Source organism: Castor canadensis, chromosome 16 (genome assembly GCF_047511655.1).
Source record: "Castor canadensis chromosome 16, mCasCan1.hap1v2, whole genome shotgun sequence".
Lineage (NCBI taxonomy): Eukaryota > Metazoa > Chordata > Mammalia > Rodentia > Castoridae > Castor > Castor canadensis.
The window spans coordinates 36,299,227-36,587,584 of record NC_133401.1 but is presented as its reverse complement, the minus strand read 5'-3'; positions in this window follow the sequence as shown (position 1 = coordinate 36,587,584).

The window sequence follows — 288,358 nt, the reverse complement described above, 5'->3', positions numbered from 1 at the left end:
GAAAACAGTGTGTTAGGAGCTTCAGCATCTAGCGTGTTGTTTCCCTGTGAGAATTGAGATAGTTTTTGAAAGGAATGTCAACTTCAATTCTCAGTTTTCAAGGTGGAGAAAGGCTCATTTTGTTCCCAATAGGCCTAATCAGCTTCGTTGAGGAAACACGTGTGTATCTGCAAAGAAAACCGTCTGTGTTAGGAGCAGGAGCAACTAGCGCATTGTTTCCCTCTGAGAAAGGAGTTGGTTTTGGGAAGGAATACTTCCTTCCAATCTGCATGTTCAAGGTGAAGAAATGCTCATTTTGTTCCAAAGAGTCCCATCCAGGTAAGTTGAAGGAACACATGTATCTCTCAAAGGAAAACAATCTGTGAAAGGAGCAGGAGCACCTAGTACATTGTTTCCCTGTGTGAACTGACTGGGTTTTTGATAGAAATACTTCCTGAAACCTAGAAGTTTCACGATGGAGATAGGCTCTGTTTGCCCAAAAGAGGCCTATTCAGCTGACTTGAAGGTACACATGCACCTCTTCCAGGAAAACCATCTACTTAAAAGCTACAGCATCTCTCACATTGTTTCCCTGTGCGATCAGAGTCCGTTTTTGAAGGAAAGACTTGCAGCAACTCCGACCATTCAAAGTGGACAAAGGCTCCTTTGCTGCAATTGGGCCTATTCTGCTGAGTTGACAAAACACATGTCACTCTCAAAATTAAACCATCTGTGGCAGAATCAGGACAATCTAGCACCTTATTTACCTATGAGAATTGAGTTAGTTTTTGAAAGGAATAATTTCTGCAAATCAACGTTTTGAAGCTAGGGAAAGGCTAATTTTGATCCAAGTAGGCCTATTTAGCTGAGTTGAAGAAACACTGCTATCTCTCGAAAGAAAAGCATGTGTGTTACAACCGGGAACACCTAGCACATTGTTTCCTGGTGAGAACTGAGTTAGTTCTTCAAAGGAATACTTCCTGAAATCAGAATTTTCAAGTGGAGAAAGGCTCCTTTTGTTCCAAGTAGGCCTGTTCAGCTCTGTTATGAAACACATGTGTCTCCCCAAAAAAAGTAACGGCTGTTTTAGAAGCAGGAGCATCTAGAAGACTGCATCTCTGTGCATATTTACTCAGTTCTTCGAAGGAATCCGTCCTGCAAATCAGAATGTTAAAGGTGGAGAAAAGCTCATTTTGTTCTAAATAGACCTATTCTGTTAAGTTGAAGAAACTCATGTATCTCAGGAAGGAACACCATCTCTGTTTGAAGCAGGATCATCTAGCACATTGTTTCCCTTTGCAATTGGTGTTCGTTTTCTAGAGAAATACTTCCTTCAATTTAGGAGTTTCAAGGTGGAGATAGGCTGTAATGAGTCCAAATACACCTATTGTGCTGAGTTGAAGAAACACATGTATCTCTCCAAAGAAAACAATGTGTTAGAAGCTGTAGCCTCTGGCACATTGTGTCCCTGTAAGAATTTAGTTAGTGTTGGAATGGTGTACGTTGTGCAAATCAACATTTTCCAGGTGTAGAATGGCTCATTTTGTTCCTTAGAGGCCTATTCTGCAAAACAAAAGAGGCTCAGGTATCTCGTGAAGGAAAAGCATGTGTGTGAGAAGCAGGAGAATCCGGCACACTGTTTACCTGTGGGAATTCAGTTTGTTTATTGAAGGAATACTTACTGAAACCAGTGTTTTCAAGGGTGAGAAAGGGTCAATTTGTTCCAAAGAGGCCTATGCAGGTAAGTTGAAGAAACATATGTATCTCTGGAAAGGAAACCACGTATGTTCGAAGCAGGAGCATCCAGTACATGGTTTCACTGTCCTTAATGACCTACGTTTTCAGAGCAATACTTCCTGCAACTTTGGAGTTCCAAGGTGGAGATAGGCACCGTTTGCTCTAAAAAGGCCTATTCAGCTAACGTGAAGAACACATGGACCTCTCCAAAGACAACCATCTATGTTCGAAGCTGCAGCATCTAGTACAGTGTTTCACTGTGAGAAGTGATTTAATTTTGAAAGGAATACTTCCTGCAAATCAAAGCTTTCAAGGTGGAGAAAGGCTGATTTTCTTCCAAATAGGCCTATACATGTAAGCTGAAGAAAGACCTTCATCTCTCGAGAGAGAACAATCTGCGTGAGGTACAGAAGTATGTATGGCATATCTTCCCTGTGAGAGCAGTGGTAGTTTCTGAAAGGAAGATTTCATGCATCTTAGGTGTTTAAGGTGGATTTAGACTCTGTTTGCACCAAATAGGCCTATTCAGCTGATTGGAAGAATCACATGTATATCTCAAAGAGAAACCATCTATGTTGGAAGTCTCAGCATCTATCACATTGTTTCCCTGTGATAATTTAGTTTACTTTTCAAAGGAATAATTCCGGCAAATCATAGTTTTCAACGTGGAGAAAGGCTCAGTTTGTTTCATGTAAGCCTATCCAGCTGAGTTGATGAAACATCTGCATCTCTCAAAAGAAAACCATCTGTGGCAGAATCAAGGGCATCGAGCACATTGTTTACCTATGAGAACTGAGTTAGTTTTTGAAAGGAATACTTGCTGCAAATCATGGTTTTCAAGTTGGAACGAGGCTCATTTTCTTCCAAACAGGCCGATTCAGCTACAGTCAAGAAAGACATGTATGTCTCGAAAGAGCAACATCTACTTAGAAGGTGCAGTATCTAGTATACTGGTCCCTTGTGAGAATTGAGCTCGTTTCTGAAGCGTATAATTCCAGCAACTCACAATGTTCAAGGTGGAGAAAGGCTAAGTTTCTTGCCACTAGACTTACTAAGCTTAGATGAGGAAACACATGTGTCTCTCAAAAGAAAACAGTGTGTGTTAGGAGCTTCAGCATCTAGCGTGTTGTTTCCCTGTGAGAATTGAGATAGTTTTTGTAAGGAATGTCAACTTCAATTCTCAGTTTTCAAGGTGGAGAAAGGCTCATTTTGTTCCCAATAGGCCTATTCAGCTTCGTTGAGGAAACACGTGTGTATCTGCAAAGAAAACCGTCTGTGTTAGGAGCAGGAGCAACTAGCGCATTGTTTCCCTCTGAGAAAGGAGTTGGTTTTGGGAAGGAATACTTCCTTCCAATCTGCATGTTCAAGGTGAAGAAATGCTCATTTTGTTCCAAAGAGTCCCATCCAGGTAAGTTGAAGGAACACATGTATCTCTCAAAGGAAAACAATCTGTGAAAGGAGCAGGAGCACCTAGTACATTGTTTCCCTGTGTGAACTGACTGGGTTTTTGATAGAAATACTTCCTGAAACCTAGAAGTTTCACGATGGAGATAGGCTCTGTTTGCCCAAAAGAGGCCTATTCAGCTGACTTGAAGGTACACATGCACCTCTTCCAGGAAAACCATCTACTTAAAAGCTACAGCATCTCTCACATTGTGTCCCTGTGCGATCAGAGTCCGTTTTTGAAGGAAAGACTTGCAGCAACTCCGACCATTCAAAGTGGACAAAGGCTCCTTTGCTGCAATTGGGCCTATTCTGCTGAGTTGACAAAACACATGTCACTCTCAAAATTAAACCATCTGTGGCAGAATCAGGACAATCTAGCACCTTATTTACCTATGAGAATTGAGTTAGTTTTTGAAAGGAATAATTTCTGCAAATCAACGTTTTGAAGCTAGGGAAAGGCTAATTTTGATCCAAGTAGGCCTATTTAGCTGAGTTGAAGAAACACTGCTATCTCTCGAAAGAAAAGCATGTGTGTTACAACCGGGAACACCTAGCACATTGTTTCCTGGTGAGAACTGAGTTAGTTCTTCAAAGGAATACTTCCTGAAATCAGAATTTTCAAGTGGAGAAAGGCTCCTTTTGTTCCAAGTAGGCCTGTTCAGCTCTGTTATGAAACACATGTATCTCCCCAAAAAAAGTAACGGCTGTTTTAGAAGCAGGAGCATCTAGAAGACTGCATCTCTGTGCATATTTACTCAGTTCTTCGAAGGAATCCGTCCTGCAAATCAGAATGTCAAAGGTGGAGAAAAGCTCATTTTGTTCCAAATAGACCTATTCTGTTAAGTTGAAGAAACTCATGTATCTCTGGAAGGAACACCATCTCTGTTTGAAGCAGGATCATCTAGCACATTGTTTCCCTTTGCAATTGGTGTTCGTTTTCTAGAGAAATACTTCCTTCAATTTAGGAGTTTCAAGGTGGAGATAGGCTGTAATGAGTCCAAATACACCTATTGTGCTGAGTTGAAGAAACACATGTATCTCTCCAAAGAAAACAACGTATGTTAGAAGATGTAGCCTCTGGCACATTGTGTCCCTGTAAGAATTTAGTTAGTGTTGGAATGGTGTACGTTGTGCAAATCAACATTTTCCAGGTGTAGAATGGCTCATTTTGTTCCTTAGAGGCCTATTCTGCAAAACAAAAGAGGCTCAGGTATCTCGTGAAGGAAAAGCATGTGTGTGAGAAGCAGGAGAATCCGGCACACTGTTTACCTGTGAGAATTCAGTTTGTTTATTGAAGGAATACTTACTGAAACCAGTGTTTTCAAGGGTGAGAAAGGGTCAATTTGTTCCAAAGAGGCCTATGCAGGTAAGTTGAAGAAACATATGTATCTCTGGAAAGGAAACCACGTATGTTCGAAGCAGGAGCATCCAGTACATGGTTTCACTGTCCTTAATGACCTACGTTTTCAGAGCAATACTTCCTGCAACTTTGGAGTTCCAAGGTGGAGATAGGCACCGTTTGCTCTAAAAAGGCCTATTCAGCTAACGTGAAGAACACATGGACCTCTCCAAAGACAACCATCTATGTTCGAAGCTGCAGCATCTAGTACAGTGTTTCACTGTGAGAAGTGATTTAATTTTGAAAGGAATACTTCCTGCAAATCAAAGCTTTCAAGGTGGAGAAAGGCTGATTTTCTTCCAAATAGGCCTATACATGTAAGCTGAAGAAAGACCTTCATCTCTCGAGAGAGAACAATCTGCGTGAGGTACAGAAGTATGTATGGCATATCTTCCCTGTGAGAGCAGTGGTAGTTTCTGAAAGGAAGATTTCATGCATCTTAGGTGTTTAAGGTGGATTTAGACTCTGTTTGCACCAAATAGGCCTATTCAGCTGATTGGAAGAATCACATGTATATCTCAAAGAGAAACCATCTATGTTGGAAGTCTCAGCATCTATCACATTGTTTCCCTGTGATAATTTAGTTTACTTTTCAAAGGAATAATTCCGGCAAATCATAGTTTTCAACGTGGAGAAAGGCTCAGTTTGTTTCATGTAAGCCTATCCAGCTGAGTTGATGAAACATCTGCATCTCTCAAAAGAAAACCATCTGTGGCAGAATCAAGGGCATCGAGCACATTGTTTACCTATGAGAACTGAGTTAGTTTTTGAAAGGAATACTTGCTGCAAATCATGGTTTTCAAGTTGGAACGAGGCTCATTTTGTTCCAAACAGGCCGATTAGCTACGGTCAAGAAAGACATGTATGTCTCGAAAGAGCAACATCTACTTAGAAGGTGCAGTATCTAGTATACTGGTCCCTTGTGAGAATTGAGCTCGTTTCTGAAGCGTATAATTCCAGCAACTCACAATGTTCAAGGTGGAGAAAGGCTAAGTTTCTTGCCACTAGACTTACTAAGCTTAGATGAGGAAACACATGTGTCTCTCAAAAGAAAACAGTGTGTGTTAGGAGCTTCAGCATCTAGCGTGTTGTTTCCCTGTGAGAATTGAGATAGTTTTTGAAAGGAATGTCAACTTCAATTCTCAGTTTTCAAGGTGGAGAAAGGCTCATTTTGTTCCCAATAGGCCTATTCAGCTTCGTTGAGGAAACACGTGTGTATCTGCAAAGAAAACCGTCTGTGTTAGGAGCAGGAGCAACTAGCGCATTGTTTCCCTCTGAGAAAGGAGTTGGTTTTGGGAAGGAATACTTCCTTCCAATCTGCATGTTCAAGGTGAAGAAATGCTCATTTTGTTCCAAAGAGTCCCATCCAGGTAAGTTGAAGGAACACATGTATCTCTCAAAGGAAAACAATCTGTGAAAGGAGCAGGAGCACCTAGTACATTGTTTCCCTGTGTGAACTGACTGGGTTTTTGATAGAAATACTTCCTGAAACCTAGAAGTTTCACGATGGAGATAGGCTCTGTTTGCCCAAAAGAGGCCTATTCAGCTGACTTGAAGGTACACATGCACCTCTTCCAGGAAAACCATCTACTTAAAAGCTACAGCATCTCTCACATTGTTTCCCTGTGCGATCAGAGTCCGTTTTTGAAGGAAAGACTTGCAGCAACTCCGACCATTCAAAGTGGACAAAGGCTCCTTTGCTGCAATTGGGCCTATTCTGCTGAGTTGACAAAACACATGTCACTCTCAAAATTAAACCATCTGTGGCAGAATCAGGACAATCTAGCACCTTATTTACCTATGAGAATTGAGTTAGTTTTTGAAAGGAATAATTTCTGCAAATCAACGTTTTGAAGCTAGGGAAAGGCTAATTTTGATCCAAGTAGGCCTATTTAGCTGAGTTGAAGAAACACTGCTATCTCTCGAAAGAAAAGCATGTGTGTTACAACCGGGAACACCTAGCACATTGTTTCCTGGTGAGAACTGAGTTAGTTCTTCAAAGGAATACTTCCTGAAATCAGAATTTTCAAGTGGAGAAAGGCTCCTTTTGTTCCAAGTAGGCCTGTTCAGCTCTGTTATGAAACACATGTATCTCCCCAAAAAAAGTAACGGCTGTTTTAGAAGCAGGAGCATCTAGAAGACTGCATCTCTGTGCATATTTACTCAGTTCTTCGAAGGAATCCGTCCTGCAAATCAGAATGTCAAAGGTGGAGAAAAGCTCATTTTGTTCCAAATAGACCTATTCTGTTAAGTTGAAGAAACTCATGTATCTCTGGAAGGAACACCATCTCTGTTTGAAGCAGGATCATCTAGCACATTGTTTCCCTTTGCAATTGCTGTTCGTTTTCTAGAGAAATACTTCCTTCAATTTAGGAGTTTCAAGGTGGAGATAGGCTGTAATGAGTCCAAATACACCTATTGTGCTGAGTTGAAGAAACACATGTATCTCTCCAAAGAAAACAATGTGTTAGAAGCTGTAGCCTCTGGCACATTGTGTCCCTGTAAGAATTTAGTTAGTGTTGGAATGGTGTACGTTGTGCAAATCAACATTTTCCAGGTGTAGAATGGCTCATTTTGTTCCTTAGAGGCCTATTCTGCAAAACAAAAGAGGCTCAGGTATCTCGTGAAGGAAAAGCATGTGTGTGAGAAGCAGGAGAATCCGGCACACTGTTTACCTGTGAGAATTCAGTTTGTTTATTGAAGGAATACTTACTGAAACCAGTGTTTTCAAGGGTGAGAAAGGGTCAATTTGTTCCAAAGAGGCCTATGCAGGTAAGTTGAAGAAACATATGTATCTCTGGAAAGGAAACCACGTATGTTCGAAGCAGGAGCATCCAGTACATGGTTTCACTGTCCTTAATGACCTACGTTTTCAGAGCAATACTTCCTGCAACTTCGGAGTTCCAAGGTGGAGATAGGCACCGTTTGCTCTAAAAAGGCCTATTCAGCTAACGTGAAGAACACATGGACCTCTCCAAAGACAACCATCTATGTTCGAAGCTGCAGCATCTAGTACAGTGTTTCACTGTGAGAAGTGATTTAATTTTGAAAGGAATACTTCCTGCAAATCAAAGCTTTCAAGGTGGAGAAAGGCTGATTTTCTTCCAAATAGGCCTATACATGTAAGCTGAAGAAAGACCTTCATCTCTCGAGAGAGAACAATCTGCGTGAGGTACAGAAGTATGTATGGCATATCTTCCCTGTGAGAGCAGTGGTAGTTTCTGAAAGGAAGATTTCATGCATCTTAGGTGTTTAAGGTGGATTTAGACTCTGTTTGCACCAAATAGGCCTATTCAGCTGATTGGAAGAATCACATGTATATCTCAAAGAGAAACCATCTATGTTGGAAGTCTCAGCATCTATCACATTGTTTCCCTGTGATAATTTAGTTTACTTTTCAAAGGAATAATTCCGGCAAATCATAGTTTTCAACGTGGAGAAAGGCTCAGTTTGTTTCATGTAAGCCTATCCAGCTGAGTTGATGAAACATCTGCATCTCTCAAAAGAAAACCATCTGTGGCAGAATCAAGGGCATCGAGCACATTGTTTACCTATGAGAACTGAGTTAGTTTTTGAAAGGAATACTTGCTGCAAATCATGGTTTTCAAGTTGGAACGAGGCTCATTTTGTTCCAAACAGGCCGATTCAGCTACGGTCAAGAAAGACATGTATGTCTCGAAAGAGCAACATCTACTTAGAAGGTGCAGTATCTAGTATACTGGTCCCTTGTGAGAATTGAGCTCGTTTCTGAAGCGTATAATTCCAGCACCTCACAATGTTCAAGGTGGAGAAAGGCTAAGTTTCTTGCCACTAGACTTACTAAGCTTAGATGAGGAAACACATGTGTCTCTCAAAAGAAAACAGTGTGTGTTAGGAGCTTCAGCATCTAGCGTGTTGTTTCCCTGTGAGAATTGAGATAGTTTTTGAAAGGAATGTCAACTTCAATTCTCAGTTTTCAAGGTGGAGAAAGGCTCATTTTGTTCCCAATAGGCCTATTCAGCTTCGTTGAGGAAACACGTGTGTATCTGCAAAGAAAACCGTCTGTGTTAGGAGCAGGAGCAACTAGCGCATTGTTTCCCTCTGAGAAAGGAGTTGGTTTTGGGAAGGAATACTTCCTTCCAATCTGCATGTTCAAGGTGAAGAAATGCTCATTTTGTTCCAAAGAGTCCCATCCAGGTAAGTTGAAGGAACACATGTATCTCTCAAAGGAAAACAATCTGTGAAAGGAGCAGGAGCACCTAGTACATTGTTTCCCTGTGTGAACTGACTGGGTTTTTGATAGAAATACTTCCTGAAACCTAGAAGTTTCACGATGGAGATAGGCTCTGTTTGCCCAAAAGAGGCCTATTCAGCTGACTTGAAGGTACACATGCACCTCTTCCAGGAAAACCATCTACTTAAAAGCTACAGCATCTCTCACATTGTTTCCCTGTGCGATCAGAGTCCGTTTTTGAAGGAAAGACTTGCAGCAACTCCGACCATTCAAAGTGGACAAAGGCTCCTTTGCTGCAATTGGGCCTATTCTGCTGAGTTGACAAAACACATGTCACTCTCAAAATTAAACCATCTGTGGCAGAATCAGGACAATCTAGCACCTTATTTACCTATGAGAATTGAGTTAGTTTTTGAAAGGAATAATTTCTGCAAATCAACGTTTTGAAGCTAGGGAAAGGCTAATTTTGATCCAAGTAGGCCTATTTAGCTGAGTTGAAGAAACACTGCTATCTCTCGAAAGAAAAGCATGTGTGTTACAACCGGGAACACCTAGCACATTGTTTCCTGGTGAGAACTGAGTTAGTTCTTCAAAGGAATACTTCCTGAAATCAGAATTTTCAAGTGGAGAAAGGCTCCTTTTGTTCCAAGTAGGCCTGTTCAGCTCTGTTATGAAACACATGTATCTCCCCAAAAAAAGTAACGGCTGTTTTAGAAGCAGGAGCATCTAGAAGACTGCATCTCTGTGCATATTTACTCAGTTCTTCGAAGGAATCCGTCCTGCAAATCAGAATGTCAAAGGTGGAGAAAAGCTCATTTTGTTCCAAATAGACCTATTCTGTTAAGTTGAAGAAACTCATCTATCTCTGGAAGGAACACCATCTCTGTTTGAAGCAGGATCATCTAGCACATTGTTTCCCTTTGCAATTGGTGTTCGTTTTCTAGAGAAATACTTCCTTCAATTTAGGAGTTTCAAGGTGGAGATAGGCTGTAATGAGTCCAAATACACCTATTGTGCTGAGTTGAAGAAACACATGTATCTCTCCAAAGAAAACAATGTGTTAGAAGCTGTAGCCTCTGGCACATTGTGTCCCTGTAAGAATTTAGTTAGTGTTGGAATGGTGTACGTTGTGCAAATCAACATTTTCCAGGTGTAGAATGGCTCATTTTGTTCCTTAGAGGCCTATTCTGCAAAACAAAAGAGGCTCAGGTATCTCGTGAAGGAAAAGCATGTGTGTGAGAAGCAGGAGAATCTGGCACACTGTTTACCTGTGAGAATTCAGTTTGTTTATTGAAGGAATACTTACTGAAACCAGTGTTTTCAAGGGTGAGAAAGGGTCAATTTGTTCCAAAGAGGCCTATGCAGGTAAGTTGAAGAAACATATGTATCTCTGGAAAGGAAACCACGTATGTTCGAAGCAGGAGCATCCAGTACATGGTTTCACTGTCCTTAATGACCTACGTTTTCAGAGCAATACTTCCTGCAACTTTGGAGTTCCAAGGTGGAGATAGGCACCGTTTGCTCTAAAAAGGCCTATTCAGCTAACGTGAAGAACACATGGACCTCTCCAAAGACAACCATCTATGTTCGAAGCTGCAGCATCTAGTACAGTGTTTCACTGAGAGAAGTGATTTAATTTTGAAAGGAATACTTCCTGCAAATCAAAGCTTTCAAGGTGGAGAAAGGCTGATTTTCTTCCAAATAGGCCTATACATGTAAGCTGAAGAAAGACCTTCATCTCTCGAGAGAGAACAATCTGCGTGAGGTACAGAAGTATGTATGGCATATCTTCCCTGTGAGAGCAGTGGTAGTTTCTGAAAGGAAGATTTCATGCATCTTAGGTGTTTAAGGTGGATTTAGACTCTGTTTGCACCAAATAGGCCTATTCAGCTGATTGGAAGAATCACATGTATATCTCAAAGAGAAACCATCTATGTTGGAAGTCTCAGCATCTATCACATTGTTTCCCTGTGATAATTTAGTTTACTTTTCAAAGGAATAATTCCGGCAAATCATAGTTTTCAACGTGGAGAAAGGCTCAGTTTGTTTCATGTAAGCCTATCCAGCTGAGTTGATGAAACATCTGCATCTCTCAAAAGAAAACCATCTGTGGCAGAATCAAGGGCATCGAGCACATTGTTTACCTATGAGAACTGAGTTAGTTTTTGAAAGGAATACTTGCTGCAAATCATGGTTTTCAAGTTGGAACGAGGCTCATTTTGTTCCAAACAGGCCGATTCAGCTACGGTCAAGAAAGACATGTATGTCTCGAAAGAGCAACATCTACTTAGAAGGTGCAGTATCTAGTATACTGGTCCCTTGTGAGAATTGAGCTCGTTTCTGAAGCGTATAATTCCAGCACCTCACAATGTTCAAGGTGGAGAAAGGCTAAGTTTCTTGCCACTAGACTTACTAAGCTTAGATGAGGAAACACATGTGTCTCTCAAAAGAAAACAGTGTGTGTTAGGAGCTTCAGCATCTAGCGTGTTGTTTCCCTGTGAGAATTGAGATAGTTTTTGAAAGGAATGTCAACTTCAATTCTCAGTTTTCAAGGTGGAGAAAGGCTCATTTTGTTCCCAATAGGCCTATTCAGCTTCGTTGAGGAAACACGTGTGTATCTGCAAAGAAAACCGTCTGTGTTAGGAGCAGGAGCAACTAGCACATTGTTTCCCTCTGAGAAAGGAGTTGGTTTTGGGAAGGAATACTTCCTTCCAATCTGCATGTTCAAGGTGAAGAAATGCTCATTTTGTTCCAAAGAGTCCCATCCAGGAAGTTGAAGGAACACATGTATCTCTCAAAGGAAAACAATCTGTGAAAGGAGCAGGAGCAATTAGTACATTGTTTCCCTGTGTGAACTGACTGGGTTTTTGATAGAAATACTTCCTGAAACCTAGAAGTTTCACGATGGAGATAGGCTCTGTTTGCCCAAAAGAGGCCTATTCAGCTGACTTGAAGGTACACATGCACCTCTTCCAGGAAAACCATCTACTTAAAAGCTACAGCATCTCTCACATTGTTTCCCTGTGCGATCAGAGTCCGTTTTTGAAGGAAAGACTTGCAGCAACTCCGACCATTCAAAGTGGACAAAGGCTCCTTTGCTGCAATTGGGCCTATTCTGCTGAGTGGACAAAACACATGTCACTCTCAAAATTAAACCATCTGTGGCAGAATCAGGACAATCTAGCACCTTATTTACCTATGAGAATTGAGTTAGTTTTTGAAAGGAATAATTTCTGCAAATCAACGTTTTGAAGCTAGGGAAAGGCTAATTTTGATCCAAGTAGGCCTATTTAGCTGAGTTGAAGAAACACTGCTATCTCTCGAAAGAAAAGCATGTGTGTTACAACCGGGAACACCTAGCACATTGTTTCCTGGTGAGAACTGAGTTAGTTCTTCAAAGGAATACTTCCTGAAATCAGAATTTTCAAGTGGAGAAAGGCTCCTTTTGTTCCAAGTAGGCCTGTTCAGCTCTGTTATGAAACACATGTATCTCCCCAAAAAAAGTAACGACTGTTTTAGAAGCAGGAGCATCTAGAAGACTGCATCTCTGTGCATATTTACTCAGTTCTTCGAAGGAATCCGTCCTGCAAATCAGAATGTCAAAGGTGGAGAAAAGCTCATTTTGTTCCAAATAGACCTATTCTGTTAAGTTGAAGAAACTCATGTATCTCTGGAAGGAACACCATCTCTGTTTGAAGCAGGATCATCTAGCACATTGTTTCCCTTTGCAATTGGTGTTCGTTTTCTAGAGAAATACTTCCTTCAATTTAGGAGTTTCAAGGTGGAGATAGGCTGTAATGAGTCCAAATACACCTATTGTGCTGAGTTGAAGAAACACATGTATCTCTCCAAAGAAAACAATGTGTTAGAAGCTGTAGCCTCTGGCACATTGTGTCCCTGTAAGAATTTAGTTAGTGTTGGAATGGTGTACGTTGTGCAAATCAACATTTTCCAGGTGTAGAATGGCTCATTTTGTTCCTTAGAGGCCTATTCTGCAAAACAAAAGAGGCTCAGGTATCTCGTGAAGGAAAAGCATGTGTGTGAGAAGCAGGAGAATCCGGCACACTGTTTACCTGTGAGAATTCAGTTTGTTTATTGAAGGAATACTTACTGAAACCAGTGTTTTCAAGGGTGAGAAAGGGTCAATTTGTTCCAAAGAGGCCTATGCAGGTAAGTTGAAGAAACATATGTATCTCTGGAAAGGAAACCACGTATGTTCGAAGCAGGAGCATCCAGTACATGGTTTCACTGTCCTTAATGACCTACGTTTTCAGAGCAATACTTCCTGCAACTTTGGAGTTCCAAGGTGGAGATAGGCACCGTTTGCTCTAAAAAGGCCTATTCAGCTAACGTGAAGAACACATGGACCTCTCCAAAGACAACCATCTATGTTCGAAGCTGCAGCATCTAGTACAGTGTTTCACTGTGAGAAGTGATTTAATTTTGAAAGGAATACTTCCTGCAAATCAAAGCTTTCAAGGTGGAGAAAGGCTGATTTTCTTCCAAATAGGCCTATACATGTAAGCTGAAGAAAGACCTTCATCTCTCGAGAGAGAACAATCTGCGTGAGGTACAGAAGTATGTATGGCATATCTTCCCTGTGAGAGCAGTGGTAGTTTCTGAAAGGAAGATTTCATGCATCTTAGGTGTTTAAGGTGGATTTAGACTCTGTTTGCACCAAATAGGCCTATTCAGCTGATTGGAAGAATCACATGTATATCTCAAAGAGAAACCATCTATGTTGGAAGTCTCAGCATCTATCACATTGTTTCCCTGTGATAATTTAGTTTACTTTTCAAAGGAATAATTCCGGCAAAATATAGTTTTCAACGTGGAGAAAGGCTCAGTTTGTTTCATGTAAGCCTATCCAGCTGAGTTGATGAAACATCTGCATCTCTCAAAAGAAAACCATCTGTGGCAGAATCAAGGGCATCGAGCACATTGTTTACCTATGAGAACTGAGTTAGTTTTTGAAAGGAATACTTGCTGCAAATCATGGTTTTCAAGTTGGAACGAGGCTCATTTTGTTCCAAACAGGCCGATTCAGCTACGGTCAAGAAAGACATGTATGTCTCGAAAGAGCAACATCTACTTAGAAGGTGCAGTATCTAGTATACTGGTCCCTTGTGAGAATTGAGCTCGTTTCTGAAGCGTATAATTCCAGCAACTCACAATGTTCAAGGTGGAGAAAGGCTAAGTTTCTTGCCACTAGACTTACTAAGCTTAGATGAGGAAACACATGTGTCTCTCAAAAGAAAACAGTGTGTGTTAGGAGCTTCAGCATCTAGCGTGTTGTTTCCCTGTGAGAATTGAGATAGTTTTTGAAAGGAATGTCAACTTCAATTCTCAGTTTTCAAGGTGGAGAAAGGCTCATTTTGTTCCCAATAGGCCTATTCAGCTTCGTTGAGGAAACACGTGTGTATATGCAAAGAAAACCGTCTGTGTTAGGAGCAGGAGCAACTAGCGCATTGTTTCCCTCAGAGAAAGGAGTTGGTTTTGGGAAGGAATACTTCCTTCCAATCTGCATGTTCAAGGTGAAGAAATGCTCATTTTGTTCCAAAGAGTCCCATCCAGGTAAGTTGAAGGAACACATGTATCTCTCAAAGGAAAACCATCTGTGAAAGGAGCAGGAGCACCTAGTACATTGTTTCCCTGTGTGAACTGACTGGGTTTTTGATAGAAATACTTCCTGAAACCTAGAAGTTTCACGATGGAGATAGGCTCTGTTTGCCCAAAAGAGGCCTATTCAGCTGACTTGAAGGTACACATGCACCTCTTCCAGGAAAACCATCTACTTAAAAGCTACAGCATCTCTCACATTGTTTCCCTGTGCGATCAGAGTCCGTTTTTGAAGGAAAGACTTGCAGCAACTCCGACCATTCAAAGTGGACAAAGGCTCCTTTGCTGCAATTGGGCCTATTCTGCTGAGTTGACAAAACACATGTCACTCTCAAAATTAAACCATCTGTGGCAGAATCAGGACAATCTAGCACCTTATTTACCTATGAGAATTGAGTTAGTTTTTGAAAGGAATAATTTCTGCAAATCAACGTTTTGAAGCTAGGGAAAGGCTAATTTTGATCCAAGTAGGCCTATTTAGCTGAGTTGAAGAAACACTGCTATCTCTCGAAAGAAAAGCATGTGTGTTACAACCGGGAACACCTAGCACATTGTTTCCTGGTGAGAACTGAGTTAGTTCTTCAAAGGAATACTTCCTGAAATCAGAATTTTCAAGTGGAGAAAGGCTCCTTTTGTTCCAAGTAGGCCTGTTCAGCTCTGTTATGAAACACATGTATCTCCCCAAAAAAAGTAACGGCTGTTTTAGAAGCAGGAGCATCTAGAAGACTGCATCTCTGTGCATATTTACTCAGTTCTTCGAAGGAATCCGTCCTGCAAATCAGAATGTCAAAGGTGGAGAAAAGCTCATTTTGTTCCAAATAGACCTATTCTGTTAAGTTGAAGAAACTCATCTATCTCTGGAAGGAACACCATCTCTGTTTGAAGCAGGATCATCTAGCACATTGTTTCCCTTTGCAATTGGTGTTCGTTTTCTAGAGAAATACTTCCTTCAATTTAGGAGTTTCAAGGTGGAGATAGGCTGTAATGAGTCCAAATACACCTATTGTGCTGAGTTGAAGAAACACATGTATCTCTCCAAAGAAAACAATGTGTTAGAAGCTGTAGCCTCTGGCACATTGTGTCCCTGTAAGAATTTAGTTAGTGTTGGAATGGTGTACGTTGTGCAAATCAACATTTTCCAGGTGTAGAATGGCTCATTTTGTTCCTTAGAGGCCTATTCTGCAAAACAAAAGAGGCTCAGGTATCTCGTGAAGGAAAAGCATGTGTGTGAGAAGCAGGAGAATCCGGCACACTGTTTACCTGTGAGAATTCAGTTTGTTTATTGAAGGAATACTTACTGAAACCAGTGTTTTCAAGGGTGAGAAAGGGTCAATTTGTTCCAAAGAGGCCTATGCAGGTAAGTTGAAGAAACATATGTATCTCTGGAAAGGAAACCACGTATGTTCGAAGCAGGAGCATCCAGTACATGGTTTCACTGTCCTTAATGACCTACGTTTTCAGAGCAATACTTCCTGCAACTTTGGAGTTCCAAGGTGGAGATAGGCACCGTTTGCTCTAAAAAGGCCTATTCAGCTAACGTGAAGAACACATGGACCTCTCCAAAGACAACCATCTATGTTCGAAGCTGCAGCATCTAGTACAGTGTTTCACTGTGAGAAGTGATTTAATTTTGAAAGGAATACTTCCTGCAAATCAAAGCTTTCAAGGTGGAGAAAGGCTGATTTTCTTCCAAATAGGCCTATACATGTAAGCTGAAGAAAGACCTTCATCTCTCGAGAGAGAACAATCTGCGTGAGGTACAGAAGTATGTATGGCATATCTTCCCTGTGAGAGCAGTGGTAGTTTCTGAAAGGAAGATTTCATGCATCTTAGGTGTTTAAGGTGGATTTAGACTCTGTTTGCACCAAATAGGCCTATTCAGCTGATTGGAAGAATCACATGTATATCTCAAAGAGAAACCATCTATGTTGGAAGTCTCAGCATCTATCACATTGTTTCCCTGTGATAATTTAGTTTACTTTTCAAAGGAATAATTCCGGCAAATCATAGTTTTCAACGTGGAGAAAGGCTCAGTTTGTTTCATGTAAGCCTATCCAGCTGAGTTGATGAAACATCTGCATCTCTCAAAAGAAAACCATCTGTGGCAGAATCAAGGGCATCGAGCACATTGTTTACCTATGAGAACTGAGTTAGTTTTTGAAAGGAATACTTGCTGCAAATCATGGTTTTCAAGTTGGAACGAGGCTCATTTTGTTCCAAACAGGCCGATTCAGCTACGGTCAAGAAAGACATGTATGTCTCGAAAGAGCAACATCTACTTAGAAGGTGCAGTATCTAGTATACTGGTCCCTTGTGAGAATTGAGCTCATTTCTGAAGCGTATAATTCCAGCACCTCACAATGTTCAAGGTGGAGAAAGGCTAAGTTTCTTGCCACTAGACTTACTAAGCTTAGATGAGGAAACACATGTGTCTCTCAAAAGAAAACAGTGTGTGTTAGGAGCTTCAGCATCTAGCGTGTTGTTTCCCTGTGAGAATTGAGATAGTTTTTGAAAGGAATGTCAACTTCAATTCTCAGTTTTCAAGGTGGAGAAAGGCTCATTTTGTTCCCAATAGGCCTATTCAGCTTCGTTGAGGAAACACGTGTGTATATGCAAAGAAAACCGTCTGTGTTAGGAGCAGGAGCAACTAGCGCATTGTTTCCCTCTGAGAAAGGAGTTGGTTTTGGGAAGGAATACTTCCTTCCAATCTGCATGTTCAAGGTGAAGAAATGCTCATTTTGTTCCAAAGAGTCCCATCCAGGTAAGTTGAAGGAACACATGTATCTCTCAAAGGAAAACCATCTGTGAAAGGAGCAGGAGCACCTAGTACATTGTTTCCCTGTGTGAACTGACTGGGTTTTTGATAGAAATACTTCCTGAAACCTAGAAGTTTCACGATGGAGATAGGCTCTGTTTGCCCAAAAGAGGCCTATTCAGCTGACTTGAAGGTACACATGCACCTCTTCCAGGAAAACCATCTACTTAAAAGCTACAGCATCTCTCACATTGTTTCCCTGTGCGATCAGAGTCCGTTTTTGAAGGAAAGACTTGCAGCAACTCCGACCATTCAAAGTGGACAAAGGCTCCTTTGCTGCAATTGGGCCTATTCTGCTGAGTGGACAAAACACATGTCACTCTCAAAATTAAACCATCTGTGGCAGAATCAGGACAATCTAGCACCTTATTTACCTATGAGAATTGAGTTAGTTTTTGAAAGGAATAATTTCTGCAAATCAACGTTTTGAAGCTAGGGAAAGGCTAATTTTGATCCAAGTAGGCCTATTTAGCTGAGTTGAAGAAACACTGCTATCTCTCGAAAGAAAAGCATGTGTGTTACAACCGGGAACACCTAGCACATTGTTTCCTGGTGAGAACTGAGTTAGTTCTTCAAAGGAATACTTCCTGAAATCAGAATTTTCAAGTGGAGAAAGGCTCCTTTTGTTCCAAGTAGGCCTGTTCAGCTCTGTTATGAAACACATGTATCTCCCCAAAAAAAGTAACGGCTGTTTTAGAAGCAGGAGCATCTAGAAGACTGCATCTCTGTGCATATTTACTCAGTTCTTCGAAGGAATCCGTCCTGCAAATCAGAATGTCAAAGGTGGAGAAAAGCTCATTTTGTTCCAAATAGACCTATTCTGTTAAGTTGAAGAAACTCATCTATCTCTGGAAGGAACACCATCTCTGTTTGAAGCAGGATCATCTAGCACATTGTTTCCCTTTGCAATTGGTGTTCGTTTTCTAGAGAAATACTTCCTTCAATTTAGGAGTTTCAAGGTGGAGATAGGCTGTAATGAGTCCAAATACACCTATTGTGCTGAGTTGAAGAAACACATGTATCTCTCCAAAGAAAACAATGTGTTAGAAGCTGTAGCCTCTGGCACATTGTGTCCCTGTAAGAATTTAGTTAGTGTTGGAATGGTGTACGTTGTGCAAATCAACATTTTCCAGGTGTAGAATGGCTCATTTTGTTCCTTAGAGGCCTATTCTGCAAAACAAAAGAGGCTCAGGTATCTCGTGAAGGAAAAGCATGTGTGTGAGAAGCAGGAGAATCCGGCACACTGTTTACCTGTGAGAATTCAGTTTGTTTATTGAAGGAATACTTACTGAAACCAGTGTTTTCAAGGGTGAGAAAGGGTCAATTTGTTCCAAAGAGGCCTATGCAGGTAAGTTGAAGAAACATATGTATCTCTGGAAAGGAAACCACGTATGTTCGAAGCAGGAGCATCCAGTACATGGTTTCACTGTCCTTAATGACCTACGTTTTCAGAGCAATACTTCCTGCAACTTTGGAGTTCCAAGGTGGAGATAGGCACCGTTTGCTCTAAAAAGGCCTATTCAGCTAACGTGAAGAACACATGGACCTCTCCAAAGACAACCATCTATGTTCGAAGCTGCAGCATCTAGTACAGTGTTTCACTGTGAGAAGTGATTTAATTTTGAAAGGAATACTTCCTGCAAATCAAAGCTTTCAAGGTGGAGAAAGGCTGATTTTCTTCCAAATAGGCCTATACATGTAAGCTGAAGAAAGACCTTCATCTCTCGAGAGAGAACAATCTGCGTGAGGTACAGAAGTATGTATGGCATATCTTCCCTGTGAGAGCAGTGGTAGTTTCTGAAAGGAAGATTTCATGCATCTTAGGTGTTTAAGGTGGATTTAGACTCTGTTTGCACCAAATAGGCCTATTCAGCTGATTGGAAGAATCACATGTATATCTCAAAGAGAAACCATCTATGTTGGAAGTCTCAGCATCTATCACATTGTTTCCCTGTGATAATTTAGTTTACTTTTCAAAGGAATAATTCCGGCAAATCATAGTTTTCAACGTGGAGAAAGGCTCAGTTTGTTTCATGTAAGCCTATCCAGCTGAGTTGATGAAACATCTGCATCTCTCAAAAGAAAACCATCTGTGGCAGAATCAAGGGCATCGAGCACATTGTTTACCTATGAGAACTGAGTTAGTTTTTGAAAGGAATACTTGCTGCAAATCATGGTTTTCAAGTTGGAACGAGGCTCATTTTGTTCCAAACAGGCCGATTCAGCTACGGTCAAGAAAGACATGTATGTCTCGAAAGAGCAACATCTACTTAGAAGGTGCAGTATCTAGTATACTGGTCCCTTGTGAGAATTGAGCTCATTTCTGAAGCGTATAATTCCAGCACCTCACAATGTTCAAGGTGGAGAAAGGCTAAGTTTCTTGCCACTAGACTTACTAAGCTTAGATGAGGAAACACATGTGTCTCTCAAAAGAAAACAGTGTGTGTTAGGAGCTTCAGCATCTAGCGTGTTGTTTCCCTGTGAGAATTGAGATAGTTTTTGAAAGGAATGTCAACTTCAATTCTCAGTTTTCAAGGTGGAGAAAGGCTCATTTTGTTCCCAATAGGCCTATTCAGCTTCGTTGAGGAAACACGTGTGTATATGCAAAGAAAACCGTCTGTGTTAGGAGCAGGAGCAACTAGCGCATTGTTTCCCTCTGAGAAAGGAGTTGGTTTTGGGAAGGAATACTTCCTTCCAATCTGCATGTTCAAGGTGAAGAAATGCTCATTTTGTTCCAAAGAGTCCCATCCAGGTAAGTTGAAGGAACACATGTATCTCTCAAAGGAAAACCATCTGTGAAAGGAGCAGGAGCACCTAGTACATTGTTTCCCTGTGTGAACTGACTGGGTTTTTGATAGAAATACTTCCTGAAACCTAGAAGTTTCACGATGGAGATAGGCTCTGTTTGCCCAAAAGAGGCCTATTCAGCTGACTTGAAGGTACACATGCACCTCTTCCAGGAAAACCATCTACTTAAAAGCTACAGCATCTCTCACATTGTTTCCCTGTGCGATCAGAGTCCGTTTTTGAAGGAAAGACTTGCAGCAACTCCGACCATTCAAAGTGGACAAAGGCTCCTTTGCTGCAATTGGGCCTATTCTGCTGAGTGGACAAAACACATGTCACTCTCAAAATTAAACCATCTGTGGCAGAATCAGGACAATCTAGCACCTTATTTACCTATGAGAATTGAGTTAGTTTTTGAAAGGAATAATTTCTGCAAATCAACGTTTTGAAGCTAGGGAAAGGCTAATTTTGATCCAAGTAGGCCTATTTAGCTGAGTTGAAGAAACACTGCTATCTCTCGAAAGAAAAGCATGTGTGTTACAACCGGGAACACCTAGCACATTGTTTCCTGGTGAGAACTGAGTTAGTTCTTCAAAGGAATACTTCCTGAAATCAGAATTTTCAAGTGGAGAAAGGCTCCTTTTGTTCCAAGTAGGCCTGTTCAGCTCTGTTATGAAACACATGTATCTCCCCAAAAAAAGTAACGGCTGTTTTAGAAGCAGGAGCATCTAGAAGACTGCATCTCTGTGCATATTTACTCAGTTCTTCGAAGGAATCCGTCCTGCAAATCAGAATGTCAAAGGTGGAGAAAAGCTCATTTTGTTCCAAATAGACCTATTCTGTTAAGTTGAAGAAACTCATCTATCTCTGGAAGGAACACCATCTCTGTTTGAAGCAGGATCATCTAGCACATTGTTTCCCTTTGCAATTGGTGTTCGTTTTCTAGAGAAATACTTCCTTCAATTTAGGAGTTTCAAGGTGGAGATAGGCTGTAATGAGTCCAAATACACCTATTGTGCTGAGTTGAAGAAACACATGTATCTCTCCAAAGAAAACAATGTGTTAGAAGCTGTAGCCTCTGGCACATTGTGTCCCTGTAAGAATTTAGTTAGTGTTGGAATGGTGTACGTTGTGCAAATCAACATTTTCCAGGTGTAGAATGGCTCATTTTGTTCCTTAGAGGCCTATTCTGCAAAACAAAAGAGGCTCAGGTATCTCGTGAAGGAAAAGCATGTGTGTGAGAAGCAGGAGAATCCGGCACACTGTTTACCTGTGAGAATTCAGTTTGTTTATTGAAGGAATACTTACTGAAACCAGTGTTTTCAAGGGTGAGAAAGGGTCAATTTGTTCCAAAGAGGCCTATGCAGGTAAGTTGAAGAAACATATGTATCTCTGGAAAGGAAACCACGTATGTTCGAAGCAGGAGCATCCAGTACATGGTTTCACTGTCCTTAATGACCTACGTTTTCAGAGCAATACTTCCTGCAACTTTGGAGTTCCAAGGTGGAGATAGGCACCGTTTGCTCTAAAAAGGCCTATTCAGCTAACGTGAAGAACACATGGACCTCTCCAAAGACAACCATCTATGTTCGAAGCTGCAGCATCTAGTACAGTGTTTCACTGTGAGAAGTGATTTAATTTTGAAAGGAATACTTCCTGCAAATCAAAGCTTTCAAGGTGGAGAAAGGCTGATTTTCTTCCAAATAGGCCTATACATGTAAGCTGAAGAAAGACCTTCATCTCTCGAGAGAGAACAATCTGCGTGAGGTACAGAAGTATGTATGGCATATCTTCCCTGTGAGAGCAGTGGTAGTTTCTGAAAGGAAGATTTCATGCATCTTAGGTGTTTAAGGTGGATTTAGACTCTGTTTGCACCAAATAGGCCTATTCAGCTGATTGGAAGAATCACATGTATATCTCAAAGAGAAACCATCTATGTTGGAAGTCTCAGCATCTATCACATTGTTTCCCTGTGATAATTTAGTTTACTTTTCAAAGGAATAATTCCGGCAAATCATAGTTTTCAACGTGGAGAAAGGCTCAGTTTGTTTCATGTAAGCCTATCCAGCTGAGTTGATGAAACATCTGCATCTCTCAAAAGAAAACCATCTGTGGCAGAATCAAGGGCATCGAGCACATTGTTTACCTATGAGAACTGAGTTAGTTTTTGAAAGGAATACTTGCTGCAAATCATGGTTTTCAAGTTGGAACGAGGCTCATTTTGTTCCAAACAGGCCGATTCAGCTACGGTCAAGAAAGACATGTATGTCTCGAAAGAGCAACATCTACTTAGAAGGTGCAGTATCTAGTATACTGGTCCCTTGTGAGAATTGAGCTCATTTCTGAAGCGTATAATTCCAGCACCTCACAATGTTCAAGGTGGAGAAAGGCTAAGTTTCTTGCCACTAGACTTACTAAGCTTAGATGAGGAAACACATGTGTCTCTCAAAAGAAAACAGTGTGTGTTAGGAGCTTCAGCATCTAGCGTGTTGTTTCCCTGTGAGAATTGAGATAGTTTTTGAAAGGAATGTCAACTTCAATTCTCAGTTTTCAAGGTGGAGAAAGGCTCATTTTGTTCCCAATAGGCCTATTCAGCTTCGTTGAGGAAACACGTGTGTATATGCAAAGAAAACCGTCTGTGTTAGGAGCAGGAGCAACTAGCGCATTGTTTCCCTCTGAGAAAGGAGTTGGTTTTGGGAAGGAATACTTCCTTCCAATCTGCATGTTCAAGGTGAAGAAATGCTCATTTTGTTCCAAAGAGTCCCATCCAGGTAAGTTGAAGGAACACATGTATCTCTCAAAGGAAAACCATCTGTGAAAGGAGCAGGAGCACCTAGTACATTGTTTCCCTGTGTGAACTGACTGGGTTTTTGATAGAAATACTTCCTGAAACCTAGAAGTTTCACGATGGAGATAGGCTCTGTTTGCCCAAAAGAGGCCTATTCAGCTGACTTGAAGGTACACATGCACCTCTTCCAGGAAAACCATCTACTTAAAAGCTACAGCATCTCTCACATTGTTTCCCTGTGCGATCAGAGTCCGTTTTTGAAGGAAAGACTTGCAGCAACTCCGACCATTCAAAGTGGACAAAGGCTCCTTTGCTGCAATTGGGCCTATTCTGCTGAGTGGACAAAACACATGTCACTCTCAAAATTAAACCATCTGTGGCAGAATCAGGACAATCTAGCACCTTATTTACCTATGAGAATTGAGTTAGTTTTTGAAAGGAATAATTTCTGCAAATCAACGTTTTGAAGCTAGGGAAAGGCTAATTTTGATCCAAGTAGGCCTATTTAGCTGAGTTGAAGAAACACTGCTATCTCTCGAAAGAAAAGCATGTGTGTTACAACCGGGAACACCTAGCACATTGTTTCCTGGTGAGAACTGAGTTAGTTCTTCAAAGGAATACTTCCTGAAATCAGAATTTTCAAGTGGAGAAAGGCTCCTTTTGTTCCAAGTAGGCCTGTTCAGCTCTGTTATGAAACACATGTATCTCCCCAAAAAAAGTAACGGCTGTTTTAGAAGCAGGAGCATCTAGAAGACTGCATCTCTGTGCATATTTACTCAGTTCTTCGAAGGAATCCGTCCTGCAAATCAGAATGTCAAAGGTGGAGAAAAGCTCATTTTGTTCCAAATAGACCTATTCTGTTAAGTTGAAGAAACTCATCTATCTCTGGAAGGAACACCATCTCTGTTTGAAGCAGGATCATCTAGCACATTGTTTCCCTTTGCAATTGGTGTTCGTTTTCTAGAGAAATACTTCCTTCAATTTAGGAGTTTCAAGGTGGAGATAGGCTGTAATGAGTCCAAATACACCTATTGTGCTGAGTTGAAGAAACACATGTATCTCTCCAAAGAAAACAATGTGTTAGAAGCTGTAGCCTCTGGCACATTGTGTCCCTGTAAGAATTTAGTTAGTGTTGGAATGGTGTACGTTGTGCAAATCAACATTTTCCAGGTGTAGAATGGCTCATTTTGTTCCTTAGAGGCCTATTCTGCAAAACAAAAGAGGCTCAGGTATCTCGTGAAGGAAAAGCATGTGTGTGAGAAGCAGGAGAATCCGGCACACTGTTTACCTGTGAGAATTCAGTTTGTTTATTGAAGGAATACTTACTGAAACCAGTGTTTTCAAGGGTGAGAAAGGGTCAATTTGTTCCAAAGAGGCCTATGCAGGTAAGTTGAAGAAACATATGTATCTCTGGAAAGGAAACCACGTATGTTCGAAGCAGGAGCATCCAGTACATGGTTTCACTGTCCTTAATGACCTACGTTTTCAGAGCAATACTTCCTGCAACTTTGGAGTTCCAAGGTGGAGATAGGCACCGTTTGCTCTAAAAAGGCCTATTCAGCTAACGTGAAGAACACATGGACCTCTCCAAAGACAACCATCTATGTTCGAAGCTGCAGCATCTAGTACAGTGTTTCACTGTGAGAAGTGATTTAATTTTGAAAGGAATACTTCCTGCAAATCAAAGCTTTCAAGGTGGAGAAAGGCTGATTTTCTTCCAAATAGGCCTATACATGTAAGCTGAAGAAAGACCTTCATCTCTCGAGAGAGAACAATCTGCGTGAGGTACAGAAGTATGTATGGCATATCTTCCCTGTGAGAGCAGTGGTAGTTTCTGAAAGGAAGATTTCATGCATCTTAGGTGTTTAAGGTGGATTTAGACTCTGTTTGCACCAAATAGGCCTATTCAGCTGATTGGAAGAATCACATGTATATCTCAAAGAGAAACCATCTATGTTGGAAGTCTCAGCATCTATCACATTGTTTCCCTGTGATAATTTAGTTTACTTTTCAAAGGAATAATTCCGGCAAAATATAGTTTTCAACGTGGAGAAAGGCTCAGTTTGTTTCATGTAAGCCTATCCAGCTGAGTTGATGAAACATCTGCATCTCTCAAAAGAAAACCATCTGTGGCAGAATCAAGGGCATCGAGCACATTGTTTACCTATGAGAACTGAGTTAGTTTTTGAAAGGAATACTTGCTGCAAATCATGGTTTTCAAGTTGGAACGAGGCTCATTTTGTTCCAAACAGGCCGATTCAGCTACGGTCAAGAAAGACATGTATGTCTCGAAAGAGCAACATCTACTTAGAAGGTGCAGTATCTAGTATACTGGTCCCTTGTGAGAATTGAGCTCGTTTCTGAAGCGTATAATTCCAGCAACTCACAATGTTCAAGGTGGAGAAAGGCTAAGTTTCTTGCCACTAGACTTACTAAGCTTAGATGAGGAAACACATGTGTCTCTCAAAAGAAAACAGTGTGTGTTAGGAGCTTCAGCATCTAGCGTGTTGTTTCCCTGTGAGAATTGAGATAGTTTTTGAAAGGAATGTCAACTTCAATTCTCAGTTTTCAAGGTGGAGAAAGGCTCATTTTGTTCCCAATAGGCCTATTCAGCTTCGTTGAGGAAACACGTGTGTATATGCAAAGAAAACCGTCTGTGTTAGGAGCAGGAGCAACTAGCGCATTGTTTCCCTCTGAGAAAGGAGTTGGTTTTGGGAAGGAATACTTCCTTCCAATCTGCATGTTCAAGGTGAAGAAATGCTCATTTTGTTCCAAAGAGTCCCATCCAGGTAAGTTGAAGGAACACATGTATCTCTCAAAGGAAAACCATCTGTGAAAGGAGCAGGAGCACCTAGTACATTGTTTCCCTGTGTGAACTGACTGGGTTTTTGATAGAAATACTTCCTGAAACCTAGAAGTTTCACGATGGAGATAGGCTCTGTTTGCCCAAAAGAGGCCTATTCAGCTGACTTGAAGGTACACATGCACCTCTTCCAGGAAAACCATCTACTTAAAAGCTACAGCATCTCTCACATTGTTTCCCTGTGCGATCAGAGTCCGTTTTTGAAGGAAAGACTTGCAGCAACTCCGACCATTCAAAGTGGACAAAGGCTCCTTTGCTGCAATTGGGCCTATTCTGCTGAGTGGACAAAACACATGTCACTCTCAAAATTAAACCATCTGTGGCAGAATCAGGACAATCTAGCACCTTATTTACCTATGAGAATTGAGTTAGTTTTTGAAAGGAATAATTTCTGCAAATCAACGTTTTGAAGCTAGGGAAAGGCTAATTTTGATCCAAGTAGGCCTATTTAGCTGAGTTGAAGAAACACTGCTATCTCTCGAAAGAAAAGCATGTGTGTTACAACCGGGAACACCTAGCACATTGTTTCCTGGTGAGAACTGAGTTAGTTCTTCAAAGGAATACTTCCTGAAATCAGAATTTTCAAGTGGAGAAAGGCTCCTTTTGTTCCAAGTAGGCCTGTTCAGCTCTGTTATGAAACACATGTATCTCCCCAAAAAAAGTAACGGCTGTTTTAGAAGCAGGAGCATCTAGAAGACTGCATCTCTGTGCATATTTACTCAGTTCTTCGAAGGAATCCGTCCTGCAAATCAGAATGTCAAAGGTGGAGAAAAGCTCATTTTGTTCCAAATAGACCTATTCTGTTAAGTTGAAGAAACTCATCTATCTCTGGAAGGAACACCATCTCTGTTTGAAGCAGGATCATCTAGCACATTGTTTCCCTTTGCAATTGGTGTTCGTTTTCTAGAGAAATACTTCCTTCAATTTAGGAGTTTCAAGGTGGAGATAGGCTGTAATGAGTCCAAATACACCTATTGTGCTGAGTTGAAGAAACACATGTATCTCTCCAAAGAAAACAATGTGTTAGAAGCTGTAGCCTCTGGCACATTGTGTCCCTGTAAGAATTTAGTTAGTGTTGGAATGGTGTACGTTGTGCAAATCAACATTTTCCAGGTGTAGAATGGCTCATTTTGTTCCTTAGAGGCCTATTCTGCAAAACAAAAGAGGCTCAGGTATCTCGTGAAGGAAAAGCATGTGTGTGAGAAGCAGGAGAATCCGGCACACTGTTTACCTGTGAGAATTCAGTTTGTTTATTGAAGGAATACTTACTGAAACCAGTGTTTTCAAGGGTGAGAAAGGGTCAATTTGTTCCAAAGAGGCCTATGCAGGTAAGTTGAAGAAACATATGTATCTCTGGAAAGGAAACCACGTATGTTCGAAGCAGGAGCATCCAGTACATGGTTTCACTGTCCTTAATGACCTACGTTTTCAGAGCAATACTTCCTGCAACTTTGGAGTTCCAAGGTGGAGATAGGCACCGTTTGCTCTAAAAAGGCCTATTCAGCTAACGTGAAGAACACATGGACCTCTCCAAAGACAACCATCTATGTTCGAAGCTGCAGCATCTAGTACAGTGTTTCACTGTGAGAAGTGATTTAATTTTGAAAGGAATACTTCCTGCAAATCAAAGCTTTCAAGGTGGAGAAAGGCTGATTTTCTTCCAAATAGGCCTATACATGTAAGCTGAAGAAAGACCTTCATCTCTCGAGAGAGAACAATCTGCGTGAGGTACAGAAGTATGTATGGCATATCTTCCCTGTGAGAGCAGTGGTAGTTTCTGAAAGGAAGATTTCATGCATCTTAGGTGTTTAAGGTGGATTTAGACTCTGTTTGCACCAAATAGGCCTATTCAGCTGATTGGAAGAATCACATGTATATCTCAAAGAGAAACCATCTATGTTGGAAGTCTCAGCATCTATCACATTGTTTCCCTGTGATAATTTAGTTTACTTTTCAAAGGAATAATTCCGGCAAAATATAGTTTTCAACGTGGAGAAAGGCTCAGTTTGTTTCATGTAAGCCTATCCAGCTGAGTTGATGAAACATCTGCATCTCTCAAAAGAAAACCATCTGTGGCAGAATCAAGGGCATCGAGCACATTGTTTACCTATGAGAACTGAGTTAGTTTTTGAAAGGAATACTTGCTGCAAATCATGGTTTTCAAGTTGGAACGAGGCTCATTTTGTTCCAAACAGGCCGATTCAGCTACGGTCAAGAAAGACATGTATGTCTCGAAAGAGCAACATCTACTTAGAAGGTGCAGTATCTAGTATACTGGTCCCTTGTGAGAATTGAGCTCGTTTCTGAAGCGTATAATTCCAGCAACTCACAATGTTCAAGGTGGAGAAAGGCTAAGTTTCTTGCCACTAGACTTACTAAGCTTAGATGAGGAAACACATGTGTCTCTCAAAAGAAAACAGTGTGTGTTAGGAGCTTCAGCATCTAGCGTGTTGTTTCCCTGTGAGAATTGAGATAGTTTTTGAAAGGAATGTCAACTTCAATTCTCAGTTTTCAAGGTGGAGAAAGGCTCATTTTGTTCCCAATAGGCCTATTCAGCTTCGTTGAGGAAACACGTGTGTATATGCAAAGAAAACCGTCTGTGTTAGGAGCAGGAGCAACTAGCGCATTGTTTCCCTCTGAGAAAGGAGTTGGTTTTGGGAAGGAATACTTCCTTCCAATCTGCATGTTCAAGGTGAAGAAATGCTCATTTTGTTCCAAAGAGTCCCATCCAGGTAAGTTGAAGGAACACATGTATCTCTCAAAGGAAAACCATCTGTGAAAGGAGCAGGAGCACCTAGTACATTGTTTCCCTGTGTGAACTGACTGGGTTTTTGATAGAAATACTTCCTGAAACCTAGAAGTTTCACGATGGAGATAGGCTCTGTTTGCCCAAAAGAGGCCTATTCAGCTGACTTGAAGGTACACATGCACCTCTTCCAGGAAAACCATCTACTTAAAAGCTACAGCATCTCTCACATTGTTTCCCTGTGCGATCAGAGTCCGTTTTTGAAGGAAAGACTTGCAGCAACTCCGACCATTCAAAGTGGACAAAGGCTCCTTTGCTGCAATTGGGCCTATTCTGCTGAGTGGACAAAACACATGTCACTCTCAAAATTAAACCATCTGTGGCAGAATCAGGACAATCTAGCACCTTATTTACCTATGAGAATTGAGTTAGTTTTTGAAAGGAATAATTTCTGCAAATCAACGTTTTGAAGCTAGGGAAAGGCTAATTTTGATCCAAGTAGGCCTATTTAGCTGAGTTGAAGAAACACTGCTATCTCTCGAAAGAAAAGCATGTGTGTTACAACCGGGAACACCTAGCACATTGTTTCCTGGTGAGAACTGAGTTAGTTCTTCAAAGGAATACTTCCTGAAATCAGAATTTTCAAGTGGAGAAAGGCTCCTTTTGTTCCAAGTAGGCCTGTTCAGCTCTGTTATGAAACACATGTATCTCCCCAAAAAAAGTAACGGCTGTTTTAGAAGCAGGAGCATCTAGAAGACTGCATCTCTGTGCATATTTACTCAGTTCTTCGAAGGAATCCGTCCTGCAAATCAGAATGTCAAAGGTGGAGAAAAGCTCATTTTGTTCCAAATAGACCTATTCTGTTAAGTTGAAGAAACTCATCTATCTCTGGAAGGAACACCATCTCTGTTTGAAGCAGGATCATCTAGCACATTGTTTCCCTTTGCAATTGGTGTTCGTTTTCTAGAGAAATACTTCCTTCAATTTAGGAGTTTCAAGGTGGAGATAGGCTGTAATGAGTCCAAATACACCTATTGTGCTGAGTTGAAGAAACACATGTATCTCTCCAAAGAAAACAATGTGTTAGAAGCTGTAGCCTCTGGCACATTGTGTCCCTGTAAGAATTTAGTTAGTGTTGGAATGGTGTACGTTGTGCAAATCAACATTTTCCAGGTGTAGAATGGCTCATTTTGTTCCTTAGAGGCCTATTCTGCAAAACAAAAGAGGCTCAGGTATCTCGTGAAGGAAAAGCATGTGTGTGAGAAGCAGGAGAATCCGGCACACTGTTTACCTGTGAGAATTCAGTTTGTTTATTGAAGGAATACTTACTGAAACCAGTGTTTTCAAGGGTGAGAAAGGGTCAATTTGTTCCAAAGAGGCCTATGCAGGTAAGTTGAAGAAACATATGTATCTCTGGAAAGGAAACCACGTATGTTCGAAGCAGGAGCATCCAGTACATGGTTTCACTGTCCTTAATGACCTACGTTTTCAGAGCAATACTTCCTGCAACTTTGGAGTTCCAAGGTGGAGATAGGCACCGTTTGCTCTAAAAAGGCCTATTCAGCTAACGTGAAGAACACATGGACCTCTCCAAAGACAACCATCTATGTTCGAAGCTGCAGCATCTAGTACAGTGTTTCACTGTGAGAAGTGATTTAATTTTGAAAGGAATACTTCCTGCAAATCAAAGCTTTCAAGGTGGAGAAAGGCTGATTTTCTTCCAAATAGGCCTATACATGTAAGCTGAAGAAAGACCTTCATCTCTCGAGAGAGAACAATCTGCGTGAGGTACAGAAGTATGTATGGCATATCTTCCCTGTGAGAGCAGTGGTAGTTTCTGAAAGGAAGATTTCATGCATCTTAGGTGTTTAAGGTGGATTTAGACTCTGTTTGCACCAAATAGGCCTATTCAGCTGATTGGAAGAATCACATGTATATCTCAAAGAGAAACCATCTATGTTGGAAGTCTCAGCATCTATCACATTGTTTCCCTGTGATAATTTAGTTTACTTTTCAAAGGAATAATTCCGGCAAAATATAGTTTTCAACGTGGAGAAAGGCTCAGTTTGTTTCATGTAAGCCTATCCAGCTGAGTTGATGAAACATCTGCATCTCTCAAAAGAAAACCATCTGTGGCAGAATCAAGGGCATCGAGCACATTGTTTACCTATGAGAACTGAGTTAGTTTTTGAAAGGAATACTTGCTGCAAATCATGGTTTTCAAGTTGGAACGAGGCTCATTTTGTTCCAAACAGGCCGATTCAGCTACGGTCAAGAAAGACATGTATGTCTCGAAAGAGCAACATCTACTTAGAAGGTGCAGTATCTAGTATACTGGTCCCTTGTGAGAATTGAGCTCGTTTCTGAAGCGTATAATTCCAGCACCTCACAATGTTCAAGGTGGAGAAAGGCTAAGTTTCTTGCCACTAGACTTACTAAGCTTAGATGAGGAAACACATGTGTCTCTCAAAAGAAAACAGTGTGTGTTAGGAGCTTCAGCATCTAGCGTGTTGTTTCCCTGTGAGAATTGAGATAGTTTTTGAAAGGAATGTCAACTTCAATTCTCAGTTTTCAAGGTGGAGAAAGGCTCATTTTGTTCCCAATAGGCCTATTCAGCTTCGTTGAGGAAACACGTGTGTATCTGCAAAGAAAACCGTCTGTGTTAGGAGCAGGAGCAACTAGCGCATTGTTTCCCTCTGAGAAAGGAGTTGGCTTTGGGAAGGAATACTTCCTTCCAATCTGCATGTTCAAGGTGAAGAAATGCTCATTTTGTTCCAAAGAGTCCCATCCAGGTAAGTTGAAGGAACACATGTATCTCTCAAAGGAAAACAATCTGTGAAAGGAGCAGGAGCACCTAGTACATTGTTTCCCTGTGTGAACTGACTGGGTTTTTGATAGAAATACTTCCTGAAACCTAGAAGTTTCACGATGGAGATAGGCTCTGTTTGCCCAAAAGAGGCCTATTCAGCTGACTTGAAGGTACACATGCACCTCTTCCAGGAAAACCATCTACTTAAAAGCTACAGCATCTCTCACATTGTGTCCCTGTGAGATCAGAGTCCGTTTTTGAAGGAAAGACTTGCAGCAACTCCGACCATTCAAAGTGGACAAAGGCTCCTTTGCTGCAATTGGGCCTATTCTGCTGAGTTGACAAAACACATGTCACTCTCAAAATTAAACCATCTGTGGCAGAATCAGGACAATCTAGCACCTTATTTACCTATGAGAATTGAGTTAGTTTTTGAAAGGAATAATTTCTGCAAATCAACGTTTTGAAGCTAGGGAAAGGCTAATTTTGATCCAAGTAGGCCTATTTAGCTGAGTTGAAGAAACACTGCTATCTCTCGAAAGAAAAGCATGTGTGTTACAACCGGGAACACCTAGCACATTGTTTCCTGGTGAGAACTGAGTTAGTTCTTCAAAGGAATACTTCCTGAAATCAGAATTTTCAAGTGGAGAAAGGCTCCTTTTGTTCCAAGTAGGCCTGTTCAGCTCTGTTATGAAACACATGTATCTCCCCAAAAAAAGTAACGGCTGTTTTAGAAGCAGGAGCATCTAGAAGACTGCATCTCTGTGCATATTTACTCAGTTCTTCGAAGGAATCCGTCCTGCAAATCAGAATGTCAAAGGTGGAGAAAAGCTCATTTTGTTCCAAATAGACCTATTCTGTTAAGTTGAAGAAACTCATGTATCTCTGGAAGGAACACCATCTCTGTTTGAAGCAGGATCATCTAGCACATTGTTTCCCTTTGCAATTGGTGTTCGTTTTCTAGAGAAATACTTCCTTCAATTTAGGAGTTTCAAGGTGGAGATAGGCTGTAATGAGTCCAAATACACCTATTGTGCTGAGTTGAAGAAACACATGTATCTCTCCAAAGAAAACAATGTGTTAGAAGCTGTAGCCTCTGGCACATTGTGTCCCTGTAAGAATTTAGTTAGTGTTGGAATGGTGTACGTTGTGCAAATCAACATTTTCCAGGTGTAGAATGGCTCATTTTGTTCCTTAGAGGCCTATTCTGCAAAACAAAAGAGGCTCAGGTATCTCGTGAAGGAAAAGCATGTGTGTGAGAAGCAGGAGAATCCGGCACACTGTTTACCTGTGAGAATTCAGTTTGTTTATTGAAGGAATACTTACTGAAACCAGTGTTTTCAAGGGTGAGAAAGGGTCAATTTGTTCCAAAGAGGCCTATGCAGGTAAGTTGAAGAAACATATGTATCTCTGGAAAGGAAACCACGTATGTTCGAAGCAGGAGCATCCAGTACATGGTTTCACTGTCCTTAATGACCTACGTTTTCAGAGCAATACTTCCTGCAACTTTGGAGTTCCAAGGTGGAGATAGGCACCGTTTGCTCTAAAAAGGCCTATTCAGCTAACGTGAAGAACACATGGACCTCTCCAAAGACAACCATCTATGTTCGAAGCTGCAGCATCTAGTACAGTGTTTCACTGTGAGAAGTGATTTAATTTTGAAAGGAATACTTCCTGCAAATCAAAGCTTTCAAGGTGGAGAAAGGCTGATTTTCTTCCAAATAGGCCTATACATGTAAGCTGAAGAAAGACCTTCATCTCTCGAGAGAGAACAATCTGCGTGAGGTACAGAAGTATGTATGGCATATCTTCCCTGTGAGAGCAGTGGTAGTTTCTGAAAGGAAGATTTCATGCATCTTAGGTGTTTAAGGTGGATTTAGACTCTGTTTGCACCAAATAGGCCTATTCAGCTGATTGGAAGAATCACATGTATATCTCAAAGAGAAACCATCTATGTTGGAAGTCTCAGCATCTATCACATTGTTTCCCTGTGATAATTTAGTTTACTTTTCAAAGGAATAATTCCGGCAAATCATAGTTTTCAACGTGGAGAAAGGCTCAGTTTGTTTCATGTAAGCCTATCCAGCTGAGTTGATGAAACATCTGCATCTCTCAAAAGAAAACCATCTGTGGCAGAATCAAGGGCATCGAGCACATTGTTTACCTATGAGAACTGAGTTAGTTTTTGAAAGGAATACTTGCTGCAAATCATGGTTTTCAAGTTGGAACGAGGCTCATTTTGTTCCAAACAGGCCGATTCAGCTACGGTCAAGAAAGACATGTATGTCTCGAAAGAGCAACATCTACTTAGAAGGTGCAGTATCTAGTATACTGGTCCCTTGTGAGAATTGAGCTCGTTTCTGAAGCGTATAATTCCAGCACCTCACAATGTTCAAGGTGGAGAAAGGCTAAGTTTCTTGCCACTAGACTTACTAAGCTTAGATGAGGAAACACATGTGTCTCTCAAAAGAAAACAGTGTGTGTTAGGAGCTTCAGCATCTAGCGTGTTGTTTCCCTGTGAGAATTGAGATAGTTTTTGAAAGGAATGTCAACTTCAATTCTCAGTTTTCAAGGTGGAGAAAGGCTCATTTTGTTCCCAATAGGCCTATTCAGCTTCGTTGAGGAAACACGTGTGTATCTGCAAAGAAAACCGTCTGTGTTAGGAGCAGGAGCAACTAGCGCATTGTTTCCCTCTGAGAAAGGAGTTGGCTTTGGGAAGGAATACTTCCTTCCAATCTGCATGTTCAAGGTGAAGAAATGCTCATTTTGTTCCAAAGAGTCCCATCCAGGTAAGTTGAAGGAACACATGTATCTCTCAAAGGAAAACCATCTGTGAAAGGAGCAGGAGCACCTAGTACATTGTTTCCCTGTGTGAACTGACTGGGTTTTTGATAGAAATACTTCCTGAAACCTAGAAGTTTCACGATGGAGATAGGCTCTGTTTGCCCAAAAGAGGCCTATTCAGCTGACTTGAAGGTACACATGCACCTCTTCCAGGAAAACCATCTACTTAAAAGCTACAGCATCTCTCACATTGTGTCCCTGTGAGATCAGAGTCCGTTTTTGAAGGAAAGACTTGCAGCAACTCCGACCATTCAAAGTGGACAAAGGCTCCTTTGCTGCAATTGGGCCTATTCTGCTGAGTTGACAAAACACATGTCACTCTCAAAATTAAACCATCTGTGGCAGAATCAGGACAATCTAGCACCTTATTTACCTATGAGAATTGAGTTAGTTTTTGAAAGGAATAATTTCTGCAAATCAACGTTTTGAAGCTAGGGAAAGGCTAATTTTGATCCAAGTAGGCCTATTTAGCTGAGTTGAAGAAACACTGCTATCTCTCGAAAGAAAAGCATGTGTGTTACAACCGGGAACACCTAGCACATTGTTTCCTGGTGAGAACTGAGTTAGTTCTTCAAAGGAATACTTCCTGAAATCAGAATTTTCAAGTGGAGAAAGGCTCCTTTTGTTCCAAGTAGGCCTGTTCAGCTCTGTTATGAAACACATGTATCTCCCCAAAAAAAGTAACGGCTGTTTTAGAAGCAGGAGCATCTAGAAGACTGCATCTCTGTGCATATTTACTCAGTTCTTCGAAGGAATCCGTCCTGCAAATCAGAATGTCAAAGGTGGAGAAAAGCTCATTTTGTTCCAAATAGACCTATTCTGTTAAGTTGAAGAAACTCATGTATCTCTGGAAGGAACACCATCTCTGTTTGAAGCAGGATCATCTAGCACATTGTTTCCCTTTGCAATTGGTGTTCGTTTTCTAGAGAAATACTTCCTTCAATTTAGGAGTTTCAAGGTGGAGATAGGCTGTAATGAGTCCAAATACACCTATTGTGCTGAGTTGAAGAAACACATGTATCTCTCCAAAGAAAACAATGTGTTAGAAGCTGTAGCCTCTGGCACATTGTGTCCCTGTAAGAATTTAGTTAGTGTTGGAATGGTGTACGTTGTGCAAATCAACATTTTCCAGGTGTAGAATGGCTCATTTTGTTCCTTAGAGGCCTATTCTGCAAAACAAAAGAGGCTCAGGTATCTCGTGAAGGAAAAGCATGTGTGTGAGAAGCAGGAGAATCCGGCACACTGTTTACCTGTGAGAATTCAGTTTGTTTATTGAAGGAATACTTACTGAAACCAGTGTTTTCAAGGGTGAGAAAGGGTCAATTTGTTCCAAAGAGGCCTATGCAGGTAAGTTGAAGAAACATATGTATCTCTGGAAAGGAAACCACGTATGTTCGAAGCAGGAGCATCCAGTACATGGTTTCACTGTCCTTAATGACCTACGTTTTCAGAGCAATACTTCCTGCAACTTTGGAGTTCCAAGGTGGAGATAGGCACCGTTTGCTCTAAAAAGGCCTATTCAGCTAACGTGAAGAACACATGGACCTCTCCAAAGACAACCATCTATGTTCGAAGCTGCAGCATCTAGTACAGTGTTTCACTGTGAGAAGTGATTTAATTTTGAAAGGAATACTTCCTGCAAATCAAAGCTTTCAAGGTGGAGAAAGGCTGATTTTCTTCCAAATAGGCCTATACATGTAAGCTGAAGAAAGACCTTCATCTCTCGAGAGAGAACAATCTGCGTGAGGTACAGAAGTATGTATGGCATATCTTCCCTGTGAGAGCAGTGGTAGTTTCTGAAAGGAAGATTTCATGCATCTTAGGTGTTTAAGGTGGATTTAGACTCTGTTTGCACCAAATAGGCCTATTCAGCTGATTGGAAGAATCACATGTATATCTCAAAGAGAAACCATCTATGTTGGAAGTCTCAGCATCTATCACATTGTTTCCCTGTGATAATTTAGTTTACTTTTCAAAGGAATAATTCCGGCAAATCATAGTTTTCAACGTGGAGAAAGGCTCAGTTTGTTTCATGTAAGCCTATCCAGCTGAGTTGATGAAACATCTGCATCTCTCAAAAGAAAACCATCTGTGGCAGAATCAAGGGCATCGAGCACATTGTTTACCTATGAGAACTGAGTTAGTTTTTGAAAGGAATACTTGCTGCAAATCATGGTTTTCAAGTTGGAACGAGGCTCATTTTGTTCCAAACAGGCCGATTCAGCTACGGTCAAGAAAGACATGTATGTCTCGAAAGAGCAACATCTACTTAGAAGGTGCAGTATCTAGTATACTGGTCCCTTGTGAGAATTGAGCTCGTTTCTGAAGCGTATAATTCCAGCACCTCACAATGTTCAAGGTGGAGAAAGGCTAAGTTTCTTGCCACTAGACTTACTAACCTTAGATGAGGAAACACATGTGTCTCTCAAAAGAAAACAGTGTGTGTTAGGAGCTTCAGCATCTAGCGTGTTGTTTCCCTGTGAGAATTGAGATAGTTTTTGAAAGGAATGTCAACTTCAATTCTCAGTTTTCAAGGTGGAGAAGGGCTCATTTTGTTCCCAATAGGCCTATTCAGCTTCGTTGAGGAAACACGTGTGTATCTGCAAAGAAAACCGTCTGTGTTAGGAGCAGGAGCAACTAGCGCATTGTTTCCCTCTGAGAAAGGAGTTGGTTTTGGGAAGGAATACTTCCTTCCAATCTGCATGTTCAAGGTGAAGAAATGCTCATTTTGTTCCAAAGAGTCCCATCCAGGTAAGTTGAAGGAACACATGTATCTCTCAAAGGAAAACCATCTGTGAAAGGAGCAGGAGCACCTAGTACATTGTTTCCCTGTGTGAACTGACTGGGTTTTTGATAGAAATACTTCCTGAAACCTAGAAGTTTCACGATGGAGATAGGCTCTGTTTGCCCAAAAGAGGCCTATTCAGCTGACTTGAAGGTACACATGCACCTCTTCCAGGAAAACCATCTACTTAAAAGCTACAGCATCTCTCACATTGTTTCCCTGTGCGATCAGAGTCCGTTTTTGAAGGAAAGACTTGCAGCAACTCCGACCATTCAAAGTGGACAAAGGTTCCTTTGTTGCAATTGGGCCTATTCTGCTGAGTTGACAAAACACATGTCACTCTCAAAATTAAACCATCTGTGGCAGAATCAGGACAATCTAGCACCTTATTTACCTATGAGAATTGAGTTAGTTTTTGAAAGGAATAATTTCTGCAAATCAACGTTTTGAAGCTAGGGAAAGGCTAATTTTGATCCAAGTAGGCCTATTTAGCTGAGTTGAAGAAACACTGCTATCTCTCGAAAGAAAAGCATGTGTGTTACAACCGGGAACACCTAGCACATTGTTTCCTGGTGAGAACTGAGTTAGTTCTTCAAAGGAATACTTCCTGAAATCAGAATTTTCAAGTGGAGAAAGGCTCCTTTTGTTCCAAGTAGGCCTGTTCAGCTCTGTTATGAAACACATGTATCTCCCCAAAAAAAGTAACGGCTGTTTTAGAAGCAGGAGCATCTAGAAGACTGCATCTCTGTGCATATTTACTCAGTTCTTCGAAGGAATCCGTCCTGCAAATCAGAATGTTAAAGGTGGAGAAAAGCTCATTTTGTTCCAAATAGACCTATTCTGTTAAGTTGAAGAAACTCATGTATCTCTGCAAGGAACACCATCTCTGTTTGAAGCAGGATGATCTAGCACATTGTTTCCCTATGCAATTGGTGTTCGTTTTCTAGAGAAATACTTCCTTCAATTTAGGAGTTTCAAGGTGGAGATAGGCTGTAATGAGTCCAAATACACCTATTGTGCTGAGTTGAAGAAACACATGTATCTCTCCAAAGAAAACAATGTGTTAGAAGCTGTAGCCTCTGGCACATTGTGTCCCTGTAAGAATTTAGTTAGTGTTGGAATGGTGTACGTTGTGCAAATCAACATTTTCCAGGTGTAGAATGGCTCATTTTGTTCCTTAGAGGCCTATTCTGCAAAACAAAAGAGGCTCAGGTATCTCGTGAAGGAAAAGCATGTGTGTGAGAAGCAGGAGAATCCGGCACACTGTTTACCTGTGAGAATTCAGTTTGTTTATTGAAGGAATACTTACTGAAACCAGTGTTTTCAAGGGTGAGAAAGGGTCAATTTGTTCCAAAGAGGCCTATGCAGGTAAGTTGAAGAAACATATGTATCTCTGGAAAGGAAACCACGTATGTTCGAAGCAGGAGCATCCAGTACATGGTTTCACTGTCCTTAATGACCTACGTTTTCAGAGCAATACTTCCTGCAACTTTGGAGTTCCAAGGTGGAGATAGGCACCGTTTGCTCTAAAAAGGCCTATTCAGCTAACGTGAAGAACACATGGACCTCTCCAAAGACAACCATCTATGTTCGAAGCTGCAGCATCTAGTACAGTGTTTCACTGTGAGAAGTGATTTAATTTTGAAAGGAATACTTCCTGCAAATCAAAGCTTTCAAGGTGGAGAAAGGCTGATTTTCTTCCAAATAGGCCTATACATGTAAGCTGAAGAAAGACCTTCATCTCTCGAGAGAGAACAATCTGCGTGAGGTACAGAAGTATGTATGGCATATCTTCCCTGTGAGAGCAGTGGTAGTTTCTGAAAGGAAGATTTCATGCATCTTAGGTGTTTAAGGTGGATTTAGACTCTGTTTGCACCAAATAGGCCTATTCAGCTGATTGGAAGAATCACATGTATATCTCAAAGAGAAACCATCTATGTTGGAAGTCTCAGCATCTATCACATTGTTTCCCTGTGATAATTTAGTTTACTTTTCAAAGGAATAATTCCGGCAAATCATAGTTTTCAACGTGGAGAAAGGCTCAGTTTGTTTCATGTAGGCCTATCCAGCTGAGTTGATGAAACATCTGCATCTCTCAAAAGAAAACCATCTGTGGCAGAATCAAGGGCATCGAGCACATTGTTTACCTATGAGAACTGAGTTAGTTTTTGAAAGGAATACTTGCTGCAAATCATGGTTTTCAAGTTGGAACGAGGCTCATTTTGTTCCAAACAGGCCGATTCAGCTACGGTCAAGAAAGACATGTATGTCTCGAAAGAGCAACATCTACTTAGAAGGTGCAGTATCTAGTATACTGGTCCCTTGTGAGAATTGAGCTCGTTTCTGAAGCGTATAATTCCAGCACCTCACAATGTTCAAGGTGGAGAAAGGCTAAGTTTCTTGCCACTAGACTTACTAACCTTAGATGAGGAAACACATGTGTCTCTCAAAAGAAAACAGTGTGTGTTAGGAGCTTCAGCATCTAGCGTGTTGTTTCCCTGTGAGAATTGAGATAGTTTTTGAAAGGAATGTCAACTTCAATTCTCAGTTTTCAAGGTGGAGAAAGGCTCATTTTGTTCCCAATAGGCCTATTCAGCTTCGTTGAGGAAACACGTGTGTATCTGCAAAGAAAACCGTCTGTGTTAGGAGCAGGAGCAACTAGCGCATTGTTTCCCTCTGAGAAAGGAGTTGGTTTTGGGAAGGAATACTTCCTTCCAATCTGCATGTTCAAGGTGAAGAAATGCTCATTTTGTTCCAAAGAGTCCCATCCAGGTAAGTTGAAGGAACACATGTATCTCTCAAAGGAAAACCATCTGTGAAAGGAGCAGGAGCACCTAGTACATTGTTTCCCTGTGTGAACTGACTGGGTTTTTGATAGAAATACTTCCTGAAACCTAGAAGTTTCACGATGGAGATAGGCTCTGTTTGCCCAAAAGAGGCCTATTCAGCTGACTTGAAGGTACACATGCACCTCTTCCAGGAAAACCATCTACTTAAAAGCTACAGCATCTCTCACATTGTTTCCCTGTGCGATCAGAGTCCGTTTTTGAAGGAAAGACTTGCAGCAACTCCGACCATTCAAAGTGGACAAAGGCTCCTTTGTTGCAATTGGGCCTATTCTGCTGAGTTGACAAAACACATGTCACTCTCAAAATTAAACCATCTGTGGCAGAATCAGGACAATCTAGCACCTTATTTACCTATGAGAATTGAGTTAGTTTTTGAAAGGAATAATTTCTGCAAATCAACGTTTTGAAGCTAGGGAAAGGCTAATTTTGATCCAAGTAGGCCTATTTAGCTGAGTTGAAGAAACACTGCTATCTCTCGAAAGAAAAGCATGTGTGTTACAACCGGGAACACCTAGCACATTGTTTCCTGGTGAGAACTGAGTTAGTTCTTCAAAGGAATACTTCCTGAAATCAGAATTTTCAAGTGGAGAAAGGCTCCTTTTGTTCCAAGTAGGCCTGTTCAGCTCTGTTATGAAACACATGTATCTCCCCAAAAAAAGTAACGGCTGTTTTAGAAGCAGGAGCATCTAGAAGACTGCATCTCTGTGCATATTTACTCAGTTCTTCGAAGGAATCCGTCCTGCAAATCAGAATGTTAAAGGTGGAGAAAAGCTCATTTTGTTCCAAATAGACCTATTCTGTTAAGTTGAAGAAACTCATGTATCTCTGGAAGGAACACCATCTCTGTTTGAAGCAGGATCATCTAGCACATTGTTTCCCTTTGCAATTGGTGTTCGTTTTCTAGAGAAATACTTCCTTCAATTTAGGAGTTTCAAGGTGGAGATAGGCTGTAATGAGTCCAAATACACCTATTGTGCTGAGTTGAAGAAACACATGTATCTCTCCAAAGAAAACAATGTGTTAGAAGCTGTAGCCTCTGGCACATTGTGTCCCTGTAAGAATTTAGTTAGTGTTGGAATGGTGTACGTTGTGCAAATCAACATTTTCCAGGTGTAGAATGGCTCATTTTGTTCCTTAGAGGCCTATTCTGCAAAACAAAAGAGGCTCAGGTATCTCGTGAAGGAAAAGCATGTGTGTGAGAAGCAGGAGAATCCGGCACACTGTTTACCTGTGAGAATTCAGTTTGTTTATTGAAGGAATACTTACTGAAACCAGTGTTTTCAAGGGTGAGAAAGGGTCAATTTGTTCCAAAGAGGCCTATGCAGGTAAGTTGAAGAAACATATGTATCTCTGGAAAGGAAACCACGTATGTTCGAAGCAGGAGCATCCAGTACATGGTTTCACTGTCCTTAATGACCTACGTTTTCAGAGCAATACTTCCTGCAACTTTGGAGTTCCAAGGTGGAGATAGGCACCGTTTGCTCTAAAAAGGCCTATTCAGCTAACGTGAAGAACACATGGACCTCTCCAAAGACAACCATCTATGTTCGAAGCTGCAGCATCTAGTACAGTGTTTCACTGTGAGAAGTGATTTAATTTTGAAAGGAATACTTCCTGCAAATCAAAGCTTTCAAGGTGGAGAAAGGCTGATTTTCTTCCAAATAGGCCTATACATGTAAGCTGAAGAAAGACCTTCATCTCTCGAGAGAGAACAATCTGCGTGAGGTACAGAAGTATGTATGGCATATCTTCCCTGTGAGAGCAGTGGTAGTTTCTGAAAGGAAGATTTCATGCATCTTAGGTGTTTAAGGTGGATTTAGACTCTGTTTGCACCAAATAGGCCTATTCAGCTGATTGGAAGAATCACATGTATATCTCAAAGAGAAACCATCTATGTTGGAAGTCTCAGCATCTATCACATTGTTTCCCTGTGATAATTTAGTTTACTTTTCAAAGGAATAATTCCGGCAAATCATAGTTTTCAACGTGGAGAAAGGCTCAGTTTGTTTCATGTAGGCCTATCCAGCTGAGTTGATGAAACATCTGCATCTCTCAAAAGAAAACCATCTGTGGCAGAATCAAGGGCATCGAGCACATTGTTTACCTATGAGAACTGAGTTAGTTTTTGAAAGGAATACTTGCTGCAAATCATGGTTTTCAAGTTGGAACGAGGCTCATTTTGTTCCAAACAGGCCGATTCAGCTACGGTCAAGAAAGACATGTATGTCTCGAAAGAGCAACATCTACTTAGAAGGTGCAGTATCTAGTATACTGGTCCCTTGTGAGAATTGAGCTCGTTTCTGAAGCGTATAATTCCAGCACCTCACAATGTTCAAGGTGGAGAAAGGCTAAGTTTCTTGCCACTAGACTTACTAACCTTAGATGAGGAAACACATGTGTCTCTCAAAAGAAAACAGTGTGTGTTAGGAGCTTCAGCATCTAGCGTGTTGTTTCCCTGTGAGAATTGAGATAGTTTTTGAAAGGAATGTCAACTTCAATTCTCAGTTTTCAAGGTGGAGAAAGGCTCATTTTGTTCCCAATAAGCCTATTCAGCTTCGTTGAGGAAACACGTGTGTATCTGCAAAGAAAACCGTCTGTGTTAGGAGCAGGAGCAACTAGCGCATTGTTTCCCTCTGAGAAAGGAGTTGGTTTTGGGAAGGAATACTTCCTTCCAATCTGCATGTTCAAGGTGAAGAAATGCTCATTTTGTTCCAAAGAGTCCCATCCAGGTAAGTTGAAGGAACACATGTATCTCTCAAAGGAAAACCATCTGTGAAAGGAGCAGGAGCACCTAGTACATTGTTTCCCTGTGTGAACTGACTGGGTTTTTGATAGAAATACTTCCTGAAACCTAGAAGTTTCACGATGGAGATAGGCTCTGTTTGCCCAAAAGAGGCCTATTCAGCTGACTTGAAGGTACACATGCACCTCTTCCAGGAAAACCATCTACTTAAAAGCTACAGCATCTCTCACATTGTTTCCCTGTGCGATCAGAGTCCGTTTTTGAAGGAAAGACTTGCAGCAACTCCGACCATTCAAAGTGGACAAAGGCTCCTTTGTTGCAATTGGGCCTATTCTGCTGAGTTGACAAAACACATGTCACTCTCAAAATTAAACCATCTGTGGCAGAATCAGGACAATCTAGCACCTTATTTACCTATGAGAATTGAGTTAGTTTTTGAAAGGAATAATTTCTGCAAATCAACGTTTTGAAGCTAGGGAAAGGCTAATTTTGATCCAAGTAGGCCTATTTAGCTGAGTTGAAGAAACACTGCTATCTCTCGAAAGAAAAGCATGTGTGTTACAACCGGGAACACCTAGCACATTGTTTCCTGGTGAGAACTGAGTTAGTTCTTCAAAGGAATACTTCCTGAAATCAGAATTTTCAAGTGGAGAAAGGCTCCTTTTGTTCCAAGTAGGCCTGTTCAGCTCTGTTATGAAACACATGTATCTCCCCAAAAAAAGTAACGGCTGTTTTAGAAGCAGGAGCATCTAGAAGACTGCATCTCTGTGCATATTTACTCAGTTCTTCGAAGGAATCCGTCCTGCAAATCAGAATGTTAAAGGTGGAGAAAAGCTCATTTTGTTCCAAATAGACCTATTCTGTTAAGTTGAAGAAACTCATGTATCTCTGGAAGGAACACCATCTCTGTTTGAAGCAGGATCATCTAGCACATTGTTTCCCTTTGCAATTGGTGTTCGTTTTCTAGAGAAATACTTCCTTCAATTTAGGAGTTTCAAGGTGGAGATAGGCTGTAATGAGTCCAAATACACCTATTGTGCTGAGTTGAAGAAACACATGTATCTCTCCAAAGAAAACAATGTGTTAGAAGCTGTAGCCTCTGGCACATTGTGTCCCTGTAAGAATTTAGTTAGTGTTGGAATGGTGTACGTTGTGCAAATCAACATTTTCCAGGTGTAGAATGGCTCATTTTGTTCCTTAGAGGCCTATTCTGCAAAACAAAAGAGGCTCAGGTATCTCGTGAAGGAAAAGCATGTGTGTGAGAAGCAGGAGAATCCGGCACACTGTTTACCTGTGAGAATTCAGTTTGTTTATTGAAGGAATACTTACTGAAACCAGTGTTTTCAAGGGTGAGAAAGGGTCAATTTGTTCCAAAGAGGCCTATGCAGGTAAGTTGAAGAAACATATGTATCTCTGGAAAGGAAACCAGGTACGTTCGAAGCAGGAGCATCCAGTACATGGTTTCACTGTCCTTAATGACCTACGTTTTCAGAGCAATACTTCCTGCAACTTTGGAGTTCCAAGGTGGAGATAGGCACCGTTTGCTCTAAAAAGGCCTATTCAGCTAACGTGAAGAACACATGGACCTCTCCAAAGACAACCATCTATGTTCGAAGCTGCAGCATCTAGTACAGTGTTTCACTGTGAGAAGTGATTTAATTTTGAAAGGAATACTTCCTGCAAATCAAAGCTTTCAAGGTGGAGAAAGGCTGATTTTCTTCCAAATAGGCCTATACATGTAAGCTGAAGAAAGACCTTCATCTCTCGAGAGAGAACAATCTGCGTGAGGTACAGAAGTATGTATGGCATATCTTCCCTGTGAGAGCAGTGGTAGTTTCTGAAAGGAAGATTTCATGCATCTTAGGTGTTTAAGGTGGATTTAGACTCTGTTTGCACCAAATAGGCCTATTCAGCTGATTGGAAGAATCACATGTATATCTCAAAGAGAAACCATCTATGTTGGAAGTCTCAGCATCTATCACATTGTTTCCCTGTGATAATTTAGTTTACTTTTCAAAGGAATAATTCCGGCAAATCATAGTTTTCAACGTGGAGAAAGGCTCAGTTTGTTTCATGTAAGCCTATCCAGCTGAGTTGATGAAACATCTGCATCTCTCAAAAGAAAACCATCTGTGGCAGAATCAAGGGCATCGAGCACATTGTTTACCTATGAGAACTGAGTTAGTTTTTGAAAGGAATACTTGCTGCAAATCATGGTTTTCAAGTTGGAACGAGGCTCATTTTGTTCCAAACAGGCCGATTCAGCTACGGTCAAGAAAGACATGTATGTCTCGAAAGAGCAACATCTACTTAGAAGGTGCAGTATCTAGTATACTGGTCCCTTGTGAGAATTGAGCTCGTTTCTGAAGCGTATAATTCCAGCAACTCACAATGTTCAAGGCGGAGAAAGGCTAAGTTTCTTGCCACTAGACTTACTAACCTTAGATGAGGAAACACATGTGTCTCTCAAAAGAAAACAGTGTGTGTTAGGAGCTTCAGCATCTAGCGTGTTGTTTCCCTGTGAGAATTGAGATAGTTTTTGTAAGGAATGTCAACTTCAATTCTCAATTTTCAAGGTGGAGAAAGGCTCATTTTGTTCCCAATAGGCCTATTCAGCTTCGTTGAGGAAACACGTGTGTATCTGCAAAGAAAACCGTCTGTGTTAGGAGCAGGAGCAACTAGCGCATTGTTTCCCTCTGAGAAAGGAGTTGGTTTTGGGAAGGAATACTTCCTTCCAATCTGCATGTTCAAGGTGAAGAAATGCTCATTTTGTTCCAAAGAGTCCCATCCAGGTAAGTTGAAGGAACACATGTATCTCTCAAAGGAAAACAATCTGTGAAAGGAGCAGGAGCACCTAGTACATTGTTTCCCTGTGTGAACTGACTGGGTTTTTGATAGAAATACTTCCTGAAACCTAGAAGTTTCACGATGGAGATAGGCTCTGTTTGCCCAAAAGAGGCCTATTCAGCTGACTTGAAGGTACACATGCACCTCTTCCAGGAAAACCATCTACTTAAAAGCTACAGCATCTCTCACATTGTTTCCCTGTGCGATCAGAGTCCGTTTTTGAAGGAAAGACTTGCAGCAACTCTGACCATTCAAAGTGGACAAAGGCTCCTTTGTTGCAATTGGGCCTATTCTGCTGAGTTGACAAAACACATGTCACTCTCAAAATTAAACCATCTGTGGCAGAATCAGGACAATCTAGCACCTTATTTACCTATGAGAATTGAGTTAGTTTTTGAAAGGAATAATTTCTGCAAATCAACGTTTTGAAGCTAGGGAAAGGCTAATTTTGATCCAAGTAGGCCTATTTAGCTGAGTTGAAGAAACACTGCTATCTCTAGAAAGAAAAGCATGTGTGTTACAACCGGGAACACCTAGCACATTGTTTCCTGGTGAGAACTGAGTTAGTTCTTCAAAGGAATACTTCCTGAAATCAGAATTTTCAAGTGGAGAAAGGCTCCTTTTGTTCCAAGTAGGCCTGTTCAGCTCTGTTATGAAACACATGTATCTCCCCAAAAAAAGTAACGGCTGTTTTAGAAGCAGGAGCATCTAGAAGACTGCATCTCTGTGCATATTTACTCAGTTCTTTGAAGGAATCCGTCCTGCAAATCAGAATGTTAAAGGTGGAGAAAAGCTCATTTTGTTCCAAATAGACCTATTCTGTTAAGTTGAAGAAACTCATGTATCTCTGGAAGGAACACCATCTCTGTTTGAAGCAGGATCATCTAGCACATTGTTTCCCTTTGCAATTGGTGTTCGTTTTCTAGAGAAATACTTCCTTCAATTTAGGAGTTTCAAGGTGGAGATAGGCTGTAATGAGTCCAAATACACCTATTGTGCTGAGTTGAAGAAACACATGTATCTCTCCAAAGAAAACAATGTGTTAGAAGCTGTAGCCTCTGGCACATTGTGTCCCTGTAAGAATTTAGTTAGTGTTGGAATGGTGTACGTTGTGCAAATCAACATTTTCCAGGTATAGAATGGCTCATTTTGTTCCTTAGAGGCCTATTCTGCAAAACAAAAGAGGCTCAGGTATCTCGTGAAGGAAAAGCATGTGTGTGAGAAGCAGGAGAATCCGGCACACTGTTTACCTGTGAGAATTCAGTTTGTTTATTGAAGGAATACTTACTGAAACCAGTGTTTTCAAGGGTGAGAAAGGGTCAATTTGTTCCAAAGAGGCCTATGCAGGTAAGTTGAAGAAACATATGTATCTCTGGAAAGGAAACCAGGTACGTTCGAAGCAGGAGCATCCAGTACATGGTTTCACTGTCCTTAATGACCTACGTTTTCAGAGCAATACTTCCTGCAACTTTGGAGTTCCAAGGTGGAGATAGGCACCGTTTGCTCTAAAAAGGCCTATTCAGCTAACGTGAAGAACACATGGACCTCTCCAAAGACAACCATCTATGTTCGAAGCTGCAGCATCTAGTACAGTGTTTCACTGTGAGAAGTGATTTAATTTTGAAAGGAATACTTCCTGCAAATCAAAGCTTTCAAGGTGGAGAAAGGCTGATTTTCTTCCAAATAGGCCTATACATGTAAGCTGAAGAAAGACCTTCATCTCTCGAGAGAGAACAATCTGCGTGAGGTACAGAAGTATGTATGGCATATCTTCCCTGTGAGAGCAGTGGTAGTTTCTGAAAGGAAGATTTCATGCATCTTAGGTGTTTAAGGTGGATTTAGACTCTGTTTGCACCAAATAGGCCTATTCAGCTGATTGGAAGAATCACATGTATATCTCAAAGAGAAACCATCTATGTTGGAAGTCTCAGCATCTATCACATTGTTTCCCTGTGATAATTTAGTTTACTTTTCAAAGGAATAATTCCGGCAAATCATAGTTTTCAACGTGGAGAAAGGCTCAGTTTGTTTCATGTAAGCCTATCCAGCTGAGTTGATGAAACATCTGCATCTCTCAAAAGAAAACCATCTGTGGCAGAATCAAGGGCATCGAGCACATTGTTTACCTATGAGAACTGAGTTAGTTTTTGAAAGGAATACTTGCTGCAAATCATGGTTTTCAAGTTGGAACGAGGCTCATTTTCTTCCAAACAGGCCGATTCAGCTACGGTCAAGAAAGACATGTATGTCTCGAAAGAGCAACATCTACTTAGAAGGTGCAGTATCTAGTATACTGGTCCCTTGTGAGAATTGAGCTCGTTTCTGAAGCGTATAATTCCAGCAACTCACAATGTTCAAGGTGGAGAAAGGCTAAGTTTCTTGCCACTAGACTTACTAAGCTTAGATGAGGAAACACATGTGTCTCTCAAAAGAAAACAGTGTGTGTTAGGAGCTTCAGCATGTAGCGTGTTGTTTCCCTGTGAGAATTGAGATAGTTTTTGAAAGGAATGTCAACTTCAATTCTCAGTTTTCAAGGTGGAGAAAGGCTCATTTTGTTCCCAATAGGCCTATTCAGCTTCGTTGAGGAAACACGTGTGTATCTGCAAAGAAAACGGTCTGTGTTAGGAGCAGGAGCAACTAGCGCATTGTTTCCCTCTGAGAAAGGAGTTGGTTTTGGGAAGGAATACTTCCTTCCAATCTGCATGTTCAAGGTGAAGAAATGCTCATTTTGTTCCAAAGAGTCCCATCCAGGTAAGTTGAAGGAACACATGTATCTCTCAAAGGAAAACCATCTGTGAAAGGAGCAGGAGCACCTAGTACATTGTTTCCCTGTGTGAACTGACTGGGTTTTTGATAGAAATACTTCCTGAAACCTAGAAGTTTCACGATGGAGATAGGCTCTGTTTGCCTAAAAGAGGCCTATTCAGCTGACTTGAAGGTACACATGCACCTCTTCCAGGAAAACCATCTACTTAAAAGCTACAGCATCTCTCACATTGTTTCCCTGTGCGATCAGAGTCCGTTTTTGAAGGAAAGACTTGCAGCAACTCCGACCATTCAAAGTGGACAAAGGCTCCTTTGTTGCAATTGGGCCTATTCTGCTGAGTTGACAAAACACATGTCACTCTCAAAATTAAACCATCTGTGGCAGAATCAGGACAATCTAGCACCTTATTTACCTATGAGAATTGAGTTAGTTTTTGAAAGGAATAATTTCTGCAAATCAACGTTTTGTAGCTAGGGAAAGGCTAATTTTGATCCAAGTAGGCCTATTTAGCTGAGTTGAAGAAACACTGCTATCTCTAGAAAGAAAAGCATGTGTGTTACAACCGGGAACACCTAGCACATTGTTTCCTGGTGAGAACTGAGTTAGTTCTTCAAAGGAATACTTCCTGAAATCAGAATTTTCAAGTGGAGAAAGGCTCCTTTTGTTCCAAGTAGGCCTGTTCAGCTCTGTTATGAAACACATGTATCTCCCCAAAAAAAGTAACGGCTGTTTTAGAAGCAGGAGCATCTAGAAGACTGCATCTCTGTGCATATTTACTCAGTTCTTCGAAGGAATCCGTCCTGCAAATCAGAATGTTAAAGGTGGAGAAAAGCTCATTTTGTTCCAAATAGACCTATTCTGTTAAGTTGAAGAAACTCATGTATCTCTGGAAGGAACACCATCTCTGTTTGAAGCAGGATCATCTAGCACATTGTTTCCCTTTGCAATTGGTGTTCGTTTTCTAGAGAAATACTTCCTTCAATTTAGGAGTTTCAAGGTGGAGATAGGCTGTAATGAGTCCAAATACACCTATTGTGCTGAGTTGAAGAAACACATGTATCTCTCCAAAGAAAACAATGTGTTAGAAGCTGTAGCCTCTGGCACATTGTGTCCCTGTAAGAATTTAGTTAGTGTTGGAATGGTGTACGTTGTGCAAATCAACATTTTCCAGGTGTAGAATGGCTCATTTTGTTCCTTAGAGGCCTATTATGCAAAACAAAAGAGGCTCAGGTATCTCGTGAAGGAAAAGCATGTGTGTGAGAAGCAGGAGAATCCGGCACACTGTTTACCTGTGAGAATTCAGTTTGTTTATTGAAGGAATACTTACTGAAACCAGTGTTTTCAAGGGTGAGAAAGGGTCAATTTGTTCCAAAGAGGCCTATGCAGGTAAGTTGAAGAAACATATGTATCTCTGGAAAGGAAACCACGTATGTTCGAAGCAGGAGCATCCAGTACATGGTTTCACTGTCCTTAATGACCTACGTTTTCAGAGCAATACTTCCTGCAACTTTGGAGTTCCAAGGTGGAGATAGGCACCGTTTGCTCTAAAAAGGCCTATTCAGCTAACGTGAAGAACACATGGACCTCTCCAAAGACAACCATCTATGTTCGAAGCTGCAGCATCTAGTACAGTGTTTCACTGTGAGAAGTGATTTAATTTTGAAAGGAATACTTCCTGCAAATCAAAGCTTTCAAGGTGGAGAAAGGCTGATTTTCTTCCAAATAGGCCTATACATGTAAGCTGAAGAAAGACCTTCATCTCTCGAGAGAGAACAATCTGCGTGAGGTACAGAAGTATGTATGGCATATCTTCCCTGTGAGAGCAGTGGTAGTTTCTGAAAGGAAGATTTCATGCATCTTAGGTGTTTAAGGTGGATTTAGACTCTGTTTGCACCAAATAGGCCTATTCAGCTGATTGGAAGAATCACATGTATATCTCAAAGAGAAACCATCTATGTTGGAAGTCTCAGCATCTATCACATTGTTTCCCTGTGATAATTTAGTTTACTTTTCAAAGGAATAATTCCGGCAAATCATAGTTTTCAACGTGGAGAAAGGCTCAGTTTGTTTCATGTAAGCCTATCCAGCTGAGTTGATGAAACATCTGCATCTCTCAAAAGAAAACCATCTGTGGCAGAATCAAGGGCATCGAGCACATTGTTTACCTATGAGAACTGAGTTAGTTTTTGAAAGGAATACTTGCTGCAAATCATGGTTTTCAAGTTGGAACGAGGCTCATTTTGTTCCAAACAGGCCGATTCAGCTACGGTCAAGAAAGACATGTATGTCTCGAAAGAGCAACATCTACTTAGAAGGTGCAGTATCTAGTATACTGGTCCCTTGTGAGAATTGAGCTCGTTTCTGAAGCGTATAATTCCAGCAACTCACAATGTTCAAGGTGGAGAAAGGCTAAGTTTCTTGCCACTAGACTAACTAAGCTTCGATGAGGAAACACATGTGTCTCTCAAAAGAAAACAGTGTGTGTTAGGAGCTTCAGCATCTAGCGTGTTGTTTCCCTGTGAGAATTGAGATAGTTTTTGAAAGGAATGTCAACTTCAATTCTCAGTTTTCAAGGTGGAGAAAGGCTCATTTTGTTCCCAATAGGCCTATTCAGCTTCGTTGAGGAAACACGTGTGTATCTGCAAAGAAAACGGTCTGTGTTAGGAGCAGGAGCAACTAGCGCATTGTTTCCCTCTGAGAAAGGAGTTGGTTTTGGGAAGGAATACTTCCTTCCAATCTGCATGTTCAAGGTGAAGAAATGCTCATTTTGTTCCAAAGAGTCCCATCCAGGTAAGTTGAAGGAACACATGTATCTCTCAAAGGAAAACCATCTGTGAAAGGAGCAGGAGCACCTAGTACATTGTTTCCCTGTGTGAACTGACTGGGTTTTTGATAGAAATACTTCCTGAAACCTAGAAGTTTCACGATGGAGATAGGCTCTGTTTGCCCAAAAGAGGCCTATTCAGCTGACTTGAAGGTACACATGCACCTCTTCCAGGAAAACCATCTACTTAAAAGCTACAGCATCTCTCACATTGTTTCCCTGTGCGATCAGAGTCCGTTTTTGAAGGAAAGACTTGCAGCAACTCCGACCATTCAAAGTGGACAAAGGCTCCTTTGTTGCAATTGGGCCTATTCTGCTGAGTTGACAAAACACATGTCACTCTCAAAATTAAACCATCTGTGGCAGAATCAGGACAATCTAGCACCTTATTTACCTATGAGAATTGAGTTAGTTTTTGAAAGGAATAATTTCTGCAAATGAACGTTTTGAAGCTAGGGAAAGGCTAATTTTGATCCAAGTAGGCCTATTTACCTGAGTTGAAGAAACACTGCTATCTCTAGAAAGAAAAGCATGTGTGTTACAACCGGGAACACCTAGCACATTGTTTCCTGGTGAGAACTGAGTTAGTTCTTCAAAGGAATACTTCCTGAAATCAGAATTTTCAAGTGGAGAAAGGCTCCTTTTGTTCCAAGTAGGCCTGTTCAGCTCTGTTATGAAACACATGTATCTCCCCAAAAAAAGTAACGGCTGTTTTAGAAGCAGGAGCATCTAGAAGACTGCATCTCTGTGCATATTTACTCAGTTCTTCGAAGGAATCCGTCCTGCAAATCAGAATGTTAAAGGTGGAGAAAAGCTCATTTTGTTCCAAATAGACCTATTCTGTTAAGTTGAAGAAACTCATGTATCTCTGGAAGGAACACCATCTCTGTTTGAAGCAGGATCATCTAGCACATTGTTTCCCTTTGCAATTGGTGTTCGTTTTCTAGAGAAATACTTCCTTCAATTTAGGAGTTTCAAGGTGGAGATAGGCTGTAATGAGTCCAAATACACCTATTGTGCTGAGTTGAAGAAACACATGTATCTCTCCAAAGAAAACAATGTGTTAGAAGCTGTAGCCTCTGGCACATTGTGTCCCTGTAAGAATTTAGTTAGTGTTGGAATGGTGTACGTTGTGCAAATCAACATTTTCCAGGTGTAGAATGGCTCATTTTGTTCCTTAGAGGCCTATTCTGCAAAACAAAAGAGGCTCAGGTATCTCGTGAAGGAAAAGCATGTGTGTGAGAAGCAGGAGAATCAGGCACACTGTTTACCTGTGAGAATTCAGTTTGTTTATTGAAGGAATACTTACTGAAACCAGTGTTTTCAAGGGTGAGAAAGGGTCAATTTGTTCCAAAGAGGCCTACGCAGGTAAGTTGAAGAAACATATGTATCTCTGGAAAGGAAACCACGTATGTTCGAAGCAGGAGCATCCAGTACATGGTTTCACTGTCCTTAATGACCTACGTTTTCAGAGCAATACTTCCTGCAACTTTGGAGTTCCAAGGTGGAGATAGGCACCGTTTGCTCTAAAAAGGCCTATTCAGCTAACGTGAAGAACACATGGACCTCTCCAAAGACAACCATCTATGTTCGAAGCTGCAGCATCTAGTACAGTGTTTCACTGTGAGAAGTGATTTAATTTTGAAAGGAATACTTCCTGCAAATCAAAGCTTTCAAGGTGGAGAAAGGCTGATTTTCTTCCAAATAGGCCTATACATGTAAGCTGAAGAAAGACCTTCATCTCTCGAGAGAGAACAATCTGCGTGAGGTACAGAAGTATGTATGGCATATCTTCCCTGTGAGAGCAGTGGTAGTTTCTGAAAGGAAGATTTCATGCATCTTAGGTGTTTAAGGTGGATTTAGACTCTGTTTGCACCAAATAGGCCTATTCAGCTGATTGGAAGAATCACATGTATATCTCAAAGAGAAACCATCTATGTTGGAAGTCTCAGCATCTATCACATTGTTTCCCTGTGATAATTTAGTTTGCTTTTCAAAGGAATAATTCCGGCAAATCATAGTTTTCAACGTGGAGAAAGGCTCAGTTTGTTTCATGTAAGCCTATCCAGCTGAGTTGATGAAACATCTGCATCTCTCAAAAGAAAACCATCTGTGGCAGAATCAAGGGCATCGAGCACATTGTTTACCTATGAGAACTGAGTTAGTTTTTGAAAGGAATACTTGCTGCAAATCATGGTTTTCAAGTTGGAACGAGGCTCATTTTGTTCCAGACAGGCCGATTCAGCTACGGTCAAGAAAGACATGTATGTCTCGAAAGAGCAACATCTACTTAGAAGGTGCAGTATCTAGTATACTGGTCCCTTGTGAGAATTGAGCTCGTTTCTGAAGCGTATAATTCCAGCACCTCACAATGTTCAAGGTGGAGAAAGGCTAAGTTTCTTGCCACTAGACTTACTAACCTTAGATGAGGAAACACATGTGTCTCTCAAAAGAAAACAGTGTGTGTTAGGAGCTTCAGCATCTAGCGTGTTGTTTCCCTGTGAGAATTGAGATAGTTTTTGAAAGGAATGTCAACTTCAATTCTCAGTTTTCAAGGTGGAGAAAGGCTCATTTTGTTCCCAATAGGCCTATTCAGCTTCGTTGAGGAAACACGTGTGTATCTGCAAAGAAAACGGTCTGTGTTAGGAGCAGGAGCAACTAGCGCATTGTTTCCCTCTGAGAAAGGAGTTGGTTTTGGGAAGGAATACTTCCTTCCAATCTGCACGTTCAAGGTGAAGAAATGCTCATTTTGTTCCAAAGAGTCCCATCCAGGTAAGTTGAAGGAACACATGTATCTCTCAAAGGAAAACCATCTGTGAAAGGAGCAGGAGCACCTAGTACATTGTTTCCCTGTGTGAACTGACTGGGTTTTTGATAGAAATACTTCCTGAAACCTAGAAGTTTCACGATGGAGATAGGCTCTGTTTGCCCAAAAGAGGCCTATTCAGCTGACTTGAAGGTACACATGCACCTCTTCCAGGAAAACCATCTACTTAAAAGCTACAGCATCTCTCACATTGTTTCCCTGTGCGATCAGAGTCCGTTTTTGAAGGAAAGACTTGCAGCAACTCCGACCATTCAAAGTGGACAAAGGCTCCTTTGTTGCAATTGGGCCTATTCTGCTGAGTTGACAAAACACATGTCACTCTCAAAATTAAACCATCTGTGGCAGAATCAGGACAATCTAGCACCTTATTTACCTATGAGAATTGAGTTAGTTTTTGAAAGGAATAATTTCTGCAAATCAACGTTTTGAAGCTAGGGAAAGGCTAATTTTGATCCAAGTAGGCCTATTTAGCTGAGTTGAAGAAACACTGCTATCTCTCGAAAGAAAAGCATGTGTGTTACAACCGGGAACACCTAGCACATTGTTTCCTGGTGAGAACTGAGTTAGTTCTTCAAAGGAATACTTCCTGAAATCAGAATTTTCAAGTGGAGAAAGGCTCCTTTTGTTCCAAGTAGGCCTGTTCAGCTCTGTTATGAAACACATGTATCTCCCCAAAAAAAGTAACGGCTGTTTTAGAAGCAGGAGCATCTAGAAGACTGCATCTCTGTGCATATTTACTCAGTTCTTCGAAGGAATCCGTCCTGCAAATCAGAATGTTAAAGGTGGAGAAAAGCTCATTTTGTTCCAAATAGACCTATTCTGTTAAGTTGAAGAAACTCATGTATCTCTGGAAGGAACACCATCTCTGTTTGAAGCAGGATCATCTAGCACATTGTTTCCCTTTGCAATTGGTGTTCGTTTTCTAGAGAAATACTTCCTTCAATTTAGGAGTTTCAAGGTGGAGATAGGCTGTAATGAGTCCAAATACACCTATTGTGCTGAGTTGAAGAAACACATGTATCTCTCCAAAGAAAACAATGTGTTAGAAGCTGTAGCCTCTGGCACATTGTGTCCCTGTAAGAATTTAGTTAGTGTTGGAATGGTGTACGTTGTGCAAATCAACATTTTCCAGGTGTAGAATGGCTCATTTTGTTCCTTAGAGGCCTATTCTGCAAAACAAAAGAGGCTCAGGTATCTCGTGAAGGAAAAGCATGTGTGTGAGAAGCAGGAGAATCCGGCACACTGTTTACCTGTGAGAATTCAGTTTGTTTATTGAAGGAATACTTACTGAAACCAGTGTTTTCAAGGGTGAGAAAGGGTCAATTTGTTCCAAAGAGGCCTATGCAGGTAAGTTGAAGAAACATATGTATCTCTGGAAAGGAAACCACGTATGTTCGAAGCAGGAGCATCCAGTACATGGTTTCACTGTCCTTAATGACCTACGTTTTCAGAGCAATACTTCCTGCAACTTTGGAGTTCCAAGGTGGAGATAGGCACCGTTTGCTCTAAAAAGGCCTATTCAGCTAACGTGAAGAACACATGGACCTCTCCAAAGACAACCATCTATGTTCGAAGCTGCAGCATCTAGTACAGTGTTTCACTGTGAGAAGTGATTTAATTTTGAAAGGAATACTTCCTGCAAATCAAAGCTTTCAAGGTGGAGAAAGGCTGATTTTCTTCCAAATAGGCCTATACATGTAAGCTGAAGAAAGACCTTCATCTCTCGAGAGAGAACAATCTGCGTGAGGTACAGAAGTATGTATGGCATATCTTCCCTGTGAGAGCAGTGGTAGTTTCTGAAAGGAAGATTTCATGCATCTTAGGTGTTTAAGGTGGATTTAGACTCTGTTTGCACCAAATAGGCCTATTCAGCTGATTGGAAGAATCACATGTATATCTCAAAGAGAAACCATCTATGTTGGAAGTCTCAGCATCTATCACATTGTTTCCCTGTGATAATTTAGTTTACTTTTCAAAGGAATAATTCCGGCAAATCATAGTTTTCAACGTGGAGAAAGGCTCAGTTTGTTTCATGTAAGCCTATCCAGCTGAGTTGATGAAACATCTGCATCTCTCAAAAGAAAACCATCTGTGGCAGAATCAAGGGCATCGAGCACATTGTTTACCTATGAGAACTGAGTTAGTTTTTGAAAGGAATACTTGCTGCAAATCATGGTTTTCAAGTTGGAACGAGGCTCATTTTGTTCCAAACAGGCCGATTCAGCTACGGTCAAGAAAGACATGTATGTCTCGAAAGAGCAACATCTACTTAGAAGGTGCAGTATCTAGTATACTGGTCCCTTGTGAGAATTGAGCTCGTTTCTGAAGCGTATAATTCCAGCAACTCACAATGTTCAAGGTGGAGAAAGGCTAAGTTTCTTGCCACTAGACTTACTAACCTTAGATGAGGAAACACATGTGTCTCTCAAAAGAAAACAGTGTGTGTTAGGAGCTTCAGCATCTAGCGTGTTGTTTCCCTGTGAGAATTGAGATAGTTTTTGAAAGGAATGTCAACTTCAATTCTCAGTTTTCAAGGTGGAGAAAGGCTCATTTTGTTCCCAATAGGCCTATTCAGCTTCGTTGAGGAAACACGTGTGTATCTGCAAAGAAAACGGTCTGTGTTAGGAGCAGGAGCAACTAGCACATTGTTTCCCTCTGAGAAAGGAGTTGGTTTTGGGAAGGAATACTTCCTTCCAATCTGCACGTTCAAGGTGAAGAAATGCTCATTTTGTTCCAAAGAGTCCCATCCAGGTAAGTTGAAGGAACACATGTATCTCTCAAAGGAAAACCATCTGTGAAAGGAGCAGGAGCACCTAGTACATTGTTTCCCTGTGTGAACTGACTGGGTTTTTGATAGAAATACTTCCTGAAACCTAGAAGTTTCACGATGGAGATAGGCTCTGTTTGCCCAAAAGAGGCCTATTCAGCTGACTTGAAGGTACACATGCACCTCTTCCAGGAAAACCATCTACTTAAAAGCTACAGCATCTCTCACATTGTTTCCCTGTGCGATCAGAGTCCGTTTTTGAAGGAAAGACTTGCAGCAACTCCGACCATTCAAAGTGGACAAAGGCTCCTTTGTTGCAATTGGGCCTATTCTGCTGAGTTGACAAAACACATGTCACTCTCAAAATTAAACCATCTGTGGCAGAATCAGGACAATCTAGCACCTTATTTACCTATGAGAATTGAGTTAGTTTTTGAAAGGAATAATTTCTGCAAATCAACGTTTTGAAGCTAGGGAAAGGCTAATTTTGATCCAAGTAGGCCTATTTAGCTGAGTTGAAGAAACACTGCTATCTCTCGAAAGAAAAGCATGTGTGTTACAACCGGGAACACCTAGCACATTGTTTCCTGGTGAGAACTGAGTTAGTTCTTCAAAGGAATACTTCCTGAAATCAGAATTTTCAAGTGGAGAAAGGCTCCTTTTGTTCCAAGTAGGCCTGTTCAGCTCTGTTATGAAACACATGTATCTCCCCAAAAAAAGTAACGGCTGTTTTAGAAGCAGGAGCATCTAGAAGACTGCATCTCTGTGCATATTTACTCAGTTCTTCGAAGGAATCCGTCCTGCAAATCAGAATGTTAAAGGTGGAGAAAAGCTCATTTTGTTCCAAATAGACCTATTCTGTTAAGTTGAAGAAACTCATGTATCTCTGGAAGGAACACCATCTCTGTTTGAAGCAGGATCATCTAGCACATTGTTTCCCTTTGCAATTGGTGTTCGTTTTCTAGAGAAATACTTCCTTCAATTTAGGAGTTTCAAGGTGGAGATAGGCTGTAATGAGTCCAAATACACCTATTGTGCTGAGTTGAAGAAACACATGTATCTCTCCAAAGAAAACAATGTGTTAGAAGCTGTAGCCTCTGGCACATTGTGTCCCTGTAAGAATTTAGTTAGTGTTGGAATGGTGTACGTTGTGCAAATCAACATTTTCCAGGTGTAGAATGGCTCATTTTGTTCCTTAGAGGCCTATTCTGCAAAACAAAAGAGGCTCAGGTATCTCGTGAAGGAAAAGCATGTGTGTGAGAAGCAGGAGAATCCGGCACACTGTTTACCTGTGAGAATTCAGTTTGTTTATTGAAGGAATACTTACTGAAACCAGTGTTTTCAAGGGTGAGAAAGGGTCAATTTGTTCCAAAGAGGCCTATGCAGGTAAGTTGAAGAAACATATGTATCTCTGGAAAGGAAACCACGTATGTTCGAAGCAGGAGCATCCAGTACATGGTTTCACTGTCCTTAATGACCTACGTTTTCAGAGCAATACTTCCTGCAACTTTGGAGTTCCAAGGTGGAGATAGGCACCGTTTGCTCTAAAAAGGCCTATTCAGCTAACGTGAAGAACACATGGACCTCTCCAAAGACAACCATCTATGTTCGAAGCTGCAGCATCTAGTACAGTGTTTCACTGTGAGAAGTGATTTAATTTTGAAAGGAATACTTCCTGCAAATCAAAGCTTTCAAGGTGGAGAAAGGCTGATTTTCTTCCAAATAGGCCTATACATGTAAGCTGAAGAAAGACCTTCATCTCTCGAGAGAGAACAATCTGCGTGAGGTACAGAAGTATGTATGGCATATCTTCCCTGTGAGAGCAGTGGTAGTTTCTGAAAGGAAGATTTCATGCATCTTAGGTGTTTAAGGTGGATTTAGACTCTGTTTGCACCAAATAGGCCTATTCAGCTGATTGGAAGAATCACATGTATATCTCAAAGAGAAACCATCTATGTTGGAAGTCTCAGCATCTATCACATTGTTTCCCTGTGATAATTTAGTTTACTTTTCAAAGGAATAATTCCGGCAAATCATAGTTTTCAACGTGGAGAAAGGCTCAGTTTGTTTCATGTAAGCCTATCCAGCTGAGTTGATGAAACATCTGCATCTCTCAAAAGAAAACCATCTGTGGCAGAATCAAGGGCATCGAGCACATTGTTTACCTATGAGAACTGAGTTAGTTTTTGAAAGGAATACTTGCTGCAAATCATGGTTTTCAAGTTGGAACGAGGCTCATTTTGTTCCAAACAGGCCGATTCAGCTACGGTCAAGAAAGACATGTATGTCTCGAAAGAGCAACATCTACTTAGAAGGTGCAGTATCTAGTATACTGGTCCCTTGTGAGAATTGAGCTCGTTTCTGAAGCGTATAATTCCAGCAACTCACAATGTTCAAGGTGGAGAAAGGCTAAGTTTCTTGCCACTAGACTTACTAACCTTAGATGAGGAAACACATGTGTCTCTCAAAAGAAAACAGTGTGTGTTAGGAGCTTCAGCATCTAGCGTGTTGTTTCCCTGTGAGAATTGAGATAGTTTTTGAAAGGAATGTCAACTTCAATTCTCAGTTTTCAAGGTGGAGAAAGGCTCATTTTGTTCCCAATAGGCCTATTCAGCTTCGTTGAGGAAACACGTGTGTATCTGCAAAGAAAACGGTCTGTGTTAGGAGCAGGAGCAACTAGCGCATTGTTTCCCTCTGAGAAAGGAGTTGGTTTTGGGAAGGAATACTTCCTTCCAATCTGCATGTTCAAGGTGAAGAAATGCTCATTTTGTTCCAAAGAGTCCCATCCAGGTAAGTTGAAGGAACACATGTATCTCTCAAAGGAAAACAATCTGTGAAAGGAGCAGGAGCACCTAGTACATTGTTTCCCTGTGTGAACTGACTGGGTTTTTGATAGAAATACTTCCTGAAACCTAGAAGTTTCACGATGGAGATAGGCTCTGTTTGCCCAAAAGAGGCCTATTCAGCTGACTTGAAGGTACACATGCACCTCTTCCAGGAAAACCATCTACTTAAAAGCTACAGCATCTCTCACATTGTTTCCCTGTGCGATCAGAGTCCGTTTTTGAAGGAAAGACTTGCAGCAACTCTGACCATTCAAAGTGGACAAAGGCTCCTTTGTTGCAATTGGGCCTATTCTGCTGAGTTGACAAAACACATGTCACTCTCAAAATTAAACCATCTGTGGCAGAATCAGGACAATCTAGCACCTTATTTACCTATGAGAATTGAGTTAGTTTTTGAAAGGAATAATTTCTGCAAATCAACGTTTTGAAGCTAGGGAAAGGCTAATTTTGATCCAAGTAGGCCTATTTAGCTGAGTTGAAGAAACACTGCTATCTCTCGAAAGAAAAGCATGTGTGTTACAACCGGGAACACCTAGCACATTGTTTCCTGGTGAGAACTGAGTTAGTTCTTCAAAGGAATACTTCCTGAAATCAGAATTTTCAAGTGGAGAAAGGCTCCTTTTGTTCCAAGTAGGCCTGTTCAGCTCTGTTATGAAACACATGTATCTCCCCAAAAAAAGTAACGGCTGTTTTAGAAGCAGGAGCATCTAGAAGACTGCATCTCTGTGCATATTTACTCAGTTCTTCGAAGGAATCCGTCCTGCAAATCAGAATGTTAAAGGTGGAGAAAAGCTCATTTTGTTCCAAATAGACCTATTCTGTTAAGTTGAAGAAACTCATGTATCTCTGGAAGGAACACCATCTCTGTTTGAAGCAGGATCATCTAGCACATTGTTTCCCTTTGCAATTGGTGTTCGTTTTCTAGAGAAATACTTCCTTCAATTTAGGAGTTTCAAGGTGGAGATAGGCTGTAATGAGTCCAAATACACCTATTGTGCTGAGTTGAAGAAACACATGTATCTCTCCAAAGAAAACAATGTGTTAGAAGCTGTAGCCTCTGGCACATTGTGTCCCTGTAAGAATTTAGTTAGTGTTGGAATGGTGTACGTTGTGCAAATCAACATTTTCCAGGTGTAGAATGGCTCATTTTGTTCCTTAGAGGCCTATTCTGCAAAACAAAAGAGGCTCAGGTATCTCGTGAAGGAAAAGCATGTGTGTGAGAAGCAGGAGAATCCGGCACACTGTTTACCTGTGAGAATTCAGTTTGTTTATTGAAGGAATACTTAATGAAACCAGTGTTTTCAAGGGTGAGAAAGGGTCAATTTGTTCCAAAGAGGCCTATGCAGGTAAGTTGAAGAAACATATGTATCTCTGGAAAGGAAACCACGTATGTTCGAAGCAGGAGCATCCAGTACATGGTTTCACTGTCCTTAATGACCTACGTTTTCAGAGCAATACTTCCTGCAACTTTGGAGTTCCAAGGTGGAGATAGGCACCGTTTGCTCTAAAAAGGCCTATTCAGCTAACGTGAAGAACACATGGACCTCTCCAAAGACAACCATCTATGTTCGAAGCTGCAGCATCTAGTACAGTGTTTCACTGTGAGAAGTGATTTAATTTTGAAAGGAATACTTCCTGCAAATCAAAGCTTTCAAGGTGGAGAAAGGCTGATTTTCTTCCAAATAGGCCTATACATGTAAGCTGAAGAAAGACCTTCATCTCTCGAGAGAGAACAATCTGCGTGAGGTACAGAAGTATGTATGGCATATCTTCCCTGTGAGAGCAGTGGTAGTTTCTGAAAGGAAGATTTCATGCATCTTAGGTGTTTAAGGTGGATTTAGACTCTGTTTGCACCAAATAGGCCTATTCAGCTGATTGGAAGAATCACATGTATATCTCAAAGAGAAACCATCTATGTTGGAAGTCTCAGCATCTATCACATTGTTTCCCTGTGATAATTTAGTTTACTTTTCAAAGGAATAATTCCGGCAAATCATAGTTTTCAATGTGGAGAAAGGCTCAGTTTGTTTCATGTAAGCCTATCCAGCTGAGTTGATGAAACATCTGCATCTCTCAAAAGAAAACCATCTGTGGCAGAATCAAGGGCATCGAGCACATTGTTTACCTATGAGAACTGAGTTAGTTTTTGAAAGGAATACTTGCTGCAAATCATGGTTTTCAAGTTGGAACGAGGCTCATTTTGTTCCAGACAGGCCGATTCAGCTACGGTCAAGAAAGACATGTATGTCTCGAAAGAGCAACATCTACTTAGAAGGTGCAGTATCTAGTATACTGGTCCCTTGTGAGAATTGAGCTCGTTTCTGAAGCGTATAATTCCAGCAACTCACAATGTTCAAGGTGGAGAAAGGCTAAGTTTCTTGCCACTAGACTTACTAACCTTAGATGAGGAAACACATGTGTCTCTCAAAAGAAAACAGTGTGTGTTAGGAGCTTCAGCATCTAGCGTGTTGTTTCCCTGTGAGAATTGAGATAGTTTTTGAAAGGAATGTCAACTTCAATTCTCAGTTTTCAAGGTGGAGAAAGGCTCATTTTGTTCCCAATAGGCCTATTCAGCTTCGTTGAGGAAACACGTGTGTATCTGCAAAGAAAACGGTCTGTGTTAGGAGCAGGAGCAACTAGCGCATTGTTTCCCTCTGAGAAAGGAGTTGGTTTTGGGAAGGAATACTTCCTTCCAATCTGCATGTTCAAGGTGAAGAAATGCTCATTTTGTTCCAAAGAGTCCCATCCAGGTAAGTTGAAGGAACACATGTATCTCTCAAAGGAAAACAATCTGTGAAAGGAGCAGGAGCACCTAGTACATTGTTTCCCTGTGTGAACTGACTGGGTTTTTGATAGAAATACTTCCTGAAACCTAGAAGTTTCACGATGGAGATAGGCTCTGTTTGCCCAAAAGAGGCCTATTCAGCTGACTTGAAGGTACACATGCACCTCTTCCAGGAAAACCATCTACTTAAAAGCTACAGCATCTCTCACATTGTTTCCCTGTGCGATCAGAGTCCGTTTTTGAAGGAAAGACTTGCAGCAACTCTGACCATTCAAAGTGGACAAAGGCTCCTTTGTTGCAATTGGGCCTATTCTGCTGAGTTGACAAAACACATGTCACTCTCAAAATTAAACCATCTGTGGCAGAATCAGGACAATCTAGCACCTTATTTACCTATGAGAATTGAGTTAGTTTTTGAAAGGAATAATTTCTGCAAATCAACGTTTTGAAGCTAGGGAAAGGCTAATTTTGATCCAAGTAGGCCTATTTAGCTGAGTTGAAGAAACACTGCTATCTCTCGAAAGAAAAGCATGTGTGTTACAACCGGGAACACCTAGCACATTGTTTCCTGGTGAGAACTGAGTTAGTTCTTCAAAGGAATACTTCCTGAAATCAGAATTTTCAAGTGGAGAAAGGCTCCTTTTGTTCCAAGTAGGCCTGTTCAGCTCTGTTATGAAACACATGTATCTCCCCAAAAAAAGTAACGGCTGTTTTAGAAGCAGGAGCATCTAGAAGACTGCATCTCTGTGCATATTTACTCAGTTCTTCGAAGGAATCCGTCCTGCAAATCAGAATGTTAAAGGTGGAGAAAAGCTCATTTTGTTCCAAATAGACCTATTCTGTTAAGTTGAAGAAACTCATGTATCTCTGGAAGGAACACCATCTCTGTTTGAAGCAGGATCATCTAGCACATTGTTTCCCTTTGCAATTGGTGTTCGTTTTCTAGAGAAATACTTCCTTCAATTTAGGAGTTTCAAGGTGGAGATAGGCTGTAATGAGTCCAAATACACCTATTGTGCTGAGTTGAAGAAACACATGTATCTCTCCAAAGAAAACAATGTGTTAGAAGCTGTAGCCTCTGGCACATTGTGTCCCTGTAAGAATTTAGTTAGTGTTGGAATGGTGTACGTTGTGCAAATCAACATTTTCCAGGTGTAGAATGGCTCATTTTGTTCCTTAGAGGCCTATTCTGCAAAACAAAAGAGGCTCAGGTATCTCGTGAAGGAAAAGCATGTGTGTGAGAAGCAGGAGAATCCGGCACACTGTTTACCTGTGAGAATTCAGTTTGTTTATTGAAGGAATACTTAATGAAACCAGTGTTTTCAAGGGTGAGAAAGGGTCAATTTGTTCCAAAGAGGCCTATGCAGGTAAGTTGAAGAAACATATGTATCTCTGGAAAGGAAACCACGTATGTTCGAAGCAGGAGCATCCAGTACATGGTTTCACTGTCCTTAATGACCTACGTTTTCAGAGCAATACTTCCTGCAACTTTGGAGTTCCAAGGTGGAGATAGGCACCGTTTGCTCTAAAAAGGCCTATTCAGCTAACGTGAAGAACACATGGACCTCTCCAAAGACAACCATCTATGTTCGAAGCTGCAGCATCTAGTACAGTGTTTCACTGTGAGAAGTGATTTAATTTTGAAAGGAATACTTCCTGCAAATCAAAGCTTTCAAGGTGGAGAAAGGCTGATTTTCTTCCAAATAGGCCTATACATGTAAGCTGAAGAAAGACCTTCATCTCTCGAGAGAGAACAATCTGCGTGAGGTACAGAAGTATGTATGGCATATCTTCCCTGTGAGAGCAGTGGTAGTTTCTGAAAGGAAGATTTCATGCATCTTAGGTGTTTAAGGTGGATTTAGACTCTGTTTGCACCAAATAGGCCTATTCAGCTGATTGGAAGAATCACATGTATATCTCAAAGAGAAACCATCTATGTTGGAAGTCTCAGCATCTATCACATTGTTTCCCTGTGATAATTTAGTTTACTTTTCAAAGGAATAATTCCGGCAAATCATAGTTTTCAACGTGGAGAAAGGCTCAGTTTGTTTCATGTAAGCCTATCCAGCTGAGTTGATGAAACATCTGCATCTCTCAAAAGAAAACCATCTGTGGCAGAATCAAGGGCATCGAGCACATTGTTTACCTATGAGAACTGAGTTAGTTTTTGAAAGGAATACTTGCTGCAAATCATGGTTTTCAAGTTGGAACGAGGCTCATTTTGTTCCAGACAGGCCGATTCAGCTACGGTCAAGAAAGACATGTATGTCTCGAAAGAGCAACATCTACTTAGAAGGTGCAGTATCTAGTATACTGGTCCCTTGTGAGAATTGAGCTCGTTTCTGAAGCGTATAATTCCAGCAACTCACAATGTTCAAGGTGGAGAAAGGCTAAGTTTCTTGCCACTAGACTTACTAAGCTTAGATGAGGAAACACATGTGTCTCTCAAAAGAAAACAGTGTGTTAGGAGCTTCAGCATCTAGCGTGTTGTTTCCCTGTGAGAATTGAGATAGTTTTTGAAAGGAATGTCAACTTCAATTCTCAGTTTTCAAGGTGGAGAAAGGCTCATTTTGTTCCCAATAGGCCTATTCAGCTTTGTTGAGGAAACACGTGTGTATCTGCAAAGAAAACCGTCTGTGTTAGGAGCAGGAGCAACTAGCGCATTGTTTCCCTCTGAGAAAGGAGTTGGTTTTGGGAAGGAATACTTCCTTCCAATCTGCATGTTCAAGGTGAAGAAATGCTCATTTTGTTCCAAAGAGTCCCATCCAGGTAAGTTGAAGGAACACATGTATCTCTCAAAGGAAAACAATCTGTGAAAGGAGCAGGAGCACCTAGTACATTGTTTCCCTGTGTGAACTGACTGGGTTTTTGATAGAAATACTTCCTGAAACCTAGAAGTTTCACGATGGAGATAGGCTCTGTTTGCCCAAAAGAGGCCTATTCAGCTGACTTGAAGGTACACATGCACCTCTTCCAGGAAAACCATCTACTTAAAAGCTACAGCATCTCTCACATTGTTTCCCTGTGCGATCAGAGTCCGTTTTTGAGGGAAAGACTTGCAGCAACTCCGACCATTCAAAGTGGACAAAGGCTCCTTTGTTGCAATTGGGCCTATTCTGCTGAGTTGACAAAACACATGTCACTCTCAAAATTAAACCATCTGTGGCAGAATCAGGACAATCTAGCACCTTATTTACCTATGAGAATTGAGTTAGTTTTTGAAAGGAATAATTTCTGCAAACCAACGTTTTGAAGCTAGGGAAAGGCTAATTTTGATCCAAGTAGGCCTATTTAGCTGAGTTGAAGAAACACTGCTATCTCTCGAAAGAAAAGCATGTGTGTTACAACCGGGAACACCTAGCACATTGTTTCCTGGTGAGAACTGAGTTAGTTCTTCAAAGGAATACTTCCTGAAATCAGAATTTTCAAGTGGAGAAAGGCTCCTTTTGTTCCAAGTAGGCCTGTTCAGCTCTGTTATGAAACACATGTATCTCCCCAAAAAAAGTAACGGCTGTTTTAGAAGCAGGAGCATCTAGAAGACTGCATCTCTGTGCATATTTACTCAGTTCTTCGAAGGAATCCGTCCTGCAAATCAGAATGTTAAAGGTGGAGAAAAGCTCATTTTGTTCCAAATAGACCTATTCTGTTAAGTTGAAGAAACTCATGTATCTCTGGAAGGAACACCATCTCTGTTTGAAGCAGGATCATCTAGCACATTGTTTCCCTTTGCAATTGGTGTTCGTTTTCTAGAGAAATACTTCCTTCAATTTAGGAGTTTCAAGGTGGAGATAGGCTGTAATGAGTCCAAATACACCTATTGTGCTGAGTTGAAGAAACACATGTATCTCTCCAAAGAAAACAATGTGTTAGAAGCTGTAGCCTCTGGCACATTGTGTCCCTGTAAGAATTTAGTTAGTGTTGGAATGGTGTACGTTGTGCAAATCAACATTTTCCAGGTGTAGAATGGCTCATTTTGTTCCTTAGAGGCCTATTCTGCAAAACAAAAGAGGCTCAGGTATCTCGTGAAGGAAAAGCATGTGTGTGAGAAGCAGGAGAATCAGGCACACCGTTTACCTGTGAGAATTCAGTTTGTTTATTGAAGGAATACTTACTGAAACCAGTGTTTTCAAGGGTGAGAAAGGGTCAATTTGTTCCAAAGAGGCCTATGCAGGTAAGTTGAAGAAACATATGTATCTCTGGAAAGGAAACCACGTATGTTCGAAGCAGGAGCATCCAGTACATGGTTTCACTGTCCTTAATGACCTATGTTTTCAGAGCAATACTTCCTGCAACTTTGGAGTTCCAAGGTGGAGATAGGCACCGTTTGCTCTAAAAAGGCCTATTCAGCTAACGTGAAGAACACATGGACCTCTCCAAAGACAACCATCTATGTTCGAAGCTGCAGCATCTAGTACAGTGTTTCACTGTGAGAAGTGATTTAATTTTGAAAGGAATACTTCCTGCAAATCAAAGCTTTCAAGGTGGAGAAAGGCTGATTTTCTTCCAAATAGGCCTATACATGTAAGCTGAAGAAAGACCTTCATCTCTCGAGAGAGAACAATCTGCGTGAGGTACAGAAGTATGTATGGCATATCTTCCCTGTGAGAGCAGTGGTAGTTTCTGAAAGGAAGATTTCATGCATCTTAGGTGTTTAAGGTGGATTTAGACTCTGTTTGCACCAAATAGGCCTATTCAGCTGATTGGAAGAATCACATGTATATCTCAAAGAGAAACCATCTATGTTGGAAGTCTCAGCATCTATCACATTGTTTCCCTGTGATAATTTAGTTTACTTTTCAAAGGAATAATTCCGGCAAATCATAGTTTTCAACGTGGAGAAAGGCTCAGTTTGTTTCATGTAAGCCTATCCAGCTGAGTTGATGAAACATCTGCATCTCTCAAAAGAAAACCATCTGTGGCAGAATCAAGGGCATCGAGCACATTGTTTACCTATGAGAACTGAGTTAGTTTTTGAAAGGAATACTTGCTGCAAATCATGGTTTTCAAGTTGGAACGAGGCTCATTTTGTTCCAGACAGGCCGATTCAGCTACGGTCAAGAAAGACATGTATGTCTCGAAAGAGCAACATCTACTTAGAAGGTGCAGTATCTAGTATACTGGTCCCTTGTGAGAATTGAGCTCGTTTCTGAAGCGTATAATTCCAGCAACTCACAATGTTCAAGGTGGAGAAAGGCTAAGTTTCTTGCCACTAGACTTACTAAGCTTAGATGAGGAAACACATGTGTCTCTCAAAAGAAAACAGTGTGTTAGGAGCTTCAGCATCTAGCGTGTTGTTTCCCTGTGAGAATTGAGATAGTTTTTGAAAGGAATGTCAACTTCAATTCTCAGTTTTCAAGGTGGAGAAAGGCTCATTTTGTTCCCAATAGGCCTATTCAGCTTTGTTGAGGAAACACGTGTGTATCTGCAAAGAAAACCGTCTGTGTTAGGAGCAGGAGCAACTAGCGCATTGTTTCCCTCTGAGAAAGGAGTTGGTTTTGGGAAGGAATACTTCCTTCCAATCTGCATGTTCAAGGTGAAGAAATGCTCATTTTGTTCCAAAGAGTCCCATCCAGGTAAGTTGAAGGAACACATGTATCTCTCAAAGGAAAACAATCTGTGAAAGGAGCAGGAGCACCTAGTACATTGTTTCCCTGTGTGAACTGACTGGGTTTTTGATAGAAATACTTCCTGAAACCTAGAAGTTTCACGATGGAGATAGGCTCTGTTTGCCCAAAAGAGGCCTATTCAGCTGACTTGAAGGTACACATGCACCTCTTCCAGGAAAACCATGTACTTAAAAGCTACAGCATCTCTCACATTGTTTCCCTGTGCGATCAGAGTCCGTTTTTGAGGGAAAGACTTGCAGCAACTCCGACCATTCAAAGTGGACAAAGGCTCCTTTGTTGCAATTGGGCCTATTCTGCTGAGTTGACAAAACACATGTCACTCTCAAAATTAAACCATCTGTGGCAGAATCAGGACAATCTAGCACCTTATTTACCTATGAGAATTGAGTTAGTTTTTGAAAGGAATAATTTCTGCAAACCAACGTTTTGAAGCTAGGGAAAGGCTAATTTTGATCCAAGTAGGCCTATTTAGCTGAGTTGAAGAAACACTGCTATCTCTCGAAAGAAAAGCATGTGTGTTACAACCGGGAACACCTAGCACATTGTTTCCTGGTGAGAACTGAGTTAGTTCTTCAAAGGAATACTTCCTGAAATCAGAATTTTCAAGTGGAGAAAGGCTCCTTTTGTTCCAAGTAGGCCTGTTCAGCTCTGTTATGAAACACATGTATCTCCCCAAAAAAAGTAACGGCTGTTTTAGAAGCAGGAGCATCTAGAAGACTGCATCTCTGTGCATATTTACTCAGTTCTTCGAAGGAATCCGTCCTGCAAATCAGAATGTTAAAGGTGGAGAAAAGCTCATTTTGTTCCAAATAGACCTATTCTGTTAAGTTGAAGAAACTCATGTATCTCTGGAAGGAACACCATCTCTGTTTGAAGCAGGATCATCTAGCACATTGTTTCCCTTTGCAATTGGTGTTCGTTTTCTAGAGAAATACTTCCTTCAATTTAGGAGTTTCAAGGTGGAGATAGGCTGTAATGAGTCCAAATACACCTATTGTGCTGAGTTGAAGAAACACATGTATCTCTCCAAAGAAAACAATGTGTTAGAAGCTGTAGCCTCTGGCACATTGTGTCCCTGTAAGAATTTAGTTAGTGTTGGAATGGTGTACGTTGTGCAAATCAACATTTTCCAGGTGTAGAATGGCTCATTTTGTTCCTTAGAGGCCTATTCTGCAAAACAAAAGAGGCTCAGGTATCTCGTGAAGGAAAAGCATGTGTGTGAGAAGCAGGAGAATCCGGCACACTGTTTACCTGTGAGAATTCAGTTTGTTTATTGAAGGAATACTTACTGAAACCAGTGTTTTCAAGGGTGAGAAAGGGTCAATTTGTTCCAAAGAGGCCTATGCAGGTAAGTTGAAGAAACATATGTATCTCTGGAAAGGAAACCACGTATGTTCGAAGCAGGAGCATCCAGTACATGGTTTCACTGTCCTTAATGACCTACGTTTTCAGAGCAATACTTCCTGCAACTTTGGAGTTCCAAGGTGGAGATAGGCACCGTTTGCTCTAAAAAGGCCTATTCAGCTAACGTGAAGAACACATGGACCTCTCCAAAGACAACCATCTATGTTCGAAGCTGCAGCATCTAGTACAGTGTTTCACTGTGAGAAGTGATTTAATTTTGAAAGGAATACTTCCTGCAAATCAAAGCTTTCAAGGTGGAGAAAGGCTGATTTTCTTCCAAATAGGCCTATACATGTAAGCTGAAGAAAGACCTTCATCTCTCGAGAGAGAACAATCTGCGTGAGGTACAGAAGTATGTATGGCATATCTTCCCTGTGAGAGCAGTGGTAGTTTCTGAAAGGAAGATTTCATGCATCTTAGGTGTTTAAGGTGGATTTAGACTCTGTTTGCACCAAATAGGCCTATTCAGCTGATTGGAAGAATCACATGTATATCTCAAAGAGAAACCATCTATGTTGGAAGTCTCAGCATCTATCACATTGTTTCCCTGTGATAATTTAGTTTACTTTTCAAAGGAATAATTCCGGCAAATCATAGTTTTCAACGTGGAGAAAGGCTCAGTTTGTTTCATGTAAGCCTATCCAGCTGAGTTGATGAAACATCTGCATCTCTCAAAAGAAAACCATCTGTGGCAGAATCAAGGGCATCGAGCACATTGTTTACCTATGAGAACTGAGTTAGTTTTTGAAAGGAATACTTGCTGCAAATCATGGTTTTCAAGTTGGAACGAAGCTCATTTTGTTCCAGACAGGCCGATTCAGCTACGGTCAAGAAAGACATGTATGTCTCGAAAGAGCAACATCTACTTAGAAGGTGCAGTATCTAGTATACTGGTCCCTTGTGAGAATTGAGCTCGTTTCTGAAGCGTATAATTCCAGCAACTCACAATGTTCAAGGTGGAGAAAGGCTAAGTTTCTTGCCACTAGACTTACTAAGCTTAGATGAGGAAACACATGTGTCTCTCAAAAGAAAACAGTGTGTTAGGAGCTTCAGCATCTAGCGTGTTGTTTCCCTGTGAGAATTGAGATAGTTTTTGAAAGGAATGTCAACTTCAATTCTCAGTTTTCAAGGTGGAGAAAGGCTCATTTTGTTCCCAATAGGCCTATTCAGCTTTGTTGAGGAAACACGTGTGTATCTGCAAAGAAAACCGTCTGTGTTAGGAGCAGGAGCAACTAGCGCATTGTTTCCCTCTGAGAAAGGAGTTGGTTTTGGGAAGGAATACTTCCTTCCAATCTGCATGTTCAAGGTGAAGAAATGCTCATTTTGTTCCAAAGAGTCCCATCCAGGTAAGTTGAAGGAACACATGTATCTCTCAAAGGAAAACAATCTGTGAAAGGAGCAGGAGCACCTAGTACATTGTTTCCCTGTGTGAACTGACTGGGTTTTTGATAGAAATACTTCCTGAAACCTAGAAGTTTCACGATGGAGATAGGCTCTGTTTGCCCAAAAGAGGCCTATTCAGCTGACTTGAAGGTACACATGCACCTCTTCCAGGAAAACCATGTACTTAAAAGCTACAGCATCTCTCACATTGTTTCCCTGTGCGATCAGAGTCCGTTTTTGAGGGAAAGACTTGCAGCAACTCCGACCATTCAAAGTGGACAAAGGCTCCTTTGTTGCAATTGGGCCTATTCTGCTGAGTTGACAAAACACATGTCACTCTCAAAATTAAACCATCTGTGGCAGAATCAGGACAATCTAGCACCTTATTTACCTATGAGAATTGAGTTAGTTTTTGAAAGGAATAATTTCTGCAAACCAACGTTTTGAAGCTAGGGAAAGGCTAATTTTGATCCAAGTAGGCCTATTTAGCTGAGTTGAAGAAACACTGCTATCTCTCGAAAGAAAAGCATGTGTGTTACAACCGGGAACACCTAGCACATTGTTTCCTGGTGAGAACTGAGTTAGTTCTTCAAAGGAATACTTCCTGAAATCAGAATTTTCAAGTGGAGAAAGGCTCCTTTTGTTCCAAGTAGGCCTGTTCAGCTCTGTTATGAAACACATGTATCTCCCCAAAAAAAGTAACGGCTGTTTTAGAAGCAGGAGCATCTAGAAGACTGCATCTCTGTGCATATTTACTCAGTTCTTCGAAGGAATCCGTCCTGCAAATCAGAATGTTAAAGGTGGAGAAAAGCTCATTTTGTTCCAAATAGACCTATTCTGTTAAGTTGAAGAAACTCATGTATCTCTGGAAGGAACACCATCTCTGTTTGAAGCAGGATCATCTAGCACATTGTTTCCCTTTGCAATTGGTGTTCGTTTTCTAGAGAAATACTTCCTTCAATTTAGGAGTTTCAAGGTGGAGATAGGCTGTAATGAGTCCAAATACACCTATTGTGCTGAGTTGAAGAAACACATGTATCTCTCCAAAGAAAACAATGTGTTAGAAGCTGTAGCCTCTGGCACATTGTGTCCCTGTAAGAATTTAGTTAGTGTTGGAATGGTGTACGTTGTGCAAATCAACATTTTCCAGGTGTAGAATGGCTCATTTTGTTCCTTAGAGGCCTATTCTGCAAAACAAAAGAGGCTCAGGTATCTCGTGAAGGAAAAGCATGTGTGTGAGAAGCAGGAGAATCCGGCACACTGTTTACCTGTGAGAATTCAGTTTGTTTATTGAAGGAATACTTACTGAAACCAGTGTTTTCAAGGGTGAGAAAGGGTCAATTTGTTCCAAAGAGGCCTATGCAGGTAAGTTGAAGAAACATATGTATCTCTGGAAAGGAAACCACGTATGTTCGAAGCAGGAGCATCCAGTACATGGTTTCACTGTCCTTAATGACCTACGTTTTCAGAGCAATACTTCCTGCAACTTTGGAGTTCCAAGGTGGAGATAGGCACCGTTTGCTCTAAAAAGGCCTATTCAGCTAACGTGAAGAACACATGGACCTCTCCAAAGACAACCATCTATGTTCGAAGCTGCAGCATCTAGTACAGTGTTTCACTGTGAGAAGTGATTTAATTTTGAAAGGAATACTTCCTGCAAATCAAAGCTTTCAAGGTGGAGAAAGGCTGATTTTCTTCCAAATAGGCCTATACATGTAAGCTGAAGAAAGACCTTCATCTCTCGAGAGAGAACAATCTGCGTGAGGTACAGAAGTATGTATGGCATATCTTCCCTGTGAGAGCAGTGGTAGTTTCTGAAAGGAAGATTTCATGCATCTTAGGTGTTTAAGGTGGATTTAGACTCTGTTTGCACCAAATAGGCCTATTCAGCTGATTGGAAGAATCACATGTATATCTCAAAGAGAAACCATCTATGTTGGAAGTCTCAGCATCTATCACATTGTTTCCCTGTGATAATTTAGTTTACTTTTCAAAGGAATAATTCCGGCAAATCATAGTTTTCAACGTGGAGAAAGGCTCAGTTTGTTTCATGTAAGCCTATCCAGCTGAGTTGATGAAACATCTGCATCTCTCAAAAGAAAACCATCTGTGGCAGAATCAAGGGCATCGAGCACATTGTTTACCTATGAGAACTGAGTTAGTTTTTGAAAGGAATACTTGCTGCAAATCATGGTTTTCAAGTTGGAACGAGGCTCATTTTGTTCCAAACAGGCCGATTCAGCTACGGTCAAGAAAGACATGTATGTCTCGAAAGAGCAACATCTACTTAGAAGGTGCAGTATCTAGTATACTGGTCCCTTGTGAGAATTGAGCTCGTTTCTGAAGCGTATAATTCCAGCACCTCACAATGTTCAAGGTGGAGAAAGGCTAAGTTTCTTGCCACTAGACTTACTAACCTTAGATGAGGAAACACATGTGTCTCTCAAAAGAAAACAGTGTGTGTTAGGAGCTTCAGTATCTAGCGTGTTGTTTCCCTGTGAGAATTGAGATAGTTTTTGAAAGGAATGTCAACTTCAATTCTCAGTTTTCAAGGTGGAGAAAGGCTCATTTTGTTCCCAATAGGCCTATTCAGCTTCGTTGAGGAAACACGTGTGTATCTGCAAAGAAAACCGTCTGTGTTAGGAGCAGGAGCAACTAGCGCATTGTTTCCCTCTGAGAAAGGAGTTGGTTTTGGGAAGGAATACTTCCTTCCAATCTGCATGTTCAAGGTGAAGAAATGCTCATTTTGTTCCAAAGAGTCCCATCCAGGTAAGTTGAAGGAACACATGTATCTCTCAAAGGAAAACAATCTGTGAAAGGAGCAGGAGCACCTAGTACATTGTTTCCCTGTGTGAACTGACTGCGTTTTTGATAGAAATACTTCCTGAAACCTAGAAGTTTCACGATGGAGATAGGCTCTGTTTGCCCAAAAGAGGCCTATTCAGCTGACTTGAAGGTACACATGCACCTCTTCCAGGAAAACCATCTACTTAAAAGCTACAGCATCTCTCACATTGTTTCCCTGTGCGATCAGAGTCCGTTTTTGAAGGAAAGACTTGCAGCAACTCCGACCATTCAAAGTGGACAAAGGCTCCTTTGTTGCAATTGGGCCTATTCTGCTGAGTAGACAAAACACATGTCACTCTCAAAATTAAACCATCTGTGGCAGAATCAGGACAATCTAGCACCTTATTTACCTATGAGAATTGAGTTAGTTTTTGAAAGGAATAATTTCTGCAAATCAACGTTTTGAAGCTAGGGAAAGGCTAATTTTGATCCAAGTAGGCCTATTTAGCTGAGTTGAAGAAACACTGCTATCTCTCGAAAGAAAAGCATGTGTGTTACAACCGGGAACACCTAGCACATTGTTTCCTGGTGAGAACTGAGTTAGTTCTTCAAAGGAATACTTCCTGAAATCAGAATTTTCAAGTGGAGAAAGGCTCCTTTTGTTCCAAGTAGGCCTGTTCAGCTCTGTTATGAAACACATGTATCTCCCCAAAAAAAGTAACGGCTGTTTTAGAAGCAGGAGCATCTAGAAGACTGCATCTCTGTGCATATTTACTCAGTTCTTCGAAGGAATCCGTCCTGCAAATCAGAATGTTAAAGGTGGAGAAAAGCTCATTTTGTTCCAAATAGACCTATTCTGTTAAGTTGAAGAAACTCATGTATCTCTGGAAGGAACACCATCTCTGTTTGAAGCAGGATCATCTAGCACATTGTTTCCCTTTGCAATTGGTGTTCGTTTTCTAGAGAAATACTTCCTTCAATTTAGGAGTTTCAAGGTGGAGATAGGCTGTAATGAGTCCAAATACACCTATTGTGCTGAGTTGAAGAAACACATGTATCTCTCCAAAGAAAACAATGTGTTAGAAGCTGTAGCCTCTGGCACATTGTGTCCCTGTAAGAATTTAGTTAGTGTTGGAATGGTGTACGTTGTGCAAATCAACATTTTCCAGGTGTAGAATGGCTCATTTTGTTCCTTAGAGGCCTATTCTGCAAAACAAAAGAGGCTCAGGTATCTCGTGAAGGAAAAGCATGTGTGTGAGAAGCAGGAGAATCCGGCACACTGTTTACCTGTGAGAATTCAGTTTGTTTATTGAAGGAATACTTACTGAAACCAGTGTTTTCAAGGGTGAGAAAGGGTCAATTTGTTCCAAAGAGGCCTATGCAGGTAAGTTGAAGAAACATATGTATCTCTGGAAAGGAAACCACGTATGTTTGAAGCAGGAGCATCCAGTACATGGTTTCACTGTCCTTAATGACCTACGTTTTCAGAGCAATACTTCCTGCAACTTTGGAGTTCCAAGGTGGAGATAGGCACCGTTTGCTCTAAAAAGGCCTATTCAGCTAACGTGAAGAACACATGGACCTCTCCAAAGACAACCATCTATGTTCGAAGCTGCAGCATCTAGTACAGTGTTTCACTGTGAGAAGTGATTTAATTTTGAAAGGAATACTTCCTGCAAATCAAAGCTTTCAAGGTGGAGAAAGGCTGATTTTCTTCCAAATAGGCCTATACATGTAAGCTGAAGAAAGACCTTCATCTCTCGAGAGAGAACAATCTGCGTGAGGTACAGAAGTATGTATGGCATATCTTCCCCGTGAGAGCAGTGGTAGTTTCTGAAAGGAAGATTTCAAGCATCTTAGGTGTTTAAGGTGGATTTAGACTCTGTTTGCACCAAATAGGCCTATTCAGCTGATTGGAAGAATCACATGTATATCTCAAAGAGAAACCATCTATGTTGGAAGTCTCAGCATCTAATACATTGTTTCCCTGTGATAATTTAGTTTACTTTTCAAAGGAATAATTCCGGCAAATCATAGTTTTCAACGTGGAGAAAGGCTCAGTTTGTTTCATGTAAGCCTATCCAGCTGAGTTGATGAAACATCTACATCTCTCAAAAGAAAACCATCTGTGGCAGAATCAAGGGCATCGAGCACATTGTTTACCTATGAGAACTGAGTTAGTTTTTGAAAGGAATACTTGCTGCAAATCATGGTTTTCAAGTTGGAACGAGGCTCATTTTGTTCCAAACAGGCCGATTCAGCTACGGTCAAGAAAGACATGTATGTCTCGAAAGAGCAACATCTACTTAGAAAGTGCAGTATCTAGTATACTGGTCCCTTGTGAGAATTGAGCTCGTTTCTGAAGCGTATAATTCCAGCAACTCACAATGTTCAAGGTGGAGAAAGGCTAAGTTTCTTGCCACTAGACTTACTAAGCTTAGATGAGGAAACACATGTGTCTCTCAAAAGAAAACAGTGTGTTAGGAGCTTCAGCATCTAGCGTGTTGTTTCCCTGTGAGAATTGAGATAGTTTTTGAAAGGAATGTCAACTTCAATTCTCAGTTTTCAAGGTGGAGAAAGGCTCATTTTGTTCCCAATAGGCCTATTCAGCTTCGTTGAGGAAACACGTGTGTATCTGCAAAGAAAACCGTCTGTGTTAGGAGCAGGAGCAACTAGCGCATTGTTTCCTTCTGAGAAAGGAGTTGGTTTTGGGAAGGAATACTTCCTTCCAATCTGCATGTTCAAGGTGAAGAAATGCTCATTTTGTTCCAAAGAGTCCCATCCAGGTAAGTTGAAGGAACACATGTATCTCTCAAAGGAAAACAATCTGTGAAAGGAGCAGGAGCACCTAGTACATTGTTTCCCTGTGTGAACTGACTGCGTTTTTGATAGAAATACTTCCTGAAACCTAGAAGTTTCACGATGGAGATAGGCTCTGTTTGCCCAAAAGAGGCCTATTCAGCTGACTTGAAGGTACACATGCACCTCTTCCAGGAAAACCATCTACTTAAAAGCTACAGCATCTCTCACATTGTTTCCCTGTGCGATCAGAGTCCGTTTTTGAAGGAAAGACTTGCAGCAACTCCGACCATTCAAAGTGGACAAAGGCTCCTTTGTTGCAATTGGGCCTATTCTGCTGAGTTGACAAAACACATGTCACTCTCAAAATTAAACCATCTGTGGCAGAATCAGGACAATCTAGCACCTTATTTACCTATGAGAATTGAGTTAGTTTTTGAAAGGAATAATTTCTGCAAATCAACGTTTTGAAGCTAGGGAAAGGCTAATTTTGATCCAAGTAGGCCTATTTAGCTGAGTTGAAGAAACACTGCTATCTCTCGAAAGAAAAGCATGTGTGTTACAACCGGGAACACCTAGCACATTGTTTCCTGGTGAGAACTGAGTTAGTTCTTCAAAGGAATACTTCCTGAAATCAGAATTTTCAAGTGGAGAAAGGCTCCTTTTGTTCCAAGTAGGCCTGTTCAGCTCTGTTATGAAACACATGTATCTCCCCAAAAAAAGTAACGGCTGTTTTAGAAGCAGGAGCATCTAGAAGACTGCATCTCTGTGCATATTTACTCAGTTCTTCGAAGGAATCCGTCCTGCAAATCAGAATGTTAAAGGTGGAGAAAAGCTCATTTTGTTCCAAATAGACCTATTCTGTTAAGTTGAAGAAACTCATGTATCTCTGGAAGGAACACCATCTCTGTTTGAAGCAGGATCATCTAGCACATTGTTTCCCTTTGCAATTGGTGTTTGTTTTCTAGAGAAATACTTCCTTCAATTTAGGAGTTTCAAGGTGGAGATAGGCTGTAATGAGTCCAAATACACCTATTGTGCTGAGTTGAAGAAACACATGTATCTCTCCAAAGAAAACAATGTGTTAGAAGCTGTAGCCTCTGGCACATTGTGTCCCTGTAAGAATTTAGTTAGTGTTGGAATGGTGTACGTTGTGCAAATCAACATTTTCCAGGTGTAGAATGGCTCATTTTGTTCCTTAGAGGCCTATTCTGCAAAACAAAAGAGGCTCAGGTATCTCGTGAAGGAAAAGCATGTGTGTGAGAAGCAGGAGAATCCGGCACACTGTTTACCTGTGAGAATTCAGTTTGTTTATTGAAGGAATACTTACTGAAACCAGTGTTTTCAAGGGTGAGAAAGGGTCAATTTGTTCCAAAGAGGCCTATGCAGGTAAGTTGAAGAAACATATGTATCTCTGGAAAGGAAACCACGTATGTTCGAAGCAGGAGCATCCAGTACATGGTTTCACTGTCCTTAATGACCTACGTTTTCAGAGCAATACTTCCTGCAACTTTGGAGTTCCAAGGTGGAGATAGGCACCGTTTGCTCTAAAAAGGCCTATTCAGCTAACGTGAAGAACACATGGACCTCTCCAAAGACAACCATCTATGTTCGAAGCTGCAGCATCTAGTACAGTGTTTCACTGTGAGAAGTGATTTAATTTTGAAAGGAATACTTCCTGCAAATCAAAGCTTTCAAGGTGGAGAAAGGCTGATTTTCTTCCAAATAGGCCTATACATGTAAGCTGAAGAAAGACCTTCATCTCTCGAGAGAGAACAATCTGCGTGAGGTACAGAAGTATGTATGGCATATCTTCCCCGTGAGAGCAGTGGTAGTTTCTGAAAGGAAGATTTCAAGCATCTTAGGTGTTTAAGGTGGATTTAGACTCTGTTTGCACCAAATAGGCCTATTCAGCTGATTGGAAGAATCACATGTATATCTCAAAGAGAAACCATCTATGTTGGAAGTCTCAGCATCTAATACATTGTTTCCCTGTGATAATTTAGTTTACTTTTCAAAGGAATAATTCCGGCAAATCATAGTTTTCAAGGTGGAGAAAGGCTCAGTTTGTTTCATGTAACCCTATCCAGCTGAGTTGATGAAACATCTACATCTCTCAAAAGAAAACCATCTGTGGCAGAATCAAGGGCATCGAGCACATTGTTTACCTATGAGAACTGAGTTAGTTTTTGAAAGGAATACTTGCTGCAAATCATGGTTTTCAAGTTGGAACGAGGCTCATTTTGTTCCAAACAGGCCGATTCAGCTACGGTCAAGAAAGACATGTATGTCTCGAAAGAGCAACATCTACTTAGAAGGTGCAGTATCTAGTATACTGGTCCCTTGTGAGAATTGAGCTCGTTTCTGAAGCGTATAATTCCAGCAACTCACAATGTTCAAGGTGGAGAAAGGCTAAGTTTCTTGCCACTAGACTTACTAAGCTTAGATGAGGAAACACATGTGTCTCTCAAAAGAAAACAGTGTGTTAGGAGCTTCAGCATCTAGCGTGTTGTTTCCCTGTGAGAATTGAGATAGTTTTTGAAAGGAATGTCAACTTCAATTCTCAGTTTTCAAGGTGGAGAAAGGCTCATTTTGTTCCCAATAGGCCTATTCAGCTTCGTTGAGGAAACACGTGTGTATCTGCAAAGAAAACCGTCTGTGTTAGGAGCAGGAGCAACTAGCGCATTGTTTCCTTCTGAGAAAGGAGTTGGTTTTGGGAAGGAATACTTCCTTCCAATCTGCATGTTCAAGGTGAAGAAATGCTCATTTTGTTCCAAAGAGTCCCATCCAGGTAAGTTGAAGGAACACATGTATCTCTCAAAGGAAAACAATCTGTGAAAGGAGCAGGAGCACCTAGTACATTGTTTCCCTGTGTGAACTGACTGCGTTTTTGATAGAAATACTTCCTGAAACCTAGAAGTTTCACGATGGAGATAGGCTCTGTTTGCCCAAAAGAGGCCTATTCAGCTGACTTGAAGGTACACATGCACCTCTTCCAGGAAAACCATCTACTTAAAAGCTACAGCATCTCTCACATTGTTTCCCTGTGCGATCAGAGTCCGTTTTTGAAGGAAAGACTTGCAGCAACTCCGACCATTCAAAGTGGACAAAGGCTCCTTTGTTGCAATTGGGCCTATTCTGCTGAGTTGACAAAACACATGTCACTCTCAAAATTAAACCATCTGTGGCAGAATCAGGACAATCTAGCACCTTATTTACCTATGAGAATTGAGTTAGTTTTTGAAAGGAATAATTTCTGCAAATCAACGTTTTGAAGCTAGGGAAAGGCTAATTTTGATCCAAGTAGGCCTATTTAGCTGAGTTGAAGAAACACTGCTATCTCTCGAAAGAAAAGCATGTGTGTTACAACCGGGAACACCTAGCACATTGTTTCCTGGTGAGAACTGAGTTAGTTCTTCAAAGGAATACTTCCTGAAATCAGAATTTTCAAGTGGAGAAAGGCTCCTTTTGTTCCAAGTAGGCCTGTTCAGCTCTGTTATGAAACACATGTATCTCCCCAAAAAAAGTAACGGCTGTTTTAGAAGCAGGAGCATCTAGAAGACTGCATCTCTGTGCATATTTACTCAGTTCTTCGAAGGAATCCGTCCTGCAAACCAGAATGTTAAAGGTGGAGAAAAGCTCATTTTGTTCCAAATAGACCTATTCTGTTAAGTTGAAGAAACTCATGTATCTCTGGAAGGAACACCATCTCTGTTTGAAGCAGGATCATCTAGCACATTGTTTCCCTTTGCAATTGGTGTTTGTTTTCTAGAGAAATACTTCCTTCAATTTAGGAGTTTCAAGGTGGAGATAGGCTGTAATGAGTCCAAATACACCTATTGTGCTGAGTTGAAGAAACACATGTATCTCTCCAAAGAAAACAATGTGTTAGAAGCTGTAGCCTCTGGCACATTGTGTCCCTGTAAGAATTTAGTTAGTGTTGGAATGGTGTACGTTGTGCAAATCAACATTTTCCAGGTGTAGAATGGCTCATTTTGTTCCTTAGAGGCCTATTCTGCAAAACAAAAGAGGCTCAGGTATCTCGTGAAGGAAAAGCATGTGTGTGAGAAGCAGGAGAATCCGGCACACTGTTTACCTGTGAGAATTCAGTTTGTTTATTGAAGGAATACTTACTGAAACCAGTGTTTTCAAGGGTGAGAAAGGGTCAATTTGTTCCAAAGAGGCCTATGCAGGTAAGTTGAAGAAACATATGTATCTCTGGAAAGGAAACCACGTATGTTCGAAGCAGGAGCATCCAGTACATGGTTTCACTGTCCTTAATGACCTACGTTTTCAGAGCAATACTTCCTGCAACTTTGGAGTTCCAAGGTGGAGATAGGCACCGTTTGCTCTAAAAAGGCCTATTCAGCTAACGTGAAGAACACATGGACCTCTCCAAAGACAACCATCTATGTTCGAAGCTGCAGCATCTAGTACAGTGTTTCACTGTGAGAAGTGATTTAATTTTGAAAGGAATACTTCCTGCAAATCAAAGCTTTCAAGGTGGAGAAAGGCTGATTTTCTTCCAAATAGGCCTATACATGTAAGCTGAAGAAAGACCTTCATCTCTCGAGAGAGAACAATCTGCGTGAGGTACAGAAGTATGTATGGCATATCTTCCCCGTGAGAGCAGTGGTAGTTTCTGAAAGGAAGATTTCAAGCATCTTAGGTGTTTAAGGTGGATTTAGACTCTGTTTGCACCAAATAGGCCTATTCAGCTGATTGGAAGAATCACATGTATATCTCAAAGAGAAACCATCTATGTTGGAAGTCTCAGCATCTAATACATTGTTTCCCTGTGATAATTTAGTTTACTTTTCAAAGGAATAATTCCGGCAAATCATAGTTTTCAACGTGGAGAAAGGCTCAGTTTGTTTCATGTAAGCCTATCCAGCTGAGTTGATGAAACATCTACATCTCTCAAAAGAAAACCATCTGTGGCAGAATCAAGGGCATCGAGCACATTGTTTACCTATGAGAACTGAGTTAGTTTTTGAAAGGAATACTTGCTGCAAATCATGGTTTTCAAGTTGGAACGAGGCTCATTTTGTTCCAAACAGGCCGATTCAGCTACGGTCAAGAAAGACATGTATGTCTCGAAAGAGCAACATCTACTTAGAAGGTGCAGTATCTAGTATACTGGTCCCTTGTGAGAATTGAGCTCGTTTCTGAAGCGTATAATTCCAGCAACTCACAATGTTCAAGGTGGAGAAAGGCTAAGTTTCTTGCCACTAGACTTACTAAGCTTAGATGAGGAAACACATGTGTCTCTCAAAAGAAAACAGTGTGTTAGGAGCTTCAGCATCTAGCGTGTTGTTTCCCTGTGAGAATTGAGATAGTTTTTGAAAGGAATGTCAACTTCAATTCTCAGTTTTCAAGGTGGAGAAAGGCTCATTTTGTTCCCAATAGGCCTATTCAGCTTCGTTGAGGAAACACGTGTGTATCTGCAAAGAAAACCGTCTGTGTTAGGAGCAGGAGCAACTAGCGCATTGTTTCCTTCTGAGAAAGGAGTTGGTTTTGGGAAGGAATACTTCCTTCCAATCTGCATGTTCAAGGTGAAGAAATGCTCATTTTGTTCCAAAGAGTCCCATCCAGGTAAGTTGAAGGAACACATGTATCTCTCAAAGGAAAACAATCTGTGAAAGGAGCAGGAGCACCTAGTACATTGTTTCCCTGTGTGAACTGACTGCGTTTTTGATAGAAATACTTCCTGAAACCTAGAAGTTTCACGATGGAGATAGGCTCTGTTTGCCCAAAAGAGGCCTATTCAGCTGACTTGAAGGTACACATGCACCTCTTCCAGGAAAACCATCTACTTAAAAGCTACAGCATCTCTCACATTGTTTCCCTGTGCGATCAGAGTCCGTTTTTGAAGGAAAGACTTGCAGCAACTCCGACCATTCAAAGTGGACAAAGGCTCCTTTGTTGCAATTGGGCCTATTCTGCTGAGTTGACAAAACACATGTCACTCTCAAAATTAAACCATCTGTGGCAGAATCAGGACAATCTAGCACCTTATTTACCTATGAGAATTGAGTTAGTTTTTGAAAGGAATAATTTCTGCAAATCAACGTTTTGAAGCTAGGGAAAGGCTAATTTTGATCCAAGTAGGCCTATTTAGCTGAGTTGAAGAAACACTGCTATCTCTCGAAAGAAAAGCATGTGTGTTACAACCGGGAACACCTAGCACATTGTTTCCTGGTGAGAACTGAGTTAGTTCTTCAAAGGAATACTTCCTGAAATCAGAATTTTCAAGTGGAGAAAGGCTCCTTCTGTTCCAAGTAGGCCTGTTCAGCTCTGTTATGAAACACATGTATCTCCCCAAAAAAAGTAACGGCTGTTTTAGAAGCAGGAGCATCTAGAAGACTGCATCTCTGTGCATATTTACTCAGTTCTTCGAAGGAATCCGTCCTGCAAATCAGAATGTTAAAGGTGGAGAAAAGCTCATTTTGTTCCAAATAGACCTATTCTGTTAAGTTGAAGAAACTCATGTATCTCTGGAAGGAACACCATCTCTGTTTGAAGCAGGATCATCTAGCACATTGTTTCCCTTTGCAATTGGTGTTTGTTTTCTAGAGAAATACTTCCTTCAATTTAGGAGTTTCAAGGTGGAGATAGGCTGTAATGAGTCCAAATACACCTATTGTGCTGAGTTGAAGAAACACATGTATCTCTCCAAAGAAAACAATGTGTTAGAAGCTGTAGCCTCTGGCACATTGTGTCCCTGTAAGAATTTAGTTAGTGTTGGAATGGTGTACGTTGTGCAAATCAACATTTTCCAGGTGTAGAATGGCTCATTTTGTTCCTTAGAGGCCTATTCTGCAAAACAAAAGAGGCTCAGGTATCTCGTGAAGGAAAAGCATGTGTGTGAGAAGCAGGAGAATCCGGCACACTGTTTACCTGTGAGAATTCAGTTTGTTTATTGAAGGAATACTTACTGAAACCAGTGTTTTCAAGGGTGAGAAAGGGTCAATTTGTTCCAAAGAGGCCTATGCAGGTAAGTTGAAGAAACATATGTATCTCTGGAAAGGAAACCACGTATGTTCGAAGCAGGAGCATCCAGTACATGGTTTCACTGTCCTTAATGACCTACGTTTTCAGAGCAATACTTCCTGCAACTTTGGAGTTCCAAGGTGGAGATAGGCACCGTTTGCTCTAAAAAGGCCTATTCAGCTAACGTGAAGAACACATGGACCTCTCCAAAGACAACCATCTATGTTCGAAGCTGCAGCATCTAGTACAGTGTTTCACTGTGAGAAGTGATTTAATTTTGAAAGGAATACTTCCTGCAAATCAAAGCTTTCAAGGTGGAGAAAGGCTGATTTTCTTCCAAATAGGCCTATACATGTAAGCTGAAGAAAGACCTTCATCTCTCGAGAGAGAACAATCTGCGTGAGGTACAGAAGTATGTATGGCATATCTTCCCTGTGAGAACAGTGGTAGTTTCTGAAAGGAAGATTTCATGCATCTTAGGTGTTTAAGGTGGATTTAGACTCTGTTTGCACCAAATAGGCCTATTCAGCTGATTGGAAGAATCACATGTATATCTCAAAGAGAAACCATCTATGTTGGAAGTCTCAGCATCTATCACATTGTTTCCCTGTGATAATTTAGTTTACTTTTCAAAGGAATAATTCCGGCAAATCATAGTTTTCAACGTGGAGAAAGGCTCAGTTTGTTTCATGTAAGCCTATCCAGCTGAGTTGATGAAACATCTGCATCTCTCAAAAGAAAACCATCTGTGGCAGAATCAAGGGCATCGAGCACATTGTTTACCTATGAGAACTGAGTTAGTTTTTGAAAGGAATACTTGCTGCAAATCATGGTTTTGAAGTTGGAACGAGGCTCATTTTGTTCCAAACAGGCCGATTCAGCTACGGTCAAGAAAGACATGTATGTCTCGAAAGAGCAACATCTACTTGGAGGTGCAGTATCTAGTATACTGGTCCCTTGTGAGAATTGAGCTCGTTTCTGAAGCGTATAATTCCAGCAACTCACAATGTTCAAGGTGGAGAAAGGCTAAGTTTCTTGCCACTAGACTTACTAACCTTAGATGAGGAAACACATGTGTCTCTCAAAAGAAAACAGTGTGTGTTAGGAGCTTCAGCATCTAGCGTGTTGTTTCCCTGTGAGAATTGAGATAGTTTTTGAAAGGAATGTGAACTTCAATTCTCAGTTTTCAAGGTGGAGAAAGGCTCATTTTGTTCCCAATAGGCCTATTCAGCTTCGTTGAGGAAACACGTGTGTATCTGCAAAGAAAACCGTCTGTGTTAGGAGCAGGAGCAACTAGCGCATTGTTTCCCTCTGAGAAAGGAGTTGGTTTTGGGAAGGAATACTTCCTTCCAATCTGCATGTTCAAGGTGAAGAAATGTTCATTTTGTTCCAAAGAGTCCCATCCAGGTAAGTTGAAGGAACACATGTATCTCTCAAAGGAAAACAATCTGTGAAAGGAGCAGGAGCACCTAGTACATTGTTTCCCTGTGTGAACTGACTGGGTTTTTGATAGAAATACTTCCTGAAACCTAGAAGTTTCACGATGGAGATAGGCTCTGTTTGCCCAAAAGAGGCCTATTCAGCTGACTTGAAGGTACACATGCACCTCTTCCAGGAAAACCATCTACTTAAAAGCTACAGCATCTCTCACATTGTTTCCCTGTGCGATCAGAGTCCGTTTTTGAAGGAAAGACTTGCAGCAACTCCGACCATTCAAAGTGGACAAAGGCTCCTTTGTTGCAATTGGGCCTATTCTGCTGAGTTGACAAAACACATGTCACTCTCAAAATTAAACCATCTGTGGCAGAATCAGGACAATCTAGCACCTTATTTACCTATGAGAATTGAGTTAGTTTTTGAAAGGAATAATTTCTGCAAATCAACGTTTTGAAGCTAGGGAAAGGCTAATTTTGATCCAAGTAGGCCTATTTAGCTGAGTTGAAGAAACACTGCTATCTCTCGAAAGAAAAGCATGTGTGTTACAACCGGGAACACCTAGCACATTGTTTCCTGGTGAGAACTGAGTTAGTTCTTCAAAGGAATACTTCCTGAAATCAGAATTTTCAAGTGGAGAAAGGCTCCTTTTGTTCCAAGTAGGCCTGTTCAGCTCTGTTATGAAACACATGTATCTCCCCAAAAAAAGTAACGGCTGTTTTAGAAGCAGGAGCATCTAGAAGACTGCATCTCTGTGCATATTTACTCAGTTCTTCGAAGGAATCCGTCCTGCAAATCAGAATGTTAAAGGTGGAGAAAAGCTCATTTTGTTCCAAATAGACCTATTCTGTTAAGTTGAAGAAACTCATGTATCTCTGGAAGGAACACCATCTCTGTTTGAAGCAGGATCATCTAGCACATTGTTTCCCTTTGCAATTGGTGTTCGTTTTCTAGAGAAATACTTCCTTCAATTTAGGAGTTTCAAGGTGGAGATAGGCTGTAATGAGTCCAAATACAACTATTGTGCTGAGTTGAAGAAACACATGTATCTCTCCAAAGAAAACAATGTGTTAGAAGCTGTAGCCTCTGGCACATTGTGTCCCTGTAAGAATTTAGTTAGTGTTGGAATGGTGTACGTTGTGCAAATCAACATTTTCCAGGTGTAGAATGGCTCATTTTGTTCCTTAGAGGCCTATTCTGCAAAACAAAAGAGGCTCAGGTATCTCGTGAAGGAAAAGCATGTGTGTGAGAAGCAGGAGAATCCGGCACACTGTTTACCTGTGAGAATTCAGTTTGTTTATTGAAGGAATACTTACTGAAACCAGTGTTTTCAAGGGTGAGAAAGGGTCAATTTGTTCCAAAGAGGCCTATGCAGGTAAGTTGAAGAAACATATGTATCTCTGGAAAGGAAACCACGTATGTTCGAAGCAGGAGCATCCAGGACATGGTTTCACTGTCCTTAATGACCTACGTTTTCAGAGCAATACTTCCTGCAACTTTGGAGTTCCAAGGTGGAGATAGGCACCGTTTGCTCTAAAAAGGCCTATTCAGCTAACGTGAAGAACACATGGACCTCTCCAAAGACAACCATCTATGTTCGAAGCTGCAGCATCTAGTACAGTGTTTCACTGTGAGAAGTGATTTAATTTTGAAAGGAATACTTCCTGCAAATCAAAGCTTTCAAGGTGGAGAAAGGCTGATTTTCTTCCAAATAGGCCTATACATGTAAGCTGAAGAAAGACCTTCATCTCTCTCGAGAGAACAATCTGCGTGAGGTACAGAAGTATGTATGGCATATCTTCCCCGTGAGAGCAGTGGTAGTTTCTGAAAGGAAGATTTCAAGCATCTTAGGTGTTTAAGGTGGATTTAGACTCTGTTTGCACCAAATAGGCCTATTCAGCTGATTGGAAGAATCACATGTATATCTCAAAGAGAAACCATCTATGTTGGAAGTCTCAGCATCTAATACATTGTTTCCCTGTGATAATTTAGTTTACTTTTCAAAGGAATAATTCCGGCAAATCATAGTTTTCAAGGTGGAGAAAGGCTCAGTTTGTTTCATGTAACCCTATCCAGCTGAGTTGATGAAACATCTACATCTCTCAAAAGAAAACCATCTGTGGCAGAATCAAGGGCATCGAGCACATTGTTTACCTATGAGAACTGAGTTAGTTTTTGAAAGGAATACTTGCTGCAAATCATGGTTTTCAAGTTGGAACGAGGCTCATTTTGTTCCAAACAGGCCGATTCAGCTAAGGTCAAGAAAGACATGTATGTCTCGAAAGAGCAACATCTACTTAGAAGGTGCAGTATCTAGTATACTGGACCCTTGTGAGAATTGAGCTCCTTTCTGAAGCGTATAATTCCAGCAACTCACAATGTTCAAGGTGGAGAAAGGCTAAGTTTCTTGCCACTAGACTTACTAAGCTTAGATGAGGAAACACATGTGTCTCTCAAAAGAAAACAGTGTGTTAGGAGCTTCAGCATCTAGCGTGTTGTTTCCCTGTGAGAATTGAGATAGTTTTTGAAAGGAATGTCAACTTCAATTCTCAGTTTTCAAGGTGGAGAAAGGCTCATTTTGTTCCCAATAGGCCTATTCAGCTTCGTTGAGGAAACACGTGTGTATCTGCAAAGAAAACCGTCTGTGTTAGGAGCAGGAGCAACTAGCGCATTGTTTCCCTCTGAGAAAGGAGTTGGTTTTGGGAAGGAATACTTCCTTCCAATCTGCATGTTCAAGGTGAAGAAATGCTCATTTTGTTCCAAAGAGTCCCATCCAGGTAAGTTGAAGGAACACATGTATCTCTCAAAGGAAAACAATCTGTGAAAGGAGCAGGAGCACCTAGTACATTGTTTCCCTGTGTGAACTGACTGGGTTTTTGATAGAAATACTTCCTGAAACCTAGCAGTTTCACGATGGAGATAGGCTCTGATTGCCCAAAAGAGGCCTATTCAGCTGACTTGAAGGTACACATGCACCTCTTCCAGGAAAACCATCTACTTAAAAGCTACAGCATCTCTCACATTGTTTCCCTGTGCGATCAGAGTCCGTTTTTGAAGGAAAGACTTGCAGCAACTCCGACCATTCAAAGTGGACAAAGGCTCCTTTGTTGCAATTGGGCCTATTCTGCTGAGTTGACAAAACACATGTCACTCTCAAAATTAAACCATCTGTGGCAGAATCAGGACAATCTAGCACCTTATTTACCTATGAGAATTGAATTAGTTTTTGAAAGGAATAATTTCTGCAAATCAACGTTTTGAAGCTAGGGAAAGGCTAATTTTGATCCAAGTAGGCCTATTTAGCTGAGTTGAAGAAACACTGCTATCTCTAGAAAGAAAAGCATGTGTGTTACAACCGGGAACACCTAGCACATTGTTTCCTGGTGAGAACTGAGTTAGTTCTTCAAAGGAATACTTCCTGAAATCAGAATTTTCAAGTGGAGAAAGGCTCCTTTTGTTCCAAGTAGGCCTGTTCAGCTCTGTTATGAAACACATGTATCTCCCCAAAAAAAGTAACGGCTGTTTTAGAAGCAGGAGCATCTAGAAGACTGCATCTCTGTGCATATTTACTCAGTTCTTCGAAGGAATCCGTCCTGCAAATCAGAATGTTAAAGGTGGAGAAAAGCTCATTTTGTTCCAAATAGACCTATTCTGTTAAGTTGAAGAAACTCATGTATCTCTGGAAGGAACACCATCTCTGTTTGAAGCAGGATCATCTAGCACATTGTTTCCCTTTGCAATTGGTGTTCGTTTTCTAGAGAAATACTTCCTTCAATTTAGGAGTTTCAAGGTGGAGATAGGCTGTAATGAGTCCAAATACAACTATTGGGCTGAGTTGAAGAAACAAATGTATCTCTCCAAAGAAAACAATGTATGTTAGAAGCTGTAGCCTCTGGCACATTGTGTCCCTGTAAGAATTTAGTTAGTGTTGGAATGGTGTACGTTGTGCAAATCAACATTTTCCAGGTGTAGAATGGCTCATTTTTTTAATTAGAGGCCTATTCTGCAAAAGAAAAGAGGCTCGGGTACCTCGTGAAGGAAAAGCATGTGTGTGAGAAGCAGGAGAATCCGGCACACTGTTTACCTGTGAGAATTCAGTTTGTTTATTGAAGGAATACTTACTGCAATCCAGTGTTTTCAAGGGTGAGAAAGGGTCAATTTGTTCCAAAGAGGCCTATGCAGGTAAGTTGAAGAAACATATGTATGTCTGGAAAGGAAACCACGTATGTTCGAAGCAGGAGCATCCAGTACATGGTTTCACTGTCCTTAATGACCTACGTTTTCAGAGCAATACTTCCTGCAACTTTGGAGTTCCAAGGTGGAGATAGTCACCGTTTGCTCTAAAAAGGCCTATTCAGCTGACGTGAAGAACACATGGACCTCTCCAAAGACAGCCATCTATGTTCGAAGCTGCAGCATCTAGTACAGTGTTTTACTGTGAGAAGTGATTTAATTTTGAAAGGAGTACTTCCTGCAAATCAAAGCTTTCAAGTTGGAGAAGGGCTGATTTTCCTCCAAATAGGCCTATACATGTAAGCTGAAGAAACACCTTTATCTCTCGAGAGAGAACAATCTGTGTGAGGTACAGAAGTATGTATGGCATATCTTCCCTGTGAGAACAGTGGTAGTTTCTGAAAGGAAGATTTCATGCATTTTAGGTGTTTAAGATGGATTTAGACTCTGTTTGCACCAAATAGGCCTATTCAGCTGATTGGAAGAATCACATGTATATCTCAAAGAGAAACCATCTATGTTGGAAGTCTCAGCATCTATCACATTGTTTCCCTGTGATAATTTAGTTTACTTTTCAAAGGAATAATTCCGGCAAATCATAGTTTTCAACGTGGAGAAAGGCTCAGTTTGTTTCATGTAAGCCTATCCAGCTGAGTTGATGAAACATCTGCATCTCTCAAAAGAAAACCATCTGTGGCAGAATCAAGGGCATCGAGCACATTGTTTACCTATGAGAACTGAGTTAGTTTTTGAAAGGAATACTTGCTGCAAATCATAGTTTTCAAGTTGGAATGAGGCTCATTTTGTTCCAAACAGGCCGATTCAGCTACGGTCAAGAAAGACATGTATGTCTCGAAAGAGCAACATCTACTTAGAAGGTGCAGTATCTAGTATACTGGTCCCTTGTGAGAACTGAGCTCGTTTCTGAAGCGTATAATTCCAGCAACTCACGATGTTCAAGGTGGAGAAAGGCTAACTTTCTTGCAACTAGACTTACTAAGCTTAGATGAGGAAACACATGTGTCTCTCAAAAGAAAACCCTGTGTGTTAGGAGCTTCAGCATCTAGCGTGCTGTTTCCCTGTGAGAATTGAGATATTTTTGAAAGGAATGTCTCCTTCAATTCTCAGTTTTCAAGGTGGAGAAAGGCTCATTTTGTTCCCAATAGGCCTATTCAGCTTCGTTGAGGAAACACGTGTGTATCTGCCAAGAAAACCGTCTGTGTTAGGAGCAGGAGCAACTAGCACATTGTTTCCCTCTGAGAAAGGAGTTGGTTTTGGGAAGGAATACTTCCTTCCAATCTGAATGTTCAAGGTGAAGAAATGCTCATTTTGTTCCAAAGAGTCCCATTCAGGTAAGTTGAAGAAACACATGTATCTCTCGAAGGAAAACCATCTGTGAAAGAAGCAGGAGCACCTAGCACATTGTTTCCCTGTGCGAACTGACTGGATTTTTGATAGAAATACTTCCTGAAACCTAGCAGTTTCACGATGGAGATAGGCTCTGTTTGCCCAAAAGAGGCCTATTCAGCTGACTTGAAGGTACACATGCACCTCTTCCAGGAAAACCATCTACTTAAAAGCTACAGCATCTCTCACATTGTTTCCCTGTGAGATCAGAGTCCGTTTTTGAAGGAAAGACTTGCAGCAACTCAGAATATTCAAAGTGGACAAAGGCTCCTTTGTTGCAATTGGGCCTATTCTGCTGAGTTGACAAAACACATGTCACTCTCAAAATTGAACCATATGTGGCAGAATCAGGACAATCTAGTACCTTATTTACCTATGAGAATTGAGTTAGTTTTTGAAAGGAATAATTTCTGCAAATCAACGTTTTGAAGCTAGGGAAAGGCTAATTTTGATCCAAGTAGGCTTATTTAGCTGAGTTGAAGAAACACTGCTATCTCTCCAAAGAAAAGCATGTGTGTTACAACCGGGAACACCTAGCACATTGTTTCCTGGTGAGAATTGAGTTCGTTTTTCAAAGGAATACTTCCTGAAATCAGAATTTTCAAGTGGAGAAAGGCTCCTTTTGTTCCAAATAGGCCTCTTCAGCTTTGTTATGAAACACATGTATCTCCCCCAAAAAAGTAACAGCTGTTTTAGAAGCAGGAGCATCTAGAAGACTGCATCTCTGTGCATATTTTCTCAGTTCTTCGAAGGAATCCGTCCTGCAAATCAGAATGTTAAAGGTGGAGAAAAGCTCATTTTGTTCCAAATAGACCTATTCTGCTAAGTTGAAGAAACTCATGTATCTCTGGAAGGAACACCATCTCTGTTTGAAGCAGGATCATCGAGCAGATTGTTTCCCTTTGCAAATGGTGTTCGTTTTCTAGAGAAATACTTCCTTCCATTTAGGAGTTTCAAGGTCTAGACAGGCTGTAATGAGTCCAAATACACCTATTGTGCTGAGTTGAAGAAACACATGTATCTCTCCAAAGAAAACAATGTATGTTAGAAGCTGTAGCCTCTGGCACATTGTGTCCCTGTAAGAATTTAGTTAGTGTTGGAATGGTGTACGTTGTGCAAATCAACATTTTCCAGGTGTAGAATGGCTCATTTTGTTCCTTAGAGGCCTATTCTGCAAAAGAAAAGAGGCTCGGGTACCTCGTGAAGGAAAAGCATGTGTGTGAGAAGCAGGAGAATCCGGCACACTGTTTACCTGTGAGAATTCAGTTTGTTTATTGAAGGAATACTTACTGCAAACCAGTGTTTTCAAGGATGAGAAAGGGTCAATTTGTTCCAAAGAGGCCTATGCAGGTAAGTTGAAGAAACATATGTATGTCTGCAAAGGAAACCACGTATGTTCGAAGCAGGAGCATCCAGTACATGGTTTCACTGTCCTTAATGACCTACGTTTTCAGAGCAATACTTCCTGCAACTTTGGAGTTCCAAGGTGGAGATAGTCACCGTTTGCTCTAAAAAGGCCTATTCAGCTAACGTGAAGAACACATGGACCTCTCCAAAGACAGCCATCTATGTTCGAAGCTGCAGCATCTAGTACAGTGTTTTACTGTGAGAAGTGATTTAATTTTGAAAGGAATACTTCCTGCAAATCAAAGCTTTCAAGGTGGAGAAGGGCTGATTTTCCTCCAAATAGGCCTATACATGTAAGCTGAAGAAACACCTTTATCTCTCGAGAGAGAACAATCTGTGTGAGGTACAGAAGTATGTATGGCATATCTTCCCTGTGAGAACAGTGGTAGTTTCTGAAAGGAAGATTTCATGCATCTTAGGTGTTTAAGGTGGATTTAGACTCTGTTTGCACCAAATAGGCCTATTCAGCTGATTGGAAGAATCACATGTATATCTCAAAGAGAAACCATCTATGTTGGAAGTCTCAGCATCTATCACATTGTTTCCCTGTGATAATTTAGTTTACTTTTCAAAGGAATAATTCTGGCAAATCATAGTTTTCAACGTGGAGAAAGGCTCAGTTTGTTTCATGTAAGCCTATCCAGCTGAGTTGATGAAACATCTGCATCTCTCAAAAGAAAACCATCTGTGGCAGAATCAAGGGCATCGAGCACATTGTTTACCTATGAGAACTGAGTTAGTTTTTGAAAGGAATACTTGCTGCAAATCATGGTTTTCAAGTTGGAATGAGGCTCATTTTGTTCCAAACAGGCCGATTCAGCTACGGTCAAGAAAGACATGTATGTCTCGAAAGAGCAACATCTACTTAGAAGGTGCAGTATCTAGTATACTGGTCCCTTGTGAGAACTGAGCTCATTTCTGAAGCGTATAATTCCAGCAACTCACGATGTTCAAGGTGGAGAAAGGCTAACTTTCTTGCAACTAGACTTACTAAGCTTAGATGAGGAAACACATGTGTCTCTCAAAAGAAAACCGTGTGTGTTAGGAGCTTCAGCATCTAGCGTGTTGTTTCCCTGTGAGAATTGAGATATTTTTGAAAGGAATGTCTCCTTCAATTCTCAGTTTTCAAGGTGGAGAAAGGCTCATTTTGTTCCCAATAGGCCTATTCAGCTTCGTTGAGGAAACACGTGTGTATCTGCCAAGAAAACCGTCTGTGTTAGGAGCAGGAGCAACTAGCACATTGTTTCCCTCTGAGAAAGGAGTTGGTTTTGGGAAGGAATACTTCCTTCCAATCTGAATGTTCAAGGTGAAGAAATGCTCATTTTGTTCCAAAGAGTCCCATTCAGGTAAGTTGAAGAAACACATGTATCTCTCGAAGGAAAACCATCTGTGAAAGAAGCAGGAGCACCTAGCACATTGTTTCCCTGTGCGAACTGACTGGATTTTTGATAGAAATACTTCCTGAAACCTGGAAGTTTCACGATGGAGATAGGCTCTGTTTGCCCAAAAGAGGCCTATTCAGCTGACTTGAAGGTACACATGCACCTCTTCCAGGAAAACCATCTACTTAAAAGCTACAGCATCTCTCACATTGTTTCCCTGTGCGATCAGAGTCCGTTTTTGAAGGAAAGACTTGCAGCAACTCCGACCATTCAAAGTGGACAAAGGCTCCTTTGTTGCAATTGGGCCTATTCTGCTGAGTTGACAAAACACATGTCACTCTCAAAATTAAACCATCTGTGGCAGAATCAGGACAATCTAGCACCTTATTTACCTATGAGAATTGAGTTAGTTTTTGAAAGGAATAATTTCTGCAAATGAACGTTTTGAAGCTAGGGAAAGGCTAATTTTGATCCAAGTAGGCCTATTTAGCTGAGTTGAAGGAACACTGCTATCTCTCGAAAGAAAAGCATGTGTGTTACAACCGGGAACACCTAGCACATTGTTTCCTGGTGAGAACTGAGTTAGTTCTTCAAAGGAATACTTCCTGAAATCAGAATTTTCAAGTGGAGAAAGGCTCCTTTTGTTCCAAGTAGGCCTGTTCAGCTCTGTTATGAAACACATGTATCTGCCCAAAAAAAGTAACGGCTGTTTTAGAAGCAGGAGCATCTAGAAGACTGCATCTCTGTGCATATTTACTCAGTTCTTCGAAGGAATCCGTCCTGCAAATCAGAATGTTAAAGGTGGAGAAAAGCTCATTTTGTTCCAAATAGACCTATTCTGTTAAGTTGAAGAAACTCATGTATCTCTGGAAGGAACACCATCTCTGTTTGAAGCAGGATCATCTAGCACATTGTTTCCCTTTGCAATTGGTGTTCGTTTTCTAGAGAAATACTTCCTTCAATTTAGGAGTTTCAAGGTGGAGATAGGCTGTAATGAGTCCAAATACACCTATTGTGCTGAGTTGAAGAAACACATGTATCTCTCCAAAGAAAACAATGTGTTAGAAGCTGTAGCCTCTGGCACATTGTGTCCCTGTAAGTATTTAGTTAGTGTTGGAATGGTGTACGTTGTGCAAATCAACATTTTCCCGGTGTAGAATGGGTCATTTTTTTCCTTAGAGGCCTATTCTGCAAAACAAAAGAGGCTCAGGTATCTCGTGAAGGAAAAGCATGTGTGTGAGAAGCAGGAGAATCCGGCACACTGTTTACCTGTGAGAATTCAGTTTGTTTATTGAAGGAATACTTACTGAAACCAGTGTTTTCAAGGGTGAGAAAGGGTCAATTTGTTCCAAAGAGGCCTATGCAGGTAAGTTGAAGAAACATATGTATCTCTGGAAAGGAAACCACGTATGTTCGAAGCAGGAGCATCCAGTACATGGTTTCACTGTCCTTAATGACCTACGTTTTCAGAGCAATACTTCCTGCAACTTTGGAGTTCCAAGGTGGAGATAGGCACAGTTTGCTCTACAAAGGCCTATTCAGCTAACGTGAAGAACACATGGACCTCTCCAAAGACAACCATCTATGTTCGAAGCTGCAGCATCTAGTACAGTGTTTCACTGTGAGAAGTGATTTAATTTTGAAAGGAATACTTCCTGCAAATCAAAGCTTTCAAGATGGAGAAAGGCTGATTTTCTTCCAAATAGGCCTATACATGTAAGCTGAAGAAAGACCTTCATCTCTCGAGAGAGAACAATCTGCGTGAGGTAGAGAAGTATGTATGGCATATCTTCCCTGTGAGAACAGTGGTAGTTTCTGAAAGGAAGATTTCATGCATCTTAGGTGTTTAAGGTGGATTTAGACTCTGTTCGCACCAAATAGGCCTATTCAGCTGATTGGAAGAATCACATGTATATCTCAAAGAGAAACCATCTATGTTGGAAGTCTCAGCATCTATCACATTGTTTCCCTGTGATAATTTAGTTTACTTTTCAAAGGAATAATTCCGGCAAATCATAGTTTTCAACGTGGAGAAAGGCTCAGTTTGTTTCATGTAAGCCTATCCAGCTGAGTTGATGAAACATCTGCATCTCTCAAAAGAAAACCATCTGTGGCAGAATCAAGGGCATCGAGCACATTGTTTACCTATGAGAACTGAGTTAGTTTGTGAAAGGAATACTTGCGGCAAATCATGGTTTTCAAGTTGGAACGAGGCTCATTTTGTTCCAAACAGGCCGATTCAGCTACGGTCAAGAAAGACATGTATGTCTCGAAAGAGCAACATCTACTTAGAAGGTGCAGTATCTAGTATACTGGTCCCTTGTGAGAATTGAGCTCGTTTCTGAAGCGTATAATTCCAGCAACTCACAATGTTCAAGGTGGAGAAAGGCTAAGTTTCTTGCCACTAGACTTACTAAGCTTAGATGAGGAAACACATGTGTCTCTCAAAAGAAAACCGTGTGTGTTAGGAGCTTCAGCATCTAGCGTGTTGTTTCCCTGTGAGAATTGAGATAGTTTTTGAAAGGAATGTCAACTTCAATTCTCAGTTTTCAAGGTGGAGAAAGGCTCATTTTGTTCCCAATAGGCCTATTCAGCTTCGTTGAGGAAACACGTGTTTATCTGCAAAGAAAACCGTCTGTGTTAGGAGCAGGAGCAACTAGCACATTGTTTCCCTCTGAGAAAGGAGTTGGTTTTGGGAAGGAATACTTCCTTCCAATCTGCATGTTCAAGGTGAAGAAATGCTCATTTTGTTCCAAAGAGTCCCATCCAGGTAAGTTGAAGGAACACATGTATCTCTCAAAGGAAAACAATCTGTGAAAGGAGCAGGAGCACCTAGTACATTCTTTCCCTGTGTGAACTGACTGGGTTTTTGATAGAAATACTTCCTGAAACCTGGAAGTTTCACGATGGAGATAGGCTCTGTTTGCCCAAAAGAGGCCTATTCAGCTGACTTGAAGGTACACATGCACCTCTTCCAGGAAAACCATCTACTTAAAAGCTACAGCATCTCTCACATTGTTTCCCTGTGCGATCAGAGTCCGTTTTTGAAGGAAAGACTTGCAGCAACTCCGACCATTCAAAGTGGACAAAGGCTCCTTTGTTGCAATTGGGCCTATTCTGCTGAGTTGACAAAACACATGTCACTCTCAAAATTAAACCATCTGTGGCAGAATCAGGACAATCTAGCACCTTATTTACCTATGAGAATTGAGTTAGTTTTTGAAAGGAATAATTTCTGCAAATGAACGTTTTGAAGCTAGGGAAAGGCTAATTTTGATCCAAGTAGGCCTATTTACCTGAGTTGAAGGAACACTGCTATCTCTCGAAAGAAAAGCATGTGTGTTACAACCGGGAACACCTAGCACATTGTTTCCTGGTGAGAACTGAGTTAGTTCTTCAAAGGAATACTTCCTGAAATCAGAATTTTCAAGTGGAGAAAGGCTCCTTTTGTTCCAAGTAGGCCTGTTCAGCTCTGTTATGAAACACATGTATCTGCCCAAAAAAAGTAACGGCTGTTTTAGAAGCAGGAGCATCTAGAAGACTGCATCTCTGTGCATATTTACTCAGTTCTTCGAAGGAATCCGTCCTGCAAATCAGAATGTCAAAGGTGGAGAAAAGCTCATTTTGTTCCAAATAGACCTATTCTGTTAAGTTGAAGAAACTCATGTATCTCTGGAAGGAACACCATCTCTGTTTGAAGCAGGATCATCTAGCACATTGTTTCCCTTTGCAATTGGTGTTCGTTTTCTAGAGAAATACTTCCTTCAATTTAGGAGTTTCAAGGTGGAGATAGGCTGTAATGAGTCCAAATACACCTATTGTGCTGAGTTGAAGAAACACATGTACCTCTCCAAAGAAAACAATGTGTTAGAAGCTGTAGCCTCTGGCACATTGTGTCCCTGTAAGAATTTAGTTAGTGTTGGAATGGTGTACGTTGTGCAAATCAACATTTTCCCGGTGTAGAATGGGTCATTTTTTTCCTTAGAGGCCTATTCTGCAAAACAAAAGAGGCTCAGGTATCTCGTGAAGGAAAAGCATGTGTGTGAGAAGCAGGAGAATCCGGCACACTGTTTACCTGTGAGAATTCAGTTTGTTTATTGAAGGAATACTTACTGAAACCAGTGTTTTCAAGGGTGAGAAAGGGTCAATTTGTTCCAAAGAGGCCTATGCAGGTAAGTTGAAGAAACATATGTATCTCTGGAAAGGAAACCACGTATGTTCGAAGCAGGAGCATCCAGTACATGGTTTCACTGTCCTTAATGACCTACGTTTTCAGAGCAATACTTCCTGCAACTTTGGAGTTCCAAGGTGGAGATAGGCACTGTTTGCTCTAAAAAGGCCTATTCAGCTAACGTGAAGAACACATGGACCTCTCCAAAGACAACCATCTATGTTCGAAGCTGCAGCATCTAGTACAGTGTTTCACTGTGAGAAGTGATTTAATTTTGAAAGGAATACTTCCTGCAAATCAAAACTTTCAAGGTGGAGAAAGGCTGATTTTCTTCCAAATAGGCCTATACATGTAAGCTGAAGAAAGACCTTCATCTCTCGAGAGAGAACAATCTGCGTGAGGTAGAGAAGTATGTATGGCATATCTTCCCTGTGAGAACAGTGGTAGTTTCTGAAATTAAGATTTCATGCATCTTAGGTGTTTAAGGTGGATTTAGACTCTGTTCGCACCAAATAGGCCTATTCAGCTGATTGGAAGAATCACATGTATATCTCAAAGAGAAACCATCTATGTTGGAAGTCTCAGCATCTATCACATTGTTTCCCTGTGATAATTTAGTTTACTTTTCAAAGGAATAATTCCGGCAAATCATAGTTTTCAACGTGGAGAAAGGCTCAGTTTGTTTCATGTAAGCCTATCCAGCTGAGTTGATGAAACATCTGCATCTCTCAAAAGAAAACCATCTGTGGCAGAATCAAGGGCATCGAGCACATTGTTTACCTATGAGAACTGAGTTAGTTTGTGAAAGGAATACTTGCTGCAAATCATGGTTTTCAAGTTGGAACGAGGCTCATTTTGTTCCAAACAGGCCGATTCAGCTACGGTCAAGAAAGACATGTATGTCTCGAAAGAGCAACATCTACTTAGAAGGTGCAGTATCTAGTATACTGGTCCCTTGTGAGAATTGAGCTCGTTTCTGAAGCGTATAATTCCAGCAACTCACAATGTTCAAGGTGGAGAAAGGCTAAGTTTCTTGCCACTAGACTTACTAAGCTTAGATGAGGAAACACATGTGTCTCTCAAAAGAAAACCGTGTGTGTTAGGAGCTTCAGCATCTAGCGTGTTGTTTCCCTGTGAGAATTGAGATAGTTTTTGAAAGGAATGTCAACTTCAATTCTCAGTTTTCAAGGTGGAGAAAGGCTCATTTTGTTCCCAATAGGCCTATTCAGCTTCGTTGAGGAAACACGTGTGTATCTGCAAAGAAAACCGTCTGTGTTAGGAGCAGGAGCAACTAGCACATTGTTTCCCTCTGAGAAAGGAGTTGGTTTTGGGAAGGAATACTTCCTTCCAATCTGCATGTTCAAGGTGAAGAAATGCTCATTTTGTTCCAAAGAGTCCCATCCAGGTAAGTTGAAGGAACACATGTATCTCTCAAAGGAAAACAATCTGTGAAAGGAGCAGGAGCACCTAGTACATTGTTTCCCTGTGTGAACTGACTGGGTTTTTGATAGAAATACTTCCTGAAACCTGGAAGTTTCACGATGGAGATAGGCTCTGTTTGCCCAAAAGAGGCCTATTCAGCTGACTTGAAGGTACACATGCACCTCTTCCAGGAAAACCATCTACTTAAAAGCTACAGCATCTCTCACATTGTTTCCCTGTGCGATCAGAGTCCGTTTTTGAAGGAAAGACTTGCAGCAACTCCGACCATTCAAAGAGGACAAAGGCTCCTTTGTTGCAATTGGGCCTATTCTGCTGAGTTGACAAAACACATGTCACTCTCAAAATTAAACCATCTGTGGCAGAATCAGGACAATCTAGCACCTTATTTACCTATGAGAATTGAGTTAGTTTTTGAAAGGAATAATTTCTGCAAATGAACGTTTTGAAGCTAGGGAAAGGCTAATTTTGATCCAAATAGGCCTATTTAGCTGAGTTGAAGGAACACTGCTATCTCTCGAAAGAAAAGCATGTGTGTTAAAACCGGGAACACCTAGCACATTGTTTCCTGGTGAGAACTGAGTTAGTTCTTCAAAGGAATACTTCCTGAAATCAGAATTTTCAAGTGGAGAAAGGCTCCTCTTGTTCCAAGTAGGCCTGTTCAGCTCTGTTATGAAACACATGTATCTGCCCAAAAAAAGTAACGGCTGTTTTAGAAGCAGGAGCATCTAGAAGACTGCATCTCTGTGCATATTTACTCAGTTCTTCGAAGGAATCCGTCCTGCAAATCAGAATGTTAAAGGTGGAGAAAAGCTCATTTTGTTCCAAATAGACCTATTCTGTTAAGTTGAAGAAACTCATGTATCTCTGGAAGGAACACCATCTCTGTTTGAAGCAGGATCATCTAGCACATTGTTTCCCTTTGCAATTGGTGTTCGTTTTCTAGAGAAATACTTCCTTCAATTTAGGAGTTTCAAGGTGGAGATAGGCTGTAATGAGTCCAAATACACCTATTGGGCTGAGTTGAAGAAACACATGTATCTCTCCAAAGAAAACAATGTATGTTAGAAGCTGTAGCCTCTGGCACATTGTGTCCCTGTAAGAATTTAGTTAGTGTTGGAATGGTGTACGTTGTGCAAATCAACATTTTCCAGGTGTAGAATGGCTCATTTTGTTAATTAGAGGCCTATTCTGCAAAAGAAAAGAGGCTCGGGTACCTCGTGAAGGAAAAGCATGTGTGTGAGAAGCAGGAGAATCCGGCACACTGTTTACCTGTGAGAATTCAGTTTGTTTATTGAAGGAATACTTACTGCAATCCAGTGTTTTCAAGGGTGAGAAAGGGTCAATTTGTTCCAAAGAGGCCTATGCAGGTAAGTTGAAGAAACATATGTATGTCTGCAAAGGAAACCACGTATGTTCGAAGCAGGAGCATCCAGTACATGGTTTCACTGTCCTTAATGACCTACGTTTTCAGAGCAATACTTCCTGCAACTTTGGAGTTCCAAGGTGGAGATAGTCACCGTTTGCTCTAAAAAGGCCTATTCAGCTGACGTGAAGAACACATGGACCTCTCCAAAGACAGCCATCTATGTTCGAAGCTGCAGCATCTAGTACAGTGTTTTACTGTGAGAAGTGATTTAATTTTGAAAGGAATACTTCCTGCAAATCAAAGCTTTCAAGTTGGAGAAGGGCTGATTTTCCTCCAAATAGGCCTATACATGTAAGCTGAAGAAACACCTTTATCTCTCGAGAGAGAACAATCTGTGTGAGGTACAGAAGTATATATGGCATATCTTCCCTGTGAGAACAGTGGTAGTTTCTGAAAGGAAGATTTCATGCATTTTAGGTGTTTAAGATGGATTTAGACTCTGTTTGCACCAAATAGGCCTATTCAGCTGATTGGAAGAATCACATGTATATCTCAAAGAGAAACCATCTATGTTGGAAGTCTCAGCATCTATCACATTGTTTCCCTGTGATAATTTAGTTTACTTTTCAAAGGAATAATTCCGGCAAATCATAGTTTTCAACGTGGAGAAAGGCTCAGTTTGTTTCATGTAAGCCTATCCAGCTGAGTTGATGAAACATCTGCATCTCTCAAAAGAAAACCATCTGTGGCAGAATCAAGGGCATCGAGCACATTGTTTACCTATGAGAACTGAGTTAGTTTTTGAAAGGAATACTTGCTGCAAATCATGGTTTTCAAGTTGGAATGAGGCTCATTTTGTTCCAAACAGGCCGATTCAGCTACAGTCAAGAAAGACATGTATGTCTCGAAAGAGCAACATCTACTTAGAAGGTGCAGTATCTAGTATACTGGTCCCTTGTGAGAACTGAGCTCGTTTCTGAAGCGTATAATTCCAGCAACTCACGATGTTCAAGGTGGAGAAAGGCTAACTTTCTTGCAACTAGACTTACTAAGCTTAGATGAGGAAACACATGTGTCTCTCAAAAGAAAACCCTGTGTGTTAGGAGCTTCAGCATCTAGCGTGCTGTTTCCCTGTGAAAATTGAGATATTTTTGAAAGGAATGTCTCCTTCAATTCTCAGTTTTCAAGGTGGAGAAAGGCTCATTTTGTTCCCAATAGGCCTATTCAGCTTCGTTGAGGAAACACGTGTGTATCTGCCAAGAAAACCGTCTGTGTTAGGAGCAGGAGCAACTAGCACATTGTTTCCCTCTGAGAAAGGAGTTGGTTTTGGGAAGGAATACTTCCTTCCAATCTGAATGTTCAAGGTGAAGAAATGCTCATTTTGTTCCAAAGAGTCCCATTCAGGTAAGTTGAAGAAACACATGTATCTCTCGAAGGAAAACCATCTGTGAAAGAAGCAGGAGCACCTAGCACATTGTTTCCCTGTGCGAACTGACTGGATTTTTGATAGAAATACTTCCTGAAACCTAGCAGTTTCACGATGGAGATAGGCTCTGTTTGCCCAAAAGAGGCCTATTCAGCTGACTTGAAGGTACACATGCACCTCTTCCAGGAAAACCATCTACTTAAAAGCTACAGCATCTCTCACATTGTTTCCCTGTGAGATCAGAGTCCGTTTTTGAAGGAAAGACTTGCAGCAACTCAGAATATTCAAAGTGGACAAAGGCTCCTTTGTTGCAATTGGGCCTATTCTGCTGAGTTGACAAAACACATGTCACTCTCAAAATTGAACCATATGTGGCAGAATCAGGACAATCTAGTACCTTATTTACCTATGAGAATTGAGTTAGTTTTTGAAAGGAATAATTTCTGCAAATCAACGTTTTGAAGCTAGGGAAAGGCTAATTTTGATCCAAGTAGGCTTATTTAGCTGAGTTGAAGAAACACTGCTATCTCTCCAAAGAAAAGCATGTGTGTTACAACCGGGAACACCTAGCACATTGTTTCCTGGTGAGAATTGAGTTCGTTTTTCAAAGGAATACTTCCTGAAATCAGAATTTTCAAGTGGAGAAAGGCTCCTTTTGTTCCAAATAGGCCTCTTCAGCTTTGTTATGAAACACATGTATCTCCCCCAAAAAAGTAACAGCTGTTTTAGAAGCAGGAGCATCTAGAAGACTGCATCTCTGTGCATATTTTCTCAGTTCTTCGAAGGAATCCGTCCTGCAAATCAGAATGTTAAAGGTGGAGAAAAGCTCATTTTGTTCCAAATAGACCTATTCTGCTAAGTTGAAGAAACTCATGTATCTCTGGAAGGAACACCATCTCTGTTTGAAGCAGGATCATCGAGCAGATTGTTTCCCTTTGCAAATGGTGTTCGTTTTCTAGAGAAATACTTCCTTCCATTTAGGAGTTTCAAGGTCTAGACAAGGCTGTAATGAGTCCAAATACACCTATTGTGCTGAGTTGAAGAAACACATGTATCTCTCCAAAGAAAACAATGTATGTTAGAAGCTGTAGCCTCTGGCACATTGTGTCCCTGTAAGAATTTAGTTAGTGTTGGAATGGTGTACGTTGTGCAAATCAACATTTTCCAGGTGTAGAATGGCTCATTTTGTTCCTTAGAGGCCTATTCTGCAAAAGAAAAGAGGCTCGGGTATCTCGTGAAGGAAAAGCATGTGTGTGAGAAGCAGGAGAATCCGGCACACTGTTTACCTGTGAGAATTCAGTTTGTTTATTGAAGGAATACTTACTGCAAACCAGTGTTTTCAAGGATGAGAAAGGGTCAATTTGTTCCAAAGAGGCCTATGCAGGTAAGTTGAAGAAACATATGTATGTCTGCAAAGGAAACCACGTATGTTCGAAGCAGGAGCATCCAGTACATGGTTTCACTGTCCTTAATGACCTACGTTTTCAGAGCAATACTTCCTGCAACTTTGGAGTTCCAAGGTGGAGATAGTCACCGTTTGCTCTAAAAAGGCCTATTCAGCTAACGTGAAGAACACATGGACCTCTCCAAAGACAGCCATCTATGTTCGAAGCTGCAGCATCTAGCACAGTGTTTTACTGTGAGAAGTGATTTAATTTTGAAAGGAATACTTCCTGCAAATCAAAGCTTTCAAGGTGGAGAAGGGCTGATTTTCCTCCAAATAGGCCTATACATGTAAGCTGAAGAAACACCTTTATCTCTCGAGAGAGAACAATCTGTGTGAGGTACAGAAGTATGTATGGCATATCTTCCCTGTGAGAACAGTGGTAGTTTCTGAAAGGAAGATTTCATGCATCTTAGGTGTTTAAGGTGGATTTAGACTCTGTTTGCACCAAATAGGCCTATTCAGCTGATTGGAAGAATCACATGTATATCTCAAAGAGAAACCATCTATGTTGGAAGTCTCAGCATCTATCACATTGTTTCCCTGTGATAATTTAGTTTACTTTTCAAAGGAATAATTCTGGCAAATCATAGTTTTCAACGTGGAGAAAGGCTCAGTTTGTTTCATGTAAGCCTATCCAGCTGAGTTGATGAAACATCTGCATCTCTCAAAAGAAAACCATCTGTGGCAGAATCAAGGGCATCGAGCACATTGTTTACCTATGAGAACTGAGTTAGTTTTTGAAAGGAATACTTGCTGCAAATCATGGTTTTCAAGTTGGAATGAGGCTCATTTTGTTCCAAACAGGCCGATTCAGCTACGGTCAAGAAAGACATGTATGTCTCGAAAGAGCAACATCTACTTAGAAGGTGCAGTATCTAGTATACTGGTCCCTTGTGAGAACTGAGCTCATTTCTGAAGCGTATAATTCCAGCAACTCACGATGTTCAAGGTGGAGAAAGGCTAACTTTCTTGCAACTAGACTTACTAAGCTTAGATGAGGAAACACATGTGTCTCTCAAAAGAAAACCGTGTGTGTTAGGAGCTTCAGCATCTAGCGTGTTGTTTCCCTGTGAGAATTGAGATATTTTTGAAAGGAATGTCTCCTTCAATTCTCAGTTTTCAAGGTGGAGAAAGGCTCATTTTGTTCCCAATAGGCCTATTCAGCTTCGTTGAGGAAACACGTGTGTATCTGCCAAGAAAACCGTCTGTGTTAGGAGCAGGAGCAACTAGCACATTGTTTCCCTCTGAGAAAGGAGTTGGTTTTGGGAAGGAATACTTCCTTCCAATCTGAATGTTCAAGGTGAAGAAATGCTCATTTTGTTCCAAAGAGTCCCATTCAGGTAAGTTGAAGAAACACATGTATCTCTCGAAGGAAAACCATCTGTGAAAGAAGCAGGAGCACCTAGCACATTGTTTCCCTGTGCGAACTGACTGGATTTTTGATAGAAATACTTCCTGAAACCTGGAAGTTTCACGATGGAGATAGGCTCTGTTTGCCCAAAAGAGGCCTATTCAGCTGACTTGAAGGTACACATGCACCTCTTCCAGGAAAACCATCTACTTAAAAGCTACAGCATCTCTCACATTGTTTCCCTGTGCGATCAGAGTCCGTTTTTGAAGGAAAGACTTGCAGCAACTCCGACCATTCAAAGTGGACAAAGGCTCCTTTGTTGCAATTGGGCCTATTCTGCTGAGTTGACAAAACACATGTCACTCTCAAAATTAAACCATCTGTGGCAGAATCAGGACAATCTAGCACCTTATTTACCTATGAGAATTGAGTTAGTTTTTGAAAGGAATAATTTCTGCAAATGAACGTTTTGAAGCTAGGGAAAGGCTAATTTTGATCCAAGTAGGCCTATTTAGCTGAGTTGAAGGAACACTGCTATCTCTCGAAAGAAAAGCATGTGTGTTACAACCGGGAACACCTAGCACATTGTTTCCTGGTGAGAACTGAGTTAGTTCTTCAAAGGAATACTTCCTGAAATCAGAATTTTCAAGTGGAGAAAGGCTCCTTTTGTTCCAAGTAGGCCTGTTCAGCTCTGTTATGAAACACATGTATCTGCCCAAAAAAAGTAACGGCTGTTTTAGAAGCAGGAGCATCTAGAAGACTGCATCTCTGTGCATATTTACTCAGTTCTTCGAAGGAATCCGTCCTGCAAATCAGAATGTTAAAGGTGGAGAAAAGCTCATTTTGTTCCAAATAGACCTATTCTGTTAAGTTGAAGAAACTCATGTATCTCTGGAAGGAACACCATCTCTGTTTGAAGCAGGATCATCTAGCACATTGTTTCCCTTTGCAATTGGTGTTCGTTTTCTAGAGAAATACTTCCTTCAATTTAGGAGTTTCAAGTTGGAGATAGGCTGTAATGAGTCCAAATACACCTATTGTGCTGAGTTGAAGAAACACATGTATCTCTCCAAAGAAAACAATGTGTTAGAAGCTGTAGCCTCTGGCACATTGTGTCCCTGTAAGTATTTAGTTAGTGTTGGAATGGTGTACGTTGTGCAAATCAACATTTTCCCGGTGTAGAATGGCTCATTTTTTTCCTTAGAGGCCTATTCTGCAAAACAAAAGAGGCTCAGGTATCTCGTGAAGGAAAAGCATGTGTGTGAGAAGCAGGAGAATCCGGCACACTGTTTACCTGTGAGAATTCACTTTGTTTATTGAAGGAATACTTACTGAAACCAGTGTTTTCAAGGGTGAGAAAGGGTCAATTTGTTCCAAAGAGGCCTATGCAGGTAAGTTGAAGAAACATATGTATCTCTGGAAAGGAAACCACGTATGTTCGAAGCAGGAGCATCCAGTACATGGTTTCACTGTCCTTAATGACCTACGTTTTCAGAGCAATACTTCCTGCAACTTTGGAGTTCCAAGGTGGAGATAGGCACTGTTTGCTCTACAAAGGCCTATTCAGCTAACGTGAAGAACACATGGACCTCTCCAAAGACAACCATCTATGTTCGAAGCTGCAGCATCTAGTACAGTGTTTCACTGTGAGAAGTGATTTAATTTTGAAAGGAATACTTCCTGCAAATCAAAGCTTTCAAGATGGAGAAAGGCTGATTTTCTTCCAAATAGGCCTATACATGTAAGCTGAAGAAAGACCTTCATCTCTCGAGAGAGAACAATCTGCGTGAGGTAGAGAAGTATGTATGGCATATCTTCCCTGTGAGAACAGTGGTAGTTTCTGAAAGGAAGATTTCATGCATCTTAGGTGTTTAAGGTGGATTTAGACTCTGTTCGCACCAAATAGGCCTATTCAGCTGATTGGAAGAATCACATGTATATCTCAAAGAGAAACCATCTATGTTGGAAGTCTCAGCATCTATCACATTGTTTCCCTGTGATAATTTAGTTTACTTTTCAAAGGAATAATTCCGGCAAATCATAGTTTTCAACGTGGAGAAAGGCTCAGTTTGTTTCATGTAAGCCTATCCAGCTGAGTTGATGAAACATCTGCATCTCTCAAAAGAAAACCATCTGTGGCAGAATCAAGGGCATCGAGCACATTGTTTACCTATGAGAACTGAGTTAGTTTGTGAAAGGAATACTTGCTGCAAATCATGGTTTTCAAGTTGGAACGAGGCTCATTTTGTTCCAAACAGGCCGATTCAGCTACGGTCAAGAAAGACATGTATGTCTCGAAAGAGCAACATCTACTTAGAAGGTGCAGTATCTAGTATACTGGTCCCTTGTGAGAATTGAGCTCGTTTCTGAAGCGTATAATTCCAGCAACTCACAATGTTCAAGGTGGAGAAAGGCTAAGTTTCTTGCCACTAGACTTACTAAGCTTAGATGAGGAAACACATGTGTCTCTCAAAAGAAAACCGTGTGTGTTAGGAGCTTCAGCATCTAGCGTGTTGTTTCCCTGTGAGAATTGAGATATTTTTGAAAGGAATGTCTCCTTCAATTCTCAGTTTTCAAGGTGGAGAAAGGCTCATTTTGTTCCCAATAGGCCTATTCAGCTTCGTTGAGGAAACACGTGTTTATCTGCAAAGAAAACCGTCTGTGTTAGGAGCAGGAGCAACTAGCACATTGTTTCCCTCTGAGAAAGGAGTTGGTTTTGGGAAGGAATACTTCCTTCCAATCTGCATGTTCAAGGTGAAGAAATGCTCATTTTGTTCCAAAGAGTCCCATCCAGGTAAGTTGAAGGAACACATGTATCTCTCAAAGGAAAACAATCTGTGAAAGGAGCAGGAGCACCTAGTACATTCTTTCCCTGTGTGAACTGACTGGGTTTTTGATAGAAATACTTCCTGAAACCTGGAAGTTTCACGATGGAGATAGGCTCTGTTTGCCCAAAAGAGGCCTATTCAGCTGACTTGAAGGTACACATGCACCTCTTCCAGGAAAACCATCTACTTAAAAGCTACAGCATCTCTCACATTGTTTCCCTGTGTGATCAGAGTCCGTTTTTGAAGGAAAGACTTGCAGCAACTCCGACCATTCAAAGTGGACAAAGGCTCCTTTGTTGCAATTGGGCCTATTCTGCTGAGTTGACAAAACACATGTCACTCTCAAAATTAAACCATCTGTGGCAGAATCAGGACAATCTAGCACCTTATTTACCTATGAGAATTGAGTTAGTTTTTGAAAGGAATAATTTCTGCAAATGAACGTTTTGAAGCTAGGGAAAGGCTAATTTTGATCCAAGTAGGCCTATTTAGCTGAGTTGAAGGAACACTGCTATCTCTCGAAAGAAAAGCATGTGTGTTACAACCGGGAACACCTAGCACATTGTTTCCTGGTGAGAACTGAGTTAGTTCTTCAAAGGAATACTTCCTGAAATCAGAATTTTCAAGTGGAGAAAGGCTCCTTTTGTTCCAAGTAGGCCTGTTCAGCTCTGTTATGAAACACATGTATCTGCCCAAAAAAAGTAACGGCTGTTTTAGAAGCAGGAGCATCTAGAAGACTGCATCTCTGTGCATATTTACTCAGTTCTTCGAAGGAATCCGTCCTGCAAATCAGAATGTTAAAGGTGGAGAAAAGCTCATTTTGTTCCAAATAGACCTATTCTGTTAAGTTGAAGAAACTCATGTATCTCTGGAAGGAACACCATCTCTGTTTGAAGCAGGATCATCTAGCACATTGTTTCCCTTTGCAATTGGTGTTCGTTTTCTAGAGAAATACTTCCTTCAATTTAGGAGTTTCAAGGTGGAGATAGGCTGTAATGAGTCCAAATACACCTATTGTGCTGAGTTGAAGAAACACATGTACCTCTCCAAAGAAAACAATGTGTTAGAAGCTGTAGCCTCTGGCACATTGTGTCCCTGTAAGAATTTAGTTAGTGTTGGAATGGTGTACGTTGTGCAAATCAACATTTTCCCGGTGTAGAATGGCTCATTTTTTTCCTTAGAGGCCTATTCTGCAAAACAAAAGAGGCTCAGGTATCTCGTGAAGGAAAAGCATGTGTGTGAGAAGCAGGAGAATCCGGCACACTGTTTACCTGTGAGAATTCAGTTTGTTTATTGAAGGAATACTTACTGAAACCAGTGTTTTCAAGGGTGAGAAAGGGTCAATTTGTTCCAAAGAGGCCTATGCAGGTAAGTTGAAGAAACATATGTATCTCTGGAAAGGAAACCACGTATGTTCGAAGCAGGAGCATCCAGTACATGGTTTCACTGTCCTTAATGACCTACGTTTTCAGAGCAATACTTCCTGCAACTTTGGAGTTCCAAGGTGGAGATAGGCACTGTTTGCTCTAAAAAGGCCTATTCAGCTAACGTGAAGAACACATGGACCTCTCCAAAGACAACCATCTATGTTCGAAGCTGCAGCATCTAGTACAGTGTTTCACTGTGAGAAGTGATTTAATTTTGAAAGGAATACTTCCTGCAAATCAAAACTTTCAAGGTGGAGAAAGGCTGATTTTCTTCCAAATAGGCCTATACATGTAAGCTGAAGAAAGACCTTCATCTCTCGAGAGAGAACAATCTGCGTGAGGTAGAGAAGTATGTATGGCATATCTTCCCTGTGAGAACAGTGGTAGTTTCTGAAATTAAGATTTCATGCATCTTAGGTGTTTAAGGTGGATTTAGACTCTGTTCGCACCAAATAGGCCTATTCAGCTGATTGGAAGAATCACATGTATATCTCAAAGAGAAACCATCTATGTTGGAAGTCTCAGCATCTATCACATTGTTTCCCTGTGATAATTTAGTTTACTTTTCAAAGGAATAATTCCGGCAAATCATAGTTTTCAACGTGGAGAAAGGCTCAGTTTGTTTCATGTAAGCCTATCCAGCTGAGTTGATGAAACATCTGCATCTCTCAAAAGAAAACCATCTGTGGCAGAATCAAGGGCATCGAGCACATTGTTTACCTATGAGAACTGAGTTAGTTTGTGAAAGGAATACTTGCTGCAAATCATGGTTTTCAAGTTGGAACGAGGCTCATTTTGTTCCAAACAGGCCGATTCAGCTACGGTCAAGAAAGACATGTATGTCTCGAAAGAGCAACATCTACTTAGAAGGTGCAGTATCTAGTATACTGGTCCCTTGTGAGAATTGAGCTCGTTTCTGAAGCGTATAATTCCAGCAACTCACAATGTTCAAGGTGGAGAAAGGCTAAGTTTCTTGCCACTAGACTTACTAAGCTTAGATGAGGAAACACATGTGTCTCTCAAAAGAAAACCGTGTGTGTTAGGAGCTTCAGCATCTAGCGTGTTGTTTCCCTGTGAGAATTGAGATAGTTTTTGAAAGGAATGTCAACTTCAATTCTCAGTTTTCAAGGTGGAGAAAGGCTCATTTTGTTCCCAATAGGCCTATTCAGCTTCGTTGAGGAAACACGTGTGTATCTGCAAAGAAAACCGTCTGTGTTAGGAGCAGGAGCAACTAGCACATTGTTTCCCTCTGAGAAAGGAGTTGGTTTTGGGAAGGAATACTTCCTTCCAATCTGCATGTTCAAGGTGAAGAAATGCTCATTTTGTTCCAAAGAGTCCCATCCAGGTAAGTTGAAGGAACACATGTATCTCTCAAAGGAAAACAATCTGTGAAAGGAGCAGGAGCACCTAGTACATTCTTTCCCTGTGTGAACTGACTGGGTTTTTGATAGAAATACTTCCTGAAACCTGGAAGTTTCACGATGGAGATAGGCTCTGTTTGCCCAAAAGAGGCCTATTCAGCTGACTTGAAGGTACACATGCACCTCTTCCAGGAAAACCATCTACTTAAAAGCTACAGCATCTCTCACATTGTTTCCCTGTGCGATCAGAGTCCGTTTTTGAAGGAAAGACTTGCAGCAACTCCGACCATTCAAAGAGGACAAAGGCTCCTTTGTTGCAATTGGGCCTATTCTGCTGAGTTGACAAAACACATGTCACTCTCAAAATTAAACCATCTGTGGCAGAATCAGGACAATCTAGCACCTTATTTACCTATGAGAATTGAGTTAGTTTTTGAAAGGAATAATTTCTGCAAATGAACGTTTTGAAGCTAGGGAAAGGCTAATTTTGATCTAAATAGGCCTATTTAGCTGAGTTGAAGGAACACTGCTATCTCTCGTAAGAAAAGCATGTGTGTTAAAACCGTTAACACCTAGCACATTGTTTCCTGGTGAGAACTGAGTTAGTTCTTCAAAGGAATACTTCCTGAAATCAGAATTTTCAAGTGGAGAAAGGCTCCTCTTGTTCCAAGTAGGCCTGTTCAGCTCTGTTATGAAACACATGTATCTGCCCAAAAAAAGTAACGGCTGTTTTAGAAGCAGGAGCATCTAGAAGACTGCATCTCTGTGCATATTTACTCAGTTCTTCGAAGGAATCCGTCCTGCAAATCAGAATGTTAAAGGTGGAGAAAAGCTCATTTTGTTCCAAATAGACCTATTCTGTTAAGTTGAAGAAACTCATGTATCTCTGGAAGGAACACCATCTCTGTTTGAAGCAGGATCATCTAGCACATTGTTTCCCTTTGCAATTGGTGTTCGTTTTCTAGAGAAATACTTCCTTCAATTTAGGAGTTTCAAGGTGGAGATAGGCTGTAATGAGTCCAAATACACCTATTGTGCTGAGTTGAAGAAACACATGTACCTCTCCAAAGAAAACAATGTGTTAGAAGCTGTAGCCTCTGGCACATTGTGTCCCTGTAAGAATTTAGTTAGTGTTGGAATGGTGTACGTTGTGCAAATCAACATTTTCCCGGTGTAGAATGGCTCATTTTTTTCCTTAGAGGCCTATTCTGCAAAACAAAAGAGGCTCAGGTATCTCGTGAAGGAAAAGCATGTGTGTGAGAAGCAGGAGAATCCGGCACACTGTTTACCTGTGAGAATTCAGTTTGTTTATTGAAGGAATACTTACTGAAACCAGTGTTTTCAAGGGTGAGAAAGGGTCAATTTGTTCCAAAGAGGCCTATGCAGGTAAGTTGAAGAAACATATGTATCTCTGGAAAGGAAACCACGTATGTTCGAAGCAGGAGCATCCAGTACATGGTTTCACTGTCCTTAATGACCTACGTTTTCAGAGCAATACTTCCTGCAACTTTGGAGTTCCAAGGTGGAGATAGGCACTGTTTGCTCTAAAAAGGCCTATTCAGCTAACGTGAAGAACACATGGACCTCTCCAAAGACAACCATCTATGTTCGAAGCTGCAGCATCTAGTACAGTGTTTCACTGTGAGAAGTGATTTAATTTTGAAAGGAATACTTCCTGCAAATCAAAACTTTCAAGGTGGAGAAAGGCTGATTTTCTTCCAAATAGGCCTATACATGTAAGCTGAAGAAAGACCTTCATCTCTCGAGAGAGAACAATCTGCGTGAGGTAGAGAAGTATGTATGGCATATCTTCCCTGTGAGAACAGTGGTAGTTTCTGAAATTAAGATTTCATGCATCTTAGGTGTTTAAGGTGGATTTAGACTCTGTTCGCACCAAATAGGCCTATTCAGCTGATTGGAAGAATCACATGTATATCTCAAAGAGAAACCATCTATGTTGGAAGTCTCAGCATCTATCACATTGTTTCCCTGTGATAATTTAGTTTACTTTTCAAAGGAATAATTCCGGCAAATCATAGTTTTCAACGTGGAGAAAGGCTCAGTTTGTTTCATGTAAGCCTATCCAGCTGAGTTGATGAAACATCTGCATCTCTCAAAAGAAAACCATCTGTGGCAGAATCAAGGGCATCGAGCACATTGTTTACCTATGAGAACTGAGTTAGTTTGTGAAAGGAATACTTGCTGCAAATCATGGTTTTCAAGTTGGAACGAGGCTCATTTTGTTTCAAACAGGCCGATTCAGCTACGGTCAAGAAAGACATGTATGTCTCGAAAGAGCAACATCTACTTAGAAGGTGCAGTATCTAGTATACTGGTCCCTTGTGAGAATTGAGCTCGTTTCTGAAGCGTATAATTCCAGCAACTCACAATGTTCAAGGTGGAGAAAGGCTAAGTTTCTTGCCACTAGACTTACTAAGCTTAGATGAGGAAACACATGTGTCTCTCAAAAGAAAACCGTGTGTGTTAGGAGCTTCAGCATCTAGCGTGTTGTTTCCCTGTGAGAATTGAGATAGTTTTTGAAAGGAATGTCAACTTCAATTCTCAGTTTTCAAGGTGGAGAAAGGCTCATTTTGTTCCCAATAGGCCTATTCAGCTTCGTTGAGGAAACACGTGTGTATCTGCAAAGAAAACCGTCTGTGTTAGGAGCAGGAGCAACTAGCACATTGTTTCCCTCTGAGAAAGGAGTTGGTTTTGGGAAGGAATACTTCCTTCCAATCTGCATGTTCAAGGTGAAGAAATGCTCATTTTGTTCCAAAGAGTCCCATCCAGGTAAGTTGAAGGAACACATGTATCTCTCAAAGGAAAACAATCTGTGAAAGGAGCAGGAGCACCTAGTACATTGTTTCCCTGTGTGAACTGACTGGGTTTTTGATAGAAATACTTCCTGAAACCTGGAAGTTTCACGATGGAGATAGGCTCTGTTTGCCCAAAAGAGGCCTATTCAGCTGACTTGAAGGTACACATGCACCTCTTCCAGGAAAACCATCTACTTAAAAGCTACAGCATCTCTCACATTGTTTCCCTGTGCGATCAGAGTCCGTTTTTGAAGGAAAGACTTGCAGCAACTCCGACCATTCAAAGAGGACAAAGGCTCCTTTGTTGCAATTGGGCCTATTCTGCTGAGTTGACAAAACACATGTCACTCTCAAAATTAAACCATCTGTGGCAGAATCAGGACAATCTAGCACCTTATTTACCTATGAGAATTGAGTTAGTTTTTGAAAGGAATAATTTCTGCAAATGAACGTTTTGAAGCTAGGGAAAGGCTAATTTTGATCCAAGTAGGCCTATTTAGCTGAGTTGAAGGAACACTGCTATCTCTCGAAAGAAAAGCATGTGTGTTACAACCGGGAACACCTAGCACATTCTTTCCTGGTGAGAACTGAGTTAGTTCTTCAAAGGAATACTTCCTGAAATCAGAATTTTCAAGTGGAGAAAGGCTCCTCTTGTTCCAAGTAGGCCTGTTCAGCTCTGTTATGAAACACATGTATCTGCCCAAAAAAAGTAACGGCTGTTTTAGAAGCAGGAGCATCTAGAAGACTGCATCTCTGTGCATATTTACTCAGTTCTTCGAAGGAATCCGTCCTGCAAATCAGAATGTTAAAGGTGGAGAAAAGCTCATTTTGTTCCAAATAGACCTATTCTGTTAAGTTGAAGAAACTCATGTATCTCTGGAAGGAACACCATCTCTGTTTGAAGCAGGATCATCTAGCACATTGTTTCCCTTTGCAATTGGTGTTCGTTTTCTAGAGAAATACTTCCTTCAATTTAGGAGTTTCAAGGTGGAGATAGGCTGTAATGAGTCCAAATACACCTATTGTGCTGAGTTGAAGAAACACATGTATCTCTCCAAAGAAAACAATGTGTTAGAAGCTGTAGCCTCTGGCACATTGTGTCCCTGTAAGAATTTAGTTAGTGTTGGAATGGTGTACGTTGTGCAAATCAACATTTTCCCGGTGTAGAATGGCTCATTTTTTTCCTTAGAGGCCTATTCTGCAAAACAAAAGAGGCTCAGGTATCTCGTGAAGGAAAAGCATGTGTGTGAGAAGCAGGAGAATCCGGCACACTGTTTACCTGTGAGAATTCAGTTTGTTTATTGAAGGAATACTTACTGAAACCAGTGTTTTCAAGGGTGAGAAAGGGTCAATTTGTTCCAAAGAGGCCTATGCAGGTAAGTTGAAGAAACATATGTATCTCTGGAAAGGAAACCACGTATGTTCGAAGCAGGAGCATCCAGTACATGGTTTCACTGTCCTTAATGACCTACGTTTTCAGAGCAATACTTCCTGCAACTTTGGAGTTCCAAGGTGGAGATAGGCACTGTTTGCTCTAAAAAGGCCTATTCAGCTAACGTGAAGAACACATGGACCTCTCCAAAGACAACCATCTATGTTCGAAGCTGCAGCATCTAGTACAGTGTTTCACTGTGAGAAGTGATTTAATTTTGAAAGGAATACTTCCTGCAAATCAAAACTTTCAAGGTGGAGAAAGGCTGATTTTCTTCCAAATAGGCCTATACATGTAAGCTGAAGAAAGACCTTCATCTCTCGAGAGAGAACAATCTGCGTGAGGTAGAGAAGTATGTATGGCATATCTTCCCTGTGAGAACAGTGGTAGTTTCTGAAATTAAGATTTCATGCATCTTAGGTGTTTAAGGTGGATTTAGACTCTGTTCGCACCAAATAGGCCTATTCAGCTGATTGGAAGAATCACATGTATATCTCAAAGAGAAACCATCTATGTTGGAAGTCTCAGCATCTATCACATTGTTTCCCTGTGATAATTTAGTTTACTTTTCAAAGGAATAATTCCGGCAAATCATAGTTTTCAACGTGGAGAAAGGCTCAGTTTGTTTCATGTAAGCCTATCCAGCTGAGTTGATGAAACATCTGCATCTCTCAAAAGAAAACCATCTGTGGCAGAATCAAGGGCATCGAGCACATTGTTTACCTATGAGAACTGAGTTAGTTTGTGAAAGGAATACTTGCTGCAAATCATGGTTTTCAAGTTGGAACGAGGCTCATTTTGTTCCAAACAGGCCGATTCAGCTACGGTCAAAAAAGACATGTATGTCTCGAAAGAGCAACATCTACTTAGAAGGTGCAGTATCTAGTATACTGCTCCCTTGTGAGAATTGAGCTCGTTTCTGAAGCGTATAATTCCAGCAACTCACAATGTTCAAGGTGGAGAAAGGCTAAGTTTCTTGCCACTAGACTTACTAAGCTTAGATGAGGAAACACATGTGTCTCTCAAAAGAAAACCGTGTGTGTTAGGAGCTTCAGCATCTAGCGTGTTGTTTCCCTGTGAGAATTGAGATAGTTTTTGAAAGGAATGTCAACTTCAATTCTCAGTTTTCAAGGTGGAGAAAGGCTCATTTTGTTCCCAATAGGCCTATTCAGCTTCGTTGAGGAAACACGTGTGTATCTGCAAAGAAAACCGTCTGTGTTAGGAGCAGGAGCAACTAGCACATTGTTTCCCTCTGAGAAAGGAGTTGGTTTTGGGAAGGAATACTTCCTTCCAATCTGCATGTTCAAGGTGAAGAAATGCTCATTTTGTTCCAAAGAGTCCCATCCAGGTAAGTTGAAGGAACACATGTATCTCTCAAAGGAAAACAATCTGTGAAAGGAGCAGGAGCACCTAGTACATTGTTTCCCTGTGTGAACTGACTGGGTTTTTGATAGAAATACTTCCTGAAACCTGGAAGTTTCACGATGGAGATAGGCTCTGTTTGCCCAAAAGAGGCCTATTCAGCTGACTTGAAGGTACACATGCACCTCTTCCAGGAAAACCATCTACTTAAAAGCTACAGCATCTCTCACATTGTTTCCCTGTGCGATCAGAGTCCGTTTTTGAAGGAAAGACTTGCAGCAACTCCGACCATTCAAAGAGGACAAAGGCTCCTTTGTTGCAATTGGGCCTATTCTGCTGAGTTGACAAAACACATGTCACTCTCAAAATTAAACCATCTGTGGCAGAATCAGGACAATCTAGCACCTTATTTACCTATGAGAATTGAGTTAGTTTTTGAAAGGAATAATTTCTGCAAATCAACGTTTTGAAGCTAGGGAAAGGCTAATTTTGATCCAAGTAGGCCTATTTAGCTGAGTTGAAGGAACACTGCTATCTCTCGAAAGAAAAGCATGTGTGTTACAACCGGGAACACCTAGCACATTCTTTCCTGGTGAGAACTGAGTTAGTTCTTCAAAGGAATACTTCCTGAAATCAGAATTTTCAAGTGGAGAAAGGCTCCTCTTGTTCCAAGTAGGCCTGTTCAGCTCTGTTATGAAACACATGTATCTGCCCAAAAAAAGTAATGGCTGTTTTAGAAGCAGGAGCATCTAGAAGACTGCATCTCTGTGCATATTTACTCAGTTCTTCGAAGGAATCCGTCCTGCAAATCAGAATGTTAAAGGTGGAGAAAAGCTCATTTTGTTCCAAATAGACCTATTCTGTTAAGTTGAAGAAACTCATGTATCTCTGGAAGGAACACCATCTCTGTTTGAAGCAGGATCATCTAGCACATTGTTTCCCTTTGCAATTGGTGTTCGTTTTCTAGAGAAATACTTCCTTCAATTTAGGAGTTTCAAGGTAGAGATAGGCTGTAATGAGTCCAAATACACCTATTGTGCTGAGTTGAAGAAACACATGTATCTCTCCAAAGAAAACAATGTGTTAGAACCTGTAGCCTCTGGCACATTGTGTCCCTGTAAGAATTTAGTTAGTGTTGGAATGGTGTACGTTGTGCAAATCAACATTTTCCAGGTGTAGAATGGCTCATTTTGTTCCTTAGAGGCCAATTCTGCAAAACAAAAGAGGCTCAGGTATCTCGTGAAGGAAAAGCATGTGTGTGAGAAGCAGGAGAATCCGGCACACTGTTTACCTGTGAGAATTCAGTTTGTTTATTGAAGGAATACTTACTGAAACCAGTGTTTTCAAGGGTGAGAAAGGGTCAATTTGTTCCAAAGAGGCCTATGCAGGTAAGTTGAAGAAACATATGTATCTCTGGAAAGGAAACCACGTATGTTCGAAGCAGGAGCATCCAGTACATGGTTTCACTGTCCTTAATGACCTACGTTTTCAGAGCAATACTTCCTGCAACTTTGGAGTTCCAAGCTGGAGATAGGCACCGTTTGCTCTAAAAGGGCCTATTCAGCTAACGTGAAGAACACATGGACCTCTCCAAAGACAACCATCTATGTTCGAAGCTGCAGCATCTAGTACAGTGTTTCACTGTGAGAAGTGATTTAATTTTGAAAGGAATACTTCCTGCAAATCAAAGCTTTCAAGGTGGAGAAAGGCTGATTTTCTTCCAAATAGGCCTATACATGTAAGCTGAAGAAAGACCTTCATCTCTCGAGAGAGAACAATCTGCGTGAGGTACAGAAGTATGTATGGCATATCTTCCCTGTGAGAACAGTGGTAGTTTCTGAAAGGAAGATTTCATGCATCTTAGGTGTTTAAGGTGGATTTAGACTCTGTTTGCACCAAATAGGCCTATTCAGCTGATTGGAAGAATCACATGTATATCTCAAAGAGAAACCATCTATGTTGGAAGTCTCAGCATCTATCACAGTGTTTCCCTGTGATAATTTAGTTTACTTTTCAAAGGAATAATTCCGGCAAATCATAGTTTTCAACGTGGAGAAAGGCTCAGTTTGTTTCATGTAAGCCTATCCAGCTGAGTTGATGAAACATCTGCATCTCTCAAAAGAAAACCATCTGTGGCAGAATCAAGGGCATCGAGCACATTGTTTACCTATGAGAACTGAGTTAGTTTGTGAAAGGAATACTTGCTGCAAATCATGGTTTTCAAGTTGGAACGAGGCTCATTTTGTTCCAAACAGGCCGATTCAGCTACGGTCAAGAAAGACATGTATGTCTCGAAAGAGCAACATCTACTTAGAAGGTGCAGTATCTAGTATACTGGTCCCTTGTGAGAATTGAGCTCGTTTCTGAAGCGTATAATTCCAGCAACTCACAATGTTCAAGGTGGAGAAAGGCTAAGTTTCTTGCCACTAGACTTACTAAGCTTAGATGAGGAAACACATGTGTCTCTCAAAAGAAAACCGTGTGTGTTAGGAGCTTCAGCATCTAGCGTGTTGTTTCCCTGTGAGAATTGAGATAGTTTTTGAAAGGAATGTCAACTTCAATTCTCAGTTTTCAAGGTGGAGAAAGGCTCATTTTGTTCCCAATAGGCCTATTCAGCTTCGTTGAGGAAACACGTGTGTATCTGCAAAGAAAACCGTCTGTGTTAGGAGCAGGAGCAACTAGCACATTGTTTCCCTCTGAGAAAGGAGTTGGTTTTGGGAAGGAATACTTCCTTCCAATCTGCATGTTCAAGGTGAAGAAATGCTCATTTTGTTCCAAAGAGTCCCATCCAGGTAAGTTGAAGGAACACATGTATCTCTCAAAGGAAAACAATCTGTGAAAGGAGCAGGAGCACCTAGTACATTGTTTCCCTGCGTGAACTGACTGGGTTTTTGACAGAAATACTTCCTGAAACCTAGAAGTGTCACGATGGAGATAGGCTCTGTTTGCCCAAAAGAGGCCTATTCAGCTGACTTGAAGGTACACATGCACCTCTTCCAGGAAAACCATCTACTTAAAAGCTACAGCATCTCTCACATTGTTTCCCTGTGTGATCAGAGTCCGTTTTTGAAGGAAAGACTTGCAGCAACACCGACCATTCAAAGTGGACAAAGGCTCCTTTGTTGCAATTGGGCCTATTCTGCTGAGTTGACAAAACACATGTCACTCTCAAAATTAAACCATCTGTGGCAGAATCAGGACAATCTAGCACCTTATTTACCTATGAGAATTGAGTTAGTTTTTGAAAGGAATAATTTCTGCAAATCAACGTTTTGAAGCTAGGGAAAGGCTAATTTTGATCCAAGTAGGCCTATTTAGCTGAGTTGAAGAAACACTGCTATCTCTCGAAAGAAAAGCATGTGTGTTACAACCGGGAACACCTAGCACATTGTTTCCTGGTGAGAACTGAGTTAGTTCTTCAAAGGAATACTTCCTGAAATCAGAATTTTCAAGTGGAGAAAGGCTACTTTTGTTCCAAGTAGGCCTGTTCAGCTCTGTTATGAAACACATGTATCTCCCCAAAAAAAGTAACGGCTGTTTTAGAAGCAGGAGCATCTAGAAGACTGCATCTCTGTGCATATTTACTCAGTTCTTCGAAGGAATCCGTCCTGCAAATCAGAATGTTAAAGGTGGAGAAAAGCTCATTTTGTTCCAAATAGACCTATTCTGTTAAGTTGAAAAAACTCATGTATCTCTGGAAGGAACACCATCTCTGTTTGAAGCAGGATCATCTAGCACATTGTTTCCCTTTGCAATTGGTGTTTGTTTTCTAGAGAAATACTTCCTTCAGTTTAGGAGTTTCAAGGTGGAGATAGGCTGTAATGAGTCCAAATACACCTATTGTGCTGAGTTGAAGAAACACATGTATCTCTCCAAAGAAAACAATGTGTTAGAAGCTGTAGCCTCTGGCACATTGTGTCCCTGTAAGAATTTAGTTAGTGTTGGAATGGTGTACGTTGTGCAAATCAACATTTTCCAGGTGTAGAATGGCTCATTTTGTTCATTAGAGGCCTATTCTGCAAAACAAAAGAGGCTCAGGTATCTCATGAAGGAAAAGCATGTGTGTGAGAAGCAGGAGAATCCCGCACACTGTTTAGCTGTGAGAATTCAGTTTGTTTATTGAAGGAATACTTACTGAAACCAGTGTTTTCAAGGGTGAGAAAGGGTCAATTTGTTCCAAAGAGGCCTAAGCAGGTAAGTTGAAGAAACATATGTATCTCTGGAAAGTAAACCACGTATGTTCGAAGCAGGAGCATCCAGTACATGGTTTCACTGTCCTTAATGACCTACGTTTTCAGAGCAATACTTCCTGCAACTTTGGAGTTCCAAGGTGGAGATAGGCACCGTTTGCTCTAAAAGGGCCTATTCAGCTAACGTGAAGAACACATGGACCTCTCCAAAGACAACCATCTATGTTCGAAGCTGCAGCATCTAGTACAGTGTTTCACTGTGAGAAGTGATTTAATTTTGAAAGGAATACTTCCTGCAAATCAAAGCTTTCAAGGTGGAGAAGGGCTGATTTTCTTCCAAATAGGCCTATACATGTGAGCTGAAGAAAGACCTTCATCTCTCGAGAGAGAACAATCTGCGTGAGGTACAGAAGTATGTATGGCATATCTTCCCTGTGAGAACAGTGGTAGTTTCTGAAAGGAAGATTTCATGCATCTTAGGTGTTCAAGGTGGATTTAGACTCTGTTCGCACCAAATAGGCCTATTCAGCTGATTGGAAGAATCACATGTATATCTCAAAGAGAAACCATCTATGTTGGAAGTCTCAGCATCTATCACATTGTTTCCCTGTGATAATTTAGTTTACTTTTCAAAGGAATAATTCCGGCAAATCATAGTTTTCAACGTGGAGAAAGGCTCAGTTTGTTTCATGTAAGCCTATCCAGCTGAGTTGATGAAACATCTGCATCTCTCAAAAGAAAACCATCTGTGGCAGAATCAAGGGCATCGAGCACATTGTTTACCTATGAGAACTGAGTTAGTTTTTGAAAGGAATACTTGCTGCAAATCATGGTTTTCAAGTTGGAACGAGGCTCATTTTGTTCCAAACAGGCCGATTCAGCTACGGTCAAGAAAGACATGTATGTCTCGAAAGAGCAACATCTACTTAGAAGGTGCAGTATCTAGTATACTGGTCCCTTGTGAGAATTGAGCTCGTTTCTGAAGCGTATAATTCCAGCAACTCACAATGTTCAAGGTGGAGAAAGGCTAAGTTTCTTGCCACTAGACTTACTAAGCTTCGATGAGGAAACACATGTGTCTCTCAAAAGAAAACAGTGTGTGTTAGGAGCTTCAGCATCTAGCGTGTTGTTTCCCTGTGAGAATTGAGATAGTTTTTGAAAGGAATGTCAACTTCAATTCTCAGTTTTCAAGGTGGAGAAAGGCTCATTTTGTTCCCAATAGGCCTATTCAGCTTCGTTGAGGAAACACGTGTGTATCTGCAAAGAAAACCGTCTGTGTTAGGAGCAGGAGCAACTAGCACATTGTTTCCCTCTGAGAAAGGAGTTGGTTTTGGGAAGGAATACTTCCTTCCAATCTGCATGTTCAAGGTGAAGAAATGCTCATTTTGTTCCAAAGAGTCCCATCCAGGTAAGTTGAAGGAACACATGTATCTCTCAAAGGAAAACAATCTGTGAAAGGAGCAGGAGCACCTAGTACATTGTTTCCCTGCGTGAACTGACTGGGTTTTTGACAGAAATACTTCCTGAAACCTAGAAGTGTCACGATGGAGATAGGCTCTGTTTGCCCAAAAGAGGCCTATTCAGCTGACTTGAAGGTACACATGCACCTCTTCCAGGAAAACCATCTACTTAAAAGCTACAGCATCTCTCACATTGTTTCCCTGTGTGATCAGAGTCCGTTTTTGAAGGAAAGACTTGCAGCAACACCGACCATTCAAAGTGGACAAAGGCTCCTTTGTTGCAATTGGGCCTATTCTGCTGAGTTGACAAAACACATGTCACTCTCAAAATTAAACCATCTGTGGCAGAATCAGGACAATCTAGCACCTTATTTACCTATGAGAATTGAGTTAGTTTTTGAAAGGAATAATTTCTGCAAATCAACGTTTTGAAGCTAGGGAAAGGCTAATTTTGATCCAAGTAGGCCTATTTAGCTGAGTTGAAGAAACACTGCTATCTCTCGAAAGAAAAGCATGTGTGTTACAACCGTTAACACCTAGCACATTGTTTCCTGGTGAGAACTGAGTTAGTTCTTCAAAGGAATACTTCCTGAAATCAGAATTTTCAAGTGGAGAAAGGCTCCTTTTGTTCCAAGTAGGCCTGTTCAGCTCTGTTATGAAACACATGTATCTCCCGAAAAAAAGTAACGGCTGTTTTAGAAGCAGGAGAATCTAGAAGACTGCATCTCTGTGCATATTTACTCAGTTCTTCGAAGGAATCCGTCCTGCAAATCAGAATGTTAAAGGTGGAGAAAAGCTCATTTTGTTCCAAATAGACCTATTCTGTTAAGTTGAAGAAACTCATGTATCTCTGGAAGGAACACCATCTCTGTTTGAAGCAGGATCATCTAGCACATTGTTTCCCTTTGCAATTGGTTTTCGTTTTCTAGAGAAATAAATCCTTCAATTTAGGAGTTTCAAGGTGGAGATAGGCTGTAATGAGTCCAAATACACCTATTGTGCTGAGTTGAAGAAACACATGTATCTCTCCAAAGAAAACAATGTGTTAGAAGCTGTAGCCTCTGGCACATTGTGTCCCTGTAAGAATTTAGTTAGTGTTGGAATGGTGTACGTTGTGCAAATCAACATTTTCCCGGTGTAGAATGGCTCATTTTGTTCCTTAGAGGCCTATTCTGCAAAACAAAAGAGGCTCAGGTATCTCGTGAAGGAAAAGCATGTGTGTGAGAAGCAGGAGAATCCGGCACACTGTTTACCTGTGAGAATTCAGTTTGTTTATTGAAGGAATACTTACTGAAACCAGTGTTTTCAAGGGTGAGAAAGGGTCAATTTGTTCCAAAGAGGCCTATGCAGGTAAGTTGAAGAAACATATGTATCTCTGGAAAGGAAACCACGTATGTTCGAAGCAGGAGCATCCAGTACATGGTTTCACTGTCCTTAATGACCTACGTTTTCAGAGCAATACTTCCTGCAACTTTGGAGTTCCAAGGTGGAGATAGGCACCGTTTGCTCTAAAAAGGCCTATTCAGCTAACGTGAAGAACACATGGACCTCTCCAAAGACAACCATCTATGTTCGAAGCTGCAGCATCTAGTACAGTGTTTCACTGTGAGAAGTGATTTAATTTTGAAAGGAATACTTCCTCCAAATCAAAGCTTTCAAGGGGGAGAAAGGCTGATTTTCTTCCAAATAGGCCTATACATGTAAGCTGAAGAAAGACCTTCATCTCTCGAGAGAGAACAATCTGCGTGAGGTACAGAAGTATGTATGGCATATCTTCCCTGTGAGAACAGTGGTAGTTTCTGAAAGGAAGATTTCATGCATCTTAGGTGTTTAAGGTGGATTTAGACTCTGTTTGCACCAAATAGGCCTATTCAGCTGATTGGAAGAATCACATGTATATCTCAAAGAGAAACCATCTATGTTGGAAGTCTCAGCATCTATCACATTGTTTCCCTGTGATAATTTAGTTTACTTTTCAAAGGAATAATTCCGGCAAATCATAGTTTTCTACGTGGAGAAAGGCTCAGTTTGTTTCATGTAAGCCTATCCAGCTGAGTTGATGAAACATCTGCATCTCTCAAAAGAAAACCATCTGTGGCAGAATCAAGGGTATCGAGCACATTGTTTACCTATGAGAACTGAGTTAGTTTTTGAAAGGAATACTTGCTGCAAATCATGGTTTTCAAGTTGGAACGAGGCTCATTTTGTTCCAAACAGGCCGATTCAGCTACGGTCAAGAAAGACATGTATGTCTCGAAAGAGCAACATCTACTTAGAAGGTGCAGTATCTAGTATACTGGTCCCTTGTGAGAATTGAGCTCGTTTCTGAAGCGTATAATTCCAGCAACTCACAATGTTCAAGGTGGAGAAAGGCTAAGTTTCTTGCCACTAGACTAACTAAGCTTCGATGAGGAAACACATGTGTCTCTCAAAAGAAAACAGTGTGTGTTAGGAGCTTCAGCATCTAGCGTGTTGTTTCCCTGTGAGAATTGAGATAGTTTTTGAAAGGAATGTCAACTTCAATTCTCAGTTTTCAAGGTGGAGAAAGGCTCATTTTGTTCCCAATAGGCCTATTCAGCTTCGTTGAGGAAACACGTGTGTATCTGCAAAGAAAACCGTCTGTGTTAGGAGCAGGAGCAACTAGCACATTGTTTCCCTCTGAGAAAGGAGTTGGTTTTGGGAAGGAATACTTCCTTCCAATCTGCATGTTCAAGGTGAAGAAATGCTCATTTTGTTCCAAAGAGTCCCATCCAGGTAAGTTGAAGGAACACATGTATCTCTCAAAGGAAAACAATCTGTGAAAGGAGCAGGAGCACCTAGTACATTGTTTCCCTGTGTGAACTGACTGGGTTTTTGATAGAAATACTTCCTGAAACCTAGAAGTGTCACGATGGAGATAGGCTCTGTTTGCCCAAAAGAGGCCTATTCAGCTGACTTGAAGGTACACATGCACCTCTTCCAGGAAAACCATCTACTTAAAAGCTACAGCATCTCTCACATTGTTTCCCTGTGCGATCAGAGTCCGTTTTTGAAGGAAAGACTTGCAGCAACACCGACCATTCAAAGTGGACAAAGGCTCCTTTGTTGCAATTGGGCCTATTCTGCTGAGTTGACAAAACACATGTCACTCTCAAAATTAAACCATCTGTGGCAGAATCAGGACAATCTAGCACCTTATTTACCTATGAGAATTGAGTTAGTTTTTGAAAGGAATAATTTCTGCAAATCAACGTTTGGAAGCTAGGGAAAGGCTAATTTTGATCCAAGTAGGCCTATTTAGCTGAGTTGAAGAAACACTGCTATCTCTCGAAAGAAAAGCATGTGTGTTACCACCGGGAACACCTAGCACATTGTTTCCTGGTGAGAAGTGAATTAGTTCTTCAAAGGAATACTTCCTAAAATCAGAATTTTCAAGTGGAGAAAGGCTCCTTTTGTTCCAAGTAGGCCTGTTCAGCTCTGTTATGAAACACATGTATCTCCCCAAAAAAAGTAACGGCTGTTTTAGAAGCAGGAGCATCTAGAAGACTGCATCTCTGTGCATATTTACTCAGTTCTTCGAAGGAATCCGTCCTGCAAATCAGAATGTTAAAGGTGGAGAAAAGCTCATTTTGTTCCAAATAGACCTATTCTGTTAAGTTGAAGAAACTCATGTATCTCTGGAAGGAACACCATCTCTGTTTGAAGCAGGATCATCTAGCACATTGTTTCCCTTTGCAATTGGTGTTCGTTTTCTAGAGAAATACTTCCTTCAATTTAGGAGTTTCAAGGTGGAGATAGGCTGTAATGAGTCCAAATACACCTATTGTGCTGAGTTGAAGAAACACATGTATCTCTCCAAAGAAAACAATGTGTTAGAAGCTGTAGCCTCTGGCACATTGTGTCCCTGTAAGAATTTAGTTAGTGTTGGAATGGTGTACGTTGTGCAAATCAACATTTTCCAGGTGTGGAATGGCTCATTTTTTTCCTTAGAGGCCTATTCTGCAAAACAAAAGAGGCTCAGGTATCTCGTGAAGGAAAAGCATGTGTGTGAGAAGCAGGAGAATCCGGCACACTGTTTACCTGTGAGAATTCAGTTTGTTTATTGAAGGAATACTTACTGAAACCAGTGTTTTCAAGGGTGAGAAAGTGTCAATTTGTTCCAAAGAGGCCTATGCAGGTAAGTTGAAGAAACATATGTATCTCTGGAAAGGAAACCACGTATGTTCGAAGCAGGAGCATCCAGTACATGGTTTCACTGTCCTTAATGACCTACGTTTTCAGAGCAATACTTCCTGCAACTTTGGAGTTCCAAGGTGGAGATAGGCACTGTTTGCTCTAAAAAGGCCTATTCAGCTAACGTGAAGAACACATGGACCTCTCCAAAGACAACCATCTATGTTCGAAGCTGCAGCATCTAGTACAGTGTTTCACTGTGAGAAGTGATTTAATTTTGAAAGGAATACTTCCTGCAAATCAAAGCTTTCAAGGTGGAGAAAGGCTGATTTTCTTCCAAATAGGCCTATACATGTAAGCTGAAGAAAGACCTTCATCTCTCGAGAGAGAACAATCTGCGTGAGGTAGAGAAGTATGTATGGCATATCTTTCCTGTGAGAACAGTGGTAGTTTCTGAAAGGAAGATTTCATGCATCTTAGGTGTTTAAGGTGGATTTAGACTCTGTTTGCACCAAATAGGCCTATTCAGCTGATTGGAAGAATCACATGTATATCTCAAAGAGAAACCATCTATGTTGGAAGTCTCAGCATCTATCACATTGTTTCCCTGTGATAATTTAGTTTACTTTTCAAAGGAATAATTCCGGCAAATCATAGTTTTCAACGTGGAGAAAGGCTCAGTTTGTTTCATGTAAGCCTATCCAGCTGAGTTGATGAAACATCTGCATCTCTCAAAAGAAAACCATCTGTGGCAGAATCAAGGGCATCGAGCACATTGTTTACCTATGAGAACTGAGTTAGTTTTTGAAAGGAATACTTGCTGCAAATCATGGTTTTCAAGTTGGAACGAGGCTCATTTTGTTCCAAACAGGCCGATTCAGCTACGGTCAAGAAAGACATGTATGTCTCGAAAGAGCAACATCTACTTAGAAGGTGCAGTATCTAGTATACTGGTCCCTTGTGAGAATTGAGCTCGTTTCTGAAGCGTATAATTCCAGCAACTCACAATGTTCAAGGTGGAGAAAGGCTAAGTTTCTTGCCACTAGACTTACTAAGCTTAGATGAGGAAACACATGTGTCTCTCAAAAGAAAACCGTGTGTGTTAGGAGCTTCAGCATCTAGCGTGTTGTTTCCCTGTGAGAATTGAGATAGTTTTTGAAAGGAATGTCAACTTCAATTCTCAGTTTTCAAGGTGGAGAAAGGCTCATTTTGTTCCCAATAGGCCTATTCAGCTTCGTTGAGGAAACACGTGTGTATCTGCAAAGAAAACCGTCTGTGTTAGGAGCAGGAGCAACTAGCACATTGTTTCCCTCTGAGAAAGGAGTTGGTTTTGGGAAGGAATACTTCCTTCCAATCTGCATGTTCAAGGTGAAGAAATGCTCATTTTGTTCCAAAGAGTCCCATCCAGGTAAGTTGAAGGAACACATGTATCTCTCAAAGGAAAACAATCTGTGAAAGGAGCAGGAGCACCTAGTACATTGTTTCCCTGTGTGAACTGACTGGGTTTTTGATAGAAATACTTCCTGAAACCTGGAAGTTTCACGATGGAGATAGGCTCTGTTTGCCCAAAAGAGGCCTATTCAGCTGACTTGAAGGTACACATGCACCTCTTCCAGGAAAACCATCTACTTAAAAGCTACAGCATCTCTCACATTGTTTCCCTGTGCGATCAGAGTCCGTTTTTGAAGGAAAGACTTGCAGCAACTCCGACCATTCAAAGAGGACAAAGGCTCCTTTGTTGCAATTGGGCCTATTCTGCTGAGTTGACAAAACACATGTCACTCTCAAAATTAAACCATCTGTGGCAGAATCAGGACAATCTAGCACCTTATTTACCTATGAGAATTGAGTTAGTTTTTGAAAGGAATAATTTCTGCAAATGAACGTTTTGAAGCTAGGGAAAGGCTAATTTTGATCCAAGTAGGCCTAGAGTTGAAGGAACACTGCTATCTCTCGAAAGAAAAGCATGTGTGTTACAACCGGGAACACCTAGCACATTCTTTCCTGGTGAGAACTGAGTTAGTTCTTCAAAGGAATACTTCCTGAAATCAGAATTTTCAAGTGGAGAAAGGCTCCTCTTGTTCCAAGTAGGCCTGTTCAGCTCTGTTATGAAACACATGTATCTGCCCAAAAAAAGTAACGGCTGTTTTAGAAGCAGGAGCATCTAGAAGACTGCATCTCTGTGCATATTTACTCAGTTCTTCGAAGGAATCCGTCCTGCAAATCAGAATGTTAAAGGTGGAGAAAAGCTCATTTTGTTCCAAATAGACCTATTCTGTTAAGTTGAAGAAACTCATGTATCTCTGGAAGGAACACCATCTCTGTTTGAAGCAGGATCATCTAGCACATTGTTTCCCTTTGCAATTGGTGTTCGTTTTCTAGAGAAATACTTCCTTCAATTTAGGAGTTTCAAGGTGGAGATAGGCTGTAATGAGTCCAAATACACCTATTGTGCTGAGTTGAAGAAACACATGTATCTCTCCAAAGAAAACAATGTGTTAGAACCTGTAGCCTCTGGCACATTGTGTCCCTGTAAGAATTTAGTTAGTGTTGGAATGGTGTACGTTGTGCAAATCAACATTTTCCAGGTGTAGAATGGCTCATTTTGTTCCTTAGAGGCCAATTCTGCAAAACAAAAGAGGCTCAGGTATCTCGTGAAGGAAAAGCATGTGTGTGAGAAGCAGGAGAATCCAGCACACTGTTTACCTGTGAGAATTCAGTTTGTTTATTGAAGGAATACTTACTGAAACCAGTGTTTTCAAGGGTGAGAAAGGGTCAATTTGTTCCAAAGAGGCCTATGCAGGTAAGTTGAAGAAACATATGTATCTCTGGAAAGGAAACCACGTATGTTCGAAGCAGGAGCATCCAGTACATGGTTTCACTGTCCTTAATGACCTACGTTTTCAGAGCAATACTTCCTGCAACTTTGGAGTTCCAAGCTGGAGATAGGCACCGTTTGCTCTAAAAGGGCCTATTCAGCTAACGTGAAGAACACATGGACCTCTCCAAAGACAACCATCTATGTTCGAAGCTGCAGCATCTAGTAGAGTGTTTCACTGTGAGAAGTGATTTAATTTTGAAAGGAATACGTCCTGCAAATCAAAGCTTTCAAGGTGGAGAAAGGCTGATTTTCTTCCAAATAGGCCTATACATGTAAGCTGAAGAAAGACCTTCATCTCTCGAGAGAGAACAATCTGCGTGAGGTACAGAAGTATGTATGGCATATCTTCCCTGTGAGAACAGTGGTAGTTTCTGAAAGGAAGATTTCATGCATCTTAGGTGTTTAAGGTGGATTTAGACTCTGTTTGCACCAAATAGGCCTATTCAGCTGATTGGAAGAATCACATGTATATCTCAAAGAGAAACCATCTATGTTGGAAGTCTCAGCATCTATCACAGTGTTTCCCTGTGATAATTTAGTTTACTTTTCAAAGGAATAATTCCGGCAAATCATAGTTTTCAACGTGGAGAAAGGCTCAGTTTGTTTCATGTAAGCCTATCCAGCTGAGTTGATGAAACATCTGCATCTCTCAAAAGAAAACCATCTGTGGCAGAATCAAGGGCATCGAGCACATTGTTTACCTATGAGAACTGAGTTAGTTTGTGAAAGGAATACTTGCTGCAAATCATGGTTTTCAAGTTGGAACGAGGCTCATTTTGTTCCAAACAGGCCGATTCAGCTACGGTCAAGAAAGACATGTATGTCTCGAAAGAGCAACATCTACTTAGAAGGTGCAGTATCTAGTATACTGGTCCCTTGTGAGAATTGAGCTCGTTTCTGAAGCGTATAATTCCAGCAACTCACAATGTTCAAGGTGGAGAAAGGCTAAGTTTCTTGCCACTAGACTTACTAAGCTTAGATGAGGAAACACATGTGTCTCTCAAAAGAAAACCGTGTGTGTTAGGAGATTCAGCATCTAGCGTGTTGTTTCCCTGTGAGAATTGAGATAGTTTTTGAAAGGAATGTCAACTTCAATTCTCAGTTTTCAAGGTGGAGAAAGGCTCATTTTGTTCCCAATAGGCCTATTCAGCTTCGTTGAGGAAACACGTGTGTATCTGCAAAGAAAACCGTCTGTGTTAGGAGCAGGAGCAACTAGCACATTGTTTCCCTCTGAGAAAGGAGTTGGTTTTGGGAAGGAATACTTCCTTCCAATCTGCATGTTCAAGGTGAAGAAATGCTCATTTTGTTCCAAAGAGTCCCATCCAGGTAAGTTGAAGGAACACATGTATCTCTCAAAGGAAAACAATCTGTGAAAGGAGCAGGAGCACCTAGTACATTGTTTCCCTGTGTGAACTGACTGGGTTTTTGATAGAAATACTTCCTGAAACCTGGAAGTTTCACGATGGAGATAGGCTCTGTTTGCCCAAAAGAGGCCTATTCAGCTGACTTGAAGGTACACATGCACCTCTTCCAGGAAAACCATCTACTTAAAAGCTACAGCATCTCTCACATTGTTTCCCTGTGCGATCAGAGTCCGTTTTTGAAGGAAAGACTTGCAGCAACTCCGACCATTCAAAGAGGACAAAGGCTCCTTTGTTGCAATTGGGCCTATTCTGCTGAGTTGACAAAACACATGTCACTCTCAAAATTAAACCATCTGTGGCAGAATCAGGACAATCTAGCACCTTATTTACCTATGAGAATTGAGTTAGTTTTTGAAAGGAATAATTTCTGCAAATGAACGTTTTGAAGCTAGGGAAAGGCTAATTTTGATCCAAGTAGGCCTAGAGTTGAAGGAACACTGCTATCTCTCGAAAGAAAAGCATGTGTGTTACAACCGGGAACACCTAGCACATTCTTTCCTGGTGAGAACTGAGTTAGTTCTTCAAAGGAATACTTCCTGAAATCAGAATTTTCAAGTGGAGAAAGGCTCCTCTTGTTCCAAGTAGGCCTGTTCAGCTCTGTTATGAAACACATGTATCTGCCCAAAAAAAGTAACGGCTGTTTTAGAAGCAGGAGCATCTAGAAGACTGCATCTCTGTGCATATTTACTCAGTTCTTCGAAGGAATCCGTCCTGCAAATCAGAATGTTAAAGGTGGAGAAAAGCTCATTTTGTTCCAAATAGACCTATTCTGTTAAGTTGAAGAAACTCATGTATCTCTGGAAGGAACACCATCTCTGTTTGAAGCAGGATCATCTAGCACATTGTTTCCCTTTGCAATTGGTGTTCGTTTTCTAGAGAAATACTTCCTTCAATTTAGGAGTTTCAAGGTGGAGATAGGCTGTAATGAGTCCAAATACACCTATTGTGCTGAGTTGAAGAAACACATGTATCTCTCCAAAGAAAACAATGTGTTAGAACCTGTAGCCTCTGGCACATTGTGTCCCTGTAAGAATTTAGTTAGTGTTGGAATGGTGTACGTTGTGCAAATCAACATTTTCCAGGTGTAGAATGGCTCATTTTGTTCCTTAGAGGCCAATTCTGCAAAACAAAAGAGGCTCAGGTATCTCGTGAAGGAAAAGCATGTGTGTGAGAAGCAGGAGAATCCAGCACACTGTTTACCTGTGAGAATTCAGTTTGTTTATTGAAGGAATACTTACTGAAACCAGTGTTTTCAAGGGTGAGAAAGGGTCAATTTGTTCCAAAGAGGCCTATGCAGGTAAGTTGAAGAAACATATGTATCTCTGGAAAGGAAACCACGTATGTTCGAAGCAGGAGCATCCAGTACATGGTTTCACTGTCCTTAATGACCTACGTTTTCAGAGCAATACTTCCTGCAACTTTGGAGTTCCAAGCTGGAGATAGGCACCGTTTGCTCTAAAAGGGCCTATTCAGCTAACGTGAAGAACACATGGACCTCTCCAAAGACAACCATCTATGTTCGAAGCTGCAGCATCTAGTAGAGTGTTTCACTGTGAGAAGTGATTTAATTTTGAAAGGAATACGTCCTGCAAATCAAAGCTTTCAAGGTGGAGAAAGGCTGATTTTCTTCCAAATAGGCCTATACATGTAAGCTGAAGAAAGACCTTCATCTCTCGAGAGAGAACAATCTGCGTGAGGTACAGAAGTATGTATGGCATATCTTCCCTGTGAGAACAGTGGTAGTTTCTGAAAGGAAGATTTCATGCATCTTAGGTGTTTAAGGTGGATTTAGACTCTGTTTGCACCAAATAGGCCTATTCAGCTGATTGGAAGAATCACATGTATATCTCAAAGAGAAACCATCTATGTTGGAAGTCTCAGCATCTATCACAGTGTTTCCCTGTGATAATTTAGTTTACTTTTCAAAGGAATAATTCCGGCAAATCATAGTTTTCAACGTGGAGAAAGGCTCAGTTTGTTTCATGTAAGCCTATCCAGCTGAGTTGATGAAACATCTGCATCTCTCAAAAGAAAACCATCTGTGGCAGAATCAAGGGCATCGAGCACATTGTTTACCTATGAGAACTGAGTTAGTTTGTGAAAGGAATACTTGCTGCAAATCATGGTTTTCAAGTTGGAACGAGGCTCATTTTGTTCCAAACAGGCCGATTCAGCTACGGTCAAGAAAGACATGTATGTCTCGAAAGAGCAACATCTACTTAGAAGGTGCAGTATCTAGTATACTGGTCCCTTGTGAGAATTGAGCTCGTTTCTGAAGCGTATAATTCCAGCAACTCACAATGTTCAAGGTGGAGAAAGGCTAAGTTTCTTGCCACTAGACTTACTAAGCTTAGATGAGGAAACACATGTGTCTCTCAAAAGAAAACCGTGTGTGTTAGGAGATTCAGCATCTAGCGTGTTGTTTCCCTGTGAGAATTGAGATAGTTTTTGAAAGGAATGTCAACTTCAATTCTCAGTTTTCAAGGTGGAGAAAGGCTCATTTTGTTCCCAATAGGCCTATTCAGCTTCGTTGAGGAAACACGTGTGTATCTGCAAAGAAAACCGTCTGTGTTAGGAGCAGGAGCAACTAGCACATTGTTTCCCTCTGAGAAAGGAGTTGGTTTTGGGAAGGAATACTTCCTTCCAATCTGCATGTTCAAGGTGAAGAAATGCTCATTTTGTTCCAAAGAGTCCCATCCAGGTAAGTTGAAGGAACACATGTATCTCTCAAAGGAAAACAATCTGTGAAAGGAGCAGGAGCACCTAGTACATTGTTTCCCTGCGTGAACTGACTGGGTTTTTGACAGAAATACTTCCTGAAACCTAGAAGTGTCACGATGGAGATAGGCTCTGTTTGCCCAAAAGAGGCCTATTCAGCTGACTTGAAGGTACACATGCACCTCTTCCAGGAAAACCATCTACTTAAAAGCTACAGCATCTCTCACATTGTTTCCCTGTGTGATCAGAGTCCGTTTTTGAAGGAAAGACTTGCAGCAACACCGACCATTCAAAGTGGACAAAGGCTCCTTTGTTGCAATTGGGCCTATTCTGCTGAGTTGACAAAACACATGTCACTCTCAAAATTAAACCATCTGTGGCAGAATCAGGACAATCTAGCACCTTATTTACCTATGAGAATTGAGTTAGTTTTTGAAAGGAATAATTTCTGCAAATGAACGTTTTGAAGCTAGGGAAAGGCTAATTTTGATCCAAGTAGGCCTATTTAGCTGAGTTGAAGAAACACTGCTATCTCTCGAAAGAAAAGCATGTGTGTTACAACCGGGAACACCTAGCACATTGTTTCCTGGTGAGAACTGAGTTAGTTCTTCAAAGGAATACTTCCTGAAATCAGAATTTTCAAGTGGAGAAAGGCTACTTTTGTTCCAAGTAGGCCTGTTCAGCTCTGTTATGAAACACATGTATCTCCCCAAAAAAAGTAACGGCTGTTTTAGAAGCAGGAGCATCTAGAAGACTGCATCTCTGTGCATATTTACTCAGTTCTTCGAAGGAATCCGTCCTGCAAATCAGAATGTTAAAGGTGGAGAAAAGCTCATTTTGTTCCAAATAGACCTATTCTGTTAAGTTGAAAAAACTCATGTATCTCTGGAAGGAACACCATCTCTGTTTGAAGCAGGATCATCTAGCACATTGTTTCCCTTTGCAATTGGTGTTTGTTTTCTAGAGAAATACTTCCTTCAGTTTAGGAGTTTCAAGGTGGAGATAGGCTGTAATGAGTCCAAATACACCTATTGTGCTGAGTTGAAGAAACACATGTATCTCTCCAAAGAAAACAATGTGTTAGAAGCTGTAGCCTCTGGCACATTGTGTCCCTGTAAGAATTTAGTTAGTGTTGGAATGGTGTACGTTGTGCAAATCAACATTTTCCAGGTGTAGAATGGCTCATTTTGTTCATTAGAGGCCTATTCTGCAAAACAAAAGAGGCTCAGGTATCTCATGAAGGAAAAGCATGTGTGTGAGAAGCAGGAGAATCCCGCACACTGTTTAGCTGTGAGAATTCAGTTTGTTTATTGAAGGAATACTTACTGAAACCAGTGTTTTCAAGGGTGAGAAAGGGTCAATTTGTTCCAAAGAGGCCTATGCAGGTAAGTTGAAGAAACATATGTATCTCTGGAAAGTAAACCACGTATGTTCGAAGCAGGAGCATCCAGTACATGGTTTCACTGTCCTTAATGACCTACGTTTTCAGAGCAATACTTCCTGCAACTTTGGAGTTCCAAGGTGGAGATAGGCACCGTTTGCTCTAAAAGGGCCTATTCAGCTAACGTGAAGAACACATGGACCTCTCCAAAGACAACCATCTATGTTCGAAGCTGCAGCATCTAGTACAGTGTTTCACTGTGAGAAGTGATTTAATTTTGAAAGGAATACTTCCTGCAAATCAAAGCTTTCAAGGTGGAGAAGGGCTGATTTTCTTCCAAATAGGCCTATACATGTAAGCTGAAGAAAGACCTTCATCTCTCGAGAGAGAACAATCTGCGTGAGGTACAGAAGTATGTATGGCATATCTTCCCTGTGAGAACAGTGGTAGTTTCTGAAAGGAAGATTTCATGCATCTTAGGTGTTCAAGGTGGATTTAGACTCTGTTTGCACCAAATAGGCCTATTCAGCTGATTGGAAGAATCACATGTATATCTCAAAGAGAAACCATCTATGTTGGAAGTCTCAGCATCTATCACATTGTTTCCCTGTGATAATTTAGTTTACTTTTCAAAGGAATAATTCCGGCAAATCATAGTTTTCTACGTGGAGAAAGGCTCAGTTTGTTTCATGTAAGCCTATCCAGCTGAGTTGATGAAACATCTGCATCTCTCAAAAGAAAACCATCTGTGGCAGAATCAAGGGCATCGAGCACATTGTTTACCTATGAGAACTGAGTTAGTTTTTGAAAGGAATACTTGCTGCAAATCATGGTTTTCAAGTTGGAACGAGGCTCATTTTGTTCCAAACAGGCCGATTCAGCTACGGTCAAGAAAGACATGTATGTCTCGAAAGAGCAACATCTACTTAGAAGGTGCAGTATCTAGTATACTGCTCCCTTGTGAGAATTGAGCTCGTTTCTGAAGCGTATAATTCCAGCAACTCACAATGTTCAAGGTGGAGAAAGGCTAAGTTTCTTGCCACTAGACTAACTAAGCTTCGATGAGGAAACACATGTGTCTCTCAAAAGAAAACAGTGTGTGTTAGGAGCTTCAGCATCTAGCGTGTTGTTTCCCTGTGAGAATTGAGATAGTTTTTGAAAGGAATGTCAACTTCAATTCTCAGTTTTCAAGGTGGAGAAAGGCTCATTTTGTTCCCAATAGGCCTATTCAGCTTCGTTGAGGAAACACGTGTGTATCTGCAAAGAAAACCGTCTGTGTTAGGAGCAGGAGCAACTAGCACATTGTTTCCCTCTGAGAAAGGAGTTGGTTTTGGGAAGGAATACTTCCTTCCAATCTGCATGTTCAAGGTGAAGAAATGCTCATTTTGTTCCAAAGAGTCCCATCCAGGTAAGTTGAAGGAACACATGTATCTCTCAAAGGAAAACAATCTGTGAAAGGAGCAGGAGCACCTAGTACATTGTTTCCCTGTGTGAACTGACTGGGTTTTTGATAGAAATACTTCCTGAAACCTAGAAGTGTCACGATGGAGATAGGCTCTGTTTGCCCAAAAGAGGCCTATTCAGCTGACTTGAAGGTACACATGCACCTCTTCCAGGAAAACCATCTACTTAAAAGCTACAGCATCTCTCACATTGTTTCCCTGTGCGATCAGAGTCCGTTTTTGAAGGAAAGACTTGCAGCAACACCGACCATTCAAAGTGGACAAAGGCTCCTTTGTTGCAATTGGGCCTATTCTGCTGAGTTGACAAAACACATGTCACTCTCAAAATTAAACCATCTGTGGCAGAATCAGGACAATCTAGCACCTTATTTACCTATGAGAATTGAGTTAGTTTTTGAAAGGAATAATTTCTGCAAATCAACGTTTGGAAGCTAGGGAAAGGCTAATTTTGATCCAAGTAGGCCTATTTAGCTGAGTTGAAGAAACACTGCTATCTCTCGAAAGAAAAGCATGTGTGTTACCACCGGGAACACCTAGCACATTGTTTCCTGGTGAGAAGTGAATTAGTTCTTCAAAGGAATACTTCCTAAAATCAGAATTTTCAAGTGGAGAAAGGCTCCTTTTGTTCCAAGTAGGCCTGTTCAGCTCTGTTATGAAACACATGTATCTCCCCAAAAAAAGTAACGGCTGTTTTAGAAGCAGGAGCATCTAGAAGACTGCATCTCTGTGCATATTTACTCAGTTCTTCGAAGGAATCCGTCCTGCAAATCAGAATGTTAAAGGTGGAGAAAAGCTCATTTTGTTCCAAATAGACCTATTCTGTTAAGTTGAAGAAACTCATGTATCTCTGGAAGGAACACCATCTCTGTTTGAAGCAGGATCATCTAGCACATTGTTTCCCTTTGCAATTGGTGTTCGTTTTCTAGAGAAATACTTCCTTCAATTTAGGAGTTTCAAGGTGGAGATAGGCTGTAATGAGTCCAAATACACCTATTGTGCTGAGTTGAAGAAACACATGTATCTCTCCAAAGAAAACAATGTGTTAGAAGCTGTAGCCTCTGGCACATTGTGTCCCTGTAAGAATTTAGTTAGTGTTGGAATGGTGTACGTTGTGCAAATCAACATTTTCCAGGTGTGGAATGGCTCATTTTTTTCCTTAGAGGCCTATTCTGCAAAACAAAAGAGGCTCAGGTATCTCGTGAAGGAAAAGCATGTGTGTGAGAAGCAGGAGAATCCGGCACACTGTTTACCTGTGAGAATTCAGTTTGTTTATTGAAGGAATACTTACTGAAACCAGTGTTTTCAAGGGTGAGAAAGGGTCAATTTGTTCCAAAGAGGCCTATGCAGGTAAGTTGAAGAAACATATGTATCTCTGGAAAGGAAACCACGTATGTTCGAAGCAGGAGCATCCAGTACATGGTTTCACTGTCCTTAATGACCTACGTTTTCAGAGCAATACTTCCTGCAACTTTGGAGTTCCAAGGTGGAGATAGGCACTGTTTGCTCTAAAAAGGCCTATTCAGCTAACGTGAAGAACACATGGACCTCTCCAAAGACAACCATCTATGTTCGAAGCTGCAGCATCTAGTACAGTGTTTCACTGTGAGAAGTGATTTAATTTTGAAAGGAATACTTCCTGCAAATCAAAGCTTTCAAGGTGGAGAAAGGCTGATTTTCTTCCAAATAGGCCTATACATGTAAGCTGAAGAAAGACCTTCATCTCTCGAGAGAGAACAATCTGCGTGAGGTAGAGAAGTATGTATGGCATATCTTTCCTGTGAGAACAGTGGTAGTTTCTGAAAGGAAGATTTCATGCATCTTAGGTGTTTAAGGTGGATTTAGACTCTGTTCGCACCAAATAGGCCTATTCAGCTGATTGGAAGAATCACATGTATATCTCAAAGAGAAACCATCTATGTTGGAAGTCTCAGCATCTATCACATTGTTTCCCTGTGATAATTTAGTTTACTTTTCAAAGGAATAATTCCGGCAAATCATAGTTTTCAACGTGGAGAAAGGCTCAGTTTGTTTCATGTAAGCCTATCCAGCTGAGTTGATGAAACATCTGCATCTCTCAAAAGAAAACCATCTGTGGCAGAATCAAGGGCATCGAGCACATTGTTTACCTATGAGAACTGAGTTAGTTTGTGAAAGGAATACTTGCTGCAAATCATGGTTTTCAAGTTGGAACGAGGCTCATTTTGTTCCAAACAGGCCGATTCAGCTACGGTCAAGAAAGACATGTATGTCTCGAAAGAGCAACATCTACTTAGAAGGTGCAGTATCTAGTATACTGGTCCCTTGTGAGAATTGAGCTCGTTTCTGAAGCGTATAATTCCAGCAACTCACAATGTTCAAGGTGGAGAAAGGCTAAGTTTCTTGCCACTAGACTTACTAAGCTTAGATGAGGAAACACATGTGTCTCTCAAAAGAAAACCGTGTGTGTTAGGAGCTTCAGCATCTAGCGTGTTGTTTCCCTGTGAGAATTGAGATAGTTTTTGAAAGGAATGTCAACTTCAATTCTCAGTTTTCAAGGTGGAGAAAGGCTCATTTTGTTCCCAATAGGCCTATTCAGCTTCGTTGAGGAAACACGTGTGTATCTGCAAAGAAAACCGTCTGTGTTAGGAGCAGGAGCAACTAGCACATTGTTTCCCTCTGAGAAAGGAGTTGGTTTTGGGAAGGAATACTTCCTTCCAATCTGCATGTTCAAGGTGAAGAAATGCTCATTTTGTTCCAAAGAGTCCCATCCAGGTAAGTTGAAGGAACACATGTATCTCTCAAAGGAAAACAATCTGTGAAAGGAGCAGGAGCACCTAGTACATTGTTTCCCTGTGTGAACTGACTGGGTTTTTGATAGAAATACTTCCTGAAACCTGGAAGTTTCACGATGGAGATAGGCTCTGTTTGCCCAAAAGAGGCCTATTCAGCTGACTTGAAGGTACACATGCACCTCTTCCAGGAAAACCATCTACTTAAAAGCTACAGCATCTCTCACATTGTTTCCCTGTGCGATCAGAGTCCGTTTTTGAAGGAAAGACTTGCAGCAACTCCGACCATTCAAAGAGGACAAAGGCTCCTTTGTTGCAATTGGGCCTATTCTGCTGAGTTGACAAAACACATGTCACTCTCAAAATTAAACCATCTGTGGCAGAATCAGGACAATCTAGCACCTTATTTACCTATGAGAATTGAGTTAGTTTTTGAAAGGAATAATTTCTGCAAATGAACGTTTTGAAGCTAGGGAAAGGCTAATTTTGATCCAAGTAGGCCTACTTAGCTGAGTTGAAGGAACACTGCTATCTCTCGAAAGAAAAGCATGTGTGTTACAACCGGGAACACCTAGCACATTCTTTCCTGGTGAGAACTGAGTTAGTTCTTCAAAGGAATACTTCCTGAAATCAGAATTTTCAAGTGGAGAAAGGCTCCTCTTGTTCCAAGTAGGCCTGTTCAGCTCTGTTATGAAACACATGTATCTGCCCAAAAAAAGTAACGGCTGTTTTAGAAGCAGGAGCATCTAGAAGACTGCATCTCTGTGCATATTTACTCAGTTCTTCGAAGGAATCCGTCCTGCAAATCAGAATGTTAAAGGTGGAGAAAAGCTCATTTTGTTCCAAATAGACCTATTCTGTTAAGTTGAAGAAACTCATGTATCTCTGGAAGGAACACCATCTCTGTTTGAAGCAGGATCATCTAGCACATTGTTTCCCTTTGCAATTGGTGTTCGTTTTCTAGAGAAATACTTCCTTCAATTTAGGAGTTTCAAGGTGGAGATAGGCTGTAATGAGTCCAAATACACCTATTGTGCTGAGTTGAAGAAACACATGTATCTCTCCAAAGAAAACAATGTGTTAGAAGCTGTAGCCTCTGGCACATTGTGTCCCTGTAAGAATTTAGTTAGTGTTGGAATGGTGTACGTTGTGCAAATCAACATTTTCCCGGTGTAGAATGGCTCATTTTTTTCCTTAGAGGCCTATTCTGCAAAACAAAAGAGGCTCAGGTATCTCGTGAAGGAAAAGCATGTGTGTGAGAAGCAGGAGAATCCGGCACACTGTTTACCTGTGAGAATTCAGTTTGTTTATTGAAGGAATACTTACTGAAACCAGTGTTTTCAAGGGTGAGAAAGGGTCAATTTGTTCCAAAGAGGCCTATGCAGGTAAGTTGAAGAAACATATGTATCTCTGGAAAGGAAACCACGTATGTTCGAAGCAGGAGCATCCAGTACATGGTTTCACTGTCCTTAATGACCTACGTTTTCAGAGCAATACTTCCTGCAACTTTGGAGTTCCAAGCTGGAGATAGGCACCGTTTGCTCTAAAAGGGCCTATTCAGCTAACGTGAAGAACACATGGACCTCTCCAAAGACAACCATCTATGTTCGAAGCTGCAGCATCTAGTAGAGTGTTTCACTGTGAGAAGTGATTTAATTTTGAAAGGAATACTTCCTGCAAATCAAAGCTTTCAAGGTGGAGAAAGGCTGATTTTCTTCCAAATAGGCCTATACATGTAAGCTGAAGAAAGACCTTCATCTCTCGAGAGAGAACAATCTGCGTGAGGTACAGAAGTATGTATGGCATATCTTCCCTGTGAGAACAGTGGTAGTTTCTGAAAGGAAGATTTCATGCATCTTAGGTGTTTAAGGTGGATTTAGACTCTGTTTGCACCAAATAGGCCTATTCAGCTGATTGGAAGAATCACATGTATATCTCAAAGAGAAACCATCTATGTTGGAAGTCTCAGCATCTATCACAGTGTTTCCCTGTGATAATTTAGTTTACTTTTCAAAGGAATAATTCCGGCAAATCATAGTTTTCAACGTGGAGAAAGGCTCAGTTTGTTTCATGTAAGCCTATCCAGCTGAGTTGATGAAACATCTGCATCTCTCAAAAGAAAACCATCTGTGGCAGAATCAAGGGCATCGAGCACATTGTTTACCTATGAGAACTGAGTTAGTTTGTGAAAGGAATACTTGCTGCAAATCATGGTTTTCAAGTTGGAACGAGGCTCATTTTGTTCCAAACAGGCCGATTCAGCTACGGTCAAGAAAGACATGTATGTCTCGAAAGAGCAACATCTACTTAGAAGGTGCAGTATCTAGTATACTGGTCCCTTGTGAGAATTGAGCTCGTTTCTGAAGCGTATAATTCCAGCAACTCACAATGTTCAAGGTGGAGAAAGGCTAAGTTTCTTGCCACTAGACTTACTAAGCTTAGATGAGGAAACACATGTGTCTCTCAAAAGAAAACAGTGTGTGTTAGGAGCTTCAGCATCTAGCGTGTTGTTTCCCTGTGAGAATTGAGATAGTTTTTGAAAGGAATGTCAACTTCAATTCTCAGTTTTCAAGGTGGAGAAAGGCTCATTTTGTTCCCAATAGGCCTATTCAGCTTCGTTGAGGAAACACGTGTGTATCTGCAAAGAAAACCGTCTGTGTTAGGAGCAGGAGCAACTAGCACATTGTTTCCCTCTGAGAAAGGAGTTGGTTTTGGGAAGGAATACTTCCTTCCAATCTGCATGTTCAAGGTGAAGAAATGCTCATTTTGTTCCAAAGAGTCCCATCCAGGTAAGTTGAAGGAACACATGTATCTCTCAAAGGAAAACAATCTGTGAAAGGAGCAGGAGCACCTAGTACATTGTTTCCCTGCGTGAACTGACTGGGTTTTTGACAGAAATACTTCCTGAAACCTAGAAGTGTCACGATGGAGATAGGCTCTGTTTGCCCAAAAGAGGCCTATTCAGCTGACTTGAAGGTACACATGCACCTCTTCCAGGAAAACCATCTACTTAAAAGCTACAGCATCTCTCACATTGTTTCCCTGTGTGATCAGAGTCCGTTTTTGAAGGAAAGACTTGCAGCAACACCGACCATTCAAAGTGGACAAAGGCTCCTTTGTTGCAATTGGGCCTATTCTGCTGAGTTGACAAAACACATGTCACTCTCAAAATTAAACCATCTGTGGCAGAATCAGGACAATCTAGCACCTTATTTACCTATGAGAATTGAGTTAGTTTTTGAAAGGAATAATTTCTGCAAATCAACGTTTTGAAGCTAGGGAAAGGCTAATTTTGATCCAAGTAGGCCTATTTAGCTGAGTTGAAGAAACACTGCTATCTCTCGAAAGAAAAGCATGTGTGTTACAACCGGGAACACCTAGCACATTGTTTCCTGGTGAGAACTGAGTTAGTTCTTCAAAGGAATACTTCCTGAAATCAGAATTTTCAAGTGGAGAAAGGCTACTTTTGTTCCAAGTAGGCCTGTTCAGCTCTGTTATGAAACACATGTATCTCCCCAAAAAAAGTAACGGCTGTTTTAGAAGCAGGAGCATCTAGAAGACTGCATCTCTGTGCATATTTACTCAGTTCTTCGAAGGAATCCGTCCTGCAAATCAGAATGTTAAAGGTGGAGAAAAGCTCATTTTGTTCCAAATAGACCTATTCTGTTAAGTTGAAAAAACTCATGTATCTCTGGAAGGAACACCATCTCTGTTTGAAGCAGGATCATCTAGCACATTGTTTCCCTTTGCAATTGGTGTTTGTTTTCTAGAGAAATACTTCCTTCAGTTTAGGAGTTTCAAGGTGGAGATAGGCTGTAATGAGTCCAAATACACCTATTGTGCTGAGTTGAAGAAACACATGTATCTCTCCAAAGAAAACAATGTGTTAGAAGCTGTAGCCTCTGGCACATTGTGTCCCTGTAAGAATTTAGTTAGTGTTGGAATGGTGTACGTTGTGCAAATCAACATTTTCCAGGTGTAGAATGGCTCATTTTGTTCATTAGAGGCCTATTCTGCAAAACAAAAGAGGCTCAGGTATCTCATGAAGGAAAAGCATGTGTGTGAGAAGCAGGAGAATCCCGCACACTGTTTAGCTGTGAGAATTCAGTTTGTTTATTGAAGGAATACTTACTGAAACCAGTGTTTTCAAGGGTGAGAAAGGGTCAATTTGTTCCAAAGAGGCCTAAGCAGGTAAGTTGAAGAAACATATGTATCTCTGGAAAGTAAACCACGTATGTTCGAAGCAGGAGCATCCAGTACATGGTTTCACTGTCCTTAATGACCTACGTTTTCAGAGCAATACTTCCTGCAACTTTGGAGTTCCAAGGTGGAGATAGGCACCGTTTGCTCTAAAAGGGCCTATTCAGCTAACGTGAAGAACACATGGACCTCTCCAAAGACAACCATCTATGTTCGAAGCTGCAGCATCTAGTACAGTGTTTCACTGTGAGAAGTGATTTAATTTTGAAAGGAATACTTCCTGCAAATCAAAGCTTTCAAGGTGGAGAAGGGCTGATTTTCTTCCAAATAGGCCTATACATGTAAGCTGAAGAAAGACCTTCATCTCTCGAGAGAGAACAATCTGCGTGAGGTACAGAAGTATGTATGGCATATCTTTCCTGTGAGAACAGTGGTAGTTTCTGAAAGGAAGATTTCATGCATCTTAGGTGTTTAAGGTGGATTTAGACTCTGTTTGCACCAAATAGGCCTATTCAGCTGATTGGAAGAATCACATGTATATCTCAAAGAGAAACCATCTATGTTGGAAGTCTCAACATCTATCACATTGTTTCCCTGTGATAATTTAGTTTACTTTTCAAAGGAATAATTCCGGCAAATCATAGTTTTCAACGTGGAGAAAGGCTCAGTTTGTTTCATGTAAGCCTATCCAGCTGAGTTGATGAAACATCTGCATCTCTCAAAAGAAAACCATCTGTTGCAGAATCAAGGGCATCGAGCACATTGTTTACCTATGAGAACTGAGTTAGTTTGTGAAAGGAATACTTGCTGCAAATCATGGTTTTCAAGTTGGAACGAGGCTCATTTTGTTCCAAACAGGCCGATTCAGCTACGGTCAAGAAAGACATGTATGTCTCGAAAGAGCAACATCTACTTAGAAGGTGCAGTATCTAGTATACTGCTCCCTTGTGAGAATTGAGCTCGTTTCTGAAGCGTATAATTCCAGCAACTCACAATGTTCAAGGTGGAGAAAGGCTAAGTTTCTTGCCACTAGACTTACTAAGCTTAGATGAGGAAACACATGTGTCTCTCAAAAGAAAACCGTGTGTGTTAGGAGCTTCAGCATCTAGCGTGTTGTTTCCCTGTGAGAATTGAGATAGTTTTTGAAAGGAATGTCAACTTCAAATCTCAGTTTTCAAGGTGGAGAAAGGCTCATTTTGTTCCCAATAGGCCTATTCAGCTTCGTTGAGGAAACACGTGTGTATCTGCAAAGAAAACCGTCTGTGTTAGGAGCAGGAGCAACTAGCACATTGTTTCCCTCTGAGAAAGGAGTTGGTTTTGGGAAGGAATACTTCCTTCCAATCTGCATGTTCAAGGTGAAGAAATGCTCATTTTGTTCCAAAGAGTCCCATCCAGGTAAGTTGAAGGAACACATGTATCTCTCAAAGGAAAACAATCTGTGAAAGGAGCAGGAGCACCTAGTACATTGTTTCCCTGTGTGAACTCACTGGGTTTTTGATAGAAATACTTCCTGAAACCTAGAAGTTTCACGATGGAGATAGGCTCTGTTTGCCCAAAAGAGGCCTATTCAGCTGACTTGAAGGTACACATGCACCTCTTCCAGGAAAACCATCTACTTAAAAGCTACAGCATCTCTCACATTGTTTCCCTGTGCGATCAGAGTCCGTTTTTGAAGGAAAGACTTGCAGCAACTCCGACCATTCGAAGTGGACAAAGGCTCCTTTGTTGCAATTGGGCCTATTCTGCTGAGTTGACAAAACACATGTCACTCTCAAAATTAAACCATCTGTGGCAGAATCAGGACAATCTAGCACCTTATTTACCTATGAGAATTGAGTTAGTTTTTGAAAGGAATAATTTCTGCAAATCAACGTTTGGAAGCTAGGGAAAGGCTAATTTTGATCCAAGTAGGCCTATTTAGCTGAGTTGAAGAAACACTGCTATCTCTCGAAAGAAAAGCATGTGTGTTACAACCGGGAACACCTAGCACATTGTTTCCTGGTGAGAACTGAGTTAGTTCTTCAAAGGAATACTTCCTGAAATCAGAATTTTCAAGTGGAGAAAGGCTCCTTTTGTTCCAAGTAGGCCTGTTCAGCTCTGTTATGAAACACATGTATCTGCCCAAAAAAAGTAACGGCTGTTTTAGAAGCAGGAGCATCTAGAAGACTGCATCTCTGTGCATATTTACTCAGTTCTTCGAAGGAATCCGTCCTGCAAATCAGAATGTTAAAAGTGGAGAAAAGCTCATTTTGTTCCAAATAGACCTATTCTGTTAAGTTGAAGAAACTCATGTATCTCTGGAAGGAACACCATCTCTGTTTGAAGCAGGATCATCTAGCACATTGTTTCCCTTTGCAATTGGTGTTCGTTTTCTAGAGAAATACTTCCTTCAATTTAGGAGTTTCAAGGTGGAGATAGGCTGTAATGAGTCCAAATACACCTATTGTGCTGAGTTGAAGAAACACATGTATCTCTCCAAAGAAAACAATGTGTTAGAAGCTGTAGCCTCTGGCACATTGTGTCCCTGTAAGAATTTAGTTAGTGTTGGAATGGTGTACGTTGTGCAAATCAACATTTTCCAGGTGTAGAATGGCTCATTTTGTTCCTTAGAGGCCTATTCTGCAAAACAAAAGAGGCTCAGGTATCTCGTGAAGGAAAAGCATGTGTGTGAGAAGCAGGAGAATCCGGCACACTGTTTACCTGTGAGAATTCAGTTTGTTTATTGAAGGAATACTTACTGAAACCAGTGTTTTCAAGGGTGAGAAAGGGTCAATTTGTTCCAAAGAGGCCTATGCAGGTAAGTTGAAGAAACATATGTATCTCTGGAAAGGAAACCACGTATGTTCGAAGCAGGAGCATCCAGTACATGGTTTCACTGTCCTTAATGACCTACGTTTTCAGAGCAATACTTCCTGCAACTTTGGAGTTCCAAGGTGGAGATAGGCACCGTTTGCTCTAAAAAGGCCTATTCAGCTAACGTGAAGAACACATGGACCTCTCCAAAGACAACCATCTATGTTCGAAGCTGCAGCATCTAGTACAGTGTTTCACTGTGAGAAGTGATTTAATTTTGAAAGGAATACTTCCTGCAAATCAAAGCTTTCAAGGTGGAGAAAGGCTGATTTTCTTCCAAATAGGCCTATACATGTAAGCTGAAGAAAGACCTTCATCTCTCGAGAGAGAACAATCTGCGTGAGGTAGAGAAGTATGTATGGCATATCTTTCCTGTGAGAACAGTGGTAGTTTCTGAAAGGAAGATTTCATGCATCTTAGGTGTTTAAGGTGGATTTAGACTCTGTTTGCACCAAATAGGCCTATTCAGCTGATTGGAAGAATCACATGTATATCTCAAAGAGAAACCATCTATGTTGGAAGTCTCAGCATCTATCACATTGTTTCCCTGTGATAATTTAGTTTACTTTTCAAAGGAATAATTCCGGCAAATCATAGTTTTCAACGTGGAGAAAGGCTCAGTTTGTTTCATGTAAGCCTATCCAGCTGAGTTGATGAAACATCTGCATCTCTCAAAAGAAAACCATCTGTGGCAGAATCAAGGGCATCGAGCACATTGTTTACCTATGAGAACTGAGTTAGTTTGTGAAAGGAATACTTGCTGCAAATCATGGTTTTCAAGTTGGAACGAGGCTCATTTTGTTCCAAACAGGCCGATTCAGCTACGGTCAAGAAAGACATGTATGTCTCGAAAGAGCAACATCTACTTAGAAGGTGCAGTATCTAGTATACTGGTCCCTTGTGAGAATTGAGCTCGTTTCTGAAGCGTATAATTCCAGCAACTCACAATGTTCAAGGTGGAGAAAGGCTAAGTTTCTTGCCACTAGACTTACTAAGCTTAGATGAGGAAACACATGTGTCTCTCAAAAGAAAACCGTGTGTGTTAGGAGCTTCAGCATCTAGCGTGTTGTTTCCCTGTGAGAATTGAGATAGTTTTTGAAAGGAATGTCAACTTCAATTCTCAGTTTTCAAGGTGGAGAAAGGCTCATTTTGTTCCCAATAGGCCTATTCAGCTTCGTTGAGGAAACACGTGTGTATCTGCAAAGAAAACCGTCTGTGTTAGGAGCAGGAGCAACTAGCACATTGTTTCCCTCTGAGAAAGGAGTTGGTTTTGGGAAGGAATACTTCCTTCCAATCTGCATGTTCAAGGTGAAGAAATGCTCATTTTGTTCCAAAGAGTCCCATCCAGGTAAGTTGAAGGAACACATGTATCTCTCAAAGGAAAACAATCTGTGAAAGGAGCAGGAGCACCTAGTACATTGTTTCCCTGTGTGAACTCACTGGGTTTTTGATAGAAATACTTCCTGAAACCTAGAAGTTTCACGATGGAGATAGGCTCTGTTTGCCCAAAAGAGGCCTATTCAGCTGACTTGAAGGTACACATGCACCTCTTCCAGGAAAACCATCTACTTAAAAGCTACAGCATCTCTCACATTGTTTCCCTGTGCGATCAGAGTCCGTTTTTGAAGGAAAGACTTGCAGCAACTCCGACCATTCAAAGTGGACAAAGGCTCCTTTGTTGCAATTGGGCCTATTCTGCTGAGTTGACAAAACACATGTCACTCTCAAAATTAAACCATCTGTGGCAGAATCAGGACAATCTAGCACCTTATTTACCTATGAGAATTGAGTTAGTTTTTGAAAGGAATAATTTCTGCAAATCAACGTTTGGAAGCTAGGGAAAGGCTAATTTTGATCCAAGTAGGCCTATTTAGCTGAGTTGAAGGAACACTGCTATCTCTCGAAAGAAAAGCATGTGTGTTACAACCGGGAACACCTAGCACATTGTTTCCTGGTGAGAACTGAGTTAGTTCTTCAAAGGAATACTTCCTGAAATCAGAATTTTCAAGTGGAGAAAGGCTCCTTTTGTTCCAAGTAGGCCTGTTCAGCTCTGTTATGAAACACATGTATCTCCCCAAAAAAAGTAACGGCTGTTTTAGAAGCAGGAGCATCTAGAAGACTGCATCTCTGTGCATATTTACTCAGTTCTTCGAAGGAATCCGTCCTGCAAATCAGAATGTTAAAGGTGGAGAAAAGCTCATTTTGTTCCAAATAGACCTATTCTGTTAAGTTGAAGAAACTCATGTATCTCTGGAAGGAACACCATCTCTGTTTGAAGCAGGATCATCTAGCACATTGTTTCCCTTTGCAATTGGTGTTCGTTTTCTAGAGAAATACTTCCTTCAATTTAGGAGTTTCAAGGTGGAGATAGGCTGTAATGAGTCCAAATACACCTATTGTGCTGAGTTGAAGAAACACATGTATCTCTCCAAAGAAAACAATGTGTTAGAAGCTGTAGCCTCTGGCACATTGTGTCCCTGTAAGAATTTAGTTAGTGTTGGAATGGTGTACGTTGTGCAAATCAACATTTTCCAGGTGTAGAATGGCTCATTTTGTTCCTTAGAGGCCTATTCTGCAAAACAAAAGAGGCTCAGGTATCTCGTGAAGGAAAAGCATGTGTGTGAGAAGCAGGAGAATCCGGCACACTGTTTACCTGTGAGAATTCAGTTTGTTTATTGAAGGAATACTTACTGAAACCAGTGTTTTCAAGGGTGAGAAAGGGTCAATTTGTTCCAAAGAGGCCTATGCAGGTAAGTTGAAGAAACATATGTATCTCTGGAAAGGAAACCACGTATGTTCGAAGCAGGAGCATCCAGTACATGGTTTCACTGTCCTTAATGACCTACGTTTTCAGAGCAATACTTCCTGCAACTTTGGAGTTCCAAGGTGGAGATAGGCACCGTTTGCTCTAAAAAGGCCTATTCAGCTAACGTGAAGAACACATGGACCTCTCCAAAGACAACCATCTATGTTCGAAGCTGCAGCATCTAGTACAGTGTTTCACTGTGAGAAGTGATTTAATTTTGAAAGGAATACTTCCTGCAAATCAAAGCTTTCAAGGTGGAGAAGGGCTGATTTTCTTCCAAATAGGCCTATACATGTAAGCTGAAGAAAGACCTTCATCTCTCGAGAGAGAACAATCTGCGTGAGGTAGAGAAGTATGTATGGCATATCTTTCCTGTGAGAACAGTGGTAGTTTCTGAAAGGAAGATTTCATGCATCTTAGGTGTTTAAGGTGGATTTAGACTCTGTTTGCACCACATAGGCCTATTCAGCTGATTGGAAGAATCACATGTATATCTCAAAGAGAAACCATCTATGTTGGAAGTCTCAGCATCTATCACATTGTTTCCCTGTGATAATTTAGTTTACTTTTCAAAGGAATAATTCCGGCAAATCATAGTTTTCAACGTGGAGAAAGGCTCAGTTTGTTTCATGTAAGCCTATCCAGCTGAGTTGATGAAACATCTGCATCTCTCAAAAGAAAACCATCTGTGGCAGAATCAAGGGCATCGAGCACATTGTTTACCTATGAGAACTGAGTTAGTTTGTGAAAGGAATACTTGCTGCAAATCATGGTTTTCAAGTTGGAACGAGGCTCATTTTGTTCCAAACAGGCCGATTCAGCTACGGTCAAGAAAGACATGTATGTCTCGAAAGAGCAACATCTACTTAGAAGGTGCAGTATCTAGTATACTGCTCCCTTGTGAGAATTGAGCTCGTTTCTGAAGCGTATACTTCCAGCAACTCACAATGTTCAAGGTGGAGAAAGGCTAAGTTTCTTGCCACTAGACTTACTAAGCTTAGATGAGGAAACACATGTGTCTCTCAAAAGAAAACCGTGTGTGTTAGGAGCTTCAGCATCTAGCGTGTTGTTTCCCTGTGAGAATTGAGATAGTTTTTGAAAGGAATGTCAACTTCAATTCTCAGTTTTCAAGGTGGAGAAAGGCTCATTTTGTTCCCAATAGGCCTATTCAGCTTCGTTGAGGAAACACGTGTGTATCTGCAAAGAAAACCGTCTGTGTTAGGAGCAGGAGCAACTAGCACATTGTTTCCCTCTGAGAAAGCAGTTGGTTTTGGGAAGGAATACTTCCTTCCAATCTGCATGTTCAAGGTGAAGAAATGCTCATTTTGTTCCAAAGAGTCCCATCCAGGTAAGTTGAAGGAACACATGTATCTCTCAAAGGAAAACAATCTGTGAAAGGAGCAGGAGCACCTAGTACATTGTTTCCCTGTGTGAACTCACTGGGCTTTTGATAGAAATACTTCCTGAAACCTAGAAGTGTCACGATGGAGATAGGCTCTGTTTGCCCAAAAGAGGCCTATTCAGCTGACTTGAAGGTACACATGCACCTCTTCCAGGAAAACCATCTACTTAAAAGCTACAGCATCTCTCACATTGTTTCCCTGTGCGATCAGAGTCCGTTTTTGAAGGAAAGACTTGCAGCAACTCCGACCATTCAAAGTGGACAAAGGCTCCTTTGTTGCAATTGGGCCTATTCTGCTGAGTTGACAAAACACATGTCACTCTCAAAATTAAACCATCTGTGGCAGAATCAGGACAATCTAGCACCTTATTTACCTATGAGAATTGAGTTAGTTTTTGAAAGGAATAATTTCTGCAAATCAACGTTTGGAAGCTAGGGAAAGGCTAATTTTGATCCAAGTAGGCCTATTTAGCTGAGTTGAAGAAACACTGCTATCTCTCGAAAGAAAAGCATGTGTGTTACAACCGGGAACACCTAGCACATTGTTTCCTGGTGAGAACTGAGTTAGTTCTTCAAAGGAATACTTCCTGAAATCAGAATTTTCAAGTGGAGAAAGGCTCCTTTTGTTCCAAGTAGGCCTGTTCAGCTCTGTTATGAAACACATGTATCTCCCCAAAAAAAGTAACGGCTGTTTTAGAAGCAGGAGCATCTAGAAGACTGCATCTCTGTGCATATTTACTCAGTTCTTCGAAGGAATCCGTCCTGCAAATCAGAATGTTAAAGGTGGAGAAAAGCTCATTTTGTTCCAAATAGACCTATTCTGTTAAGTTGAAGAAACTCATGTATCTCTGGAAGGAACACCATCTCTGTTTGAAGCAGGATCATCTAGCACATTGTTTCCCTTTGCAATTGGTGTTCGTTTTCTAGAGAAATACTTCCTTCAATTTAGGAGTTTCAAGGTGGAGATAGGCTGTAATGAGTCCAAATACACCTATTGTGCTGAGTTGAAGAAACACATGTATCTCTCCAAAGAAAACAATGTGTTAGAAGCTGTAGCCTCTGGCACATTGTGTCCCTGTAAGAATTTAGTTAGTGTTGGAATGGTGTACGTTGTGCAAATCAACATTTTCCAGGTGTAGAATGGCTCATTTTGTTCCTTAGAGGCCTATTCTGCAAAACAAAAGAGGCTCAGGTATCTCGTGAAGGAAAAGCATGTGTGTGAGAAGCAGGAGAATCCGGCACACTGTTTACCTGTGAGAATTCAGTTTGTTTATTGAAGGAATACTTACTGAAACCAGTGTTTTCAAGGGTGAGAAAGGGTCAATTTGTTCCAAAGAGGCCTATGCAGGTAAGTTGAAGAAACATATGTATCTCTGGAAAGGAAACCACGTATGTTCGAAGCAGGAGCATCCAGTACATGGTTTCACTGTCCTTAATGACCTACGTTTTCAGAGCAATACTTCCTGCAACTTTGGAGTTCCAAGGTGGAGATAGGCACCGTTTGCTCTAAAAAGGCCTATTCAGCTAACGTGAAGAACACATGGACCTCTCCAAAGACAACCATCTATGTTCGAAGCTGCAGCATCTAGTACAGTGTTTCACTGTGAGAAGTGATTTAATTTTGAAAGGAATACTTCCTCCAAATCAAAGCTTTCAAGGTGGAGAAAGGCTGATTTTCTTCCAAATAGGCCTATACATGTAAGCTGAAGAAAGACCTTCATCTCTCGAGAGAGAACAATCTGCGTGAGGTAGAGAAGTATGTATGGCATATCTTTCCTGTGAGAACAGTGGTAGTTTCTGAAAGGAAGATTTCATGCATCTTAGGTGTTTAAGGTGGATTTAGACTCTGTTTGCACCACATAGGCCTATTCAGCTGATTGGAAGAATCACATGTATATCTCAAAGAGAAACCATCTATGTTGGAAGTCTCAGCATCTATCACATTGTTTCCCTGTGATAATTTAGTTTACTTTTCAAAGGAATAATTCCGGCAAATCATAGTTTTCAACGTGGAGAAAGGCTCAGTTTGTTTCATGTAAGCCTATCCAGCTGAGTTGATGAAACATCTGCATCTCTCAAAAGAAAACCATCTGTGGCAGAATCAAGGGCATCGAGCACATTGTTTACCTATGAGAACTGAGTTAGTTTGTGAAAGGAATACTTGCTGCAAATCATGGTTTTCAAGTTGGAACGAGGCTCATTTTGTTCCAAACAGGCCGATTCAGCTACGGTCAAGAAAGACATGTATGTCTCGAAAGAGCAACATCTACTTAGAAGGTGCAGTATCTAGTATACTGCTCCCTTGTGAGAATTGAGCTCGTTTCTGAAGCGTATACTTCCAGCAACTCACAATGTTCAAGGTGGAGAAAGGCTAAGTTTCTTGCCACTAGACTTACTAAGCTTAGATGAGGAAACACATGTGTCTCTCAAAAGAAAACCGTGTGTGTTAGGAGCTTCAGCATCTAGCGTGTTGTTTCCCTGTGAGAATTGAGATAGTTTTTGAAAGGAATGTCAACTTCAATTCTCAGTTTTCAAGGTGGAGAAAGGCTCATTTTGTTCCCAATAGGCCTATTCAGCTTCGTTGAGGAAACACGTGTGTATCTGCAAAGAAAACCGTCTGTGTTAGGAGCAGGAGCAACTAGCACATTGTTTCCCTCTGAGAAAGCAGTTGGTTTTGGGAAGGAATACTTCCTTCCAATCTGCATGTTCAAGGTGAAGAAATGCTCATTTTGTTCCAAAGAGTCCCATCCAGGTAAGTTGAAGGAACACATGTATCTCTCAAAGGAAAACAATCTGTGAAAGGAGCAGGAGCACCTAGTACATTGTTTCCCTGTGTGAACTCACTGGGCTTTTGATAGAAATACTTCCTGAAACCTAGAAGTGTCACGATGGAGATAGGCTCTGTTTGCCCAAAAGAGGCCTATTCAGCTGACTTGAAGGTACACATGCACCTCTTCCAGGAAAACCATCTACTTAAAAGCTACAGCATCTCTCACATTGTTTCCCTGTGCGATCAGAGTCCGTTTTTGAAGGAAAGACTTGCAGCAACTCCGACCATTCAAAGTGGACAAAGGCTCCTTTGTTGCAATTGGGCCTATTCTGCTGAGTTGACAAAACACATGTCACTCTCAAAATTAAACCATCTGTGGCAGAATCAGGACAATCTAGCACCTTATTTACCTATGAGAATTGAGTTAGTTTTTGAAAGGAATAATTTCTGCAAATCAACGTTTGGAAGCTAGGGAAAGGCTAATTTTGATCCAAGTAGGCCTATTTAGCTGAGTTGAAGAAACACTGCTATCTCTCGAAAGAAAAGCATGTGTGTTACAACCGGGAACACCTAGCACATTGTTTCCTGGTGAGAACTGAGTTAGTTCTTCAAAGGAATACTTCCTGAAATCAGAATTTTCAAGTGGAGAAAGGCTCCTTTTGTTCCAAGTAGGCCTGTTCAGCTCTGTTATGAAACACATGTATCTCCCCAAAAAAAGTAACGGCTGTTTTAGAAGCAGGAGCATCTAGAAGACTGCATCTCTGTGCATATTTACTCAGTTCTTCGAAGGAATCCGTCCTGCAAATCAGAATGTTAAAGGTGGAGAAAAGCTCATTTTGTTCCAAATAGACCTATTCTGTTAAGTTGAAGAAACTCATGTATCTCTGGAAGGAACACCATCTCTGTTTGAAGCAGGATCATCTAGCACATTGTTTCCCTTTGCAATTGGTGTTCGTTTTCTAGAGAAATACTTCCTTCAATTTAGGAGTTTCAAGGTGGAGATAGGCTGTAATGAGTCCAAATACACCTATTGTGCTGAGTTGAAGAAACACATGTATCTCTCCAAAGAAAACAATGTGTTAGAAGCTGTAGCCTCTGGCACATTGTGTCCCTGTAAGAATTTAGTTAGTGTTGGAATGGTGTACGTTGTGCAAATCAACATTTTCCAGGTGTAGAATGGCTCATTTTGTTCCTTAGAGGCCTATTCTGCAAAACAAAAGAGGCTCAGGTATCTCGTGAAGGAAAAGCATGTGTGTGAGAAGCAGGAGAATCCGGCACACTGTTTACCTGTGAGAATTCAGTTTGTTTATTGAAGGAATACTTACTGAAACCAGTGTTTTCAAGGGTGAGAAAGGGTCAATTTGTTCCAAAGAGGCCTATGCAGGTAAGTTGAAGAAACATATGTATCTCTGGAAAGGAAACCACGTATGTTCGAAGCAGGAGCATCCAGTACATGGTTTCACTGTCCTTAATGACCTACGTTTTCAGAGCAATACTTCCTGCAACTTTGGAGTTCCAAGGTGGAGATAGGCACCGTTTGCTCTAAAAAGGCCTATTCAGCTAACGTGAAGAACACATGGACCTCTCCAAAGACAACCATCTATGTTCGAAGCTGCAGCATCTAGTACAGTGTTTCACTGTGAGAAGTGATTTAATTTTGAAAGGAATACTTCCTGCAAATCAAAGCTTTCAAGGTGGAGAAGGGCTGATTTTCTTCCAAATAGGCCTATACATGTAAGCTGAAGAAAGACCTTCATCTCTCGAGAGAGAACAATCTGCGTGAGGTACAGAAGTATGTATGGCATATCTTCCCTGTGAGAACAGTGGTAGTTTCTGAAAGGAAGATTTCATGCATCTTAGGTGTTTAAGGTGGATTTAGACTCTGTTTGCACCAAATAGGCCTATTCAGCTGATTGGAAGAATCACATGTATATCTCAAAGAGAAACCATCTATGTTGGAAGTCTCAGCATCTATCACATTGTTTCCCTGTGATAATTTAGTTTACTTTTCAAAGGAATAATTCTGGCAAATCATAGTTTTCAACGTGGAGAAAGGCTCAGTTTGTTTCATGTAAGCCTATCCAGCTGAGTTGATGAAACATCTGCATCTCTCAAAAGAAAACCATCTGTGGCAGAATCAAGGGCATCGAGCACATTGTTTACCTATGAGAACTGAGTTAGTTTGTGAAAGGAATACTTGCTGCAAATCATGGTTTTCAAGTTGGAACGAGGCTCATTTTGTTCCAAACAGGCCGATTCAGCTACGGTCAAGAAAGACATGTATGTCTCGAAAGAGCAACATCTACTTAGACGGTGCAGTATCTAGTATACTGCTCCCTTGTGAGAATTGAGCTCGTATCTGAAGCGTATAATTCCAGCAACTCACAATGTTCAAGGTGGAGAAAGGCTAAGTTTCTTGCCACTAGACTTACTAAGCTTGGATGAGGAAACACATGTGTCTCTCAAAAGAAAACCGTGTGTGTTAGGAGCTTCAGCATCTAGCGTGTTGTTTCCCTGTGAGAATTGAGAAAGTTTTTGAAAGGAATGTCAACTTCAATTCTCAGTTTTCAAGGTGGAGAAAGGCTCATTTTGTTCCCAATAGGCCTATTCAGCTTCATTGAGGAAACACGTGTGTATCTGCAAAGAAAACCGTCTGTGTTAGGAGCAGGAGCAACTAGCACATTGTTTCCCTCTGAGAAAGGAGTTGGTTTTGGGAAGGAATACTTCCTTCCAATCTGCATGTTCAAGGTGAAGAAATGCTCATTTTGTTCCAAAGAGTCCCATCCAGGTAAGTTGAAGGAACACATGTATCTCTCAAAGGAAAACAATCTGTGAAAGGAGCAGGAGCACCTAGTACATTGTTTCCCTGTGTGAACTCACTGGGTTTTTGATAGAAATACTTCCTGAAACCTAGAAGTTTCACGATGGAGATAGGCTCTGTTTGCCCAAAAGAGGCCTATTCAGCTGACTTGAAGGTACACATGCACCTCTTCCAGGAAAATCATCTACTTAAAAGCTACAGCATCTCTCACATTGTTTCCCTGTGCGATCAGAGTCCGTTTTTGAAGGAAAGACTTGCAGCAACACCGACCATTGAAAGTGGACAAAGGCTCCTTTGTTGCAATTGGGCCTATTCTGCTGAGTTGACAAAACACATGTCACTCTCAAAATTAAACCATCTGTGGCAGAATCAGGACAGTCTAGCACCTTATTTACCTATGAGAGAATTGAGTTAGTTTTTGAAAGGAATAATTTCTGCAAATCAACGTTTTGAAGCTAGGGAAAGGCTAATTTTGATCCGAGTAGGCCTATTTAGCTGAGTTGAAGAAACACTGCTATCTCTCGAAAGAAAAGCATGTGTGTTACAACCGGGAACACCTAGCACATTGTTTCCTGGTGAGAACTGAGTTAGTTCTTCAAAGGAATACTTCCTGAAATCAGAATTTTCAAGTGGAGAAAGGCTCCTTTTGTTCCAAGTAGGCCTGTTCAGCTCTGTTATGAAACACATGTATCTCCCCAAAAAAAGTAACGGCTGTTTTAGAAGCAGGAGCATCTAGAAGACTGCATCTCTGTGCATATTTACTCAGTTCTTCGAAGGAATCCGTCCTGCAAATCAGAATGTTAAAGGTGGAGAAAAGCTCATTTTGTTCCAAATAGACCTATTCTGTTATGTTGAAGAAACTCATGTATCTCTGGAAGGAACACCATCTCTGTTTGAAGCAGGATCATCTAGCACATTGTTTCCCTTTGCAATTGGTGTTCGTTTTCTAGAGAAATACTTCCTTCAATTTAGGAGTTTCAAGGTGGAGATAGGCTGTAATGAGTCCAAATACACCTATTGTGCTGAGTTGAAGAAACACATGTATCTCTCCAAAGAAAACAATGTGTTAGAAGCTGTAGCCTCTGGCACATTGTGTCCCTGTAAGAATTTAGTTAGTGTTGGAATGGTGTACGTTGTGCAAATCAACATTTTCCCGGTGTAGAATGGCTCATTTTGTTCCTTAGAGGCCTATTCTGCAAAACAAAAGAGGCTCAGGTATCTCGTGAAGGAAAAGCATGTGTGTGAGAAGCAGGAGAATCAGGCACACTGTTTACCTGTGAGAATTCAGTTTGTTTATTCAAGGAATACTTACTGAAACCAGTGTTTTCAAGGGTGAGAAAGGGTCAATTTGTTCCAAAGAGGCCTATGCAGGTAAGTTGAAGAAACATATGTATCTCTGGAAAGGAAACCACGTATGTTCGAAGCAGGAGCATCCAGTACATGGTTTCACTGTCCTTAATGACCTACGTTTTCAGAGCAATACTTCCTGCAACTTTGGAGTTCCAAGGTGGAGATAGGAACCGTTTGCTCTAAAAAGGCCTATTCAGCTAACGTGAAGAACACATGGACCTCTCCAAAGACAACCATCTATGTTCGAAGCTGCAGCATCTAGTACAGTGTTTCACTGTGAGAAGTGATTTAATTTTGAAAGGAATACTTCCTGCAAATCAAAGCTTTCAAGGTGCAGAAAGGCTGATTTTCTTCCAAATAGGCCTATACATGTAAGCTGAAGAAAGAAATTCATCTCTCGAGAGAGAACAATCTGCGTGAGGTACAGAAGTACGTATGGCATATCTTCCCTGTGAGAACAGTGGTAGTTTCTGAAAGGAAGATTTCATGCATCTTAGGTGTTTAAGGTGGATTTAGACTCTGTTTGCACCAAATAGGCCTATTCAGCTGATTGGAAGAATCACATGTATATCTCAAAGAGAAACCATCTATGTTGGAAGTCTCAGCATCTATCACATTGTTTCCCTGTGATAATTTAGTTTACTTTTCAAAGGAATAATTCCGGCAAATCACAGTTTTTCAACGTGGAGAAAGGCCCAGTTTGTTTCATGTAAGCCTATCCAGCTGAGTTGATGAAACATCTGCATCTCTCAAAAGAAAACCATCTGTGGCAGAATCAAGGGCATCGAGCACATTGTTTACCTGTGAGAACTGAGTTAGTTTTTCAAAGGAATACTTGCTGCAAATCATGGTTGTCAAGTTGGAACGAGGCTCATTTTGTTCCAAACAGGCCGATTCAGCTACGGTCAAGAAAGACATGTATGTCTCGAAAGAGCAACATCTACTTAGAAGGTGCAGTATCTAGTATACTGGTCCCTTGTGAGAATTGAGCTCGTTTCTGAAGCGTATAATTCCAGCAACTCACAATGTTCAAGGTGGAGAAAGGCTAAGTTTCTTGCCACTAGACTTACTAAGCTTAGATGAGGAAACACATGTGTCTCTCAAAAGAAAACCGTGTGTGTTAGGAGCTTCAGCATCTAGCGTGTTGTTTCCCTGTGAGAATTGAGATAGTTTTTGAAAGGAATGTCAACTTCAATTCTCAGTTTTCAAGGTGGAGAAAGGCTCATTTTGTTCCCAATAGGCCTATTCAGCTTCGTTGAGGAAACACGTGTGTATCTGCAAAGAAAACCGTCTGTGTTAGGAGCAGGAGCAACTAGCACATTGTTTCCCTCTGAGAAAGGAGTTGGTTTTGGGAAGGAATACTTCCTTCCAATCTGCATGTTCAAGGTGAAGAAATGCTCATTTTGTTCCAAAGAGTCCCATCCAGGTAAGTTGAAGGAACACATGTATCTCTCAAAGGAAAACAATCTGTGAAAGGAGCAGGAGCACCTAGTACATTGTTTCCCTGTGTGAACTGACTGCGTTTTTGATAGAAATACTTCCTGAAACCTAGAAGTTTCACGATGGAGATAGGCTCTCTTTGCCCAAAAGAGGCCTATTCAGCTGACTTGAAGGTACACATGCACCTCTTCCAGGAAAACCATCTACTTAAAAGCTACAGCATCTCTCACATTGTTTCCCTGTGCGATCAGAGTCCGTTTTTGAAGGAAAGACTTGCAGCAACTCCGACCATTCAAAGTGGACAAAGGCTCCTTTGTTGCAATTGGGCCTATTCTGCTAGTTGACAAAACACATGTCACTCTCAAAATTAAACCATCTGTGGCCGAATAGGGACAATCTAGCACCTTATTTACCTATGAGAATTGAGTTAGTTTTTGAAAGGAATAATTTCTGCAAATCAACGTTTGGAAGCTAGGGAAAGGCTAATTTTGATCCAAGTAGGCCTATTTAGCTGAGTTGAAGAAACACTGCTATCTCTCGAAAGAAAAGCATGTGTGTTACAACCGGGAACACCTAGCACATTGTTTCCTGGTGAGAACTGAGTTAGTTCTTCAAAGGAATACTTCCTGAAATCAGAATTTTCAAGTGGAGAAAGGCTCCTTTTGTTCCAAGTAGGCCTGTTCAGCTCTGTTATGAAACACATGTATCTCCCCAAAAAAAGTAACGGCTGTTTTAGAAGCAGGAGCATCTAGAAGACTGCATCTCTGTGCATATTTACTCAGTTCTTCGAAGGAATCCGTCCTGCAAATCAGAATGTTAAAGGTGGAGAAAAGCTCATTTTGTTCCAAATAGACCTATGCTGTTAAGTTGAAGAAACTCATGTATCTCTGGAAGGAACACCATCTCTGTTTGAAGCAGGATCATCTAGCACATTGTTTCCCTTTGCAATTGGTGTTCGTTTTCTAGAGAAATACTTCCTTCAATTTAGGAGTTTCAAGGTGGAGATAGGCTGTAATGAGTCCAAATACACCTATTGTGCTGAGTTGAAGAAACACATGTATCTCTCCAAAGAAAACAATGTGTTAGAAGCTGTAGCCTCTGGCACATTGTGTCCCTGTAAGAATTTAGTTAGTGTTGGAATGGTGTACGTTGTGCAAATCAACATTTTCCCGGTGTAGAATGGCTCATTTTGTTCCTTAGAGGCCTATTCTACAAAACAAAAGAGGCTCAGGTATCTCGTGAAGGAAAAGCATGTGTGTGAGAAGCAGGAGAATCAGGCACACTGTTTACCTGTGAGAATTCAGTTTGTTTATTGAAGGAATACTTACTGAAACCAGTGTTTTCAAGGGTGAGAAAGGGTCAATTTGTTCCAAAGAGGCCTATGCAGGTAAGTTGAAGAAACATATGTATCTCTGGAAAGGAAACCACGTATGTTCGAAGCAGGAGCATCCAGTACATGGTTTCACTGTCCTTAATGACCTACGTTTTCAGAGCAATACTTCCTGCAACTTTGGAGTTCCAAGGTGGAGATAGGCACCGTTTGCTCTAAAAAGGCCTATTCAGCTAACGTGAAGAACACATGGACCTCTCCAAAGACAACCATCTATGTTCGAAGCTGCAGCATCTAGTACAGTGTTTCACTGTGAGAAGTGATTTAATTTTGAAAGGAATACTTCCTGCAAATCAAAGCTTTCAAGGTGGAGAAGGGCTGATTTTCTTCCAAATAGGCCTATACATGTAAGCTGAAGAAAGACCTTCATCTCTCGAGAGAGAACAATCTGCGTGAGGTACAGAAGTATGTATGGCATATCTTCCCTGTGAGAACAGTGGTAGTTTCTGAAAGGAAGATTTCATGCATCTTAGGTGTTTAAGGTGGATTTAGACTCTGTTTGCACCAAATAGGCCTATTCAGCTGATTGGAAGAATCACATGTATATCTCAAAGAGAAACCATCTATGTTGGAAGTCTCAGCATCTATCACATTGTTTCCCTGTGATAATTTAGTTTACTTTTCAAAGGAATAATTCTGGCAAATCATAGTTTTCAACGTGGAGAAAGGCTCAGTTTGTTTCATGTAAGCCTATCCAGCTGAGTTGATGAAACATCTGCATCTCTCAAAAGAAAACCATCTGTGGCAGAATCAAGGGCATCGAGCACATTGTTTACCTATGAGAACTGAGTTAGTTTGTGAAAGGAATACTTGCTGCAAATCATGGTTTTCAAGTTGGAACGAGGCTCATTTTGTTCCAAACAGGCCGATTCAGCTACGGTCAAGAAAGACATGTATGTCTCGAAAGAGCAACATCTACTTAGACGGTGCAGTATCTAGTATACTGCTCCCTTGTGAGAATTGAGCTCGTATCTGAAGCGTATAATTCCAGCAACTCACAATGTTCAAGGTGGAGAAAGGCTAAGTTTCTTGCCACTAGACTTACTAAGCTTGGATGAGGAAACACATGTGTCTCTCAAAAGAAAACCGTGTGTGTTAGGAGCTTCAGCATCTAGCGTGTTGTTTCCCTGTGAGAATTGAGAAAGTTTTTGAAAGGAATGTCAACTTCAATTCTCAGTTTTCAAGGTGGAGAAAGGCTCATTTTGTTCCCAATAGGCCTATTCAGCTTCATTGAGGAAACACGTGTGTATCTGCAAAGAAAACCGTCTGTGTTAGGAGCAGGAGCAACTAGCACATTGTTTCCCTCTGAGAAAGGAGTTGGTTTTGGGAAGGAATACTTCCTTCCAATCTGCATGTTCAAGGTGAAGAAATGCTCATTTTGTTCCAAAGAGTCCCATCCAGGTAAGTTGAAGGAACACATGTATCTCTCAAAGGAAAACAATCTGTGAAAGGAGCAGGAGCACCTAGTACATTGTTTCCCTGTGTGAACTCACTGGGTTTTTGATAGAAATACTTCCTGAAACCTAGAAGTTTCACGATGGAGATAGGCTCTGTTTGCCCAAAAGAGGCCTATTCAGCTGACTTGAAGGTACACATGCACCTCTTCCAGGAAAATCATCTACTTAAAAGCTACAGCATCTCTCACATTGTTTCCCTGTGCGATCAGAGTCCGTTTTTGAAGGAAAGACTTGCAGCAACTCCGACCATTCAAAGTGGACATAGGCTCCTTTGTTGCAATTGGGCCTATTCTGCTAGTTGACAAAACACATGTCACTCTCAAAATTAAACCATCTGTGGCCGAATCAGGACAATCTAGCACCTTATTTACCTATGAGAATTGAGTTAGTTTTTGAAAGGAATAATTTCTGCAAATCAACGTTTGGAAGCTAGGGAAAGGCTAATTTTGATCCAAGTAGGCCTATTTAGCTGAGTTGAAGAAACACTGCTATCTCTCGAAAGAAAAGCATGTGTGTTACAACCGGGAACACCTAGCACATTGTTTCCTGGTGAGAACTGAGTTAGTTCTTCAAAGGAATACTTCCTGAAATCAGAATTTTCAAGTGGAGAAAGGCTCCTTTTGTTCCAAGTAGGCCTGTTCAGCTCTGTTATGAAACACATGTATCTCCCCAAAAAAAGTAACGGCTGTTTTAGAAGCAGGAGCATCTAGAAGACTGCATCTCTGTGCATATTTACTCAGTTCTTCGAAGGAATCCGTCCTGCAAATCAGAATGTTAAAGGTGGAGAAAAGCTCATTTTGTTCCAAATAGACCTATTCTGTTAAGTTGAAGAAACTCATGTATCTCTGGAAGGAACACCATCTCTGTTTGAAGCAGGATCATCTAGCACATTGTTTCCCTTTGCAATTGGTGTTCGTTTTCTAGAGAAATACTTCCTTCAATTTAGGAGTTTCAAGGTGGAGATAGGCTGTAATGAGTCCAAATACACCTATTGTGCTGAGTTGAAGAAACACATGTATCTCTCCAAAGAAAACAATGTGTTAGAAGCTGTAGCCTCTGGCACATTGTGTCCCTGTAAGAATTTAGTTAGTGTTGGAATGGTGTACGTTGTGCAAATCAACATTTTCCCGGTGTAGAATGGCTCATTTTGTTCCTTAGAGGCCTATTCTGCAAAACAAAAGAGGCTCAGGTATCTCGTGAAGGAAAAGCATGTGTGTGAGAAGCAGGAGAATCAGGCACACTGTTTACCTGTGAGAATTCAGTTTGTTTATTGAAGGAATACTTACTGAAACCAGTGTTTTCAAGGGTGAGAAAGGGTCAATTTGTTCCAAAGAGGCCTATGCAGGTAAGTTGAAGAAACATATGTATCTCTGGAAAGGAAACCACGTATGTTCGAAGCAGTTGCATCCAGTACATGGTTTCACTGTCCTTAATGACCTACGTTTTCAGAGCAATACTTCCTGCAACTTTGGAGTTCCAAGGTGGAGATAGTCACCGTTTGCTCTAAAAAGGCCTATTCAGCTAACGTGAAGAACACATGGACCTCTCCAAAGACAACCATCTATGTTCGAAGCTGCAGCATCTAGTACAGTGTTTCACTGTGAGAAGTGATTTAATTTTGAAAGGAATACTTCCTGCAAATCAAAGCTTTCAAGGTGCAGAAAGGCTGATTTTCTTCCAAATAGGCCTATACATGTAAGCTGAAGAAAGACCTTCATCTCTCGAGAGAGAACAATCTGCGTGAGGTACAGAAGTACGTATGGCATATCTTCCCTGTGAGAACAGTGGTAGTTTCTGAAAGGAAGATTTCATGCATCTTAGGTGTTTAAGGTGGATTTAGACTCTGTTTGCACCAAATAGGCCTATTCAGCTGATTGGAAGAATCACATGTATATCTCAAAGAGAAACCATCTATGTTGGAAGTCTCAGCATCTATCACATTGTTTCCATGTGATAATTTAGTTTACTTTTCAAAGGAATAATTCCGGCAAATCATAGTTTTCAACGTGGAGAAAGGCTCAGTTTGTTTCATGTAAGCCTATCCAGCTGAGTTGATGAAACATCTGCATCTCTCAAAAGAAAACCATCTGTGGCAGAATCAAGGGCATCGAGCACATTGTTTACCTATGAGAACTGAGTTAGTTTTTCAAAGGAATACTTGCTGCAAATCATGGTTTTCAAGTTGGAACGAGGCTCATTTTGTTCCAAACAGGCCGATTCAGCTACGGTCAAGAAAGACATGTATGTCTCGAAAGAGCAACATCTACTTAGAAGGTGCAGTATCTAGTATACTGCTCCCTTGTGAGAATTGAGCTCGTTTCTGAAGCGTATAATTCCAGCAACTCACAATGTTCAAGGTGGAGAAAGGCTAAGTTTCTTGCCACTAGACTTACTAAGCTTAGATGAGGAAACACATGTGTCTCTCAAAAGAAAACAGTGTGTGTTAGGAGCTTCAGCATCTAGCGTGTTGTTTCCCTGTGAGAATTGAGATAGTTTTTGAAAGGAATGTCAACTTCAATTCTCAGTTTTCAAGGTGGAGAAAGGCTCATTTTGTTCCCAATAGGCCTATTCAGCTTCGTTGAGGAAACACGTGTGTATCTGCAAAGAAAACCGTCTGTGTTAGGAGCAGGAGCAACTAGCACATTGTTTCCCTCTGAGAAAGGAGTTGGTTTTGGGAAGGAATACTTCCTTCCAATCTGCATGTTCAAGGTGAAGAAATGCTCATTTTGTTCCAAAGAGTCCCATCCAGGTAAGTTGAAGGAACACATGTATCTCTCAAAGGAAAACAATCTGTGAAAGGAGCAGGAGCACCTAGTACATTGTTTCCCTGTGTGAACTGACTGGGTTTTTGATAGAAATACTTCCTGAAACCTAGAAGTTTCACGATGGAGATAGGCTCTGTTTGCCCAAAAGAGGCCTATTCAGCTGACTTGAAGGTACACATGCACCTCTTCCAGGAAAACCATCTACGTAAAAGCTACAGCATCTCTCACTTGTTTCCCTGTGCGATCAGAGTCCGTTTTTGAAGGAAAGACTTGCAGCAACTCCGACCATTCAAAGTGGACAAAGGCTCCTTTGTTGCAATTGGGCCTATTCTGCTAGTTGACAAAACACATGTCACTCTCAAAATTAAACCATCTGTGGCCGAATCAGGACAATCTAGCACCTTATTTACCTATGAGAATTGAGTTAGTTTTTGAAAGGAATAATTTCTGCAAATCAACGTTTGGAAGCTAGGGAAAGGCTAATTTTGATCCAAGTAGGCCTATTTAGCTGAGTTGAAGAAACACTGCTATCTCTCGAAAGAAAAGCATGTGTGTTACAACCGGGAACACCTAGCACATTGTTTCCTGGTGAGAACTGAGTTAGTTCTTCAAAGGAATACTTCCTGAAATCAGAATTTTCAAGTGGAGAAAGGCTCCTTTTGTTCCAAGTAGGCCTGTTCAGCTCTGTTATGAAACACATGTATCTCCCCAAAAAAAGTAACGGCTGTTTTAGAAGCAGGAGCATCTAGAAGACTGCATCTCTGTGCATATTTACTCAGTTCTTCGAAGGAATCCGTCCTGCAAATCAGAATGTTAAAGGTGGAGAAAAGCTCATTTTGTTCCAAATAGACCTATTCTGTTAAGTTGAAGAAACTCATGTATCTCTGGAAGGAACACCATCTCTGTTTGAAGCAGGATCATCTAGCACATTGTTTCCCTTTGCAATTGGTGTTCGTTTTCTAGAGAAATACTTCCTTCAATTTAGGAGTTTCAAGGTGGAGATAGGCTGTAATGAGTCCAAATACACCTATTGTGCTGAGTTGAAGAAACACATGTATCTCTCCAAAGAAAACAATGTGTTAGAAGCTGTAGCCTCTGGCACATTGTGTCCCTGTAAGAATTTAGTTAGTGTTGGAATGGTGTACGTTGTGCAAATCAACATTTTCCCGGTGTAGAATGGCTCATTTTGTTCCTTAGAGGCCTATTCTACAAAACAAAAGAGGCTCAGGTATCTCGTGAAGGAAAAGCATGTGTGTGAGAAGCAGGAGAATCAGGCACACTGTTTACCTGTGAGAATTCAGTTTGTTTATTGAAGGAATACTTACTGAAACCAGTGTTTTCAAGGGTGAGAAAGGGTCAATTTGTTCCAAAGAGGCCTATGCAGGTAAGTTGAAGAAACATATGTATCTCTGGAAAGGAAACCACGTATGTTCGAAGCAGGAGCATCCAGTACATGGTTTCACTGTCCTTAATGACCAACGTTTTCAGAGCAATACTTCCTGCAACTTTGGAGTTCCAAGGTGGAGATAGGCACCGTTTGCTCTAAAAAGGCCTATTCAGCTAACGTGAAGAACACATGGACCTCTCCAAAGACAACCATCTATGTTCGAAGCTGCAGCATCTAGTACAGTGTTTCACTGTGAGAAGTGATTTAATTTTGAAAGGAATACTTCCTGCAAATCAAAGCTTTCAAGGTGGAGAAGGGCTGATTTTCTTCCAAATAGGCCTATACATGTAAGCTGAAGAAAGACCTTCATCTCTCGAGAGAGAACAATCTGCGTGAGGTACAGAAGTATGTATGGCATATCTTCCCTGTGAGAACAGTGGTAGTTTCTGAAAGGAAGATTTCATGCATCTTAGGTGTTCAAGGTGGATTTAGACTCTGTTTGCACCAAATAGGCCTATTCAGCTGATTGGAAGAATCACATGTATATCTCAAAGAGAAACCATCTATGTTGGAAGTCTCAGCATCTATCACATTGTTTCCCTGTGATAATTTAGTTTACTTTTCAAAGGAGTAATTCCGGCAAATCATAGTTTTTCAACGTGGAGAAAGGCTCAGTTTGTTTCATGTAAGCCTATCCAGCTGAGTTGATGAAACATCTGCATCTCTCAAAAGAAAACCATCTGTGGCAGAATCAAGGGCATCGAGCACATTGTTTACCTATGAGAACTGAGTTAGTTTTTCAAAGGAATACTTGCTGCAAATCATGGTTTTCAAGTTGGAACGAGGCTCATTTTGTTCCAAACAGGCCGATTCAGCTACGGTCAAGAAAGACATGTATGTCTCGAAAGAGCAACATCTACTTAGAAGGTGCAGTATCTAGTATACTGGTCCCTTGTGAGAATTGAGCTCGTTTCTGAAGCGTATAATTCCAGCAACTCACAATGTTCAAGGTGGAGAAAGGCTAAGTTTCTTGCCACTAGACTTACTAAGCTTAGATGAGGAAACACATGTGTCTCTCAAAAGAAAACAGTGTGTGTTAGGAGCTTCAGCATCTAGCGTGTTGTTTCCCTGTGAGAATTGAGATAGTTTTTGAAAGGAATGTCAACTTCAATTCTCAGTTTTCAAGGTGGAGAAAGGCTCATTTTGTTCCCAATAGGCCTATTCAGCTTCGTTGAGGAAACACGTGTGTATCTGCAAAGAAAACCGTCTGTGTTAGGAGCAGGAGCAACTAGCACATTGTTTCCCTCTGAGAAAGGAGTTGGTTTTGGGAAGGAATACTTCCTTCCAATCTGCATGTTCAAGGTGAAGAAATGCTCATTTTGTTCCAAAGAGTCCCATCCAGGTAAGTTGAAGGAACACATGTATCTCTCAAAGGAAAACAATCTGTGAAAGGAGCAGGAGCACCTAGTACATTGTTTCCCTGTGTGAACTGACTGGGTTTTTGATAGAAATACTTCCTGAAACCTAGAAGTGTCACGATGGAGATAGGCTCTGTTTGCCCAAAAGAGGCTATTCAGCTTACTTGAAGGTACACATGCACCTCTTCCAGGAAAACCATCTACTTAAAAGCTACAGCATCTCTCACATTGTTTCCCTGTGCGATCAGAGTCCGTTTTTGAAGGAAAGACTTGCAGCAACACCGACCATTCAAAGTGGACAAAGGCTCCTTTGTTGCAATTGGGCCTATTCTGCTGAGTTGACAAAACACATGTCACTCTCAAAATTAAACCATCTGTGGCAGAATCAGGACAATCTAGCACCTTATATACCTATGAGAGAATTGAGTTAGTTTTTGAAAGGAATAATTTCTGCAAATGAACGTTTTGAAGCTAGGGAAAGGCTAATTTTGATCCAAGTAGGCCTATTTAGCTGAGTTGAAGAAACACTGCTATCTCTCGAAAGAAAAGCATGTGTGTTACAACCGGGAACACCTAGCACATTGTTTCCTGGTGAGAACTGAGTTAGTTCTTCAAAGGAATACTTCCTGAAATCAGAATTTTCAAGTGGAGAAAGGCTCCTTTTGTTCCAAGTAGGCCTGTTCAGCTCTGTTATGAAACACATGTATCTCCCCAAAAAAAGTAACGGCTGTTTTAGAAGCAGGAGCATCTAGAAGACTGCATCTCTGTGCATATTTACTCAGTTCTTCGAAGGAATCCGTCCTGCAAATCAGAATGTTAAAGGTGGAGAAAAGCTCATTTTGTTCCAAATAGACCTATTCTGTTAAGTTGAAGAAACTCATGTATCTCTGGAAGGAACACCATCTCTGTTTGAAGCAGGATCATCTAGCACATTGTTTCCCTTTGCAATTGGTGTTCGTTTTCTAGAGAAATACTTCCTTCAATTTAGGAGTTTCAAGGTGGAGATAGGCTGTAATGAGTCCAAATACACCTATTGTGCTGAGTTGAAGAAACACATGTATCTCTCCAAAGAAAACAATGTGTTAGAAGCTGTAGCCTCTGGCACATTGTGTCCCTGTAAGAATTTAGTTAGTGTTGGAAGGGTGTACGTTGTGCAAATCAACATTTTCCCTGTGTGGAATGGCTCATTTTGTTCCTTAGAGGCCTATTCTACAAAACAAAAGAGGCTCAGGTATCTCGTGAAGGAAAAGCATGTGTGTGAGAAGCAGGAGAATCAGGCACACTGTTTACCTGTGAGAATTCAGTTTGTATATTGAAGGAATACTTACTGAAACCAGTGTTTTCAAGGGTGAGAAAGGGTCAATTTGTTCCAAAGAGGCCTATGCAGGTAAGTTGAAGAAACATATGTATCTCTGGAAAGGAAACCACGTATGTTCGAAGCAGGAGCATCCAGTACATGGTTTCACTGTCCTTAATGACCAACGTTTTCAGAGCAATACTTCCTGCAACTTTGGAGTTCCAAGGTGGAGATAGGCACCGTTTGCTCTAAAAAGGCCTATTCAGCTAACGTGAAGAACACATGGACCTCTCCAAAGACAACCATCTATGTTCGAAGCTGCAGCATCTAGTACAGTGTTTCACTGTGAGAAGTGATTTAATTTTGAAAGGAATACTTCCTGCAAATCAAAGCTTTCAAGGTGGAGAAGGGCTGATTTTCTTCCAAATAGGCCTATACATGTAAGCTGAAGAAAGACCTTCATCTCTCGAGAGAGAACAATCTGCGTGAGGTACAGAAGTATGTATGGCATATCTTCCCTGTGAGAACAGTGGTAGTTTCTGAAAGGAAGATTTCATGCATCTTAGGTGTTCAAGGTGGATTTAGACTCTGTTTGCACCAAATAGGCCTATTCAGCTGATTGGAAGAATCACATGTATATCTCAAAGAGAAACCATCTATGTTGGAAGTCTCAGCATCTATCACATTGTTTCCCTGTGATAATTTAGTTTACTTTTCAAAGGAGTAATTCCGGCAAATCATAGTTTTTCAACGTGGAGAAAGGCTCAGTTTGTTTCATGTAAGCCTATCCAGCTGAGTTGATGAAACATCTGCATCTCTCAAAAGAAAACCATCTGTGGCAGAATCAAGGGCATCGAGCACATTGTTTACCTATGAGAACTGAGTTAGTTTTTCAAAGGAATACTTGCTGCAAATCATGGTTTTCAAGTTGGAACGAGGCTCATTTTGTTCCAAACAGGCCGATTCAGCTACGGTCAAGAAAGACATGTATGTCTCGAAAGAGCAACATCTACTTAGAAGGTGCAGTATCTAGTATACTGGTCCCTTGTGAGAATTGAGCTCGTTTCTGAAGCGTATAATTCCAGCAACTCACAATGTTCAAGGTGGAGAAAGGCTAAGTTTCTTGCCTATAGACTTACTAAGCTTAGATGAGGAAACACATGTGTCTCTCAAAAGAAAACAGTGTGTGTTAGGAGCTTCAGCATCTAGCGTGTTGTTACCCTGTGAGAATTGAGATAGTTTTTGAAAGGAATGTCAACTTCAATTCTCAGTTTTCAAGGTGGAGAAAGGCTCATTTTGTTCCCAATAGGCCTATTCAGCTTCGTTGAGGAAACACGTGTGTATCTGCAAAGAAAACCGTCTGTGTTAGGAGCAGGAGCAACTAGCACATTGTTTCCCTCTGAGAAAGGAGTTGGTTTTGGGAAGGAATACTTCCTTCCAATCTGCATGTTCAAGGTGAAGAAATGCTCATTTTGTTCCAAAGAGTCCCATCCAGGTAAGTTGAAGGAACACATGTATCTCTCAAAGGAAAACAATCTGTGAAAGGAGCAGGAGCACCTAGTACATTGTTTCCCTGTGTGAACTGACTGGGTTTTTGATAGAAATACTTCCTGAAACCTAGAAGTGTCACGATGGAGATAGGCTCTGTTTGCCCAAAAGAGGCTATTCAGCTTACTTGAAGGTACACATGCACCTCTTCCAGGAAAACCATCTACTTAAAAGCTACAGCATCTCTCACATTGTTTCCCTGTGCGATCAGAGTCCGTTTTTGAAGGAAAGACTTGCAGCAACACCGACCATTCAAAGTGGACAAAGGCTCCTTTGTTGCAATTGGGCCTATTCTGCTGAGTTGACAAAACACATGTCACTCTCAAAATTAAACCATCTGTGGCAGAATCAGGACAATCTAGCACCTTATATACCTATGAGAGAATTGAGTTAGTTTTTGAAAGGAATAATTTCTGCAAATGAACGTTTTGAAGCTAGGGAAAGGCTAATTTTGATCCAAGTAGGCCTATTTAGCTGAGTTGAAGAAACACTGCTATCTCTCGAAAGAAAAGCATGTGTGTTACAACCGGGAACACCTAGCACATTGTTTCCTGGTGAGAACTGAGTTAGTTCTTCAAAGGAATACTTCCTGAAATCAGAATTTTCAAGTGGAGAAAGGCTCCTTTTGTTCCAAGTAGGCCTGTTCAGCTCTGTTATGAAACACATGTATCTCCCCAAAAAAAGTAACGGCTGTTTTAGAAGCAGGAGCATCTAGAAGACTGCATCTCTGTGCATATTTACTCAGTTCTTCGAAGGAATCCGTCCTGCAAATCAGAATGTTAAAGGTGGAGAAAAGCTCATTTTGTTCCAAATAGACCTATTCTGTTAAGTTGAAGAAACTCATGTATCTCTGGAAGGAACACCATCTCTGTTTGAAGCAGGATCATCTAGCACATTGTTTCCCTTTGCAATTGGTGTTCGTTTTCTAGAGAAATACTTCCTTCAATTTAGGAGTTTCAAGGTGGAGATAGGCTGTAATGAGTCCAAATACACCTATTGTGCTGAGTTGAAGAAACACATGTATCTCTCCAAAGAAAACAATGTGTTAGAAGCTGTAGCCTCTGGCACATTGTGTCCCTGTAAGAATTTAGTTAGTGTTGGAAGGGTGTACGTTGTGCAAATCAACATTTTCCCTGTGTGGAATGGCTCATTTTGTTCCTTAGAGGCCTATTCTACAAAACAAAAGAGGCTCAGGTATCTCGTGAAGGAAAAGCATGTGTGTGAGAAGCAGGAGAATCAGGCACACTGTTTACCTGTGAGAATTCAGTTTGTATATTGAAGGAATACTTACTGAAACCAGTGTTTTCAAGGGTGAGAAAGGGTCAATTTGTTCCAAAGAGGCCTATGCAGGTAAGTTGAAGAAACATATGTATCTCTGGAAAGGAAACCACGTATGTTCGAAGCAGGAGCATCCAGTACATGGTTTCACTGTCCTTAATGACCAACGTTTTCAGAGCAATACTTCCTGCAACTTTGGAGTTCCAAGGTGGAGATAGGCACCGTTTGCTCTAAAAAGGCCTATTCAGCTAACGTGAAGAACACATGGACCTCTCCAAAGACAACCATCTATGTTCGAAGCTGCAGCATCTAGTACAGTGTTTCACTGTGAGAAGTGATTTAATTTTGAAAGGAATACTTCCTGCAAATCAAAGCTTTCAAGGTGGAGAAGGGCTGATTTTCTTCCAAATAGGCCTATACATGTAAGCTGAAGAAAGACCTTCATCTCTCGAGAGAGAACAATCTGCGTGAGGTACAGAAGTATGTATGGCATATCTTCCCTGTGAGAACAGTGGTAGTTTCTGAAAGGAAGATTTCATGCATCTTAGGTGTTCAAGGTGGATTTAGACTCTGTTTGCACCAAATAGGCCTATTCAGCTGATTGGAAGAATCACATGTATATCTCAAAGAGAAACCATCTATGTTGGAAGTCTCAGCATCTATCACATTGTTTCCCTGTGATAATTTAGTTTACTTTTCAAAGGAGTAATTCCGGCAAATCATAGTTTTTCAACGTGGAGAAAGGCTCAGTTTGTTTCATGTAAGCCTATCCAGCTGAGTTGATGAAACATCTGCATCTCTCAAAAGAAAACCATCTGTGGCAGAATCAAGGGCATCGAGCACATTGTTTACCTATGAGAACTGAGTTAGTTTTTCAAAGGAATACTTGCTGCAAATCATGGTTTTCAAGTTGGAACGAGGCTCATTTTGTTCCAAACAGGCCGATTCAGCTACGGTCAAGAAAGACATGTATGTCTCGAAAGAGCAACATCTACTTAGAAGGTGCAGTATCTAGTATACTGGTCCCTTGTGAGAATTGAGCTCGTTTCTGAAGCGTATAATTCCAGCAACTCACAATGTTCAAGGTGGAGAAAGGCTAAGTTTCTTGCCACTAGACTTACTAAGCTTAGATGAGGAAACACATGTGTCTCTCAAAAGAAAACAGTGTGTGTTAGGAGCTTCAGCATCTAGCGTGTTGTTTCCCTGTGAGAATTGAGATAGTTTTTGAAAGGAATGTCAACTTCAATTCTCAGTTTTCAAGGTGGAGAAAGGCTCATTTTGTTCCCAATAGGCCTATTCAGCTTCGTTGAGGAAACACGTGTGTATCTGCAAAGAAAACCGTCTGTGTTAGGAGCAGGAGCAACTAGCACATTGTTTCCCTCTGAGAAAGGAGTTGGTTTTGGGAAGGAATACTTCCTTCCAATCTGCATGTTCAAGGTGAAGAAATGCTCATTTTGTTCCAAAGAGTCCCATCCAGGTAAGTTGAAGGAACACATGTATCTCTCAAAGGAAAACAATCTGTGAAAGGAGCAGGAGCACCTAGTACATTGTTTCCCTGTGTGAACTGACTGGGTTTTTGATAGAAATACTTCCTGAAACCTAGAAGTGTCACGATGGAGATAGGCTCTGTTTGCCCAAAAGAGGCTATTCAGCTTACTTGAAGGTACACATGCACCTCTTCCAGGAAAACCATCTACTTAAAAGCTACAGCATCTCTCACATTGTTTCCCTGTGCGATCAGAGTCCGTTTTTGAAGGAAAGACTTGCAGCAACACCGACCATTCAAAGTGGACAAAGGCTCCTTTGTTGCAATTGGGCCTATTCTGCTGAGTTGACAAAACACATGTCACTCTCAAAATTAAACCATCTGTGGCAGAATCAGGACAATCTAGCACCTTATATACCTATGAGAGAATTGAGTTAGTTTTTGAAAGGAATAATTTCTGCAAATGAACGTTTTGAAGCTAGGGAAAGGCTAATTTTGATCCAAGTAGGCCTATTTAGCTGAGTTGAAGAAACACTGCTATCTCTCGAAAGAAAAGCATGTGTGTTACAACCGGGAACACCTAGCACATTGTTTCCTGGTGAGAACTGAGTTAGTTCTTCAAAGGAATACTTCCTGAAATCAGAATTTTCAAGTGGAGAAAGGCTCCTTTTGTTCCAAGTAGGCCTGTTCAGCTCTGTTATGAAACACATGTATCTCCCCAAAAAAAGTAACGGCTGTTTTAGAAGCAGGAGCATCTAGAAGACTGCATCTCTGTGCATATTTACTCAGTTCTTCGAAGGAATCCGTCCTGCAAATCAGAATGTTAAAGGTGGAGAAAAGCTCATTTTGTTCCAAATAGACCTATTCTGTTAAGTTGAAGAAACTCATGTATCTCTGGAAGGAACACCATCTCTGTTTGAAGCAGGATCATCTAGCACATTGTTTCCCTTTGCAATTGGTGTTCGTTTTCTAGAGAAATACTTCCTTCAATTTAGGAGTTTCAAGGTGGAGATAGGCTGTAATGAGTCCAAATACACCTATTGTGCTGAGTTGAAGAAACACATGTATCTCTCCAAAGAAAACAATGTGTTAGAAGCTGTAGCCTCTGGCACATTGTGTCCCTGTAAGAATTTAGTTAGTGTTGGAATGGTGTACGTTGTGCAAATCAACATTTTCCCGGTGTAGAATGGCTCATTTTGTTCCTTAGATCCCTATTCTGCAAAACAAAAGAGGCTCAGGTATCTCGTGAAGGAAAAGCATGTGTGTGAGAAGCAGGAGAATCCGGCACACTGTTTACCTGTGAGAATTCAGTTTGTTTATTGAAGGAATACTTACTGAAACCAGTGTTTTCAAGGGTGAGAAAGGGTCAATTTGTTCCAAAGAGGCCTATGCAGGTAAGTTGAAGAAACATATGTATCTCTGGAAAGGAAACCACGTATGTTCGAAGCAGGAGCATCCAGTACATGGTTTCACTGTCCTTAATGACCTACGTTTTCAGAGCAATACTTCCTGCAACTTTGGAGTTCCAAGGTGGAGATAGGCACCGTTTGCTCTAAAAAGGCCTATTCAGCTAACGTGAAGAACACATGGACCTCTCCAAAGACAACCATCTATGTTCGAAGCTGCAGCATCTAGTACAGTGTTTCACTGTGAGAAGTGATTTAATTTTGAAAGGAATACTTCCTGCAAATCAAAGCTTTCAAGGTGGAGAAAGGCTGATTTTCTTCCAAATAGGCCTATACATGTAAGCTGAAGAAAGACCTTCATCTCTCGAGAGAGAACAATCTGCGTGAGGTACAGAAGTATGTATGGCATATCTTCCCTGTGAGAACAGTGGTAGTTTCTGAAAGGAAGATTTCATGCATCTTAGGTGTTTAAGGTGGATTTAGACTCTGTTTGCACCAAATAGGCCTATTCAGCTGATTGGAAGAATCACATGTATATCTCAAAGAGAAACCATCTATGTTGGAAGTCTCAGCATCTATCACATTGTTTCCCTGTGATAATTTAGTTTACTTTTCAAAGGAATAATTCCGGCAAATCATAGTTTTTCAACGTGGAGAAAGGCTCAGTTTGTTTCATGTAAGCCTATCCAGCTGAGTTGATGAAACATCTGCATCTCTCAAAAGAAAACCATCTGTGGCAGAATCAAGGGCATCGAGCACATTGTTTACCTATGAGAACTGAGTTAGTTTTTGAAAGGAATACTTGCTGCAAATCATGGTTTTCAAGTTGGAACGAGGCTCATTTTGTTCCAAACAGGCCGATTCAGCTACGGTCAAGAAAGACATGTATGTCTCGAAAGAGCAACATCTACTCAGAAGGTGCAGTATCTACTATACTGGTCCCTTGTGAGAATTGAGCTCGTTTCTGAAGCGTATAATTCCAGCAACTCACAATGTTCAAGGTGGAGAAAGGCTAAGTTTCTTGCCACTAGACTTACTAAGCTTAGATGAGGAAACACATGTGTCTCTCAAAAGAAAACAGTGTGTGTTAGGAGCTTCAGCATCTAGTGTGTTGTTTCCCTGTGAGAATTGAGATAGTTTTTGAAAGGAATGTCAACTTCAATTCTCAGTTTTCAAGGTGGAGAAAGGCTCATTTTGTTCCCAATAGGCCTATTCAGCTTCATTGAGGAAACACTTGTGTATCTGCAAAGAAAACCGTCTGTGTTAGGAGCAGGAGCAACTAGCACATTGTTTCCCTCTGAGAAAGGAGTTGGTTTTGGGAAGGAATACTTCCTTCCAATCTGCATGTTCAAGGTGAAGAAATGCTCATTTTGTTCCAAAGAGTCCCATCCAGGTAAGTTGAAGGAACACATGTATCTCTCAAAGGAAAACAATCTGTGAAAGGAGCAGGAGCACCTAGTACATTGTTTCCCTGTGTGTACTGACTGGGTTTTAGATAGAAATACTTCCTGAAACCTAGAAGTTTCACGATGGAGATAGGCTCTGTTTGCCCAAAAGACGCCTATTCAGCTGACTTGAAGGTACACATGCACCTCTTCCAGGAAAACCATCTACTTAAAAGCTACAGCATCTCTCACATTGTTTCCCTGTGCGATCAGAGTCCGTTTTTGAAGGAAAGACTTGCAGCAACTCCGACCATTCAAAGTGGACAAAGGCTCCTTTGTTGCAATTGGGCCTATTCTGCTGAGTTGACAAAACACATGTCACTCTCAAAATTAAACCATCTGTGGCAGAATCAGGACAATCTAGCACCTTATTTACCTATGAGAATTGAGTTAGTTTTTGAAAGAAATAATTTCTGCAAATCAACGTTTTGAAGCTAAGGAAAGGCTAATTTTGATCCAAGTAGGCCTATTTAGCTGAGTTGAAGAAACACTGCTATCTCTCGAAAGAAAAGCATGTGTGTTACAACCGGGAACACCTAGCACATTGTTTCCTGGTGAGAACTGAGTTAGTTCTTCAAAGGAATACTTCCTGAAATCAGAATTTTCAAGTGGAGAAAGGCTCCTTTTGTTCCAAGTAGGCCTGTTCAGCTCTGTTATGAAACACATGTATCTCCCCAAAAAAAGTAACGGCTGTTTTAGAAGCAGGAGCATCTAGAAGACTGCATCTCTGTGCATATTTACTCAGTTCTTCGAAGGAATCCGTCCTGCAAATCAGAATGTTAAAGGTGGAGAAAAGCTCATTTTGTTCCAAATAGACCTATTCTGTTAAGTTGAAGAAACTCATGTATCTCTGGAAGGAACACCATCTCTGTTTGAAGCAGGATCATCTAGCACATTGTTTCCCTTTGCAATTGGTGTTCGTTTTCTAGAGAAATACTTCCTTCAATTTAGGAGTTTCAAGGTGGAGATAGGCTGTAATGAGTCCAAATACACCTATTGTGCTGAGTTGAAGAAACACATGTATCTCTCCAAAGAAAACAATGTGTTAGAAGCTGTAGCCTCTGGCACATTGTGTCCCTGTAAGAATTTAGTTAGTGTTGGAATGGTGTACGTTGTGCAAATCAACATTTTCCCGGTGTAGAATGGCTCATTTTGTTCCTTAGATCCCTATTCTGCAAAACAAAAGAGGCTCAGGTATCTCGTGAAGGAAAAGCATGTGTGTGAGAAGCAGGAGAATCCGGCACACTGTTTACCTGTGAGAATTCAGTTTGTTTATTGAAGGAATACTTACTGAAACCAGTGTTTTCAAGGGTGAGAAAGGGTCAATTTGTTCCAAAGAGGCCTATGCAGGTAAGTTGAAGAAACATATGTATCTCTGGAAAGGAAACCACGTATGTTCGAAGCAGGAGCATCCAGTACATGGTTTCACTGTCCTTAATGACCTACGTTTTCAGAGCAATACTTCCTGCAACTTTGGAGTTCCAAGGTGGAGATAGGCACCGTTTGCTCTAAAAAGGCCTATTCAGCTAACGTGAAGAACACATGGACCTCTCCAAAGACAACCATCTATGTTCAAAGCTGCAGCATCTAGTACAGTGTTTCACTGTGAGAAGTGATTTAATTTTGAAAGGAATACTTCCTGCAAATCAAAGCTTTCAAGGTGGAGAAGGGCTGATTTTCTTCCAAATAGGCCTATACATGTAAGCTGAAGAAAGACCTTCATCTCTCGAGAGAGAACAATCTGCGTGAGGTACAGAAGTATGTATGGCATATCTTCCCTGTGAGAACAGTGGTAGTTTCTGAAAGGAAGATTTCATGCATCTTAGGTGTTTAAGGTGGATTTAGACTCTGTTTGCACCAAATAGGCCTATTCAGCTGATTGGAAGAATCACATGTATATCTCAAAGAGAAACCATCTAGGTTGGAAGTCTCAGCATCTATCACATTGTTTCCCTGTGATAATTTAGTTTACTTTTCAAAGGAATAATTCCGGTAAATCATAGTTTTTCAACGTGGAGAAAGGCTCAGTTTGTTTCATGTAAGCCTATCCAGCTGAGTTGATGAAACATCTGCATCTCTCAAAAGAAAACCATCTGTGGCAGAATCAAGGGCATCGAGCACATTGTTTACCTATGAGAACTGAGTTAGTTTTTCAAAGGAATACTTGCTGCAAATCATGGTTTTCAAGTTGGAACGAGGCTCATTTTGTTCCAAACAGGCCGATTCAGCTACGGTCAAGAAAGACATGTATGTCTCGAAAGAGCAACATCTACTTAGAAGGTGCAGTATCTAGTATACTGGTCCCTTGTGAGAATTGAGCTCGTTTCTGAAGCGTATAATTCCAGCAACTCACAATGTTCAAGGTGGAGAAAGGCTAAGTTTCTTGCCACTAGACTTACTAAGCTTAGATGAGGAAACACATGTGTCTCTCAAAAGAAAACAGTGTGTGTTAGGAGTTTCAGCATCTAGCGTGTTGTTTCCCTGTGAGAATTGAGATAGTTTTTGAAAGGAATGTCAACTTCAATTCTCAGTTTTCAAGGAGGAGAAAGGCTCATTTTGTTCCCAATAGGCCTATTCAGCTTCGTTGAGGAAACACGTGTGTATCTGCAAAGAAAACCGTCTGTGTTAGGAGCAGGAGCAACTAGCACATTGTTTCCCTCTGAGAAAGGAGTTGGTTTTGGGAAGGAATACTTCCTTCCAATCTGCATGTTCAAGGTGAAGAAATGCTCATTTTGTTCCAAAGAGTCCCATCCAGGTAAGTTGAAGGAACACATGTATCTCTCAAAGGAAAACAATCTGTGAAAGGAGCAGGAGCACCTAGTACATTGTTTCCCTGTGTGAACTGACTGGGTTTTTGATAGAAATACTTCCTGAAACCTAGCAGTTTCACGATGGAGATAGGCTCTGTTTGCCCAAAAGAGGCCTATTCAGCTGACTTGAAGGTACACATGCACCTCTTCCAGGAAAACCATCTACTTAAAAGCTACAGCATCTCTCACATTGTTTCCCTGTGCGATCAGAGTCCGTTTTTGAAGGAAAGACTTGCAGCAACACCAACCATTCAAAGTGGACAAAGGCTCCTTTGTTGCAATTGGGCCTATTCTGCTGAGTTGACAAAACACATGTCACTCTCAAACTTAAAACATCTGTGGCAGAATCAGGACAATCTAGCACCTTATTTACCTATGAGAATTGAGTTAGTTTTTGAAAGGAATAATTTCTGCAAATCAACGTTTTGAAGCTAGGAAAAGGCTAATTTTGATCCAAGTAGGCCTATTTAGCTGAGTTGAAGAAACACTGCTATCTCTCGAAAGAAAAGCATGTGTGTTACAACCGGGAACACCTAGCACATTGTTTCCTGGTGAGAACTGAGTTAGTTCTTCAAAGGAATACTTCCTGAAATCAGAATTTTCAAGTGGAGAAAGGCTCCTTTTGTTCCAAGTAGGCCTGTTCAGCTCTGTTATGAAACACATGTATCTCCCCAAAAAAAGTAACGGCTGTTTTAGAAGCAGGAGCATCTAGAAGACTGCATCTCTGTGCATATTTACTCAGTTCTTCGAAGGAATCCGTCCTGCAAATCAGAATGTTAAAGGTGGAGAAAAGCTCATTTTGTTCCAAATAGACCTATTCTGATAAGTTGAAGAAACTCATGTATCTCTGGAAGGAACACCATCTCTGTTTGAAGCAGGATCATCTAGCACATTGTTTCCCTTTGCAATTGGTGTTCGTTTTCTAGAGAAATACTTCCTTCAATTTAGGAGTTTCAAGGTGGAGATAGGCTGTAATGAGTCCAAATACACCTATTGTGCTGAGTTGAAGAAACACATGTATCTCTCCAAAGAAAACAATGTGTTAGAAGCTGTAGCCTCTGGCACATTGTGTCCCTGTAAGAATTTAGTTAGTGTTGGAATGGTGTACGTTGTGCAAATCAACATTTTCCCGGTGTAGAATGGCTCATTTTGTTCCTTAGATCCCTATTCTGCAAAACAAAAGAGGCTCAGGTATCTCGTGAAGGAAAAGCATGTGTGTGAGAAGCAGGAGAATCCGGCACACTGTTTACCTGTGAGAATTCAGTTTGTTTATTGAAGGAATACTTACTGAAACCAGTGTTTTCAAGGGTGAGAAAGGGTCAATTTGTTCCAAAGAGGCCTATGCAGGTAAGTTGAAGAAACATATGTATCTCTGGAAAGGAAACCACGTATGTTCGAAGCAGGAGCATCCAGTACATGGTTTCACTGTCCTTAATGACCTACGTTTTCAGAGCAATACTTCCTGCAACTTTGGAGTTCCAAGGTGGAGATAGGCACCGTTTGCTCTAAAAAGGCCTATTCAGCTAACGTGAAGAACACATGGACCTCTCCAAAGACAACCATCTATGTTCAAAGCTGCAGCATCTAGTACAGTGTTTCACTGTGAGAAGTGATTTAATTTTGAAAGGAATACTTCCTGCAAATCAAAGCTTTCAAGGTGGAGAAGGGCTGATTTTCTTCCAAATAGGCCTATACATGTAAGCTGAAGAAAGACCTTCATCTCTCGAGAGAGAACAATCTGCGTGAGGTACAGAAGTATGTATGGCATATCTTCCCTGTGAGAACAGTGGTAGTTTCTGAAAGGAAGATTTCATGCATCTTAGGTGTTTAAGGTGGATTTAGACTCTGTTTGCACCAAATAGGCCTATTCAGCTGATTGGAAGAATCACATGTATATCTCAAAGAGAAACCATCTATGTTGGAAGTCTCAGCATCTATCACATTGTTTCCCTGTGATAATTTAGTTTACTTTTCAAAGGAATAATTCCGGCAAATCATAGTTTTTCAACGTGGAGAAAGGCTCAGTTTGTTTCATGTAAGCCTATCCAGCTGAGTTGATGAAACATCTGCATCTCTCAAAAGAAAACCATCTGTGGCAGAATCAAGGGCATCGAGCACATTGTTTACCTATGAGAACTGAGTTAGTTTTTGAAAGGAATACTTGCTGCAAATCATGGTTTTCAAGTTGGAACGAGGCTCATTTTGTTCCAAACAGGCCGATTCAGCTACGGTCAAGAAAGACATGTATGTCTCGAAAGAGCAACATCTACTTAGAAGGTGCCGTATCTAGTATACTGGTCCCTTGTGAGAATTGAGCTCGTTTCTGAAGCGTATAATTCCAGCAACTCACAATGTTCAAGGTGGAGAAAGGCTAAGTTTCTTGCCATTAGACTTACTAAGCTTAGATGAGGAAACACATGTGTCTCTCAAGAGAAAACAGTGTGTGTTAGGAGTTTCAGCATCTAGCGTGTTGTTTCCCTGTGAGAATTGAGATAGTTTTTGAAAGGAATGTCAACTTCAATTCTCAGTTTTCAAGGTGGAGAAAGGCTCATTTTGTTCCCAATAGGCCTATTCAGCTTCGTTGAGGAAACACGTGTGTATCTGCAAAGAAAACCGTCTGTGTTAGGAGCAGGAGCAACTAGCACATTGTTTCCCTCTGAGAAAGGAGTTGGTTTTGGGAAGGAATACTTCCTTCCAATCTGCATGTTCAAGGTGAAGAAATGCTCATTTTGTTCCAAAGAGTCCCATCCAGGTAAGTTGAAGGAACACATGTATCTCTCAAAGGAAAACAATCTGTGAAAGGAGCAGGAGCACCTAGTACATTGTTTCCCTGTGTGAACTGACTGGGTTTTTGATAGAAATACTTCCTGAAACCTAGCAGTTTCACGATGGAGATAGGCTCTGTTTGCCCAAAAGAGGCCTATTCAGCTGACTTGAAGGTACACATGCACCTCTTCCAGGAAAACCATCTACTTAAGAGCTACAGCATCTCTCACATTGTTTCCCTGTGCGATCAGAGTCCGTTTTTGAAGGAAAGACTTGCAGCAACACCGACCATTCAAAGTGGACAAAGGCTCCTTTGTTGCAATTGGGCCTATTCTGCTGAGTTGACAAAACACATGTCACTCTCAAAATTAAACCATCTGTGGCAGAATCAGGACAATCTAGCACCTTATTTACCTATGAGAATTGAGTTAGTTTTTGAAAGGAATAATTTCTGCAAATCAAAGTTTTGAAGCTAGGAAAAGGCTAATTTTGATCCAAGTAGGCCTATTTAGCTGAGTTGAAGAAACACTGCTATCTCTCGAAAGAAAAGCATGTGTGTTACAACCGGGAACACCTAGCACATTGTTTCCTGGTGAGAACTGAGTTAGTTCTTCAAAGGAATACTTCCTGAAATCAGAATTTTCAAGTGGAGAAAGGCTCCTTTTGTTCCAAGTAGGCCTGTTCAGCTCTGTTATGAAACACATGTATCTCCCCAAAAAAAGTAACGGCTGTTTTAGAAGCAGGAGCATCTAGAAGACTGCATCTCTGTGCATATTTACTCAGTTCTTCGAAGGAATCCGTCCTGCAAATCAGAATGTTAAAGGTGGAGAAAAGCTCATTTTGTTCCAAATAGACCTATTCTGATAAGTTGAAGAAACTCATGTATCTCTGGAAGGAACACCATCTCTGTTTGAAGCAGGATCATCTAGCACATTGTTTCCCTTTGCAATTGGTGTTCGTTTTCTAGAGAAATACTTCCTTCAATTTAGGAGTTTCAAGGTGGAGATAGGCTGTAATGAGTCCAAATACACCTATTGTGCTCAGTTGAAGAAACACATGTATCTCTCCAAAGAAAACAATGTGTTAGAAGCTGTAGCCTCTGGCACATTGTGTCCCTGTAAGAATTTAGTTAGTGTTGGAATGGTGTACGTTGTGCAAATCAACATTTTCCCGGTGTAGAATGGCTCATTTTGTTCCTTAGAGGCCTATTCTGCAAAACAAAAGAGGCTCAGGTATCTCGTCAAGGAAAAGCATGTGTGTGAGAAGCAGGAGAATCCAGCACACTGTTTACCTGTGAGAATTCAGTTTGTTTATTGAAGGAATACTTACTGAAACCAGTGTTTTCAAGGGTGAGAAAGGGTCAATTTGTTCCAAAGAGGCCTATGCAGGTAAGTTGAAGAAACATATGTATCTCTGGAAAGGAAACCACGTATGTTCGAAGCAGGAGCATCCAGTACATGGTTTCACTGTCCTTAATGACCTACATTTTCAGAGCAATACTTCCTGCAACTTTGGAGTTCCAAGGTGGAGATAGGCACCGTTTGCTCTAAAAAGGCCTATTCAGCTAACGTGAAGAACACATGGACCTCTCCAAAGACAACCATCTATGTTCGAAGCTGCAGCATCTAGTACAGTGTTTCACTGTGAGAAGTGATTTAATTTTGAAAGGAATACTTCCTGCAAATCAAAGCTTTCAAGGTGGAGAAGGGCTGATTTTCTTCCAAATAGGCCTATACATGTAAGCTGAAGAAAGACCTTCATCTCTCGAGAGAGAACAATCTGCGTGAGGTACAGAAGTATGTATGGCATATCTTCCCTGTGAGAACAGTGGTAGTTTCTGAAAGGAAGATTTCATGCATCTTAGGTGTTTAAGGTGGATTTAGACTCTGTTTGCACCAAATAGGCCTATTCAGCTGATTGGAAGAATCACATGTATATCTCAAAGAGAAACCATCTAGGTTGGAAGTCTCAGCATCTATCACATTGTTTCCCTGTGATAATTTAGTTTACTTTTCAAAGGAATAATTCCGGCAAATCATAGTTTTTCAACGTGGAGAAAGGCTGTTTGTTTCATGTAAGCCTATCCAGCTGAGTTGATGAAACATCTGCATCTCTCAAAAGAAAACCATCTGTGGCAGAATCAAGGGCATCGAGCACATTGTTTACCTATGAGAACTGAGTTAGTTTGTGAAAGGAATACTTGCTGCAAATCATGGTTTTCAAGTTGGAACGAGGCTCATTTCGTTCCAAACAGTCCGATTCAGCTACGGTCAAGAGAGACATGTATGTCTCGAAAGAGCAACATCTACTTAGAAGGTGCAGTATCTAGTATACTGGTCCCTTGTGAGAATTGAGCTCGTTTCTGAAGCGTATAATTCCAGCAACTCACAATGTTCAAGGTGGAGAAAGGCTAAGTTTCTTGCCACTAGACTTACTAAGCTTAGATGAGGAAACACATGTGTCTCTCAAAAGAAAACCGTGTGTGTTAGGAGCTTCAGCATCTAGCGTGTTGTTTCCCTGTGAGAATTGAGATAGTTTTTGAAAGGAATGTCAACTTCAATTCTCAGTTTTCAAGGTGGAGAAAGGCTCATTTTGTTCCCAATAGGCCTATTCAGCTTCGTTGAGGAAACACGTGTGTATCTGCAAAGAAAACCGTCTGTGTTGGGAGCAGGAGCAACTAGCACATTGTTTCCCTCTGAGAAAGGAGTTGGTTTTGGGAAGGAATACTTCCTTCCAATCTGCATGTTCAAGGTGAAGAAATGCTCATTTTGTTCCAAAGAGTCCCATCCAGGTAAGTTGAAGGAACACATGTATCTCTCAAAGGAAAACAATCTGTGAAAGGAGCAGGAGCACCTAGTACATTGTTTCCCTGTGTGAACTGACTGGGTTTTTGATAGAAATACTTCCTGAAACCTAGCAGTTTCACGATGGAGATAGGCTCTGTTTGCCCAAAAGAGGCCTATTCAGCTGACTTGAAGGTACACATGCACCTCTTCCAGGAAAACCATCTACTTAAAAGCTACAGCATCTCTCACATTGTTTCCCTGTGCGATCAGAGTCCGTTTTTGAAGGAAAGACTTGCAGCAACACCGACCATTCAAAGTGGACAAAGGCTCCTTTGTTGCAATTGGGCCTATTCTGCTGAGTTGACAAAACACATGTCACTCTCAAAATTAAACCATCTGTGGCAGAATCAGGACAATCTAGCACCTTATTTACCTATGAGAGAATTGAGTTAGTTTTTGAAAGGAATAATTTCTGCAAATGAACGTTTTGAAGCTAGGGAAAGGCTAATTTTGATCCAAGTAGGCCTATTTAGCTGAGTTGAAGAAACACTGCTATCTCTCGAAAGAAAAGCATGTGTGTTACAACCGGCAACACCTAGCACTTTGTTTCCTGGTGAGAACTGAGTTAGTTCTTCAAAGGAATACTTCCTGAAATCAGAATTTTCAAGTGGAGAAAGGCTCCTTTTGTTCCAAGTAGGCCTGTTCAGCTCTGTTATGAAACACATGTATCTCCCCAAAAAAAGTAACGGCTGTTTTAGAAGCAGGAGCATCTAGAAGACTGCATCTCTGTGCATATTTACTCAGTTCTTCGAAGGAATCCGTCCTGCAAATCAGAATGTTAAAGGTGGAGAAAAGCTCATTTTGTTCCAAATAGACCTATTCTGTTAAGTTGAAGAAACTCATGTATCTCTGGAAGGAACACCATCTCTGTTTGAAGCAGGATCATCTAGCACATTGTTTCCCTTTGCAATTGGTGTTCGTTTTCTAGAGAAATACTTCCTTCAATTTAGGAGTTTCAAGGTGGAGATAGGCTGTAATGAGTCCAAATACACCTATTGTGCTGAGTTGAAGAAACACATGTATCTCTCCAAAGAAAACAATGTGTTAGAAGCTGTAGCCTCTGGCACATTGTGTCCCTGTAAGAATTTAGTTAGTGTTGGAATGGTGTACGTTGTGCAAATCAACATTTTCCCGGTGTAGAATGGCTCATTTTGTTCCTTAGAGGCCTATTCTGCAAAACAAAAGAGGCTCAGGTATCTCGTGAAGGAAAAGCATGTGTGTGAGAAGCAGGAGAATCCGGCACACTGTTTACCTGTGAGAATTCAGTTTGTTTATTGAAGGAATACTTACTGAAACCAGTGTTTTCAAGGGTGAGAAAGGGTCAATTTGATCCAAAGAGGCCTACGCAGGTAAGTTGAAGAAACATATGAATCTCTGGAAAGGAAACCACGTATGTTCGAAGCAGGAGCATCCAGTACATGGTTTCACTGTCCTTAATGACCTACGTTTTCAGAGCAATACTTCCTGCAACTTTGGAGTTCCAAGCTGGAGATAGGCACCGTTTGCTCTAAAAGGGCCTATTCAGCTAACGTGAAGAACACATGGACCTCTCCAAAGACAACCATCTATGTTCGAAGCTGCAGCATCTAGTACAGTGTTTCACTGTGAGAAGTGATTTAATTTTGAAAGGAATACTTCCTGCAAATCAAAGCTTTCAAGGTGGAGAAAGGCTGATTTTCTTCCAAATAGGCCTATACATGAAAGCTGAAGAAAGATCTTCATCTCTCGAGAGAGAACAATCTGCGTGAGGTACAGAAGTATGTATGGCATATCTTCCCTGTGAGAACAGTGGTAGTTTCTGAAAGGAAGATTTCATGCATCTTAGGTGTTTAAGGTGGATTTAGACTCTGTTTGCACCAAATAGGCCTATTCAGCTGATTGGAAGAATCACATGTATATCTCAAAGAGAAACCATCTATGTTGGAAGTCTCAGCATCTATCACATTGTTTCCCTGTGATAATTTAGTTTACTTTTCAACGGAATAATTCCGGCAAATCATAGTTTTCAACGTGGAGAAAGGCTCAGTTTGTTTCATGTAAGCCTATCCAGCTGAGTTGATGAAACATCTGCATCTCTCAAAAGAAAACCATCTGTGGCAGAATCAAGGGCATCGAGCACATTGTTTACCTATGAGAACTGAGTTAGTTTTTGAAAGGAATACTTGCTGCAAATCATGGTTTTCAAGTTGGAACGAGGCTCATTTTGTTCCAAACAGGCCGATTCAGCTACGGTCAAGAAAGACATGTATGTCTCGAAAGAGCAACATCTACTTAGAAGGTGCAGTATCTAGTATACTGGTCCCTTGTGAGAACTGAGCTCGTTTCTGAAGCGTATAATTCCAGCAACTCACAAGGTTCAAGGTGGAGAAAGGCTAAGTTTCTTGCCACTAGACTTACTAAGCTTAGATGAGGAAACACATGTGTCTCTCAAAAGAAAACAGTGTGTGTTAGGAGCTTCAGCATCTAGCGTGTTGTTTCCCTGTGAGAATTGAGATAGTTTTTGAAAGGAATGTCAACTTCAATTCTCAGTTTTCAAGGTGGAGAAAGGCTCATTTTGTTCCCAATAGGCCTATTCAGCTTCGTTGAGGAAACACGTGTGTATCTGCAAAGAAAACCGTCTGTGTTAGGAGCAGGAGCAACTAGCACATTGTTTACCTCTGAGAAAGGAGTTGGTTTTGGGAAGGAATACTTCCTTCCAATCTGCATGTTCAAGGTGAAGAAATGCTCATTTTGTTCCAAAGAGTCCCATCCAGGTAAGTTGAAGGAACACATGTATCTCTCAAAGGAAAACAATCTGTGAAAGGAGCAGGAGCACCTAGTACATTGTTTCCCTGTGTGAACTGACTGGGTTTTTGATAGAAATACTTCCTGAAACCTAGCAGTTTCACGATGGAGATAGGCTCTGTTTGCCCAAAAGAGGCCTATTCAGCTGACTTGAAGGTACACATGCACCTCTTCCAGGAAAACCATCTACTTAAAAGCTACAGCATCTCTCACATTGTTTCCCTGTGCGATCAGAGTCCGTTTTTGAAGGAAAGACTTGCAGCAACACCGACCATTCAAAGTGGACAAAGGCTCCTTTGTTGCAATTGGGCCTATTCTGCTGAGTTGACAAAACACATGTCACTCTCAAAATTAAACCATCTGTGGCAGAATCAGGACAATCTAGCACCTTATTTACCTATGAGAGAATTGAGTTAGTTTTTGAAAGGAATAATTTCTGCAAATGAACGTTTTGAAGCTAGGGAAAGGCTAATTTTGATCCAAGTAGGCCTATTTAGCTGAGTTGAAGAAACACTGCTATCTCTCGAAAGAAAAGCATGTGTGTTACAACCGGCAACACCTAGCACTTTGTTTCCTGGTGAGAACTGAGTTAGTTCTTCAAAGGAATACTTCCTGAAATCAGAATTTTCAAGTGGAGAAAGGCTCCTTTTGTTCCAAGTAGGCCTGTTCAGCTCTGTTATGAAACACATGTATCTCCCCAAAAAAAGTAACGGCTGTTTTAGAAGCAGGAGCATCTAGAAGACTGCATCTCTGTGCATATTTACTCAGTTCTTCGAAGGAATCCGTCCTGCAAATCAGAATGTTAAAGGTGGAGAAAAGCTCATTTTGTTCCAAATAGACCTATTCTGTTAAGTTGAAGAAACTCATGTATCTCTGGAAGGAACACCATCTCTGTTTGAAGCAGGATCATCTAGCACATTGTTTCCCTTTGCAATTGGTGTTCGTTTTCTAGAGAAATACTTCCTTCAATTTAGGAGTTTCAAGGTGGAGATAGGCTGTAATGAGTCCAAATACACCTATTGTGCTGAGTTGAAGAAACACATGTATCTCTCCAAAGAAAACAATGTGTTAGAAGCTGTAGCCTCTGGCACATTGTGTCCCTGTAAGAATTTAGTTAGTGTTGGAATGGTGTACGTTGTGCAAATCAACATTTTCCCGGTGTAGAATGGCTCATTTTGTTCCTTAGAGGCCTATTCTGCAAAACAAAAGAGGCTCAGGTATCTCGTGAAGGAAAAGCATGTGTGTGAGAAGCAGGAGAATCCGGCACACTGTTTACCTGTGAGAATTCAGTTTGTTTATTGAAGGAATACTTACTGAAACCAGTGTTTTCAAGGGTGAGAAAGGGTCAATTTGATCCAAAGAGGCCTACGCAGGTAAGTTGAAGAAACATATGAATCTCTGGAAAGGAAACCACGTATGTTCGAAGCAGGAGCATCCAGTACATGGTTTCACTGTCCTTAATGACCTACGTTTTCAGAGCAATACTTCCTGCAACTTTGGAGTTCCAAGCTGGAGATAGGCACCGTTTGCTCTAAAAGGGCCTATTCAGCTAACGTGAAGAACACATGGACCTCTCCAAAGACAACCATCTATGTTCGAAGCTGCAGCATCTAGTACAGTGTTTCACTGTGAGAAGTGATTTAATTTTGAAAGGAATACTTCCTGCAAATCAAAGCTTTCAAGGTGGAGAAAGGCTGATTTTCTTCCAAATAGGCCTATACATGAAAGCTGAAGAAAGATCTTCATCTCTCGAGAGAGAACAATCTGCGTGAGGTACAGAAGTATGTATGGCATATCTTCCCTGTGAGAACAGTGGTAGTTTCTGAAAGGAAGATTTCATGCATCTTAGGTGTTTAAGGTGGATTTAGACTCTGTTTGCACCAAATAGGCCTATTCAGCTGATTGGAAGAATCACATGTATATCTCAAAGAGAAACCATCTATGTTGGAAGTCTCAGCATCTATCACATTGTTTCCCTGTGATAATTTAGTTTACTTTTCAACGGAATAATTCCGGCAAATCATAGTTTTCAACGTGGAGAAAGGCTCAGTTTGTTTCATGTAAGCCTATCCAGCTGAGTTGATGAAACATCTGCATCTCTCAAAAGAAAACCATCTGTGGCAGAATCAAGGGCATCGAGCACATTGTTTACCTATGAGAACTGAGTTAGTTTTTGAAAGGAATACTTGCTGCAAATCATGGTTTTCAAGTTGGAACGAGGCTCATTTTGTTCCAAACAGGCCGATTCAGCTACGGTCAAGAAAGACATGTATGTCTCGAAAGAGCAACATCTACTTAGAAGGTGCAGTATCTAGTATACTGGTCCCTTGTGAGAACTGAGCTCGTTTCTGAAGCGTATAATTCCAGCAACTCACAAGGTTCAAGGTGGAGAAAGGCTAAGTTTCTTGCCACTAGACTTACTAAGCTTAGATGAGGAAACACATGTGTCTCTCAAAAGAAAACAGTGTGTGTTAGGAGCTTCAGCATCTAGCGTGTTGTTTCCCTGTGAGAATTGAGATAGTTTTTGAAAGGAATGTCAACTTCAATTCTCAGTTTTCAAGGTGGAGAAAGGCTCATTTTGTTCCCAATAGGCCTATTCAGCTTCGTTGAGGAAACACGTGTGTATCTGCAAAGAAAACCGTCTGTGTTAGGAGCAGGAGCAACTAGCACATTGTTTACCTCTGAGAAAGGAGTTGGTTTTGGGAAGGAATACTTCCTTCCAATCTGCATGTTCAAGGTGAAGAAATGCTCATTTTGTTCCAAAGAGTCCCATCCAGGTAAGTTGAAGGAACACATGTATCTCTCAAAGGAAAACAATCTGTGAAAGGAGCAGGAGCACCTAGTACATTGTTTCCCTGTGTGAACTGACTGGGTTTTTGATAGAAATACTTCCTGAAACCTAGCAGTTTCACGATGGAGATAGGCTCTGTTTGCCCAAAAGAGGCCTATTCAGCTGACTTGAAGGTACACATGCACCTCTTCCAGGAAAACCATCTACTTAAAAGCTACAGCATCTCTCACATTGTTTCCCTGTGCGATCAGAGTCCGTTTTTGAAGGAAAGACTTGCAGCAACACCGACCATTCAAAGTGGACAAAGGCTCCTTTGTTGCAATTGGGCCTATTCTGCTGAGTTGACAAAACACATGTCACTCTCAAAATTAAACCATCTGTGGCAGAATCAGGACAATCTAGCACCTTATTTACCTATGAGAGAATTGAGTTAGTTTTTGAAAGGAATAATTTCTGCAAATGAACGTTTTGAAGCTAGGGAAAGGCTAATTTTGATCCAAGTAGGCCTATTTAGCTGAGTTGAAGAAACACTGCTATCTCTCGAAAGAAAAGCATGTGTGTTACAACCGGCAACACCTAGCACTTTGTTTCCTGGTGAGAACTGAGTTAGTTCTTCAAAGGAATACTTCCTGAAATCAGAATTTTCAAGTGGAGAAAGGCTCCTTTTGTTCCAAGTAGGCCTGTTCAGCTCTGTTATGAAACACATGTATCTCCCCAAAAAAAGTAACGGCTGTTTTAGAAGCAGGAGCATCTAGAAGACTGCATCTCTGTGCATATTTACTCAGTTCTTCGAAGGAATCCGTCCTGCAAATCAGAATGTTAAAGGTGGAGAAAAGCTCATTTTGTTCCAAATAGACCTATTCTGTTAAGTTGAAGAAACTCATGTATCTCTGGAAGGAACACCATCTCTGTTTGAAGCAGGATCATCTAGCACATTGTTTCCCTTTGCAATTGGTGTTCGTTTTCTAGAGAAATACTTCCTTCAATTTAGGAGTTTCAAGGTGGAGATAGGCTGTAATGAGTCCAAATACACCTATTGTGCTGAGTTGAAGAAACACATGTATCTCTCCAAAGAAAACAAAGTGTTAGAAGCTGTAGCCTCTGGCACATTGTGTCCCTGTAAGAATTTAGTTAGTGTTGGAATGGTGTACGTTGTGCAAATCAACATTTTCCCGGTGTAGAATGGCTCATTTTGTTCCTTAGAGGCCTATTCTGCAAAACAAAAGAGGCTCAGGTATCTCGTGAAGGAAAAGCATGTGTGTGAGAAGCAGGAGAATCCGGCACACTGTTTACCTGTGAGAATTCAGTTTGTTTATTGAAGGAATACTTACTGAAACCAGTGTTTTCAAGGGTGAGAAAGGGTCAATTTGATCCAAAGAGGCCTACGCAGGTAAGTTGAAGAAACATATGAATCTCTGGAAAGGAAACCACGTATGTTCGAAGCAGGAGCATCCAGTACATGGTTTCACTGTCCTTAATGACCTACGTTTTCAGAGCAATACTTCCTGCAACTTTGGAGTTCCAAGCTGGAGATAGGCACCGTTTGCTCTAAAAGGGCCTATTCAGCTAACGTGAAGAACACATGGACCTCTCCAAAGACAACCATCTATGTTCGAAGCTGCAGCATCTAGTACAGTGTTTCACTGTGAGAAGTGATTTAATTTTGAAAGGAATACTTCCTGCAAATCAAAGCTTTCAAGGTGGAGAAAGGCTGATTTTCTTCCAAATAGGCCTATACATGAAAGCTGAAGAAAGATCTTCATCTCTCGAGAGAGAACAATCTGCGTGAGGTACAGAAGTATGTATGGCATATCTTCCCTGTGAGAACAGTGGTAGTTTCTGAAAGGAAGATTTCATGCATCTTAGGTGTTTAAGGTGGATTTAGACTCTGTTTGCACCAAATAGGCCTATTCAGCTGATTGGAAGAATCACATGTATATCTCAAAGAGAAACCATCTATGTTGGAAGTCTCAGCATCTATCACATTGTTTCCCTGTGATAATTTAGTTTACTTTTCAACGGAATAATTCCGGCAAATCATAGTTTTCAACGTGGAGAAAGGCTCAGTTTGTTTCATGTAAGCCTATCCAGCTGAGTTGATGAAACATCTGCATCTCTCAAAAGAAAACCATCTGTGGCAGAATCAAGGGCATCGAGCACATTGTTTACCTATGAGAACTGAGTTAGTTTTTGAAAGGAATACTTGCTGCAAATCATGGTTTTCAAGTTGGAACGAGGCTCATTTTGTTCCAAACAGGCCGATTCAGCTACGGTCAAGAAAGACATGTATGTCTCGAAAGAGCAACATCTACTTAGAAGGTGCAGTATCTAGTATACTGGTCCCTTGTGAGAACTGAGCTCGTTTCTGAAGCGTATAATTCCAGCAACTCACAAGGTTCAAGGTGGAGAAAGGCTAAGTTTCTTGCCACTAGACTTACTAAGCTTAGATGAGGAAACACATGTGTCTCTCAAAAGAAAACAGTGTGTGTTAGGAGCTTCAGCATCTAGCGTGTTGTTTCCCTGTGAGAATTGAGATAGTTTTTGAAAGGAATGTCAACTTCAATTCTCAGTTTTCAAGGTGGAGAAAGGCTCATTTTGTTCCCAATAGGCCTATTCAGCTTCGTTGAGGAAACACGTGTGTATCTGCAAAGAAAACCGTCTGTGTTAGGAGCAGGAGCAACTAGCACATTGTTTACCTCTGAGAAAGGAGTTGGTTTTGGGAAGGAATACTTCCTTCCAATCTGCATGTTCAAGGTGAAGAAATGCTCATTTTGTTCCAAAGAGTCCCATCCAGGTAAGTTGAAGGAACACATGTATCTCTCAAAGGAAAACAATCTGTGAAAGGAGCAGGAGCACCTAGTACATTGTTTCCCTGTGTGAACTGACTGGGTTTTTGATAGAAATACTTCCTGAAACCTAGCAGTTTCACGATGGAGATAGGCTCTGTTTGCCCAAAAGAGGCCTATTCAGCTGACTTGAAGGTACACATGCACCTCTTCCAGGAAAACCATCTACTTAAAAGCTACAGCATCTCTCACATTGTTTCCCTGTGCGATCAGAGTCCGTTTTTGAAGGAAAGACTTGCAGCAACACCGACCATTCAAAGTGGACAAAGGCTCCTTTGTTGCAATTGGGCCTATTCTGCTGAGTTGACAAAACACATGTCACTCTCAAAATTAAACCATCTGTGGCAGAATCAGGACAATCTAGCACCTTATTTACCTATGAGAGAATTGAGTTAGTTTTTGAAAGGAATAATTTCTGCAAATGAACGTTTTGAAGCTAGGGAAAGGCTAATTTTGATCCAAGTAGGCCTATTTAGCTGAGTTGAAGAAACACTGCTATCTCTCGAAAGAAAAGCATGTGTGTTACAACCGGCAACACCTAGCACTTTGTTTCCTGGTGAGAACTGAGTTAGTTCTTCAAAGGAATACTTCCTGAAATCAGAATTTTCAAGTGGAGAAAGGCTCCTTTTGTTCCAAGTAGGCCTGTTCAGCTCTGTTATGAAACACATGTATCTCCCCAAAAAAAGTAACGGCTGTTTTAGAAGCAGGAGCATCTAGAAGACTGCATCTCTGTGCATATTTACTCAGTTCTTCGAAGGAATCCGTCCTGCAAATCAGAATGTTAAAGGTGGAGAAAAGCTCATTTTGTTCCAAATAGACCTATTCTGTTAAGTTGAAGAAACTCATGTATCTCTGGAAGGAACACCATCTCTGTTTGAAGCAGGATCATCTAGCACATTGTTTCCCTTTGCAATTGGTGTTCGTTTTCTAGAGAAATACTTCCTTCAATTTAGGAGTTTCAAGGTGGAGATAGGCTGTAATGAGTCCAAATACACCTATTGTGCTGAGTTGAAGAAACACATGTATCTCTCCAAAGAAAACAATGTGTTAGAAGCTGTAGCCTCTGGCACATTGTGTCCCTGTAAGAATTTAGTTAGTGTTGGAATGGTGTACGTTGTGCAAATCAACATTTTCCCGGTGTAGAATGGCTCATTTTGTTCCTTAGAGGCCTATTCTGCAAAACAAAAGAGGCTCAGGTATCTCGTGAAGGAAAAGCATGTGTGTGAGAAGCAGGAGAATCCGGCACACTGTTTACCTGTGAGAATTCAGTTTGTTTATTGAAGGAATACTTACTGAAACCAGTGTTTTCAAGGGTGAGAAAGGGTCAATTTGATCCAAAGAGGCCTACGCAGGTAAGTTGAAGAAACATATGAATCTCTGGAAAGGAAACCACGTATGTTCGAAGCAGGAGCATCCAGTACATGGTTTCACTGTCCTTAATGACCTACGTTTTCAGAGCAATACTTCCTGCAACTTTGGAGTTCCAAGCTGGAGATAGGCACCGTTTGCTCTAAAAGGGCCTATTCAGCTAACGTGAAGAACACATGGACCTCTCCAAAGACAACCATCTATGTTCGAAGCTGCAGCATCTAGTACAGTGTTTCACTGTGAGAAGTGATTTAATTTTGAAAGGAATACTTCCTGCAAATCAAAGCTTTCAAGGTGGAGAAAGGCTGATTTTCTTCCAAATAGGCCTATACATGAAAGCTGAAGAAAGATCTTCATCTCTCGAGAGAGAACAATCTGCGTGAGGTACAGAAGTATGTATGGCATATCTTCCCTGTGAGAACAGTGGTAGTTTCTGAAAGGAAGATTTCATGCATCTTAGGTGTTTAAGGTGGATTTAGACTCTGTTTGCACCAAATAGGCCTATTCAGCTGATTGGAAGAATCACATGTATATCTCAAAGAGAAACCATCTATGTTGGAAGTCTCAGCATCTATCACATTGTTTCCCTGTGATAATTTAGTTTACTTTTCAACGGAATAATTCCGGCAAATCATAGTTTTCAACGTGGAGAAAGGCTCAGTTTGTTTCATGTAAGCCTATCCAGCTGAGTTGATGAAACATCTGCATCTCTCAAAAGAAAACCATCTGTGGCAGAATCAAGGGCATCGAGCACATTGTTTACCTATGAGAACTGAGTTAGTTTTTGAAAGGAATACTTGCTGCAAATCATGGTTTTCAAGTTGGAACGAGGCTCATTTTGTTCCAAACAGGCCGATTCAGCTACGGTCAAGAAAGACATGTATGTCTCGAAAGAGCAACATCTACTTAGAAGGTGCAGTATCTAGTATACTGGTCCCTTGTGAGAACTGAGCTCGTTTCTGAAGCGTATAATTCCAGCAACTCACAAGGTTCAAGGTGGAGAAAGGCTAAGTTTCTTGCCACTAGACTTACTAAGCTTAGATGAGGAAACACATGTGTCTCTCAAAAGAAAACAGTGTGTGTTAGGAGCTTCAGCATCTAGCGTGTTGTTTCCCTGTGAGAATTGAGATAGTTTTTGAAAGGAATGTCAACTTCAATTCTCAGTTTTCAAGGTGGAGAAAGGCTCATTTTGTTCCCAATAGGCCTATTCAGCTTCGTTGAGGAAACACGTGTGTATCTGCAAAGAAAACCGTCTGTGTTAGGAGCAGGAGCAACTAGCACATTGTTTACCTCTGAGAAAGGAGTTGGTTTTGGGAAGGAATACTTCCTTCCAATCTGCATGTTCAAGGTGAAGAAATGCTCATTTTGTTCCAAAGAGTCCCATCCAGGTAAGTTGAAGGAACACATGTATCTCTCAAAGGAAAACAATCTGTGAAAGGAGCAGGAGCACCTAGTACATTGTTTCCCTGTGTGAACTGACTGGGTTTTTGATAGAAATACTTCCTGAAACCTAGCAGTTTCACGATGGAGATAGGCTCTGTTTGCCCAAAAGAGGCCTATTCAGCTGACTTGAAGGTACACATGCACCTCTTCCAGGAAAACCATCTACTTAAAAGCTACAGCATCTCTCACATTGTTTCCCTGTGCGATCAGAGTCCGTTTTTGAAGGAAAGACTTGCAGCAACACCGACCATTCAAAGTGGACAAAGGCTCCTTTGTTGCAATTGGGCCTATTCTGCTGAGTTGACAAAACACATGTCACTCTCAAAATTAAACCATCTGTGGCAGAATCAGGACAATCTAGCACCTTATTTACCTATGAGAGAATTGAGTTAGTTTTTGAAAGGAATAATTTCTGCAAATGAACGTTTTGAAGCTAGGGAAAGGCTAATTTTGATCCAAGTAGGCCTATTTAGCTGAGTTGAAGAAACACTGCTATCTCTCGAAAGAAAAGCATGTGTGTTACAACCGGCAACACCTAGCACTTTGTTTCCTGGTGAGAACTGAGTTAGTTCTTCAAAGGAATACTTCCTGAAATCAGAATTTTCAAGTGGAGAAAGGCTCCTTTTGTTCCAAGTAGGCCTGTTCAGCTCTGTTATGAAACACATGTATCTCCCCAAAAAAAGTAACGGCTGTTTTAGAAGCAGGAGCATCTAGAAGACTGCATCTCTGTGCATATTTACTCAGTTCTTCGAAGGAATCCGTCCTGCAAATCAGAATGTTAAAGGTGGAGAAAAGCTCATTTTGTTCCAAATAGACCTATTCTGTTAAGTTGAAGAAACTCATGTATCTCTGGAAGGAACACCATCTCTGTTTGAAGCAGGATCATCTAGCACATTGTTTCCCTTTGCAATTGGTGTTCGTTTTCTAGAGAAATACTTCCTTCAATTTAGGAGTTTCAAGGTGGAGATAGGCTGTAATGAGTCCAAATACACCTATTGTGCTGAGTTGAAGAAACACATGTATCTCTCCAAAGAAAACAATGTGTTAGAAGCTGTAGCCTCTGGCACATTGTGTCCCTGTAAGAATTTAGTTAGTGTTGGAATGGTGTACGTTGTGCAAATCAACATTTTCCCGGTGTAGAATGGCTCATTTTGTTCCTTAGAGGCCTATTCTGCAAAACAAAAGAGGCTCAGGTATCTCGTGAAGGAAAAGCATGTGTGTGAGAAGCAGGAGAATCCGGCACACTGTTTACCTGTGAGAATTCAGTTTGTTTATTGAAGGAATACTTACTGAAACCAGTGTTTTCAAGGGTGAGAAAGGGTCAATTTGATCCAAAGAGGCCTACGCAGGTAAGTTGAAGAAACATATGAATCTCTGGAAAGGAAACCACGTATGTTCGAAGCAGGAGCATCCAGTACATGGTTTCACTGTCCTTAATGACCTACGTTTTCAGAGCAATACTTCCTGCAACTTTGGAGTTCCAAGCTGGAGATAGGCACCGTTTGCTCTAAAAGGGCCTATTCAGCTAACGTGAAGAACACATGGACCTCTCCAAAGACAACCATCTATGTTCGAAGCTGCAGCATCTAGTACAGTGTTTCACTGTGAGAAGTGATTTAATTTTGAAAGGAATACTTCCTGCAAATCAAAGCTTTCAAGGTGGAGAAAGGCTGATTTTCTTCCAAATAGGCCTATACATGAAAGCTGAAGAAAGATCTTCATCTCTCGAGAGAGAACAATCTGCGTGAGGTACAGAAGTATGTATGGCATATCTTCCCTGTGAGAACAGTGGTAGTTTCTGAAAGGAAGATTTCATGCATCTTAGGTGTTTAAGGTGGATTTAGACTCTGTTTGCACCAAATAGGCCTATTCAGCTGATTGGAAGAATCACATGTATATCTCAAAGAGAAACCATCTATGTTGGAAGTCTCAGCATCTATCACATTGTTTCCCTGTGATAATTTAGTTTACTTTTCAACGGAATAATTCCGGCAAATCATAGTTTTCAACGTGGAGAAAGGCTCAGTTTGTTTCATGTAAGCCTATCCAGCTGAGTTGATGAAACATCTGCATCTCTCAAAAGAAAACCATCTGTGGCAGAATCAAGGGCATCGAGCACATTGTTTACCTATGAGAACTGAGTTAGTTTTTGAAAGGAATACTTGCTGCAAATCATGGTTTTCAAGTTGGAACGAGGCTCATTTTGTTCCAAACAGGCCGATTCAGCTACGGTCAAGAAAGACATGTATGTCTCGAAAGAGCAACATCTACTTAGAAGGTGCAGTATCTAGTATACTGGTCCCTTGTGAGAACTGAGCTCGTTTCTGAAGCGTATAATTCCAGCAACTCACAAGGTTCAAGGTGGAGAAAGGCTAAGTTTCTTGCCACTAGACTTACTAAGCTTAGATGAGGAAACACATGTGTCTCTCAAAAGAAAACAGTGTGTGTTAGGAGCTTCAGCATCTAGCGTGTTGTTTCCCTGTGAGAATTGAGATAGTTTTTGAAAGGAATGTCAACTTCAATTCTCAGTTTTCAAGGTGGAGAAAGGCTCATTTTGTTCCCAATAGGCCTATTCAGCTTCGTTGAGGAAACACGTGTGTATCTGCAAAGAAAACCGTCTGTGTTAGGAGCAGGAGCAACTAGCACATTGTTTACCTCTGAGAAAGGAGTTGGTTTTGGGAAGGAATACTTCCTTCCAATCTGCATGTTCAAGGTGAAGAAATGCTCATTTTGTTCCAAAGAGTCCCATCCAGGTAAGTTGAAGGAACACATGTATCTCTCAAAGGAAAACAATCTGTGAAAGGAGCAGGAGCACCTAGTACATTGTTTCCCTGTGTGAACTGACTGGGTTTTTGATAGAAATACTTCCTGAAACCTAGCAGTTTCACGATGGAGATAGGCTCTGTTTGCCCAAAAGAGGCCTATTCAGCTGACTTGAAGGTACACATGCACCTCTTCCAGGAAAACCATCTACTTAAAAGCTACAGCATCTCTCACATTGTTTCCCTGTGCGATCAGAGTCCGTTTTTGAAGGAAAGACTTGCAGCAACACCGACCATTCAAAGTGGACAAAGGCTCCTTTGTTGCAATTGGGCCTATTCTGCTGAGTTGACAAAACACATGTCACTCTCAAAATTAAACCATCTGTGGCAGAATCAGGACAATCTAGCACCTTATTTACCTATGAGAGAATTGAGTTAGTTTTTGAAAGGAATAATTTCTGCAAATGAACGTTTTGAAGCTAGGGAAAGGCTAATTTTGATCCAAGTAGGCCTATTTAGCTGAGTTGAAGAAACACTGCTATCTCTCGAAAGAAAAGCATGTGTGTTACAACCGGCAACACCTAGCACTTTGTTTCCTGGTGAGAACTGAGTTAGTTCTTCAAAGGAATACTTCCTGAAATCAGAATTTTCAAGTGGAGAAAGGCTCCTTTTGTTCCAAGTAGGCCTGTTCAGCTCTGTTATGAAACACATGTATCTCCCCAAAAAAAGTAACGGCTGTTTTAGAAGCAGGAGCATCTAGAAGACTGCATCTCTGTGCATATTTACTCAGTTCTTCGAAGGAATCCGTCCTGCAAATCAGAATGTTAAAGGTGGAGAAAAGCTCATTTTGTTCCAAATAGACCTATTCTGTTAAGTTGAAGAAACTCATGTATCTCTGGAAGGAACACCATCTCTGTTTGAAGCAGGATCATCTAGCACATTGTTTCCCTTTGCAATTGGTGTTCGTTTTCTAGAGAAATACTTCCTTCAATTTAGGAGTTTCAAGGTGGAGATAGGCTGTAATGAGTCCAAATACACCTATTGTGCTGAGTTGAAGAAACACATGTATCTCTCCAAAGAAAACAATGTGTTAGAAGCTGTAGCCTCTGGCACATTGTGTCCCTGTAAGAATTTAGTTAGTGTTGGAATGGTGTACGTTGTGCAAATCAACATTTTCCCGGTGTAGAATGGCTCATTTTGTTCCTTAGAGGCCTATTCTGCAAAACAAAAGAGGCTCAGGTATCTCGTGAAGGAAAAGCATGTGTGTGAGAAGCAGGAGAATCCGGCACACTGTTTACCTGTGAGAATTCAGTTTGTTTATTGAAGGAATACTTACTGAAACCAGTGTTTTCAAGGGTGAGAAAGGGTCAATTTGATCCAAAGAGGCCTACGCAGGTAAGTTGAAGAAACATATGAATCTCTGGAAAGGAAACCACGTATGTTCGAAGCAGGAGCATCCAGTACATGGTTTCACTGTCCTTAATGACCTACGTTTTCAGAGCAATACTTCCTGCAACTTTGGAGTTCCAAGCTGGAGATAGGCACCGTTTGCTCTAAAAGGGCCTATTCAGCTAACGTGAAGAACACATGGACCTCTCCAAAGACAACCATCTATGTTCGAAGCTGCAGCATCTAGTACAGTGTTTCACTGTGAGAAGTGATTTAATTTTGAAAGGAATACTTCCTGCAAATCAAAGCTTTCAAGGTGGAGAAAGGCTGATTTTCTTCCAAATAGGCCTATACATGAAAGCTGAAGAAAGATCTTCATCTCTCGAGAGAGAACAATCTGCGTGAGGTACAGAAGTATGTATGGCATATCTTCCCTGTGAGAACAGTGGTAGTTTCTGAAAGGAAGATTTCATGCATCTTAGGTGTTTAAGGTGGATTTAGACTCTGTTTGCACCAAATAGGCCTATTCAGCTGATTGGAAGAATCACATGTATATCTCAAAGAGAAACCATCTATGTTGGAAGTCTCAGCATCTATCACATTGTTTCCCTGTGATAATTTAGTTTACTTTTCAACGGAATAATTCCGGCAAATCATAGTTTTCAACGTGGAGAAAGGCTCAGTTTGTTTCATGTAAGCCTATCCAGCTGAGTTGATGAAACATCTGCATCTCTCAAAAGAAAACCATCTGTGGCAGAATCAAGGGCATCGAGCACATTGTTTACCTATGAGAACTGAGTTAGTTTTTGAAAGGAATACTTGCTGCAAATCATGGTTTTCAAGTTGGAACGAGGCTCATTTTGTTCCAAACAGGCCGATTCAGCTACGGTCAAGAAAGACATGTATGTCTCGAAAGAGCAACATCTACTTAGAAGGTGCAGTATCTAGTATACTGGTCCCTTGTGAGAACTGAGCTCGTTTCTGAAGCGTATAATTCCAGCAACTCACAAGGTTCAAGGTGGAGAAAGGCTAAGTTTCTTGCCACTAGACTTACTAAGCTTAGATGAGGAAACACATGTGTCTCTCAAAAGAAAACAGTGTGTGTTAGGAGCTTCAGCATCTAGCGTGTTGTTTCCCTGTGAGAATTGAGATAGTTTTTGAAAGGAATGTCAACTTCAATTCTCAGTTTTCAAGGTGGAGAAAGGCTCATTTTGTTCCCAATAGGCCTATTCAGCTTCGTTGAGGAAACACGTGTGTATCTGCAAAGAAAACCGTCTGTGTTAGGAGCAGGAGCAACTAGCACATTGTTTACCTCTGAGAAAGGAGTTGGTTTTGGGAAGGAATACTTCCTTCCAATCTGCATGTTCAAGGTGAAGAAATGCTCATTTTGTTCCAAAGAGTCCCATCCAGGTAAGTTGAAGGAACACATGTATCTCTCAAAGGAAAACAATCTGTGAAAGGAGCAGGAGCACCTAGTACATTGTTTCCCTGTGTGAACTGACTGGGTTTTTGATAGAAATACTTCCTGAAACCTAGCAGTTTCACGATGGAGATAGGCTCTGTTTGCCCAAAAGAGGCCTATTCAGCTGACTTGAAGGTACACATGCACCTCTTCCAGGAAAACCATCTACTTAAAAGCTACAGCATCTCTCACATTGTTTCCCTGTGCGATCAGAGTCCGTTTTTGAAGGAAAGACTTGCAGCAACACCGACCATTCAAAGTGGACAAAGGCTCCTTTGTTGCAATTGGGCCTATTCTGCTGAGTTGACAAAACACATGTCACTCTCAAAATTAAACCATCTGTGGCAGAATCAGGACAATCTAGCACCTTATTTACCTATGAGAGAATTGAGTTAGTTTTTGAAAGGAATAATTTCTGCAAATGAACGTTTTGAAGCTAGGGAAAGGCTAATTTTGATCCAAGTAGGCCTATTTAGCTGAGTTGAAGAAACACTGCTATCTCTCGAAAGAAAAGCATGTGTGTTACAACCGGCAACACCTAGCACTTTGTTTCCTGGTGAGAACTGAGTTAGTTCTTCAAAGGAATACTTCCTGAAATCAGAATTTTCAAGTGGAGAAAGGCTCCTTTTGTTCCAAGTAGGCCTGTTCAGCTCTGTTATGAAACACATGTATCTCCCCAAAAAAAGTAACGGCTGTTTTAGAAGCAGGAGCATCTAGAAGACTGCATCTCTGTGCATATTTACTCAGTTCTTCGAAGGAATCCGTCCTGCAAATCAGAATGTTAAAGGTGGAGAAAAGCTCATTTTGTTCCAAATAGACCTATTCTGTTAAGTTGAAGAAACTCATGTATCTCTGGAAGGAACACCATCTCTGTTTGAAGCAGGATCATCTAGCACATTGTTTCCCTTTGCAATTGGTGTTCGTTTTCTAGAGAAATACTTCCTTCAATTTAGGAGTTTCAAGGTGGAGATAGGCTGTAATGAGTCCAAATACACCTATTGTGCTGAGTTGAAGAAACACATGTATCTCTCCAAAGAAAACAAAGTGTTAGAAGCTGTAGCCTCTGGCACATTGTGTCCCTGTAAGAATTTAGTTAGTGTTGGAATGGTGTACGTTGTGCAAATCAACATTTTCCCGGTGTAGAATGGCTCATTTTGTTCCTTAGAGGCCTATTCTGCAAAACAAAAGAGGCTCAGGTATCTCGTGAAGGAAAAGCATGTGTGTGAGAAGCAGGAGAATCCGGCACACTGTTTACCTGTGAGAATTCAGTTTGTTTATTGAAGGAATACTTACTGAAACCAGTGTTTTCAAGGGTGAGAAAGGGTCAATTTGATCCAAAGAGGCCTACGCAGGTAAGTTGAAGAAACATATGAATCTCTGGAAAGGAAACCACGTATGTTCGAAGCAGGAGCATCCAGTACATGGTTTCACTGTCCTTAATGACCTACGTTTTCAGAGCAATACTTCCTGCAACTTTGGAGTTCCAAGCTGGAGATAGGCACCGTTTGCTCTAAAAGGGCCTATTCAGCTAACGTGAAGAACACATGGACCTCTCCAAAGACAACCATCTATGTTCGAAGCTGCAGCATCTAGTACAGTGTTTCACTGTGAGAAGTGATTTAATTTTGAAAGGAATACTTCCTGCAAATCAAAGCTTTCAAGGTGGAGAAAGGCTGATTTTCTTCCAAATAGGCCTATACATGAAAGCTGAAGAAAGATCTTCATCTCTCGAGAGAGAACAATCTGCGTGAGGTACAGAAGTATGTATGGCATATCTTCCCTGTGAGAACAGTGGTAGTTTCTGAAAGGAAGATTTCATGCATCTTAGGTGTTTAAGGTGGATTTAGACTCTGTTTGCACCAAATAGGCCTATTCAGCTGATTGGAAGAATCACATGTATATCTCAAAGAGAAACCATCTATGTTGGAAGTCTCAGCATCTATCACATTGTTTCCCTGTGATAATTTAGTTTACTTTTCAACGGAATAATTCCGGCAAATCATAGTTTTCAACGTGGAGAAAGGCTCAGTTTGTTTCATGTAAGCCTATCCAGCTGAGTTGATGAAACATCTGCATCTCTCAAAAGAAAACCATCTGTGGCAGAATCAAGGGCATCGAGCACATTGTTTACCTATGAGAACTGAGTTAGTTTTTGAAAGGAATACTTGCTGCAAATCATGGTTTTCAAGTTGGAACGAGGCTCATTTTGTTCCAAACAGGCCGATTCAGCTACGGTCAAGAAAGACATGTATGTCTCGAAAGAGCAACATCTACTTAGAAGGTGCAGTATCTAGTATACTGGTCCCTTGTGAGAACTGAGCTCGTTTCTGAAGCGTATAATTCCAGCAACTCACAAGGTTCAAGGTGGAGAAAGGCTAAGTTTCTTGCCACTAGACTTACTAAGCTTAGATGAGGAAACACATGTGTCTCTCAAAAGAAAACAGTGTGTGTTAGGAGCTTCAGCATCTAGCGTGTTGTTTCCCTGTGAGAATTGAGATAGTTTTTGAAAGGAATGTCAACTTCAATTCTCAGTTTTCAAGGTGGAGAAAGGCTCATTTTGTTCCCAATAGGCCTATTCAGCTTCGTTGAGGAAACACGTGTGTATCTGCAAAGAAAACCGTCTGTGTTAGGAGCAGGAGCAAGTAGCACATTGTTTACCTCTGAGAAAGGAGTTGGTTTTGGGAAGGAATACTTCCTTCCAATCTGCATGTTCAAGGTGAAGAAATGCTCATTTTGTTCCAAAGAGTCCCATCCAGGTAAGTTGAAGGAACACATGTATCTCTCAAAGGAAAACAATCTGTGAAAGGAGCAGGAGCACCTAGTACATTGTTTCCCTGTGTGAACTGACTGGGTTTTTGATAGAAATACTTCCTGAAACCTAGCAGTTTCACGATGGAGATAGGCTCTGTTTGCCCAAAAGAGGCCTATTCAGCTGACTTGAAGGTACACATGCACCTCTTCCAGGAAAACCATCTACTTAAAAGCTACAGCATCTCTCACATTGTTTCCCTGTGCGATCAGAGTCCGTTTTTGAAGGAAAGACTTGCAGCAACACCGACCATTCAAAGTGGACAAAGGCTCCTTTGTTGCAATTGGGCCTATTCTGCTGAGTTGACAAAACACATGTCACTCTCAAAATTAAACCATCTGTGGCAGAATCAGGACAATCTAGCACCTTATTTACCTATGAGAGAATTGAGTTAGTTTTTGAAAGGAATAATTTCTGCAAATGAACGTTTTGAAGCTAGGGAAAGGCTAATTTTGATCCAAGTAGGCCTATTTAGCTGAGTTGAAGAAACACTGCTATCTCTCGAAAGAAAAGCATGTGTGTTACAACCGGCAACACCTAGCACTTTGTTTCCTGGTGAGAACTGAGTTAGTTCTTCAAAGGAATACTTCCTGAAATCAGAATTTTCAAGTGGAGAAAGGCTCCTTTTGTTCCAAGTAGGCCTGTTCAGCTCTGTTATGAAACACATGTATCTCCCCAAAAAAAGTAACGGCTGTTTTAGAAGCAGGAGCATCTAGAAGACTGCATCTCTGTGCATATTTACTCAGTTCTTCGAAGGAATCCGTCCTGCAAATCAGAATGTTAAAGGTGGAGAAAAGCTCATTTTGTTCCAAATAGACCTATTCTGTTAAGTTGAAGAAACTCATGTATCTCTGGAAGGAACACCATCTCTGTTTGAAGCAGGATCATCTAGCACATTGTTTCCCTTTGCAATTGGTGTTCGTTTTCTAGAGAAATACTTCCTTCAATTTAGGAGTTTCAAGGTGGAGATAGGCTGTAATGAGTCCAAATACACCTATTGTGCTGAGTTGAAGAAACACATGTATCTCTCCAAAGAAAACAATGTGTTAGAAGCTGTAGCCTCTGGCACATTGTGTCCCTGTAAGAATTTAGTTAGTGTTGGAATGGTGTACGTTGTGCAAATCAACATTTTCCCGGTGTAGAATGGCTCATTTTGTTCCTTAGAGGCCTATTCTGCAAAACAAAAGAGGCTCAGGTATCTCGTGAAGGAAAAGCATGTGTGTGAGAAGCAGGAGAATCCGGCACACTGTTTACCTGTGAGAATTCAGTTTGTTTATTGAAGGAATACTTACTGAAACCAGTGTTTTCAAGGGTGAGAAAGGGTCAATTTGATCCAAAGAGGCCTACGCAGGTAAGTTGAAGAAACATATGAATCTCTGGAAAGGAAACCACGTATGTTCGAAGCAGGAGCATCCAGTACATGGTTTCACTGTCCTTAATGACCTACGTTTTCAGAGCAATACTTCCTGCAACTTTGGAGTTCCAAGCTGGAGATAGGCACCGTTTGCTCTAAAAGGGCCTATTCAGCTAACGTGAAGAACACATGGACCTCTCCAAAGACAACCATCTATGTTCGAAGCTGCAGCATCTAGTACAGTGTTTCACTGTGAGAAGTGATTTAATTTTGAAAGGAATACTTCCTGCAAATCAAAGCTTTCAAGGTGGAGAAAGGCTGATTTTCTTCCAAATAGGCCTATACATGAAAGCTGAAGAAAGATCTTCATCTCTCGAGAGAGAACAATCTGCGTGAGGTACAGAAGTATGTATGGCATATCTTCCCTGTGAGAACAGTGGTAGTTTCTGAAAGGAAGATTTCATGCATCTTAGGTGTTTAAGGTGGATTTAGACTCTGTTTGCACCAAATAGGCCTATTCAGCTGATTGGAAGAATCACATGTATATCTCAAAGAGAAACCATCTATGTTGGAAGTCTCAGCATCTATCACATTGTTTCCCTGTGATAATTTAGTTTACTTTTCAACGGAATAATTCCGGCAAATCATAGTTTTCAACGTGGAGAAAGGCTCAGTTTGTTTCATGTAAGCCTATCCAGCTGAGTTGATGAAACATCTGCATCTCTCAAAAGAAAACCATCTGTGGCAGAATCAAGGGCATCGAGCACATTGTTTACCTATGAGAACTGAGTTAGTTTTTGAAAGGAATACTTGCTGCAAATCATGGTTTTCAAGTTGGAACGAGGCTCATTTTGTTCCAAACAGGCCGATTCAGCTACGGTCAAGAAAGACATGTATGTCTCGAAAGAGCAACATCTACTTAGAAGGTGCAGTATCTAGTATACTGGTCCCTTGTGAGAACTGAGCTCGTTTCTGAAGCGTATAATTCCAGCAACTCACAAGGTTCAAGGTGGAGAAAGGCTAAGTTTCTTGCCACTAGACTTACTAAGCTTAGATGAGGAAACACATGTGTCTCTCAAAAGAAAACAGTGTGTGTTAGGAGCTTCAGCATCTAGCGTGTTGTTTCCCTGTGAGAATTGAGATAGTTTTTGAAAGGAATGTCAACTTCAATTCTCAGTTTTCAAGGTGGAGAAAGGCTCATTTTGTTCCCAATAGGCCTATTCAGCTTCGTTGAGGAAACACGTGTGTATCTGCAAAGAAAACCGTCTGTGTTAGGAGCAGGAGCAACTAGCACATTGTTTACCTCTGAGAAAGGAGTTGGTTTTGGGAAGGAATACTTCCTTCCAATCTGCATGTTCAAGGTGAAGAAATGCTCATTTTGTTCCAAAGAGTCCCATCCAGGTAAGTTGAAGGAACACATGTATCTCTCAAAGGAAAACAATCTGTGAAAGGAGCAGGAGCACCTAGTACATTGTTTCCCTGTGTGAACTGACTGGGTTTTTGATAGAAATACTTCCTGAAACCTAGCAGTTTCACGATGGAGATAGGCTCTGTTTGCCCAAAAGAGGCCTATTCAGCTGACTTGAAGGTACACATGCACCTCTTCCAGGAAAACCATCTACTTAAAAGCTACAGCATCTCTCACATTGTTTCCCTGTGCGATCAGAGTCCGTTTTTGAAGGAAAGACTTGCAGCAACACCGACCATTCAAAGTGGACAAAGGCTCCTTTGTTGCAATTGGGCCTATTCTGCTGAGTTGACAAAACACATGTCACTCTCAAAATTAAACCATCTGTGGCAGAATCAGGACAATCTAGCACCTTATTTACCTATGAGAGAATTGAGTTAGTTTTTGAAAGGAATAATTTCTGCAAATGAACGTTTTGAAGCTAGGGAAAGGCTAATTTTGATCCAAGTAGGCCTATTTAGCTGAGTTGAAGAAACACTGCTATCTCTCGAAAGAAAAGCATGTGTGTTACAACCGGCAACACCTAGCACTTTGTTTCCTGGTGAGAACTGAGTTAGTTCTTCAAAGGAATACTTCCTGAAATCAGAATTTTCAAGTGGAGAAAGGCTCCTTTTGTTCCAAGTAGGCCTGTTCAGCTCTGTTATGAAACACATGTATCTCCCCAAAAAAAGTAACGGCTGTTTTAGAAGCAGGAGCATCTAGAAGACTGCATCTCTGTGCATATTTACTCAGTTCTTCGAAGGAATCCGTCCTGCAAATCAGAATGTTAAAGGTGGAGAAAAGCTCATTTTGTTCCAAATAGACCTATTCTGTTAAGTTGAAGAAACTCATGTATCTCTGGAAGGAACACCATCTCTGTTTGAAGCAGGATCATCTAGCACATTGTTTCCCTTTGCAATTGGTGTTCGTTTTCTAGAGAAATACTTCCTTCAATTTAGGAGTTTCAAGGTGGAGATAGGCTGTAATGAGTCCAAATACACCTATTGTGCTGAGTTGAAGAAACACATGTATCTCTCCAAAGAAAACAAAGTGTTAGAAGCTGTAGCCTCTGGCACATTGTGTCCCTGTAAGAATTTAGTTAGTGTTGGAATGGTGTACGTTGTGCAAATCAACATTTTCCCGGTGTAGAATGGCTCATTTTGTTCCTTAGAGGCCTATTCTGCAAAACAAAAGAGGCTCAGGTATCTCGTGAAGGAAAAGCATGTGTGTGAGAAGCAGGAGAATCCGGCACACTGTTTACCTGTGAGAATTCAGTTTGTTTATTGAAGGAATACTTACTGAAACCAGTGTTTTCAAGGGTGAGAAAGGGTCAATTTGATCCAAAGAGTCCTACGCAGGTAAGTTGAAGAAACATATGAATCTCTGGAAAGGAAACCACGTATGTTCGAAGCAGGAGCATCCAGTACATGGTTTCACTGTCCTTAATGACCTACGTTTTCAGAGCAATACTTCCTGCAACTTTGGAGTTCCAAGCTGGAGATAGGCACCGTTTGCTCTAAAAGGGCCTATTCAGCTAATGTGAAGAACACATGGACCTCTCCAAAGACAACCATCTATGTTCGAAGCTGCAGCATCTAGTACAGTGTTTCACTGTGAGAAGTGATTTAATTTTGAAAGGAATACTTCCTGCAAATCAAAGCTTTCAAGGTGGAGAAAGGCTGATTTTCTTCCAAATAGGCCTATACATGAAAGCTGAAGAAAGATCTTCATCTCTCGAGAGAGAACAATCTGCGTGAGGTACAGAAGTATGTATGGCATATCTTCCCTGTGAGAACAGTGGTAGTTTCTGAAAGGAAGATTTCATGCATCTTAGGTGTTTAAGGTGGATTTAGACTCTGTTTGCACCAAATAGGCCTATTCAGCTGATTGGAAGAATCACATGTATATCTCAAAGAGAAACCATCTATGTTGGAAGTCTCAGCATCTATCACATTGTTTCCCTGTGATAATTTAGTTTACTTTTCAACGGAATAATTCCGGCAAATCATAGTTTTCAACGTGGAGAAAGGCTCAGTTTGTTTCATGTAAGCCTATCCAGCTGAGTTGATGAAACATCTGCATCTCTCAAAAGAAAACCATCTGTGGCAGAATCAAGGGCATCGAGCACATTGTTTACCTATGAGAACTGAGTTAGTTTTTGAAAGGAATACTTGCTGCAAATCATGGTTTTCAAGTTGGAACGAGGCTCATTTTGTTCCAAACAGGCCGATTCAGCTACGGTCAAGAAAGACATGTATGTCTCGAAAGAGCAACATCTACTTAGAAGGTGCAGTATCTAGTATACTGGTCCCTTGTGAGAACTGAGCTCGTTTCTGAAGCGTATAATTCCAGCAACTCACAAGGTTCAAGGTGGAGAAAGGCTAAGTTTCTTGCCACTAGACTTACTAAGCTTAGATGAGGAAACACATGTGTCTCTCAAAAGAAAACAGTGTGTGTTAGGAGCTTCAGCATCTAGCGTGTTGTTTCCCTGTGAGAATTGAGATAGTTTTTGAAAGGAATGTCAACTTCAATTCTCAGTTTTCAAGGTGGAGAAAGGCTCATTTTGTTCCCAATAGGCCTATTCAGCTTCGTTGAGGAAACACGTGTGTATCTGCAAAGAAAACCGTCTGTGTTAGGAGCAGGAGCAACTAGCACATTGTTTACCTCTGAGAAAGGAGTTGGTTTTGGGAAGGAATACTTCCTTCCAATCTGCATGTTCAAGGTGAAGAAATGCTCATTTTGTTCCAAAGAGTCCCATCCAGGTAAGTTGAAGGAACACATGTATCTCTCAAAGGAAAACAATCTGTGAAAGGAGCAGGAGCACCTAGTACATTGTTTCCCTGTGTGAACTGACTGGGTTTTTGATAGAAATACTTCCTGAAACCTAGCAGTTTCACGATGGAGATAGGCTCTGTTTGCCCAAAAGAGGCCTATTCAGCTGACTTGAAGGTACACATGCACCTCTTCCAGGAAAACCATCTACTTAAAAGCTACAGCATCTCTCACATTGTTTCCCTGTGCGATCAGAGTCCGTTTTTGAAGGAAAGACTTGCAGCAACACCGACCATTCAAAGTGGACAAAGGCTCCTTTGTTGCAATTGGGCCTATTCTGCTGAGTTGACAAAACACATGTCACTCTCAAAATTAAACCATCTGTGGCAGAATCAGGACAATCTAGCACCTTATTTACCTATGAGAGAATTGAGTTAGTTTTTGAAAGGAATAATTTCTGCAAATGAACGTTTTGAAGCTAGGGAAAGGCTAATTTTGATCCAAGTAGGCCTATTTAGCTGAGTTGAAGAAACACTGCTATCTCTCGAAAGAAAAGCATGTGTGTTACAACCGGCAACACCTAGCACTTTGTTTCCTGGTGAGAACTGAGTTAGTTCTTCAAAGGAATACTTCCTGAAATCAGAATTTTCAAGTGGAGAAAGGCTCCTTTTGTTCCAAGTAGGCCTGTTCAGCTCTGTTATGAAACACATGTATCTCCCCAAAAAAAGTAACGGCTGTTTTAGAAGCAGGAGCATCTAGAAGACTGCATCTCTGTGCATATTTACTCAGTTCTTCGAAGGAATCCGTCCTGCAAATCAGAATGTTAAAGGTGGAGAAAAGCTCATTTTGTTCCAAATAGACCTATTCTGTTAAGTTGAAGAAACTCATGTATCTCTGGAAGGAACACCATCTCTGTTTGAAGCAGGATCATCTAGCACATTGTTTCCCTTTGCAATTGGTGTTCGTTTTCTAGAGAAATACTTCCTTCAATTTAGGAGTTTCAAGGTGGAGATAGGCTGTAATGAGTCCAAATACACCTATTGTGCTGAGTTGAAGAAACACATGTATCTCTCCAAAGAAAACAATGTGTTAGAAGCTGTAGCCTCTGGCACATTGTGTCCCTGTAAGAATTTAGTTAGTGTTGGAATGGTGTACGTTGTGCAAATCAACATTTTCCCGGTGTAGAATGGCTCATTTTGTTCCTTAGAGGCCTATTCTGCAAAACAAAAGAGGCTCAGGTATCTCGTGAAGGAAAAGCATGTGTGTGAGAAGCAGGAGAATCCGGCACACTGTTTACCTGTGAGAATTCAGTTTGTTTATTGAAGGAATACTTACTGAAACCAGTGTTTTCAAGGGTGAGAAAGGGTCAATTTGATCCAAAGAGGCCTACGCAGGTAAGTTGAAGAAACATATGAATCTCTGGAAAGGAAACCACGTATGTTCGAAGCAGGAGCATCCAGTACATGGTTTCACTGTCCTTAATGACCTACGTTTTCAGAGCAATACTTCCTGCAACTTTGGAGTTCCAAGCTGGAGATAGGCACCGTTTGCTCTAAAAGGGCCTATTCAGCTAACGTGAAGAACACATGGACCTCTCCAAAGACAACCATCTATGTTCGAAGCTGCAGCATCTAGTACAGTGTTTCACTGTGAGAAGTGATTTAATTTTGAAAGGAATACTTCCTGCAAATCAAAGCTTTCAAGGTGGAGAAAGGCTGATTTTCTTCCAAATAGGCCTATACATGAAAGCTGAAGAAAGATCTTCATCTCTCGAGAGAGAACAATCTGCGTGAGGTACAGAAGTATGTATGGCATATCTTCCCTGTGAGAACAGTGGTAGTTTCTGAAAGGAAGATTTCATGCATCTTAGGTGTTTAAGGTGGATTTAGACTCTGTTTGCACCAAATAGGCCTATTCAGCTGATTGGAAGAATCACATGTATATCTCAAAGAGAAACCATCTATGTTGGAAGTCTCAGCATCTATCACATTGTTTCCCTGTGATAATTTAGTTTACTTTTCAACGGAATAATTCCGGCAAATCATAGTTTTCAACGTGGAGAAAGGCTCAGTTTGTTTCATGTAAGCCTATCCAGCTGAGTTGATGAAACATCTGCATCTCTCAAAAGAAAACCATCTGTGGCAGAATCAAGGGCATCGAGCACATTGTTTACCTATGAGAACTGAGTTAGTTTTTGAAAGGAATACTTGCTGCAAATCATGGTTTTCAAGTTGGAACGAGGCTCATTTTGTTCCAAACAGGCCGATTCAGCTACGGTCAAGAAAGACATGTATGTCTCGAAAGAGCAACATCTACTTAGAAGGTGCAGTATCTAGTATACTGGTCCCTTGTGAGAACTGAGCTCGTTTCTGAAGCGTATAATTCCAGCAACTCACAAGGTTCAAGGTGGAGAAAGGCTAAGTTTCTTGCCACTAGACTTACTAAGCTTAGATGAGGAAACACATGTGTCTCTCAAAAGAAAACAGTGTGTGTTAGGAGCTTCAGCATCTAGCGTGTTGTTTCCCTGTGAGAATTGAGATAGTTTTTGAAAGGAATGTCAACTTCAATTCTCAGTTTTCAAGGTGGAGAAAGGCTCATTTTGTTCCCAATAGGCCTATTCAGCTTCGTTGAGGAAACACGTGTGTATCTGCAAAGAAAACCGTCTGTGTTAGGAGCAGGAGCAACTAGCACATTGTTTACCTCTGAGAAAGGAGTTGGTTTTGGGAAGGAATACTTCCTTCCAATCTGCATGTTCAAGGTGAAGAAATGCTCATTTTGTTCCAAAGAGTCCCATCCAGGTAAGTTGAAGGAACACATGTATCTCTCAAAGGAAAACAATCTGTGAAAGGAGCAGGAGCACCTAGTACATTGTTTCCCTGTGTGAACTGACTGGGTTTTTGATAGAAATACTTCCTGAAACCTAGCAGTTTCACGATGGAGATAGGCTCTGTTTGCCCAAAAGAGGCCTATTCAGCTGACTTGAAGGTACACATGCACCTCTTCCAGGAAAACCATCTACTTAAAAGCTACAGCATCTCTCACATTGTTTCCCTGTGCGATCAGAGTCCGTTTTTGAAGGAAAGACTTGCAGCAACACCGACCATTCAAAGTGGACAAAGGCTCCTTTGTTGCAATTGGGCCTATTCTGCTGAGTTGACAAAACACATGTCACTCTCAAAATTAAACCATCTGTGGCAGAATCAGGACAATCTAGCACCTTATTTACCTATGAGAGAATTGAGTTAGTTTTTGAAAGGAATAATTTCTGCAAATGAACGTTTTGAAGCTAGGGAAAGGCTAATTTTGATCCAAGTAGGCCTATTTAGCTGAGTTGAAGAAACACTGCTATCTCTCGAAAGAAAAGCATGTGTGTTACAACCGGCAACACCTAGCACTTTGTTTCCTGGTGAGAACTGAGTTAGTTCTTCAAAGGAATACTTCCTGAAATCAGAATTTTCAAGTGGAGAAAGGCTCCTTTTGTTCCAAGTAGGCCTGTTCAGCTCTGTTATGAAACACATGTATCTCCCCAAAAAAAGTAACGGCTGTTTTAGAAGCAGGAGCATCTAGAAGACTGCATCTCTGTGCATATTTACTCAGTTCTTCGAAGGAATCCGTCCTGCAAATCAGAATGTTAAAGGTGGAGAAAAGCTCATTTTGTTCCAAATAGACCTATTCTGTTAAGTTGAAGAAACTCATGTATCTCTGGAAGGAACACCATCTCTGTTTGAAGCAGGATCATCTAGCACATTGTTTCCCTTTGCAATTGGTGTTCGTTTTCTAGAGAAATACTTCCTTCAATTTAGGAGTTTCAAGGTGGAGATAGGCTGTAATGAGTCCAAATACACCTATTGTGCTGAGTTGAAGAAACACATGTATCTCTCCAAAGAAAACAATGTGTTAGAAGCTGTAGCCTCTGGCACATTGTGTCCCTGTAAGAATTTAGTTAGTGTTGGAATGGTGTACGTTGTGCAAATCAACATTTTCCCGGTGTAGAATGGCTCATTTTGTTCCTTAGAGGCCTATTCTGCAAAACAAAAGAGGCTCAGGTATCTCGTGAAGGAAAAGCATGTGTGTGAGAAGCAGGAGAATCCGGCACACTGTTTACCTGTGAGAATTCAGTTTGTTTATTGAAGGAATACTTACTGAAACCAGTGTTTTCAAGGGTGAGAAAGGGTCAATTTGATCCAAAGAGGCCTACGCAGGTAAGTTGAAGAAACATATGAATCTCTGGAAAGGAAACCACGTATGTTCGAAGCAGGAGCATCCAGTACATGGTTTCACTGTCCTTAATGACCTACGTTTTCAGAGCAATACTTCCTGCAACTTTGGAGTTCCAAGCTGGAGATAGGCACCGTTTGCTCTAAAAGGGCCTATTCAGCTAACGTGAAGAACACATGGACCTCTCCAAAGACAACCATCTATGTTCGAAGCTGCAGCATCTAGTACAGTGTTTCACTGTGAGAAGTGATTTAATTTTGAAAGGAATACTTCCTGCAAATCAAAGCTTTCAAGGTGGAGAAAGGCTGATTTTCTTCCAAATAGGCCTATACATGAAAGCTGAAGAAAGATCTTCATCTCTCGAGAGAGAACAATCTGCGTGAGGTACAGAAGTATGTATGGCATATCTTCCCTGTGAGAACAGTGGTAGTTTCTGAAAGGAAGATTTCATGCATCTTAGGTGTTTAAGGTGGATTTAGACTCTGTTTGCACCAAATAGGCCTATTCAGCTGATTGGAAGAATCACATGTATATCTCAAAGAGAAACCATCTATGTTGGAAGTCTCAGCATCTATCACATTGTTTCCCTGTGATAATTTAGTTTACTTTTCAACGGAATAATTCCGGCAAATCATAGTTTTCAACGTGGAGAAAGGCTCAGTTTGTTTCATGTAAGCCTATCCAGCTGAGTTGATGAAACATCTGCATCTCTCAAAAGAAAACCATCTGTGGCAGAATCAAGGGCATCGAGCACATTGTTTACCTATGAGAACTGAGTTAGTTTTTGAAAGGAATACTTGCTGCAAATCATGGTTTTCAAGTTGGAACGAGGCTCATTTTGTTCCAAACAGGCCGATTCAGCTACGGTCAAGAAAGACATGTATGTCTCGAAAGAGCAACATCTACTTAGAAGGTGCAGTATCTAGTATACTGGTCCCTTGTGAGAACTGAGCTCGTTTCTGAAGCGTATAATTCCAGCAACTCACAAGGTTCAAGGTGGAGAAAGGCTAAGTTTCTTGCCACTAGACTTACTAAGCTTAGATGAGGAAACACATGTGTCTCTCAAAAGAAAACAGTGTGTGTTAGGAGCTTCAGCATCTAGCGTGTTGTTTCCCTGTGAGAATTGAGATAGTTTTTGAAAGGAATGTCAACTTCAATTCTCAGTTTTCAAGGTGGAGAAAGGCTCATTTTGTTCCCAATAGGCCTATTCAGCTTCGTTGAGGAAACACGTGTGTATCTGCAAAGAAAACCGTCTGTGTTAGGAGCAGGAGCAACTAGCACATTGTTTACCTCTGAGAAAGGAGTTGGTTTTGGGAAGGAATACTTCCTTCCAATCTGCATGTTCAAGGTGAAGAAATGCTCATTTTGTTCCAAAGAGTCCCATCCAGGTAAGTTGAAGGAACACATGTATCTCTCAAAGGAAAACAATCTGTGAAAGGAGCAGGAGCACCTAGTACATTGTTTCCCTGTGTGAACTGACTGGGTTTTTGATAGAAATACTTCCTGAAACCTAGCAGTTTCACGATGGAGATAGGCTCTGTTTGCCCAAAAGAGGCCTATTCAGCTGACTTGAAGGTACACATGCACCTCTTCCAGGAAAACCGTCTACTTAAAAGCTACAGCATCTCTCACATTGTTTCCCTGTGCGATCAGAGTCCGTTTTTGAAGGAAAGACTTGCAGCAACACCGACCATTCAAAGTGGACAAAGGCTCCTTTGTTGCAATTGGGCCTATTCTGCTGAGTTGACAAAACACATGTCACTCTCAAAATTAAACCATCTGTGGCAGAATCAGGACAATCTAGCACCTTATTTACCTATGAGAGAATTGAGTTAGTTTTTGAAAGGAATAATTTCTGCAAATGAACGTTTTGAAGCTAGGGAAAGGCTAATTTTGATCCAAGTAGGCCTATTTAGCTGAGTTGAAGAAACACTGCTATCTCTCGAAAGAAAAGCATGTGTGTTACAACCGGCAACACCTAGCACTTTGTTTCCTGGTGAGAACTGAGTTAGTTCTTCAAAGGAATACTTCCTGAAATCAGAATTTTCAAGTGGAGAAAGGCTCCTTTTGTTCCAAGTAGGCCTGTTCAGCTCTGTTATGAAACACATGTATCTCCCCAAAAAAAGTAACGGCTGTTTTAGAAGCAGGAGCATCTAGAAGACTGCATCTCTGTGCATATTTACTCAGTTCTTCGAAGGAATCCGTCCTGCAAATCAGAATGTTAAAGGTGGAGAAAAGCTCATTTTGTTCCAAATAGACCTATTCTGTTAAGTTGAAGAAACTCATGTATCTCTGGAAGGAACACCATCTCTGTTTGAAGCAGGATCATCTAGCACATTGTTTCCCTTTGCAATTGGTGTTCGTTTTCTAGAGAAATACTTCCTTCAATTTAGGAGTTTCAAGGTGGAGATAGGCTGTAATGAGTCCAAATACACCTATTGTGCTGAGTTGAAGAAACACATGTATCTCTCCAAAGAAAACAATGTGTTAGAAGCTGTAGCCTCTGGCACATTGTGTCCCTGTAAGAATTTAGTTAGTGTTGGAATGGTGTACGTTGTGCAAATCAACATTTTCCCGGTGTAGAATGGCTCATTTTGTTCCTTAGAGGCCTATTCTGCAAAACAAAAGAGGCTCAGGTATCTCGTGAAGGAAAAGCATGTGTGTGAGAAGCAGGAGAATCCGGCACACTGTTTACCTGTGAGAATTCAGTTTGTTTATTGAAGGAATACTTACTGAAACCAGTGTTTTCAAGGGTGAGAAAGGGTCAATTTGATCCAAAGAGGCCTACGCAGGTAAGTTGAAGAAACATATGAATCTCTGGAAAGGAAACCACGTATGTTCGAAGCAGGAGCATCCAGTACATGGTTTCACTGTCCTTAATGACCTACGTTTTCAGAGCAATACTTCCTGCAACTTTGGAGTTCCAAGCTGGAGATAGGCACCGTTTGCTCTAAAAGGGCCTATTCAGCTAACGTGAAGAACACATGGACCTCTCCAAAGACAACCATCTATGTTCGAAGCTGCAGCATCTAGTACAGTGTTTCACTGTGAGAAGTGATTTAATTTTGAAAGGAATACTTCCTGCAAATCAAAGCTTTCAAGGTGGAGAAAGGCTGATTTTCTTCCAAATAGGCCTATACATGAAAGCTGAAGAAAGATCTTCATCTCTCGAGAGAGAACAATCTGCGTGAGGTACAGAAGTATGTATGGCATATCTTCCCTGTGAGAACAGTGGTAGTTTCTGAAAGGAAGATTTCATGCATCTTAGGTGTTTAAGGTGGATTTAGACTCTGTTTGCACCAAATAGGCCTATTCAGCTGATTGGAAGAATCACATGTATATCTCAAAGAGAAACCATCTATGTTGGAAGTCTCAGCATCTATCACATTGTTTCCCTGTGATAATTTAGTTTACTTTTCAACGGAATAATTCCGGCAAATCATAGTTTTCAACGTGGAGAAAGGCTCAGTTTGTTTCATGTAAGCCTATCCAGCTGAGTTGATGAAACATCTGCATCTCTCAAAAGAAAACCATCTGTGGCAGAATCAAGGGCATCGAGCACATTGTTTACCTATGAGAACTGAGTTAGTTTTTGAAAGGAATACTTGCTGCAAATCATGGTTTTCAAGTTGGAACGAGGCTCATTTTGTTCCAAACAGGCCGATTCAGCTACGGTCAAGAAAGACATGTATGTCTCGAAAGAGCAACATCTACTTAGAAGGTGCAGTATCTAGTATACTGGTCCCTTGTGAGAACTGAGCTCGTTTCTGAAGCGTATAATTCCAGCAACTCACAAGGTTCAAGGTGGAGAAAGGCTAAGTTTCTTGCCACTAGACTTACTAAGCTTAGATGAGGAAACACATGTGTCTCTCAAAAGAAAACAGTGTGTGTTAGGAGCTTCAGCATCTAGCGTGTTGTTTCCCTGTGAGAATTGAGATAGTTTTTGAAAGGAATGTCAACTTCAATTCTCAGTTTTCAAGGTGGAGAAAGGCTCATTTTGTTCCCAATAGGCCTATTCAGCTTCGTTGAGGAAACACGTGTGTATCTGCAAAGAAAACCGTCTGTGTTAGGAGCAGGAGCAACTAGCACATTGTTTACCTCTGAGAAAGGAGTTGGTTTTGGGAAGGAATACTTCCTTCCAATCTGCATGTTCAAGGTGAAGAAATGCTCATTTTGTTCCAAAGAGTCCCATCCAGGTAAGTTGAAGGAACACATGTATCTCTCAAAGGAAAACAATCTGTGAAAGGAGCAGGAGCACCTAGTACATTGTTTCCCTGTGTGAACTGACTGGGTTTTTGATAGAAATACTTCCTGAAACCTAGCAGTTTCACGATGGAGATAGGCTCTGTTTGCCCAAAAGAGGCCTATTCAGCTGACTTGAAGGTACACATGCACCTCTTCCAGGAAAACCATCTACTTAAAAGCTACAGCATCTCTCACATTGTTTCCCTGTGCGATCAGAGTCCGTTTTTGAAGGAAAGACTTGCAGCAACACCGACCATTCAAAGTGGACAAAGGCTCCTTTGTTGCAATTGGGCCTATTCTGCTGAGTTGACAAAACACATGTCACTCTCAAAATTAAACCATCTGTGGCAGAATCAGGACAATCTAGCACCTTATTTACCTATGAGAGAATTGAGTTAGTTTTTGAAAGGAATAATTTCTGCAAATGAACGTTTTGAAGCTAGAGAAAGGCTAATTTTGATCCAAGTAGGCCTATTTAGCTGAGTTGAAGAAACACTGCTATCTCTCGAAAGAAAAGCATGTGTGTTACAACCGGCAACACCTAGCACTTTGTTTCCTGGTGAGAACTGAGTTAGTTCTTCAAAGGAATACTTCCTGAAATCAGAATTTTCAAGTGGAGAAAGGCTCCTTTTGTTCCAAGTAGGCCTGTTCAGCTCTGTTATGAAACACATGTATCTCCCCAAAAAAAGTAACGGCTGTTTTAGAAGCAGGAGCATCTAGAAGACTGCATCTCTGTGCATATTTACTCAGTTCTTCGAAGGAATCCGTCCTGCAAATCAGAATGTTAAAGGTGGAGAAAAGCTCATTTTGTTCCAAATAGACCTATTCTGTTAAGTTGAAGAAACTCATGTATCTCTGGAAGGAACACCATCTCTGTTTGAAGCAGGATCATCTAGCACATTGTTTCCCTTTGCAATTGGTGTTCGTTTTCTAGAGAAATACTTCCTTCAATTTAGGAGTTTCAAGGTGGAGATAGGCTGTAATGAGTCCAAATACACCTATTGTGCTGAGTTGAAGAAACACATGTATCTCTCCAAAGAAAACAATGTGTTAGAAGCTGTAGCCTCTGGCACATTGTGTCCCTGTAAGAATTTAGTTAGTGTTGGAATGGTGTACGTTGTGCAAATCAACATTTTCCCGGTGTAGAATGGCTCATTTTGTTCCTTAGAGGCCTATTCTGCAAAACAAAAGAGGCTCAGGTATCTCGTGAAGGAAAAGCATGTGTGTGAGAAGCAGGAGAATCCGGCACACTGTTTACCTGTGAGAATTCAGTTTGTTTATTGAAGGAATACTTACTGAAACCAGTGTTTTCAAGGGTGAGAAAGGGTCAATTTGATCCAAAGAGGCCTACGCAGGTAAGTTGAAGAAACATATGAATCTCTGGAAAGGAAACCACGTATGTTCGAAGCAGGAGCATCCAGTACATGGTTTCACTGTCCTTAATGACCTACGTTTTCAGAGCAATACTTCCTGCAACTTTGGAGTTCCAAGCTGGAGATAGGCACCGTTTGCTCTAAAAGGGCCTATTCAGCTAACGTGAAGAACACATGGACCTCTCCAAAGACAACCATCTATGTTCGAAGCTGCAGCATCTAGTACAGTGTTTCACTGTGAGAAGTGATTTAATTTTGAAAGGAATACTTCCTGCAAATCAAAGCTTTCAAGGTGGAGAAAGGCTGATTTTCTTCCAAATAGGCCTATACATGAAAGCTGAAGAAAGATCTTCATCTCTCGAGAGAGAACAATCTGCGTGAGGTACAGAAGTATGTATGGCATATCTTCCCTGTGAGAACAGTGGTAGTTTCTGAAAGGAAGATTTCATGCATCTTAGGTGTTTAAGGTGGATTTAGACTCTGTTTGCACCAAATAGGCCTATTCAGCTGATTGGAAGAATCACATGTATATCTCAAAGAGAAACCATCTATGTTGGAAGTCTCAGCATCTATCACATTGTTTCCCTGTGATAATTTAGTTTACTTTTCAACGGAATAATTCCGGCAAATCATAGTTTTCAACGTGGAGAAAGGCTCAGTTTGTTTCATGTAAGCCTATCCAGCTGAGTTGATGAAACATCTGCATCTCTCAAAAGAAAACCATCTGTGGCAGAATCAAGGGCATCGAGCACATTGTTTACCTATGAGAACTGAGTTAGTTTTTGAAAGGAATACTTGCTGCAAATCATGGTTTTCAAGTTGGAACGAGGCTCATTTTGTTCCAAACAGGCCGATTCAGCTACGGTCAAGAAAGACATGTATGTCTCGAAAGAGCAACATCTACTTAGAAGGTGCAGTATCTAGTATACTGGTCCCTTGTGAGAACTGAGCTCGTTTCTGAAGCGTATAATTCCAGCAACTCACAAGGTTCAAGGTGGAGAAAGGCTAAGTTTCTTGCCACTAGACTTACTAAGCTTAGATGAGGAAACACATGTGTCTCTCAAAAGAAAACAGTGTGTGTTAGGAGCTTCAGCATCTAGCGTGTTGTTTCCCTGTGAGAATTGAGATAGTTTTTGAAAGGAATGTCAACTTCAATTCTCAGTTTTCAAGGTGGAGAAAGGCTCATTTTGTTCCCAATAGGCCTATTCAGCTTCATTGAGGAAACACGTGTGTATCTGCAAAGAAAACCGTCTGTGTTAGGAGCAGGAGCAACTAGCACATTGTTTACCTCTGAGAAAGGAGTTGGTTTTGGGAAGGAATACTTCCTTCCAATCTGCATGTTCAAGGTGAAGAAATGCTCATTTTGTTCCAAAGAGTCCCATCCAGGTAAGTTGAAGGAACACATGTATCTCTCAAAGGAAAACAATCTGTGAAAGGAGCAGGAGCACCTAGTACATTGTTTCCCTGTGTGAACTGACTGGGTTTTTGATAGAAATACTTCCTGAAACCTAGCAGTTTCACGATGGAGATAGGCTCTGTTTGCCCAAAAGAGGCCTATTCAGCTGACTTGAAGGTACACATGCACCTCTTCCAGGAAAACCGTCTACTTAAAAGCTACAGCATCTCTCACATTGTTTCCCTGTGCGATCAGAGTCCGTTTTTGAAGGAAAGACTTGCAGCAACACCGACCATTCAAAGTGGACAAAGGCTCCTTTGTTGCAATTGGGCCTATTCTGCTGAGTTGACAAAACACATGTCACTCTCAAAATTAAACCATCTGTGGCAGAATCAGGACAATCTAGCACCTTATTTACCTATGAGAGAATTGAGTTAGTTTTTGAAAGGAATAATTTCTGCAAATGAACGTTTTGAAGCTAGGGAAAGGCTAATTTTGATCCAAGTAGGCCTATTTAGCTGAGTTGAAGAAACACTGCTATCTCTCGAAAGAAAAGCATGTGTGTTACAACCGGCAACACCTAGCACTTTGTTTCCTGGTGAGAACTGAGTTAGTTCTTCAAAGGAATACTTCCTGAAATCAGAATTTTCAAGTGGAGAAAGGCTCCTTTTGTTCCAAGTAGGCCTGTTCAGCTCTGTTATGAAACACATGTATCTCCCCAAAAAAAGTAACGGCTGTTTTAGAAGCAGGAGCATCTAGAAGACTGCATCTCTGTGCATATTTACTCAGTTCTTCGAAGGAATCCGTCCTGCAAATCAGAATGTTAAAGGTGGAGAAAAGCTCATTTTGTTCCAAATAGACCTATTCTGTTAAGTTGAAGAAACTCATGTATCTCTGGAAGGAACACCATCTCTGTTTGAAGCAGGATCATCTAGCACATTGTTTCCCTTTGCAATTGGTGTTCGTTTTCTAGAGAAATACTTCCTTCAATTTAGGAGTTTCAAGGTGGAGATAGGCTGTAATGAGTCCAAATACACCTATTGTGCTGAGTTGAAGAAACACATGTATCTCTCCAAAGAAAACAATGTGTTAGAAGCTGTAGCCTCTGGCACATTGTGTCCCTGTAAGAATTTAGTTAGTGTTGGAATGGTGTACGTTGTGCAAATCAACATTTTCCCGGTGTAGAATGGCTCATTTTGTTCCTTAGAGGCCTATTCTGCAAAACAAAAGAGGCTCAGGTATCTCGTGAAGGAAAAGCATGTGTGTGAGAAGCAGGAGAATCCGGCACACTGTTTACCTGTGAGAATTCAGTTTGTTTATTGAAGGAATACTTACTGAAACCAGTGTTTTCAAGGGTGAGAAAGGGTCAATTTGATCCAAAGAGGCCTACGCAGGTAAGTTGAAGAAACATATGAATCTCTGGAAAGGAAACCACGTATGTTCGAAGCAGGAGCATCCAGTACATGGTTTCACTGTCCTTAATGACCTACGTTTTCAGAGCAATACTTCCTGCAACTTTGGAGTTCCAAGCTGGAGATAGGCACCGTTTGCTCTAAAAGGGCCTATTCAGCTAACGTGAAGAACACATGGACCTCTCCAAAGACAACCATCTATGTTCGAAGCTGCAGCATCTAGTACAGTGTTTCACTGTGAGAAGTGATTTAATTTTGAAAGGAATACTTCCTGCAAATCAAAGCTTTCAAGGTGGAGAAAGGCTGATTTTCTTCCAAATAGGCCTATACATGAAAGCTGAAGAAAGATCTTCATCTCTCGAGAGAGAACAATCTGCGTGAGGTACAGAAGTATGTATGGCATATCTTCCCTGTGAGAACAGTGGTAGTTTCTGAAAGGAAGATTTCATGCATCTTAGGTGTTTAAGGTGGATTTAGACTCTGTTTGCACCAAATAGGCCTATTCAGCTGATTGGAAGAATCACATGTATATCTCAAAGAGAAACCATCTATGTTGGAAGTCTCAGCATCTATCACATTGTTTCCCTGTGATAATTTAGTTTACTTTTCAACGGAATAATTCCGGCAAATCATAGTTTTCAACGTGGAGAAAGGCTCAGTTTGTTTCATGTAAGCCTATCCAGCTGAGTTGATGAAACATCTGCATCTCTCAAAAGAAAACCATCTGTGGCAGAATCAAGGGCATCGAGCACATTGTTTACCTATGAGAACTGAGTTAGTTTTTGAAAGGAATACTTGCTGCAAATCATGGTTTTCAAGTTGGAACGAGGCTCATTTTGTTCCAAACAGGCCGATTCAGCTACGGTCAAGAAAGACATGTATGTCTCGAAAGAGCAACATCTACTTAGAAGGTGCAGTATCTAGTATACTGGTCCCTTGTGAGAACTGAGCTCGTTTCTGAAGCGTATAATTCCAGCAACTCACAAGGTTCAAGGTGGAGAAAGGCTAAGTTTCTTGCCACTAGACTTACTAAGCTTAGATGAGGAAACACATGTGTCTCTCAAAAGAAAACAGTGTGTGTTAGGAGCTTCAGCATCTAGCGTGTTGTTTCCCTGTGAGAATTGAGATAGTTTTTGAAAGGAATGTCAACTTCAATTCTCAGTTTTCAAGGTGGAGAAAGGCTCATTTTGTTCCCAATAGGCCTATTCAGCTTCGTTGAGGAAACACGTGTGTATCTGCAAAGAAAACCGTCTGTGTTAGGAGCAGGAGCAACTAGCACATTGTTTACCTCTGAGAAAGGAGTTGGTTTTGGGAAGGAATACTTCCTTCCAATCTGCATGTTCAAGGTGAAGAAATGCTCATTTTGTTCCAAAGAGTCCCATCCAGGTAAGTTGAAGGAACACATGTATCTCTCAAAGGAAAACAATCTGTGAAAGGAGCAGGAGCACCTAGTACATTGTTTCCCTGTGTGAACTGACTGGGTTTTTGATAGAAATACTTCCTGAAACCTAGCAGTTTCACGATGGAGATAGGCTCTGTTTGCCCAAAAGAGGCCTATTCAGCTGACTTGAAGGTACACATGCACCTCTTCCAGGAAAACCATCTACTTAAAAGCTACAGCATCTCTCACATTGTTTCCCTGTGCGATCAGAGTCCGTTTTTGAAGGAAAGACTTGCAGCAACACCGACCATTCAAAGTGGACAAAGGCTCCTTTGTTGCAATTGGGCCTATTCTGCTGAGTTGACAAAACACATGTCACTCTCAAAATTAAACCATCTGTGGCAGAATCAGGACAATCTAGCACCTTATTTACCTATGAGAGAATTGAGTTAGTTTTTGAAAGGAATAATTTCTGCAAATGAACGTTTTGAAGCTAGGGAAAGGCTAATTTTGATCCAAGTAGGCCTATTTAGCTGAGTTGAAGAAACACTGCTATCTCTCGAAAGAAAAGCATGTGTGTTACAACCGGCAACACCTAGCACTTTGTTTCCTGGTGAGAACTGAGTTAGTTCTTCAAAGGAATACTTCCTGAAATCAGAATTTTCAAGTGGAGAAAGGCTCCTTTTGTTCCAAGTAGGCCTGTTCAGCTCTGTTATGAAACACATGTATCTCCCCAAAAAAGTAACGGCTGTTTTAGAAGCAGGAGCATCTAGAAGACTGCATCTCTGTGCATATTTACTCAGTTCTTCGAAGGAATCCGTCCTGCAAATCAGAATGTTAAAGGTGGAGAAAAGCTCATTTTGTTCCAAATAGACCTATTCTGTTAAGTTGAAAAAACTCATGTATCTCTGGAAGGAACACCATCTCTGTTTGAAGCAGGATCATCTAGCAAATTGTTTCCCTTTGCAATTGGTGTTCGTTTTCTAGAGAAATACTTCCTTCAATTTAGGAGTTTCAAGGTGGAGATAGGCTGTAATGAGTCCAAATACACCTATTGTGCTGAGTTGAAGAAACACATGTATCTCTCCAAAGAAAACAATGTGTTAGAAGCTGTAGCCTCTGGCACATTGTGTCCCTGTAAGAATTTAGTTAGTGTTGGAATGGTGTACGTTGTGCAAATCAACATTTTCCAGGTGTAGAATGGCTCATTTTGTTCCTTAGAGGCCTATTCTGCAAAACAAAAGAGGCTCAGGTATCTCGTGAAGGAAAAGCATGTGTGTGAGAAGCAGGAGAATCCGGCACACTGTTTACCTGTGAGAATTCAGTTTGTTTATTGAAGGAATACTTACTGAAACCAGTGTTTTCAAGGGTGAGAAAGGGTCAATTTGATCCAAAGAGGCCTACGCAGGTAAGTTGAAGAAACATATGTATCTCTGGAAAGGAAACCACGTATGTTCGAAGCAGGAGCATCCAGTACATGGTTTCACTGTCCTTAATGACCTACGTTTTCAGAGCAATACTTCCTGCAACTTTGGAGTTCCAAGCTGGAGATAGGCACCGTTTGCTCTAAAAGGGCCTATTCAGCTAACGTGAAGAACACATGGACCTCTCCAAAGACAACCATCTATGTTCGAAGCTGCAGCATCTAGTACAGTGTTTCACTGTGAGAAGTGATTTAATTTTGAAAGGAATACTTCCTGCAAATCAAAGCTTTCAAGGTGGAGAAAGGCTGATTTTCTTCCAAATAGGCCTATACATGTAAGCTGAAGAAAGACCTTCATCTCTCGAGAGAGAACAATCTGCGTGAGGTACAGAAGTATGTATGGCATATCTTCCCTGTGAGAACAGTGGTAGTTTCTGAAAGGAAGATTTCATGCATCTTAGGTGTTTAAGGAGGATTTAGACTCTGTTTGCACCAAATAGGCCTATTCAGCTGATTGGAAGAATCACATGTATATCTCAAAGAGAAACCATCTATGTTGGAAGTCTCAGCATCTATCACATTGTTTCCCTGTGATAATTTAGTTTACTTTTCAAAGGAATAATTCCGGCAAATCATAGTTTTCAACGTGGAGAAAGGCTCAGTTTGTTTCATGTAAGCCTATCCAGCTGAGTTGATGAAACATCTGCATCTCTCAAAAGAAAACCATCTGTGGCAGAATCAAGGGCATCGAGCACATTGTTTACCTATGAGAACTGAGTTAGTTTTTGAAAGGAATACTTGCTGCAAATCATGGTTTTCAAGTTGGAATGAGGCTCATTTTGTTCCAAACAGGCCGATTCAGCTACGGTCAAGAAAGACATGTATGTCTCGAAAGAGCAACATCTACTTAGAAGGTGCAGTATCTAGTATACTGGTCCCTTGTGAGAACTGAGCTCGTTTCTGAAGCGTATAATTCCAGCAACTCACAAGGTTCAAGGTGGAGAAAGGCTAAGTTTCTTGCCACTAGACTTACTAAGCTTAGATGAGGAAACACATGTGTCTCTCAAAAGAAAACAGTGTGTGTTAGGAGCTTCAGCATCTAGCGTGTTGTTTCCCTGTGAGAATTGAGATAGTTTTTGAAAGGAATGTCAACTTCAATTCTCAGTTTTCAAGGTGGAGAAAGGCTCATTTTGTTCCCAATAGGCCTATTCAGCTTCGTTGAGGAAACACGTGTGTATCTGCAAAGAAAACCGTCTGTGTTAGGAGCAGGAGCAACTAGCACATTGTTTACCTCTGAGAAAGGAGTTGGTTTTGGGAAGGAATACTTCCTTCCAATCTGCATGTTCAAGGTGAAGAAATGCTCATTTTGTTCCAAAGAGTCCCATCCAGGTAAGTTGAAGGAACACATGTATCTCTCAAAGGAAAACAATCTGTGAAAGGAGCAGGAGCACCTAGTACATTGTTTCCCTGTGTGAACTGACTGGGTTTTTGATAGAAATACTTCCTGAAACCTAGCAGTTTCACGATGGAGATAGGCTCTGTTTGCCCAAAAGAGGCCTATTCAGCTGACTTGAAGGTACACATGCACCTCTTCCAGGAAAACCATCTACTTAAAAGCTACAGCATCTCTCACATTGTTTCCCTGTGCGATCAGAGTCCGTTTTTGAAGGAAAGACTTGCAGCAACACCGACCATTCAAAGTGGACAAAGGCTCCTTTGTTGCAATTGGGCCTATTCTGCTGAGTTGACAAAACACATGTCACTCTCAAAATTAAACCATCTGTGGCAGAATCAGGACAATCTAGCACCTTATTTACCTATGAGAGAATTGAGTTAGTTTTTGAAAGGAATAATTTCTGCAAATGAACGTTTTGAAGCTAGGGAAAGGCTAATTTTGATCCAAGTAGGCCTATTTAGCTGAGTTGAAGAAACACTGCTATCTCTCGAAAGAAAAGCATGTGTGTTACAACCGGCAACACCTAGCACTTTGTTTCCTGGTGAGAACTGAGTTAGTTCTTCAAAGGAATACTTCCTGAAATCAGAATTTTCAAGTGGAGAAAGGCTCCTTTTGTTCCAAGTAGGCCTGTTCAGCTCTGTTATGAAACACATGTATCTCCCCAAAAAAGTAACGGCTGTTTTAGAAGCAGGAGCATCTAGAAGACTGCATCTCTGTGCATATTTACTCAGTTCTTCGAAGGAATCCGTCCTGCAAATCAGAATGTTAAAGGTGGAGAAAAGCTCATTTTGTTCCAAATAGACCTATTCTGTTAAGTTGAAAAAACTCATGTATCTCTGGAAGGAACACCATCTCTGTTTGAAGCAGGATCATCTAGCAAATTGTTTCCCTTTGCAATTGGTGTTCGTTTTCTAGAGAAATACTTCCTTCAATTTAGGAGTTTCAAGGTGGAGATAGGCTGTAATGAGTCCAAATACACCTATTGTGCTGAGTTGAAGAAACACATGTATCTCTCCAAAGAAAACAATGTGTTAGAAGCTGTAGCCTCTGGCACATTGTGTCCCTGTAAGAATTTAGTTAGTGTTGGAATGGTGTACGTTGTGCAAATCAACATTTTCCAGGTGTAGAATGGCTCATTTTGTTCCTTAGAGGCCTATTCTGCAAAACAAAAGAGGCTCAGGTATCTCGTGAAGGAAAAGCATGTGTGTGAGAAGCAGGAGAATCCGGCACACTGTTTACCTGTGAGAATTCAGTTTGTTTATTGAAGGAATACTTACTGAAACCAGTGTTTTCAAGGGTGAGAAAGGGTCAATTTGATCCAAAGAGGCCTACGCAGGTAAGTTGAAGAAACATATGTATCTCTGGAAAGGAAACCACGTATGTTCGAAGCAGGAGCATCCAGTACATGGTTTCACTGTCCTTAATGACCTACGTTTTCAGAGCAATACTTCCTGCAACTTTGGAGTTCCAAGCTGGAGATAGGCACCGTTTGCTCTAAAAGGGCCTATTCAGCTAACGTGAAGAACACATGGACCTCTCCAAAGACAACCATCTATGTTCGAAGCTGCAGCATCTAGTACAGTGTTTCACTGTGAGAAGTGATTTAATTTTGAAAGGAATACTTCCTGCAAATCAAAGCTTTCAAGGTGGAGAAAGGCTGATTTTCTTCCAAATAGGCCTATACATGTAAGCTGAAGAAAGACCTTCATCTCTCGAGAGAGAACAATCTGCGTGAGGTACAGAAGTATGTATGGCATATCTTCCCTGTGAGAACAGTGGTAGTTTCTGAAAGGAAGATTTCATGCATCTTAGGTGTTTAAGGAGGATTTAGACTCTGTTTGCACCAAATAGGCCTATTCAGCTGATTGGAAGAATCACATGTATATCTCAAAGAGAAACCATCTATGTTGGAAGTCTCAGCATCTATCACATTGTTTCCCTGTGATAATTTAGTTTACTTTTCAAAGGAATAATTCCGGCAAATCATAGTTTTCAACGTGGAGAAAGGCTCAGTTTGTTTCATGTAAGCCTATCCAGCTGAGTTGATGAAACATCTGCATCTCTCAAAAGAAAACCATCTGTGGCAGAATCAAGGGCATCCAGCACATTGTTTACCTATGAGAACTGAGTTAGTTTTTGAAAGGAATACTTGCTGCAAATCATGGTTTTCAAGTTGGAACGAGGCTCATTTTGTTCCAAACAGGCCGATTCAGCTACGGTCAAGAAAGACATGTATGTCTCGAAAGAGCAACATCTACTTAGAAGGTGCAGTATCTAGAATACTGGTCCCTTGTGAGAATTGAGCTCGTTTCTGAAGCGTATAATTCCAGCAACTCACAATGTTCAAGGTGGAGAAAGGCTAAGTTTCTTGCCACTAGACTTACTAAGCTTAGATGAGGAAACACATGTGTCTCTCAAAAGAAAACAGTGTGTGTTAGGAGCTTCAGCATCTAGCGTGTTGTTTCCCTGTGAGAATTGAGATAGTTTTTGAAAGGAATGTCAACTTCAATTCTCAGTTTTCAAGGTGGAGAAAGGCTCATTTTGTTCCCAATAGGCCTATTCAGCTTCGTTGAGGAAACACGTGTGTATCTGCAAAGAAAACCGTCTGTGTTAGGAGCAGGAGCAACTAGCACATTGTTTCCCTCTGAGAAAGGAGTTGGTTTTGGGAAGGAATACTTCCTTCCAATCTGCATGTTCAAGGTGAAGAAATGCTCATTTTGTTCCAAAGAGTCCCATCCAGGTAAGTTGAAGGAACACATGTATCTCTCAAAGGAAAACAATCTGTGAAAGGAGCAGGAGCACCTAGTACATTGTTTCCCTGTGTGAACTGACTGGGTTTTTGATAGAAATACTTCCTGAAAACTAGAAGTGTCACGATGGAGATAGGCTCTGTTTGCCCAAAAGAGGCCTATTCAGCTGACTTGAAGGTACACATGCACCTCTTCCAGGAAAACCATCTACTTAAAAGCTACAGCATCTCTCACATTGTTTCCCTGTGCGATCAGAGTCCGTTTTTGAAGGAAAGACTTGCAGCAACTCCGACCATTCAAAGTGGACAAAGGCTCCTTTGTTGCAATTGTGCCTATTCTGCTGAGTTGACAAAACACATGTCACTCTCAAAATTAAACCATCTGTGGCAGAATCAGGACAATCTAGCACCTTATTTACCTATGAGAATTGAGTTAGTTTTTGAAAGGAATAATTTCTGCAAATGAACGTTTTGAAGCTAGGGAAAGGCTAATTTTGATCCAAGTAGGCCTATTTAGCTGAGTTGAAGAAACACTGCTATCTCTCGAAAGAAAAGCATGTGTGTTACAACCGGGAACACCTAGCACATTGTTTCCTGGTGAGAACTGAGTTAGTTCTTCAAAGGAATACTTCCTGAAATCAGAATTTTCAAGTGGAGAAAGGCTCCTTTTGTTCCAAATAGGCCTGTTCATCTCTGTTATGAAACACATGTATCTCCCCAAAAAAAGTAACGGCTGTTTTAGAAGCAGGAGCATCTAGAAGACTGCATCTCTGTGCATATTTACTCAGTTCTTCGAAGGAATCCGTCCTGCAAATCAGAATGTTAAAAGTGGAGAAAAGCTCATTTTGTTCCAAATAGACCTATTCTGTTAAGTTGAAGAAACTCATGTATCTCTGGAAGGAACACCATCTCTGTTTGAAGCAGGATCATCTAGCACATTGTTTCCCTTTGCAATTGGTGTTCGTTTTCTAGAGAAATACTTCCTTCAATTTAGGAGTTTCAAGGTGGAGATAGGCTGTAATGAGTCCAAATACACCTATTGTGCTGAGTTGAAGAAACACATGTATCTCTCCAAAGAAAACAATGTGTTAGAAGCTGTAGCCTCTGGCACATTGTGTCCCTGTAAGAATTTAGTTAGTGTTGGAATGGTGTACGTTGTGCAAATCAACATTTTCCAGGTGTAGAATGGCTCATTTTGTTCCTTAGAGGCCTATTCTGCAAAACAAAAGAGGCTCAGGTATCTCGTGAAGGAAAAGCATGTGTGTGAGAAGCAGGAGAATCCGGCACACTGTTTACCTATGAGAATTCAGTTTGTTTATTGAAGGAATACTTACTGAAACCAGTGTTTTCAAGGGTGAGAAAGGGTCAATTTGATCCAAAGAGGCCTACGCAGGTAAGTTGAAGAAACATATGGATCTCTGGAAAGGAAACCACGTATGTTCGAAGCAGGAGCATCCAGTACATTGTTTCACTGTCCTTAACGACCTACGTTTTCAGAGCAATACTTCCTGCAACTTTGGAGTTCCAAGCTGGAGATAGGCACCGTTTGCTCTAAAAGGGCCTATTCAGCTAACGTGAAGAACACATGGACCTCTCCAAAGACAACCATCTATGTTCGAAGCTGCAGCATCTAGTACAGTGTTTCACTGTGAGAAGTGATTTAATTTTGAAAGGAATACTTCCTGCAAATCAAAGCTTTCAAGGTGGAGAAAGGCTGATTTTCTTCCAAATAGGCCTATACACGTAAGCTGAAGAAAGACCTTCATCTCTCGAGAGAGAACAATCTGCGTGAGGTACAGAAGTATGTATGGCAAATCTTCCCTGTGAGAACAGTGGTAGTTTCTGAAAGGAAGATTTCATGCATCTTAGGTGTTTAAGGTGGATTTAGACTCTGTTTGCACCAAATAGGCCTATTCAGCTGATTGGAAGAATCACATGTATATCTCAAAGAGAAACCATCTATGTTGGAAGTCTCAGCATCTATCACATTGTTTCCCTGTGATAATTTAGTTTACTTTTCAAAGGAATAATTCCGGCAAATCATAGTTTTCAACGTGGAGAAAGGCTCAGTTTGTTTCATGTAAGCCTATCCAGCTGAGTTGATGAAACATCTGCATCTCTCAAAAGAAAACCATCTGTGGCAGAATCAAGGGCATCGAGCACATTGTTTACCTATGAGAACTGAGTTAGTTTTTGAAAGGAATACTTGCTGCAAGTCATGGTTTTCAAGTTGGAACGAGGCTCATTTTGTTCCAAACAGGCCGATTCAGCTACGGTCAAGAAAGACATGTATGTCTCGAAAGAGCAACATCTACTTAGAAGGTGCAGTATCTAGTATACTGGTCCCTTGTGAGAATTGAGCTCGTTTCTGAAGCGTATAATTCCAGCAACTCACGATGTTCAAGGTGGAGAAAGGCTAAGTTTCTTGCCACTAGACTTACTAAGCTTAGATGAGGAAACACATGTGTCTCTCAAAAGAAAACAGTGTGTGTTAGGAGCTTCAGCATCTAGCGTGTTGTTTCCCTGTGAGAATTGAGATAGTTTTTGAAAGGAATGTCAACTTCAATTCTCAGTTTTCAAGGTGGAGAAAGGCTCATTTTGTTCCCAATAGGCCTATTCTGCTTCGTTGAGGAAACACGTGTGTATCTGCAAAGAAAACCGTCTGTGTTAGGAGCAGGAGCAACTAGCACATTGTTTCCCTCTGAGAAAGGAGTTGGTTTTGGGAAGGAATACTTCCTTCCAATCTGCATGTTCAAGGTGAAGAAATGCTCATTTTGTTCCAAAGAGTCCCATCCAGGTAAGTTGAAGGAACACATGTATCTCTCAAAGGAAAACAATCTGTGAAAGGAGCAGGAGCACCTAGTACATTGTTTCCCTGTGTGAACTGACTGGGTTTTTGATAGAAATACTTCCTGAAACCTAGAAGTTTCACGATGGAGATAGGCTCTGTTTGCCCAAAAGAGGCCTATTCAGCTGACTTGAAGGTACACATGCACCTCTTCCAGGAAAACCATCTACTTAAAAGCTACAGCATCTCTCACATTGTTTCCCTCTGCGATCAGAGTCCGTTTTTGAAGGAAAGACTTGCAGCAACTCCGACCATTCAAAGTGGACAAAGGCTCCTTTGTTGCAATGGGGCCTATTCTACTGAGTTGACAAAACACATGTCACTCTCAAAATTAAACCATCTGTGGCAGAATCAGGACAATCTAGCACCTTATTTACCTATGAGAATTGAGTTAGTTTTTGAAAGGAATAATTTCTGCAAATCAACGTTTTGAAGCTAGGGAAAGGCTAATTTTGATCCAAGTAGGCCTATTTAGCTGAGTTGAAGAAACACTGCTATCTCTCGAAAGAAAAGCATGTGTGTTACAACCGGGAACACCTAGCACATTGTTTCCTGGTGAGAACTGAGTTAGTTCTTCAAAGGAATACTTCCTGAAATCAGAATTTTCAAGTGGAGAAAGGCTCCTTTTGTTCCAAGTAGGCCTGTTCAGCTCTGTTATGAAACACATGTATCTCCCCAAAAAAAGTAACGGCTGTTTTAGAAGCAGGAGCATCTAGAAGACTGCATCTCTGTGCATATTTACTCAGTTCTTCGAAGGAATCCGTCCTGCAAATCAGAATGTTAAAGGTGGAGAAAAGCTCATTTTGTTCCAAATAGACCTATTCTGTTAAGTTGAAGAAACTCATGTATCTCTGGAAGGAACACCATCTCTGTTTGAAGCAGGATCATCTAGCACATTGTTTCCCTTTGCAATTGGTGTTCGTTTTCTAGAGAAATACTTCCTTCAATTTAGGAGTTTCAAGGTGGAGATAGGCTGTAATGAGTCCAAATACACCTATTGTGCTGAGTTGAAGAAACACATGTATCTCTCCAAAGAAAACAATGTGTTAGAAGCTGTAGCCTCTGGCACATTGTGTCCCTGTAAGAATTTAGTTAGTGTTGGAATGGTGTACGTTGTGCAAATCAACATTTTCCCGGTGTAGAATGGCTCATTTTGTTTCTTAGAGGCCTATTCTGCAAAACAAAAGAGGCTTAGGTATCTCGTGAAGGAAAAGCATGTGTGTGAGAAGCAGGAGAATCCGGCACACTGTTTACCTGTGAGAATTCAGTTTGTTTATTGAAGGAATACTTACTGAAACCAGTGTTTTCAAAGGTGAGAAAGGGTCAATTTGTTCCAAAGAGGCCTATGCAGGTAAGTTGAAGAAACATATGTATCTCTGGAAAGGAAACCACGTATGTTCGAAGCAGGAGCATCCAGTACATGGTATCACTGTCCTTAATGACCTACGTTTTCAGAGCAATACTTCCTGCAACTTTGGAGTTCCAAGGTGGAGATAGGCACCGTTTGCTCTAAAAAGGCCTATTCAGCTAACGTGAAGAACACATGGACCTCTCCAAAGACAACCATCTATGTTCGAAGCTGCAGCATCTAGTAGAGTGTTTCACTGTGAGAAGTGATTTAATTTTGAAAGGAATACTTCCTGCAAATCAAAGCTTTCAAGGTGGAGAAAGGCTGATTTTCTTCCAAATAGGCCTATACACGTAAGCTGAAGAAAGACCTTCATCTCTCGAGAGAGAACAATCTGCGTGAGGTACAGAAGTATGTATGGCAAATCTTCCCTGTGAGAACAGTGGTAGTTTCTGAAAGGAAGATTTCATGCATCTTAGGTGTTTAAGGTGGATTTAGACTCTGTTTGCACCAAATAGGCCTATTCAGCTGATTGGAAGAATCACATGTATATCTCAAAGAGAAACCATCTATGTTGGAAGTCTCAGCATCTATCACATTGTTTCCCTGTGATAATTTAGTTTACTTTTCAAAGGAATAATTCCGGCAAATCATAGTTTTCAACGTGGAGAAAGGCTCAGTTTGTTTCATGTAAGCCTATCCAGCTGAGTTGATGAAACATCTGCATCTCTCAAAAGAAAACCATCTGTGGCAGAATCAAGGGCATCGAGCACATTGTTTACCTATGAGAACTGAGTTAGTTTTTGAAAGGAATACTTGCTGCAAGTCATGGTTTTCAAGTTGGAACGAGGCTCATTTTGTTCCAAACAGGCCGATTCAGCTACGGTCAAGAAAGACATGTATGTCTCGAAAGAGCAACATCTACTTAGAAGGTGCAGTATCTAGTATACTGGTCCCTTGTGAGAATTGAGCTCGTTTCTGAAGCGTATAATTCCAGCAACTCACGATGTTCAAGGTGGAGAAAGGCTAAGTTTCTTGCCACTAGACTTACTAAGCTTAGATGAGGAAACACATGTGTCTCTCAAAAGAAAACAGTGTGTGTTAGGAGCTTCAGCATCTAGCGTGTTGTTTCCCTGTGAGAATTGAGATAGTTTTTGAAAGGAATGTCAACTTCAATTCTCAGTTTTCAAGGTGGAGAAAGGCTCATTTTGTTCCCAATAGGCCTATTCAGCTTCGTTGAGGAAACACGTGTGTATCTGCAAAGAAAACCGTCTGTGTTAGGAGCAGGAGCAACTAGCACATTGTTTCCCTCTGAGAAAGGAGTTGGTTTTGGGAAGGAATACTTCCTTCCAATCTGCATGTTCAAGGTGAAGAAATGCTCATTTTGTTCCAAAGAGTCCCATCCAGGTAAGTTGAAGGAACACATGTATCTCTCAAAGGAAAACAATCTGTGAAAGGAGCAGGAGCACCTAGTACATTGTTTCCCTGTGTGAACTGACTGGGTTTTTGATAGAAATACTTCCTGAAACCTAGAAGTTTCACGATGGAGATAGGCTCTGTTTGCCCAAAAGAGGCCTATTCAGCTGACTTGAAGGTACACATGCACCTCTTCCAGGAAAACCATCTACTTAAAAGCTACAGCATCTCTCACATTGTTTCCCTCTGCGATCAGAGTCCGTTTTTGAAGGAAAGACTTGCAGCAACTCCGACCATTCAAAGTGGACAAAGGCTCCTTTGTTGCAATTGGGCCTATTCTGCTGAGTTGACAAAACACATGTCACTCTCAAAATTAAACCATCTGTGGCAGAATCAGGACAATCTAGCACCTTATTTACCTATGAGAGAATTGAGTTAGTTTTTGAAAGGAATAATTTCTGCAAATCAACGTTTTGAAGCTAGGGAAAGGCTAATTTTGATCCAAGTAGGCCTATTTAGCTGAGTTGAAGAAACACTGCTATCTCTCGAAAGAAAAGCATGTGTGTTACAACCGGGAACACCTAGCACATTGTTTCCTGGTGAGAACTGAGTTGGTTCTTCAAAGGAATACTTCCTGAAATCAGAATTTTCAAGTGGAGAAAGGCTCCTTTTGTTCCAAGTAGGCCTGTTCAGCTCTGTTAGGAAACACATGTATCTCCCCAAAAAAAGTAACGGCTGTTTTAGAAGCAGGAGCATCTAGAAGACTGCATCTCTGTGCATATTTACTCAGTTCTTCGAAGGAATCCGTCCTGCAAATCAGAATGTTAAAGGTGGAGAAAAGCTCATTTTGTTCCAAATAGACCTATTCTGTTAAGTTGAAGAAACTCATGTATCTCTGGAAGGAACACCATCTCTGTTTGAAGCAGGATCATCTAGCACATTGTTTCCCTTTGCAATTGGTGTTCGTTTTCTAGAGAAATACTTCCTTCAATTTAGGAGTTTCAAGGTGGAGATAGGCTGTAATGAGTCCAAATACACCTATTGTGCTGAGTTGAAGAAACACATGTATCTCTCCAAAGAAAACAATGTATGTTAGAAGCTGTAGCCTCTGGCACATTGTGTCCATGTAAGAATTTAGTTAGTGTTGGATTGGTGTACGTTGTGCAAATCAATATTTTCCAGGTGTAGAATGGCTCATTTTGTTCCTTAGAGGCCTATTCTGCAAAAGAAAAGAGGCTCGGGTATCTCGTGAAGGAAAAGCATGTGTGTGAGAAGCAGGAGAATCCGGCACACTGTTTACCTGTGAGAATTCAGTTTGTTTATTGAAGGAATACATACTGCAAACCAGTGTTTTCAAGGGTGAGAAAGGGTCAATTTGTTCCAAAGAGGCCTATGCAGGTAAGTTGAAGAAACATATGTATGTCTGGAAAGGAAACCACGTATGTTCGAAGCAGGAGCATCCAGTACATGGTTTCACTGTCCTTAATGACCTACGTTTTCAGAGCAATACTTCCTGCAACTTTGGAGTTCCAAGGTGGAGATAGTCACCGTTTGCTCTAAAAAGGCCTATTCAGCTAACGTGGAGAACACATGGACCTCTCCAAAGACAGCCATCTAGGTTCGAAGCTGCAGCATCTAGTACAGTGTTTCACTGTGAGAAGTGATTTAATTTTGAAAGGAATACTTCCTGCAAATCAAAGCTTTCAAGGTGGAGAAGGGCTGATTTTCCTCCAAATAGGCCTATACATGTAAGCTGAAGAAACACCTTTATCTCTCGAGAGAGAACAATCTGTGTGAGGTACAGAAGTATGTATGGCATATCTTCCCTGTGAGAACAGTGGTAGTTTCTGAAAGGAAGATTTCATGCATCTTAGGTGTTTAAGGTGGATTTAGACTCTCTTTGCACCAAATAGGCCTATTCAGCTGATTGGAAGAATCACATGTCGATCTCAAAGAGAAACCATCTATGTTGGAAGTCTCAGCATCTATCACATTGTTTCCCTGTGATAATTTAGTTTACTTTTCAAAGGAATAATTCCGGCAAATCATAGTTTCCAACGTGGAGAAAGGCTCAGTTTGTTTCATGTAAGCCTATCCAGCTGAGTTGATGAAACATCTGCATCTCTCAAAAGAAAACCATCTGTGGCAGAATCAAGGGCATCCAGCACATTGTTTACCTATGAGAACTGAGTTAGTTTTTGAAAGGAATACTTGCTGCAAATCATGGTTTTCAAGTTGGAACGAGGCTCATTTTGTTCCAAACAGGCCGATTCAGCTACGGTCAAGAAAGACATGTATGTCTCGAAAGAGCAACATCTACTTAGAAGGTGCAGTATCTAGTATACTGGTCCCTTGTGAGATTTGAGCTCGTTTCTGAAGCGTATAATTCCAGCAACTCACAATGTTCAAGGTGGAGAAAGGCTAAGTTTCTTGCCACTAGACTTACTAAGCTTAGATGAGGAAACACATGTGTCTCTCAAAAGAAAACAGTGTGTGTTAGGAGCTTCAGCATCTAGCGTGTTGTTTCCCTGTGAGAATTGAGATAGTTTTTGAAAGGAATGTCTCCTTCAATTCTCAGTTTTCAAGGTGGAGAAAGGCTCATTTTGTTCCCAATAGGCCTATTCAGCTTCGTTGAGGAAACACGTGTGTATCTGCCAAGAAAACCGTCTGTGTTAGGAGCAGGAGCAACTAGCACATTGTTTCCCTCTGAGAAAGGAGTTGGTTTTGGGAAGGAATACTTCCTTCCAATCTGAATGTTCAAGGTGAAGAAATGCTCATTTTGTTCCAAAGAGTCCCATTCAGGTAAGTTGAAGAAACACATGTATCTCTCGAAGGAAAACCATCTGTGAACGAAGCAGGAGCACCTAGCACATTGTTTCCCTGTGTGAACTGACTGGATTTTTGATAGAAATACTTCCTGAAACCTAGCAGTTTCACGATGGAGATAGGCTCTGTTTGCCCAAAAGAGGCCTATTCAGCTGACTTGAAGGTACACATGCACCTCTTCCAGGAAAACCATCTACTTAAAAGCTACAGCATCTCTCACATTGTTTCCCTGTGAGATCAGAGTCCGTTTTTGAAGGAAAGACTTGCAGCAACTCAGAATATTCAAAGTGGACAAAGGCTCCTTTGTTGCAATTGGGCCTATTCTGCTGAGTTGACAAAACACATGTCACTCTCAAAATTGCACCATCTGTGGCAGAATCAGGACAATCTAGCACCTTATTTACCTATGAGAATTGAGTTAGTTTTTGAAAGGAATAATTTCTGCAAATCAACGTTTTGAAGCTAGGGAAAGGCTAATTTTTATCCAAGTAGGCTTATTTAGCTGAGTTGAAGAAACACTGCTATCTCTCGAAAGAAAAGCATGTGTGTTACAACCGGGAACACCTAGCACATTGTATCCTGGTGAGAATTGAGTTCGTTTTTCAAAGGAATACTTCCTGAAATCAGAATTTTCAAGTGGAGAAAGGCTCCTTTTGTTCCAAATAGGCCTCTTCAGCTCTGTTATGAAACACATGTATCTCCCCCAAAAAAGTAACGGCTGTTTTAGAAGCAGGAGCATCTAGAAGACTGCATCTCTGTGCATATTTTCTCAGTTCTTCGAAGGAATCCGTGCTGCAAATCAGAATGTTAAAGGTGGAGAACAGCTCATTTTGTTCCAAATAGACCTATTCTGCTAAGTTGAAGAAACTCATGTATCTCTCGAAGGAACACCATCTCTGTTTGAAGCAGGATCACCGAGCACACTGTTACCCTTTGCAAATGGTGTTCGTTTTCTAGAGAAATACTTCCTTCCATTTAGGAGTTTCAAGGTCTAGACAGGCTGTAATGAGTCCAAATACACCTATTGTGCTCAGTTGAAGAAACACATGTATCTCTCCAAAGAAAACAATGTATGTTAGAAGCTGTAGCCTCTGGCACATTGTGTCCCTGTAAGAATTTAGTTAGTGTTGGAATGGTGTACGTTGTGCAAATCAACATTTTCCAGGTGTAGAATGGCTCATTTTGTTCCTTAGAGGCCTATTCTGCAAAAGAAAAGAGGCTCGGGTATCTCGTGAAGGAAAAGCATGTGTGTGAGAAGCAGGAGAATCCGGCACACTGTTTACCTGTGAGAATTCAGTTTGTTTATTGAAGGAATACTTACTGCAAACCAGTGTTTGCAAGGGTGAGAAAGGGTCAATTTGTTCCAAAGAGGCCTATGCAGGTAAGTTGAAGAAACATATGTATGTCTGGAAAGGAAACCACGTATGTTCGAAGCAGGAGCATCCAGTACATGGTTTCACTGTCCTTAATGACCTACGTTTTCACAGCAATACTTCCTGCAACTTTGGAGTTCCAAGGTGGAGATAGTCACCGTTTGCTCTAAAAAGGCCTATTCAGCTAACGTGAAGAACACATGGACCTCTCCAAAGACAGCCATCTATGTTCGAAGCTGCAGCATCTAGTACAGTGTTTCACTGTGAGAAGTGATTTAATTTTGAAAGGAATACTTCCTGCAAATCAAAGCTTTCAAGGTGGAGAAGGGCTGATTTTCCTCCAAATAGGCCTATACATGTAAGCTGAAGAAACACCTTTATCTCTCGAGAGAGAACAATCTGTGTGAGGTACAGAAGTATGTATGGCATATCTTCCCTGTGAGAACAGTGGTAGTTTCTGAAAGGAAGATTTCATGCATCTTAGGTGTTTAAGGTGGATTTAGACTCTGTTTGCACCAAATAGGCCTATTCAGCTGATTGGAAGAATCACATGTATATCTCAAAGAGAAACCATCTATGTTGGAAGTCTCAGCATCTATCACATTGTTTCCCTGTGATAATTTAGTTTACTTTTCAAAGGAATAATTCTGGCAAATCATAGTTTTCAACGTAGAGAAAGGCTCAGTTTGTTTCATGTAAGCCTATCCAGCTGAGTTGATGAAACATCTGCATCTCTCAAAAGAAAACCATCTGTGGCAGAATCAAGGGCATCGAGCACATTGTTTACCTATGAGAACTGAGTTAGTTTTTGAAAGGAATACTTGCTGCAAATCATGGTTTTCAAGTTGGAATGAGGCTCATTTTGTTCCAAACAGGCCGATTCAGCTACGGTCAAGAAAGACATGTATGTCTCGAAAGAGCAACATCTACTCAGAAGGTGCAGTATCTAGTAAACTGGTCCCTTGTGAGAACTGAGCTCGTTTCTGAAGCGTATAATTCCAGCAACTCACGATGTTCAAGCTGGAGAAAGGCTAAGTTTCTTGCAACTAGACTTACTAAGCTTAGATGAGGAAACACATGTGTCTCTCAAAAGAAAACCGTGTGTGTTGGGAGCTTCAGCATCTAGCGTGCTGTTTCCCTGTGAGAATTGAGATATTTTTGAAAGGAATGTCTCCTTCAATTCTCAGTTTTCAAGGTGGAGAAAGGCTCATTTTGTTCCCAATAGGCCTATTCAGCTTCGTTGAGGAAACACGTGTGTATCTGCCAAGAAAACCGTCTGTGTTAGGAGCAGGAGCAACTAGCACATTGTTTCCCTCTGAGAAAGGAGTTGGTTTTGGGAAGGAATACTTCCTTCCAATCTGAATGTTCAAGGTGAAGAAATGCTCATTTTGTTCCAAAGAGTCCCATTCAGGTAAGTTGAAGAAACACATGTATCTCTCGAAGGAAAACCATCTGTGAACGAAGCAGGAGCACCTAGCACATTGTTTCCCTGTGTGAACTGACTGGATTTTTGATAGAAATACTTCCTGAAACCTAGCAGTTTCACGATGGAGATAGGCTCTGTTTGCCCAAAAGAGGCCTATTCAGCTGACTTGAAGGTACACATGCACCTCTTCCAGGAAAACCATCTACTTAAAAGCTACAGCATCTCTCACATTGTTTCCCTGTGAGATCAGAGTCCGTTTTTGAAGGAAAGACTTGCAGCAACTCAGAATATTCAAAGTGGACAAAGGCTCCTTTGTTGCAATTGGGCCTATTCTGCTGAGTTGACAAAACACATGTCACTCTCAAAATTGCACCATCTGTGGCAGAATCAGGACAATCTAGCACCTTATTTACCTATGAGAATTGAGTTAGTTTTTGAAAGGAATAATTTCTGCAAATCAACGTTTTGAAGCTAGGGAAAGGCTAATTTTTATCCAAGTAGGCTTATTTAGCTGAGTTGAAGAAACACTGCTATCTCTCGAAAGAAAAGCATGTGTGTTACAACCGGGAACACCTAGCACATTGTTTCCTGGTGAGAATTGAGTTCGTTTTTCAAAGGAATACTTCCTGAAATCAGAATTTTCAAGTGGAGAAAGGCTCCTTTTGTTCCAAATAGGCCTCTTCAGCTCTGTTATGAAACACATGTATCTCCCCCAAAAAAGTAACGGCTGTTTTAGAAGCAGGAGCATCTAGAAGACTGCATCTCTGTGCATATTTTCTCAGTTCTTCGAAGGAATCCGTCCTGCAAATCAGAATGTTAAAGGTGGAGAACAGCTCATTTTGTTCCAAATAGACCTATTCTGCTAAGTTGAAGAAACTCATGTATCTCTGGAAGGAACACCATCTCTGTTTGAAGCAGGATCACCGAGCACATTGTTTCCCTTTGCAAATCGTGTTCGTTTTCTAGAGAAATACTTCCTTCCATTTAGGAGTTTCAAGGTCTAGACAGGCTGTAATGAGTCCAAATACACCTATTGTGCTGAGTTGAAGAAACACATGTATCTCTCCAAAGAAAACAATGTATGTTAGAAGCTGTAGCCTCTGGCACATTGTGTCCCTGTAAGAATTTAGTTAGTGTTGGAATTGTGTACGTTGTGCAAATCAACATTTTCCAGGTGTAGAATGGCTCATTTTGTTCCTTAGAGGCCTATTCTGCAAAAGAAAAGAGGCTCGGGTATCTCGTGAAGGAAAAGCATGTGTGTGAGAAGCAGGAGAATCCGGCACACTGTTTACCTGTGAGAATTCAGTTTGTTTATTGAAGGAATACTTACTGCAAACCAGTGTTTGCAAGGGTGAGAAAGGGTCAATTTGTTCCAAAGAGGCCTATGCAGGTAAGTTGAAGAAACATATGTATGTCTGGAAAGGAAACCACGTATGTTCGAAGCAGGAGCATCCAGTACATGGTTTCACTGTCCTTAATGACCTACGTTTTCAGAGCAATACTTCCTGCAACTTTGGAGTTCCAAGGTGGAGATAGTCACCGTTTGCTCTAAAAAGGCCTATTCAGCTAACGTGGAGAACACATGGACCTCTCCAAAGACAGCCATCTATGTTCGAAGCTGCAGCATCTAGTACAGTGTTTCACTGTGAGAAGTGATTTAATTTTGAAAGGAATACTTCCTGCAAATCAAAGCTTTCAAGGTGGAGAAGGGCTGATTTTCCTCCAAATAGGCCTATACATGTAAGCTGAAGAAACACCTTTATCTCTCGAGAGAGAACAATCTGTGTGAGGTACAGAAGTATGTATGGCATATCTTCCCTGTGAGAACAGTGGTAGTTTCTGAAAGGAAGATTTCATGCATCTTAGGTGTTTAAGGTGGATTTAGACTCTGTTTGCACCAAATAGGACTATTCAGCTGATTGGAAGAATCACATGTATATCTCAAAGAGAAACCATCTATGTTCGAAGTCTCAGCATCTATCACATTGTTTCCCTGTGATAATTTAGTTTACTTTTCAAAGGAATAATTCTGGCAAATCATAGTTTTCAACGTGGAGAAAGGCTCAGTTTGTTTCATGTAAGCCTATCCAGCTGAGTTGATGAAACATCTGCATCTCTCAAAAGAAAACCATCTGTGGCAGAATCAAGGGCATCGAGCACATTGTTTACCTATGAGAACTGAGTTAGTTTTTGAAAGGAATACTTGCTGCAAATCATGGTTTTCAAGTTGGAATGAGGCTCATTTTGTTCCAAACAGGCCGATTCAGCTACGGTCAAGAAAGACATGTATGTCTCGAAAGAGCAACATCTACTCAGAAGGTGCAGTATCTAGTAAACTGGTCCCTTGTGAGAACTGAGCTCGTTTCTGAAGCGTATAATTCCAGCAACTCACGATGTTCAAGGTGGAGAAAGGCTAAGTTTCTTGCAACTAGACTTACTAAGCTTAGATGAGGAAACACATGTGTCTCTCAAAAGAAAACCGTGTGTGTTGGGAGCTTCAGCATCTAGCGTGCTGTTTCCCTGTGAGAATTGAGATATTTTTGAAAGGAATGTCTCCTTCAATTCTCAGTTTTCAAGGTGGAGAAAGGCTCATTTTGTTCCCAATAGGCCTATTCAGCTTCGTTGAGGAAACACGTGTGTATCTGCCAAGAAAACCGTCTGTGTTAGGAGCAGGAGCAACTAGCACATTGTTTCCCTCTGAGAAAGGAGTTGGTTTTGGGAAGGAATACTTCCTTCCAATCTGAATGTTCAAGGTGAAGAAATGCTCATTTTGTTCCAAAGAGTCCCATTCAGGTAAGTTGAAGAAACACATGTATCTCTCGAAGGAAAACCATCTGTGAACGAAGCAGGAGCACCTAGCACATTGTTTCCCTGTGTGAACTGACTGGATTTTTGATAGAAATACTTCCTGAAACCTAGCAGTTTCACGATGGAGATAGGCTCTGTTTGCCCAAAAGAGGCCTATTCAGCTGACTTGAAGGTACACATGCACCTCTTCCAGGAAAACCATCTACTTAAAAGCTACAGCATCTCTCACATTGTTTCCCTGTGAGATCAGAGTCCGTTTTTGAAGGAAAGACTTGCAGCAACTCAGAATATTCAAAGTGGACAAAGGCTCCTTTGTTGCAATTGGGCCTATTCTGCTGAGTTGACAAAACACATGTCACTCTCAAAATTGCACCATCTGTGGCAGAATCAGGACAATCTAGCACCTTATTTACCTATGAGAATTGAGTTAGTTTTTGAAAGGAATAATTTCTGCAAATCAACGTTTTCAAGCTAGGGAAAGGCTAATTTTTATCCAAGTAGGCTTATTTAGCTGAGTTGAAGAAACACTGCTATCTCTCGAAAGAAAAGCATGTGTGTTACAACCGGGAACACCTAGCACATTGTTTCCTGGTGAGAATTGAGTTCGTTTTTCAAAGGAATACTTCCTGAAATCAGAATTTTCAAGTGGAGAAAGGCTCCTTTTGTTCCAAATAGGCCTCTTCAGCTCTGTTATGAAACACATGTATCTCCCCCAAAAAAGTAACGGCTGTTTTAGAAGCAGGAGCATCTAGAAGACTGCATCTCTGTGCATATTTTCTCAGTTCTTCAAAGGAATCCGTCCTGCAAATCAGAATGTTAAAGGTGGAGAACAGCTCATTTTGTTCCAAATAGACCTATTCTGCTAAGTTGAAGAAACTCATGTATCTCTGGAAGGAACACCATCTCTGTTTGAAGCAGGATCACCGAGCACATTGTTTCCCTTTGCAAATGGTGTTCGTTTTCTAGAGAAATACTTCCTTCCATTTAGGAGTTTCAAGGTCTAGACAGGCTGTAATGAGTCCAAATACACCTATTGTGCTGAGTTGAAGAAACACATGTATCTCTCCAAAGAAAACAATGTATGTTAGAAGCTGTAGCCTCTGGCACATTGTGTCCCTGTAAGAATTTAGTTAGTGTTGGAATGGTGTACGTTGTGCAAATCAACATTTTCCAGGTGTAGAATGGCTCATTTTGTTCCTTAGAGGCCTATTCTGCAAAAGAAAAGAGGCTCGGGTATCTCGTGAAGGAAAAGCATGTGTGTGAGAAGCAGGAGAATCCGGCACACTGTTTACCTGTGAGAATTCAGTTTGTTTATTGAAGGAATACTTACTGCAAACCAGTGTTTTCAAGGGTGAGAAAGGGTCAATTTGTTCCAAAGAGGCCTATGCAGGTAAGTTGAAGAAACATATGTATGTCTGGAAAGGAAACCACGTATGTTCGAAGCAGGAGCATCCAGTACATGGTTTCACTGGCCTTAATGACCTACGTTTTCAGAGCAATACTTCCTGCAACTTTGGAGTTCCAAGGTGGAGATAGTCACCGTTTGCTCTAAAAAGGCCTATTCAGCTAACGTGAAGAACACATGGACCTCTCCAAAGACAGCCATCTATGTTCGAAGCTGCAGCATCTAGTACAGTGTTTCACTGTGAGAAGTGATTTAATTTTGAAAGGAATACTTCCTGCAAATCAAAGCTTTCAAGGTGGAGAAGGGCTGATTTTCCTCCAAATAGGCCTATACATGTAAGCTGAAGAAACACCTTTATCTCTCGAAAGAGAACAATCTGTGTGAGGTACAGAAGTATGTATGGCATATCTTCCCTGTGAGAACAGTGGTAGTTTCTGAAAGGAAGATTTCATGCATCTTAGGTGTTTAAGGTGGATTTAGACTCTGTTTGCACCAAATAGGCCTATTCAGCTGATTGGAAGAATCACATGTATATCTCAAAGAGAAACCATCTATGTTCGAAGTCTCAGCATCTATCACATTGTTTCCCTGTGATAATTTAGTTTACTTTTCAAAGGAATAATTCTGGCAAATCATAGTTTTCAACGTGGAGAAAGGCTCAGTTTGTTTCATGTAAGCCTATCCAGCTGAGTTGATGAAACATCTGCATCTCTCAAAAGAAAACCATCTGTGGCAGAATCAAGGGCATCGAGCACATTGTTTACCTATGAGAACTGAGTTAGTTTTTGAAAGGAATACTTGCAGCAAATCATGGTTTTCAAGTTGGAATGAGGCTCATTTTGTTCCAAACAGGCCGATTCAGCTACGGTCAAGAAAGACATGTATGTCTCGAAAGAGCAACATCTACTCAGAAGGTACAGTATCTAGTATACTGGTCCCTTGTGAGAACCTAGCTCGTTTCTGAAGCGTATAATTCCAGCAACTCACGATGTTCAAGGTGGAGAAAGGCTAAGTTTCTTGCAACTAGACTTACTAAGCTTAGATGAGGAAACACATGTGTCTCTCAAAAGAAAACCGTGTGTGTTAGGAGCTTCAGCATCTAGCGTGCTGTTTCCCTGTGAGAATTGAGATATTTTTGAAAGGAATGTCTCCTTCAATTCTCAGTTTTCAAGGTGGAGAAGGCTCATTTTGTTCCCAATAGGCCTATTCAGCTTCGTTGAGGAAACACGTGTGTATCTGCCAAGAAAACCGTCTGTGTTAGGAGCAGGAGCAACTAGCACATTGTTTCCCTCTGAGAAAGGAGTTGGTTTTGGGAAGGAATACTTCCTTCCAATCTGCATGTTCAAGGTGAAGAAATGCTCATTTTGTTCCAAAGACTCCCATTCAGGTAAGTTGAAGAAACACATGTATCTCTCGAAGGAAAACCATCTGTGAACGAAGCAGGAGCACCTAGCACATGGTTTCCCTGTGTGAACTGACTGGATTTTTGATAGAAATACTTCCTGAAACCTAGCAGTTTCACGATGGAGATAGGCTCTGTTTGCCCAAAAGAGGCCTATTCAGCTGACTTGAAGGTACACATGCACCTCTTCCAGGAAAACCATCTACTTAAAAGCTACAGCATCTCTCACATTGTTTCCCTATGAGATCAGAGTCCGTTTTTGAAGGAAAGACTTGCAGCAACTCAGAATATTCAAAGTGGACAAAGGCTCCTTTGTTGCAATTGGGCCTATTCTGCTGAGTTGACAAAACACATGTCACTCTCAAAATTGAACCATCTCTGGCAGAATCAGGACAATCTAGCACCTTATTTACCTATGAGAATTGAGTTAGTTTTTGAAAGGAATAATTTCTGCAAATCAACGTTTTGAAGCTAGGGAAAGGCTAATTTTTATCCAAGTAGGCTTATTTAGCTGAGTTGAAGAAACACTGCTATCTCTCGAAAGAAAAGCATGTGTGTTACAACCGGGAACACCTAGCACATTGTTTCCTGGTGAGAATTGAGTTCGTTTTTCAAAGGAATACTTCCTGAAATCAGAATTTTCAAGTGGAGAAAGGCTCCTTTTGTTCCAAATAGGCCTCTTCAGCTCTGTTATGAAACACATGTATCTCCCCCAAAAAAGTAACGGCTGTTTTAGAAGCAGGAGCATCTAGAAGACTGCATCTCTGTGCATATTTTCTCAGTTCTTCGAAGGAATCCGTCCTGCAAATCAGAATGTTAAAGGTGGAGAACAGCTCATTTTGTTCCAAATAGACCTATTCTGCTAAGTTGAAGAAACTCATGTATCTCTGGAAGGAACACCATCTCTGTTTGAAGCAGGATCACCGAGCACATTGTTTCCCTTTGCAAATGGTGTTCGTTTTCTAGAGAAATACTTCCTTCCATTTAGGAGTTTCAAGGTCTAGACAGGCTGGAATGAGTCCAAATACACCTATTGTGCTGAGTTGAAGAAACACATGTATCTCTCCAAAGAAAACAATGTATGTTAGAAGCTGTAGCCTCTGGCACATTGTGTCCCTGTAAGAATTTAGTTAGTGTTGGAATGGTGTACGTTGTGCAAATCAACATTTTCCAGGTGTAGAATGGCTCATTTTGTTCCTTAGAGGCCTATTCTGCAAAAGAAAAGAGGCTCGGGTATCTCGAGAAGGAAAAGCATGTGTGAGAGAAGCAGGAGAATCCGGCACACTGTTTACCTGTGAGAATTCAGTTTGTTTATTGAAGGAATACTTACTGCAAACCAGTGTTTGCAAGGGTGAGAAAGGGTCAATTTGTTCCAAAGAGGCCTATGCAGGTAAGTTGAAGAAACATATGTATGTCTGGAAAGGAAACCACGTATGTTCGAAGCAGGAGCATCCAGTACATGGTTTCACTGTCCTTAATGACCTACGTTTTCAGAGCAATACTTCCTGCAACTTTGGAGTTCCAAGGTGGAGATAGTCACCGTTTGCTCTAAAAAGGCCTATTCAGCTAACGTGGAGAACACATGGACCTCTCCAAAGACAGCCATCTATGTTCGAAGCTGCAGCATCTAGTACAGTGTTTCACTGTGAGAAGTGATTTAATTTTGAAAGGAATACTTCCTGCAAATCAAAGCTTTCAAGGTGGAGAAGGGCTGATTTTCCTCCAAATAGGCCTATACATGTAAGCTGAAGAAACACCTTTATCTCTCGAGAGAGAACAATCTGTGTGAGGTACAGAAGTATGTATGGCATATCTTCCCTGTGAGAACAGTGGTAGTTTCTGAAAGGAAGATTTCATGCATCTTAGGTGTTTAAGGTGGATTTAGACTCTGTTTGCACCAAATAGGCCTATTCAGCTGATTGGAAGAATCACATGTATATCTCAAAGAGAAACCATCTATGTTGGAAGTCTCAGCATCTATCACATTGTTTCCCTGTGATAATTTAGTTTACTTTTCAAAGGAATAATTCTGGCAAATCATAGTTTTCAACGTGGAGAAAGGCTCAGTTTGTTTCATGTAAGCCTATCCAGCTGAGTTGATGAAACATCTGCATCTCTCAAAAGAAAACCATCTGTGGCAGAATCAAGGGCATCGAGCACATTGTTTACCTATGAGAACTGAGTTAGTTTTTGAAAGGAATACTTGCTGCAAATCATGGTTTTCAAGTTGGAATGAGGCTCATTTTGTTCCAAACAGGCCGATTCAGCTACGGTCAAGAAAGACATGTATGTCTCGAAAGAGCAACATCTACTCAGAAGGTGCAGTATCTAGTATACTGGTCCCTTGTGAGAACTGAGCTCGTTTCTGAAGCGTATAATTCCAGCAACTCACGATGTTCAAGGTGGAGAAAGGCTAAGTTTCTTGCAACTAGACTTACTAAGCTTAGATGAGGAAACACATGTGTCTCTCAAAAGAAAACCGTGTGTGTTGGGAGCTTCAGCATCTAGCGTGCTGTTTCCCTGTGAGAATTGAGATATTTTTGAAAGGAATGTCTCCTTCAATTCTCAGTTTTCAAGGTGGAGAAAGGCTCATTTTGTTCCCAATAGGCCTATTCAGCTTCGTTGAGGAAACACGTGTGTATCTGCCAAGAAAACCGTCTGTGTTAGGAGCAGGAGCAACTAGCACATTGTTTCCCTCTGAGAAAGGAGTTGGTTTTGGGAAGGAATACTTCCTTCCAATCTGAATGTTCAAGGTGAAGAAATGCTCATTTTGTTCCAAAGAGTCCCATTCAGGTAAGTTGAAGAAACACATGTATCTCTGGAAGGAAAACCATCTGTGAACGAAGCAGGAGCACCTAGCACATTGTTTCCCTGTGTGAACTGACTGGATTTTTGATAGAAATACTTCCTGAAACCTAGCAGTTTCACGATGGAGATAGGCTCTGTTTGCCCAAAAGTGGCCTATTCAGCTGACTTGAAGGTACACATGCACCTCTTCCAGGAAAACCATCTACTTAAAAGCTACAGCATCTCTCACATTGTTTCCCTGTGAGATCAGAGTCCGTTTTTGAAGGAAAGACTTGCAGCAACTCAGAATATTCAAAGTGGACAAAGGCTCCTTTGTTGCAATTGGGCCTATTCTGCTGAGTTGACAAAACACATGTCACTCTCAAAATTGAACCATCTGTGGCAGAATCAGGACAATCTAGCACCTTATTTACCTATGAGAATTGAGTTAGTTTTTGAAAGGAATAATTTCTGCAAATCAACGTTTTGAAGCTAGGGAAAGGCTAATTTTTATCCAAGTAGGCTTATTTAGCTGAGTTGAAGAAACACTGCTATCTCTCGAAAGAAAAGCATGTGTGTTACAACCGGGAACACCTAGCACATTGTTTCCTGGTGAGAATTGAGTTCGTTTTTCAAAGGAATACTTCCTGAAATCAGAATTTTCAAGTGGAGAAAGGCTCCTTTTGTTCCAAATAGGCCTCTTCAGCTCTGTTATGAAACACATGTATCTCCCCCCAAAAAGTAACGGCTGTTTTAGAAGCAGGAGCATCTAGAAGACTGCATCTCTGTACATATTTTCTCAGTTCTTCGAAGGAATCCGTCCTGCAAATCAGAATGTTAAAGGTGGAGAACAGCTCATTTTGTTCCAAATAGACCTATTCTGCTAAGTTGAAGAAACTCATGTATCTCTGGAAGGAACACCATCTCTGTTTGAAGCAGGATCACCGAGCACATTGTTTCCCTTTGCAAATGGTGTTCGTTTTCTATAGAAATACTTCCTTCCATTTAGGAGTTTCAAGGTCTAGACAGGCTGTAATGAGTCCAAATACACCTATTGTGCTGAGTTGAAGAAACACATGTATCTCTCCAAAGAAAACAATGTATGTTAGAAGCTGTAGCCTCTGGCACATTGTGTCCCTGTAAGAATTTAGTTAGTGTTGGATTGGTGTACGTTGTGCAAATCAACATTTTCCAGGTGTAGAATGGCTCATTTTGTTCCTTAGAGGCCTATTCTGCAAAACAAAAGAGGCTCGGGTATCTCGTGAAGGAAAAGCATGTGTGTGAGAAGCAGGAGAATCCGGCACACTGTTTACCTGTGAGAATTCAGTTTGTTTATTGAAGGAATACTTACTGCAAACCAGTGTTTTCAAGGGTGAGAAAGGGTCAATTTGTTCCAAAGAGGCCTATGCAGGTAAGTTGAAGAAACATATGTATGTCTGGAAAGGAAACCACGTATGTTCGAAGCAGGAGCATCCAGTACATGGTTTCACTGTCCTTAATGACCTACGTTTTCAGAGCAATACTTCCTGCAACTTTGGAGTTCCAAGGTGGAGATAGTCACCGTTTGCTCTAAAAAGGCCTATTCAGCTAACGTGGAGAACACATGGACCTCTCCAAAGACAGCCATCTATGTTCGAAGCTGCAGCATCTAGTACAGTGTTTCACTGTGAGAAGTGATTTAATTTTGAAAGGAATACTTCCTGCAAATCAAAGCTTTCAAGGTGGAGAAGGGCTGATTTTCCTCCAAATAGGCCTATACATGTAAGCTGAAGAAACACCTTTATCTCTCGAGAGAGAACAATCTGTGTGAGGTACAGAAGTATGTATGGCATATCTTCCCTGTGAGAACAGTGGTAGTTTCTGAAAGGAAGATTTCATGCATCTTAGGTGTTTAAGGTGGATTTAGACTCTGTTTGCACCAAATAGGCCTATTCAGCTGATTGGAAGAATCACATGTATATCTCAAAGAGAAACCATCTATGTTGGAAGTCTCAGCATCTATCACATTGTTTCCCTGTGATAATTTAGTTTACTTTTCAAAGGAATAATTCTGGCAAATCATAGTTTTCAACGTGGAGAAAGGCTCAGTTTGTTTCATGTAAGCCTATCCAGCTGAGTTGATGAAACATCTGCATCTCTCAAAAGAAAACCATCTGTGGCAGAATCAAGGGCATCGAGCACATTGTTTACCTATGAGAACTGAGTTAGTTTTTGAAAGGAATACTTGCTGCAAATCATGGTTTTCAAGTTGGAATGAGGCTCATTTTGTTCCAAACAGGCCGATTCAGCTACGGTCAAGAAAGACATGTATGTCTCGAAAGAGCAACATCTACTCAGAAGGTGCAGTATCTAGTATACTGGTCCCTTGTGAGAACTGAGCTCGTTTCTGAAGCGTATAATTCCAGCAACTCACGATGTTCAAGGTGGAGAAAGGCTAAGTTTCTTGCAACTAGACTTACTAAGCTTAGATGAGGAAACACATGTGTCTCTCAAAAGAAAACCGTGTGTGTTGGGAGCTTCAGCATCTAGCATGCTGTTTCCCTGTGAGAATTGAGATATTTTTGAAAGGAATGTCTCCTTCAATTCTCAGTTTTCAAGGTGGAGAAAGGCTCATTTTGTTCCCAATAGGCCTATTCAGCTTCGTTGAGGAAACACGTGTGTATCTGCCAAGAAAACCGTCTGTGTTAGGAGCAGGAGCAACTAGCACATTGTTTCCCTCTGAGAAAGGAGTTGGTTTTGGGAAGGAATACTTCCTTCCAATCTGAATGTTCAAGGTGAAGAAATGCTCATTTTGTTCCAAAGAGTCCCATTCAGGTAAGTTGAAGAAACACATGTATCTCTGGAAGGAAAACCATCTGTGAACGAAGCAGGAGCACCTAGCACATTGTTTCCCTGTGTGAACTGACTGGATTTTTGATAGAAATACTTCCTGAAACCTAGCAGTTTCACGATGGAGATAGGCTCTGTTTGCCCAAAAGAGGCCTATTCAGCTGACTTGAAGGTACACATGCACCTCTTCCAGGAAAACCATCTACTTAAAAGCTACAGCATCTCTCACATTGTTTCCCTGTGAGATCAGAGTCCGTTTTTGAAGGAAAGACTTGCAGCAACTCAGAATATTCAAAGTGGACAAAGGCTCCTTTGTTGCAATTGGGCCTATTCTGCTGAGTTGACAAAACACATGTCACTCTCAAAATTGAACCATCTGTGGCAGAATCAGGACAATCTAGCACCTTATTTACCTATGAGAATTGAGTTAGTTTTTGAAAGGAATAATTTCTGCAAATCAACGTTTTGAAGCTAGGGAAAGGCTAATTTTTATACAAGTAGGCTTATTTAGCTGAGTTGAAGAAACACTGCTATCTCTCGAAAGAAAAGCATGTGTGTTACAACCGGGAACACCTAGCACATTGTTTCCTGGTGAGAATTGAGTTCGTTTTTCAAAGGAATACTTCCTGAAATCAGAATTTTCAAGTGGAGAAAGGCTCCTTTTGTTCCAAATAGGCCTCTTCAGCTCTGTTATGAAACACATGTATCTCCCCCCAAAAAGTAACGGCTGTTTTAGAAGCAGGAGCATCTAGAAGACTGCATCTCTGTACATATTTTCTCAGTTCTTCGAAGGAATCCGTCCTGCAAATCAGAATGTTAAAGGTGGAGAACAGCTCATTTTGTTCCAAATAGACCTATTCTGCTAAGTTGAAGAAACTCATGTATCTCTGGAAGGAACACCATCTCTGTTTGAAGCAGGATCACCGAGCACATTGTTTCCCTTTGCAAATGGTGTTCGTTTTCTAGAGAAATACTTCCTTCCATTTAGGAGTTTCAAGGTCTAGACAGGCTGTAATGAGTCCAAATACACCTATTGTGCTGAGTTGAAGAAACACATGTATCTCTCCAAAGAAAACAATGTATGTTAGAAGCTGTAGCCTCTGGCACATTGTGTCCCTGTAAGAATTTAGTTAGTGTTGGATTGGTGTACGTTGTGCAAATCAACATTTTCCAGGTGTAGAATGGCTCATTTTGTTCCTTAGAGGCCTATTCTGCAAAAGAAAAGAGGCTCGGGTATCTCGTGAAGGAAAAGCATGTGTGTGAGAAGCAGGAGAATCCGGCACACTGTTTACCTGTGAGAATTCAGTTTGTTTATTGAAGGAATACTTACTGCAAACCAGTGTTTTCAAGGGTGAGAAAGGGTCAATTTGTTCCAAAGAGGCCTATGCAGGTAAGTTGAAGAAACATATGTATGTCTGGAAAGGAAACCACGTATGTTCGAAGCAGGAGCATCCAGTACATGGTTTCACTGTCCTTAATGACCTACGTTTTCAGAGCAATACTTCCTGCAACTTTGGAGTTCCAAGGTGGAGATAGTCACCGTTTGCTCTAAAAAGGCCTATTCAGCTAACGTGGAGAACACATGGACCTCTCCAAAGACAGCCATCTATGTTCGAAGCTGCAGCATCTAGTACAGTGTTTCACTGTGAGAAGTGATTTAATTTTGAAAGGAATACTTCCTGCAAATCAAAGCTTTCAAGGTGGAGAAGGGCTGATTTTCCTCCAAATAGGCCTATACATGTAAGCTGAAGAAACACCTTTATCTCTCGAGAGAGAACAATCTGTGTGAGGTACAGAAGTATGTATGGCATATCTTCCCTGTGAGAACAGTGGTAGTTTCTGAAAGGAAGATTTCATGCATCTTAGGTGTTTAAGGTGGATTTAGACTCTGTTTGCACCAAATAGGCCTATTCAGCTGATTGGAAGAATCACATGTATATCTCAAAGAGAAACCATCTATGTTGGAAGTCTCAGCATCTATCACATTGTTTCCCTGTGATAATTTAGTTTACTTTTCAAAGGAATAATTCTGGCAAATCATAGTTTTCAATGTGGAGAAAGGCTCAGTTTGTTTCATGTAAGCCTATCCAGCTGAGTTGATGAAACATCTGCATCTCTCAAAAGAAAACCATCTGTGGCAGAATCAAGGGCATCGAGCACATTGTTTACCTATGAGAACTGAGTTAGTTTTTGAAAGGAATACTTGCTGCAAATCATGGTTTTCAAGTTGGAATGAGGCTCATTTTGTTCCAAACAGGCCGATTCAGCTACGGTCAAGAAAGACATGTATGTCTCGAAAGAGCAACATCTACTTAGAAGGTGCAGTATCTAGTATACTGGTCCCTTGTGAGAACTGAGCTCGTTTCTGAAGCGTATAATTCCAGCAACTCACGATGTTCAAGGTGGAGAAAGGCTAAGTTTCTTGCAACTAGACTTACTAAGCTTAGATGAGGAAACACATGTGTCTCTCAAAAGAAAACCGTGTGTGTTGGGAGCTTCAGCATCTAGCGTGCTGTTTCCCTGTGAGAATTGAGATATTTTTGAAAGGAATGTCTCCTTCAATTCTCAGTTTTCAAGGTGGAGAAAGGCTCATTTTGTTCCCAATAGGCCTATTCAGCTTCGTTGAGGAAACACGTGTGTATCTGCCAAGAAAACCGTCTGTGTTAGGAGCAGGAGCAACTAGCACATTGTTTCCCTCTGAGAAAGGAGTTGGTTTTGGGAAGGAATACTTCTTTCCAATCTGAATGTTCAAGGTGAAGAAATGCTCATTTTGTTCCAAAGAGTCCCATTCAGGTAAGTTGAAGAAACACATGTATCTCTCGAAGGAAAACCATCTGTGAACGAAGCAGGAGCACCTAGCACATTGTTTCCCTGTGTGAACTGACTGGATTTTTGATAGAAATACTTCCTGAAACCTAGCAGTTTCACGATGGAGATAGGCTCTGTTTGCCCAAAAGAGGCCTATTCAGCTGACTTGAAGGTACACATGCACCTCTTCCAGGAAAACCATCTACTTAAAAGCTACAGCATCTCTCACATTGTTTCCCTGTGAGATCAGAGTCCGTTTTTGAAGGAAAGACTTGCAGCAACTCAGAATATTCAAAGTGGACAAAGGCTCCTTTGTTGCAATTGGGCCTATTCTGCTGAGTTGACAAAACACATGTCACTCTCAAAATTGAACCATCTGTGGCAGAATCAGGACAATCTAGCACCTTATTTACCTATGAGAATTGAGTTAGTTTTTGAAAGGAATAATTTCTGCAAATCAACGTATTGAAGCTAGGGAAAGGCTAATTTTTATCCAAGTAGGCTTATTTAGCTGAGTTGAAGAAACACTGCTATCTCTCGAAAGAAAAGCATGTGTGTTACAACCGGGAACACCTAGCACATTGTTTCCTGGTGAGAATTGAGTTCGTTTTTCAAAGGAATACTTCCTGAAATCAGAATTTTCAAGTGGAGAAAGGCTCCTTTTGTTCCAAATAGGCCTCTTCAGCTCTGTTATGAAACACATGTATCTCCCCCCAAAAAGTAACGGCTGTTTTAGAAGCAGGAGCATCTAGAACACTGCATCTCTGTACATATTTTCTCAGTTCTTCGAAGGAATCCGTCCTGCAAATCAGAATGTTAAAGGTGGAGAACAGCTCATTTTGTTCCAAATAGACCTATTCTGCTAAGTTGAAGAAACTCATGTATCTCTGGAAGGAACACCATCTCTGTTTGAAGCAGGATCATCGAGCACATTGTTTCCCTTTGCAAATGGTGTTCGTTTTCTAGAGAAATACTTCCTTCCATTTAGGAGTTTCAAGGTCTAGACAGGCTGTAATGAGTCCAAATACACCTATTGTGCTGAGTTGAAGAAACACATGTATCTCTCCAAAGAAAACAATGTATGTTAGAAGCTATAGCCTCTGGCACATTGTGTCCCTGTAAGAAATTAGTTAGTGTTGGATTGGTGTACGTTGTGCAAATCAACATTTTCCAGGTGTAGAATGGCTCATTTTGTTCCTTAGAGGCCTATTCTGCAAAAGAAAAGAGGCTCGGGTATCTCGTGAAGGAAAAGCATGTGTGTGAGAAGCAGGAGAATCCGGCACACTGTTTACCTGTGAGAATTCAGTTTGTTTATTGAAGGAATACTTACTGCAAACCAGTGTTTTCAAGGGTGAGAAAGGGTCAATTTGTTCCAAAGAGGCCTATGCAGGTAAGTTGAAGAAACATGTGTATGTCTGGAAAGGAAACCACGTATGTTCGAAGCAGGAGCATCCAGTACATGGTTTCACTGTCCTTAATGACCTACGTTTTCAGAGCAATACTTCCTGCAACTTTGGAGTTCCAAGGTGGAGATAGTCACCGTTTGCTCTAAAAAGGCCTATTCAGCTAACGTGGAGAACACATGGACCTCTCCAAAGACAGCCATCTATGTTCGAAGCTGCAGCATCTAGTACAGTGTTTCACTGTGAGAAGTGATTTAATTTTGAAAGGAATACTTCCTGCAAATCAAAGCTTTCAAGGTGGAGAAGGGCTGATTTTCCTCCAAATAGGCCTATACATGTAAGCTGAAGAAACACCTTTATCTCTCGAGAGAGAACAATCTGTGTGAGGTACAGAAGTATGTATGGCATATCTTCCCTGTGAGAACAGTGGTAGTTTCTGAAAGGAAGATTTCATGCATCTTAGGTGTTTAAGGTGGATTTAGACTCTGTTTGCACCAAATAGGCCTATTCAGCTGATTGGAAGAATCACATGTATATCTCAAAGAGAAACCATCTATGTTGGAAGTCTCAGCATCTATCACATTGTTTCCCTGTGATAATTTAGTTTACTTTTCAAAGGAATAATTCTGGCAAATCATAGTTTTCAACGTGGAGAAAGGCTCAGTTTGTTTCATGTAAGCCTATCCAGCTGAGTTGATGAAACATCTGCATCTCTCAAAAGAAAACCATCTGTGGCAGAATCAAGGGCATCGAGCACATTGTTTACCTATGAGAACTGAGTTAGTTTTTGAAAGGAATACTTGCTGCAAATCATGGTTTTCAAGTTGGAATGAGGCTCATTTTGTTCCAAACAGGCCGATTCAGCTACGGTCAAGAAAGACATGTATGTCTCGAAAGAGCAACATCTACTCAGAAGGTGCAGTATCTAGTATACTGGTCCCTTGTGAGAACTGAGCTCGTTTCTGAAGCGTATAATTCCAGCAACTCACGATGTTCAAGGTGGAGAAAGGCTAAGTTTCTTGCAACTAGACTTACTAAGCTTAGATGAGGAAACACATGTGTCTCTCAAAAGAAAACCGTGTGTGTTGGGAGCTTCAGCATCTAGCGTGCTGTTTCCCTGTGAGAATTGAGATATTTTTGAAAGGAATGTCTCCTTCAATTCTCAGTTTTCAAGGTGGAGAAAGGCTCATTTTGTTCCCAATAGGCCTATTCAGCTTCGTTGAGGAAACACGTGTGTATCTGCCAAGAAAACCGTCTGTGTTAGGAGCAGGAGCAACTAGCACATTGTTTCCCTCTGAGAAAGGAGTTGGTTTTGGGAAGGAATACTTCCTTCCAATCTGAATGTTCAAGGTGAAGAAATGCTCATTTTGTTCCAAAGAGTCCCATTCAGGTAAGTTGAAGAAACACATGTATCTCTCGAAGGAAAACCATCTGTGAACGAAGCAGGAGCACCTAGCACATTGTTTCCCTGTGTGAACTGACTGGATTTTTGATAGAAATACTTCCTGAAACCTAGCAGTTTCACGATGGAGATAGGCTCTGTTTGCCCAAAAGAGGCCTATTCAGCTGACTTGAAGGTACACATGCACCTCTTCCAGGAAAACCATCTACTTAAAAGCTACAGCATCTCTCACATTGTTTCCCTGTGAGATCAGAGTCCGTTTTTGAAGGAAAGACTTGCAGCAACTCAGAATATTCAAAGTGGACAAAGGCTTCTTTGTTGCAATTGGGCCTATTCTGCTGAGTTGACAAAACACATGTCACTCTCAAAATTGAACCATCTCTGGCAGAATCAGGACAATCTAGCACCTTATTTACCTATGAGAATTGAGTTAGTTTTTGAAAGGAATAATTTCTGCAAATCAACGTTTTGAAGCTAGGGAAAGGCTAATTTTTATCCAAGTAGGCTTATTTAGCTGAGTTGAAGAAACACTGCTATCTCTCGAAAGAAAAGCATGTGTGTTACAACCGGGAACACCTAGCACATTGTTTCCTGGTGAGAATTGAGTTCGTTTTTCAAAGGAATACTACCTGAAATCAGAATTTTCAAGTGGAGAAAGACTCCTTTTGTTCCAAATAGGCCTCTTCAGCTCTGTTATGAAACACATGTATCTCCCCAAAAAAAGTAACGGCTGTTTTAGAAGCAGGAGCATCTAGAAGACTGCATCTCTGTGCATATTTTCTCAGTTCTTCGAAGGAATCCGTCCTGCAAATCAGAATGTTAAAGGTGGAGAACAGCTCATTTTGTTCCAAACAGACCTATTCTGCTAAGTTGAAGAAACTCATGTATCTCTGGAAGGAACACCATCTCTGTTTGAAGCAGGATCATCGAGCACATTGTTTCCCTTTGCAAATGGTGTTCGTTTTCTAGAGAAATACTTCCTTCCATTTAGGAGTTTCAAGGTCTAGACAGGCTGTAATGAGTCCAAATACACCTATTGTGCTGAGTTGAAGAAACACATGTATCTCTCCAAAGAAAACAATGTATGTTAGAAGCTGTAGCCTCTGGCACATTGTGTCCCTGTAAGAATTTAGTTAGTGTTGGATTGGTGTACGTTGTGCAAATCAACATTTTCCAGGTGTAGAATGGCTCCTTTTGTTCCTTAGAGGCCTATTCTGCAAAAGAAAAGAGGCTCGGGTATCTCGTGAAGGAAAAGCATGTGTGTGAGAAGCAGGAGAATCCGGCACACTGTTTACCTGTGAGAATTCAGTTTGTTTATTGAAGGAATACTTACTGCAAACCAGTGTTTGCAAGGGTGAGAAAGGGTCAATTTGTTCCAAAGAGGCCTATGCAGGTAAGTTGAAGAAACATATGTATGTCTGGAAAGGAAACCACGTATGTTCGAAGCAGGAGCATCCAGTACATGGTTTCACTGTCCTTAATGACCTACATTTTCAGAGCAATACTTCCTGCAACTTTGGAGTTCCAAGGTGGAGATAGTCACCGTTTGCTCTAAAAAGGCCTATTCAGCTAACGTGAAGAACACATGGACCTCTCCAAAGACAGCCATCTATGTTCGAAGCTGCAGCATCTAGTACAGTGTTTCACTGTGAGAAGTGATTTAATTTTGAAAGGAATACTTCCTGCAAATCAAAGCTTTCAAGGTGGAGAAGGGCTGATTTTCCTCCAAATAGGCCTATACATGTAAGCTGAAGAAACACCTTTATCTCTCGAGAGAGAACAATCTGTGTGAGGTACAGAAGTATGTATATCATATCTTCCCTGTGAGAACAGTGGTAGTTTCTGAAAGGAAGATTTCATGCATCTCAGGTGTTTAAGGTGGATTTAGACTCTGTTTGCACCAAATAGGCCTATTCAGCTGATTGGAAGAATCACATGTATATCTCAAAGAGAAACCATCTATGTTGGAAGTCTCAGCATCTATCACATTGTTTCCCTGTGATAATTTAGTTTACTTTTCAAAGGAATAATTCTGGCAAATCATAGTTTTCAACGTGGAGAAAGGCTCAGTTTGTTTCATGTAAGCCTATCCAGCTGAGTTGATGAAACATCTGCATCTCTCAAAAGAAAACCATCTGTGGCAGAATCAAGGGCATCGAGCACATTGTTTACCTATGAGAACTGAGTTAGTTTTTGAAAGGAATACTTGCTGCAAATCATGGTTTTCAAGTTGGAATGAGGCTCATTTTGTTCCAAACAGGCCGATTCAGCTACGGTCAAGAAAGACATGTATGTCTCGAAAGAGCAACATCTACTCAGAAGGTGCAGTATCTAGTATACTGGTCCCTTGTGAGAACTGAGCTCATTTCTGAAGCGTATAATTCCAGCAACTCACGATGTTCAAGGTGGAGAAAGGCTAAGTTTCTTGCAACTAGACTTACTAAGCTTAGATGAGGAAACACATGTGTCTCTCAAAAGAAAACCGTGTGTGTTGGGAGCTTCAGCATCTAGCGTGCTGTTTCCCTGTGAGAATTGAGATATTTTTGAAAGGAATGTCTCCTTCAATTCTCAGTTTTCAAGGTGGAGAAAGGCTCATTTTGTTCCCAATAGGCCTATTCAGCTTCGTTGAGGAAACACGTGTGTATCTGCCAAGAAAACCGTCTGTGTTAGGAGCAGGAGCAACTAGCACATTGTTTCCCTCTGAGAAAGGAGTTGGTTTTGGGAAGGAATACTTCCTTCCAATCTGAATGTTCAAGGTGAAGAAATGCTCATTTTGTTCCAAAGAGTCCCATTCAGGTAAGTTGAAGAAACACATGTATCTCTCGAAGGAAAACCATCTGTGAAAGAAGCAGGAGCACCTAGCACATTGTTTCCCTGTGTGAACTGACTGGATTTTTGATAGAAATACTTCCTGAAACCTAGCAGTTTCACGATGGAGATAGGCTCTGTTTGCCCAAAAGAGGCCTATTCAGCTGACTTGAAGGTACACATGCACCTCTTCCAGGAAAACCATCTACTTAAAAGCTACAGCATCTCTCACATTGTTTCCCTGTGCGATCAGAGTCCGTTTTTGAAGGAAAGACTTGCAGCAACTCAGAATATTCAAAGTGGACAAAGGCTTCTTTGTTGCAATTGGGCCTATTCTGCTGAGTTGACAAAACACATGTCACTCTCAAAATTGAACCATCTCTGGCAGAATCAGGACAATCTAGCACCTTATTTACCTATGAGAATTGAGTTAGTTTTTGAAAGGAATAATTTCTGCAAATCAACGTTTTGAAGCTAGGGAAAGGCTAATTTTTATCCAAGTAGGCTTATTTAGCTGAGTTGAAGAAACACTGCTATCTCTCGAAAGAAAAGCATGTGTGTTACAACCGGGAACACCTAGCACATTGTTTCCTGGTGAGAATTGAGTTCGTTTTTCAAAGGAATACTACCTGAAATCAGAATTTTCAAGTGGAGAAAGACTCCTTTTGTTCCAAATAGGCCTCTTCAGCTCTGTTATGAAACACATGTATCTCCCCAAAAAAAGTAACGGCTGTTTTAGAAGCAGGAGCATCTAGAAGACTGCATCTCTGTGCATATTTTCTCAGTTCTTCGAAGGAATCCGTCCTGCAAATCAGAATGTTAAAGGTGGAGAACAGCTCATTTTGTTCCAAACAGACCTATTCTGCTAAGTTGAAGAAACTCATGTATCTCTGGAAGGAACACCATCTCTGTTTGAAGCAGGATCATCGAGCACATTGTTTCCCTTTGCAAATGGTGTTCGTTTTCTAGAGAAATACTTCCTTCCATTTAGGAGTTTCAAGGTCTAGACAGGCTGTAATGAGTCCAAATACACCTATTGTGCTGAGTTGAAGAAACACATGTATCTCTCCAAAGAAAACAATGTATGTTAGAAGCTGTAGCCTCTGGCACATTGTGTCCCTGTAAGAATTTAGTTAGTGTTGGATTGGTGTACGTTGTGCAAATCAACATTTTCCAGGTGTAGAATGGCTCCTTTTGTTCCTTAGAGGCCTATTCTGCAAAAGAAAAGAGGCTCGGGTATCTCGTGAAGGAAAAGCATGTGTGTGAGAAGCAGGAGAATCCGGCACACTGTTTACCTGTGAGAATTCAGTTTGTTTATTGAAGGAATACTTACTGCAAACCAGTGTTTGCAAGGGTGAGAAAGGGTCAATTTGTTCCAAAGAGGCCTATGCAGGTAAGTTGAAGAAACATATGTATGTCTGGAAAGGAAACCACGTATGTTCGAAGCAGGAGCATCCAGTACATGGTTTCACTGTCCTTAATGACCTACATTTTCAGAGCAATACTTCCTGCAACTTTGGAGTTCCAAGGTGGAGATAGTCACCGTTTGCTCTAAAAAGGCCTATTCAGCTAACGTGAAGAACACATGGACCTCTCCAAAGACAGCCATCTATGTTCGAAGCTGCAGCATCTAGTACAGTGTTTCACTGTGAGAAGTGATTTAATTTTGAAAGGAATACTTCCTGCAAATCAAAGCTTTCAAGGTGGAGAAGGGCTGATTTTCCTCCAAATAGGCCTATACATGTAAGCTGAAGAAACACCTTTATCTCTCGAGAGAGAACAATCTGTGTGAGGTACAGAAGTATGTATGGCATATCTTCCCTGTGAGAACAGTGGTAGTTTCTGAAAGGAAGATTTCATGCATCTCAGGTGTTTAAGGTGGATTTAGACTCTGTTTGCACCAAATAGGCCTATTCAGCTGATTGGAAGAATCACATGTATATCTCAAAGAGAAACCATCTATGTTGGAAGTCTCAGCATCTATCACATTGTTTCCCTGTGATAATTTAGTTTACTTTTCAAAGGAATAATTCTGGCAAATCATAGTTTTCAACGTGGAGAAAGGCTCAGTTTGTTTCATGTAAGCCTATCCAGCTGAGTTGATGAAACATCTGCATCTCTCAAAAGAAAACCATCTGTGGCAGAATCAAGGGCATCGAGCACATTGTTTACCTATGAGAACTGAGTTAGTTTTTGAAAGGAATACTTGCTGCAAATCATGGTTTTCAAGTTGGAATGAGGCTCATTTTGTTCCAAACAGGCCGATTCAGCTACGGTCAAGAAAGACATGTATGTCTCGAAAGAGCAACATCTACTCAGAAGGTGCAGTATCTAGTATACTGGTCCCTTGTGAGAACTGAGCTCGTTTCTGAAGCGTATAATTCCAGCAACTCACGATGTTCAAGGTGGAGAAAGGCTAAGTTTCTTGCAACTAGACTTACTAAGCTTAGATGAGGAAACACATGTGTCTCTCAAAAGAAAACCGTGTGTGTTGGGAGCTTCAGCATCTAGCGTGCTGTTTCCCTGTGAGAATTGAGATATTTTTGAAAGGAATGTCTCCTTCAATTCTCAGTTTTCAAGGTGGAGAAAGGCTCATTTTGTTCCCAATAGGCCTATTCAGCTTCGTTGAGGAAACACGTGTGTATCTGCCAAGAAAACCGTCTGTGTTAGGAGCAGGAGCAACTAGCACATTGTTTCGTCTGAGAAAGGAGTTGGTTTTGGGAAGGAATACTTCCTTCCAATCTGAATGTTCAAGGTGAAGAAATGCTCATTTTGTTCCAAAGAGTCCCATTCAGGTAAGTTTAAGAAACACATGTATCTCTCGAAGGAAAACCATCTGTGAACGAAGCAGGAGCACCTAGCACATTGCTTCCCTGTGTGAACTGACTGGATTTTTGATAGAAATACTTCCTGAAACCTAGCAGTTTCACGATGGAGATAGGCTCTGTTTGCCCAAAAGAGGCCTATTCAGCTGACTTGAAGGTACACATGCACCTCTTCCAGGAAAACCATCTACTTAAAAGCTACAGCATCTCTCACATTGTTTCCTGTGCGATCAGAGTCCGTTTTTGAAGGAAAGACTTGCAGCAACTCAGAATATTCAAAGTGGACAAAGGCTCCTTTGTTGCAATTGGGCCTATTCTGCTGAGTTGACAAAACACATGTCACTCTCAAAATTGAACCATCTCTGGCAGAATCAGGACAATCTAGCACCTTATTTACCTATGAGAATTGAGTTAGTTTTTGAAAGGAATAATTTCTGCAAATCAACGTTTTGAAGCTAGGGAAAGGCTAATTTTAATCCAAGTAGGCTTATTTAGCTGAGTTGAAGAAACACTGCTATCTCTCGAAAGAAAAGCATGTGTGTTACAACCTGGAACACCTAGCACATTGTTTCCTGGTGAGAATTGAGTTCGTTTTTCAAAGGAATACTTCCTGAAATCAGAATTTTCAAGTGGAGAAAGGCTCCTTTTGTTCCAAATAGGCCTCTTCAGCTCTGTTATGAAACACATGTATCTCCCCCCAAAAAGTAACGGCTGTTTTAGAAGCAGGAGCATCTAGAAGACTGCATCTCTGTACATATTTTCTCAGTTCTTCGAAGGAATCCGTCCTGCAAATCAGAATGTTAAAGGTGGAGAACAGCTCATTTTCTTCCAAATAGACCTATTCTGCTAAGTTGAAGAAACTCATGTATCTCTGGAAGGAACACCATCTCTGTTTGAAGCAGGATCATCGAGCACATTGTTTCCCTTTGCAAATGGTGTTCGTTTTCTAGAGAAATACTTCCTTCCATTTAGGAGTTTCAAGGTCTAGACAGGCTGTAATGAGTCCAAATACACCTATTGTGCTGAGTTGAAGAAACACATGTATCTCTCCAAAGAAAACAATGTATGTTAGAAGCTGTAGCCTCTGGCACATTGTGTCCCTGTAAGAATTTAGTTAGTGTTGGATTGGTGTACGTTGTGCAAATCAACATTTTCCAGGTGTAGAATGGCTCATTTTGTTCCTTAGAGGCCTATTCTGCAAAAGAAAAGAGGCTCGGGTATCTCGTGAAGGAAAAGCATGTGTGTGAGAAGCAGGAGAATCCGGCACACTGTTTACCTGTGAGAATTCAGTTTGTTTATTGAAGGAATACTTACTGCAAACCAGTGTTTTCAAGGGTGAGAAAGGGTCAATTTGTTCCAAAGAGGCCTATGCAGGTAAGTTGAAGAAAAATATGTATGTCTGGAAAGGAAACCACGTATGTTCGAAGCAGGAGCATCCAGTACATGGTTTCACTGTCCTTAATGACCTACGTTTTCAGAGCAATACTTCCTGCAACTTTGGAGTTCCAAGGTGGAGATAGTCACCGTTTGCTCTAAAAAGGCCTATTCAGCTAACGTGGAGAACACATGGACCTCTCCAAAGACAGCCATCTATGTTCGAAGCTGCAGCATCTAGTACAGTGTTTCACTGTGAGAAGTGATTTAATTTTGAAAGGAATACTTCCTGCAAATCAAAGCTTTCAAGGTGGAGAAGGGCTGATTTTCCACCAAATAGGCCTATACATGTAAGCTGAAGAAACACCTTTATCTCTCGAGAGAGAACAATCTGTGTGAGGTACAGAAGTATGTATGGCATATCTTCCCTGTGAGAACAGTGGTAGTTTCTGAAAGGAAGATTTCATGCATCTTAGGTGTTTAAGGTGGATTTAGACTCTGTTTGCACCAAATAGGCCTATTCAGCTGATTGGAAGAATCACATGTATATCTCAAAGAGAAACCATCTATGTTGGAAGTCTCAGCATCTATCACATTGTTTCCCTGTGATAATTTAGTTTACTTTTCAAAGGAATAATTCTGGCAAATCATAGTTTTCAACGTGGAGAAAGGCTCAGTTTGTTTCATGTAAGCCTATCCAGCTGAGTTGATGAAACATCTGCATCTCTCAAAAGAAAACCATCTGTGGCAGAATCAAGGGCATCGAGCACATTGTTTACCTATGAGAACTGAGTTAGTTTTTGAAAGGAATACTTGCTGCAAATCATGGTTTTCAAGTTGGAATGAGGCTCATTTTGTTCCAAACAGGCCGATTCAGCTACGGTCAAGAAATACATGTATGTCTCGAAAGAGCAACATCTACTCAGAAGGTGCAGTATCTAGTATACTGGTCCCTTGTGAGAACTGAGCTCGTTTCTGAAGCGTATAATTCCAGCAACTCACGATGTTCAAGGTGGAGAAAGGCTAAGTTTCTTGCAACTAGACTTACTAAGCTTAGATGAGGAAACACATGTGTCTCTCAAAAGAAAACCGAGTGTGTTGGGAGCTTCAGCATCTAGCGTGCTGTTTCCCTGTGAGAATTGAGATATTTTTGAAAGGAATGTCTCCTTCAATTCTCAGTTTTCAAGGTGGAGAAAGGCTCATTTTGTTCCCAATAGGCCTATTCAGCTTCGTTGAGGAAACACGTGTGTATCTGCCAAGAAAACCGTCTGTGTTAGGAGCAGGAGCAACTAGCACATTGTTTCCCTCTGAGAAAGGAGTTGGTTTTGGGAAGGAATACTTCCTTCCAATCTGAATGTTCAAGGTGAAGAAATGCTCATTTTGTTCCAAAGAGTCCCATTCAGGTAAGTTGAAGAAACACATGTATCTCTCGAAGGAAAACCATCTGTGAACGAAGCAGGAGCACCTAGCACATTGTTTCCCTGTGTGAACTGACTGGATTTTTGATAGAAATACTTCCTGAAACCTAGCAGTTTCACGATGGAGATAGGCTCTGTTTGCCCAAAAGAGGCCTATTCAGCTGACTTGAAGGTACACATGCACCTCTTCCAGGAAAACCATCTACTTAAAAGCTACAGCATCTCTCACATTGTTTCCCTGTGAGATCAGAGTCCGTTTTTGAAGGAAAGACTTGCAGCAACTCAGAATATTCAAAGTGGACAAAGGCTCCTTTGTTGCAATTGGGCCTATTCTGCTGAGTTGACAAAACACATGTCACTCTCAAAATTGAACCATCTCTGGCAGAATCAGGACAATCTAGCACCTTATTTACCTATGAGAATTGAGTTAGTTTTTGAAAGGAATAATTTCTGCAAATCAACGTTTTGAAGCTAGGGAAAGGCAAATTTTTATCCAAGTAGGCTTATTTAGCTGAGTTGAAGAAACACTGCTATCTCTCGAAAGAAAAGCATGTGTGTTACAACCGGGAACACCTAGCACATTGTTTCCTGGTGAGAATTGAGTTCGTTTTTCAAAGGAATACTACCTGAAATCAGAATTTTCAAGTGGAGAAAGACTCCTTTTGTTCCAAATAGGCCTCTTCAGCTCTGTTATGAAACACATGTATCTCCCCAAAAAAAGTAACGGCTGTTTTAGAAGCAGGAGCATCTAGAAGACTGCATCTCTGTGCATATTTTCTCAGTTCTTCGAAGTAATCCGTCCTGCAAATCAGAATGTTAAAGGTGGAGAACAGCTCATTTTCTTCCAAATAGACCTATTCTGCTAAGTTGAAGAAACTCATGTATCTCTGGAAGGAACACCATCTCTGTTTGAAGCAGGATCATCGAGCACATTGTTTCCCTTTGCAAATGGTGTTCGTTTTCTAGAGAAATACTTCCTTCCATTTAGGAGTTTCAAGGTCTAGACAGGCTGTAATGAGTCCAAATACACCTATTGTGCTGAGTTGAAGAAACACATGTATCTCTCCAAAGAAAACAATGTATGTTAGAAGCTGTAGCCTCTGGCACATTGTGTCCCTGTAAGAATTTAGTTAGTGTTGGAATGGTGTACGTTGTGCAAATCAACATTTTCCAGGTGTAGAATGGCTCCTTTTGTTCCTTAGAGGCCTATTCTGCAAAAGAAAAGAGGCTCGGGTATCTCGTGAAGGAAAAGCATGTGTGTGAGAAGCAGGAGAATCCGGCACACTGTTTACCTGTGAGAATTCAGTTTGTTTATTGAAGGAATACTTACTGCAAACCAGTGTTTGCAAGGGTGAGAAAGGGTCAATTTGTTCCAAAGAGGCCTATGCAGGTAAGTTGAAGAAACATATGTATGTCTGGAAAGGAAACCACGTATGTTCGAAGCAGGAGCATCCAGTACATGGTTTCACTGTCCTTAATGACCTACGTTTTCAGAGCAATACTTCCTGCAACTTTGGAGTTCCAAGGTGGAGATAGTCACCGTTTGCTCTAAAAAGGCCTATTCAGCTAACGTGAAGAACACATGGACCTCTCCAAAGACAGCCATCTATGTTCGAAGCTGCAGCATCTAGTACAGTGTTTCACTGTGAGAAGTGATTTAATTTTGAAAGGAATACTTCCTGCAAATCAAAGCTTTCAAGGTGGAGAAGGGCTGATTTTCCTCCAAATAGGCCTATACATGTAAGCTGAAGAAACACCTTTATCTCTCGAGAGAGAACAATCTGTGTGAGGTACAGAAGTATGTATGGCATATCTTCCCTGTGAGAACAGTGGTAGTTTCTGAAAGGAAGATTTCATGCATCTCAGGTGTTTAAGGTGGATTTAGACTCTGTTTGCACCAAATAGGCCTATTCAGCTGATTGGAAGAATCACATGTATATCTCAAAGAGAAACCATCTATGTTGGAAGTCTCAGCATCTATCACATTGTTTCCCTGTGATAATTTAGTTTACTTTTCAAAGGAATAATTCTGGCAAATCATAGTTTTCAACGTGGAGAAAGGCTCAGTTTGTTTCATGTAAGCCTATCCAGCTGAGTTGATGAAACATCTGCATCTCTCAAAAGAAAACCATCTGTGGCAGAATCAAGGGCATCGAGCACATTGTTTACCTATGAGAACTGAGTTAGTTTTTGAAAGGAATACTTGCTGCAAATCATGGTTTTCAAGTTGGAATGAGGCTCATTTTGTTCCAAACAGGCCGATTCAGCTACGGTCAAGAAAGACATGTATGTCTCGAAAGAGCAACATCTACTCAGAAGGTGCAGTATCTAGTATACTGGTCCCTTGTGAGAACTGAGCTCGTTTCTGAAGCGTGTAATTCCAGCAACTCACGATGTTCAAGGTGGAGAAAGGCTAAGTTTCTTGCAACTAGACTTACTAAGCTTAGATGAGGAAACACATGTGTCTCTCAAAAGAAAACCGTGTGTGTTATGAGCTTCAGCATCTAGCGTGCTGTTTCCCTGTGAGAATTGAGATATTTTTGAAAGGAATGTCTCCTTCAATTCTCAGTTTTCAAGGTGGAGAAAGGCTCATTTTGTTCCCAATAGGCCTATTCAGCTTCGTTGAGGAAACACGTGTGTATCTGCCAAGAAAACCGTCTGTGTTAGGAGCAGGAGCAACTAGCACATTGTTTCCCTCTGAGAAAGGAGTTGGTTTTGGGAAGGAATACTTCCTTCCAATCTGAATGTTCAAGGTGAAGAAATGCTCATTTTGTTCCAAAGAGTCCCATTCAGGTAAGTTTAAGAAACACATGTATCTCTCGAAGGAAAACCATCTGTGAACGAAGCAGGAGCACCTAGCACATTGTTTCCCTGTGTGAACTGACTGGATTTTTGATAGAAATACTTCCTGAAACCTAGCAGTTTCACGATGGAGATAGGCTCTGTTTGCCCAAAAGAGGCCTATTCAGCTGACTTGAAGGTACACATGCACCTCTTCCAGGAAAACCATCTACTTAAAAGCTACAGCATCTCTCACATTGTTTCCCTGTGCGATCAGAGTCCGTTTTTGAAGGAAAGACTTGCAGCAACTCAGAATATTCAAAGTGGACAAAGGCTCCTTTGTTGCAATTGGGCCTATTCTGCTGAGTTGACAAAACACATGTCACTCTCAAAATTGAACCATCTGTGGCAGAATCAGGACAATCTAGCACCTTATTTACCTATGAGAATTGAGTTAGTTTTTGAAAGGAATAATTTCTGCAAATCAACGTTTTGAAGCTAGGGAAAGGCTAATTTTTATCCAAGTAGGCTTATTTAGCTGAGTTGAAGAAACACTGCTATCTCTCGAAAGAAAAGCATGTGTGTTACAACCGGGAACACCTAGCACATTGTTTCCTGGTGAGAATTGAGTTCGTTTTTCAAAGGAATACTTCCTGAAATCAGAATTTTCAAGTGGAGAAAGGCTCCTTTTGTTCCAAATAGGCCTCTTCAGCTCTGTTATGAAACACATGTATCTCCCCCCAAAAAGTAACGGCTGTTTTAGAAGCAGGAGCATCTAGAAGACTGCATCTCTGTACATATTTTCTCAGTTCTTCGAAGGAATCCGTCCTGCAAATCAGAATGTTAAAGGTGGAGAACAGCTCATTTTGTTCCAAATAGACCTATTCTGCTAAGTTGAAGAAACTCATGTATATCTGGAAGGAACACCATCTCTGTTTGAAGCAGGATCATCGAGCACATTGTTTCCCTTTGCAAATGGTGTTCGTTTTCTAGAGAAATACTTCCTTCCATTTAGGAGTTTCAAGGTCTAGACAGGCTGTAATGAGTCCAAATACACCTATTGTGCTGAGTTGAAGAAACACATGTATCTCTCCAAAGAAAACAATGTATGTTAGAAGCTGTAGCCTCTGGCACATTGTGTCCCTGTAAGAATTTAGTTAGTGTTGGATTGGTGTACGTTGTGCAAATCAACATTTTCCAGGTGTAGAATGGCTCATTTTGTTCCTTAGAGGCCTATTCTGCAAAAGAAAAGAGGCTCGGGTATCTCGTGAAGGAAAAGCATGTGTGTGAGAAGCAGGAGAATCCGGCACACTGTTTACCTGTGAGAATTCAGTTTGTTTATTGAAGGAATACTTACTGCAAACCAGTGTTTTCAAGGGTGAGAAAGGGTCAATTTGTTCCAAAGAGGCCTATGCAGGTAAGTTGAAGAAACATATGTATGTCTGGAAAGGAAACCACGTATGTTCGAAGCAGGAGCATCCAGTACATGGTTTCACTGTCCTTAATGACCTACGTTTTCAGAGCAATTCTTCCTGCAACTTTGGAGTTCCAAGGTGGAGATAGTCACCGTTTGCTCTAAAAAGGCCTATTCTGCTAATGTGAAGAACACATGGACCTCTCCAAAGACAGCCATCTATGTTTGAAGCTGCAGCATCTAGTACAGTGTTTCATTGTGAGAAGTGATTTAATTTTGAAAGGAATACTTCCTGCAAATCAAAGCTTTCAAAGTGGAGAAGGGCTGATTTTCCTCCAAATAGGCCTATACATGTAAGCTGAAGAAACACCTTTATCTCTCGAGAGAGAACAATCTGTGTGAGGTACAGAAGTATGTATGGCATATCTTCCCTGTGAGAACAGTGGTAGTTTCTGAAAGGAAGATTTCATGCATCTTAGGTGTTTAAGGTGGATTTAGACTCTGTTTGCACCAAATAGGCCTATTCAGCTGATTGGAAGAATCACATGTATATCTCAAAGAGAAACCATCTATGTTGGAAGTCTCAGCATCTATCACATTGTTTCCCTGTGATAATTTAGTTTACTTTTCAAAGGAATAATTCTGGCAAATCATAGTTTTCAACGTGGAGAAAGGCTCAGTTTGTTTCATGTAAGCCTATCCAGCTGAGTTGATGAAACATCTGCATCTCTCAAAAGAAAACAATCTGTGGCAGAATCAAGGGCATCGAGCACATTGTTTACCTATGAGAACTGAGTTAGTTTTTGAAAGGAATACTTGCTGCAAATCATGGTTTTCAAGTTGGAATGAGGCTCATTTTGTTCCAAACAGGCCGATTCAGCTACGGTCAAGAAAGACATGTATGTCTCGAAAGAGCAACATCTACTTAGAAGGTGCAGTATCTAGTATACTGGTCCCATGTGACAACTGAGCTCGTTTCTGAAGCGTGTAATTCCAGCAATTCACGATGTTCAAGGTGGAGAAAGGCTAAGTTTCTTGCAACTAGACTTACTAAGCTTAGATGAGGAAACACATGTGTCTCTCAAAAGAAAACCGTGTGTGTTAGGAGCTTCAGCATCTAGCGTGCTGTTTCCCTGTGAGAATTGAGATATTTTTGAAAGGAATGTCTCCTTCAATTCTCAGTTTTCAAGGTGGAGAAAGGCTCATTTTGTTCCCAATAGGCCTATTCAGCTTCGTTGAGGAAATAAGTGTGTATCTGCCAAGAAAACCGTCTGTGTTAGGAGCAGGAGCAACTAGCACATTGTTTCCCTCTGAGAAAGGAGTTGGTTTTGGGAAGGAATACTTCCTTCCAATCTGAATGTTCAAGGTGAAGAAATGCTCATTTTGTTCCAAAGAGTCCCATTCAGGTAAGTTGAAGAAACACATGTATCTCTCGAAGGAAAACCATCTGTGAAAGAAGTAGGAGCACCTAGCACATTGTTTCCCTGTGTGAACTGACTGGATTTTTGATAGAAATACTTCCTGAAACCTAGCAGTTTCACGATGGAGATAGGCTCTGTTTGCCCAAAAGAGGCCAATTCAGCTGACTTGAAGGTACACATGCACCTCTTCCAGGAAAACCATCTACTTAAAAGCTACAGCATCTCTCACATTGTTTCCCTGTGAGATCAGAGTCCGTTTTTGAAGGAAAGACTTGCAGCAACTCAGAATATTCAAAGTGGACAAAGGCTCCTTTGTTGCAATTGGGCCTATTCTGCTGAGTTGACAAAACACATGTCACTCTCAAAATTGAACCATCTGTGGCAGAATCAGGACAATCTAGCACCTTATTTACCTATGAGAATTGAGTTAGTTTTTGAAAGGAATAATTTCTGCAAATCAACGTTTTGAAGCTAGGGAAAGGCTAATTTTTATCCAAGTAGGCTTATTTAGCTGAGTTGAAGAAACACTGCTATCTCTCGAAAGAAAAGCATGTGTGTTACAACCGGGAACACCTAGCACATTGTTTCCTGGTGAGAATTGAGTTCGTTTTTCAAAGGAATACTTCCTGAAATCAGAATTTTCAAGTGGAGAAAGGCTCCTTTTGTTCCAAATAGGCCTCTTCAGCTCTGTTATGAAACACATGTATCTCCCCCAAAAAAGTAACGGCTGTTTTAGAAGCAGGAGCATCTAGAAGACTGCATCTCTGTGCATATTTTCTCAGTTCTTCGAAGGAATCCGTCCTGCAAATCAGAATGTTAAAGGTGGAGAACAGCTCATTTTCTTCCAAATAGACCTATTCTGCTAAGTTGAAGAAACTCATGTATCTCTGGAAGGAACACCATCTCTGTTTGAAGCAGGATCATCGAGCACATTGTTTCCCTTTGCAAATGGTGTTCGTTTTCTAGAGAAATACTTCCTTCCATTTAGGAGTTTCAAGGTCTAGACAGGCTGTAATGAGTCCAAATACACCTATTGTGCTGAGTTGAAGAAACACATGTATCTCTCCAAAGAAAACAATGTATGTTAGAAGCTGTAGCCTCTGGCACATTGTGTCCCTGTAAGAATTTAGTTAGTGTTGGAATGGTGTACGTTGTGCAAATCAACATTTTCCAGGTGTAGAATGGCTCCTTTTCTTCCTTAGAGGCCTATTCTGCAAAAGAAAAGAGGCTCGGGTATCTCGTGAAGGAAAAGCATGTGTGTGAGAAGCAGGAGAATCCGGCACACTGTTTACCTGTGAGAATTCAGTTTGTTTATTGAAGGAATACTTACTGCAAACCAGTGTTTGCAAGGGTGAGAAAGGGTCAATTTGTTCCAAAGAGGCCTATGCAGGTAAGTTGAAGAAACATATGTATGTCTGGAAAGGAAACCACGTATGTTCGAAGCAGGAGCATCCAGTACATGGTTTCACTGTCCTTAATGACCTACGTTTTCAGAGCAATACTTCCTGCAACTTTGGAGTTCCAAGGTGGAGATAGTCACCGTTTGCTCTAAAAAGGCCTATTCAGCTAACGTGAAGAACACATGGACCTCTCCAAAGACAGCCATCTATGTTCGAAGCTGCAGCATCTAGTACAGTGTTTCACTGTGAGAAGTGATTTAATTTTGAAAGGAATACTTCCTGCAAATCAAAGCTTTCAAGGTGGAGAAGGGCTGATTTTCCTCCAAATAGGCCTATACATGTAAGCTGAAGAAACACCTTTATCTCTCGAGAGAGAACAATCTGTGTGAGGTACAGAAGTATGTATGGCATATCTTCCCTGTGAGAACAGTGGTAGTTTCTGAAAGGAAGATTTCATGCATCTCAGGTGTTTAAGGTGGATTTAGACTCTGTTTGCACCAAATAGGCCTATTCAGCTGATTGGAAGAATCACATGTATATCTCAAAGAGAAACCATCTATGTTGGAAGTCTCAGCATCTATCACATTGTTTCCCTGTGATAATTTAGTTTACTTTTCAAAGGAATAATTCTGGCAAATCATAGTTTTCAACGTGGAGAAAGGCTCAGTTTGTTTCATGTAAGCCTATCCAGCTGAGTTGATGAAACATCTGCATCTCTCAAAAGAAAACCATCTGTGGCAGAATCAAGGGCATCGAGCACATTGTTTACCTATGAGAACTGAGTTAGTTTTTGAAAGGAATACTTGCTGCAAATCATGGTTTTCAAGTTGGAATGAGGCTCATTTTGTTCCAAACAGGCCGATTCAGCTACGGTCAAGAAAGACATGTATGTCTCGAAAGAGCAACATCTACTCAGAAGGTGCAGTATCTAGTATACTGGTCCCTTGTGAGAACTGAGCTCGTTTCTGAAGCGTGTAATTCCAGCAACTCACGATGTTCAAGGTGGAGAAAGGCTAAGTTTCTTGCAACTAGACTTACTAAGCTTAGATGAGGAAACACATGTGTCTCTCAAAAGAAAACCGTGTGTGTTATGAGCTTCAGCATCTAGCGTGCTGTTTCCCTGTGAGAATTGAGATATTTTTGAAAGGAATGTCTCCTTCAATTCTCAGTTTTCAAGGTGGAGAAAGGCTCATTTTGTTCCCAATAGGCCTATTCAGCTTCGTTGAGGAAACACGTGTGTATCTGCCAAGAAAACCGTCTGTGTTAGGAGCAGGAGCAACTAGCACATTGTTTCCCTCTGAGAAAGGAGTTGGTTTTGGGAAGGAATACTTCCTTCCAATCTGAATGTTCAAGGTGAAGAAATGCTCATTTTGTTCCAAAGAGTCCCATTCAGGTAAGTTGAAGAAACACATGTATCTCTCGAAGGAAAACCATCTGTGAAAGAAGTAGGAGCACCTAGCACATTGTTTCCCTGTGTGAACTGACTGGATTTTTGATAGAAATACTTCCTGAAACCTAGCAGTTTCACGATGGAGATAGGCTCTGTTTGCCCAAAAGAGGCCTATTCAGCTGACTTGAAGGTACACATGCACCTCTTCCAGGAAAACCATCTACTTAAAAGCTACAGCATCTCTCACATTGTTTCCCTGTGAGATCAGAGTCCGTTTTTGAAGGAAAGACTTGCAGCAACTCAGAATATTCAAAGTGGACAAAGGCTCCTTTGTTGCAATTGGGCCTATTCTGCTGAGTTGACAAAACACATGTCACTCTCAAAATTGAACCATCTGTGGCAGAATCAGGACAATCTAGCACCTTATTTACCTATGAGAATTGAGTTAGTTTTTGAAAGGAATAATTTCTGCAAATCAACGTTTTGAAGCTAGGGAAAGGCTAATTTTTATCCAAGTAGGCTTATTTAGCTGAGTTGAAGAAACACTGCTATCTCTCGAAAGAAAAGCATGTGTGTTACAACCGGGAACACCTAGCACATTGTTTCCTGGTGAGAATTGAGTTCGTTTTTCAAAGGAATACTTCCTGAAATCAGAATTTTCAAGTGGAGAAAGGCTCCTTTTGTTCCAAATAGGCCTCTTCAGCTCTGTTATGAAACACATGTATCTCCCCCAAAAAAGTAACGGCTGTTTTAGAAGCAGGAGCATCTAGAAGACTGCATCTCTGTGCATATTTTCTCAGTTCTTCGAAGGAATCCGTCCTGCAAATCAGAATGTTAAAGGTGGAGAACAGCTCATTTTGTTCCAAATAGACCTATTCTGCTAAGTTGAAGAAACTCATGTATCTCTGGAAGGAACACCATCTCTGTTTGAAGCAGGATCATCGAGCACATTGTTTCCCTTTGCAAATGGTGTTCGTTTTCTAGAGAAATACTTCCTTCCATTTAGGAGTTTCAAGGTCTAGACAGGCTGTAATGAGTCCAAATACACCTATTGTGCTGAGTTGAAGAAACACATGTATCTCTCCAAAGAAAAAAATGTATGTTAGAAGCTGTAGCCTCTGGCACATTGTGTCCCTGTAAGAATTTAGTTAGTGTTGGAATGGTGTACGTTGTGCAAATCAACATTTTCCAGGTGTAGAATGGCTCCTTTTGTTCCTTAGAGGCCTATTCTGCAAAAGAAAAGAGGCTCGGGTATCTCGTGAAGGAAAAGCATGTGTGTGAGAAGCAGGAGAATCCGGCACACTGTTTACCTGTGAGAATTCAGTTTGTTTATTGAAGGAATACTTACTGCAAACCAGTGTTTGCAAGGGTGAGAAAGGGTCAATTTGTTCCAAAGAGGCCTATGCAGGTAAGTTGAAGAAACATATGTATGTCTGGAAAGGAAACCACGTATGTTCGAAGCAGGAGCATTCAGTACATGGTTTCACTGTCCTTAATGACCTACGTTTTCAGAGCAATACTTCCTGCAACTTTGGAGTTCCAAGGTGGAGATAGTCACCATTTGCTCTAAAAAGGCCTATTCAGCTGACGTGAAGAACACATGGACCTCTCCAAAGACAGCCATCTATGTTCGAAGCTGCAGCATCTAGTACAGTGTTTCACTGTGAGAAGTGATTTAATTTTGAAAGGAATACTTCCTGCAAATCAAAGCTTTCAAGGTGGAGAAGGGCTGATTTTCCTCCAAATAGGCCTATACATGTAAGCTGAAGAAACACCTTTATCTCTCGAGAGAGAACAATCTGTGTGAGGTACAGAAGTATGTATGGCATATCTTCCCTGTGAGAACAGTGGTAGTTTCTGAAAGGAAGATTTCATGCATCTTAGGTGTTTAAGGTGGATTTAGACTCTGTTTGCACCAAATAGGCCTATTCAGCTGATTGGAAGAATCACATGTATATCTCAAAGAGAAACCATCTATGTTGGAAGTCTCAGCATCTATCACATTGTTTCCCTGTGATAATTTAGTTTACTTTTCAAAGGAATAATTCTGGCAAATCATAGTTTTCAACGTGGAGAAAGGCTCAGTTTGTTTCATGTAAGCCTATCCAGCTGAGTTGATGAAACATCTGCATCTCTCAAAAGAAAACCATCTGTGGCAGAATCAAGGGCATCGAGCACATTGTTTACCTATGAGAACTGAGTTAGTTTTTGAAAGGAATACTTGCTGCAAATCATGGTTTTCAAGTTGGAATGAGGCTCATTTTGTTCCAAACAGGCCGATTCAGCTACGGTCAAGAACGACATGTATGTCTCGAAAGAGCAACATCTACTTAGAAGGTGCAGTATCTAGTATACTGGTTCCATGTGACAACTGAGCTCATTTCTGAAGCGTGTAATTCCAGCAATTCACAATGTTCAAGGTGGAGAAAGGCTAAGTTTCTTGTAACTAGACTTACTAAGCTTAGATGAGGAAACACATGTGTCTCTCAAAAGAAAACCGTGTGTGTTAGGAGCTTCAGCATCTAGCGTGCTGTTTCCCTGTGAGAATTGAGATATTTTTGAAAGGAATGTCTCCTTCAATTCTCAGTTTTCAAGGTGGAGAAAGGCTCATTTTGTTCCCAATAGGCCTATTCAGCTTCGTTGAGGAAACACGTGTGTATCTGCCAAGAAAACCGTCTGTGTTAGGAGCAGGAGCAACTAGCACATTGTTTCCCTCTGAGAAAGGAGTTGGTTTGGGAAGGAATACTTCCTTCCAATCTGAATGTTCAAGGTGAAGAAATGCTCATTTTGTTCCAAAGAGTCCCATTCAGGTAAGTTGAAGAAACACATGTATCTCTCGAAGGAAAACCATCTGTGAAAGAAGCAGGAGCACCTAGCACATTGTTTCCCTGTGTGAACTGACTGGATTTTTGATAGAAATACTTCCTGAAACCTAGCAGTTTCACGATGGAGATAGGCTCTGTTTGCCCAAAAGAGGCCTATTCAGCTGACTTGAAGGTACACATGCACCTCTTCCAGGAAAACCATCTACTTAAAAGCTACAGCAGCTCTCACATTGTTTCCCTGTGAGATCAGAGTCCGTTTTTGAAGGAAAGACTTGCAGCAACTCAGATTATTCAAAGTGGACAAAGGCTCATTTGTTGCAATTGGGCCTATTCTGCTGAGTTGACAAAACACATGTCACTCTCAAAATTGAACCATCTGTGGCAGAATCAGGACAATCTAGCACCTTATTTACCTATGAGAATTGAGTTAGTTTTTGAAAGGAATAATTTCTGCAAATCAACGTTTTGAAGCTAGGGAAAGGCTAATTTTTATCCAAGTAGGCTTATTTAGCTGAGTTGAAGAAACACTGCTATCTCTCGAAAGAAAAGCATGTGTGTTACAACCGGGAACACCTAGCACATTGTTTCCTGCTGAGAATTGAGTTCGTTTTTCAAAGGAATACTTCCTGAAATCAGAATTTTCAAGTGGAGAAAGGCTCCTTTTGTTCCAAGTAGGCCTGTTCAGCTCTGTTATGAAACACATGTATCTCCCCCAAAAAAGTAACGGCTGTTTTAGAAGCAGGAGCATCTAGAAGACTGCATCTCTGTGCATATTTTCTCAGTTCTTCGAAGGAATCCGTCCTGCAAATCAGAATGTTAAAGGTGGAGAACAGCTCATTTTGTTCCAAATAGACCTATTCTGCTAAGTTGAAGAAACTCATGTATCTCTGGAAGGAACACCATCTCTGTTTGAAGCAGGATCATCGAGCACATTGTTTCCCTTTGCAAATGGTGTTCGTTTTCTAGAGAAATACTTCCTTCCATTTAGGAGTTTCAAGGTCTAGACAGGCTGTAATGAGTCCAAATACACCTATTGTGCTGAGTTGAAGAAACACATGTATCTCTCCAAAGAAAACAATGTATGTTAGAAGCTGTAGCCTCTGGCACATTGTGTCCCTGTAAGAATTTAGTTAGTGTTGGAATGGTGTACGTTGTGCAAATCAACATTTTCCAGGTGTAGAATGGCTCATTTTGTTCCTTAGAGGCCTATTCTGCAAAAGAAAAGAGGCTCGGGTATCTCGTGAAGGAAAAGCATGTGTGTGAGAAGCAGGAGAATCCGGCACACTGTTTACCTGTGAGAATTCAGTTTGTTTATTGAAGGAATACTTACTGCAAACCAGTGTTTTCAAGGGTGAGAAAGGGTCAATTTGTTCCAAAGAGGCCTATGAAGGTAAGTTGAAGAAACATATGTATGTCTGGAAAGGAAACCACGTATGTTCGAAGCAGGAGCATCCAGTACATGGTTTCACTGTCCTTAATGACCTACGTTTTCAGAGCAATACTTCCTGCACCTTTGGAGTTCCAAGGTGGAGATAGTCACCGTTTGCTCTAAAAAGGCCTATTCAGCTAACGTGAAGAACACATGGACCTCTCCAAAGACAGCCATCTATGTTCAAAGCTGCAGCATCTAGTACATTGTTTCACTGTGAGAAGTGATTTAATTTTGAAAGGAATACTTCCTGCAAATCAAATCTTTCAAAGTGGAGAAGGGCTGATTTTCCTCCAAATAGGCCTATACATGTAAGCTGAAGAAACACCTTTATCTCTCGAGAGAGAACAATCTGTGTGAGGTACAGAAGTATGTATGGCATATCTTCCCTGTGAGAACAGTGGTAGTTTCTGAAAGGAAGATTTCATGCATCTTAGGTGTTTAAGGTGGATTTAGACTCTGTTTGCACCAAATAGGCCTATTCAGCTGATTGGAAGAATCACATGTATATCTCAAAGAGAAACCATCTATGTTGGAAGTCTCAGCATCTATCACATTGTTTCCCTGTGATAATTTAGTTTACTTTTCAAAGGAATAATTCTGGCAAATCATAGTTTTCAACGTGGAGAAAGGCTCAGTTTGTTTCATGTAAGCCTATCCAGCTGAGTTGATGAAACATCTGCATCTCTCAAAAGAAAACCATCTGTGGCAGAATCAAGGGCATCGAGCACATTGTTTACCTATGAGAACTGAGTTAGTTTTTGAAAGGAATACTTGCTGCAAATCATGGTTTTCAAGTTGGAATGAGGCTCATTTTGTTCCAAACAGGCCGATTCAGCTACGGTCAAGAAAGACATGTATGTCTCGAAAGAGCAACATCTACTTAGAAGGTGCAGTATCTAGGATACTGGTCCCTTGTGAGAACTGAGCTCGTTTCTGAAGCGTGTAATTCCAGCAACTCACGATGTTCAAGGTGGAGAAAGGCTAAGTTTCTTGCAACTAGACTTACTAAGCTTAGATGAGGAAACACAAGTGTCTCTCAAAAGAAAACCGTGTGTGTTAGGAGCTTCAGCATCTAGCGTGCTGTTTCCCTGTGAGAATTGAGATATTTTTGAAAGGAATGTCTCCTTCAATTCTCAGTTTTCAAGGTGGAGAAAGGCTCATTTTGTTCCCAATAGGCCTATTCAGCTTCGTTGAGGAAACACGTGTGTATCTGCCAAGAAAACCGTCTGTGTTAGGAGCAGGAGCAACTAGCACATTGTTTCCCTCTGAGAAAGGAGTTGGTTTTGGGAAGGAATACTTCCTTCCAATCTGCATGTTCAAGGTGAAGAAATGCTCATTTTGTTCCAAAGAGTCCCATTCAGGTAAGTTGAAGAAACACATGTATCTCTCGAAGGAAAACCATCTGTGAAAGAAGCAGGAGCACCTAGCACATTGTTTCCCTGTGTGAACTGACTGGATTTTTGATAGAAATACTTCATGAAACCTAGCAGTTTCACGATGGAGATAGGCTCTGTTTGCCTAAAAGAGGCCTATTCAGCTGACTTGAAGGTACACATGCACCTCTTCCAGGAAAACCATCTACTTAAAAGCTACAGCATCTCTCACATTGTTTCCCTGTGAGATCAGAGTCCGTTTTTGAAGGAAAGACTTGCAGCAACTCAGAATATTCAAAGTGGACAAAGGCTCCTTTGTTGCAATTGGGCCTATTCTGCTGAGTTGACAAAACACATGTCACTCTCAAAATTGAACCATCTGTGGCAGAATCAGGACAATCTAGCACCTTATTTACCTATGAGAATTGAGTTAGTTTTTGAAAGGAATAATTTCTGCAAATCAACGTTTTGAAGCTAGGGAAAGGCTAATTTTTATCCAAGTAGGCCTATTTAGCTGAGTTGAAGAAACACTGCTATCTCTCGAAAGAAAAGCATGTGTGTTACAACCGGGAACACCTAGCACATTGTTTCCTGGTGAGAATTGAGTTCGTTTTTCAAAGGAATACTTCCTGAAATCAGAATTTTCAAGTGGAGAAAGGCTCCTTTTGTTCCAAATAGGCCTCTTCAGCTCTGTTATGAAACACATGTATCTCCCCCAAAAAAGTAACGGCTGTTTTAGAAGCAGGAGCATCTAGAAGACTGCATCTCTGTGCATATTTTCTCAGTTCTTCGAAGGAATCCGTCCTGCAAATCAGAATGTTAAAGGTGGAGAACAGCTCATTTTGTTCCAAATAGACCTATTCTGCTAAGTTGAAGAAACTCATGTATCTCTGGAAGGAAGACCATCTCTGTTTGAAGCAGGATCACCGAGCACATTGTTTCCCTTTGCAAATGGTGTTCGTTTTCTAGAGAAATACTTCCTTCCATTTAGGAGTTTCACGGTCTAGACAGGCTATAATGAGTCCAAATACACCTATTGTGCTGAGTTGAAGAAACACATGTATCTCTCCAAAGAAAACAATGTATGTTAGAAGCTGTAGCCTCTGGCACATTGTGTCCCTGTAAGAATTTAGTTAGTGTTGGAATGGTGTACGTTGTGCAAATCAACATTTTCCAGGTGTAGAATGGCTCATTTTGTTCCTTAGAGGCCTATTCTGCAAAAGAAAATAGGCTCGGGTATCTCGTGAAGGAAAAGCATGTGTGTGAGAAGCAGGAGAATCCGGCACACTGTTTACCTGTGAGAATTCAGTTTGTTTATTGAAGGAATACTTACTGCAAACCAGTGTTTGCAAGGGTGAGAAAGGGTCAATTTGTTCCAAAGAGGCCTATGCAGGTAAGTTGAAGAAACATATGTATGTCTGGAAAGGAAACCACGTATGTTCGAAGCAGGAGCATCCAGTACATGGTTTCACTGTCCTTAATGACCTACGTTTTCAGAGCAATACTTCCTGCAACTTTGGAGTTCCAAGGTGGAGATAGTCACCGTTTGCTCTAAAAAGGCCTAACGTGAAGAACACATGGACCTCTCCAAAGACAGCCATCTCTGTTCGAAGCTGCAGCATCTAGTACAGTGTTTCACTGTGAGAAGTGATTTAATTTTGAAAGGAATACTTCCTGCAAATCAAAGCTTTCAAGGTGGAGAAGGGCTGATTTTCCTCCAAATAGGCCTATACATGTAAGCTGAAGAAACACCTTTATCTCTCGAAAGAGAACAATCTGTGTGAGGTACAGAAGTATGTATGGCATATCTTCCCTGTGAGAACAGTGGTAGTTTCTGAAAGGAAGATTTCATGCATCTTAGGTGTTTAAGGTGGATTTAGACTCTGTTTGCACCAAATAGGCCTATTCAGCTGATTGGAAGAATCACATGTATATCTCAAAGAGAAACCATCTATGTTGGAAGTCTCAGCATCTATCACATTGTTTCCCTGTGATAATTTAGTTTACTTTTCAAAGGAATAATTCTGGCAAATCATAGTTTTCAACGTGGAGAAAGGCTCAGTTTGTTTCATGTAAGCCTATCCAGCTGAGTTGATGAAACATCTGCATCTCTCAAAAGAAAACCATCTGTGGCAGAATCAAGGGCATCGAGCACATTGTTTACCTATGAGAACTGAGTTAGTTTTTGAAAGGAATACTTGCTGCAAATCATGGTTTTCAAGTTGGAATGAGGCTCATTTTGTTCCAAACAGGCCGATTCAGCTACGGTCAAGAAAGACATGTATGTCTCGAAAGAGCAACATCTACTTAGAAGGTGCAGTATCTAGTATACTGGTCCCTTGTGAGAACTGAGCTCGTTTCTGAAGCGTATAATTCCAGCAACTCACGATGTTCAAGGTGGAGAAAGGCTAAGTTTCTTGCAACTAGACTTACTAAGCTTACATGAGGAAACACATGTGTCTCTCAAAAGAAAACTGTGTGTGTTAGGAGCTTCAGCATCTAGCGTGCTGTTTCCCTGTGAGAATTGAGATATTTTTGAAAGGAATGTCTCCTTCAATTCTCAGTTTTCAAGGTGGAGAAAGGCTCATTTTGTTCCCAATAGGCCTATTCAGCTTCGTTGAGGAAACACGTGTGTATCTGCCAAGAAAACCGTCTGTGTTAGGAGCAGGAGCAACTAGCACATTGTTTCCCTCTGAGAAAGGAGTTGGTTTTGGGAAGGAATACTTCCTTCCAATCTGAATGTTCAAGGTGAAGAAATGCTCATTTTGTTCCAAAGAGTCCCATTCAGGTAAGTTGAAGAAACACATGTATCTCTCGAAGGAAAACCATCTGTGAAAGAAGCAGGAGCACCTAGCACATTGTTTCCCTGTGTGAACTGACTGGATTTTTGATAGAAATACTTCCTGAAACCTAGCAGTTTCACGATGGAGATAGGCTCTGTTTGCCCAAAAGAGGCCTATTCAGCTGACTTGAAGGTACACATGCACCTCTTCCAGGAAAACCATCTACTTAAAAGCTACAGCAGCTCTCACATTGTTTCCCTGTGAGATCAGAGTCCGTTTTTGAAGGAAAGACTTGCAGCAACTCAGAATATTCAAAGTGGACAAAGGCTCCTTTGTTGCAATTGGGCCTATTCTGCTGAGTTGACAAAACACATGTCACTCTCAAAATTGAACCATCTGTGGCAGAATCAGGACAATCTAGCACCTTATTTACCTATGAGAATTGAGTTAGTTTTTGAAAGGAATAATTTCTGCAAATCAACGTTTTGAAGCTAGGGAAAGGCTAATTTTTATCCAAGTAGGCTTATTTAGCTGAGTTGAAGAAACACTGCTATCTCTCGAAAGAAAAGCATGTGTGTTACAACCGGGAACACCTAGCACATTGTTTCCTGCTGAGAATTGAGTTCGTTTTTCAAAGGAATACTTCCTGAAATCAGAATTTTCAAGTGGAGAAAGGCTCCTTTTGTTCCAAATAGGCCTCTTCAGCTCTGTTATGAAACACATGTATCTCCCCCCAAAAAGTAACGGCTGTTTTAGAAGCAGGAGCATCTAGAAGACTGCATCTCTGTGCATATTTTCTCAGTTCTTCGAAGGAATCCGTCCTGCAAATCAGAATGTTAAAGGTGGAAAACAGCTCATTTTGTTCCAAATAGACCTATTCTGCTAAGTTGAAGAAACTCATGTATCTCTGGAAGGAACACCATCTCTGTTTGAAGCAGGATCATCGAGCACATTGTTTCCCTTTGCAAATGGTGTTCGTTTTCTAGAGAAATACTTCCTTCCATTTAGGAGTTTCAAGGTCTAGACAGGCTGTAATGAGTCCAAATACACCTATTGTGCTGAGTTGAAGAAACACATGTATCTCTCCAAAGAAAACAATGTATGTTAGAAGCTGTAGCCTCTGGCACATTGTGTCCCTGTAAGAATTTAGTTAGTGTTGGAATGGTGTACGTTGTGCAAATCAACATTTTCCAGGTGTAGAATGTCTCCTTTTGTTCCTTAGAGGCCTATTCTGCAAAAGAAAAGAGGCTCGGGTATCTCGTGAAGGAAAAGCATGTGTGTGAGAAGCAGGAGAATCCGGCACACTGTTTACCTGTGAGAATTCAGTTTGTTTATTGAAGGAATACTTACTGCAAACCAGTGTTTGCAAGGGTGAGAAAGGGTCAATTTGTTCCAAAGAGGCCTATGCAGGTAAGTTGAAGAAACATATGTATGTCTGGAAAGGAAACCACGTATGTTCGAAGCAGGAGCATCCAGTACATGGTTTCACTGTCCTTAATGACCTACGTTTTCAGAGCAATACTTTCTGCAACTTTGGAGTTCCAAGGTGGAGATAGTCACCGTTTGCTCTAAAAAGGCCTATTCAGCTAACGTGAAGAACACATGGACCTCTCCAAAGACAGCCATCTATGTTCGAAGCTGCAGCATCTAGTACAGTGTTTCACTGTGAGAAGTGATTTAATTTTGAAAGGAATACTTCCTGCAAATCAAAGCTTTCAAGGTGGAGAAGGGCTGATTTTCCTCCAAATAGGCCTATACATGTAAGCTGAAGAAACACCTTTATCTCTCGAGAGAGAACAATCAGTGTGAGGTACAGAAGTATGTATGGCATATCTTCCCTGTGAGAACAGTGGTAGTTTCTGAAAGGAAGATTTCATGCATCTTAGGTGTTTAAGGTGGATTTAGACTCTGTTTGCACCAAATAGGCCTATTCAGCTGATTGGAAGAATCACATGTATATCTCAAAGAGAAACCATCTATGTTGGAAGTCTCAGCATCTATCACATTGTTTCCCTGTGATAATTTAGTTTACTTTTCAAAGGAATAATTCTGGCAAATCATAGTTTTCAACGTGGAGAAAGGCTCAGTTTGTTTCATGTAAGCCTATCCAGCTGAGTTGATGAAACATCTGCATCTCTCAAAAGAAAACCATCTGTGGCAGAATCAAGGGCATCGAGCACATTGTTTACCTATGAGAACTGAGTTAGTTTTTGAAAGGAATACTTGCTGCAAATCATGGTTTTCAAGTTGGAATGAGGCTCATTTTGTTCCAAACAGGCCGATTCAGCTACGGTCAAGAAAGACATGTATGTCTCGAAAGAGCAACAACTACTTAGAAGGTGCAGTATCTAGTATACTGGTCCCTTGTGAGAACTGAGCTCGTTTCTGAAGCGTATAATTCCAGCAACTCACGATGTTCAAGGTGGAGAAAGGCTAAGTTTCTTGCAACTAGACTTACTAAGCTTAGATGAGGAAACACAAGTGTCTCTCAAAAGAAAACCGTGTGTGTTAGGAGCTTCAGCATCTAGCGTGCTGTTTCCCTGTGAGAATTGAGATATTTTTGAAAGGAATGTCTCCTTCAATTCTCAGTTTTCAAGGTGGAGAAAGGCTCATTTTGTTCCCAATAGGCCTATTCAGCTTCGTTGAGGAAACACGTGTGTATCTGCCAAGAAAACCGTCTGTGTTAGGAGCAGGAGCAACTAGCACATTGTTTCCCTCTGAGAAAGGAGTTGGTTTTGGGAAGGAATACTTCCTTCCAATCTGAATGTTCAAGGTGAAGAAATGCTCATTTTGTTCCAAAGAGTCCCATTCAGGTAAGTTGAAGAAACACATGTATCTCTCGAAGGAAAACCATCTGTGAAAGAAGCAGGAGCACCTAGCACATTGTTTCCCTGTGTGAACTGACTGGATTTTTGATAGAAATACTTCCTGAAACCTAGCAGTTTCACGATGGAGATAGGCTCTGTTTGCCCAAAAGAGGCCTATTCAGCTGACTTGAAGGTACACATGCACCTCTTCCAGGAAAACCATCTACTTAAAAGCTACAGCAGCTCTCACATTGTTTCCCTGTGAGATCAGAGTCCGTTTTTGAAGGAAAGACTTGCAGCAACTCAGAATATTCAAAGTGGACAAAGGCTCCTTTGTTGCAATTGGGCCTATTCTGCTGAGTTGACAAAACACATGTCACTCTCAAAATTGAACCATCTGTGGCAGAATCAGGACAATCTAGCACCTTATTTACCTATGAGAATTGAGTTAGTTTTTGAAAGGAATAATTTCTGCAAATCAACGTTTTGAAGCTAGGGAAAGGCTAATTTTTATCCAAGTAGGCTTATTTAGCTGAGTTGAAGAAACACTGCTATCTCTCGAAAGAAAAGCATGTGTGTTACAACCGGGAACACCTAGCACATTGTTTCCTGCTGAGAATTGAGTTCGTTTTTCAAAGGAATACTTCCTGAAATCAGAATTTTCAAGTGGAGAAAGGCTCCTTTTGTTCCAAATAGGCCTCTTCAGCTCTGTTATGAAACACATGTATCTCCCCCAAAAAAGTAACGGCTGTTTTAGAAGCAGGAGCATCTAGAAGACTGCATCTCTGTGCATATTTTCTCAGTTCTTCGAAGGAATCCGTCCTGCAAATCAGAATGTTAAAGGTGGAGAACAGCTCATTTTCTTCCAAATAGACCTATTCTGCTAAGTTGAAGAAACTCATGTATCTCTGGAAGGAACAACATCTCTGTTTGAAGCAGGATCATCGAGCACATTGTTTCCCTTTGCAAATGGTGTTCGTTTTCTAGAGAAATACTTCCTTCCATTTAGGAGTTTCAAGGTCTAGACAGGCTGTAATGAGTCCAAATACACCTATTGTGCTGAGTTGAAGAAACACATGTATCTCTCCAAAGAAAACAATGTATGTTAGAAGCTGTAGCCTCTGGCACATTGTGTCCCTGTAAGAATTTAGTTAGTGTTGGAATGGTGTACGTTGTGCAAATCAACATTTTCCAGGTGTAGAATGGCTCCTTTTGTTCCTTAGAGGCCTATTCTGCAAAAGAAAAGAGGCTCGGGTATCTCGTGAAGGAAAAGCATGTGTGTGAGAAGCAGGAGAATCCGGCACACTGTTTACCTGTGAGAATTCAGTTTGTTTATTGAAGGAATACTTACTGCAAACCAGTGTTTGCAAGGGTGAGAAAGGGTCAATTTGTTCCAAAGAGGCCTATGCAGGTAAGTTGAAGAAACATATGTATGTCTGGAAAGGAAACCATGTATGTTCGAAGCAGGAGCATATAGTACATGGTTTCACTGTCCTTAATGGCCTACGTTTTCAGAGCAATACTTCCTGCAACTTTGGAGTTCCAAGGTGGAGATAGTCACCGTTTGCTCTAAAAAGGCCTATTCAGCTAACGTGAAGAACACATGGACCTCTCCAAAGACAGCCATCTATGTTCGAAGCTGCAGCATCTAGTACAGTGTTTCACTGTGAGAAGTGATTTAATTTTGAAAGGAATACTTCGTGCAAATCAAAGCTTTCAAAGTGGAGAAGGGATGATTTTCCTCCAAATAGGCCTATACATGTAAGCTGAAGAAACACCTTTATCTCTCGAGAGAGAACAATCTGTGTGAGGTACAGAAGTATGTATGGCATATCTTCCCTGTGAGAACAGTGGTAGTTTCTGAAAGGAAGATTTCATGCATCTCAGGTGTTTAAGGTGGATTTAGACTCTGTTTGCACCAAATAGGCCTATTCAGCTGATTGGAAGAATCACATGTATATCTCAAAGAGAAACCATCTATGTTGGAAGTCTCAGCATCTATCACACTGTTTCCCTGTGATAATTTAGTTTACTTTTCAAAGGAATAATTCCGGCAAATCATAGTTTTCAACTTGGAGAAAGGCTCAGTTTGTTTCATGTAAGCCTATCCAGCTGAGTTGATGAAACATCTGCATCTCTCAAAAGAAAACCATCTGTGGCAGAATCAAGGGCATCGAGCACATTGTTTACCTATGAGAACTGAGTTAGTTTTTGAAAGGAATACTTGCTGCAAATCATGGTTTTCAAGTTGGAATGAGGCTCATTTTGTTCCAAACAGGCCGATTCAGCTACGGTCAAGAAAGACATGTATGTCTCGAAAGAGCAACATCTACTTAGAAGGTGCAGTATGTAGTATACTGGTCCCTTGTGAGAACTGAGCTCGTTTCTGAAGCGTATAATTCCAGCAACTCACAATGTTCAAGGTGGAGAAAGGCTAAGTTTCTTGCAACTAGACTTACTAAGCTTACATGAGGAAACACATGTGTCTCTCAAAAGAAAACCGTGTGTGTTAGGAGCTTCAGCATCTAGCGTGCTGTTTCCCTGTGAGAATTGAGATATTTTTGAAAGGAATGTCTCCTTCAATTCTCAGTTTTCAAGGTGGAGAAAGGCTCATTTTGTTCCCAATAGGCCTATTCAGCTTCGTTGAGGAAACACGTGTGTATCTGCCAAGAAAACCGTCTGTGTTAGGAGCAGGAGCAACTAGCACATTGTTTCCCTCTGAGAAAGGAGTTGGTTTTGGGAAGGAATACTTCCTTCCAATCTGAATGTTCAAGGTGAAGAAATGCTCATTTTGTTCCAGAGTCCCATTCAGGTAAGTTGAAGAAACACATGTATCTCTCGAAGGAAAACCATCTGTGAAAGAAGCAGGAGCACCTAGCACATTGTTTCCCTGTGCGAACTGACTGGATTTTTGATAGGAATACTTCCTGAAACCTAGCAGTTTCACGATGGAGATAGGCTCTGTTTGCCCAAAAGAGGCCTATTCAGCTGACTTGAAGGTACACATGCACCTCTTCCAGGAAAACCATCTACTTAAAAGCTACAGCATCTCTCACATTGTTTCCCTGTGCGATCAGAGTCCGTTTTTGAAGGAAAGACTTGCAGCAACTCACAATATTCAAAGTGGACAAAGGCTCCTTTGTTGCAATTGGGCCTATTCTGCTGAGTTGACAAAACACATGTCACTCTCAAAATTAAACCATCTGTGGCAGAATCAGGACAATCTAGCACCTTATTTACCTATGAGAATTGAGTTAGTTTTTGAAAGGAATAATTTCTGCAAATCAACGTTTTGAAGCTAGGGAAAGGCTAATTTTGATCCAAGTAGGCTTATTTAGCTGAGTTGAAGAAACACTGCTATCTCTCGAAAGAAAAGCATGTGTGTTACAACCGGGAACACCTAGCACATTGTTTCCTGGTGAGAATTGAGTTCGTTTTTCAAAGGAATACTTCCTGAAATCAGAATTTTCAAGTGGAGAAGGGCTCCTTTTGTTCCAAATAGGCCTCTTCAGCTCTGTTATGAAACACATGTATCTCCCCCAAAAAAGTAACGGCTGTTTTAGAAGCAGGAGCATCTAGAAGACTGCATCTCTGTGCATATTTTCTCAGTTCTTCGAAGGAATCCGTCCTGCAAATCAGAATGTTAAAGGTGGAGAAAAGCTCATTTTATTCCAAATAGACCTATTCTGTTAAGTTGAAGAAACTCATGTATCTCTGGAAGGAACACCATCTCTGTTTGAAGCAGGATCATTGAGCACATTGTTTCCCTTTGCCAATGATGTTCATTTTCTAGAGAAATACTTCCTTCAATTTAGGAGTTTCAAGGTGGAGATAGGCTGTAATGAGTCCAAATACACCTATTGTGCTGAGTTGAAGAAACACATGTATCTCTCCAAAGAAAACAATGTACGTTAGAAGCTGTAGCCTCTGGCACATTGTGCCCCTGCAAGAATTTAGTTAGTGTTGGAATGGTGTACGTTGTGCAAATCAACATTTTCCAGGTGTAGAATGGCTCAATTTGTTCCTTAGAGGCCTATTCTGCAAAACAAAAGAGCCTCAGTTATCTCGTGAAGGAAAAGCATGTGTGTGAGAAGCATGGGAATCCAGCACACTGTTTACCTGTGAGAATTCAGTTTGTTTATTGAAGGAATACTTACTGCAAACCAGTGTTTTCAAGGGTGAGAAAGGGTCAATTTGTTCCAAAGAGGCCTATGCAGGTAAGTTGAAGAAACATATGTATGTCTGGAAGGGAAACCACGTATGTTCGAAGCAGGAGCATCCAGTACATGGTTTCACTGTCCTTAATGACCTACGTTTTCAGAGCAATACTTCCTGCAACTTTGGAGTTCCAAGGTGGAGATAGTCACCGTTTGCTCTAAAAAGGCCTATTCAGCTAACATGAAGAACACATGGACCTCTCCAAAGACAGCCATCTATGTTCGAAGCTGCAGCATCTAGTACAGTGTTTCACTGTGAGAAGTGATTTAATTTTGAAAGGAATACTTCCTGCAAATCAAAGCTTTCAAAGTGGAGAAGGGCTGATTTTCCTCCAAATAGGCCTATACATGTAAGCTGAAGAAACACCTTTATCTCTCGA